At 42.5% G+C, this 288,358-nt stretch overlaps 1 protein-coding gene, 1 non-coding gene and 1 pseudogene across 9 annotated transcripts; 2 read left to right on the top strand and 1 right to left on the bottom strand.

Annotated features, from left to right (window-relative positions):
- The window catches only part of LOC101523388 (mortality factor 4-like protein 1), an 864-nt pseudogene extending 300 nt beyond the window's left edge, over positions 1-564 (top strand).
- Positions 565-65,031: 64,467 nt separating this feature from the next.
- VWA3B (von Willebrand factor A domain containing 3B) lies at positions 65,032-287,973 on the top strand. 8 transcript variants are annotated; one of them, XM_058667563.1, is made up of 28 exons: positions 65,032-65,209; positions 73,240-73,466; positions 85,282-85,376; positions 88,132-88,382; positions 89,846-90,005; positions 98,689-98,858; positions 102,627-102,742; positions 132,375-132,500; positions 159,855-160,051; positions 166,318-166,472; positions 170,937-171,075; positions 172,275-172,406; positions 185,622-185,720; positions 192,766-192,948; positions 204,770-204,897; positions 207,610-207,767; positions 211,976-212,107; positions 214,398-214,485; positions 214,574-214,730; positions 236,385-236,503; positions 241,425-241,475; positions 255,135-255,336; positions 266,184-266,295; positions 274,913-275,037; positions 276,902-277,039; positions 281,089-281,189; positions 286,862-287,041; positions 287,912-287,973. In XM_058667563.1, exons 2-28 carry the CDS (start codon positions 73,271-73,273, stop codon positions 287,919-287,921), a joined length of 3,720 nt encoding a protein of 1,239 aa, XP_058523546.1. In that variant the 5' UTR covers positions 65,032-65,209; positions 73,240-73,270; the 3' UTR covers positions 287,922-287,973. The 8 variants fall into 8 exon arrangements, with proteins under 8 accessions (XP_058523546.1, XP_058523545.1, XP_058523543.1 ...); XM_058667562.1 differs by having other exon boundaries at positions 287,902-287,973; XM_058667560.1 differs by having other exon boundaries at positions 266,190-266,295; positions 286,862-287,973.
- Positions 78,873-78,976, bottom strand: LOC118760723 (U6 spliceosomal RNA). The gene has a single exon (XR_004996951.2). It is a non-coding gene; the product is annotated as a U6 spliceosomal RNA (small nuclear RNA).
- Positions 287,974-288,358: the final 385 nt, after the last annotated feature.

Here is a 288,358-nt window from a genome sequence, read left to right as displayed (position 1 = left end):
ATGAAAACAAACAGAAAGCACCTGGGAATGGAGAGGGTGGCAGCACCAATGAGGCCCTCAGTCTCCTTGGAAGGAAAGGGGCCCACGTAGATCCTACCGATGAAAATGAAGAAACATTCATGAACAGAGTGGAAGGTAAAGTGAAGATTCCTGAAGAGCTAAAACCGTGACTTGTTGATGACTGGGACTTAATTACCAGACAAAAACAGCTCTTTTACCTTTCTGCCAAGAAAAATGTGGATTCCATTCTGGAGGATTATGCAAATTGCAAGAAATGCCCTGGAAACACAGATAATAACGAATATGCTGCCAATGAAGTTGTGGCAGGGTAAAGCAGTACTTCAATGTCATGCTCAAGCTTGAGAGGCCACAGTATGCTGGAATCACCCTGACGCGCCCATGTCCCAGGTGTAAAACTGGAGTGATGTTGACCTATACGCTTCTGGATGAGAAGAGCCTTGCTTTATTACTGAATTACCTTCATGATTTCCTGAAGTACCCAGCAAAGAATTCTGCAACTTTGTTCAAGTGGCTCCCCCCAAGTACCATCGGAAAGCCGCGTGAGGGGCTCGCTCAGTCACTCACTCATTCACTAACATTTACATCTCTGTAAACACGTTTTTGTTCTAATTCTTCTCTTTGAAGATGTTAGTGTATAACGTAATTGATGTTTGCTTTCTGTTTGATCTTAAACAGAAAAAATAAAAAAGTGTTGCAGCTCCCTCTTTTTCTTTTCTTACTTCACTCATTTAGAAGTTGCTACCAGTGACGGACAGCAGAGGGACGTGCTGTATTCTATTGCCTAGTTGACAAAGCTGCTTTGAATGCTGGTGGCTCTTGTTCTTTGACATTATGCACTTTTATAATATGTGTTAATGCTCTATAACAAGATGCTCTGACTCCTAGTGCCAAAGGTTCAATTCCGTGTATATAACTGAACACACACACATACATTTCTGCTTTTTTCTTTTTTTTTTTTTTATGGTGCATATAGTAAAAAGCCCACCATTGGCAAGTGGTTGTTCCTTAGGCATTTTATTTTTGCTCAGTTGTTGAAGAATAGTGGCTTGTTTCATGGCTTTGTATTTGTGTCTAGTTCACGTTTGAAAACAATAGATGCAATGCATTGTGTAGCTACAGTTTTCTGGCAAAGTTGATCTTTTAGGAATTGTTTTTCAGATCTTCAATCATTTTTTTCTTTAAATTTCCAGAAATAATTACCAAATTAGCCCATGTGGTATTCAAAATATTTATAAGAAATAGCAAAGTATTATATATTAAAGTAGATAGAAAGAAGGAAGTTTCTTTAGTTTATTTAAGTGGTAAAGCAACATTACAACAGATTATCACAAGCCAAATGTATGTAAATGAGGGTACTTCAAATGGTTCTTAGAAAAAAACTAGAACTAAAAGACAAGTCTATTTGGGTGCAATTGTTGAAAGCCATCCATTATTTTATCATAACATCATGTTTTCCATGAACTTCTTGAAAATCACTGTACTCATAGATTTAAAACAAAATGGAGCACAAATAAACATCTTCTAATATCATTTTCTACCAACTTGCACAAACATACTTGGGGAGGTCAACAACTCACTCTCAGCAATTGATAGAATTACTCAATAGAAAACCAGCAGTGATATAAACTGTCTGGACATTACAACCATCCAGCAAGGCCAGTTGACATTTAAACACTGAACCCAACAACACAAAGCACACATCCTTTATAACTGCCCGTAGCAGTTACCAAGACACATCATTCATACCGTGGATCATCAAATAAGCCCTCTAGGCGTGTAAGAGACTTGAAACCATCCAGAGTCAGTTCCTGGAAGATAATGGGATGAATACAGGAATCAATAACAGAAAGAACCCTAAGCACTTGGATATCCAACAACAAAATTCTAAATTGTCCCTAGGTTCAAGAGCAAGTCTCAAAGGAGAAAAATATGCATAACTGAGAGAAAATGAAATACTACTTATCAATATTTGTGGGATGCATTTAAAGCAGTGCTCAGCACAGAAATAATAATCAGAACAGAGATCAATGAAAAGTGAGTAAGGCTAGTGAAGATGGAAAAGTAAGGACCCACAAAACTCCTTTCCCCTGTATAAGCCACCAGCAGTAAGTGGGAAACTTTCAGACAACATTTTTCAGAACTCTGGAAATTACCCAAAGACTTTCAGAAATCCATGAATGTTTATTCAATAAAAAAGATGAATTCAAGTAAGAAAAGTGAGTTTTTTGGAATTTTAACCTATCTTGTCTTCATCTCTCCTTACCCTAGTTTGTGGTAGCTGTGCAAACCAACTGTCCACTTAAAGGTGACTGCCTAAAGCCTGGCAGCCCTAAAGGATTCAACACAGGATTAGCATTCTTTCTCAGTTTGATCCCCAGAGAACATTCACTATTTGACCTCTGTGGTGGCTCCCTCCAAGGCTTGCACAGGATGGAAAACCTTGTCTGTACGGGTATTTGTTGAAGTTATCTCATGATGATTGTTTAACTTCACAGCTGCCTGAAATGGTAGCTATAAGCAAGGGTAAACATTCGAATAAGCTCTTGCATTGCTGAGGATATGCTATAATGGGGGTTAAGAAATAATGTAGTGACTTTGGAAAACAACTTGGTGGTTCCTTTAATACCAAACATGTTATCATGTGACCCCGCCATCTCACTCTTAGGTGTATTCCCAAGAAAACCCAAAACAAACATCGTCCTAGTCCATCAACTACTGAATGAATAAGCAACCTGTAATAGACCCATATAATGGCGAATTATTGACCTAAAAAGAATGAAGCACTAAGTCATGTCATGCTATGATAATATGCTGCAGTGATGAACACATTACGCAAAATGAAACAGATCCAACACAATGATCACATACTGTATAATTCCACTGACATGTAACATCTAGAATGGGCAAGTCCACAGGAACAAAGTACACGAACAGTTGCCAAGGATCAAGGGAGGAATAAGCTGGGAAATGACTGCTAATGTGTAGGAGTTTCTTGTTGAGGTGATGAAAATTTTCTGGAAGTAGATGATGGTGATACATACCTGCTTTGTGAATATACTGAAAACTACTGAATTATAACACTTCATAAGGGTGAATTAAAAGCTTATGTAAATTATTTCAGCCAAAAAGGAAATCCATGAGACTGAAAACAGAAAAATCAGTTAAACAAAAAATTGATCAGAAAAAACATCAGAGCACAAAAAATGTAATCTATATGAGTAAAATTGGCATTTTTTTGAGATTTGATCATTGGTTATATTTGAGGAACAATGTATTTTTTTTCTACTTGAAAAAAAATCTTTTTTTTTTTTCTTTCTTTCTTTTTTTAAAATTATTTACCCAATGGAGGGTTAAGCCTGTGACTGGAAAGTGAACTGACAACACATCACTGTAAAAAATTAAAAAAAAAAAAAAGAAAGAAAAAAAAGGGAGAAGGGACGACAGAAGCTCAGGTAGGGTAGATGGTATGGTGGGAGGTATCAGTATGCTTCTAAATTCATATTGCAAAATGCATATGTTCACCTTAAAAAAACTCTGCTGCCTAAAACACTAGCCTTCAGAATAAAAATAAAGGTACTTTCAAAAAGTCAATAAAGTCAAAAGGTAAATAAAGTGTCAGTGTTGTGGCACAAGTTAAAGCAGCACCTATAGTGCCTACATCCCACATAGGCATCAGTTCCAGTACTACCTGCTCAGCTTCCAAAGCAGCCTTTTGCCAATGCACCTGGGAAAGCAATGGAAAATACCCCAAATTCCTGGGCTTCTACAACCCCGTGCGGGAGATCTGGTGAACCTCCTGGCTCCTGGCTTTGGCCTGTCTCAGCTGTGGCAGTTATGGCCATCTGGAGAGTGAACCAGCAGGTGGAAGATCTCTTTCCTTCCTTCTTCTCTCTCTCTTTCTCTCTCTTTCCCTCTCTCTTCTTCTCTTTCAAATAAATGAATATTCTAAAATATATATATCCAAATCACAATGGTTAGAAATTACATAAAGAACATCACTAAAAACATGGTAAGGGAATACTGTAAATAGCTTAGTTCTCACACATTCAACAATTTATTATAAATTTCCTTTAAAAGCATGAACTTTCAAACTCAATCTAGATTAATAAATTACCCACACGGTCCAATTGCTGTTACAGAAATTGGATTTATAATTTTAAAATACTTTCTAAACACATTCCAGATGAAGGTGGCTTCACTGGAGACTTCCACAAGGCATTTAAAGAATTAGCACCAATTGTATACAATGTCTTTCAGGAAACAGAAGGAAAGGGAACATTTCTAAGTTATTTTATAAAATCAGTTTTACTCTAATTTCATAACTAGACTTTTCTCTCTCCCCCTCTTCACCCCTACTTCTCTGCCTTAAACAAATGGATAATATTTAAGTTTAAAAACAGTAAGTAAAAATAACAAATTAACATGAGCAAGACTTGTACGCCAAGATGTACACATACAGACAATCCTATGACAACTACAACAGCTCAAATGCCCAAAGTTTAGTTTCATGAATACAGCTACTGAAATATTTACAAAATCATATTTAACCTCACTTATTCATACTACCTCCCCCCCACACACATAGAGTACACGAAAAACTGGTTAAATCTGAATAAGCTTTGTCACTTAAGCTATTGTCAACGGCCAGTTTTGATATGTACTGCAGCTTAGCAAGATGTTTCATTGGTGTAGACTGGTGGAGCTGCCACCACGACTCGCAGTTGTTCTCATTCTAAGGAGATTTCCCTCCGCAACTTTGTTTTCTAAGGGTCGGGAATTCCATCCAGGCCTCCTTTGTGGATGGTACGGAGCCAACCAAGCACTTGAACCATCAGCTGCTGCCTCCCAAGGTGAGCGTTAGAATGGAAGGGAGAGTGGAGCTGGGACTGGAATCCTTGCATTCTTATATGGGAAGCCTGTTCAGCACCACACCAACTACCTGCCTCTACACCACATTTCAGAGCTCTAACTAGCCAGCTTTACTATTTCCTCCATCCTTAAAAAAGTTTATTTATTTATTTATTTATGATTCTTTTATAGAGTTAATTTCAGTGGCGCTAATCACCAGAGGCACATCTAAACTCTGACAGGCACTGTGATTCTGCATATTATCTATTACTGACTATTTGTGTTTCAAAAGAAAGTTTTAAAAGTGTTGCAGATTTAGGTCAAAAAGTTAGCCAGGGACGTCAGCGCCAGTTTAGGAAGTGGAAGTCTTCCTGAGGTTGTGTGTGAAGTGAAATGAGTAATCTGCTCCCATTCCTCAGAGTGCAGTGCTGATTCAATCAACATTAAAGGAAGTTTCTAGAGTTAGAAACATGAGGGGGAATCTTCAAAAAGTTCATGGAAAATGCAAACTATGAAAAAGCTGTGTATGAATTTCACCTAGTTCTCCCCCCCCCCAATAAATATGTCTTTTAATTGTTTTCCCCTGAACTTTTTCAGAGCACCTATTAATCCTGTCTGCAAGGTCCTTGGCTTCTCCCCTAGAGGTGCACTCTCACACAGCTCTGGCCAACCTTACCCTGCCCTCCTGGGCTCAGCACCCAGGCCATTCTCAGACTGGTCCTCACTAGCCTGCCCTTGCTGCAGCAGGTTGTCAATGAGGCTGGGTGGCCCGGTGAAATAAAATCTGGCAGAGGCTGTTTGCTTGCCGTGGCTTCCATACTGGGACCAAGCCCATCTACAATTTAATGGCAGTAGTTGAGTTGGGTTCATTGCATGAGACTGTGTAGCCAATGAACCAGTTCAGCTGTAGCCAGTTCTTTCTATCCTTCAGTCACATTTTCTATAAATGCCTTCAGGTCGTGTTGGTGGGAATTGTCAAAACCTGCTGTGCTTCTGAGGGCTGTCTGGTTCTTCAGAGCCTTTTTGGGGGTGGGGGTGGGGGTTGTTTTGTTCTGTTTCTTTATTATTTTTTAAAGATTTATTTTATTTTTTTATTGGAAAGTCAGATATGTAGGGAGGAGAAGAGACAGAGAGGAAGATATTCCGTCCGATGATTCACTCCCCAAGCAGCCAACACAGCCAGAGTGAAATCAATCTGAAGTCAGGAGCTTGGAGCTTCCTCTGGGTCTCCCACATGGGTGCAGGGTCCCAAGGCTTTGGGCCTTCCTCCACTGCTTTCCCAGGCCACAAGCAGGTTGCTGGATGGGAAGCAGGGCTGCTAGGATCAAACTGACACCCTTATGGGATCTTGGCACGTTCAAGGTGAGGATTTTAGCTGCTAAGCTACTGTGCTGTGCCAGGCCTATTGTGTTTGTTTATAATGGCACTGCCACCACAAACAAAAAAAAACCTCTACTAAAATTAATTGGACTAAAGAGTGCTTCTTTGAACATAGGTCTCCCAGGGCTGCTGTAACAGAGTGCTCACATACTAGGTGACTTACAGTAAATGAAATTTGTTATCTCAGTTCATGAAGCTGAAAGTCACATGAAGATATAAGATATGTGCAAAGCTATGTTCCCTTTGGGTCTGTGGGAAGAATTCCTCCTTTTCCTTCTCCTGTTTTACAGTGTTTTTGTTATGATTTATTTTGGTTTGAAAGGCAGAGTTACAGGGAGAGAAAGCAGAGAGAGAAAGACTGAGAGACCTTCCATTCATTGGTTCACTCCCCAAATGGCCTCAATGGGCAGAGCTGGGCCAATCTAAAGCTATGTGAACTGAATTTAACCCTGGGCAATGAACAGAAAATATAAGCAGCAAATCCTTCTGTTCTTTATTTTTTAAGATTTTTAGAAATATTTGAAAAGTAGACTGACAGGAAGAAATAGCGACAGAGATTGAGATCTTCCATCCACTGATTTACTCCCCAGATGACCACAGTGAACAGAGCTGGACCAGGTTGAAGCCAGTAGCCTGTACTCCACCCAGGTCTCCCACGTGGGCAGCAGGAGCCCAGGTACTTGGGCCATCATCCACTGCTTTCCAAGGCACAACAGCAGAAGGGCTGGTGGGAAGCCAAGCAGGCATGACTCAGTACCCAAATCTGGGGTATTGGCATTGCAGGCAGCAGCTTAACTTGGCTGTATCACAATGCCAGGGCCAATTCTTCTGTTCTGATCGTAACTAAAGTCCGCTTCCTAGAGACAGGAAGGCTTTGGTGCGACATCCTTCTTCAGCAGTTGCTAAGCAGGTCCAGTCCTTTCTGCCCCTGTGCTTTCACACCTGCGTTTTCTTGCCTGGAATCTCCACACTAAGGGACAAAGCTGATGTCTTCCCCATGCTTCATGACTCAGAGCATGCCCATTGCACACCTACACTTGCTCCCTTGTCCTCCTCTCAGGTGCGTTCTGGGGAGGTGTAGAATCTGTCTTTTCCCACTATGACAGCCTGACTGGTTTTATGCACTGCCATGAAAACTGATGACAGATACTGTATTTTAATCGGCAAAGGAAGCAAAAATCAAGTAGAAGCAAAACTGCCCTAGAAAATTTCTTACATTTGCCATATACAGTTTTGCCATACTTGAATGTAATCATTGGAGGATCATGGTAGGAATAAGTGAACATGATTCTCTTTGAGAAACTGGAGAAGACTTTGGGCTGGCTGTCTGGTACTTTTTCCAGGTAACATTTCCATTGACCAATGTCATTCCCATTCTTTTGGACACTTGGTCTCATTTCAGAAGAAGGAGGTGCAGGGTGAGGTTTTATGGCCTCCACAGAACTGAAGTACATTAAAGGTGAGTCACACATTTTATATTCTCCAGGGGCTTTCTCACTTTCCTCACAAGAGAGGCTTTTGCATGAAGGTAGGTTCAGTCATGTCCTATTCTGTCAGCACTGATTATAGGGATTTTCTATGTGTCCAGGAAATCCTCACCACCAGCAACTGACCACTACATCACGTATTGTTACTGATTTAAGAATATTTCATAATTTCCATTGTGATTTCTACATTGGCCTCTGGGTTATCTAGTATCATCACCTATTTCTCAACATTAATTCTTCTGTTATTATGAAATGTTCTTTTTCTCAAATAATATTTCTTCTCTAAAAGCTTACTTTGATATTAGCATAGCTACTACAGTTTATTTTTCATTAATGTCTATATCATTTTTTTCTGCCCTTTTAACTTTCAACTTTTCAATGTTTCTATATTTTAAATATATCTTTAAAACAGCATTGGCTTAACAACCTGTTCCTCTCCCTGTGGTGCCAGCATGCCATATGAGCACCAGTCTGTGCTCTGGCTGCTCCACTTCCCTTCCAGACCCATACCACGGCCTGGGAAAGCAGTGGAGGATGACCCATGCCCTTGGAACCCTACACGTGGGAGCTCCTGGCTCCTAGCTTCAGATCAGCTCAGCTTCAGATGTTGCAGGTAGTGGAGAGTGAAGCAGGAGTTGGAAGATCTCTCTCTCCTTCTCTTTCTTCCTCTGCAGATCTGCCTCTCAAATAAAAAATTACTAAACTGGGCCTGGCGCAGTACCCTAGTGGTTAAAGTCCTCGCCTTGTACATGCCAGGATCCCATATGGGTGCCGGTTCTAATCCCAGTGGCCCCACTTCCCATCCAACCCCCTGTTTGTGGCCTGGGAAAGCAATCGAGGATGGCTCAAAGCTTTGAGACCCTTTACCTGCACGGGAGACCCAGAGGAAGCTCCTGGCTCCTAGCTTCAGATCAGCTCAGTTCCGGCTGTTGTGGCCACTGGGGAGTGAATCAGCAGACAGAAGATCTTCCTCTCTGTTTCTCCTCCTTTCTATATATCTGACTTTCCAATAAAAATAAATCTTTTTTAAAAAGAATAAATCTTAAAAATAAAGAAACAGGGCCTGCGCGATAGCGTAGCGATTGAAGTCCTCGGCTTGAGTGCGCTGGGATCCCAGCGGCTCTGTTTCCTATCCAGCTTCCTGCTTGTGGCCTGGGAAAGCAGTCAAAATGGCCCAAAACTTTGGGACCCTGCACCCATGTGGGAGACCCGGAAGAGGCTCCTAGCTCCTGGCTTCGGATTGGCTCAGCTCCAGCCGTTGTGGCCACTTGGGGAGTGAATCATCGGACGGAAGATCTTCCTCTCTGTCTCTCCTACTTTCTGTCATCCGCCTTTCCAATAAAAAATAAATAAATCTTTAAAAAAATTAAATAAAGAAACAAAGTTTGGCTTATTTTGATTAAGTTTGGCAGTGCTTTGTCTTTAAAGTATTTAGTTCTCTTACATTTGAATGAAATCATTGATATATTGATATATTTGGGTTAAATCAATCAACCAAGTTACTATTCATTTTTCTATCTGTCTCTGTTCCTTTCTATTTCTCCTTTCTTGGCTTCTTTTATACTGAAAAAAAGCTTAAATTTTGGGCATTATTTCATTCAATGCCTCTCCCTTTACTGTTTACTAAAAATTCTTATTGCTCATTTGCCTTTAGCATTGCAATATATATATTTTCACTTTTCAGAGTCTCAAATTAATACTTAAGTTGACAATAATCCTAACAATAGTTAATTAAGACAATAATTTTACAAGGCTAATTTTATTACCTCTATTTGCTTTTTGAACTACAGTTGTCACATATTTTATTTCAACATATATTTAAAATTCCTCAAGAAAAAAATACTATTTAAAGCATAATGTTGATTTTGATTTCTCCCTTTTTTGGTAAATATATATACTGAAATTTAAGTATTTAATTTTTTATTTGAAAGGCAGAGAGGAAAACAGAAAGACAGGCAAAAAGAGATTTTCTGGGTGTGAGCTGACTCTTCAAATGCTTGTAACACTCAGACCTGGGCCATGGAAAAAAAAACCCAGGAGCCAGGAACTTAGTCTAGGTCTCCCATATGTGTGTGTGGTAGGTACGCAATATGTGGACTCTCACCTGCTGCATTTCCAGGCGTACCCTGCGGGAAGCTGGAATCAGAAGCCGAGCAGGGATGTGAGCCCATTAGAACTGAGACACAGGTATCCCAGGTGACACAGTCACCGCTCCACCAATCGCCCAGTCTTCCCATTGGTGAATTCTATTTTCTCCTGGTAGAGAATTCCAGGTTGGCAGTTTGTGATACTGCGAGCACTGTTGTGAGAAGCCACATAAAAATAAAAGCATATTCAAAAAAAAAAAATAGATAATGTGGTTCTTGGGGCTTTCATATGTACTTTTGAATGTCAAGCAAGAAATTACATCTTTAGTATAATGTGCTTTTACCTTGTTTTTCCATTTTAAAATATTCTAAGATTTGTCTCCTATCATTCAGTGATATACACAGGCATGCTTTGTTCTTATTTATCCTGGTAGGGTTCTTGCCCCTGTATCTTCCATCATTTTGAGGAAACTATAGGTCAGCTTCTCGGCAGTCACATGGCTTGCCCTTTTCTCTTTCTGGGACCAAGAGATGGCAGTTCCCTAATCTCGGGCTTTTTCACCATCTCCCACACATCTTTTACACTCTCTGCACTTTAGCTTTTCCTTTGAGGGCTTCAATTTTCACATTTTCCATTTACCTATTTTCTCTTTCCTTAATTCCGTCTTCTGTGCCTAATCTGCTGTTCCCAAGGGGGGAAGATTGGTGTGATACCAACTACTCTGTAACAGTTGGAGCTAGCTCTAGTCTTATTACAGTCTTTGGTTATTTTAATTTCATTTTGCTCACTTCTCTCAGTTCTTTCTTCCTTTGATCTTACTGTGCTTTCAACTAAATCTCTTGTGTATTGCTGCTATTTTTGGCTTTGTTTCTGTAACTGCGTGTGTTTTTTTTCAAATTCTATTGCTTTCCTGTGTTCTGCTGACTAAAATTTCACCTATCTTTATACTTTGTGGTGTCTTTCCTTACTCTTTAATCTTGCATATAAGAAAATGTTTGATTCATCTGTTTTGAAAAATTTCCTGCCAGTTCCCCAGTGCAATTTTCATTTTTTCCCCTTACTCTTTGTTTAGATTTGGTGACTTAAAGAAAAAAAATCTTTTATGTAAAGGTAAATTCTTCCTAGAGGTTTAGATGAAGGGAAACCAGACTAGAGATGGTTGAGTGTGTGAGAGTTCCTCTCCTTTTTATTTCTCCCAGATTCAGGTGACAAGCCTGGCAGGACCACTGTCATCACCATGCCTCCCTCTCAGGATGCCAATGTGCCTGTGCCCTTTCTCATTCAGTCCCACATTTCTTCTTTGTTAAGAGTTTGGATTTAACCAGTCGAAGGAATCTCCATCCACCCGGGCAGCATTGTTCCTATTGTTCCAACGGGGACCAGTTGGCTTTGTCCCTTGGGATGTGTCCTTTGCTTTGAGGAACCAGGCTTTCCTGGCTTTGACGGCTGTTTCCCACTGTGGATATCCTCTTTCATTATCTCCCCACATGTCTACTTGACCTTCACTGTGTTTGGAAGCCCTTCCTCATCTATTTTGGTTCAGGGTTACAGATGTGTCTTAATTTCTTTCAAGATCGAGTTTTGTTCCTGTTTCTTATTCTCCTTCTTGCTTATGGTGATTTCTCAGACAGGAGGGAAAGTGCACTCCTTGTACCACATTTTAAAACCAGAAGGTTCATTTTTGAAGAGTCTTTTGCATACAGCATTATTTTTAACTTCCCTTCAGAGTCACATATAATCTTTTAAGAGTTGTTTTAAGTCACGTTTGGGGAACCAGGTTCAAGTTGAAATTCAATCTTGACTGATGTGAGCAATGCAAATAATTCAACTGAAGTGACAATCAGGCCATCAGATACTGCCACATGTGGCTGGACTTGCCTATGTGCAAATAATGACAACCCTATCACACACACTGTCACACAACCCCATTATAGAGGAGTACTCTGGCAGCTGGTCAGCATCATTGGACATAAATGTAAGATGCTTCCCCAAAGAGAAATATAAGAACAATAACAACCCCCCCCCCAAAACAGGAGGAAAACACTATCAAGCATTTCAGGTGAGCTCATAGGATGAAGAGTCCAACAGGTTGCTGAAGTTTTTTCATTCAAGAAACTTCTGCAAAGGCTGACATTTTAGAACAGATTTTGAAATTCTTAGCCCATTTTGTGTTGCTATCACCAGGAACCCTTTCTAAAGCGAAGTAGTTTATTTAGCTCATACTTTTGGAGGCTCAAAGTTCAAAATTGGACAGCTCCATGGATTCAGGATCCGATGAGGGCCTTCTGGTTACATCACAACATGGTGGACAGCATCCCAGAGCAGGGCTGTGTGCTGAATAGGAACATATGGGTGACAGAACTCACCAAGCCATAAGAGCAAGCTGAAAAAGTCAAACTCTATAACCACCTGCTCTCCTGGGAACGAAATCAGTCCCAAGAGAGCGAGAATGTGCTCTGAAGCCATAACACTCCCCTGAGAGATATGTTACTGCCTTGTAAAGTAACCACCTCTCAACACTGGGGACCAAGGCTCTATGTGAATTTTGGTAGGGACGAACAACATTCAAACCATAACAACAGTCAGAGAGCAAGAGCACATGGTACTCTTGTTTTCTGTCTGAATATCAATTTTTTACCTTAGAAATAAATTCTGCCTCCAACTTTCTAAGCAAGCCCCACTGTCTTGTTCATGTAACAATGTTTGAATATTATAAAATGGTTGGCAAAGCCCTCCACCTAAAAAGGAAAAAAACTAAACAGAAGGGCTTAGGTTAAAATGACCAGTCAAATCCCCTTCCTTCAATGATTTGGAGGCATCCCCTCATCTGCCTTGCTGTGACCCTTGTGAGCCAGTCACTAAGCACTTGCCTCAGACCTTCCTGGATCTGCACCATTGCTAACCCTCGTTGCCAGGAAATTCTCTTGCTGATGGCTAACTCTCCTGACTAAATTGCTTATCCTTCAAAGCCCCATAGATGCTACTTACTTCCCAAATGTATACAAACTGGCTTTTTCTCCCTTTGGGACTGAATTTTCCAGGTATCACTTTCTGGGGAAGCACTCTCAGCTTACTCCTATGCCTCCTGACATTTGTCTACTAAATGAACCTTCAAACTCCCGCTCTCCAACTTCTTTCTGCCCAATCTGAATCTCCATGTGGACTCTCAACTGCATTAAAATTTGTTTCTATAAATGTCTTGCTTTGATCTAGAACTTTCAGATCCTGGGACCATTATTATCCCTAACCATGTCTGGGTGGTCCTAGTTTGAAGCTGGAAGAGTGTGTGTGTGTGTGTGTGTGTGTGTGTGTATACATGCATATATTCCTTGGTACTATTGTATTGACAAAACCAACCAAAAAAGGTGCGAATATACAGAGATCTTCATTTCCGTCAGCATCATGACTGCCCTTCTCAGACCCACACTATATCTCCTGGTTGCCTAGTGAGCATTGCTGGCCAGGTTTTAGCCATTAGGCTATGTCCTCAACTTCGTGGACAATGGATATTTTTCTCTGATATGCATGGGTCACACTCTTGGATCTTTGAAAAGGGAGTTTGCAGTGCTCAGCACCCAAAAACTCGGAAGAAATTGACTCAGTGCTGTTTGAATATGAACACCTTAAGTTGACTTAGGCACTTTTCAGTGAGTTGCAACACTGATTACCCTTTAGGGTGTTACACACCTGTAGCTGGGCTCTCAAGTTCCAGCTGTCTCTTGAGGTCGGCGACTTGACACTTTCAGAATTAGAAGGACCAAAAGTCCCCCATCAGAACCACAAATGTACATTTCCTGAGTGTGTGTTCCCCACCGTACCTCTGGGACTCCCCAGTCTCCACCCCATCTCTCCCCAGATTGTCCTTGACCATCCAGAAAAAGGAGACTCTCCATGATTAGTCTGTATGATCCTTGAAATCAAGCACTGGGCCTCTGTGTAAAACCCGTATCTGGCCCTTACTTGGTTCAGATTTCCTAGTTACTAAATCGAATGGTGGAATGCGTTTCTGCCCTGGCTATGCCTTTTACTCCTGCAATGTGGACCTTCTGTGGGTGCCAGAATTGTTCTTCTCTCATTGAAACTTCTGCCTGAGAATGCAATAGCATTTACTTATTTTTTTTTTTACTGGAGAGGCAGAGAGAGAGAGAGAGAGAGAGAGAGAAAGGCTGGCTGGGTAAGAAGCACCCATGTGGACTGACATGGGTGCCGCCAACAGAGAATGAGCCGGTGGGTGCAGAAGTTAGACTGGGGGATCTGCGTGCCCCAAAGAGTGTAGGATATGATGGCCAGTCTGTGAGATGGCAAATGGTCCTGGATGGAAGCTGGGACCTGCAGGGCATGGAGAATATAAAGAAATGAGTGTGCTGAGATGCCTGGCCACTCTCCTAAGTGGAAATGTTAAAGTGCTTCAACAAAAGCACAGTTAGAGGGGCAGGCAGTGGGGAGCCTGAGCACGGGTCTTTTCCCCATGTGAGCCCTGGCAGCAACTTCAGGGAGCTGTGTTGGGAACTTCTGCAATTGCTCAGTGTTGTCGGGGGTGTGTCAGGGAAGGAGCTTTAAGTCCTGTGTTAGGTGAAGGTGGCCGTGACTAAACAGGCATGGGGCCCTGTGTTGTGGACCATCACCACCTCCTCTCTTCCCCCACAGGGGCTTCAGTCATGGTTCCCAGGCTTCATTCCCTTAGCAGTGTGCTCCTCACTCAGCCAGCCCCAGCTTTCCAGTATTTGAAACAAGTCACTCTGCGTTTTCAAAATGAATTGTTCTCTGGCCAACAAAACTCATGACTAAAGTTGAATTTCACACCAACTGCTTCTTGGAGTAATTTAAGCAAGTTTGGAGAGAGACTGTCTATTGTCTGTGAATTTTATTTTGCAAATTGGTTCAATATCACAACAATTAGCTGAGTATCAACAATGTGCCTTAAGTTGAATATTCTGCCTTTCCTAAGTAGCTGTCCACCTGATTAGAACAATTTAAGCAAGTGACATCTTTGGAGAGGTGTTTCAGCTGAAAATTGAAAGTTGGTTTTATTTTGCTTCTTTCAATCCAATCTAGGCCCTTTCTCTGCTTTCATTGTCTCATTTAAAACAGGAAATATTAGTTCATTCCAAAATAGAAGTGAAAGTGTTATTATTTTAAAAATATTGATTTATTTACTTGAAAGAGAGCTAGAGAGAGAGAAAGGTCTTCCATTCCATTTACTCACTTCCTAGATTGAACAATGGCCAGCTCTGGGCCAGGATGAACCCAGGCGCCAGGCACCAGGAGCCTTGCCCAGGTCTCAGACCCATGTGGGTGGCAGTGGTCCAAACACGTGGGCCATCCTTGCTGCTTTCCCAGGCCATTAGCATGGAGCTGGATTGAATTTGAGTGCTGGAACATGTGGCACTCATATGGAATGTTGGCATTGCAGGTAGCAGCTTTATTCATTATGTCACAACACCAGCCCTGAAGAGTGGAAGCATTTAATAATAACAACACTAAAATTAAAAGCAGCTCATTCTTTTTGAAATTACTGTAACTTATTCATTTATTTGAAAGTTACAGTGACAGAGAGAGAAAGGGAGAGACAGAAATTTTTCATCTGCTGGTGTACTCCCTAAATGCCTGCAATGGTCAGAACTAGGGCAGAATGAAAACATGGGCCAGACTTCAGCTGGGTCTCTTACACGGGCTGCAGGGGCCCAAGTACTGGACTCATCAGATGCTATTGTCCAGGATGGATTGGAAGCAGAGCAACCAGGATTTGAATAAGCACTCAGATGTGGGATGCAGGCATTGCAAGTGGTGACTTACTCTGTGCCACAATATGTGACCTGGAAGGCAGAGAGAGGGAGACAGAGGAACAGGGAACTCACATCTACCGGTTCACTCCCCAGATGCTCACAACGGCCAAGTCTGGGCTGGGCTGATGATAGGAGCTGGAACTTTAATCCAAGTCTCCTATGTGAGTAGCAGGAATACAACAGGCTGAGCTATCACCTGGTGTTTCTCAGGGTATGTGTTAGCAAAAAATTGGATGCTAAGGCATTCTGATATGAGAAGTGGTTATTGTAAGCAATATCTCAGCTGTTAGGCCAAACACCTGCCCAACGGAGTAACTCATTCTTAATCATGACTTTACATTCTCTTTCAGGCTTGTTAATAAGGAAAGTATTTTCAGCCAGGATCCTAGATTAATGAAGAAAAGCTTTCTCCACAGAAATGATTCCCTCACTTTAAAGAAGTGAGCAAGACGAGTTTGTTTTGTTTTTAATCCATTGAGTCCAAAGTTTGAATTCTATGAATATTTCAACAGCGTAATATTTATTTCAAAGCTAAATGGTGCATATGCTCCTCAATTTAAGTTTTTATAGATATTTTATCTAGAGAAGGATGGAACATAATGGGTTAAAGAGAAATTCTGAAGCATTGATACACAAAAGAAGCCAGGCACAAAAGAGTATATTTATCTGAAATCCTAGAAGAATCAAAACTAATTTATAATGAGAAAAAACAGATCAGCAGTGGCCTGCAGCCTGGGGGAGGCTAGAGAGAACGCTTTGAGGGAATGGAAGCGTTCTCTATGGTGATTATGGCAGTGGCTATGTGACACAGACATCTGCATTTGCCAGAGCTTGTCAAACTGCACATTGAACTATATGTGAATGATACTCCAGTAAAATTGATTTGAAGGTAAGTACACAAATACAACCTAAAGCTAGGATCTGAATGGCCAAGAATTCTCAAAGAATTGAAGGCATACATGGTTATTCGAAAAGTTTTGGAAACAAGTAAAGTTTCTTTTGATGCAAAAACTTTATATATATATATATATAAAATTTTATTGCAAAGTCAGATATACAGAGAGGAGGAGAGACAGAGAGGAAGATCTTGTCTGATGATTCATTCCCCAAGTGACTGCAATGGCTGGAGATGAGCTGAAACCAGGAGCCTGGAACCGCTTCCGGGTCTCCCACATGGGTGCAGGGTCCCAAGGCTTTGGGCTGTCCTTGATTGCTTTCCCAGGCCACAAGCAGGGAGCTGGATGGGAAGAGGGCCTCCAGGATTAGAATCAACGCCCATATGGGATCCCGGTGCATTCAAGGCAAGGACTTTAACCACTAGGCTACTGCGCTGGGCCCACTGATGCAAAAATTTAAAATCATGCATATGGAGGCTGGTATGGTGACAGATCAAGCTAAACTTCTGCTTGCAGTGCTGGCATCCTATATTGGCACTGGTTCATGTCCTGGCTGTCCCACCTCTGGTCTAGCTCCTTGCTAATGTGCCTGGAAAAGCAGAGGAGGATAGGTCAAGTCTTTGGGACCCTGTACCCACATGGGAGACCCTGAAGAAGCTCCTGGCTCCTGGCTTTGGATTGGCTCGGCTGCAGCCATTGCAGTCATTTGAGGAATAAACCAGCAAATGGAAGAGCTTTCTGTCTCTCTGTAAATCTGATCTGCCTTTCCAATAAAAATAAACAAAACTTCATTTAAAAAGAAAGAAGAAAAAAATCTGCATTTTTAAAAAGTGAGGTTTTGGGAGGGCAGGTTTTTGTTTTGTTTTGTTTTGTTTTGTTTTGTTTTGTTTTGTTTTGTTTTTGAGAGAGTGAGTTCCCACCCACTGGCTTACCCTCCAAATGCGTACAAAGGCCAGGTTGAGCAGGCCACGCTAAAGCCATGAGCCCAAAACTCAATCTAGATTTCCTGTGTGGGTGGCAGGGACCCAACAACTTGAGTCATCCTTGCTTCCCAGGGTGTGCACCAGCAAGAGGCTGGAATCAGGGGTGAAGCCAGGACCAAATGCAGCACTCCAATATGGGATTTGAATGTCCCAGTCTACATACTAACTTTCAGGCCAAAGGCCTGCCCCTAAACGTATCTTTTAATTCAAGTTTTACATGAATTTTTCAAAGTCTTTCTGGGTATCTCTGATTTTTTTTTCCTTCAGGGGCCACCACACCAAGTAGACTGTTCATCTATCTGTGCTTTAATTCTTTGTGTAAATGCAGTTATAAGTGTGTCTGTATGTGTCTTTATAGATGTGACATGGACAAGATGTAAGGAGGCCTGTGGTTATCACACCTGAAGCTTTCTGCCTGCAGCTTTTCCAATGGGAGGGCAGCAGAGTCGCTCACCCCAACTGCCCCTGCCCCAGTCCACCTGCTTCTGTCACATGCTTAGGTTGCTGCTGGACAAGGTTCTTGCTGTATGGCCTCTCTTCCTGCCAGCTATTTGGCAGCAAGTCCAGAAGGACACTGCCCTACCAGTCAGCTGTTGCTGGGAGCAATGACAAGAACAGAGTAGAATATCCCCAGAGGACCACAAGGAAGTAGAGAAAATACACAACCCATCATGGTAGACTTGGAGCAAAAATTAGCCCCATTTTGGGAGCAGTTATGTTTAAACTGAAAGGCTGACTCATATCCAAAAATAAGTGATCAAACCCTGACCCTAATCTCTGGAGATCAAGCAGAAAAGGCTGGCAGGGAGGTGAACAATTTGTTTCACTATGACAGAACCCTACATCAAGGCAAAATGAACATGACTTATTTTTCTATGAATTTTCCTGGAATTATGACATTTAAGGAATGAACATAGTAAGCATATGAATAAATACACAAAATAGGATAAGCTAAGAATAAGTATAAGAAGTGTGAGCCCCATGGCAGGTAAGGGTTAGTTCTTGCTCTTTTAAGGTAGTTGGTTTGCCTAGTTCTGAATTCTGGTTTGGCCTGTAGGATAGGAATGGGTTTGAGAGAGTGTGACAAGCTGGGAGTCCCTGGAGCATTACTTTTGGTGTTAAACATTTTTAAATGTTTACAATGTTAGGGTGGGTCTTCAAATGAGCAGTTGAGATGCCTGCAAGTCATATCAGAGTGTGTGGATTTGACACCTGCCCCTAGTTCCAGACTCCAGCGTTCTGCTAATGCAGTTCTTAGGGAGTGGGGACAATAGTGACGGCTCAAGTAATTGGATACCTGACACCACATGGAGGACAGGATTGAATTCCTGATTCCCAGCTGTGGCTCCCAGCTTTGTGCCCATTGTAGGCATTTGTAGGTATTTGAGAATTCTGTTTTCTGCCTCTAAACAAACAGGTATCTAATTACACAAATTCATACTAGTTCATGAAAAAGTGAAATTAACAGTTATTTTTTTTTTAAATCTACAATATCGGGTTGTGTTGTCAGTCAACCACTCACAGGTGTCTTGGCTCCTGTGCCCTGCTTTATACAAGTCATATATTGGGATCCATGAAAAGTGAAAATGTAGATTTATTTCTTCGTTGATAAAGGAGGAGAAAAGATCTTTTTCCCTTCTTTTTCTCTCTCGCCTCACCTTGCCTCTTTTTTTCCTCTGAAAAAAAAGACTTTGTGCCGCTTTTTTTCCCTCTGCCTGATAAGGTGTTCCCAAACTTTACTATTTTTTTTATTATTTATTATTTTTAATTCATTAATTACACTGTATTATGTGACACAGTTTCATAGGTACTTGGGTTCTCCCCACCCCTCCCCAAACCCTCCCACCATGGTGGAGTCCTCCACCTTGTTGCATAACCACAGCTCAAGTTCAGTTGAGATTCCCCCATTGCAAGCGTATACCAAACATAGAGTCCAGCATCTTATTGTCCAGTCAAGTTCAACGGCTTCTTAGGTATACCCTCTCTGGTCTAAAGACAGAGCCAGCAGAGTATCATCCCAGTCAATTGAAAGCTCCAACATACCATCAGCAAAAATTTACATCATTATGGAATTAATTGACATAGTAATGAGTAACCAATATGTTAAAAGTAAATGCGAGTTCCTAGCCACCTTCTGTGACCACCTCACTTACATTTCAATTTTAGTTTATACACAACATATAACATAATGTACTGCTCATTCTGCCATGGTGAGGAATGGCAAATGTGCGTAGGCCCAGAAGGGTGGAGGACAGCAGCAGGCCTGAGGTATGGATGACTAGATAACTGAGCCTGGCGGTACTGGGGAGACCCCAGGAAGTGGAACTGCACATGAGCTGAGTTTCTAAGTCTCTAGAGTATGGACCCAACTCTTTTAGAACAAGTGCAAATATCAATGTCTTTGGAACTTCAAGCTGGCAATCACAGGGCAATGAACCCAGTCCCTGGCCTCTGCTAAGCTTGGTGCTGTATGGGTGGCTGGTAGCAGGCTTAGGCAACTTGCCCTGGTTGTCATTCATTCACTCCTGTCCAATCTCCCACTGGTGAGGTTTGCACCCAAGTGTACCAGCAGTCCCTAGGTGAAAGCAAAGCACAAGATTCTAGAAAGAGGCTGGCTCGATGTCTGTTTTCCTACGTGTTCCTTGGAAAATGCACTTAATCTTTAGGCATCTAATTTCCTTTATGTACAAAGTGGATGTGTGGATATCTGCTTTTGAGAGAAGTTGTGGAGGTCAAGTGAAAGAAAACAGAGTCATCCCCATTACCTGTAAGGGATTGCGTCCAGGACTCGTCACAGATACCAGAATCCACAGATGATCAAGTATCTCATACTGTTTGCATATAACCTATATTCCTCCTTTGTGATCTTTAAAGCATCGCTAGATTACTTATAATTCCTAGGACAACGTAAATGTTAAGTAAGCAGTTTTTATGCTGTATCATTTAAGGATGAAAACAAATAAAACTTTATCTAGATCCAAGTTTTTAAAATGATATTTTTTAAATCTGAGGGTAAATCTTTGAGGACAAGGAAATACATATATATAAGAAGCCTGGAGCTTCTTCTGGGTATCCTACGTGGGTGCAGGGTCTCAAGACTTTGTGCCATCCTCTAATGCTTTCCTAGGCCACCAGCAGGGAGCTGGATGGGAGGTGGGGCAGCTAGGACATGAACCCACACCCATATGGGATCCTAGTGGATACAAAGTGAGGACTTTAGCCACTAGGCTACAGCTCCAGGCCCAGAATCTGTATTTTAATGTATGATTGTATGATTTTGGCATTCCTTGGCACTAAGCCAAGTGCATAAAATTGAGACAGAAACCCTTTACTCTGTTGCCCCCTAAGCCTTTCTGTGTGGCAGTGACAGCCCAGGCAATATTTTGACTTATTTTGATTGTTCATCTTCCAGCTCTCCTTTCTTTTCTATTTAACACTTCCTTCTCTTCATCACGCCTACTGCTTCACTGTTGTCTGGAGCCTTCTACAGTGCCATTGTCGTTGGACAGCAGACCCTAGGGTATGGCTTATGGCTTAGGCTCTCCTGATTCTCTTGTTGCAATCAAAACACACCTGTTCTGGGTCTCTTTGGCCCAAGACCGCATGGCTTTGAGAGGGGATGTGGTACCATAATTTGAGCTAATCCACTGCTTTAGTAGATTTGTAGTCCTTGATGGTATTTGCATTTGAAAAAAAAAAAACTTTAATGTCTTAATCCAACAAATAAGTCAATTGGAATTTCAGAACCCTCAGGGGTTAGTCAGGGAGATTTTTTATACATAGTTGACCAGGGAATGGGGTTGTGAGTAAAGTTAGCCTGCTTTTGTGGTAGAACAGTCGTCAGGTGAGTGTCAGCAGAGTCCCTAGAGAGTTGCTGGATCCTAAGCAGAATTTCCAGGCCCCGGAGCTGAATGTGGCCCTGACTGGTTTGTTCGGCAGAATTTTGGTTTAAAATTTGATTGTGAACTTGGATGCCTTGAAGTGGCTAACTCTCTGGTAGACTGGAGGCCCTACCTTCCCTACTGTCTGAATGGTTCCCTCATGGCTGGGTCACTATTCCACACCCTCCTTTTAGAGGGTAAGAAGCTAAGAAGCTAAGTTTGCTTTAAAAAAAAAAAAAAAAAAAAGGCCAAAGTTAGAGGACCTGGGCCAAGCAGGGCAGGGCAGGGCAGGGCAGGGCAGAGCTTTTGCCCCTTAAGTTCTTGGTCAATTTTTTTTTTTCTTAAGCCAACTCAGGTGGAGTCAGCTTCAACAACCAGCACCTGATGCTTACCTGACTTACTGTGTTAGTTTGTTGTCTTAACAAAGCTGCATAAACTGTGTTTCTAGAGGCAACAGAAATGTATTCTCTCATAGATAAGGAGGCTGGAAGTCAAAAATCAAGGTGTCAGCAGGGTTTGTTCCTTTCGGAGGCTATGCTCCTTGCTTGTTCATAGCTTCTGGTGTTCCCTATCTTACATATAATTTTTCTCTAGCATGCCTCTGTCTTCAAGTGGCAGTTTTGTGTGTGTGTGTGTTCTCTCTATAAGAATGGCAGTTATAGAAGTAGGACTGCTGTATTCCAGTATGACCTGATTTTAACTGGTTACTTCTGCAAAGACTCCATTTCCAAACAAGGCCCGCATTCTGAGGTTCTGGCAGACAAGGATTTGTGGAGCAAGAGGAGAGACCCTATTCTACCCAGCTCACATGAACCTGAGGAAAACCCAGAAGGCCTGGGGATTTACATCTTCCAACTCCAAATACCCACTGCCTTGCTCAGGACTGGCTAAATAATATACTAGGCCTAGTGCAAAATAAAATTATAGGGCCTCTTGACACATTATTAAGAATTCCAGGTTGAGGGCCCTCTGCGGTAGCCTAGTGACTAAAGTCCTCACTTTGTATCCACTAGGATCCCATATGGGCTTGGGTTCATGTTCCAGCTTCTCCACTTCCCATCCAGCTCCCTACTTGTAGCCTGGGAAAGCAGTCAACTCTTTGGAACCCTGCACCCACAAGGGAGACCAAGAAGCAGCTCCTGGCTTTGGATCAGCTTAGCTCTGGCCATTGGTTCAGTGGACAGAAAATTTTTCTCTCTGTATTTCCTTCTGTCTGTATATTTGTCTTTCCAAATTAAAAAAAAATACATCTTTTTAAAAAAAAGGAAAATCAGTAAACATAAACACCAAGAAGACAGAAATGTTAGGGTTGTCTGACAAAAATCTTTGGTTGCAACAAAATGACCACTTATCCATATACTTGAAATAAATGAAATAAATGAAAAACTTGAAATTGTCATAAAAGAATAACAGCTTTAAAAAATCAAATGAAAATTTGAAAGCTGAAAACTACAACAATTACAATTGAAGTCTACAAGAAATGCAGTAGATAGATCCACAGCGAAGACAGCAGAAAGAATGAATGAACTGGAAGTTAAAATACTAGAAACGATGGAAATTACTAAATCGGAAAAACAGCAAGAAAATGGACTAGAAAAATGTGGGACTCCTGGAACTCGTGGGCGTGAAACAAAACGTCTAATCTATTTCAGAATTTCAGAAGGAATTGAGAAAAAGGGCAGGGCAAAAAAAGAGTACTGGACACAATGACTGAAACATGCCCCAAACTGTGCAGAAAGGTAAATTTATAAATTAAATAACCAAGTTCAGCCAACTCCAAATAGAACTAACGTAAAGAAATCTGAGACACTTTAAATCCAAATGTCTGAAAACTAAAGAGAAAGAAAATAAACCTTAAAAGCAGCCTCCAAAGGGGGAACAATTAACACTATCTTAATTACAACAGATTTGTTAATAGAAATCATGACGGCCAGAAGGATGTCATAGGGTATTTTTAAGTCTGAAAGAAAAGAATTGTTATTCTATTTCCAAACATTTGGGCTTCAAAAATGAAGAAATGTAAGCATGCTTAGATGAAAGGAAATGAAGAAATATTTGTTATCAGCATATATATGCTAAAATAATAAAGGAAATTCTATAAACACAAAGGAAATTATGAGAGAAGGAATCTTGGAAAGCAAAAAGGAAAAAAGAATAAACAAGGATACAAGATGCTCTTTTCTTGATTTTCCTAAATTATATTTGATAATGGAAGCAATCATTTTAACATTATATGATCATTATTATTATTTAAAAAATTTATTTCTCAAGAGTTCCATCCAGCCCCCTGGTAATATATCTGGGAAAGCAGTAAAAGATTGCCAAGTGCATTGGTCCCTGTCACCTGTGAGAGATCTGAATGGAATTCCTGGCTCCTGGCCTATGATTGGCCCAGCTCTGACCAATTCCTCTGTCCCTATGTGTGTGTGTTTGTGTGTGTGTCTCCTCCTTGTAGCTCTGCCTTTCAGATAATAAAAATCTTTAAATGTATAGAGTAATATTTAAGGTATTATTAGTATTATGTTATTTACCATATTAACTATAAAGCTTCACAAATATGTGCAAAATAAATATATGGACAAATCAAAATAGAATATTTTTTTAAAATGCTCACGTAACACAGAGGAAGTCAGGAAAAAGAAATCAAATGAAAAACTAACAAAAAGAAAGCAAAGCATAAATTGCAGGGTTAATCCCTAAGATACACCATGTTAACATCAATCAAAAAAATCTTGGATGAATTAGTTTCCTAAGACTAATGTAAGAAAATTACTGTAAGCTATGTGGCTTAAACAGTTGAGACTTATTGTCTTATAGTTCTGAAGATCAGACATTTAATATTAAGGTGCTACTAGGTCCATGCTCATGCTGGTGCTGGGGAAGGGTCTGTTCCAGTACTTTCTAGTAGCTTCTGAAAGGTCCTTAACTTGATGGTATAACTCCAAACTTTGTGTATTGTTTTTCCTGGGTACATGTCTTTGTGTTTTCCCTTTAAATAAAAACATGGTGCCCTAGTGGTTTAGAATTCATATTTAGTATCTTCACTAATTACATCGATAACAAAATAAGGTTAAATTCTGAGATACTGAGGATTAGGACTTCAACATTATTTTGGGGGACACCATTCAAATTACAGTTACCTTAATTCTAAACATAGCAGACTTCAGAAGAAGGAAAATTACTAGAGATTAAAAAGGAGCATTAAATCACAATTTAGGAGTCAATTATCCAGGGAAACATACTACGTCTTAATATGTACGTGTCTAAAAACAAAACATTAATATATATGAGACAAAAACTGACACAACTGCCAGGAAAAACACGCAAACCCATGGCTGTTTTAATCAGTAATTTACACATCCATCAGACAGAAAATCAGTAAGGGTATGGTGCGACTGAATGGTACCATCAATCAACTGGATCATTTATACACATTTACAGAATATTTCATCCCACAGCTAGGGAATATATATTCTTCTCAAGCTCACTTGGCATGTTGACCAAGATAAACCACATTTTGGATCATACAGTATGCCTTGCTAGACATAAAAGAACAGATATTGTCCATTATGGTCTCAGGCCACATGAAATTAGCTTAGAAACCAATAAAAGAAAGATAACTGGAAAAAAATCATAAAACACTTGGAGCTTTAACAGCACATGTCTAAATAACACACAGGCTAAGTAAGAAATTTGAAGAGAACTTTCAAAATATCTAACTAAATGAAAACAAAAATATATTCCAACTGTAGGCAACTGCCTATGTTGCTGTGTACCTAGGTTGGCATTCCGGGTCTGGGTAATGCCAAATTTGTGTTGACTATTCCAATGTGCCAACATAACTGCTATCCCATTTTAAAAAGATACATGGGATATTCCACCCTGGCTCCTAGGAACAAGAGGGTGGAGAGGCACTGCATATTGCCAGGGGAAATGGGTCTGAGGATGTGTTGGAGTAGAAGCAGCTGAGAACATGTTTGGCAGGGGTGCAATGACTTCTGAGATCTTCCAAGGATCAGACCACTTCAATCACAGGTAGGTGAGGGAGCTGAGACAGGTGATTTAGAAGGGAGGAAACCAGAGGGTGTGTCTGGGTCAGGCCAGGGCACCTGCCCATGAGCTGAACTAAGTATCATCATCACCCACTGCCTGCTGGCACACACCAGGACAAGCCTGGTTGGGCTAGACCACAGTACCTGCTCACAAGTGTTAAGGAAGGGGTGGGCTACTTCAGGCTGGGTCACAACGCATCAGAATGTGAAAAAAACAGATCTGGGGCAGATTCTGTGGGAGCTTTGTGGGCTCCCTTCTGTGAGAGAACTGAGGATGGTGACAGGTTAAGCCAGGATGTACTCTGGAACTCACCTGACACTCGCAGGACCTGGAGCTGGAAGGCGGTGAGGCTGGGCCAGGCTAGGCCAGGCTGCAGTTTTTGTAACCATGTGCAAAGACCAGGACTGAGGGCAGACCATGTCAAGCAGGACCATGTCACCTGCAAGCATGTGTGACATCTAGGTCTGGGAGCTGGCCTGGTAGCAGAACTTGGAGAACTCCCCTGTTAGGCTGCAGCTGATGTTGCAGAGCATAATAGCCAGAGATAGAGGTGGACTGGACTTGGAAAGCTGCAACAACTATTGACATTCATGTTAGCTGGCTCTGGAGTGGGCTAGACTTGGGTAGGCTCCGGCACCTGCTGATGCTTCTGAGAGGCAAATTTGAAGTAGAACAGGACAGGTGAGGCTGTGGCACCCACCAGGTCACATGATAGCCAGATCTGGAGGCAGGCAAGCCTGGGCTAAGTTACCAGGTCCACTTGTGTAAGAAAAAGCCAGAATGGGTATGGGCCAGTTGGATTAGGTTGAAACACCCACTGGCAAAAGCTGGAAAGAGATGTGAGCCATGTTAGGCTGGATTGCAGTACCCTCTTGTAATGCAAGATTCAGGACTGAGAGCAGGTCTGGTAGGGAACTGTGGGTAACTCTCCTGCTGCAGTGCAGCTCCTTCTGGTGAACATGAGATACAGGGCTGGGGGAAGCCCAGACTGGCCAAGGTGGGAACAACCATTAGCATATATGTGGTCCAGGTCTGGGAGTGGGTCAGGCTGAACTAAGCTTCAGCACCCATGGGTATGCATGAAAGTCAGATGAGATACAAGATGGACTGGGTTAGGCCAAAGCACATGTTGGCACATGCAAAATCCAGAGCTGGTGGGTGAGCCTTGTGGGGGCTATTGTTCCAATTTGGCCACAGTACTTGCTGGTGTGCATGAAGACTGGGCCTGTGGTAGACTATGCTAGGCTGCAGTACTCATCAGTTTACCTGTGATATAGGGCTGGGGCAGAACTAACCAGGCAGTTGCATACACCAGTATGTGTGTTAGCTGGTACAGGTGACAGACTGAACTTGACCCCCTACTGGTTGTCACACACAAGAGTTAAGTCTGAGGTCACCCCATGCAAGATTTCTCAGGGGTCTCCCCAGCTAGATCACTGGATTTTCCACAGGCAAAATCACAGGACGTGTGATCTGACCTTAGAGTGCATGTGTTAGAACTGTGCCTCTTCAGTTGCTGATGCCTGTGCAGTAGACAGCATGTCCAGATGCACACCAGTGACTTGACATCCAACTCATCTAGGCCAGTAGAGGACATCAAGTGCCTTGTCAGAGGATGCAAAGCAGAACAAGTTGGACCAAACCTTGCAACAAGTGTCTAGGTCTGTGGATGCACTAACGTGGACTTAGATGGAATAAATCTCAAAAATAGAAGCAAAATCTACCAAAACCTCCTCAAGGAGACATAGATCACCTGTTTGCTCCCATATCTGTTAAGAAACTTAATTCATGATTAATAATTAATAGCTTTACAAAACAGGGAGCAATGGTCCAGAAGAGTTCACTAGTGAGTTCTACTTTAACACCAATGATCAATAATCTCTTCCTGAAAATAGAAGGAAGAAATATTTTCTAAGTTATTCCAAGAGGTTAGCACAATACGAAAAATAACCAACATATAAGATAAAAATCAGACAAAGGCATCATGAGGCCAAAAAACCACAGAGCAATATTTCAGGAATATAGACTCAAAATCTTGAGCACAACGTTACAACTCAAATGTAGCAATGTACTAAACAACTTAGATACCATGACCAAGTGGGACTTATTGGAAGCATACAAAATTATATCAAATGTTGAAAGCTAATCAATACAATGTCACATCCAGACTGAAGAAGAAAAATAAACATATCAGCAGATGCAGAAAAAGCATTTGACAAAATCTAATACTCATTCATCATAAAACATCAGCAAGGTAGGAACAGAAGGGAATTTCCAGAATGTAATAAAGAATATAAACAAAATATCTACAACTAACCTCAAGCCTAAGAGTAAGAAATTAGATGTTTTTCTCCTAAGATAAGGAACAAGAAAATAATTTTCCTTCTTACCCCTCCTGTTCAATATCACACTCTATGTCCTATCAAGAAAACAATGGAAGGAACTAAATAGTACACAGATTGAGAAGGAAAAACTAACACTGTCTTTGTTCACAGACTATATATTTGCATATAAAACTCCAAAGAATCAACAATAACAACAAAAACTGCTGGAATTAACAAGCAATAGCAGGAAAGTGTCAGAATAAATAATTAACACACAGAAGTCATTTGCATTCCCATGAACTAATGATGAACAATGGGCTATGAAATTAAAATCATCTCATTTTTTATATCAGCACTGAAGAAGGAAACAGAGAAGGAGAAAGAGGGGAAAAAGGAGAAGAAAGAGAAAAAAATTTAAATACTTTGGATCAGGGCAGCGTCTTAATTGGTGTGTGTTAGCATCATAAAGTTTTAATTTGTAATTTCTTCATGATGTATAATGTTGAGCATATTTCCCTGTGCTTCTTTTCCATGTGTATTTGCTACTTTTTGGGTGAGGTATCTATTCACATCTTTTGCCCTATGTAATAAATGCACCACACTAAAGCAAGATGTTAATAAGAAAACAGACTAATTGTGTGTGTTGGAGTGGGAGGGAGTTGGGGAGAAAACAGGAATTCTTTGTAATATTCGGCCTGATATTTCTGAAGACACAAAGTGTCCATAATAATAGGGTCTATAAATTAAAAAGACATGCTTAAACCTTCACATAGTAATGGTTGCATAAAATGTAAATGGTTTCAAGATACAAAAATAGGGGTTGTAAAAAAAATGACCTAATTAAGTGATGTCTATAATAACTAATTTCATATGTGGCAATATAGTACACTATGCAGGGCTAAAGCAATTGGATATAAGAACAGAAGAGTGTAAACATCAGTCAAGGGAAAAGGAGAGAGGCTATAATTGTATCAGATAAAGTTGACTAGAGTAATGAAAATTACCATGGAGCAGAGAATAATTTACGTGTATAATAATAAAAGGATCAATCCACCCTAGAAGACATAGTAATCCTGCTGTGTAAGAATTGCATATTTCATGAAGCAAACTACACAAAAATGAAATGTAGAGAAATCCATAACTATAGTTTAAAAACTTAGCATTTTCTGTGAATAAGTGATAGAATAATTAGGAAGATCAGTAAAACATTTGTAAGTATTCAACAGTAACACCAGTCAAAAGGATATTACCAACATTTGTTTAAAAAAAATCCACCGAACAACAGCAGAATACACATTTCTTTCAAGAGTTGACATATATATACAAGAATAGGCTATTGGGCCCAGCGGCGTGGCCTAGCAGCTAAAGTCCTTGCCTTGAACACCCCGGGATCCCATATGGGCGCCGGTTCTAATCCTGGCAGCTCCACTTCCCATCCAGCTCCCTGCTTATGGCCTGGGAAAGCAGTCGAGGACGACCCAATGCTTTGGGACCCTGCACCCATGTGGGAGACCTGGAAGAGGTTCCTGGTTCCCAGCTTTGGATCGGCATAGCACCGGCTGTTGCGGCTCACTTGGGGAGTGAATCATCGGATGGAAGATCTTCCTCTCTGTCTCTCCTCCTCTGCGTATATCCAGCTTTCCAATAATAATAATAATAATAATAATAAGAAGAAGAAGAAGAATAGGCTATTGAGGCCAGTGCTGTGACATAGCAGCTTAATCCTCTTTGGTGCTGGTCCCATATGAGCATGAGTTCCTATCCCAGCTGCTCCACTTCAGAGCCAGATCCCTGCCTACGATCTGGGAAGGCAGCAGAGGTTGGTTCGAGTCGATGGGCCCCTGCACCCAAATAGGCGACTCCAAAGAAGCCCCTGACAATTGACTCCATAAGTCTGGGGCAATGTAGTCATTTGTGAAGTGAATCAGCAGACTAATGATCTCTCTCTCTTTTTCTGCCTCTCATTCTTTCTGTAAATCTGCATTTCAAACAATAATTTCAAAAAGTAAAAAGATATGGCATATTCTTGGCTATTAAACAAAATCAGCAAAACAAAGAAAACTGAAATTATATGAAGTATGTTTCTAACCATAATGGAATCAAATCAGAAATCAATAACAATAATGCAATAGGACAGGGCGTCTCAAGCCTGGATCTCACATGCCAGCCACCATGTGCACGGGGCTTTGTTAGGCGGGTTGGAGCGCCCGCTGCTCACCTTGAGCTTGAGCGGTGGACGGGACTGAGAAGAGGCGGGACCTTGGGCCTGGGGATTTAAACTTCCAGCAGCCGCCTGGCTGCAGAGGGCCTCAGAACGGGGCGTCTCATGCCTGCATCTCACATGCCAGCCACCACATGCATGTGGTGAGCTGTCCCCGGACGGCCAGTGCGCCATTTGGTGCCAGGCTCCGCCTGTTGGCCGCTCGGCCGGGGAGCTCTGGGATTCTGGTTCTTTGATTCACTGCTTAGGTAGCTCCATGCTGAACCCACAGTGCTTTGGGGACGTGAATCAATAGCCATAGCTCCCACTGGTGAACAGGTGGTCCAGACCTGGGGGTCGGACAAGCTGGGCAACGTAGCTCCAACTGTTCATCAGTGTTTGGAAAGGTGATGGATTTGGCGCACCAGGCAATACTGAACAAACCTTAGCCCACAAGTTAAATTAGAAACCAAGATAGAACATAAGATATGCCCAACTAGGTTCTTGCACTAATTGGTCTGTGTGAGCCAAGGACGATGAGCCACAGCGTCTAAGGCAGGGGTTGCGACAGGCAACAGGCTGTGCTGAGCTGAGCCAGAGCAACCACTGGCACGCTTAACACTGGCTGGGTGGAGGTTCCCACTAAGGGGCGCACGGGCTGGAATGGGGCTGATCGGGATACAGTTGTAGTCTCCCTTGGCACAAGTGTGGACTGGGACTTGACGCACCGGGCTGGGTCAGACTGCAACACCTTCTGGTGTTCTGGAGGACCAGGGTAGATGTGGGACGGACTAGGCTGGATTTCAACCCCAACTGAGCCATGTATGAGCTATATATGGGTATGGACGAGCCGTGGCTGGGCTGAAACATCCAACAGCAAGAACCAGAATGGGTTGAAGGCCCGTTTAGAAAAGCCACTGTTCCTGCCAGGACAGAAAGTGAACCGAGTAGTGCTGGCCCATGGAACCCCTGGTATGCGAAACCTGGCACCAGGAGGGGTGCCTGATCAACTCCTCTGACAGGACACAGACCCTACAAATAAGCACAAGAAGCATGGAAGGAAACAGCCCAGAAGAGGTTATGGGAAAGTGTCCCACTGGCATGTATTTGGCGTGGGTTGGGGGCAGACCAGGCTGAATCAGTTCGCGTCATCCCACTGGCAAATCTGAACGCCAGAGCAGAGTGTGGGTCGAGCCAGGCTCGGTCATGACAAAAGCAGTACACAACACGGAATGCCAAGGTGAGGTTGCCTGTGCCAGATGTGACTGCAGCACCCAACCAGCACATGTGAGAACCAGCAAGGGAGGGGACAGAGCCGGCAGGGTAACGAGGGGTGGTTCCCTTGCTGAACAGCTATTCCCACTAGAGAGTGTGAGCTGAGATGGGGGCAGACCAGACTAAGCAGGGCTACAGCACCTGTGTGCCTCATATGGACCAGATCAGGGAAGAGCCAGGATGGGTGGACTATTCCTACTGTTGCAAACAAAATTAAAGTGGGTGAGAGTTGTTGGGGCATACCCGCAGTAGAAGCTGGCGCTGGGGGCTAATACTGTCAAGTCAAACCACAGAACCACCTGGAGAGTGAATAATCCGAGAGTGAGAGAGACCTGGGAGGGAAATATTGGGCTCCTCCCTGTTGGGTTAGGAGGGCACAAAATAACTAGGACAGGGGCTGGGGTGGCTAGACAGAGAAGCACTCAACAACATCCGTGAGGGCTGGATAGTTGAGCTGGTTAGATGGAACTAAGCTTCAATATCCTTCCATGTGTACAAGAGCCAAATGGGATATGGGGCAGACTGGACTAGTCTGCTACACATACTGGCAAACCAGGGTAGGGGCGGGCCTGGTGGTGGTTATTGTGGGCTGCAGCTCCCACTGGTTTATGTGAGGGACGAGTATGTGATGGGCAGAGCCAGGCTGGACTGCAACACCCTTGGGTTCCAGTGGAAGTAGGGACTGAAAACAGAACCAACCCAGCAACTGCAACCACCAGCTGATCGGGGTAATGGACTGTGCCTGGTTCTGTACTTACTAGTACATATAGGAATCTGGTCTGGGAACACCTCAAAGTTTCTTTGGGGATCCCCCTAATTGAAATGTTGGACTAAGAACCCTAACCAAGAAAAGACAGAAGATAGAACAGGTCAATCAACCACCTCAGCTATATGTTGGCAGCAAAATACTGGACAAATGGAGACTCTGTGATGGACTATGTCAATCAGTGTATTCTTCAACAGCCTCATCGTGCCTGGAGTGGCGAAACTGACAGCAATTCATAACTGGTGAACTATCAGGACCACTTGAGCAAGGATCTCAGAGCATGCCCCACATCTGGGACCTGGGATGGGTGGGAGACGGGGTGGGGCTTCTCCCTCCATATTCCCTTTACCTCTTTTCTATAGCCCTTGTACCATTTTCCCCCTAATTAACAATGTAAAGATTGCCAAAAATACAAAAAAAAAAAAATAATAATATATAGGGAAGCTCTCCAAATGCTTGGAAACTAAACAACATACTTCTAAATAACCCATAGGTAGAGGAGCAGTTCTCAAAGAGATATTGTTAAAAAACACATTGAGTGAAAATGAAAATGAGAATATACCTCCACATTCATGAACACCATTAAAGCAGTGCTGAGAGGGAAATTTATGGCACTGACAGCAAATCTTAGAAAAGAAAGACTTGGAATCAATGAACTGAGTTTCCATTTTAAGAACCTAGACAAAAAAAAGAGTCAAATAAAACTGGATTAAGTAGAAGGAAAGTAATAATGAAGATCAAGGCAGAAATCAATAGAATTAGAAATAAACCAAAAATGGAGACCAATGAAACACCTGGCTGTTTGAAAAGATCAATAAAATTCACAAACCTCTGGCATGACTGAGAAATAAGACATAAGACAGAAACTACCAATATCAAAAATGAAGTCCACCATTACAGACTGTGCACGTAGTAAGAGGAGAATAAGAGAATAAATGATACCAGTAACTCTATTTGCATAAATTTGGATCTTAGATGGAATGGCCCAATTCCTCAGAAAACACAAACTATTTCAATTTATTCATTAGAAAATAAGTAATCTGAATAGTCTTATAAATGTCATGATATTGACTTCATAGTTTTAAAATATATATTAAATATATATTCTATATAATATATAATTATTATATATTATATATAATTATAATAATATATTCTATATTATATATGCATAATTATTTGAAATGCCAAGTTGGAGAGAGAGAGAAAGAGAAATGGAGAGGTCCATTGGCTCACTTTCCCCAAAGGACTAAAGGAGAGAACGGGGCTGGACAAGGTGGAAGCCAGGAGCCAAAATCTTCTGCTGGATATCCCATGGGGTGCAGGGACCCAAGTACTTGGATCATCTGCTGTTTTCCTAGGCACGTTAACAGGGATCTAGATCAAAGTAGAGCAGCCAGGATTCTAACTGGGGACAATATAGGATGCCAACATCATAAGTGGCTTAACTTGCTATACCACAATGCTGGTTCCTAGATTTAAATTCCAGTTTTAAACCTCCTCCGGAGAAACCAAATGCTCAAAGATCCTGATAGCTTCATTCCTGACCCACTCTACCCTAGTGTATATCTGGAGTGAACCTGCTTTAGAGTGATTGGCAATTTTGATGCCAAGTTTACCTTCCTGGGCCTCATCATGAGCGTTCTACTTCACATTGTTCTGACCATGAAGTGTCAGGGTTTGGGTTACACAATGATAGGCTGCTATTTCATGTTTCTAGAGACAGTGGGAACTGAACTATTAGGAGGATTCTCCAATCTCCTTGGGAGTAGACACACTTTAGAATGCTGGCCGTGAGCTTGTATTTACACCTTTGATTTTCATGAGATTTTTCTGTGGCTACATTCTGCAAAAATTCCAGCAGACTGTACATCTGGAGGCCAGCACATATGTCTCTAATTCTGTTTCTCTCACCTTAGAAATTCATCTTTTGATACTTGGACCTTATCAAGCTGTTTCCTTAATTATATCTCTTCGAAAGTAGAGATGGGGAGTTGGGTTTCTGTGACAGCACAGGTCTTCTGGGCTAGTCACCTTGTGTTTGATGATCTTGGAGACATATTGAATCTCGTGTCTCATATTTTATTTTCTCAAAAACTTTAGAGAAGAATTGAGGGCTTTAAGTACATGTCATGTCTCTCATCTGGAGGTGGCACTTGGGCATCTGAAGAGGCCCCTGCAGTCATAAAAGAGCATTTCTTAAATTGAGAGCCAAACAAAACATTCCCAGGGCATTGAATTTATAAGAATTATATTTATTTAGGACAGCCACTGCCATTGTGCCCACCGTGGGTGCTGGCTGCAGACATTGTGCCCACTGTGTGTGCCAGCCTCTGATAGTATGCACACCGTGGATGCATGAGTTCGGGGGGATCTGGGAGTGTGGGTTTGCAGGGGGCTTGGGGATAGTACTGACAGGGGCGTATGGGGATCTCGGGGCTCACACCAATGCAGCTGGAGTGAGCCTGAGGATTTCTCTACATGCTAGGTCCCAGGAAGGGTGACAGGAGGGTAGGGGAGAGCCCCAGGTTAGCATGTTAGGACCTTTAAGGGTCAGCCCAAAGAACCAGCCCTTGTAGGAAATCTGAGCTGGGAGGAGCCCTGGCTGGGTTGTGATTCTTTCTGGTGAGCATGAGGGCTAGAATAGGGGTGGCGATCTGGTTTGGACATGAATGCAGTGTTCCTCAGCACAGGTATAACTGTGTCTGGGATGTGTCAGACTAGGCTAGCTTCCAGCAGCTTACTGATGCTCAAGAGAGCCAGGTGGATATAAAATGGGCTGGGATAGGTCTCTGCACTACTGAACCATGTGAGTGCTGTGTCTGAGCATAGACCAAGTGTGGAGGGCTGTAACACCCAACAGTAAGAATAGGAATGTGTGTGAGTCAGTCAGGAAAGGCCACTGTTCTGCCAGGTCATGAGGTGGACTAAGTCAGTATTGACCAAGGACCCACCAGTGTGCACGGGGTCTACCACTGGCGGGAGACCTGATAGAGGAGTTTGGGCAACTCCTCTGTCAGGCTGCAGTCCCTGCAGGTATGCGCAACAACCAAGGCTGGGAGTAGCCCAGACAAGGCCAGTTTTAGTAACTGCCAACATATGTGTGGCTCAGGTCTGGGGCAGGCCAGACTGGGCCAGTTCATAATACCCACTGGCAAATCTGAGAACCTGAATGGGGTACAGGTTAGGCTAATCAGGCCACAACATTAGCCAGCTCACAATAGAGCTGGGACTGGGGGCTGGGCTGGGCTGTGCTAGGCTGTAGCATCCACCAGTATGAGCTGGAACTGGGGACAGACCAGGCTGGACCGGGCTACAGCATCTACTAGAACACTTGGTGAGGTGAGGGAGGCCATTCCTGATTGGGACACAGCACCGGTCTCAGGGAGATGGTGCAAGCCTGGTAGGGGGGCTGTGGAGGGTCCCATGATGGGCTACTGCTCCCACTTGTGAGCGTGAGAACCAGAAAACTAGGAGCAGATCAAGCTGGGCAGGGCTATCACACCTGTTGGACTGCATGTGAACTGGGTTAGGGGCAGAGCCAGGCTGGGCTAACTGACCGTATCCACTGGTGCGTGCATGAGTCAGAGTAAGTGCAAGCTGGTTCAGCTTTGCCACAGCATAGGCGGGCAAGTTCTGGGACTGGAGGCAAATTCTGTCAAGGTAGACTGCAGAACCACCTGAAGAGTACAAGATCTGGGAGTGGGAGTGGGCCTGGTAGAGAAATTGTGGGCACTTCTCTGCTGGGCTGTAACTCCCACTGTTGAGCATTAGAACCATGTCTGGGGGCAGGCCTCGCTAGAGAGGTATTGACATCCACCAACATGCTTGTGGGCTGGATAGTGCGGCTGGTTGGCTTGAACTAGGCTTCAATGCTCATTGACATGTACAAGAGCTGAATGGGATGTGGGACAGACTGGAACATTCTGCTGTACATATTGGCAAGCATAGGAACCAAGGCTGGGGGAGCATCTGGTTGGGGGTATTGGGGTTGCTTCAAAAAGGCTGAAGTTCCTGCTGATATACATGAGGGCTGAGTGTGTGGTGGGCAGAATTGGTCTGGGCCACAGCATCCTTTGGTTTGCGAAAGAGATGGGGCTGGAGACAGAATTGAACAGCAATTGCAACCAGCAGAGTATGTTTAAGCTGATGTGGTGACGGACTGAGCTGGGCTCCATACTGACAAGCACACATAAAAGTCAGGTCTGGGATCACCTCAGATGAGGTTTCCTTGGGGATGACCCCAACTGAACTGGCAGACTCAGAACTCCAACCATGGGGAGAATCATAGGATCTGTAGCCTGACCATGGGGTGCATGTGTGAGAGCTGGGCCTCCTCAGTGGCTAAGATGGAGCAGTGGACAGCATGCCCAGATGCATATGGAGGATATGGCAGCCCACTGGGGCCTGCAGAGGACATCTGGTATCATAGCAGAGGAAGGAGGGCAGAGCAAATTGGACAACTACCCAGACAAGCATTCATTGCAATATTTGGGTGAATGGAGACTCTAAGATGTACTAGAGATTGACAGCATTTCAGAACTATCAAAACCCCTCAAAGCATGCTACCCACTGGAGACTCTGGGATGACACTGGGTGGCTGTCCCCTATCCTTGGGCACTGGGGCAGTTAGGAGGCTGGGTGCAGCTTCTCCCCCTATCTTTCCCCTTCCCTCAGAAACATGAGGAAGAAAAAGAGAATTTGGAAAGAATAGTCTCACCCACTTGTACCTAATCCTATCCTAAACAACTATGTAAACTTCATCAAATTTTAAATATCATGTGGCCTTATTTCAATGATAATTTAAAAACAGCATTAACATAAGGACTCTTGAGATCATCTGCATGACCCCTATGTGGATAAAATAGTGTTATTTGGTGCCATTTCGTTGTATTGTCTTACTTGGGCAGTCAATAGGTACAAGTTTGGCCTAAGTGGCTAAAACGCTACTTGGGATACATGCATCCCTTTATAAGACTGCCTGGTTATAGTCCCAGCTCCATTCTCAATTCCAGCTTTCTGTCTCTGTGTACCCAGATAGGCAGCTGATGATACCTCCTGTAGTTGCATCCCTACCATTTATGGGAGATCTTGCTTGATTTCCCAGCTCCTGGTTTTGGCTTGGTCATTTAGGGAATGAACCAGTGGACTGAAGGATTCTCTCTCTAAAAAAAACATATTTCAGGCTTAGGCAGAAAACACAAAAGAAGAAGTAAAATATAAACAGTACATTCTTCCAAGGAAAAGGCCAAGTGACGCCATGGTTTGAAGATAATTTCACAATAATTCAAACAGAAAATATGATGGGAGGACTGAGTCATCACATGGAACACAGTGGCAGAGACAGTTCTTTGGAAAATTATATTTCAGTGCATGTTATGAATTTGGGTCCAGCAAGCCAATATTATACATCCCCTTGAACTAGCAGTGTATATTATTAATGGGTAAAAGTTATTCAAATTTAACAGTATGAATTGATTTAAAAATTTTTGGTGTGGCATCTTTGTTACAAATCCTTAAAGTTATGTGCGTACAGAAATATTTTTTTCAAAAATCTTCAAAAACAATGCAGGTAGACCACCAAAATGCTTGAGCTGCCATAGACTAAGTTTTAAACTGGAATGTTCTTCAGAGGTTAAGTACAGAGGAAACTGAAACCCTAGGAGATTAAAAAGACTTATCCAAGGTCAGTCAACTGACCCACAGCAGGGCTGTGAGCAGAACACTTGATGTCTGGCCCAGGCCCCCTTCCAAGCTACGGCTGTTCAGAAGAGTGAGCTGAGAAGGTGTTTAATTCTGTTCTAGATGACTGAACAGTGATGTCTTCTCTCAAACAGGTTGGGAGCTTTGCTTTTCCTTTTGTAGGCGACTGACTCATGGAATACTATCACCCAGATGCAATTGAAAAACAAAAAGGGAAGCTAAGAGACAAAATTGAACATCATTCTCCACACCATCCCTAGTAACCTCAGCAAGGCCACCATTACCGTATGCATTTGAACAACAGCAAAGGATGACAGAGTGCTATTTTTTATTTTGACATTTCTAAATGGATGACACGGACTGAATGAGCTAGAGAATGGGCTACAGAAGGGTTCTCTGCTGTAAGTTTCAGTTTTGTTTTTTTGTTTTGTTTTGTTTAAAAAAAAATAGGTACATTTCTCTGAGGGCAGCCTCATGAATTTGAGTACATTTTGAAAAAACTTAAGTAGATGGTGATAAAGCAGCAATACCGTGATTGCTGCTTTTCAAGATTTGAACTTGCACTGTTTGTACATAAAACTCATCTGAATAATGCAGGAACATTCCAAGGTAATTCCTAGCAGTGTCTACAGTTATCTTCCAAACACTCCAGACACATCAGGTTGCTTATCAAATGAGGTTGGCTTATCAAATAGAGTTTGTTTTTGTCTGACTCTGTGTACAGGTCTGCACCATCATCTCCTTTTCTCTGATGTTTCTTAGGCCCACACCTGCCCTGCTGTTCTACTCTTCATGCTGTTTTGTTAAGATGCAACATGTCCCTACCACTTTGGTTAGACCTTTGCATGTGTAGCTTCCTTTTGGTTGCCTGCATGGCCTCAGACTTCCAGAATTCTCTTATGAGCAGAGAATGCCTTAAAGGATCTATTACCTCCATAAAGATGATGCAGTCTAGACAATATAATTTAATGATCTTTTTCCTTCTCCCAGTGCTCATAGCTCCCTAATTAGAAATATACTCTAGGCATCCACCAGCGGCTGACCTTCTTCGCCTGAGGCCTATTTACCTCCCAGGAGTCTCAGAATTCTGGAAACAGGGAAATTACCTCTTTGTTTTCACTAACATCACGCTGGATAACTGCATTTCCTTCCATTATGAAAGTAGGAAACAAGAAACAGTAGAGGGAGAGGACCGCCAGGTGTCAAAGCAGAGACCTCAGGCATTTTCATTGATGTTACACTTGCTGCAGCTCTTTCCCAATATGTTTACACTCATCATCACTTTCAAATGATCATAACTGCCACTTTCCAATGGATCTTGTTATTTAATTTGCTAATAAAGAAGCATGCCTATGTTATTATAGCACACAATAATTATTTAAAAATTCTTAGAACCATATTTCAATACAATTGGTTTCTTTTGTAATTCTATGTCTTTTTATTAATTTAAGAGGCATTCGTTTTGCATAGAGGTCCATAGCTTATCTAGACTTCCTAAGGGGTCCATGTCACAAAATTTTTAAGAAACCTAGCCTTTGGGATCTGCATTGTGACAGAGTGGGTTAAGCTGTGTCTTGCAATGCCTTCATTCCACCTAGAGTGTGTTGCCTGCTCTGCTTCTGACCAATTTCCTGCTAACGTGCCTGGGAAAGCAGCAGATGATAGCCCTAGTATGGCCATCCATTTGGGAGTCTCAGATGACAAGTTTCAGGATCTGGCTTCAGCCTGGTACAGCTCTGATCCTTGTATTCATTTGGGGAGTGAAGCAGAGGAGGGAAAATGCCTTTCTCTGTGTGTCTCTCCTTTTCTTTGTCAGTTTGACTTTCAAATAAATAAAACCAATAAAAAAAACTCCTGCCCTAGAGGGTCAATTATCACAAGGGATGCTTGAAATTGGTTTTCATTTATGCAATGGGAAGGTATTTACTATTAGCCTGGTTCTTGCATCATTGAGGTTCAAAAGTCAGAAGACTCAGTTGTATAATACAAAAGTTTCACTAAACTCCTGAACCTCTTTAGTTTTCTCTTTATAGAGGATATTGTCTTTTAACTTGTCCAGAAGTCTGGCACTTATGGCTGGGACATTGCTGCTTTCTAGCCTTTGAGCAAATTTTTCTGGTAAGGTGTCTGTTGTGGGTTAAATTGTGTTCTCCAAAAATATAAAGTCCTAACTCCTGGCACCTGTAGATGGGACATTTGGGGAATAGGTTCTTTGCAGATAAAACCAAGACAAAATGAGGGTAGGGCAGATCCTTAGTCCAATGTGACTAGTGTCTGTGTAAGAAGGGAAGAAACACACAGAGAAGACCCCAACAGCAACAGAGACAGAGATAGGAGTACTATCGCCCCATGCCAAAAGGCATTCAGGATTGATGGTAACAAGCCAGAAGCAAGGGACAAGAAAGTCTCCGAGGGAGCCTGGTCTCACTGACACTTGGATTTCTGACTTCTTTCTTCTGCAACAATGAGAAAACACATTCATATTGCCTTTAAACCACTGAAATTGCAGCATGTTGTCTCTGCAGCCTTGAGAAATGAAGGTAGTATATCAGCCTGCCAGGAAAAGGGAACCGGCTGGAACTTCACTGAGGTCAGAAAAACGGTTGCCTGATTTTCATTCTAGTTGCTAATTAGGCTTGTACATGTGGCAGAATCCAATGGAAAAGCAACACTGATGTTACATACCATCTGGCTGTGAGGTTGTGAGGGAAGGCAATATATAGCTCCCACCCACATCCAACTGGCAGAGCATAGATACCCGAAATAGAAGAATGATTGTTGGGCCTAGAGATTGGCTTAGCTTTGTGGAAAACAGAATACCTTGCTCCCTTTCCATGTCACCCTCCACTGAAGCTGCTGCATTTCACAAATGCTGCAAGTGAATTTGTTTTCTTGCATTTTTATTCATGGCCCTTACTTTCCCTGAGGCTCAAACATAATTTCAGGGAAGATTGGGTAGGGACCAAACTCATCAATAAATCTATGCTGATTTCATGTGTCTCTAACTCATCCTTAAGATGAGCTCCCTCCTCTCAATGCCCAGGGAAAATCCAATCCTTTAAACATGCAAATCTATCCCGTGGTGTTCACTAAATGTTCGCATTGTCTGCCAATGGGTAGGCAGGGTTTTGTGCAGATTGGGATTCTCTTCTCTATCAATACAGAAATAGTGTTTTGTTTGGTTCTTCTCTGAGAAGAAAAACCGTATCGTCTTATACTAGGGGTACAATTCAGACATGCATTTGAGATCATCTTATGGGGCTTGGCGTTGTGGTGCCGTGAACTAAACTGGAACCTGCGACACCAGTATTCCATTTCAAAGTGCTGGTTCAAGTCTTGGCTGCTGTGACTCTGATCCAGCTTCCTAAAAATAGTGTGGTAAAACAGAGGAAGTTGGCCCAAGTGTTGGGGCCCTTCCGACTCATGTGGGAGGCCTGGATGGAGTTTTGGGCTCCCTGACTTCAGCCCCGTTTCAGATCCAGCCATTGTAGCCAGAGTGAATCAGCGAATGAAAGATCTCTCTCCCTCTCATTGTGCCTTCCAAAATAAATGCATAAACTTTTTTTCAAAAATCCTTTGAGTTCACAGGCAAAAATATTTTTTGCTCCCCTGGTTGGGATATTGAAGAAGTGGAGGGCCAGGAATCAGTGTTAAAGGCTTGGGTTGCTCAGTTCACCTTTACTGCGAAATCCCCATTTCCTTCCCTCTGCCTTTCGCTCTTATCTAGAAATGTGCCCTGAAGTCTAATCTTCTGTCAATCACTTAATACATAACGTCCTGAAAATACACATGGAATTTGTTAAGAACCACTTGATCTTTTAATAGGTTTTCCTGAACTAAATGCAAAATCAAATATTGACCTCAATAAACTTACACTCCTCTAATCTCATCTCCAAACATCAGAAAAGAGCCACAAATACTCTCCTCCATCTAGAGAAACTCTTTAGCTCCTTTAATCACACATCAAACTTTCTTCAACATGTGTAGTCTTGTCCCCCAAGTCAAGTTTTCAGTGGAAGAAAAAGTGTTGCTCAAACAGTTTCTGCTGTGTTTGACCACTGAAAGAGCTTCCATTTATTGGCTGATTAATTTAAATATAATTCATATACCATAAAGCCTATCCATTTAAACCATGTTCTTGAATGTTTTAGTGTCACGACAGAATAGTGCAATCATCACTGCTGTCCAATTCCAGAACATATTCATCACCCTGGAAAGAAACCTGGGTCCACTTGGAGTCTCTGGCATCCCTCTTCCCCAACATTTCAGTCCCATCAACTTTCTCTCTGTGTGGATTTATCTGCTCCTTTAGTGTTTCAACTCTTTCCAATCCCAAGAAGCCAATCTTGTTCTGCTAAAAATAGAATTTCTTTAGTGAAGGCCTGCTGGAGGCTGCCTGCTTTGACTTGAAAGGCCAACCTTAGTAAATCCACTTTGCATGGAATATAAGGCAAGAGGAGCAAGCCGTCAAATGCTATCCTGACCGAATCCCCAAGGCCTGGTCCCCTGAAGGGGTGTGAGTCAGAGGTTGAAGGGATATGACCACAGCAGGTGTGTGATAACATGGGATACCGTGACTTTGTAAGCCTAAGCCATCATGCTTCATTAGCAGTGAGGTTTCTGCCAACCACGAGAGTGTTTGCTCAGCCCAGCAGCCTCTGTTTGGAATTCCTGGAGAGTTGCTGTAGGCAGTTGCTAGCTTCCAGTGCAAACAGAAACAAAGTCAAGTGTCCACTGAATGATTGGGAACTTGATGCTGAGGAGAGCAGTCCTCCTGGGCCCCATCTGTCCTCACAGCAACCCTCACTGGATCTGGTATTGCTCAGTTGACATCACCTATGCCTTCCTTCACGGCAGCGCTATTATTACACTGTGCGCTAACTAAAACACTACAAGATGAAAATAGATTTAAAGATACATTGGGAGAATACAACTTAGCTTTAAAATATGTAAAAATAGCCACATTCATTTTGCTAGGAATTTTTTTCTAAACCGATTGACTCTAAATATGAGGGTACTTCAGAAAGTTGATGGAAAGTAAACACTTTCTGTTTTCTCGTGAACACTTTGAAATGCCTTCCTACAGTTTTAATTGTTAAAGTATAACATCATATGTTTTCAAATAATGATAATATAAAAGAGCATTTACTTTTTTTATTAATTATTTTGCATTATGTGACAGTTTCATAGGCTCTGGGAATCCCCCCACCCCTCCCCACGCCCCTCCCCCCTGGTGGATTCCTCCACCTTGGTGCAGTATTACAGTTCAAATTCAATCAAGATTCTTTCCTTGCAAACGTATACCAACCATAGAGTCCAGCTACTTATTGTCCAGATGGGTTGAACAGTTTCTTGGGGAGACCATTTCTGGTCCGAAGTTAGAGCTGGTAGAATATCATCCCAGTCAATTAAGAGTCCCAATATAACATCAACAGCAATTTGTAACATTATGGAATTGACATGGTTTTGAGTAACCAGTATGTTAAAAAAAAAAAAAAAAGCAAGTTCTTAACCACAACCTATGATTAGCTCATTGACATTTCAATTTTAGTTTATTTACAGGACCGGCTGCTATATACCTTAAAATGGCTATAAAGTACCATTCAGCTGTCTCATGTCTATTTCATTTTAGTATTTAGCCATTTGTTGTGTCGAAGTATAATTTTACTGATCTTGGCAGATTTTAGGATAATCTAGACTGGCTTGTAACTCTAACAAGACATTTGTCTACAATTAAGGTGCAGAACATTTTTTTTTTGGGGGGGGGGGTGTGCAGGAAAATCCTCAACACCATGGTGAGGAGTGACTAATCTTTGTGTCCCACCCAGCGAGGCATGAACCAATCCACGCCAGCTCTTTCCTGTCAGATTCCAAAAGAGCATTTACTTTTTTATTTTTTGCTTTTAAATAAAATTCCAAACAAGTTTTAGCAATACTTTTTTTCTTATGACAAGACTAAAATCTAAATGCTTTCATCCTGATCTATACCTACCTACCTTTCTTTCTTTCTCTTCCTTTCTTTCTTTCTCTTTCTTTCTTTCTCTCTCTCTCTCTTTCTTTCTCTATTTCCTTCCTTTCTCTATTTCTTTCTTTTTTCCTTTCTTTCTCTTTCTCCTTTCTTTCTCTCTTCCTCCTTCCTCCCTCCTTCCTTCCTTTCTTTAAGATTTATTTGTTTGAAAGGCAGATTCACACAGAAGAGAGAATAGGTCTTCATCTGCTGATTCACTCTCAACATGGCCACAGTAGCTGGAACTGAGCTGATACAAACCCAGGAGCTTCTGCCAGGTCTCCTCAGTGAGTACAGAGGCCAAAAGACCTGATCCATCCTCTGCAGCTCTTTTAGGCCATCAGCAGCAAGCTGGGTAGAAAGTGGAGCAGCCAGGGCTAGACCTGGGACCCAGGCCGAGGCTGGACCTGCCAGTCCCCATATCTCCACTAATCATCATCATGAATATTGCTGCTATGAACATTCTTATGTAAGTTTTTCTGTGGACATATGCCTCCATTTCTCTTCATTATAGCTTGGAGTGAAACTGTTGGTTCATAATAGTAGGTCTAAACATTTGAAAAAGTTGCCAGATTATTTTCCACAGACCGTTTTATTCCTATGAGCAATGAAGGAGGATTTTAATTTCTCTACATCAATTCCTGCACTTGTTATTATCTGACTTTTTCAGTATGGTCATCCTAGTAAGTATGTAGGGGAATCCTCTGCTAGTTTTGCTTTGTATTTCCCTAGTAATTGACAATGTTGAACACCTATCCATGTGCTTGATTTCTGCATCTCTTCGAAAGAAAATGCCTAATCATGTCCTTTATTCATTTCTCAACTGGATTGTTTATCTTATTGTTAAATTGTAACCAGCTGTATACAAGTCCCTTTTCAAAGTTATGATGTGTCAATATGTTCTCCATTTTACTGGGTTTTCATTTCACTTCCTTTGAAGCATGTAAGCTTCAAATTTTGATGATGTCTAATATATGTATTTTTTTCTTTTATTGTTTGTGTATTTTGTGTCATCATCTAAGAAACCATTGCCTAATCCATGGTAATAAAATCTAAGATTATATTTTCTTCTGCATATTTTATACTTTTAGCATTTATATGTAGGATTTTGTGCATTTTGAGTCTATTTTTCTATAGGGTGTGTATTGGGAGCCCAATTTAATTTTTTGCCTGCTGATATCCAATTATCCCAATATCATTTATTGAAAATGTTTCCCACTGGGTGGCCTTGATACTTTTTATTTTTATTTTACTCAATTATTTTTAAAAAATATTTATCCTATTGTACTCAAAATCAGTTAGCTATCTCTGTATCAAGCTCTTCGATCCATCAGCCACTCTCCAAAAGGCTGCAAAGGCCAGAGCTGGGCTGGTCCAAAGCTGGGAGCCTAAAACCTCTTGCAGGCTTCCCACATGGACACAGGGGCCCAAGGCCCTGACCCATCTTCTACTTCTTTCCCAGGATGGCAGCAGGAAGCTGGATCAGAAGCATTGCAGCTGGGACCAAACCAGTTCCCACATGAGATCCCGGTATCACAGGCACATGACTAGCTTATTATACCACTGCATTAGGCCCTGAGCTTTTTAGAAATAGATTAAAAAATCAATTTAATTTCTGGATTCTCAATTCTACCCTATTGGTTTATATGCATAACATATGTTTTGTGTTGATTATTGTAGCTTTGTAGTAAGTTTTGAAATTGGAAAGTGTAAGCCCTCCACCTATGTTCTTCTGTTTCAAGATTATTTTTGCTATTATAGTCTCTTGCATTTCCACCTACTCTTTAGGACCAGCTTGCAAATTTCTGCATAAAAAATAAACTGGGATTCTGATAGAGATTACGTTAAGTATATAAATAAATCTGAGTAGTATAGCCATTTAAATAGTATTGTGTCTCCTGATTCTCAAATATGGCACATTCTGCTTCAATTTCTCTCACCCATGTTATGAGGTTTTCAGAGTATCAGTTTTGTATTTTATTTCTAAGTATCCTATTCTTTATGATAGCATTATAATTGGAAATATCAACATTTCATCTTTAGTGACCACTGATAGTCTATAGGAATGATTGATTTTTGCTTTGTTCATTTCCTGAAACTTTGCTCAACTTATTTGTTAGTTCCAATGAATTTTGGGTGAATTTCCTATGTACAAGATATCATCTGAAAACTAAGTTTTACTTCTATCTTTCCAATCTGGGTGATTTTAAGCTTATTATTATTATTAGTTTGTCTAATTGACTTGGCTAGAAATGATAGTACAATGTAAGTGACAAAGCAAATATACTTGTCTTGTTCCTGGTTTTAGAGGGAGAGCAGCCAGTGTTTCATCAGTAAAAATGGTGTTAACTGTGGGTTTTTTCATGGATTCCTTTTATCAGGCTTAGAAAATTCCCTTCTGCTTCTAGTGTGTGAGTGTTTTTATCATGAAAGTCTGTCAGATTTTATTCCCCAAGTTCTTTTTCTGTATCTGGTGAGATAATCATGTGATTTTTGGAATCAATCTTGTATTTCTCAGGAAATCCCATATGATTACAGTGTATAATCCTTTTCGTACATTACTGGATTCAGTTTACTAGTATTTTGGTAGATTTATGTCTATATTCCTAAAAAAATTGATCTGTAGTCTTACTTCTCTGGTGATACTTCTGGTTTAGGTATCACGGTCATTAATATTGGTCTCATGGAATGAGTTTCAAAGTGTTTCTTCCGTGTCAATTTTTGGGAAACATTTGTATGACCCTTTCTTTGTTAGAATTCACATGTGAAACAATCTGGGTCTCATGTAAGACATTCCTGGTAGTCCATTCCTGTGGTGGTGTGGAGGCGGCGCCAGCTCGTGGGGTTCTGCTTGTGGCAGGGCCAGGGGCGGGGGAGATGATTGGAGAGGGGGACCATAAGGACATAGCACCAGCAGTGCATGTGGGGACCTGGAAGCTCATGTCTAGGCAGGTGAAGTGAATCTGGGGGTTCTTCCATGTGCTTGGTCCTGGGTGAGGTGAGGAGAGGGGAGGGGAGAGTCCCAGGTCAGCTTGCTGGCCTACTGTACTGGTGGACCAGGCCTGGAGAAGCTCACACCTGGGGACATGGTTTGAACCCACATGAGAAACTTGAGCTGGACTAGTTAGCAAGGAAAACTGTTGACCACCGCACACCAGCCCATGCAAAAGTCAGGGTGGGGGGCCTGTCTTTTGTGATCTATCAGGGCTAGATAACAGTACCTGCAAGTGAATGTTGGAATAGGGAATGGGTAATGTTAACCTGGGCCATGGCACTAACCAGCACGTGAGAGAACCAGGTCTGGGAGTAGATTCTATGGGGGAATATGTGGGTCTAACCCTGTGGAACTGCAAGTCCTGCTAGTTAACTTAAGAGTTGAGGGTAGTGACAGGCCAAGATGGGCATGGCCTTGAAACCCTCTGACACTCACAGGAACTAGGGCTGAGAACAGGCTGGGCAGGTCCAGGCTGCAGCATCTGCACGTACATCCTGAAACACAGTGTGGGGCAGGCCAAGTTGCAACATCCACCAGCTAATACAAACCCTGGGAAGGAGAAAGTAGACTATGTTGGGTAAGGGCCTAACACCCGCTGGCATGCATGAGATCTGGGTCTTGGAGTGGGGGAACTTGGGAAACAAACCTGGTGGTTAGCAGCAATTTAGGCTTGGTGTTGCTCAGGCTGAGCAAAGTAGCTCTACCTGTCAGCAAGTGTGTGGGTTAGTTTTAAAAAGGGGCAAACCAGGCAGAGCTGAGCAAACCTTACCCCACTGGCAGGTGCAGGAGTCAGGCTGGAGCATGAGTCATGGGGGCTAGGCTATCACATCTACCAGTTTGCATGAGCCAGTAGTAGGAGCAGACTGAGCAGGGCCATGTTACAGCACCTACCAGCAAGAGTTGGGACCAAGGGCAAGCTGGGTCAGGCCAGGCTGAAGCATCTGATGGCAAAGACCAAGACAGGGATGGACTATGCCAAGCTGGATCAGAGCAACCCTTGGGACCTGCAAGATCTATGGCTGGGAACAGGCCTGGTAGGGAGCTAAGGGGATGCCCTGACTGGGATGTGATTCTTTCTGGTGAGCATGAGAGCTAGAATAGGGGTGGTGATCTGGTCTGGACATGACTGCAGTGTGCTTCAGTATAGGTATGGACTGTGTCTGGGGTGTGCCAGACTGGGCTAGCTTGCAGCAGCCACTGGTGCCCATGGGAGCCAGATGGGTATAGAAAGGGTTAGGATAGGTCTCTGCACCTTCTGAGCCATGGGTGTAAACTGTGTCTGGGTGTGGATTAAGTGTGGCTGGGCTGTAAGAACAGGAATGTGTGTGGACCAGTCAGGAAAGGCCACTGTTCCTGTTGGGACAGGAGGTGGACTAAGTCAGTCTTGGCCAAGGACCCACCAGAGACATGAGATCTGTCATTGGGAGAAGTTCAGATGGAGGAGCTTGGGGAACTCCTCTGTCAGGATGTAGTCCCTACAGGTGAGTGCAAGAATGAAGGCTGTGGGGTTCGGCAGCGTGGCCTAGTGGCTAGGGTCCTCGCCTTGATCCCATATGGCCGCTGGTTCTAATCCCGGCAGCTCCACTTCCTCTCTTCTCTCCTCCTCTCAGTACATCTGACTTTGTAATAAAAATAAAATAAATCTTTAAAAAAAAAAAAAAAGAATGAAGGCTGTGAGTAGCCTGGTCTTGAGCAGCTCAGACCAGGGCAGGTTATAGCACCCACTGGCATACATATGGTTCAGGTCTGGGGGTGAGCCAGGCTGGGACAGTTCATATCACCCACTGGCACATCTGAGAACTAGAATGGGGTTTGGGACAAGCTGGGTTGGGCCACAACATCAGCCAGTTCACATTAGAACTGGGTCTGGGAGTTTGGTGGGATGGCCTAGGTTGCAGCTCATACCAGTGTGAGCTGGAACTGGGGGGGTGGGGGGTAGACCAGGCTGTGCCAGACTATAGCACCCACTGGCAAATGCCAAGGTGAAGCAGGCCATGGTAGACTGGGCCCTCAGCACCCACCAGCACATGTGAGATGGGGTGTGGAGGGGATGAAAACCTGGTAGGGTGGTTGTGGAGACTCCTATGCTGGGCTACTACTCCCACTTGTGAGCGTGAGTTGGGATGAGAGCAGACCAGGCTGGGCAGGGCTACAACACCTGTTGGCCTGCATGTGAACCGGGTTAGGGGGAGAGCCAGGCTAGGCTGACTGTACCCACTGTTGCATACATAAGTCAGAATGGGTATGGGTTGGTTCAGCTTTGCCACAGCATAGGCTGGTAAGTGCTGGGATTAGTGGCAAATTCTGTCAAGGTAGACTACAGAACCACCTGAAGAATACAAGATCTGGGAGTGGGAATGGGCCCAGTAGGGAAATTGTGGGCACCTCTTTCTTGGGTTGCCACTCCCACTGGTCAGCATGATAACTAGGGCCGTGGGTGGCATGTCTAAACAGAGAGTGGCACCCACCAGCATGATTGTGGGCTGGATAGTGCGGCTGGTTGGCTTGAACTAGGTTTCGATGCCCATTGATGTGTATGAGAGCTGAATGGGGTGTGGGACAGACTGGAACACTCTGCTGTACATATTGGCAAGCATGGGAAACAAGGCAGGAGGAAGACGTAGTGAAAGTTATTGGGAGCCGCTCTGACTAGGCTGCAGCTCCTGTTGGTATACATAAAGCTGAGTGTGTGGTGGGCAGAATTGGGCTGGGCCACAGCATCCTTTGGTTTGCAAAAGAAATGGGACTGGAGAGAGAACTGACCCAGCAATTGCAACAGAATCAGCTCAGATGAACCACTTGACTCAGAACTCCAACCTTGCGGAGAATTGTAGGATCTGTAGTCTGACCATGAAGTGCATGTATCAGGGTACAGGGGTGGTTGGGAGGCTGTGTGTGACTTCTCCCCTTTTCCTCTGCCTTCCCCCAGATACAGGAAGACAAAAAAAGAATGTGGAAACAATGGTCTCATCCACTTTCTTATAATTCTTGCCCTTTCTCACCCTAATCAACTATGTAAACATCATTAAAAATAAAATAAAAAAGAAAAGAAAGAAAAAATTTATTGGTAACTTTAAATTACTACTGTAGTATCTTTAAATGATGTGTAGGATTATTCATTCAATTGCAGTACTTTATGAACATGTAGGAACTATTCCATTTCTTCTTTCTTTCTTTCTTTCTTTCTTTCTTTCTTTCTTTCTTTCTTTCCTCCTTTCTTTCTATAATTGTTCACAGTATTCTTCCATAACCATTTTATATACTTTAATTCTTTTGTTTTAAAGATTTATTCATTTTTATTACAGCCAGATATACACAGAGGAGGAGAGACAGAGAGGAAGATCTTCCGTCCGATGTTTCACTCCCCTAATTCTTATTCTTTAAAAAGTTTATTTAATTGAAAGGCAAAGTGAGAGAGAGGAAGAAAAGGGAAGGGAGGGGAAGATAAGATTATCTGGCTAGTTCATTCCCCAAATGTCTATAAGCTGCAGGGGCTGAAGCAGGATGACAGGAGCCAGAATTTCTTCCCAATCTCTCACATGAGTGCAGGGACCCAAACACTTGGGTCATCATCTCTCACTTTCCCAGGTGCTTTAGCAGGGACCTTGATCAGAAGTGGAGCAGCTGGGGTTGGGAGCGGGGATGGAAGAGGAGGCACCTATAGGATACAGGAATTGCAGGCGCAGGTGGTTTCTGCCTTTTTCTTTTTCTTTCTTTCTTTCTTTCTTTCTTTCTTTCTTTCTTTCTTTCTTTCTTTCTTTCTCTCTCTCTTTCTCTTTCTTTCTTTCTTTCTCTCTCTCTTTCTCTTTCTTTCTTTCTTTCTTTCTTTCCTTCCTTCCTCCCTTCATTCCTTCTTCCCTCCCTTCTCCCTCCCTCTCTCCCTCCTTCCTTCCTTCCTTCCTCTCCCTTCCTTCCTTTCTTCTTTCTTAAATAATTACTTTTTTATTTGAAAGGCAGATTTACAGAGAGAAGGAAATACAGAAAGATCTTCCATCTGCTGGTTCATTTCCTAAATGGCCTCAACAACTGGAGCTGAACTGATCCAAAGCCGGGAGCCAAGAGCTAGGAGCCTCCTCTGGGTCTCCCATGTGGGTGCAGAGTCTCAAGGCTCTGGGCCATTGTTGACTGCTCTCCCAGGCCGTAAGCAGGGATCTGGATGGGCAGTTGGGAGCCGGGATATAAGCCAGTGCCCCTGTGAGATCTCACTGCATGCAAGGCAAGGATTTAGCCACTGAGCCATTGTGCTGGTCCCTGCAGGTGGTTTCTTAATTCATTATGCCCCGACGCTGGTCCCCAGTTCTTATTTTAATTTCCCCTCTCTTGCTTTGGCCTGTTTAGCTAAAGGTTACCAAACTTCGCTGATATTTTGAGATAAGTTTTTATTTCACTGATATTCCCACTTTGGGCTATAAAGAACACTTGTTTTAATGCCCCATTTTTTTGAGGTTACCCTAAATTGTACTGTTTTAAGATTGAGGAAGTTTACACTGTAAATTCCTCTTGTCTTAAGAACAACTGGAGTTATGTCTTTCCTGTTCTGACTGGAGCTTAGAACATGTGAGTACATAATCCATATCCATGTAATGGTGATAATGATATTGCCAAGAATGATAATGACAAGATTCACAAGGAACTGAAAATTGCTAGGTGCAAAAGAATTCCATCTTGATAACATCTCTACTTGGAGCAGTTGCGTATCTAGGAAGACACTGACCAAGCTATCAAGTTATTATTTAAAACCAAGAACGACTTTTAGTTGCTATGGTGAGGAATTCAGTTAACACATAAAAATTGAAATAAGTAAATTTACATGTATGCTTTTGGAGTGTCTTATGTCATTCTTCTTCTTTCACTGAGCTACTATTTGATTATTCTTTGGCTTCTGCATTTTCTAGCCTTGGCAACACATATTGGCTGGTTGTAGGTGACAGATGCCATAAGGGGCACAGTAGTGTAATGCCTGTGCTGATAGCAAGGTTGTGTTATCATCTGCCTGATGCATACTGTTAGTGGGCCATGCACCATAAGTATGTCTCAGAGAGCACTGATTGACATGGTTACCATGAATGGTCAAGACACCAGGTAAGCTTTTCCCAATATACTGATAAATACAAAAGATAAAGAGGAGGCAGGGGCCTACAAATAAAGGTAGCTTCATCGTAAAACATGAAAACTTGGCATTGGGTCCAAGTTGCAGGAAAAGAGCTGTATTAATATAGTATTTGTGATCTTCCATGACACCTCTTATTAAAGACACTTGTTACACACTACAGTAGGTAGTGTAGGAAGTATGTAGAATTGATAAGAGTCACTGACTTTTGTGCCTTAGATCATACGGTGAGTAAATTCAAGGACAGACCTGTAAAAGTCATAAGTTATTAAATTTGAGGACTACACAGACTGTTAAAGATAATATTACTATTCTCTGAGATTATTTTTACAATAGTATTTCTTAAGTATGCACCAATATAAAGCTAGTAATAAACACTAACAGAAGTAAATATGTGTAAATAGTGTCACCCAAATCTTACTAACAGAATATCACTCAAATATTCATTAGTTAATTAAGAATACAATTAAGTATTTAAAGTATATCAATAAGGGAAATTTAAATACAAGATTAACACATTTTCACTGTGGAGTTACAAAATTAACTTCAAGAAACATGGGGTTATGAGTCCCTTTTTAGAGAAGGTGTTATTGGTTATTCTTCGATGCATTAAGGCTTTGGTCTCAGTTATGTTTGTTTGTTTGTTTGTTTTTTTAATTTTAGAGGTAGAGAGAGTGAGAGAGACAGAAACAGCGAGAGCAGCGTTCTTCCTTTAGGCATCTGAGGGTCTGCTCACAGAGACAGTCATAACTGACTACAAAGTGAATCCAGGCAAAGTGAGGCCAGAGTTTAGCGGAGTGGGGAGACAGCAGTTCACGGGAAGGGCAGATGAAGGATCCTTGTATGACAGAATAACCCCTATACTCATGCACTTCCCCAAGGCAGTCAGTGAAAGAGCAGGATTGACAGCCTCGTAAGACTGGCAGAGGTACCTCACACGTGGATAGAATAGGGATGCCATTACAGCAATGGTGCTCAGGCTCTGCTTAATTTTGATCATTGAGGTGAATATAGTTTACCCAGTCAATGATATTCATGACTTGCATTTACCCTTTCTCCTCCCCACTTTAGAGAAGTGGCAAGCAGAAAGCAAGCCTATTGATATAGTGAGCAGAACTGAGTAATGACAGGTAACCTTGTGACTAGGAAGCCACAGACCTAGTTTGATTTAGTGTTCATCCCATGGCAATGAGATTCCTGGACGCAATAGCCATTTTAGGAATGTGCTTTAGGAATGTGTAGTCTCTGTATGCATCTCTTGTAGTTGAACAAAACCCATACATGATGTGTTGGTTGAGGTTCCAGACATCAGTGGTTTGCCAACTATAGCAAGATTAAGACTGGTAAAGATAACTTTCAGTTAATATTGATTGTGTTATAATTTCCAAATTTCAGCTAAGTTTTAGTAGACCATATATTCAGAAGATATGAAACAACGTATAGTGGAAAGCATTATTTTCACCTGTGTTCTAAATACTTCTTTTCCTTCATTGGAGGCAACCACACCTGTAGTTTCTTAGTTCTTCTTCCAGAAATAGCTGAGGCACAGTCAAGCAGTCACATATATATTTTGAAAGGCAATAATTGATTACTGTCCTGTTTTCATATCACAAATAACAGTAGGAAGGAATTTTCTTTCATTTCAAGGGGAAACAGTTACTAGCTTTTCAAGTGACAAAATAATACATATTAATCATAGAAAATATATAAATGAGAAGAAAATGAAAACTGTCCTTTAGCTTACTATTTAAATATCATCTCTAGTGATACATGATTGTTTTTCTTCTAGTACTTTTATGCTACATATAGGATATATCTCATCAGTTTTTTTTTTAAAAGAGAAGTCTTTACATTTTATATTTACCATTTTCACCTTTAATTTGAGACAAAGATACAGATGGAGAGAAGCTCCCATCCTGCAATGCTGACAACAGCTAGAGTTGGGCAGGCTGAAGCCAGGAGTGGGTGGCAGGGACCTAAGTCTTTGAGTCATTATCTTCTGCTTCTCAGAGCACACATTAGCGGGAAGCTGGGAGAAGCAGGGGAACTGAGACTCAAATCAAGTGGTCTGAACTGGGGTGAAGGCTCCCCAAGTAGCAACCTAATCATTGTGACAATCATTTGGCTCCATTGGCATCTTTCCTTTTTTTTTCCTTTTGCTTAGTATTTAAACCTTTCCAAATGATCACATGTGTGTTCCACACATTGTTTTTAAATAGCTTGTTTATATATAACATAGTTTATTTAACAAAGGCCTCCTGTTTGAAATTCAGGTTGATTGCTATAATTTGTTTTGCCATTATAAAGTTTTGTTTGATATATATGTGTTTTAGCCTTTATTATCATTGACTTTGTAATTTAGGTAAAAATTTCCAAAGGAAGAAGACTATCTTTGGCTTTATTACATAAATGTCATCTAACTATTAGAAAACTATCTGTGAGATGCTTGTCCTGTATATTAAGAAGCATGCATTCTACATTGGATTTCATTTCTGTCTCCTGACTCCCATTCCTGCTAACGCAGACTTTGGGATAGCTCAAAGGGATAGACTGGGCAGTGGTGATAGCTCAAGTGATTGGGTTCCTGCCACTCACATGGGAGAAATGGATTGAGCTTCCGACTGCCTCAGCCTGGTCTGACCCAGTCCTGGCAACTGTGGTTATTTGAGGAGTGAAACTGGGGATAGAAACTCTTCCTATGTTTCAGTATTTTTAAAGAAAGAATACTGTCTAAATAATGCAAGTTTTAAGTGAAATTAACCCTAAAAAGGATTGGTTTTCTGGTACAAGTTGCCTTTTGGAACTTCAACCTACAGCTGAGGATATGTTGAGGATATGTCAGAAGTTCGCTCATTTTTTTCTAGGAAAGAATGATGATCCTTTATGTTTCCTTATGTGACACAGCAGAATATATTTTACATCATTGGAACTAGACTGATATTATGACATGAACGCTAGCTGACCCTCTACAAAAATAAGTAACAATAAGATATGGTCCTTTAACACATTTCTAAAATCTGCTTTCTCAAAACAATTCCATGTTCCTCAAGGAAGATCTATTTTAAAGGATGATGGTCACTAGATATTTGTGTCTTATTTATCATTATTCCAAATGAGGAAACAAAATCCTTGTAGCTTGTTCAGTTTGCAAAGAAATCTTTTCCCATTCCAAACTGTTGAGCCTGCATGGGAACAAAAAAAGGTGCTTCTAGGACAAAAAATGGACAAGGCACAAGGAGGGCATGGATGTTCTATTTGTGAGTCAGCAGGAGGTTGACATTTGAAGCCAAAAGGAATGTCTGGAGATCACTGATGTGCTGACAAAGCTCATGTCTGACTACTGAAAGGCCCTCAAAGGCAGTGGAACATTGAGTGCGCAGTTGTTAACAATAGCTTCAGGGAACAGTGAACACTTGTGTACCTGATGCCATTTTTCCTTTCAAGGGAAACCTGAACCGTCAGGCCAGGGGCTATGTTTAGACTTGTGCAGGTGTAAAGAAGTCTCCTGCAAATCTCTGACTTTGCATACTTGTACACAGACAGAAGAGAAACAATCACAAGGTTTATCTTTGCTGGAAAAGGACTTTTCTGACTATAGTCTGCTCTTTCTTAGATTTGTCCTTCCCAGACGATATAAAGAAAATCAGTTTAATTTGTTTATTCTTCCGTAAGTATGGTCACTCTTAAGAAGTTGGTGAAGGAAGTTCTAACAACGTCAAAATGATACTTGTATTTTTTAATGGGCCATATTGCTTCTGACCTCATAATGGATCCAGCATCTAAGACAAATGAACAGTTTTGCCTCTGTTGTAAATAAGACATAATTGTTTTAAGTTCTGAAGTCAACCATATACATTTTGAGGCATAGGTAATTTTTCTTTTTCTAAACTTTATTTTTTAAAAAGTAGGAGACTTAAAGGAATTTTCGTTTTGAATAACAGAGCTCTCTATACTCTTCCTTCAGCTCATAAAGGCAATATCTTGTAATTGTAGTATGATATCAAAACCAGGAAACTGGCCTTGACATTGATGCTGCTCTCTCTATTATTCATGACATCTGATGGCACAAAACCTGAAAGTTAAAATTCTAAACCTGAGAGGAAATGGTCATCTCCTGTTGAAGATACACTGCCAGGGTTCAAGTTCTTCACACTCCCCCCCCACCCTTTTCAGGTATTTTTTAACACCTTCTCTGGGAAGAAAAATGTTGTCTCCTGGGATAGCTGCTAATGCTAATTTTGAATACGAAGAGCAGCCAGCTTTGTTCCTTCTGATGGTCCACTGGGAAGGATAAGTGGAAACTTTGGGGGCTCTCCTGGTTCTGTACTTTAATATTCTTTTTATAAAAAGATTTTATTTTGAAAGACTTACACATTCACAGGAATTTGTAAAAACAGCTCAGGGAAGTCCTAGGTTCCTTTTACCCAGTTTCTCACAGTGCTTGTAACTTTAATGTTCATTTTTTGAGGTTACTACATTTGGAAGATAATCAGTTCCTGGTTTGTTTTAAGATAAGAAACACTGGTTTTTTTTCTTTAAAACAACAACAACTACTACTATTGCAACTATTTTTCTCAATGAAAGAAAATGTCAGAACCGAATTTCTCTTAATTGATTGATGAAGGCTAATTATTAACCAGTTAATTGGCAATGTAGGAAACATTAAAGAATGATACTGGTCTTACACATCTCATCCAACTTGGCTCATGTAAATATGTTCATTTTCCAATCTTTGATGTGAAGTTGCACAAAAAATTTCTGTGCTTCAGTGAAATACTATGCCTTGTCAATAGTGTATGTACCGTTTTATTTTACCAGGTTGATTCTTTTTTTTTTTTTTATTGTTTCCTTAATATATCTGACATAAAAGGGGATTTTAAGGAAGAAGCCCCACCCAGTCTCCCACCCACCCCAGGTCCCAGACGTGGGGCATGCTCTGAGGGTCTTGCTCAAGTGGTTTTGATAGTTCAACAGTTCTGAATTGCTGACCAGGCTGATTCTTTAGGAGCTCTTTCACAAATCTGTATCGGATAGGTGACTGATACACATCCCTCTCCCTGGGGAAAATTCAGTCTGTGCCATTTGTATATCCAATCCAATGTTACTATCTTTGTGACTTGTCCTTTGAAGGATTCGAATATCTGATTGCTTCTTTTATTTGAAAACAATTTAATAAACTCCTTAACATGAATTCACTTTTACATCTGAGTGACAGTCATGACACTGCCTTTTTATGAAATTTATCTTTTAACAGTCAGGATTTTTTTTTTTCTTTAACAATTTGCCCCACTTACCAGTTTCTTTTTCTTTCAAATTTATACTCGGACCACAATGACTGCCATGCAGTGAAGGTAGAACTTAAAATAATGGGTAAGATGGGCCCGGCACAGTAGCCTAGCGGCTAAAGTCCTCGCCTTGAACGCCCCGGGATCCCATATGGGCGCTTGTTCTAATCCCGGCAGCACCACTTCCCATCCAGCTCCCTGCTTGTGGCCTGGGAAAGTAGTCGAGGATGGTCCAAAGCCTTGGGACCCTGCACCCACATGGGAGACCCGGAAGAGGTTCCTGGTTTCTGGTTTTGGATCGGCGCAGCACCGGCCGTTGCGGTCACTTGGGGAGTGAATCATCGGACGGAAGATCTTCCTCTCTATCTCTCCTCCTCTCTGTATGTCTGACTGTAATAAAAATAAATAAATCTTTAAAAATATGTTCTTTGTCTTCTTGAAGGAATTAAGCCTCAGGGTTAGATTTCATGTAGAATTTGGGGCAACAGAAACATTCAGTCTCTAATGGTCTTCATACATGGGACATTTAATTTTATGCATCCAGATTCATTTCAGCGGATGCAGACACAGTTACTTTTTGCTTCTCTTATCTAAATGAATTTATTCTTCCACAGTATGGTTCTATGAAATTTGTTTTTCATATTCTTCATAATCCATTCTTTTTAAAATTTCATTCTAAAAAGGTATATTTATTTATTTATTTGACAGTCAGAAGGAAAGGAAAGGAAAGGCAGAAATCTAAGAAAGGAAAAAGGAGAGACAGAGAAAGCTTCCACCTGCTGGTTCACTCCCCAAATGGCTGCAATGGCCAGGGTTGGGTGGCTGAAGCAAAAAGTGAAGAGCTTACACCTGGATCTGCCATGTGGGTGCAGGGGCCCAGCATGTGGACATCTTCTGCTGCTTTCCCAGGCATATTAGCAGGTAGTTGGAATGGAAATGAAGTGACTGGGACTTGATGCTGGCATTTTGACAGAGACTTAATTGGCTATGCCAGAATGCTGTTCCCTAAATTTACTTTTTAAAAATTAAAATTTTCTTGATTTACAAGGATTCTGCATATTTATGGGGTGCAGCGCAGGCATTCCAATACATGTATAGAATGCATGCTGATCCAATCAAGGTAATTAACATATCACTTACTTCTTGTCCTGGTCTTGCAGGAAATACACTTGAGCTTTTCAAAGCTGAGCCCAAGTCTTTCGAGGCACTGGAGCTCAGCACTCATCAGGAAGCCAGCAAAGGTCTCCATGGAGGGAAGGAAGAAGCCGACTCCTTATGTAGACTTTGGGAACCATCATTTTCAGTTCAAGAAGCCTTTACAAGACAAAAAGTGACATTTGGACAATTAGACTTTAGTTTAAACTGTTATTGCAGTTCAAACAACCAATAACTGATTTGTTAATGATTCAAGAATTTGGCTCCAGCTCAGCAGTGGTGGCCTAGTGGCTAAAATCCTCACCTTGCACACACCAGCATCCTATGTAGATGCCAGTTCTAATCCCGACGGCCCTGCTTCTCATCCAGCTCCCCGCATGTGGCCTGGGAAAGCAGTTGAGGATGGCACAAACCCTCGGCAAGTGGTGGCCCAAAGCCACCCTGCAGTTACATGGGACAACCGGAAGAGACTCTGAGCTCCTGGTTTGGGATCGGCGCACCTACAACTATTGCGGCTATTTGTCGAGTGAATCAACACATGAAAGATTTTTGTCTCTCTCTCTCTTACTCTCTGTGTATCTTTCCAATAAAATAAATCTTAAAAAAAGAGAAAAACTCTCTTAAAAAATTTGGCTCACTCATGGACTTTGGAGCAAATTTCTACCAACTCAAGTGAGCAGAGGGGATAAGGGGCTCTCTCCTATGCAGAGCTCTGGGTATGTGAGGCCTCTGGGGGATCGGCCTGTCCCACAGGGATCCTAGCTACAATGACAGTCCCTGCCTACCTCATGGAGCCTCAAAACAAGAGGGCAGAGCCCTTTGTGCCTTGGACCACTGAATCCTGCACTGTGTGTGCCCACTTCTCACGCCCAGTGATGGTAGGCTCACTGTGCACCCCTCATCACATGGTTCTGCTCAGGCCCTCCAGCGCCAGTACAGGCTGTGGGTGACACTGTACAAAGATGTCTCTGTCATCCTATTGGATATTTTATGCCCTACTCATTTCTTTAAAGGCACAAAGCAACAATTAAAGGCCAGTCCTCTATGCACCCACAAGTATGCTGAGACTGGAACAGAATTAAAGGAGCTGAGAGCTGAAAGAGGGGAGGGAGCTAATGTTATCAGAATGGCATTGCAGGTGAGCTTAAAGCATTGGCCTGAGAGTCTTGGCTGTCACTGCAACAAGAGGAATTTTATTTGTCACTTAGTCTTCATTGTCTTGGAGAAAAAAAAAAAGAAATTACCCACTCAATAAAAGAAACATGCTTGCGTAGAAGTAAATGTTGAGAAGTTTGTAGAGTTTGAATCAGGACTTATGACATCATAATGGTGTCTTTCATAAATGCTTTTAGAATATGTATAGATAGTTTTCAGATGATCATTATCATATACATGTTTCACAAAAACCTTTGGCACAAAATATTATAAACTCTATCCCTATGCTAGCATATTTGAGCAAGAAACTCTGACTATGTAACTTTTGATGAAGCTATATGTGTGTGTGTGTGTGTGTGTGTGCTTTTGTGTGCACACGTATACATGTTCACCCTGTGGATATTTTAATACTCTCTTGCAGCTGTGTTCAGCCAGGAAGCCTATTCTCTCCTTCATTTCCTTGGAGGCACACACAGCACTTTGGAACACAGAGCTTCTGTGAGTCTTCCTGGATGTTGTTCTCCAAAGGCCTAAGCTTTGGTTTAATCCAACAGAAAGAAATATCCACTGCCAAGGGAGTATCCTTAGGTTCCCCATTTTTCTGTCCCCTAAAAGTGTGATCACATGACCTGCTCTGGCCAATGGGCTGAGAGTAGAATCATACATGTGAATATAAGCAGCAAGAGTTTTGTGTAGTGGTTAAGCTGCCATTTAGGATGTCTGGGTTCCTCACTAGGGTGCTTGAGTGGGATTCCTGGGTCTAGCTCCTGACTCCAGCTTTCTGTTAGTGCATTCCCTGGGAGCCAGTGATGATAGCTCAAGCAAGTGGGTTCCTGCCATCCATGTGGGATCCAGCTCAGGTTCCTCCTGCCTCCCAGCTTCTGACATTTGGAGAATAAACTGATAGATAGGAACTAGTACATTCCCTCTTGTAATTCTATTCTCAAGTAAGTGGAAATTAGTATATATATATATATATATGCCTATATATATATATATATATGCCTATATATGTACACTAATATACATATATGCTTATGTATATGCATTACATTTTTTTAAAAAATCAAGTCATGGAGCATATACTCAGTATTGTGCATTTTATATTAATATATATAATATATGCACATTGTGTGTGTTTTAGTATAAAATGCATGACACTGACAATAGGCTCTATAATTTAATGTTTTTTGAAAAATTTATCTTGGAGCTCTATCACAAATAAATTTACTTTATTTATTAAATTATTATCATATTACAATAAAAATGTACCATAATTTTAAGCACTCTGTTTATTGGTGGACATCAAGATGATGTCCATTATGTTGATATTCCAAAAAAAATTTTGTGTATTTTTTAAGAAAACCTAGAAGTGAAATTGCTTGTCAGAAAGACATGTAGTTTTGGAAATCTTAAAAACAATTATTGTAAAACTAGCTTATTCCTGTCATTTTATCTAGGTTTCTTACAATTAGATTGTTTCATGAGAATGCTTTAATTCCATCATTATCCTTTTCTTCTCTTTTGTTTCCCTTCTCCTCTTCTTAAGAAAGGAGAACACAGAAGTCACTGGCTCAGATTTCAGGAGGTTGATAGAGCCAAGTGTAGGTGTCAGGATCCCTTCTGTGGTTCTCCCTTGGTACTCTGCTGTTTCTCATGGTAGAGAAGAAAAAGACAAACCAGCCAGCCTCCTGCTAATATAGAACCTGGGCGGCAGTGGGGATGCCTCAAGTAGCTGTGTTCCTTCCACTCACACGCAAGACCTGTGTTCCCAGATTCCAACTATGGCCGTAGCCCAGCTCGGGCCATTATGAGCCTTTGGAGAGCAAACCAGTGGATAGAAGTGGGCTGTCTCTCCCTTTCAAATAAATAAACGTTGAAATAAAGTTTCATTCCAGGAGTATTTGCCAGGTTTTCTTACCAGTATCTATTCTGAAGGGTGATTTTGGCATGTTCAAATATTTGAGGCTTTTTGTTTGTATGTAAAATAATGTTCAGTCCTTCTTAACCTGCGATTGGGACATGATAATAGCCTTCCCTTCAGTTTATTTAAAAGCAATGTTGCATAGCACAGATGTTGGTTAACAAGTGTAGGAGGGAAGGGTAATAATTATAAAACACACTTGCTTTATGGCATTTGAATCCAAAATAATGTCCTTTGAAAAAAATCCATTCAAATTGGTAGGGTTTTCACTGTGGTATTAATATCAAGCTGTAAGTGGACACTGTAAACAGATGACAGAAAATTCCTTTTGGAGAAAACTAAGGACAACAATTAATAAATACAGCATATAATTAAGAGGGCAGGGTGTGGAGACAGACTGCAATGGGTTCAAATTCTGGAGCTACCAGCTGAGTGACTTTGAAGAAGTTGCTTAATCAGTTTACTTATCTATAAAGTGGGGATAATTAATGGTTGCTCCCCCATGGAGCTTTTCTAAGTACTATGGTCATGCATCACTTAACGGCAGGGTAAGTTCTGAGCAATGTACCATCAGGTGTCTCTGTCATTATGTGAACACCACAGCGTGGACTTACACAAACTAAGATAACTACAATGCCACTAAGTGCTATAATTTTATGGGTGCACCGTCATGGGAGTGGTCTGTCATTGACTGAACTGTTTTGTTGCAGGTGACTGTATTCAATAATATATTTAAAGCACTTAGGAAATTGTCTGCATTCAGTAAATTCTATTATTTTAAGTGTTAGTTCAGACTGATAAAAGTGAGCATAGCAATGATCAAGAGTAGATTTTTGCCCAGAAGGTCTGCTTCTCCTGAAAAACAAACAAACAAACAAACAAACAAATGCTACTTTGAAAGCCACCTGCTGGCATGTTCTCCCAGAACGGCAGGTACTGAGCACAGAACATTACAGTGTACAGCCATGCTTGTTTGGACTCTTCTTTCCCCATCCCTACCCATCTCTCCCATGGCTGTCCTTAAAGTCAATGCTCCCTCCACCAAAAGTGTCCACAAAGGGTCCCAGGGACTGCTGCCTCATTTACTTGCTCCACAGCCCTAACTGCTTCTTCTTCTATCAAGAGAACCTCTATTTTAATTCCATTTCAGGCCCTCACACGCACATAAAGAGATCTATAATTGTGAAAAAAAATATGTATTATGGAGAAAAATCCTCAAATTTCAAACAATTTTGCTCCATTTTCCCATAAACTTTTGACAATCCTTTTCCTTGAATGAACATGTTACTTTTCCTCTTGGTCCAGTGTTTGTGATGGGCTTAGGAAAACTACTTTTTCTTCCTTCATTTCAGGAGGCATTCTCCCTCCCTCACCAAGGATTCTAATCACAGTCAAAAGCTCAAGCAAGACAAGTAGATGTACTTAAATTAAGAAAAAGAAAAAACCATTCATCCTGAAAAGCAAATAGCATGAAGGTCAAACAACAATGAAAAGGGTTCTGACAAGGCAGTAAGTTTACAGCAGCCATGAGTGTGGTGCTGATGGATGCTCTGAGGCTGAGCAGACGGAGAGAAATTACTGGGGTTGGAGCACCAATGGGCAGGCTCTGGGAACAGAGCAGAACTTGAGCTGACTTTGAAGTGCCTTGAAGGGGCATGATTCCCAAAATGTGGCAACCCAAATAACCTGAATAAAGGCATCTGTGTTCAGCAGCTGGGACTACCTTATCTCTTTGTTGAGAATTTGTGTTGGGTGCAGAGGGTAAAGAGACTAAAAGTGTAATCTGAGCCATGAATGGTAAACTCAGTAGGTCACTCATAGAGGTTGAAGACTACCAACTATCTGCAAAAATGTGGATTAAAAAAAGTCATTGAAGTCAGCACTACAGTATAGCACAACAGAAAGACAGGACTTTATCGTAGCTCACCAACAAACCAGACAAGCCATCCTGTGGCCAGCCTAAGTTCCATATCAGCTGTGCAGTATGACCTTAAATCTGCTCACTTGTCTTTCTACAATCTAGGTAATGTTTAACATTTCCATAGGAATGTGTGCTTGCAGGCACGTAAACAGTGACAGAAACAGTCATCTGCAGTTGCTTACACATCCATGCCAGAGTTCCTGGGAAGGAACAGGCAGGAGTGGAAGCAGGGCAGGAGGGTCTGGCACCATGACATGAGGCAGTGCGCTGGGCTGTGTGACGACGCTCAGAGCTCTGTCTCACCCACATGATCCAAGGAATATTAGTATGGCAGGGTGTGGACAGCAGGGATTAAGGTGGCACCCGCAGATGTGGGCATACCTAGAATCCTACTATTCTTTGGAACAGAATCTTTAGTCCTGTCAGGTTTTTGTTGTTGGTATGAATGACAGGTGTCACTTCTAGATACATCGTGTAATAACTTCGAGGAATGATTTGTAATAGAGGAGCAAACATTTCAATGCTTTTTAAATTACAAGGGCTTTAAAAGAATAGAAGAAAAATAAGCCCACATGGATGAGCCAGACATTTATGTTGGGGACAGAATTACTCAGTTTCAGTATTAACTATGTTTTTATTATTAATCCCTCGACTCAAAAACACACAAGTGATCTTGTCACTTCTTCTGGTCTAAAATCAAAAACACAATATACTAAAAACAATACTTGTCTGTGAGATGTTCTAGTAAAAATTTAAAGAAGCCCTTTATAAGCACGACTTTATTTCATAGTGACTAAAAAAATCTGGAAAATATTTTGAGCCGTTTGATTACTAGGTAAGGTAAAACTAAAGTTAGGCTTAAAGTAAGCTGAATGCAGAAAATAATGCTTACAGCAACATTCTTTTCTAATAGATCAGGATTTTAGCTGCAACCTCTACTTCCAAAATTGCAACTTTGCAGAAATTACAGCTCCCAGTTCCTCCTGTGTCAGCTCCACCCATGTTCCACGGCTGAGCATTTGCAACCACCCGTGCCACCTCCTTTAAACTTTTTCCCCTCTATCCTAGGAGGGTCCATCAAAATGCTCATAGAAAATGGAATCAGAAAATGTTTATTTTGGTGAAACAATTTTTGAAATCTTGCACAGGGAGGATTTCAAAAAATTCACAGAAAATGGGTATTATTGCAAGGACTATGCATGGATAGTAAAAAAAAAAAAGCTTGCACCAGATTAATATTTACCTCTTTTCCATGACCTTTTGAAGTGCCCGTGTCGCACGTAAAGAGTATCTCCTCACAGTTCTGAGGTGAAATTTTAAAAGAGGACACAGGGCTGAAAAAAAGAGGACCCTGGGCAAAACGCTCAACGCTCCTCTGCACACCAAAAAGTGTCGACAGAAGTTCCAGAAATCCCTTTGAAACGCTCTCTCAAGTCTGTTAGCCTCTCCTCAGGTTTCGGGGCTTCGCGTCACCAGCTCTTCCTACCCTGGCTTCTCCTGGGGGCCTCACCAGGTACGTTTACTGATACAATACTCAGCACAGTGAGTGTTCCCCCTCACAGTAGGCACAGTGGCACCCGACAGCCGCTCCACACGAGTGGCACAGCCCCTCCCGCAGCGACTCCTGTCTCCAAGAAGAGCTGAGGAGCCGGCCTGGGAGGCCCGCCCCCTCGACCCTGGGCCTGACCTCACCGTCGTGGGCGGGGCCTAGTGGCCGCGCCGCATCGCGATTGGCTGTGTGCTAGCAACCGCGGCGACGTCGACGTCAACAGACCTCCGCGGGTCTGAACCCGACGACCGCGGTAACTGAGAAACCGTGCTTCTGGAATCCTTGGCTCCAAGCTATGGCCGGTCAGAAACCCGGTGGGATGCCCACTCGGCCGCCTCTCTCTAGGCAAACCGGCTCCGGAAGATGGGACGTTTGCTGAATGGGAGCCGCCTGGTCCCCCATCTGACAGGTTGCCTAGTAAGTGCGTGACACCACCCTTTCTACGTCAGAACCGCTGAGTCGCTGGCCTTCCAGCAAGCTGCCTTAGTGTCCGAGCTGGGCTGCATTACACCCATCTTGCAGATGCGGAAACAGTAGCGGGAAAGCGCACACGTTACTATTTGGTTACTCGGGTCTGGTCGAAGACAGGGGGTCCGACCCTTCTTGCTCTAGAGTGCTTTCCTGCCACTTCACATGCAGCAAGAGCTGAGGTGTCTAGGGGGACAACGGGCTCTGGCTCTGGAAGTTTCTGTCTGAGCCGTAGGCCAATAGTATTAAGACGGCAAAGTTTACGTGCACTCTGTAGAGTAGTAATTCGAGAACCAGGAAAAACTTTCTAATGAAGAGTGATAACTACAAACAGTCTAAAATTATAAGTGACCCTCCTGTCCCAAAGCTTTCCATACCTTTTTGCCTGGAAAAGCGTCTGGCTCCGTCTCACACCCACAGGGTTTACACAATCGTATGACCCTTCCACACTCATATCACTTTCTTTCATCCTTTTTAAATGGGCATAAAATTGCCTTTGTTCAGTTTTTTTTTTTTTTTAAATCTTTATTTCTCCTCAGGAATGAACTCCCCCTGGCACACTCCAGTTATTCTCAAATTTTCTCCTCAGAATAATCATAGTTCAAAAAGCAAGTGAATCCCAAGATATAGCCACCCAGCCAAGATTTCTTCTTCAGAAATCAGCAAAGATAAAAGGAAATTTGAGGTGTTGATAATTTGAGGTGTTGAGGTAGAAGCATTTCAAACTTTGCAGCTGAATGAATGGACTCCGAATCTTGGGCTGTCCCTCAACTCTGACCACACAGAATCTTCTTTCTTAGGGCATGAGAACTGCTTCAACACTGTCAGCCCCGAGTGGCCGTGGTGCATCTCCTGGTGGTCCAGCCTGGGCTGACTGTAGCAGTCCAGGGTGGGCTGCACACGAAGCCATTCCGTCCTTTGGCTAGAACCTTTGGACGTGTGTCACTTTAATTTTTCCATTCCCTCCCCCGAATACTTGACCTGCCCATACCTCAGCCCAGACTTTCATTTCCTTTTTTTTTCTCTTGTCTGTTTTACACTTCCTCCATCTATTTGAGAAATCCCTTCTTATTTCCCCAAACTCAGTGACTCTTGAAATAGCTCTTCACATGTAGGGCAATACTCTGCTGGGATATGTTGCCTGAGATTCCTGGTTTTTAACAGCCCCTTGAAAAGAAAACACTGAATAATACTAAATAACATAGTAATATCCAGAGAATAATAAGGTTCTGTTCAAAGAGGCACCTATTCTAAATCTATTCTAGTAGGTTCTGAGGGATCCATCATTGGGAGAGTCACACAAAGTGCCTGCTGTACATTAATACTGTGCTGAGACCTACATCTGGTTTGCCACTGAAGTTGTTGACCCCCTTCTTACAGTCCAAGGCCAGAGTTAGGAAACATCAAAGCAAAAGTTAGAGCTTTCCCAAGGAGAGACCTAATGGAGGAGGTAGCATTTGAAATTGACCTTGCAGGCTTAGAATCCATCTAGGATGTGGATAAGACCAGCTTGGAGGTGGGGAAAGCAGACCAGCTCTGTGTGGAGTGAGGTGTTTGGGGGAATAGAGGGCAGGTGTAACTTAGTCAGATGTTGGCTTTGTGCAGGCTTTCTTGACAGAGAAGTCTTTATCCTATTTGATAGAACTATCCCTTCAGTTGGGAGATGGCCTTTCTCTCTTTCCTCCCTTGTTTGTTCTGGCTGTGTTCCATGTTCCAGGTGCTTTCATTTCTGATAATACAGGTATTCTCAGACTATAAAACCTTAGAGTTAAGGTCTGAATCATGATGAGTCATCCAGGTTCTCAGATCCCATAGAACTACTCACATTGTTTAAAACAACTTTTTTTTTTTAAGTCAAATGGATGCACAAGGAAATGGAGCACGTACCTTTGTAAGGCTGGAGAATTAATTACTTTTGGTTTGAGATCAAGAATGTGTTCCCATGGGTGCTGGATGTGTGGCTCAATAGGCTAATTCTGCACCATCAAGTGTTGGCATCCCATATGGGTATTGGTTTGTGTCATGGTTGCTCTGTTTCTGATCAGGCTCTCTGTTTATACTCTGAAATTCAGTGGAGGATGGCCCAAGTACCTGAGACCCTGAACCCACATGGGAAACTTGGAGGAGGCTCCTGGGTCTTGGCTTCAGATTGGCTGCTGTTTGGGGAGTGAACCAGCAGATGGAAGATTTTCTTTCTCTGTCCTCTCTGTAAATCTCCCTTTCAAATGAAATAAATAAATCATAAATAAATCTGCTGTTTAAGAATGTGTCCCTTTGGCTTGAAAACAAGCTATGGCTCCTCTGAGTCTCAGATTTCAATTTTTAATCAGAAAACCTTTTTGGGGGGGAGTTTGCATAAAAGTGCTCCCTTTTTACCTAGAACATGTGACTCCCTCCAACAAGCAGAGTGAAGGAAGGGGTTGTGTTTTAGGGCAGAGAAAAAGATGAATTGCAAATGATGAAATAATTTTTTAAAAAAGTCTTCTGCGTTTCCCTTTCTGGCTTCTACAAGAATAATTAACCGAATTTATAAGAACTTCACATAGAGTCTTTGTGGACAGAGAGCCAAAAGAAAGTCAGATTTTTTAAAAGTGTTGTTTACCTTAAAAGCAGAGTTACAATGGGAGAGAGAGATCTTCTGTCTACTGGTTTACTCCCCAAATGATCACAGTGGTTGGAGCTGGGTTAGGCTGAGGCCAGAAGCCAAGGACTGCATTGGCTGTCTCATGTGGACGGCAGGGACCCAAGTGCTTGGGCCATTTCATTGCCTTCTCAGGGGCATTCTTCATAGGCAACAGCTTAACCCACTGTGCCACTATGCTTCTTGTGTCAAAGGATATTAATCTTACCCTGTTTCATATTCCATGATTCTGAATCTCATAATTCAGTTTGACTGGAGATTAGGGGATTAAAGCATGTTTAAGTAAAAGTGGGAATCATAAAGCAAAATATAATTACTAAAAAATAGTGACTTCGGGTAACTTATTTGTATTTAACTCTTTCTAATGTATCAAAGGCTTATCATGGATAACTCAGTGTTTTCATAGTTGTTCCTTGCAGTAGCTGAGAGTTAAGAATGTATGGGTATCGGAAAGAGGTGGAGTCTCTTGCCTGAAGTGGCAGAATAGGTTTACATTGAGCTTTTAAAAATATTAGAGAAAGAGAGAGAGATCCCTCTCAGATGATTGCTATGTCCAGGACTGGGCCTGTTCCAGTCCCCCATGTAGGTGTTAGGAACTCTATTTCTTGAGCCGTCACCACGTTTTTTCAGTCTGGATTCATGCAAAGCTGGAATCAGAAAACAAAACTGGGAATTAAACTCAGGTACGTTGAGTGGGGCGTGGCATCTTAACTGCTGAATGAAATGTCTGCCTCTGAGCTTTGATTCTAAACTTTTCCATTCCTGTGTGAAGCTCTACAAGTACTACTGTAATATTCTCATCAAACTGAGTTCTTTTTGTAAAAGTTTACTTTTTTAAATTGAAGGCAGATTTACAGAAAGAAAGAAAGATAAGGAGAGGGAAGGATCTTTCATCCACTGGTTCACTCCCCGAATGGCCTCAATGGCAAGAGCCAGGAGCCTCTCAGGGTCTCCCACATGGGTGCAGGGTCCCAAGGACTTGGGACATTCTCTACCACTTTCCCAGGCCATAATTAGGGAGCTGAATCGAATTTGCAGCAGCCAGGACGCAAACCAGTGCCCTTTTAGGATGCCACTGATGAAAAGTGGGAGATTAGCCTGTTAAGCCATGGCACCAACCCCCAAACTGAGTTCTTACAGAACGGAATTGAAATCTTCAATAATATGAATTTGCATGGCTTTGAATTCAACTTGAGGGGTCTTCAAAAATTTCATGGAAAATAGTTATGAAAAACCATCCATACATTAAAAGTTTTGTACCAAAATAAAGATATATGAGATGGGCATTTGGCAAAGCTGTTTAATTGCTGCTTGGAATGCCTTCATCCTCTGTTGGGGAGCCTGATTTAAGTCCCAGCTACTTAGCCTCTGACACAGCTTCCTTTTACTGTGCACTGTGGAAGGCAGCAGTGATGGCTCAAGTCCTGGTGTTCCTGTTGCCCCTGTGGGAGACTCAGACTGAGTCTCCTGTGGGAGACTCCTGACTTTGGCCTGGCCCAGATGGTTAGCTGTTACAGCCACTGGAGAGTGAACAATAGAAAGATCTCTGTCTGTCTCTTCTGCCTCTCTGCCTTTCAAAGTGAAAAGAAACACATTTTTAACAATTCCAAACCAAGTCGAAGTTATCTCTTCACTCTCTTTTCCACAAACTTTTTAAAGTGTTCTTTATGTGGGAAAATATAAATTCACACCCACCTTAAAAGGAATACACATAATCTTTCAAAGCTGGAATGTGATGAGCTAGGAAACTTGCTGAACCTGAGCCCTGAGAACCCCAGGGGTAGAGTTCTTTGTTTTCAGTGAGGACTCAGGAGGATTCCCAGGAAGTAGTCCCACTGGAACACAGCTGCCAGCTTGTCGCAAAGGGTGGAGTTGGAGGAGGTTAGTTGTAAACATAGTGGAGTAGTTAAGCAATGGTATTGATTCTTACTTCTGCTACTTCCTGGCTGTAGCAGAGCTGTTTTATGAGTCCTTTCAGTCCTCAAAGCTTCTGATTCCCTGAGTCATAAAGCTCCGGTTTAATCAGGGTGTTAACAGTGTGTCACTGATAGGATTGTGAAGAATCTGAGATAGTGCGCACACACACACACACTCATACAGACCTGCCCAATGACTGGCCAAGAAACGGAAGTTGCTGCAGTTCTTCCTACTGTAATAAAGGCCACTGACCATAGATTTGGGAGCAGGGTGGCCTGGTCTGAAATCATGCACAACCTGTGCTAGCTGTGAGGCCCTTACCACCTGTGATGCTGTAGCTAAGTCTCTTTCACTTGATTTCCTTATCTATAAAGTGGAAATAAAAATAGTGTCTACCTTATATGATTATTTGAGGGAATAAATATACACTACACATGACATAATGTTAAATAAAATGCTGGCTAGTAGTATTCTCTATTATTAAAAAAAAAGCATGTTGTGGCTGGAGTCAAGCTGATTTAAAAAGTATTACTTGTTTTTATGGGAGAAGCTGAGCCGGAGGAGCTCTTCCATCTGCTGGTTCATTCCCCAGTTGGATGTAACAGCTGTAACTGGGCCAGTCTGAAACCGAGAGCCTGGATCCTCTTCAAGTCTTCCACATGCGTGCAGCTGCCAAAGCACTTGGGTCATCTGTTGCTTTCCCAGGCACATTAAAGAGAGCTTGCCCCACTCTGAAGAACAATAAACGTCCTTCGGGACCAGGGAGGAGAGCTTTCTCTGGTCCGAGCCTGGCTCCACCTCTGGACCCCCACCCTCCCTTGCAATGACCATCAGGATCGCTCCGAAAACCCCTCATAGCAAACAAACAATCATACAAACTAAAAAAACCTAAAATAAATAGACAAACAACAAAAAGTAGAGCTTGGAATCTGACAGGAAAGAGCTGGCATGGATTTGCTCATGCCTCGCTGGGTGGGACACGAAGATTAGTCACTCTTCACCGTGGTGTTGGGCACTTTCCTGCACACCCCCCCCCCAAAATGTTCTGCACCTTAATTGTTGACAAATGTCTTGTTAGAGTTACAAGCCAGTCTAGATTATCCTAAAATCTGCCAAGATCAGTAAAATTATACTTCAACACAACAAATGGCTAAATACTAAAATGAAATAGACACGAGACAGCTGAATGGTACCTTATAGCCATTTTAAGGTATATAGCAGCCGGTCCTGTATACAAACTAAAATTGAAATGTCAATGAGCAAATCATAGGTTGTGGTTAAGAACTTGTTTTTTGTTTTTTTTTTTAACATACTGGTTACGCAAAACCATGTCAATTCCATAATGTTACAAATTGCTGTTGATGTTATATTGGGACTCTTAATTGACTGGGATGATATTCTACCAGCTCTAACTTCGGACCAGAAATGGTCTCCCCAAGAAACTGTTCAACCCATCTGGACAATAAGTAGCTGGACTCTATGGTTGGTATACGTTTGCAAGGAAAGAATCTTGATTGAATTTGAACTGTAATACTGCACCAAGGTGGAGGAATCCACCAGGAGGGAGGGGCGTGGGGAGGGGTGGGGGGATTCCCAGAGCCTATGAAACTGTCACATAATGCAAAATAATTAATTAAAAAAAAAAGTAAAAAAAAATAATCAACAACAACAAAAAAAAAGAGAGCTTGCTCAGAAGTGGAGCAGCCAGGATTTGGCTTGGTGATCATATGGGATACTGGTGCCATAGGCAGAAGCTTGGCTTGCTATGCCACTGTTTTGGCCTGCAGCTGATTTTTGTGTTGAGTAAATGCCCTTGTCATAACATTGAGGCTTTCAAGAAATACAATGAGAATTTGAGAAAAGGGGGAAAGAGAATATTTCAGTTGTTGTTTTACAATGTGGTGTGTCAGTTTCTATGCCCTGCATACACTGGAAGCAGAGGTGAACAGAGCTTCTGACACATCCTCCAAGTTATGTGGCCCTGCCCATTTGTGGTGAGTGGGTCAAGGTTGCACTGCAGTGGTGCTACTCCTTTCCTCATGCGTGGACTGGCAGGCCCGCCGAAGTTTACTGTGATGTCTGTTGCCTCGAGTTAACTCCATCCCAGAACATCTGACTCCCCAAGTCAGAGTGCTGAAGTCCAACTGCAGAGCCACGTCCCAGACAATAAAGCAGTCAGAGGGTAAGTGCACATATTCCAACAGGGCTGAACCATGGTCTGGCCCCACCTGCCACCATCTCCCAGCTAGCCCCTGCATGTGTACAACAGGTGTGTTTCCTCCCAGGGGTTTTGGGCTCTTTATTGCCGTTGATAACAAAATGTCAGATGTGATCAGAGTCATACAGAACCAGTGAAGGTTCTGAGTGTTACTTTTTCAAAGTTTTCAAGGCTTTGCATCCCCCCCCATTATAAATGTAAATGCTATTTTAGAAATGTTTGAATAATGCCGGTAGTAATACAGAATAGATAAGGCAGGCTTGCATGGTGGTACAGTGGGTTAAATTTTCTGCCTGTGATGCTGCTCCTAATGAATACCGGTTCAAGTCCCTCCACGCTCCAGTTCTGATCCAGCCCCCTACCAATGGCCTGGGAGAGCTTCGGAAAATGGTCAGCCCTTGGGCTCCTGCCCACCCATGTGGGTGACCCAAATGAAGTTTTATCTTCCTAGCCTCAGCTGGGTTTAGCCCCACCATTGCAGCCATTTGGGGAGTGAACTAGAGGATGGAAGAATTCTCTATGTCTTTAACTGTGCCTTTCAATTAAATAGTATATATAAAAAAAAGGCAAAACCACATACATTTCTATTTTTTTTAAAGATTTATTCATTTTATTACAGCCAGATATACACAAAGGAGGAGAGACAGAGAGGAAGATCTTCCGTTTGATGATTCACTCCCCAAGTGAGCCACAATGGGCCGATTCGCGCCGATCCGAAGCTGGGAACCTGGAACCTCTTCCGGGTCTCCCACGCAGGTGCAGGGTCCCAGTGCATTGGGCCGTCCTCGACTGCTTTCCCAGGCCACAGGCAGGGAGCTGGATGGGAAGTGGAGCTGCCGGGACTAGAACCGGCGCCCATATGGGATCCCGGGGCTTTTAAGGCGAGGACTTTAGCCGCTAGGCCACACCGCCGGGCCCACCACATACATTTCTAACAAATAGAAAAAAACTTCCTGGGGGATATCTTGGCGTATATTTTTCTAGATGTTTTTCTGTGTGTTTGTACATATGGATATTGAATTGTCTGATTATCTTTTAGCAATATATGTGGATGTCTTCTTTACCAACAAATATGCATCCATATTTTAATTTGAACCAAACAGAATGCCACTTCCTGGGTGTACTCTAATTCATATTGAACCACTCCTCTGTTGTTTGTTTCCAAGTTTTCAGGAAGTCTGAGTTTGACCATTGTCCTTGCAGGAAGCGCTGTAACTTAGATTCTGAAGCGGAGATGGAGAAATCAGGTTTGTCTTCTTCCATCTCTGAGTGGCAGTCACAGAAACAGGGAGGACTGAGCCACACCAAAACAGCCTTGGCTGAGCAAAGTCTTATTTCATCAGAGAAATGGCTTCAACTGCATGGCCTTAAAAGCAACAAATTGACTCTGAAGCAGATTTTGTCACAGATTGGATTTCCACACTGTGAAGGTAAAGTACAAACAACCAGCGTGCTGCTGTTTAGCGTCTGAGGAGCCTGCATTAGTTCTGAAGGCACTCTGGCCTTGCGTGGATCTCATGTCCCTGTCAGTTAAAAATGCTTATGCTTCCTGGATAGGCAGATGGGTGGATGATTGATGGATGGATGGATGGATAGAGGTAGAGGATAGATGTGCATTCATCAGTCCAGACTTTAAATATTCCAAATGACTTAATTACAAAAAGACAAAATAAAAAAAAGAAGTAGGAATCATTTGTGTTCATCTGAACCCTGGCAGATTTTGTTTGTTTCGTAGGATGTGCAAGCCCCTTTGGAGGCCAATGACTAAGACAATAGCTGTGTGCGATTTCAGGGAGGACGCACGGCTTTCCTGTTGTGACCTGTTATATTGTCATACCCCATTCATTATCCGGAATGTTGGAACTTAACTCATAGTAGCATTCGCCTTCATAGAAAGGCATGAACATGTGAGGGGTTGTTGGTTTGTTGTAATGAGGTGTTAACCTGTGCTACTAAAATTCACAACCCGGGAAACAGGGCTATTGGAGGATCTTTTTTTTTTTTTTTTAAAGATTTTATTGTTATTGGAAAGCCGGATATACAGAAAGGAGGAGAGACAGAGAGGAAGATCTTCCATCCGATAATTCACTCCCCAAGTGAGCCGCAACGGGCCGGTGCGCACCGATCCGATGCCGGGAACCAGGAACTTCTTCCGAGTCTCCCACGCGGGTGCAGGGTCCCAAAGCTTTGGGCCGTCCTCGACTGCTTTCCCAGGCCACAAGCAGGGAGCTGGATGGGAAGTGGAGCTGCCGGGATTAGAACCGGCGCCCATATGGGATCCCGGGGCTTTCAAGGCGAGGACTTTAGCCGCTAGGCCACGCCGCCGGGCCCCATATTGGAGAATCTTAACAGTGGGTGAGGTGGCCCATTCTGCAGGATCCATCCTGCCTATCCTATCTGTGGAGCATTCCTTTAACCAGGGCAATGCCCTTGGATTTTGTTCAATTACGAATGAGTCGATTAATTAATCAGTTAACAGATATTTATTGAACAGCCATTAATACAATTTTAAAAAATGTATTTATTTTTATTGGAAAGGTAGATCTACAGAGAGAGACAGAGAGAATGATCTTCCATGTGTTGAGCCTATCCTAAGCCAGGAGCTCCTTCTGGGTCTCCTACGTGGGTAACGGGTCCCAAGGCTTTGGGCCATCCTCTACTGCTTTCCTAGGCCACAAGTAGGAAGCTGGATGGGAAGTAGAACAGCTGCTGGGACATGAACTGGTACCCATATGGGATTCCAGTGCTTGAAGGGGGAAGATTAGCCAATAGAAACAGAACCATTGTACCAGGCCTAATACCATCAAACAAACAAACAACAACAGATTTCGCAGTTTTCTTGGCAGCTCTGTGCTGTACTGCAAGAAGTGACCTAGGGGATGTGGTTGTTACAGACAATCTAGAATTCCACATAAAATTCAAGACTTGGTTCTTAAGCATCTGGGTCATGTTCATGCTTTCTCCTGTTATCTTTCTCGTTAGTCTGTACAACCCTGTGCTGTCTACATAGCTTTGGAGGGGGCAGTCTGCCACAGTCAGAGTCTGCGGGATTCCCATATAAAGAACACACACACACAAAAAGCTCTCTTAAAGATTGTTATTGTTGTTGGATTTCTAGTTTAATTTCATTGAGGAATTAAATTTCAGATTTTTTGAAACTTTATTAGATTTGTTTTATGATCCGGCATCAGTCAGTCTTGGTGGATATTCTGTGTGTATTCCACTCTTGTTACGTATTACTGGTACATGTTAACTAGGTCAAGAGAGCTGATAGTGTTGCAGATGGTCCATGCACATAGTAATTTTCTTGTTCTTTGTCCATTGGTTTTGTTCATGTATTTCAAAACTCTGAATACACATAAATTTTAAATTGTTATATCTTTCTGATGGCTTGATAATTTTAATGTTTGAAGCGTCCATGTTTTGTACTAGGTAATAGTCCTAGTTTTAATTTGCTCTTTCTGATATTAATATACCCCTTTTAGCTTTCTTATGCTTCAATTTTACATACATATTTACATTATGTTACCCTCAAATATCTGTAGTCTGTATTTAAAGGATACTTCTCAGAGATAGAATATTAGTTGGATTTTGCATTTTACACCATCTTATAATCTCTGTCTTATAACTGTAGTGTTTGGTTGTCTACATTTAATATAAAAACTGATGTACTGCCATTTTAAAGTTTATTTGCCCCATCTTTTTCTTTCTCCTTTGTTTTTCCTATTGAATTCTTTGGAGCTAATTGAACGTTTTAGTGTTTTATTAAATATGATTTTTACTTCTCATTTAAATTTTAAGACATTTTGTATTTACCTTTTTGTATTATGTTTTCAGTGATTGCTCTAGTGACTATGTCTTTAACTTGTCCTTGTCTACTAAAAATTAATTCCCTACTACTTCATGTTAAATTTAAGAGTGTTGCAGCAATATAGCTTCATTTAACCTTCACTCCCGTCCCAAAATCTTAGTCTATTTTATTTCTGAATATATTATAAATCCGACATTTCAGTGTCTTATTTTTTCCTTCGAAAGTCACTTGATGTTTTTCTTTTTTTTTTTTTAAACAAACTTAGAGGGAAAAAGTTTATCCTTCTAAGATACACATATTTATCACTTATACTATTCTTCCTTCCTATGGAATTTGAGGTTCCATTTGGTGTTATTTCCTGAAGAATTTATTTTTATACATCTCTTGTGGTGCAAGTCTTTTGATGACAGATTTTCTCAATTTTGTGTATCTGTAAGTGTCTTTTTTTTAAACCTTAATTTCTGTGTATTTACTTATTCATCCATTCACTTGATACTTTTTTTTTTATAGAAAAGAAAGAGGCCACAGACCCATATGCTTTTGTTAGAAAATATTTTCTTTTTATTTGAGAGACAGGGTGACAGAGAGAGAAAGATTCTGATGGCTTGTGATGGGGGGTGTTTTGAAACTAGAAGCCAGGACCTGGGAGCTGGAGCATCATCCCATTCTTCCACTTGAGTGGCAGGAACCCAGTTGTTTGAGCCATCATTGCTGCCTTCTGGGGTCTGTTCTGACAGGTAACTGGAGTCAGGAACCCAGGTATTCCACTATGGGATGCAGGTGTCTTAATCCTAGGTTAAAGGTCTCTTTTCCACTCATACTTTTTATTCTAAAATAATACAAATCCTTATGAAATAGTAAAGATAGCACAGAGTGGTCCCATGCACTCATCACCCAGTTTCTTCAATGATCATGTCTTATAAAATTATAATGTAACATTATAAACAGTAATTTGACAAGGTGTAAGGCATGTCTGTACTCTACATATTTTCATCACCAGTATAGCTTTTTTCTAACAGTTTCTACAGTCAAGAATATAGAATGGTTAATCATCACAAAGGCATTGCTTATGCTAATTTCCAATTTTTTTTCTGAATGTTCTGAGTTAGTTTCTATAAAAGGTTTGTTTTTTGACTGTGGATATCCAGTTGCTTAGTACCTTTTATTTCTTCCTTTGAATTACCTTTGCATCTTTGTTGAAACCTAGATGGTTTTGCTTATATGGGGTGGTTTTTGGATTCTCTGTTTTGTTAACCTTTGTGTTTCTCCCGATCAATACTCCACAATATTGATTACTGTAACTCTGTGATGCCTTAAAATTGGTCAGATTGATTCCTCTTACTTTCTTTTCTTTTTTTAAACAAAGTATTTTATTTATTTAAAAAACAAAGTGACAGGAAGAATGCAGGAAAGATGGAGAGAGAAAAGTCTTCCTTTTTCTGGTTGACATCCTAAGTAGCCGTAATGGTTAAGCTTGAGTGCAGGCTGAAGTCAGGAGCCTAGAACTCCATCCTGGTATCCAGCCTGGGTGGCAGAGACTCCAGCACTTGGGCCATCTTGTGCTGCTTTCTCAGGCACATTAGTCAGAAACTGGTGGAAGTGGGACAGCAAGGCCTGGACCTGGTGCTCTGATTCGGAACGCTGGTGTCGCAGGCAGTAGCTGAACCTGTTGTGCCAGCATCACCAGCCCCATTTATTTTTTTAAATATATTTTAGTTACTCTAGTTCTTTTGCCTTTCAAAATCAATTTTAGAATAGCTATAGCCACATCTTCAAAAATCTTACTGGGATTTCAATATGAATCATTTAAAGCAATTGTTATTTCTGCCGTGGTGAGTGTTCCAGTGCACTGGATGTAGGATAGCTTTTCATTTATTTACATTTGTTTTGAGTTTCTTCATCGCTGATTATTTTCAGCATCCACATCCTGCACATGTTTTGTAGAATTTATATCTAAATGATTTTTTTGAGCAGTGCAAAATGATAGTGTTTTAAATTTTGTGTTTAAAATCTAAGTATGCTGATTACTAATATATGGAAATTTGATTAATTTTTAAATGTTGGTCATATTATGCTGAACTTTTAGTTTCAAAATTTTTTGTTTGCTTTCTTTTGTACATTTTCAGAAATTTCTAGATCTACAAAAGCATGGCAATTTCTTGCTTTTGTATCTATATGTCTGTACTTTTTTTTCTAGTCTTCCTGTGCTGGCTAGAACATCCAGTACTTTGGCTGAAAAGCAATCTAACAGTAGATATCTTTGCATTTAGGAAAAAGCTCTAGGTTTGATGAATAAATATGGTATTGGTGATATAATACTATAAGCATAGTATTCTTATGCTTTCTCTGTTTTTGCCAACATTGGGAAAACTTCAGCTCTAGTTTCTTCGATAGCATTTTAAGCCTTTTCTTCCGCTTCTGGCACTCCAGGGGCTTGAATATTAGGTGGTGTTGTTATACTCCCACATACCCTTGAAGCTATGTCCATATTTTTTAGTTTGTTTTTTTCTCTGTTGTTTAGATTGTATATTTTCTATTGTTCTGTCTTCTGATTTACTTCTTGCTTTGTCTTCCACATCTTGCTGTTGAGTCCACCCTCTGAGTCTTTAATTTTTTTAATTAAAAATTTTTTTGAATTTTTATTGGAAAGTTAGAGATACAGAGAGGAGAAGAGACAGAGGAAGATCTCCCATCTGATGATTCACTCCCCAAGTGGCTGTAATAGCTGGAGCTGAGCCAATCCGAAGCTAGCAGCCTGGAGCTCGGAGCCTCTTCCAGGTCTCCCACGAAGGTGTAGGGTCTCAAGGCTTTGGGCCATCCTGGACTGCTTTCCCAGGCCACAAGCAGGGAGCTGGATGGGAAGTGGTGCTACCGGGATTAGAACCAATGCCCATATGGGATCCCAGCACATGCAAGACAAGGACTTTAGCTGCTAGGCTACCATGCCAGGCCCTAATTTTTAAAAAAATTTTAACTGAGGCATAATAACTGTGCATATTGATAGTATGCAATGTGATTTTTTTCTGAAAATATGGAACACTTCACGAATTTGTGTGTCATCCTTGCACAGGGGCCTTGCTAATTTGCTTATATCGTTCCAATTTTAGTTTATGTGCTGCCGAAGCAGTCAAATCAGGGAAAACATATCTGTCACTGTAAATATTTAATTTCTTCTTGATGAAATTTCTTCCTGTTAAGGAGGGACAGCTGTGGGTAGTTCCTGCTTCCATCAACGTCTGCACTGATGCCACCCTGTTTCCATGTGGCTTCCATTGCACGGTAAATGGGTGATCTTGTTATCTTTGAGTGGTAATAAAAGTGGTAACAACAACAACAAAAAGTTCTTTATTAGGTGTGTTCATATAACACCCCAGTGAGGACAGGAAAGGATGCCTCACTCAAGCCAGGCAGGTTAGGTGGTCCAGGTCACCCGTGGTGTTCTCTTGACACTCTGGTATGGTCGTTGGTGACTGCCTGGCAGGAATGAATGTTCTGACTCTCCACTGTGTCTTCTTTAATAATTCCCCAACAGGAAATATGGGGCGCTTTACTATAGCCTGGCAAGGTTGGAAATCTAAATTCTCCATTCAGCTCTTGCTAGTGGAGATGGAAGTGGTATTTGGCTGGAGTAGAGTGCCTTTTGTTAGATTTTGATGTTCCTGGCCAATCTGCTTTTGAGTTTTATGTAATGCCGTGCTTTTGAGTTTTATGTAATGCCCATGGGTTTTAATTGTACTTAGTTAGGAGAACTAGGAAGGAGAATGCTCTCCTACTCTTTCCAACTGCAGCAATCCTTATCTTAATTCTTGAAGGATTTTTTTTCTTGCTATAGAATTATTGGTAGAAATTTGAATTTGTTTTCCTCCCAGTTTTTAGCCATGCAATCCATTGTTTCCTAATCTCCAGCTTTTCACCTGAGAAATCAGTCATAAACCATATCATTTTTTATATATGATATAAGGAAATGTGTTCTTTATTTCCTGTGGCTGTTTTGGGGATGTTTCTCTGTGTTGGTGGTTTTCACCTGTAGTTCTGTTCTGTGTCCTTTGGTTTGATTTTCTTGGTACAGATGATCCCCAGTTGAGGATTGTTCAGCTTAGGGTTGATCAATTTCTACAGAGTTTGAAAGCAATACAAAATCAATGGAATTTCTGCCTCAATTTATGAATTTTGTTCCCCACCCTCCCAAATAACAGTATGTGGTATAACACTCTTGTAATGCTGGACAACAGTTGTGGAGTGTAGCTTTCAGTAGGCCATACAATCATAAGGGTGAACAACCAATATTCTCACAGGACAAGTGAGGGGCTCTGCCTAGCTGAGTCAGAGCAACCACTGGCCTGCACGTGATCTAAGGCTGGGAATATGCCTGGTTGGGGAGCTAAGGGGACACCCTAGCTCGGTTGAGGTTCTCACCAAGGAGCACATGGGCTGGAATTGGGGCTGCATTCTGATCAGCATACGGTTGTAATCTCCCGTGGCACAAGTGTGGACTGGGACTGGAAGCACCAAGCTGGGCCAGACTCCAACACTATCTGGTGCTCTAGAGGACCAGGGTAGATGTGGGACAGACTAGGCTAGGTCTCAGCCCTTACGGAACCATGTGTGAGCTGTATCTGGGTATGGAAGAGCCGTGACTGGGTTGAAACATCCAACAGTAAGAACCAGCTTGGGTTGAAGGCCAGTTAAGAAAAGCCACTGTTCCTGCTAGGACAGGAGGTGAACTGAGTAGGGCTGGCTCATGGACCCCCTGGTATGCATGAAATCTGGCACTGGGAGAGTTTCTGATGGAGGAGCCTGGACAACTTCTCTGGCAGGACACAGTCCCTGCAGGTAAGCGCAAGAAGCACAATAGGAAACAGCCCAGAAGAGGCAATGGAAATTATCCCACTGGCATACACTTGGCATGGGTTAGGGGCAGACCAGGCTGAACCTGTTCATATCACCCACTGGTGAATCCGAGCACCAGAATAGAGTGTGGGTCGAGCCAGGTTTGGTTGCGACACATACCAGTGCACATTAAGGAATGCCAAGGCGAGATGAGCCGTACCAGATGTGGTTGCAGCGCCCAAACGGCACATGTGAAAATCGGGGGGAGGAGGCAAAGCCGACAGGGAAAGGTGGGCTCCCCTGCTGGACAACTACTTCCATTGGAAAGCGTGAGTCGGGATGGGGGCAGATTAGACTAGGCAGGGCTATAACATCTGTGGGCCTTATGTGAGCTAGATAAGGGAAGGGTCACAGTGGGCTGACTGTTCCGACAGGTGCAAGCAAAAATTATAGTGGGTGAGGGTTGGTTGGGCTTAGCCACAACATTAGGTGGCAGAGGCTGGCATTGGGAGCTAATTCTGTCAAGTCAAATGCCGTAACCACCTGGAGAGTGCATAATCTGGGAGTGGGAGTGGCCTAGTAGGGAGATAGCACCTCCCACGGGGTTACCACTCTCACTGGACAGCATGAAAACCAGGACAGGGGCAGGGGTGACTAGACAGGCACCTGCCAGTATGTGTGTGGACTGGATAGTAGGTTGGTTGGGTTGAACTAGGCTTCAATGCCCATTGACATGTATGAAAGCTAAACGGGATGTGGGACAGACTGGACAAGCCTGCAGTACATACTGGCAAGCATGGGAACCAGGGTAAGGGGCAGAACTGGTGGGGGTTGTGGGGAGTTGCCCCAATTAGGCTGCAGCTCCCACTGGTTTGCGTGAGGACCGAGCATGAAGTGGATGGGATCGAGCTGGACTACAACACCCTTTGGTTCACGAGCAAGACAGGGCTGGAAACAGAACTGACCCAGCAATTGCAACGACCAGCATGTGCATAAGCTGGTTGACGCGACGGACGGTGTTGGACCCTGTAATAGCAAACTCAAGCAAGAATCATGTCTGGGATCATCTCCGATGAAGTTTCTTTGGAGATCCCTCCAACTGAACTGCTGATCTTAGAACCCCAACCATGAAGAGACTGTCAGCCAGTGGACTCTGAATAGGTTTTATTGCGATTGGAACTGCGAGATTGGCGGCAATCCATAACTGTTGAACTATCCAAACTGTTTGAGCAGGACCCTCGGAGCATGCCTCCCGTTGGGGATCTGGGATGAGTGAGAGGCTGGGTGGGGCTTTTCCCTTTGTTTCTCCCCTGACCCCAGATGCAGGGAAAAAGGATAATATTAGTGTGGAAGCAATGGTATTACCCACTTTCACCCTGTAGCCCTTGACCCTTTGTACCCTAATCAACTAGGTAAGATTATTTAAAAAATAATTTAAAAAAGCAATCAATATTCTCTAGTATTGTGTGTTGAACCAGTAGCTTTGTGGGTATCCAATCCCCTGCAGCCCTATTCCTACCCCTGATTTATAAGCAGTATACTTTCTACCCTCTACAGATTTTCTTGTTCTGGATATTTCATGTAAATGGAAATCATAGCAAGTGGTCTTTGGTGATTGACTTTTTTAACTTAGCAAAAATTTAAAAGATTCATTAATGTTGTAGCATATACCAGTACCATATTCCTTATTATAGCCATATAATATATTCTTTTCTATGGATCTACCATAGGTTTCTTAAAGCATTTATCAGATGATGAACGAGGAACTAATGTGTATTCTAATAAACAGTTAATTTTGTTGGCCTCAGACTCCAAACTCTGTCTCTTGCTATATACATGCAAATTTCACTAGCTATTTTCTTCCCTTTGAGGATGATATGTTGCTTCCTTCCCATTTTTGATTGCTCCATATCTTTGAGTGGATGTATTTATATTTTGTCTAGAGCTTCGCATTTTCTAATAAAATTTACTTCACCAACATGATATGTAGAGCTCGCGATACCTTACAATTCAATTGGTGGTATAGCTTATCCAGTCTCTCATAGATTCAGCTCTTCTTCAAGTAGGGATTTGCACCATGCCTTTTTTATGCCATACCTCCATGACTCCAGTATTCCATACGGGTGCCAGCCCATGTCCCAGCTTTTCTACATCCAATAAGCTGTTTCCTGATTACAGCATGGGAAAGTGGCAGAGGATGGCTCAAGTCCCTGGACCTCTGACCCACACGGGAGTTGAGATGCAGAAAAGGTTCCTGGCTCCTGGTATCAAATCGGCTCAGTTCTGGTCATTGCAGCCATTTGGGGAGTGACCCAGCAGATGGAAAATCTTTCTTTCTCTGTAACTCTGCCTTTGAAATAAAAATATAAATAGTAAATCTTTTTAAAAGTCCCACTACTGCCTCCCGATAAACATCTTAGGTGAAAAAATAAAATACAGCTTTTTGGCTGCTATGACGGGTTGTCCAAGGCAACTAGCTCAGTAAAACATAAAGCTTTAGTTAGCTTCCAGTTTTGTTGACTAAATGACCCCATTGGTTGGGCAGTTGAAAATGGTGAAGGATTTGTGGAGGGAGAATCACAGGACGAGCAAGGAAGCAAAAAAGGAATTGGTTCTGAATTTAGGCTTTTCTGGCAACCTTCTGTAGAGACTTACCATCCAAATGCCAGATTCCAGTGATCTCAGGATTTCTCACCAGGCCCACCTCCCAAACACTGTAAATTTCTATCTCAGTACTATTACCTTCTGACTTTGGGATTTTAATGGCTGCATGATTCTGGAAATAAAATCATATTCAAACTAGCAGAAAGTGAAATCTTGGAAATAGAATTTTAGAGCTCCATTGGGTGGTTGGAATCCAGTATCTATTCTTTACTATTCTGTTACAAAAGTTGACCTTGTAGCATTCATCGGTCCATGTGACTTGGAACCACAACTGGCCAGGTGGCCGTAAAATTCAGCCTTGGAGCTGACATGATGGCATAGCTAGCTAAGCTTCCATCTATGGTGCCAGCATCTCACATGGGCACCAGCTTGAGTCCTGGCTGTTCCATTTCCAATCCAACTGACTGTGGCCTGCAAAAACAGTGGAGACTGGCCCAAGTCCTTGGACTCCTGCACTCACATGGGAGACCTGGAGCCTGGAGGAAGCTCTTGGTCTTCTGGCTTCAGATGGGCCCAGTTCTGGCCATTGTGGCCATCTGGGGCAGTGAACAGTGAACCAGTGACTGGAAGAGCTCTCTGTCTCCTTCTGTCTCTATAACTTTGCCTTTTTGATAAAAACAAGGAAATCTTTTTTTTTTTTTTTAAATTCTGGTTTGCTCTTTCTTTCCTAAGCAAGCTATTACTCTTTCTCCATAGAAAAGCAGAGGAAAAGGGGTCAGCATTGTGGCATAGAGGGTAAAACTCCACCAGAAATTTAAACATCCCTGATAGGCTCTAGTTCGTGTCCCGGCTGCTCCACTTCCGTCCAGTTTCCTGCTAACACACTTGGGGAAACAGTAGAATATGACCCAAGACCTTGGCCTCTGCCACACATGTGTGAGTCTCAGCGAAGCTCCTGGGCCTTGGCTTTGTCCTGGGCTGTCTCTAGCCTTTGGGGCCTTTTCGGGCATGAACAAGCAGAAGGAAGATCTCTCTCTCTCTCTCCCTCTCTCTCTCTTTCTGTAACTCTTTCAAATAACAAACAACAAAGCAGAGGAAAGTACTGAAATATGATCACCGCCATTTTCTCCCACTTTTAAGATTTAATAATAGCAAAAATAATGAAATAATCACATAATAAACCTTCTCTGCAAAGTCTTATCTCCTTTGTCCTACTTCTCTGGTTTGTTCCCGAAGCCAGTTTGTAAACTTCCAATAGTTGGTTAAGGAGTAGGAATATGCTTTAGGCCATGTTGTATTCCCATCCAGTAAGCAATATGCCTGGCACACAGTAGGTGCTCAATAAGCATTTGTGCAGATGTTTGAGCATCTGAACATGTGATCTGAGGAGCAGAAAATCTTGTGATCCTAGTATATTTGGTTATATTTTTTCCATATTGGTTACTTGCATATTTCATTCTACTCATTAATCATGAATCTCCACTTTAGAGAACATAAGATAGTACCAATGTTGGATATTTAAAACCTGAAAACTAAATCCAAGTTCTGAATAAAAGCTTTGGAAAAGTATATACAATGTACATACTGCCCTTTTTGACTTCTGCTATAATCATTCTGGATAAAAGAATCAGGAAACCAGGAAGCAAACATGTTCTTCCTCATGCTTCATGTATAACATTACACAAACCACAAATAGAGTTATCTCAGCATGTATAAATTAGAGGGTATTTCAGAAAGTTTAAGGGGAGGATGAAGTGAAAAACTACATTTATTTTGGTATAGTTTTTTAAAAAAATCTGCACTGAGTTTCATAACATTCATTTTTTCCATGAACTTCTGAAGATACTTTATACTTAATGATTTAGAACAGAATGCAATTTGTTGCCAATTATTGATGTCACTGAGAATATACTTTGGTGACAGAGAAAAACATTTTGAGATTAAAAATAAGATGCTTTAATATTGCACTGTTTTGATTGTCTTTCTTTATTAAAATGCAGAGTATGTGACTTCTCTGGGAAGACTTGTGGCTTCTCGATACGCTGATGGCCTGTTCCCGCAGTTCTACACAGCAGAAGATGGCAGAGTCTACAACGTAAGGCAGTGTTTCCTTGCTGAACAGGTCCTGTGATGGGATGCAAAGGTTGCACCAGGAACCTCAGGGTCATGTTGCTTGGCAGTGATGCAGCTGAGCTGAGAGATACTGCTCTGGCTGGAGGTTTTGTCTTGGCAATGAGGTGATGAAAGTCATGGCCACAGAGCTGGAGAAACAAACCTTTGACCTGTCAGAGATTAGTGCAGAAAGCTCTCAACCAGAGATGAAAACTTTGCAGATCAACACGTGGTTTTGCTTGGAAAGTGAGTTGGGGTAAGGGGGAGTGAAGAAAACACACACACACACACACACACACACACACACACACACACGGTGAGCAATGTTAGCTGAAAGCCAGAGGCAAGCTGCTGTGATCTTAACAGAAGCAGTAACAATGGGGGCAATCTTTGTAGGTGGCAGAGAAGAGAGAGAGAGAGAGAGAGCAGGCAGTTCCTCAATCTGCATTTCCAGCAATTCAGCACATGGTTCTTGTATCCATATATGCGTCAGGCCCAGTGCAGATCCAGGCCCACCATATGGAGATCATAATTTCTAGCAGACGCATGTCCTGTCATGTTTGTTTATAGATGCTTTTCCACATGCATCCATGTGCCACCTGGACTGTTGTTTTCTGAGACAGTCATCCCTTGGTGCATGCAGTAGATTCCTTCTAGTACCCCCTCAGAATTCAAAATCTGCAGATGCTCAAGTCCCTTTTATGAAATGGCATAGTATTTCCACACAGCCTCTGCATATTTTATGGTATGCTTAGATACACTGTATGACTTATACTGCGTAGCAATGTAAATAGTTGTTGCACTATATTGTTAAGGGAATAATGATAAGCTTAAAAAGCTTGTATATGCTCAGTGCAGATACATTTAAAATTTTTCACTTACTTGCTTTTATCTGAGAGCCCAAGAAATGGAGAGTGGCAGACAGAGAGCTTCCATTCTCTGGTTCACTCCTCAAACAATGACTGAGGCTGGACCAGTTAAAACTGGGAGCCAGAAATTCAATCCAGACCTCCCACATGGGGAGCAGGGACCCCATTACTTGAATCATCACCACTGCTTCCCAGGGTCTGCATTAGCAGAAAGCTAAAATTAGAAGGAGAGCTTGTTCTTGAACTCAGGCATTCCAGTATGGATGCAGGTGTTCAAGCAGCACCTTAACTGTTCAGCAAATGCCCACCTCACTGACAGACTCTAGAAATACGTATGTTGTTGATCTGTGGTTGATTGACTCCAGAAATACTGAGACCTTTTATGGACAGTTGACAGTCTTTAAAATTTTTAAATTACTTTTTAAACTAAGCCTGATCCTTAGCAATAATACCTGTGGAATCGAGTTTGATGTGCTTTTTTTAAAATATGAGCCACGTTAAAATCAATACAGAACTATTACAAACATCTGTCTCTCTACCATCTAAGTCTACCTCCATACTCACCATGATCTGGGCCTGCCTAGGGTGTCATAACTGGTGAGATAGTTAGGAATTCTACCATCCATTCCAGAGATGCTGGAGCTTGAGGCAGGTAGTTGACAGAGCCCTGGGGAGGAGAAAAGAGAGGGGCTAAGGGGCCAAAGTACAAAGATAAGGAGTTATATAGAAGATTGAGATGTGAGTTGTATATTTAAGAGTGTCCTAAAAGGCTTTTTTTGTTTTATCTTTAAGTACTACATCTTTTAAGATTGGATTTGTTCCAGCACCAGGCACCTTTTCTTCTTATTCTTTTTTCTCTGTCTTCTGCCTATACTCTTGAGTGGCCTTGTACAGTTGGGCCTGATCTGTGTGAACCTGATCTATGATTTATTTGAATACCATAGAAATTACCCACAAGTCTCTGTCATGTCTGTTCAGGGCAGTCCCTGGAGGTATCTTTGGCAATGAAGGGAGAACAAGTATTCCAGGTGTAGGCATGCTTGGTCCAAAAGACAGAGTGCAGAGGACAGAGATGATGAACTGGGAGATGAGTGAGAGGCTGCGATCCCCACGAGGAAGTCAGCCAGATGTGCTAAGCACCTGCTCAGAAGCTTTTGCAGGAACATTTTTTTATATGTTTTATGTATGAAAACATTTTCAGGAGGCTTATTTCTTTCCATCTGCCTTTGCTAGTCTGTCTTCTCTTCTACTTAATGACTTAAAAGTACCCCTGGGCATTTTTGGTAAAGATAATCTGTAATTACAAAGCTATGTAAGAGCACTTCAGAAATTTTATAGAGAAATGCAATTGAGATAAATTCATTTGGTACAAGCACTTCTGAAATCCATTCATACCTTTTTCTCTTTTGATTTTATCAATATGAGGAGAGCAGATTTTATGAGTTCCACGGGTATAGTTCCAAGAAGACAATCTCGTGCTCCTTTCTTAATTACTCTACCTCCCATTTCACTCTTCAGCTGTATTTTGCACAGGCTTTGATCCACACTGTATCATATAGCCTTTTCCTAACATACATTTCCCACTAACTTTTTTCAAGACTCTCCTCTTGCCCTGTAGAATACAATTAGGAAATGCTTTTTGTTTTCGTTTTTGTGTGCTCTTTTCTGAGCTTTTCTTCTTTGAGAGGGAACCACTCTGGGTTTTTAAATTGGAAGTCTGGAAGGCTTCTCCTTAGATGTTTCAGGATTCAGAGGCTCACATCCCTCCTTGTTGGGAATGCCGCTTCCTGGATGACAGTAATGTGATTCAGACCGATCTAGTACTTGTTTCATGTTTTTTTTTCTTTGTGGCTTTTTGTTTTCACAAAGCTGACTGCTAAATCAGACCTGATCTGTCAGTTGGTGGACTGTTTAACACAAGCTGTGGAGTGCTACAAGCAGCGGATGGAGTGGCTCACCAGTAGAAGCCGGCAGATTTTTGGTGTCATCTTAGAACAGTGCATCACCCTAGTGCTGGACTGTAGAGATCTTCTGGAGGGGGAGCTCAGTCTGTGTCAAGAAGCTCTAACAATGGTCCTGCAGGAGCAGGTGGCTTGCATAACCAAGTTCAATATCATAGGGTAAGTCCCCAAAGGAAGAGGGTATTTCAGTGAAACTACTTAATCGTTTGCAAATATTTGGAATTAAGCGGCACAGCTTAAGGTAGCTCTGTGGGGAGAGAAGTAGGAGTTCGCTTGTAATTTCCTGAAATATACAATTTCAGTGGAAAACCCACAATAAATAAATCTTGGAAAAATTTGTGCGTGTGTGTGTCTTGCATAGGGCATCTTAATTTTCACATTGAGAGAGCCTTGAAAATGTGTTTCTTAATTCCTGGGAAGACCATAATACAAGAATATGAATTATGAGAGATAAATATTGAAGGCCCTAAATCGCTCCACTCACTTTAAATTTAGACTTCGGTGATGAATTAAAGGTCACAAATTCTAGATTTCCTAGATTGAATTTGTAACTTCAGTTGATCTGCTTTGTAAGTTGACCGTTTTATCTGAACAACAGGTGGCTGACTTTACAGAAGTTCCTTCATTTCAGAATTTTCACCCTCAGTTATTTGTGCACGAAGATTTGGACCTCACTGTTCCACTGCCGTTTGTAATAGTGCTTGTACCTCCCTGACAAGAAACACCTGGATGGGGCAGGGAAAATCAATCTAATTGGATTTAAAAAAAAATAATAAAGTGCTTTCAGCTAAATAGAGAATATATTTGGGGATGATACCCAGTTGTATTCCATGCCAGATTCCTGTGTCTGTCACTTATATATCATAGAAGGAAAGAAGTAGTGGAGTCTTCAGGGCTTTTGCTTTCTTGGAGGTGTTGACTATCACATATCCGATGCTCAGTCTATTCTCTGCCCATAGAAGCCATACAGAAGGGACACAGCCAGGAGCAAGCTCTGCCTCTGGAGGTGGGCTATGAAGGGACTCCCTAGCCAATTGATTTGTAGTCATAAGCGCAGAAATAAATCTAGGGAGCTCCACTTTTTTATGTCATTGGGGATTTCCTTCAGTCATTTCTAAGCACAAATTAAATGGCTTAACCAAATTTTCTTAGGCCGTCAAAAATAATGTTTTGTTGAGTTCAAAAGAGTACGATTTTTGATTCTCCAGAAATCTCTTAGGAACTGAAAATAATGTCATGGAAGAGTCAGAAATAAAATTTGAGAGTAATGAAGTTGCTGCTAGTTTGCTAATCTTACTGCTGTGAATATCTGTCCATTTGTTATTAACAGAAGACAGTTACCAATAAACTTGCCTGGCATGAAAAAAACTCCTGTCAGTAATTTTAAAGCACTTGTCAAGGTTTGCATTTTTGAGACTTTCTTTCTAATGCAGGTGTTGTTCCTCCTAGTCTGTGGTGCTTACAAATCAAAGTGGTGCTTGGGAAAACTGTTTTAACAGCTTGCCTGTGTGGCCAGTCCCTTTTGAGGATTGGCAGCTGCGTCAAGGGTTGACATTCCCTCCCCGCACCCCCCCTTAACCTTGTTCAACTGCCCAGTGACTGCTCCATGGGATTCCTTTCAGGGTATCTCAAGAGCCTCTGAAATGGCAGGAAGCTGCTACTCCTGTGACGGAAGAATCCATAGCGGCTGCCATCAGCTGGGTTAAGAAACTGACTTTTGAGCAGACTGTGAGTGAAGTTAGCTGCCTGGAGGCTCTGCTGGAAGCTGGGAAAGACAAAACCGTAAGCATACATATGGCTCACTCCAGGGCCTTGGCTCCAAGCTTTACTTTTTGCATTCAGTATCTTTATCTGTCCTCTCAGATGATCATGGTCCACTTTCCAGCTAGCTGACTGTCACAGAGGCTTCACTATGAGTCATAATCCCACTCATCCCCAAATCTGGAACCATTTGAGAAATAGATTGGAGGCTCCAAGGTGACTCTGTAATGGCGGAATTTGGCTAACCCAAAGGAGACTGTGGAATACCTGTCCCCTGAGTCTGGCTAAATGCCCTCTGGACCCTCACTGTCAGATGCCACAAGAGTTAAGTGCTACTCATACCCACAGGGCACCATGAAAGCACCGGGAGTGAGGTCCTCACTGTGCATCTTGAGCTTGTCAGTTCCCCTCTTGCCTTCCTGCCAGTTAGATAGAGTTGTCCATCTGTTATGGAGTTAGAACAGAGTTTGGGAAGACTCCTCATAAAACCTCGAGGTTAAGGAAATAGGGTTTCCGCAACACCCACGTTCTGAATCTTTTCCAGCCCCTCTTGCTCTCAGAGCTTGATCGTCCGCTTTCTAAGGTGAGTGTGCTGATGTCGCCATCCACCTTCAGATGCTAGCACATTGGCTTCTTGTGAGGAACCTTTTGGAAAGAAACGCTTACCTGAAAGAAGCAAGTAAATGCTGCTGTCTTATATGTCCCTTTCAACCATGATGGGGTGTGTTTCCCTGAGTGACTCGAGTGATGGGACTTTTTAGCACAGTGGTGAGATGATGGGCAAGAGGAGAAGCAAGTCAGTGTTTTTTTCTTCTACTGCGGAGACCTGGGATTTCTGACTGTACTCAGCAGTCCTTTTGTGGGCAAAGAGGCCATGTACTGGCCTTTGAAAGACTAGCCCCGTGGTCATCAGCCTGTGTTTGTCATTACAGAGTGTGAGGGTTTGAAATTGGAAACACATTGTTCTCCTCTACTACCACCACCACCTCAGAAAACCAAAGGGACAAATGTTTTCTGTTACAAAAGAACCAAAGATAAACTGCTCTGTTCTTTGTCCCTTCAAATTTGTTTTAGCAACTGTAAAATTCCAAGTGTCAGGGCTCCTCATTAAGCACTCAAGAAATTAGACATTTTCCAGTCCCTTGAGTGTGTGTGTGTGTGTGTGCATGAATGCTCTCCTTTGTCTGTATACCTGGCTGCTGTGGTCACAGCTGACACTGGCCACCTGATGGGATTGCAAGATCTCAAGTGATCCTGCCTTTCTTTCTCATTTCCCTCTGGTTTGTGCCTCTGCTTTCCCTATGCCCCTGGCCTAGGAACCATTCAGTGAGTTCCCGGGTAGTGCTATGGAAGAGGGAAAACCCAGAAGGAAGCTCAAAGGCACTCATCATCACATGCAAACTGAAAGTGCTTGAGGGGATTGTGGCACACAGGAAGCACAAAGCCTTGTATGACCTCTGTGACCCTGCACCTCGAGTTTCTAACTGGGGGTGGTTTTGAGGAAAATTCTGGTAAATGCAGCTGCCTCTTATATTAAAATGTCATGTCCCATGTTTCACAAGGAGTTAAAAAAAAAGCCTGTGTGTGGGAGGAGGGGGTGGAAAGGGGAGTGAGTTCCCACAAAGGCCACTGCTCTGTGCTTTTCACATTTGTCTCAATTCATTTCAAATTCATCCATGTAACTATACATCATTAGGAATAGAAAAAATCTAAGGCTTAAGACACTTTTTGAAGAGTAAATATAAGCATCTAAATTTTTTGTATGGATGAGCATAAGGTCCTTCTCAATGAATGAACGCTTGAAGAACCAAGACAGTAGGTTTAATCTCATGTCTAATAATTAACACAAAAGTCTGGTTCCTGTATCAAATCTGCATGAGGAATAGGGCTAAGTGATGTCCTTGGGAGTGGGGAAGAAGAATACCAAACTGGGACTTGAACCTGTACACTTCTATATGTGATACAGATGTCCCAAGTAGTACTTTAACTGCTGTACCAAATGGCTGTGCAGGTCCCATGATCTTGCTTTCACAATTTTGAGCTCCATCTCTAGTAGGTGACCCTCCTTGTTGCAAGCCAGCACGGTGTAGTGATTGAGAACAAAGGGAGTTCATGATGTTGGGTGGTTAGGGTTTATTATCTCCAAAGCCAAACCAATCAATCTTTCTAAGCCTCAATTTCTTATTCTGCAAACTGGGTTTAATAACCATAATTCATATTTCATAAGACTATTATAACTATTGCAAAAATAGTTAATTATGGCTTATTATATCAAAAAGCAGATAACCCTAAAGCCACTTTTGCTTTCAGAAGCATTTTGTAGGGCTGGCATTGTGGTGTGGTGTCATACATAAAGCTGCTGCCTGCAACACTGGCTGCTCTACTTTCCATTTAGCTCCCTTCTAATGGCTTGGGGAAAGCAGTAGGGTATGACCCAAGTGTTTGAACCCCACCACCCATATGGGAGATAAAACTTTCATCCAGCCCTGGCCATTGTAGCCATTTGGAAAGTGAACCAGTGGATGGGCAATCTCTTTCTTTGTCTCTGTCTCTCTCACCTCTATTCCTCGCTCTGTACCTTTAACTTTCAAATAAATAAATCTTATTTTAAAAGAAATAATTTTTGTAATTTTAGGGTGATAAAGGGAGAGGTTACACATTTATCTTTCTGTTTTTCTAAATGTCATTATGTGAGCAGAAAGGAGAGGCAGAAAGCCTGTGTGCAGGAGAGTGGGGGTGCAGTTGATGGTCTCAAGGTAAAGTGTGTAGCTTAGATTAGTGAGAGTTGACTACAAGCGTATGCACTTGAGCAGCTGAGTCATGAACTTAATGAATAGTGAATAATGTCAGAGACTTAGGAAAGGCAAGGAAATCCTGACTCATGCTTGGCCGCAGCAGTTTTCAGTTTGATGTAATCTCCAGAGAACATAATTCCTGTGCAAGGAGTCAGGTTCCTGGGTCCCTGCCAGAGCTAAGAAGCATGAAGTACAGCAGAAAAGCAATGGTGTCAGGGGCGCCAAAAGCCCGCCTGCCAGTGTAGGCAAGGACTTCAGAAAGCTCATGAAAAAGAAGTTTATTTTTGCATAGACAGTTTTGAAATTCATGTGTAGTTTTTTTTCATAAGATGCATTTCCCATAAACTTTTTAGAGATCTCTTCTCTGTTCTTACTGCCTCAAGAAGGCACCCCATACCCATCCCTCTGCTTTAGCCTATGTGTCATTTTAGATTGTGATGATGGAATGAAGCTGTTCCCATGCTACAGTTGGGCACGACCACAGCTAGACAACTAATAAGAAATAGTATAGCTCAGTGAGAGCCTGTTTAGGTCTTAAGGCAATGTCCTCACACCTGGAAATACAGGTGCCAGGGCCATGGCATAGTGCATAAAGTCATTGGCTGCAGTGTTGGCATCCCATATGGAAACCAATTTGAATGCCAGCTGCTCTACTTTCAATCCAGGTCCCTATTAATGCACCTGATAAAGCAATGGAAGATTGCCCAAACACTTTGGCCCCCGCATCCATATGGGAGACCTGGAAGAAGCTCAGGGTTTCTGGCTTTGGATTTGCCCAGCTCTCGGTATTGCAGCCATTTGGCGGTGTGAATCAATGGAGATTTCTCTGTCACTCTGTGTCTGTCTCTGTAACTCCAACTTCCAATTAAGCAGATAAATGTTTTTTTAAAAAAGGAAGAAGAAGAAGAAGGAAATGCAATTCATATACTGGAGGAACGTTAGTAGTTGCCTAGAACGTGATCTTGAGGATGCAGCTTCTTCCCATTTTCTGTTTTCTTTTTTCTGCCTCCCAGTATCTGAAATAAGTGAAATGAATGTATATCATTTATTAGTCATCACCTCCTAATAGGTAGATTTTAAAACCAGGACGCTGAAGTTGAAGAAAAGAGACAAGATATTTGTGTATTGGGAATCAAGATGGCGGAATAGGGTAAGGACAGATTTAAATAGAGAAATATCAGCCAGTGTGAAGCAAAGATGGCACATTCCAATAAATAGGAAAGGATGGACGGATGGCAGAGGGGCACCTGGAGACTGACAGACACGGGAAGGCAGTGGAGACAACAGTGTAGTGTTGCAGTGATTGATACCCCAGCTGCATTCAGCAAGTGGCGATCTGAACTACAGGAACAACAACAGGAATCCAGCAGCAATAAGGTGGGAAGGGACATTCATTGGGAGCTCAGGAGGTGAACCCAGACAAAGAACTGCTCATCCTGCTGGTCTGTTTGATTTGACCAGGGGCAGAGACAGAGCAGCAGGTCGCAGATGGGTGGTATGGGAACAGGGTGCATTTCACAGCCCAGTCCACCCCTAGAGCCAAATCAGGTGCCATTTTATCTAGAGAGGCAGATTATGGGATAGGATAGTGCATGCACTGAGCTGGGAATGAGCTCATCTCTGGCTCAGTGACATGCAACAATGTGGCATCCTATACGTTCCACCCAAGATAGGTCCAGGTAGCCCTCAGACCTGACTGCCAGCAGATCAAGAAGTCTAGTAGTGGCATATCACGCAGCATTTTGTACAGTGTAGCAAAGGCTTAAAGACTGCAGGGACAACATTGAACTGCGCATGCGCTGAACTAGGAGCAGACTTACTGAGCTCAGTGCATTGCACTGGTCTCACATTGAAAAAAATACTGACTTTGGCATGGTACAGGTCAAGATAGATCCATGTAGCTCTCAGACCCAACAGCCAATAGGTTCTGGCAAGATTAATATCACCAACAACCTAGCACTATAGGACACCTGGTGTCTCCCTAATCCTGGGAATTGCTGGAAATGGAATGGGAGAAAGTTTGAACAAACAACGGTGCAGCCTCAGCATGGGATCACAGGGTGTGGAGACTGGGGAGCCAGGAGCTGGGGCTATGGAGACCATAGTGTAAGCCTAACTAAAGAACCGACACCTGGTCTCAGGCTAGCAGCTAAAGTCCTCACCTTGAACATACCAGGATCCCATATGGGTGCTGGTTCTAACCCCAGTGGCCCCACTTCCCATCCAGCTTCTTGCTTGTGGCCTGGGAAAGTAGTGAAGGACAGCCTAAAGCTATGGGACCCTGCACCAGCCTGGGAGACTCAGAAGAAGCTCTTGGCTCGTGACTTCGGATCGGCTCAGCTCCAACAGTTGCAGTCACTTGGGGGAGAGAATCATCAGATGGAGGATCTTCCTCTCTCTCTTCCTCTCTGTATATCTGGCTTTCCAATAAAAATAAACAAATCTTAAAAAAAGAGCCCAGACCTGGAACTCGCTGGAAGGAGTGGCACAAGTGACTGTAAACAAAGAGCTGTGTACCAACTGCAAGAAGTAAAATCGAACTGTAGACCTGTGGGTGACACAGCTTAGAAACCTGCCCCAAGGAGAAGAATCTGGTAACTAGGAGTACAATGACCAAGAGCAAAAGAAGAGACAAAGGCACAATGAATATTACTGAAGAGTCGCCTGCAAAGGAGCAAAAGTCTTTGCCAACCTCAGAGTTAACTGAGGAAGACATCGAGAAAATGGGGGATACAGAATTCAAAACACTTCTTATAAAACTTCACAACAAGAAGCACATAAAGCAGGCATTCAAGAAATTTAAGGAACATGTCACACAGGAAATGAATCAAATGAAAGCTGATATATCAGAAATGAAAAATACTATGGAGCAAAACAGTAAAAGTACAATGGAAAAAGTAAAAGTACAGTGGAATGTCTTCAAAATAGAATGAAGGAGGCAGAAGAAAGAATCTCACAATTAGAAGATATTTCCTGTCACCAGGGGAAAACAAACAAAAAGCTGGAAACAGAGCTGGATCAAGCTAAAAAATAGTATTCAAGAATTGAAAGACACTGTTAAAAGGCCAAATGTAAGAGTTATGGGAGTTCCAGAAGATGCAGAAAGAAACACTGGGTTCACAAATGTATTTAATGAAATAAGGGAAAATTTCCTTAATCTAGAGAAAGAATTGGGAAATAACATCCAGGAGGGGCACAGAACTCCCAACAGTCCTGACCAAAACTGATCTTCACCATGAGACATGATAATCAAGCTCTCTTCAATAAAACATAAGGAAAAGATCCTTAAATGTGCATATGAAAAAAGTCAACTGACATATAAAGGAATGCCAATTAAATTCACAGAAGACCTCTTACAGGAAACAAGGCAAGAAGAGAATGGAGCAACATGTTCCAGATTCTAAAAGCAAAAAATTGTCGGCCCAGGATAACGTACCCAGCAAAGCTTTCCTTTGTCTTTGAAAATGAGATAAAATTCTTACACAGTAAAGAAAAGTTAAAAGAATATGCCTCTTGAAACCTGCCGTACAAATGATACTTAAAGATGTTTTCTTGACAAAGAGGAATAGCACCCACCAAAACCAACGGCAAATGTGGAGAACACCCCAGAAAAATAACAACACAAGACTAAATCAATGAACAACCCATTGCTAAAATGACAGGACCAAATTACCACCCATTCATATAAACTCTGAATGTAAATAGCTCGAACTCATCAATCAAGCATTATAGATTAGTAGACTGGTATTAAAAAAACTAAACCCATGTATTTGTTGCCTACATGAGACATATCTTACCAACAAAGGTCAGCGGGAACTGTATCTCATGGATTTTTACTTTTTAAAATTAATTTCATCTCTTCAAAACACTTTCTTCCTCATTATTCTTCACTGAGTCATAGATCATACAGTAGCATCATTTTCTTCAAGAAGGTTCTTGAATTTATTCTTCATTTCTTCAGCGACACATTAGTCATTCAGTAGCATGTTATTTAACTTTATGGTGTTTTTAATTCCTGTTTTTCTTCCTGTTGCTGATTTTGTCTTGTGGCTTTTCGTTTAAGAGAATGTATAGTAACTATGTAATGGAGACTATCATATCCAAATGTGAGGATGCAATGCAGTATGCATCTCTACTTCCAGATCTGAGATAGACTCCCAATGAAGGTGTAAACTATATGCTGGAGACTCTGCCATTGTCCATGCCCGCAATGATGGACATATGAATGTTTATGACGAACTCTACTGCAGTAATAATCAGTGGGGGGAGGGGCTCATGGGAGAGGATAGGGAAATCCCAGGGCCTATGGAATTGTATCATAAAATTGTATCATAAATTATAATAATAAATAATAATAATAAAAAATAAGTAAAAATTTTAAGTAAAAAATTTGAGTGTGTGAGTGTGTTGGGGAAAGCCTTTGTGTGCCAAGACAGAGGAGGAATGCTGAAGTAGCCTGGGCTCAGCTCCCACTCTGGCTTTTTTCTTACTACCTAGTATGAGGCTGGTGAGGTCTTCGCTGTCTATTGCAGACAACCAAGTATAGTCCACCCATGTCTCTGCCAGGTGAATTGAAGTGGCAGGTTTGAAATGGAGGTGAAACCACTTAGGCCATTGGCTGACTCTACATCACTGGGGGTTTGGGATCAAAGGAGGGTAAAGCTCATCAGTCCTGCAGAGGTGGTGATGTCTACTTATCCGTCCAAATATAGTAGATTTACTGGGGTTTTCTTTTCAGTTATCTGTAGAAACAATCAATTATAGCATCTTTTTAGGGGCAGGTTGAGATGATTCACAGGAACTTCAAGAAATTAATAGAACCTGCAATTAAAAGTAAAATTTATTTTTGTGTGGCAATTTTTTGAAACCCATGCATATATTTTTCATAATGTGTTGCTCCATGAACTCTGTGGAGACTCTTCATATAGATTCCCAGTTCTCCTCTTTCGGAGACTATTTTTATAGATGAATCCGCATGTTAGCATCAGTCATCTTGTTAAAACTGCATTATCTCCTTTTTTTACAAGAAAGTGATGCTAGATCACAGGCCCCAGGTGATAGGAGAGAGTTCATTAATATCAGGTGAATTAAACACAGTGGAGGGAGATCCTTGGGGAGAGCAAAAGCATAGGGCAGAGGAGGGTGTTGTCAAAAGGACCCTTTGGATGGATTTTATATCCCTCTAAATACAGCAGGAAGCATTTCTTCAGACTGTCTCCTACCTGAGCGAGGTATGCATCTGCCCAAAATCATTGGTTTAAGGTTGGGAGGGGTTGTGGCTCCTGGCAAAAGGTTTAGGGGTTATTCATTCTCTCATTTATCTTTTGGCCTGGCATGCTGGTGAGAAGTAAGGCCTAGTGGGCATACCTGGTTTGTGACTGGTTGTCTAAAGTTAATTTCACCTCGCCAGACACGTGTTTCCCTGGTAAACTGAGACCAGACACCAAACCAACTGGGAATACACCTTCCTTTCCAAGATGAATGAGTTTGCATTGTAGAGTTCTGGCACTCCTGCAGGAAATGGCTCATCAGCTTCCTGCTTGCAGGAGCTGTGCCAGTGCTTGCTTTGTTTCTTGACTTGAAAATAACCATTCCTGACCCATGTAATGAATTTGTGGGCCCAGAGGAAGCTATTTTCCGAATTTCCTAACCATATCCTTCTCATGCAGTCCATAAGACTGGAGCCATTGCCAAGAGACCTTTTTTGCATGCTGCTTGCAGGCCTCACTTGCTGGCTTTGTCCTCCCCCTTGCCCAGAGTCTTCACTCAGCCTTGAGCCATGCTACCAATATTTCTACCTACCCTTGAAAAATCAAGAGATAGCTTTGGAGAAAATCTATTGTCAATGAGTCCAGGACAAAGCTAGGAATGTGTCAGGAAGGTAAACCATTAGTGCCACTGTTTTGCAGATTGAATCCATTTACTACTTCGTGGTGGGGGATGTTCCTGAGAAATCCAAGGAGCTTCTTCTGCAGAGAGCTTTGGAGATTTCGTATCCAGTCTACACAGTGTCCTTCAATGCCAGAGGAGAAAGCACTATGGCTTTCCTAAAGGATCTGAGTGCCAAGACACACAGCAGGTAGGCAGAAAATGCAGTCTTGAGTGACAGAAAGGGAGATGTATGCTTAGATAAGATTCACGGTGGGACTTGGATTCTTTGGGTTCTTCTCAGCCGACCTGCTGCTTTGTTCTCGCTCTCCTTTCCAGTACAGTTTTTCATCTCCAGGTGTTTCTCTGTCCTGTGTCAGTCATGCCTTTTTCTTTTTGATAATACTGATTCTTTACCATCTTGGGGTCTTGCTGACCCCAGAAGGAACTGCTCCTCCCAGAGCTAGCCAGGTTCTAGAGGTGGCAAATGTCCTGCTTCAGGGTATGGCTTCCAGCCAGTTCGAGTCCGAGTCTACTCCCTCTTTCCAGGCTGTCATAGTCTCGGCCATTATCCTTTGCTCTAATAGGAAAACTCTAGACAGCCCCCTGAGACTATTCAAATTACTCGATTGTATCTGTGTTTTCTGTCTCGCCTGTTGCTCCCATTGAAATCACAAGAAAAAGCTGTCTCACCTCTGCCTCCCAATTGTGGGGGCCACTGCCCTGGTGCCTGCCTATTTGTCCCCCTCTGGGTGCCCCTGCTTTCAGAACCAATTCATCTTCTTGGGCTGCTGTAACAAAATACCACAGGCTGGAAATAAGGCACAGAAATGGAAGTATATTTCTCACACTTGTGGAGACTGAGAAGTCCAAGGTTAAGGCCAGTTGGTGAAGGCTCTCTCTGTGACTTGCTGATAGCTGCCTTCTCACCATGTCCTCATACGTTGTCAAGAGAGAGATGGCGGAGAGAGAGCATGAGAATAAGCACCTAGGTGTATTGTCTTGTAAATTTACTAATTCTGTGGATCAGGCTCTCCTGTTACAGTCTCATTTAGCCCATACTGCTGTTTCCATTTAGGCCCTATCGCTATATATAGTCACACTGGGAATCAGGGCTCCCACATAGGAATTTTAGTAGGAGACATAATTCGGTACATGGCAGTGCTTAGTCATAAACTCTCTTTTCAATAGCAAGGTCCTCTGATCCTTTATTTTCCCCATACCTGAATCATGATGAGACCTGTACTTGAGAATGAACACTGCTCCCTTAGCTTGTGTTTGTGAACGCCTGGGTCCCAGCTAGGGGAAGGGAAGCCAGCTGCTTCTGTGGTTATCTGGAAAACTGCTGAGCCTCTTCCCAAGTTAGTCTGTTTGGGGACAGTGTTTCTGCTCAGGGCACTTGTTCTCCAATGTGGGGACTCACTCATTATAGTGGTCCCAAGCAGCTTGTTCAAGGGCAGCAGCCTGGTCTTCGTCTTGGCAGGGTGTTGATTACACATAATAAGGGGAGCCCTGGAATAAGCATTGTAGTTAGTTTGCATAACTGCCAAGGGAGCTTGGCTGAAAGGCAGATTCCATGGTCAAAGTGTGAGGAGGTCCAGGAATCTTCACTTTTAAGCTTTGGCAATTCTGAAGACCACTGCTCTGGCCACTCTGAGAGCTCTTTGAGATTTTCTTCCTATCAGGTAGTTGGCTTCAATTCTGGGTTCCTGACGCCTATAAAAAAAGGCACAAGGGGACTCCCTGTCCCACCTTTGCTAGTGCAGAGAGGAAAAGGTAACTGGAAGGACCACTTCTCTTGCCTTTTTTCTGCCCAGCTCTGGCTAGAAGAATAATGAGCTGCAAGCCAAGCTGGGGTTCAGCTGCGGACTGTTAGGCTGTTCACTGCCCGGAGGTGAGTTTTGCAGAAAGGGAGGAGGCATAGGCATGCTCCTCTTGTGTGTGCTGTGAGCCCTTCCAAGCAAGTTCAGGCCACACCCACAGGTGGTCCCACCTGCTGTCCTCACTGACCAGAAACCCCATGGCTTGTGGTTGATCTTCTGGCTTTGGGCCATAACTGGAGAGCAGTTACTGGCAGGTCCAGGAAGCTCCATCCTGTGGGAGGCTGCCTCAGCCTAATGGCCTTCTAGCTGGACTCTGGCTGCTTCTGTGCGTGAGGCTGTGTGTGATGAAACCACCCAACTAGGCACAGTGCTGCATTCCACAGACTCCAGAGAGCCAATCCCAAAGGCCATTTGCTGTGCATCCAGCAAAACTATATTAACCAGAGGAAACTTCTAGTCTGTTCTCCTTTCTAATCTGGCAAACAAGTCACAGACTGAAAAGCACCAAAAACCTTGGCACCTAAGATCTGAGGCCTGACAAGACAAATATCATGCATCTGCCTTCCTTACCTGGCAAGAAGATAACTGCTTTTGCCCTGGATGAGGCTCCTACAAGAGGCAGGCATGGCTTGACAGTCTGTTGGCCTCAGGTGGGGCCATTGTAACCAGGCTGACTTGTACATAGCCACCAAGGTCTTCTCCCAGTGCCACCTGAAATTCTTTAGAAGTAGGGCTGAGGCTTCCTATGGCCCAAGTGAGTTCCCTAAGCCATTTGTTCATCTTTCTGTTCACCATAAGCTGGGTTGCAGGATTCTCTCAGTCAGTAAGAGGCAATAGGCATAGGTGGAATTCCTCGGTTTTTCTCAAGGGAATCTGAAAGAAGTGCCACGTTACTGTTGTCTTTCTGGATTCTTCAAGGGTGCAGCTTCACGGCCCCCCACCCCACACCGTGCACTGTGCTGGCACTTGGCAGGCTTTTCTGGACACATCTCGTTGAAATGCATAGCCTGACTCTCCAGATTCATGTGGAGGGCTTCAAAATGTGCATTTGTAGCAGCTCCCACACCGTGTTGGGAGGAGGCAGGCCCCTAAAACTTGCCCACACAGGAGTTCTTTTCATTAGTGCTTAAGCTTGGATCCTCAGGAAGTTGTTTGCTCAGTTAAAGTTGACTGAAGCCCGTCAGCATGAGGCAAATTAGCCGATGCTGCTGGTCTCACCAGCTGTCAGCACTGAGCCCACAGAGCTGATGGGTGCTTTGGGGGAACTCTTATCATAACTCCTTGCTTGTCAACACTGTGTTGTATGATGGTATTGGGGAACAAAAGAAATCACAGAAGCATGGAAGCACAGGATTAAGAACTACCGTTTGGTCGAGTTAATTGCACTCTAATGAAAAGACACATCATCAGTTAAAATCCCAGACCACTTTGTATTATTTTGCCTCTCTTTTGCTTATGGGAATTTACGAGGCACAATTTACAAGGGAAAAGCAGTGAACACAACTAAGGTTAAAATGCATGTTCGCAACAGTCAAGATGGTAACCAACCAGGAAACCCATCGCTGGATGAATGGACAAAGAGAATGTGGTAAATGTGCACAATGGAATATTTACCAGCCATTAAAATGGGGTAACAAGTTCTGTCATTTTTGCAGAAGCATGAATGGAACTGGAGGACATTGTGTTATGTGAAATAAGTTAAGCACAGAAAGGCAAATATGATATAATGTTGATCTCACAGAAGCAAAATTGGAATAGTGGTCATCAGTGCCTAAGAAGTAGGGGTAGGGCAGCGCCTGGGTGTAGGGCAAGAAGATGGATTAGAGGAATAATGTTCAGTAGCATAGTAGGACAACTCTGGATGACAGCAATCAGTTGTACATTTCACATAGCAGAGAGGATTTTGAATGTTTCCAACACAATGAAATGATAAATGTTGAAGATGATGTATATGCCAGTAACTTTGATCTAGTTATTATATACCATATCCATGTATTAAAAGTCACACTGGACTCCATAAATAAATACAATAAATTGATTACTTTTTTTGAGTGCTTGGCCCCATGGAAGAACCAGTTCACCATCCTAGGAGAATTAACAGACATGTACAAATCCCTCTGTACCAGCCTAATGTTGAAACCCCTTTCACATTTTAGGTTCCATGCATTTGCCGAGCGTTCAGAGTGTACAGACTTCCCTACGCTTCCCCCACAGAATGGTGACAGTGAGGTCACTTGGAATTCGAGAAAACTGAAAGGAAAACTCCCTCCAGGTACCTGGAATTCAAGAGAAGCCATATATATATATATATATACACACACACACGCACACATATATATATTAGAAGATATATATTATAGAAGATATATATAATATAGACGATATATATGCATATATGTATAATACATATGTATAATCACTTAAATGATCATATAATTAGAGTTGGTCTGGGAATTAGGGGTGGGCATTTGGCTTGGCAGTTAAGATACCATTGGGGCACCCATATCCCATATTTGACTGCCTGGGCCAAGTTCTAATGCTGTTCCTGATTCCAGCTTCCTTTTCATACGTACCTTGGAAGGTAACCAGTGACAGGCCAGGTACTTGGATTCCCCATAATCCATGTGAGAGACCTGGATTGAGTCTGACTCATTCTAACTTCTGCTCAGCCTAATCCCAGTCAATGTAGGCAGTTGACTGGCAATTCCCTCTGCTCAGATCACTCCCCTACCCTGCTCTGATGCATCTCTAATAAATTTTTCTAAAATTGTTTTTAAAGAAATAAAGTGTTAAATAGGTGCCACCCAGGTCTTTGTTATTAGTGTAGTACAAGGGCAGAGTTGATGGATGTTAATGGTGAATTTGTCAGTTGAGCAGCAAAGCATAAGTTCTTCACTCAGGGAAATGCCTTATTAAGTTGGAATTCTCCTGGAGACATGGCCCCATCTGTGGCACTGTCTGAGTGAGTCCTTGGCATTGCAGAGCAGCTCTGTTGCCTGGGTTAGCTGGGAAGCTGCAGTGAGGGTGCCCATAATTCTTAGGACATAGGGTGGGGAGGTTCCTCTGCTATACTTCCTGTGATGAAAGCAGTACTTGTAGATTGACCTTCCCCCTTGTGAGGGCCAAGGCCAGAAAGCAACCTTTGTGGAGGCTGAATCAACTTTCCCTTTTATTCAGGGACTATGGTCAGAGAGCACTTGATAAAGCACAGAAAATGAGGTCACAAAGTGAGTGAGAGATAAGGCTATGAGTCAGGAAAATGGCCGAAGTTTACTCAGAAAGCCTGGAGATGTGAGTTTGCTTGGAGCTGATGAAATTGCCAAGTGCCAGAGACCCTGAATCAACACTACCACAAAAAGGAAGGAAGGAAGGTTGCTGCTGTCTGATGATGTGGCACAGTGGACAGGCAGAAAGAACCCTGAGAAAGGCCACCTTGTCCCCATCCACCTGATCATTTGTTGTGAGAGCTCTAGCGTCGCTGTCAGGCATGGGCTAGTCTTGGAGTGTAGGGAAGCTGCAGCATACAGACACTTGAAACATTCTTTTGCCAACACAGCATGGTTGCAGAGGTTCCCTGGAGAAGCTCACTGGAACTGAAAGCAGGAGGCAGTTGCTAGGCAGTTACTAGGCCAGGTTGTCAGTTGGAGAGAAAGACAAGGGTTCGGGTTATGAAGCCCATTGCTGATGTGCACTTTATGGATGTGAGATCAGTGATGCCCCAAAGCAGAGCATGGGAGAAGTTCCTGTACATGACTAGGATACAAGTTTAAGCAATTGGGAAAAAAATGCCAATTGATAAGCTTTCCATTAATCTAAGAAAACCGCACAATATAAGCCATGCTTATTGAAAGTAATTTGTAAGATTAAATTTAGTGGACAATGATTCAGTCAGGGTAAAGAGGGTAGGTGTCACCAGCACTCCCTCCCCCCACCCCGCCCCAGGCAGCCAGTCGCTGTAAATGAGGTTTAATTTTGATCTGTGTATTCTGTAGCACCTTAGTTTGCTTTCTGCTGCTATCATGGAATACCTGAGACTGAGTAATTCAGACAGAACAGAGAATCATTTGGCTCACAGCTCTGGAAGCTGACAAGTACAAGAACATGGCCCTGACATCTGGTGGGGACCTTCATGCCATATCATGCCATGGTAGAGAAGGGCAAGAGAGAGTAGAAGTGAGGGAGCAAGAAAGGACCAACCTCACTTTGGTAACAAATCAAACAAGTGCCCTTCTGTGCTAAGCAAGCCCCTCCTGTGATGCTGGCGTTAATACATTGGGGGCCTTGTGATCTGATCACTCCTTGCAGGCCTCACTTGGCAGCATCAATGCACTGATGCACTGGGGACTGACTTCCCACCATATGAACTTCGGGGGCATCCAGCAATTGAGTTCGTAAAGAAAAGCATACCTGGCTGCAGAAGTCATACTTCTTCCAACTACCACCTTTCCCATCCTGTGAAGCATACAGATTAAATTACAAAAAAAACATTTTTCTTAAAGTTGAAGTGCTCAGCAGGACTTGCGATTCTAACTCCATTACATGATCACATGATTTGAATATGAGGGGAGAGTCTCAAATGCTAACTATGCAATCATCTCTCCTCCATCCATCACAATGTCCCAGAAATGCCAGCGTATAAAGCCTACCCCTCTCACTGCAAAGCTGTCCTGATGTCTCTGGAGCAAATTCTTGTGGTTTGGAAAATATGTGGTTTTCAACCTTGTCTGGCCTCAGTTTTTTGGTTCCATTTTTCTGATCCATTCCTTTTCCTCATTATCTTATTAACTGTTTCAGGCTTTACTCTGGTTCGGTTCCTCCTTAGGAGATAATTTTGCCTCCTATTGTATATAAAATAAAAGCCATCAAGTGAGAGGCTGGAGAAGCATTTCTCAGAGGATTCACCTGGAAATTTGAAAGGAATTTCCTGTTGTTATTGACTTTTCTGGATTCAGAAGATGAGCTTACCATTGCCCCATGCTGTGTACCAGTACAAAAATTACTCTGTCATCATGATAAAGAATATTTATAAAAATTATAGCAAGATATACATAGCATAATATGTGTCATCTAGCCCGTTTAAAAAAATTATTTGAAAGGGAGTTTGCATCTGCTGACTTAATTCCCCAAAGCCTGCAATGGTCAAGGCTGGGCTAGGGAACCAACTTACTTGAGCCATCCCTTTTGCCTCCCTGGCACCCAGGGTCTGTGTTGATAGGAAGCTGGAGTCAGGGACCTGTACCAGGAATTGAAATTAGTCATTCCAACATGGGACGTGACATCTTAATGCTGCCTGAATTTCCTGCTCCCTCTTAAAACCACTTTTAAGTGTATATATCAGTAGTGCTATCTGGTTGTGCAGTTACCACTCCCATCTCCAGAAAACTTTTTATCTTCTCAAATTAAAATTCTATACCTATTAGGCGATAACTTTCCTGAGATCAGGTAATTTGTAAGGAATAGAAATGTGTTTCTCACAGTGTGGGAGGCAGGGAAGTCCTAGATTCTGGTGGGTAATACTATCTGCTTCCAAGTTGGGGTCTTGTTTGCTGCAGTCACTGGAGGGGATGGATGCTTGTGTCCTCTCGTGACACAGGAGATGAAAAGATGAAACTGGGTGTTCCCTCCCACCTCTTTTATAAGAATGTTAATCCATTCTCAAAGGTGGAACCTCTATGATTTAACCACTTTCCCAGCTAGCAGGGTTCATTTATTTTATTTTATTAAAATTTTTTAAAAGATTTATTCATTTTTATTTGAGAGAAAGAACAATAGCTCTTCCATCTGCTGGTTCACTGTCCAAAAAGTCGCGACAGCTAGAGCTGAACTGATCCAAAGCCAGGAGCTTTTTCTGGGTCCCCCACATGGGTGTAGGATCCCAAGGATTTCGCCACTTTCCCAGGCCATAAGCAGGGAACTGGATCAGAAGTGGAACAGCTGAGACATGAATTGGTACCCATATGGGATGCTGGCACTTGAGGTTAGAGGATTAGCTTGTTCAGCCACAGCACCAGCCCCAGGCCTCACCTGTTAATACTCTCACCTTTGTCATTACTTTCCAACATACATTCAAATCATACCACCTTGTTTTCCTTCCCCTGAACCCCAAGCAATCTTCATGCTGCTCTCTGTCTCTTGGAATTTGACTACTGTAGGCATGTCACAAATAAGAGGAATCATCCAGTATTTGATGAGCTTTAACTGGCTTATTTTGCTTAGAATAATGCTTATCAATGGTGTAGCATTTATGACTGAATAAAAACAGCCCTTTGTATGTATAAACCTCATTTTATAAATCTCATATCCATCAACTCATTCAACATTGGGCACCTGGATGCTTCTCCCTTTTTGTGAATGAGAATAATACTGCTGTGAACATGGGTGGCCAGGTATCTCTTTGAAACCCTGACTTCCATTCTTTTGAGTATATAATCAGAAGCAGAAATTTAAAATCATGTCTGGTGATTCTATTTTAGGTTTTTAGAGGAAACTCCATATGATTTCCCATAGCAACAGCACCATTTTATGCTCCTACCAACAGTGTGCAGTTATCTCACATCCTTACCCACTCCTGTTATTTTCTTTATTTTGGGTAATAATCACATCAGTACATATAAGGTGGTATGGTTTTGATTTAGCTTTTCCAATTTTTAGTGATGTTGAGCATCATTTCATATGTTGCTTGAGATAAACATTTCTGAAATTTTTATTTTTAAAAATTGAGATTAGTACAAAAACAATGAACAAAATACTGCAATTTTGAGTAAAGGCAGGCTTCCACCAGTGCTATTTGAGATCATATTAGACCTGATTCAAGGAGAAAAAAATCAGGCCCGGTGGCGTGGCCTAGTGGCTAAAGTCCTCGCCTTGAACAAACCGGGATCTGATATGGGCGCCGGTTCTAATCCCGGCAGCTCCACTTCCCATCCAGCTCCCTGCTTGTGGCCTGGGAGGGCAGTTGAGGACGGCCCAAACCTTTGGGACTCTGCACCCGTGTGGGAGACCCGGAAGAGGTTCCAGGTTCCCGGCATCGGATTGGCATAGCACCGGCTGTTGCAGCTCACTTGGGGAGTGAATCATTGGACGGAAGATCTTCCTCTCTGTCTCTCCTCCTCTCTGTATATCTGACTTTGTAATGAAAATAAATAAATCTAAAAAAAAAAAGAGAAAAAAATCGATAGCTCTCTATACAAAGGGACTTCAGAAAGTTCATGGAAAATGGAATTTAAAAATATGTCTTAGCGCTAAAAGTTTTTAAGTTCATGTGCATGCAAGACCTTCAAAAGTTTCCTATAAATGCATGATACAAAAGACAATGCAATATTTTTTCTAGGTTGTTAAAATTATTTTTAAAAGATTGAAACAGGCATATACATAACCCATAGTTGTCTATGGAGGACATTCTTATCACTGTGTTTTTTAATTTGTCAAATATAATTCAAAGCTGTAACTGACAACTCTATACTGAACATGAGACAAAAAAACTAGTAGATTTTTGAATATTTTTAACTTGGTGAATTTGATTTCATCAAAATCAGAAAAAAATAAAATTAGCATCAACTGATATGAACAAAATATCTAAATGTAAAATACTATACATTTTAATATTTCTGCTTGCAGTGTTTTAGTTTGCTTTTCAATTAGCTTAATATTCTAGAAAATGATTAACCGTTAAAAATATACTGGATCATCTCTATAGGGTTGTGTGTTGTCCTCCTGTGCTTTCATCTCCAGTGTGTCTCTGTATGGCTCTGCTCATCTGGGCCTTCCCAGGCTTTCAGCTTCTTCACTTTTCCACATGCACTGTGCTCTAGCCCTGTCTAAATGCCTGCTGTCTCATTAGGACATTTTATCCCATTTGGGCTGTCTTAAGATGCCTCTTCTCCTCTTCTGTATAAACCTTGCCTCCCTGAAAGCCTTCGCTGACCTGCCTCTCCTTTCTGCCTTTTAGGCTGCTTGCTGAGGCATGTGCTGTAGCGGATGAGGATGCAGGCAGGACAGTCTCTTTTAATGATAGTTTGGGAAGGGTCCTGAAACCAGAGCAGCCAAGAATCTTCTGTTCATAAACTCTGACATGCTAGACAGATCCATGAACTATTTCATAATTATATTTTATTGTTCTTCTTGGCTTTGCACTGGGGTGGTGAAGAGGGGGAGGATCAGAAGATTTAGCAGGCAGCACTGAATAATAACCAAGGAGAAGTGGGCCATGGGGGAGCATATCTCATATTTCATGACATGGTCTCAGTCATCCACATCTCCTGAAGAAAATCCCCATTTCTAGAAAGAAGTAACTTTTCATTTGCCAGAGCAGGTGGGACTAAGTCACAGGCCTGTTCTGGGCATACCTGGCTAAGTGGGTCGTCAGCCACAAGTAGGGTGCCTGGCACTGGCTGGTCTTCTCAGCTTTCACTTCCAAGGATAACTTCCCACTTCAAACATTCTGCTTCCTCCCAGCACAGATCCATCCCTTTCCAGGAATATTCCAACAGGCTTACCTGGGTACCCCTCATGGGGAGAACCAGATCTTCAGCTTAGATTTAGCAATCATGAGAGATTGAATATGGCGTATGTTGCTAGCCTGAAGCTACAGCTCTCTGTTCTTCCTCCTCACAGCCATCCTTACCTTTGACTTCTGACTGAGTTGGCTGAGTCCCTGTTCCTTTCTGGAGCAGAGAGCAGGGCAGGGACTGCGGTGTTGGGTAGCTGACACCCTCCATTCCCATGTATGTGTTTTTGCGTCTTTCTATAGGCTTAGCTGTCTGCTGGAGGGCCACCAGTAGCACCTAGATCTGTAGGGAACAGAGTGGGGCTGTTCTGAGCCATCCTTCACTTGGCTACCCTTTATAGCTGAAATACCAGGGATTATTCATTTTAGCCAAAAGCAAAGTAATGCATCCCAAGCTTTCCTGAGCTTCAGGAAATGTTCCTGGAAAAGATTCATCTCCAAGATGGAACAACACTTTCCCCACTCTTGCCCTGGGTAGCACATGGGTCCTGGGATGTCTCATGGATGGCAGGTGAAGGTGTGGATGTACAGAGATGCAGCCATCAGTGCCAGCCTTGGCACCTGGCTCTTTGGGACTCTGACCAATTCTCCTGTTTGGCTTCCTAAACCTTGGAAACATGGCAGTCCCACTTCAGCCACAGTGGTAGCTTTGGAGAAGCCTGAAAAATTACTTCCGTCCTTCCATCTTGGGCATTCATGGAAGTTAGGGAAACTTGTCTTTGAGCAAATAGCAAGAGGCCTTTCTACTACTCATTTTGTATTTGACCTGAAACTCAAAAGTATATGTAGGGCCCAGCGGCATGGCCTAGTGGCTAAAGTCCTCGCCTTGAACAAACCAGGATCCCATATGGGTGCTGGTTCTAATCCCAGCAGTTCCACTTCCCATCCAGCTCCCTGCTTGTGGCCTGGGAAAGCAGTTGAGGACGGCCCAAAGTTTTGGGACCCTGCACCGCGTGGGAGACCCAGAAGAGGTTCCTGGATCCCGGCTTGGGATTGGCACAGCACCAGCCGTTGCGCTCACTTGGGGAGTGAATCATCGGACGGAAGATCTTCCTCTCTGTCTCTCCTCTCTGTATATCTGACTTTGTAATGAAAATAAATAAATCTTTAAAAAAAAAGTATATGTGCTATTCTCTGAAATTCAGTCATTCCCCTACCATAGGACAGTAGTAACTTCCTGGGGATCCCAGCTCTTTATGCCCACCTGGTTCCTGTGGTTACTGCTGTTCTACTTTAGTATGTCTTGTAGGGGACTGCAAGGTTCCAGTGGACTCAAGTGAGATGCCACTACTCATCCCCTCCCCTGCCCCACAAGTGACAGATAGAAATAACGCATCACCATGGCAAGGGTTGTCGTTTCTTTGATTTCTAGGATTTGGTTTGATTTTTGATACTAGCCCTCTTCTGTCCAACTGGGTGGTGGGAAATTAACTTCAATCATTGTCAGGGTCTTCCTCCTGGGCATTAACTATTATCTGGAGATCCAAGGCAATGCTTACCCAGCATCAAGGTGACTCTAGGAACTTCAGTGAATCAATATCCATTGCAGTGATCACCCTGTAAATACCATTGTCTCTATCTTAGGGACACTTCAGGTCATATAGCTGCCTCTGCTCCCACTTTTGGGTGTTTGGTGTGAGAACCTTGTGCAGACTTTGCCCCATATCCCCGGATTCCTGTGCAAGCATCCCCACTCCAGATGCTGCAGAGACCTAGAGCCAGCTCCTGTCTTCTTTCAGGACCTCTTTCATGCTCTCCAAATCAAGTGCAATCTCCTTTGAATCTGGGATAAACTTCTCTCCCTCCTGCCTTGTAAACCCTAACACTTCTCTCAGGGATTTAGGTTTCAAAGAACCAGAATGTCTTGCTGCCTGCTTATCTTTTTATGCTGCCATCTATCTCCTTTGGGGCGCATTTGCTATAAGACTAATACCTGCTCCAATGTGGAGGAGGGAATGAGGAACAGAGAAGAGAGGGAAATCACAGATAATTGCTACAGACAGTGTTCAAACCAGGTGGATCTGGGTGACCTTCTCCAAGTGCCAGGGGTATCATGTTGAATCCTAACACAGATGGCTTTGCTGTGGAGGTTGGGATCACTGAAATAGTGCACTTTGTGTCTTGTTGTCCTAATAGAACACTTCTGGAGTAGATACTGGAGCACAGAAAATGAATAGTTGACATGTTATTAAGTTGGTCAACCATGTCACTCTGCAGTGCAATTCAGAAGCCACAGGCAAATAACAAGCCCAAATTGGGATGTGTGTGAGTGTAAAACATTCACTGGATTTCAAAGATTTAGTGTGAAAAAAATCAATTTCTTGAAATTTGTAATGTGGGGCCCGGCGGCGTGGCCTAGCGGCTAAAGTCCTCGCCTTGAACAAACCAGGATCCCATATGGGCGCCGGTTCTAATCCCGGCAGCTCCACTTCCCATCCAGCTCCCTGCTTGTGGCCTGGGAAAGCAGTCGAGGACGGCCCAGAGCTTTGGGACCCTGCACCCATGTGGGAGACCTGGAAGAGGTTCCTGGTTCCCGGCTTCGGATCAGCGTGCACCGGCCGTTGCGGCTCACTTGGAGAGTGAATCATTGGACGGAAGATCTTCCTCTCTGTCTCTCCTCCTCTCTGTATATCCGGCTTTCCAATAATAATAAATCTTTAAAAAAAAAAAAGAAATGGTAATGTGCATGTACTGAGTTATAGCAAGTGTATCAGTAAAATTCACCTGTATCCTTTGACTTTCTGAAGTGTGGTCACCTGGAAATTTAAAATTATGTATGCGGCTTGCTTCAAATGTCGATCAGAAAACACTGCTATAGAGGCTAGCTTACTGGACCCATTACTTAAATAGCTGTGTATCCTTGGGCACATTATTTAAGCTTTCTACCTCCTTTTCATAATCTGTGACGATGACACTAAAAGTCCATTGGGACTTGGAGTTGGGGAGTGGAGGAAAGATGTTTAACCTGGCAGTTAAGGTGCTAATTAGTATTCCTGCCTCCCGAATTGGAGTACCTTGATTCAGTGCCTGGCTCCAGACCTAACTCCACCACCTGGGAGGCAGTGGATATGCTCAGGCAGTTGAACTCCCGCTGATGACCTGATAGATCTGGATTGAGTTCCCCGTGCTGGCTCCTGGCTTTTACCCAGCTGTTGCAAACATTTAGGGAATGAACCAACAGATGGGAGCTCTGTCTCTTTCTGTATCTCAGGTAAATTCCACAGGAAAACTCATGGAAAATGAAATTAAAAGATCATGTGCATTTTCCCACAAAGGGCCCTAGTATGAGTTGGTAATGGGAGTTTGTTGCTATTGCATTAAGGCTGTTACATGGGAGGGAGACAGTCAAGCCTGAGTTTAGCTTAGTCGCTTGCATGATTTTCGTCAAGGCATTTAACTAATCTGAGCTTCTGTTCTCATAATTATGAAATGGATGTTTTACTCCTCCCCCAAGTAATTCATTTTTGTCTTTAAAGTCCATTAAGTTTTAGATTTGTCTCAATGTTGATTGCCATGGTAATTTTCCATGGTTTGCATTGTACCCTTTCCATATGTGGGATTTAGGATTTTGAGTTATAGGCAGGTTTCCGTGAACTATATTCTTCTATCTATGTCCTATTTTATTTATTTTGTTTTAAAGATTACTTTTGTTTGAAAGACAGATATAAAGAGAGAAGAAGATACAGAGAAAGATCTTCCGTTGTTGGTTCACTCCCCAGTTGGTCACAATGGCCACAGCTAAGTCAATCTGAAGCCAGGAGCCAGGAGCTTCTTCCCAGGTCTTCCGTGCGGGTGCATGGTCCTGAGGCTTTGGGCCGTCCTCTATTGCTTTCCCAGGCCACAAGCAAGGAGTTGGATGGGAAGTGGAGAAGCCTGGTCATGAACCAACACCCATATGGGATCCTGGTGCATGCAAGGTGAGGATTTAGCAACTGATTCATTGCTCTGGGCCCTTTATTTTTAAGTTTAACAAGCATGTGCATTACCTATGCTTGATACTTCCATTCTCTTCTGAGTTTTACTTGGGCCGGTACTGTGGCACAGTAGGATAAACTTCCGTCTGCAGCCTGCATCTAGTATCAATGCTGGTTTGTACCCTGGATACTCTGCTTCTGGAATGGAAGCAGTGAAACTGGATGGAAAGTGGAGTAGCCAGGACCCAAACCAGTGCCCATATGGGATCCCAGCACTTGCACGGTGAGCATTTAGCCACTAGGCCATCACTCTGGGCCCAATAAATAAATCTTTAAAACAACAACAATAAATATATGACTAAAACCAAAGTGACAGGTTTTAGGTACCATTCATCCCGTGGAGCAGATGAAGACATCAGACTCCACACAGATGCTGGAACTCACACGTTCTGAATATAGAAGACTTAGCCTTCCCTTCCAGGATTACACAGCTGTAAGGATGCCCACAGCTGTATAAGTCAGCATCTTTTCTTGGTCTCTAAGAATAATGGGAGGAAAAAGGGGAATGAGAAAAAAATGCAAATACCCTTTTCTGCTAAATTGGGAGCCTGAAATAGTATCCAGATAAGGGCTGTAAGGAGCAGTTGAGTTGGGACAGACACTGTAGGAGAAAAGCACAGACCACGTGCACCTGGAGTGGTCAGGGCTATGGCAGATGTAAGGAATGGAGGGAATCTTATTGGCAGTATGAAAGAATGGGTGGTCAGTGCCGAGTCTGCCTGTCTGGTTAAGAAGGTTGAAAGAGGTGGGGCTTCAGAAGGTCTCACACTTCCCACCCAAGCAAACGAAGTATATATGGGAAACAGTCAGTCCCTCTAGCTATAGAAAAGCAGTGAGCCAATCTTAGCATCTCCTACATGATAAACTTACAGATATCTTTCTCCATTCAAAGGGAAATAGTTTAAAAAAAAAAAAAAGCTGGTAGCAGGAGACATCAACTGCCCCATTAGAGGATGGGAAACAGAACAGATTGGACAATTCTCCTGGCCAAGCTTTGCAGCATATTCCTGCGTCTGTGGGTGCACTAAGGTGCATTTGATCAACCAATAGACCTGGGAAAAACTTTCTCAACCCTGGAGCACCTGGGGATAGGAGACAGTCATTTGATGAAGCCTTAGAGATCTTCATGTGGGGAAGAATGTTCTGATGATGTTACTTGAGTGGTTTCAATAGCCTTGAGAGGTTGACAGAGAAAGTCTTCCATCCAGTGGTTCACTCGCCAAATGGCCACATGGCCAGAGCTGAGCTGGTCTGAAGCCAGGAGCCTCTTCTGGGGCTCCCACATGGGTGTAGGATCCCAAGGATTTGGGTCATTCTCTGCTGCTTTCCCAGACAATAAGCAGGGAGCTGGATGGGAAGTGGAACAGTGGGGACATGAATCAGCACCCATATGGGATCCTGGCACATGCAGGGTGAAGGATTAGTAGAAAAGATTACCATGACACTGACTCCTTAATCATATGTTTCTGCGTCATGCTGTTTTGCCACCCATGGAAATTATATGAGTTTAATAAAGCATCATTTGGACATTTAGATCATCTATTGTCAAGTCGGTATGTGTGTGTACTATCTTCACATCATTCTTCTAACATATCTTACACTACTGACTTGTGGTATCTTTTGTAAAATTCTATATCATGGCCTTGTTTCTGGACCATCTATGCTAGCTACATGACACATTCCCTTTCTAGTATGAGGTTGATCTTGACTTTTTGATGCTTTTATTTTCCCAAATGACCAAATCTGTACTGTAGTTGTGAAAATTTGGTTTGATATAATCTGAATAAACTTACAATTCGTGCCTTGCTGGACTGAGTCTTTCAAGGCAAGAACACATAGCCACTTGGGTTTTCTGCTGTTTTAGTCAATGTACACTCTTTTCCTTATAGTATTGATTGGTGTTCTAAGTTTCCGTGGACTTTGCTTCTGATACATTTTCCTTCCTTCCGCCCATTCTTTTTCCCTGTGTCATTTTTCTTTCCTCAGAATGTTAATATGGATTTGGATATCTTGGGTACTGCCATTTGACAGGAAAACAGTTTTGAGCTGTATCAGCAGTTTTCTTAGTAAGGCTCTCCCTATGGGTGTATTGAAACTTAAAATTTGAAGCAATGGTAGTGTGTTTATATATTCTGTCAATGGATATTTAAAAAGCTATATTATTCTCAATCGCTGGAAAAGAACAACTGTAGTCTAAATTAGTAGAACCTGGTTAAATTAGATGCTTTGTAAAAAAAAATCTTATTTTCATTTAAATTTGATACTTAGTATTGGCCCATAAGTGTATATTTGTAAGAATATGCATTTCTTACAATCTGTTTGATGGTTAAATTGTAGTAACATATTCAAATAAATTAATTATGAGTGATTATTGCCGATGTTGGGGGCTGTGGTTTTGGAGTAATTCCTTTATGTCAGCCTTTCTCCTTGAGAAAAAAAAAGAAATATTTTTAGGTTGGGAACAATTTTGTTTTGTTTCTTGCTTTATTGCAAAGGCAAAAATAGATATGTAATATAAAATCATCTCTTCATGCTGTGATTGTTTTGGATCCTTATAAGTATGTTCATTCCTTAGGGAGGAATCTCATCTCAAATTTCTATTTTTCCTATTGTCTGTGTAGGACTTTGCTTTTCAGGTGGTGAGAAATTTTTATGGTATTGGACACAAACGATATGTGCTGCTATAGGCGCTACATTTTAAGTTTTTTAGCATGTTCTCTCATGAAAGTTCGTGATCAGTCTTCTTTGGCTATCCAGAGTATGAAGACCAAGGACAGGAACAGAGGACAAAGGTTCATGGTATCCCTGAGTCCGGCGTTTCTCTGAGCACTGGGACAGATGTGACGCATGTGATGGTAGGGCCTGCCTTCTTAGAGATCAAGAGAACTTGCCTCAAACCCTGGTTCTGTGCAGTCCAAAGACCCATTTTTCTGGGTTTCTGTGATCTTTTTTTTTTTTTTTCTGTGAATTCTCCCTCTGCTGTCTTCTCACACTTTGTTAGTGTGATTTTAATCACTGCCACTGACTCTCTAGAGGTTGAAGAAAATACAGACAGGCATCCTCCTTGACTCTTCCCTTCTATTTTTGTCTTTATTCTCTGAAACTCTCCACCATTTTTAAAAGCAAGCAATATCACTAAGTCTTCTACCCCTAAATATACATGTCTTGTACTTGAGATGTGTTGAGCTTCTTGGACTTGCTGGTTTATAGTTTTCATTAGCCATTCTTTTCGTAAGAAATTTGTTTATTTTAAAATACTCTTCTCTCTTGTTTGAAAGGTAGAAAGACAAAGAGACAGACGGCGTTCACTCCTCAAATGCCTTCCATGGCTGGAGTCAAGCCAAACAAAAGCCAGGAGGCAGGAGCAGGAGCCAGGAGCACAATTCAGGTCCTCCATGGGAGTAGCAGGAATCCAACTGCTTGAGCCATCAGCGTTACCTCCAGAGCGCATTAGCAAGAAGCTGGAATCAAGGGCAGAGCTGGGAGTCAAACTCAGGAATTCCAGTATGGGGCATAAGTATCCCAAGTGGAACCTTAACTGCCAGGCCGAAGGTCTGTGCCTCAGCCATTATTATTATTTTTTTAATCACAGTTCTACTTGTCAACTGCCATTTGGTTAATTTGGGGTAGATCTTTCCTCCTTTAACTTGTGCTGTCTGGCGTGTACTCTTATGGTGATAAATAGCCTGGCATTAAAGCCAAGGCCAACCAGGCAGCCACATTTAAGGCTCACGCCACATTCACCATCATTTTACTGGCAAAAGCAATTTTATGATCTAGTCTAGTGGTGGGTTTGGTCCACTGAGATCGCGGAGGGAAGTGAAAATTTGATGAACAGTAATGCACGCTAAAATAATATTTTCTTACGTGATTCTCCCTCTTTTTTTTTTTTTTCTTCATAGACAGTATTTGCTAGAAAGTAGATCAATTTTTAAATCAGATTTCAAATTCTGGTGTTGCCTCTAACTACTTGAATGACCTTAGGCAACTTACCTGACCTTTGTGAGTTATATTTTCTCCTTTATAAAAATGGGAATTAGTAACATTTACCTCATATGATTCTTTGGGAGAATTAAATGACACAAATTGAAATATTTTACTCAAAATTGTCATAGCCCTTTCTATGATTAGTTTTTCTTGTGGGTTTTATTGTAGATGTTGGTTCTGTAAAATAAAATAATCTCATAGGGTGTGGCTCTTTCACTAAAGAACACTTTTTAGATTAGTCATTAAGCAAAACACTTTTTTCATGCATAATTATGAATGAGAATTGGAATTTGGAACAAAGAAGTCAACATTATAATGTTGACCTCTTTCTTCCTGGAAAGCAGTGGGCCGCTGGGGCTTACATAAAGGACATTAAGAGCACCCGTCCTTCTTCAGCCAGAAATGGGATCCTGCTTAGTGGTAAGGAGAGTTATTCTGCAGAGTCTTTTCTGGGCATGACTTTTGTCCTTTTTTATTATTATTATATTGAGCCTGCAGAGAGGCTGAATGTTGTGAGAAATTTGTAAATCGGACGTGATAATTTTCATTCTCAGCAGCTTACATGCAGGGATAGATTATTCTGAATGCATGCTGGGCCTAATGCTGTTTTGGAAGAAACTTTAATTATTGGCAGTCCCCAGGAGCTGTAATCTCCAAGGGATACTTTGGTAATCTCTGGACAGCTGCTGCTTAGGTTATAAAAGTTGTGTGCTAGAGGATGGATTCTGTTTCTGTCTGTCGTGGTTTCAGAAAGTCTTCAGCAAGGAAAAATAAAGACTCCTGATCTTACAGGTTTGAGGAAGGTTTCATCTTTTGATTCACTCATGGTTTATCCCTGAAAATTTTAAGTAAACTGAAAAGTAAATATGGATTGGTAAGATTATAGTGAACATTTTTTTAAACTGAAATTCTGACATCAGGCTAAAGAAAAGTAAACACCTTAGGTACTGTGTTGTATGTGAGGAGTCCCTAAAGGTAGCCCTCGGAAATACAGTTAGCTAGCTCAGAGTCTGGACTAACCAGTGAAGCTGACAGTGGACTTCCTGTGACAGTTTCAGGCCCTTTGGCCTTGGAAATGCAAAGAGCTAAGTGATAGAATGAGTACCTAGGGGAAAAATCACAATCAGAGCTTTGGGATCCCACATCAAACCAGAACATCATGCTTACCTGTGGTGCAGGGAAACTGCCAATCATCAGGGCATAATTTTAACTTAACATGGCTTCATATGTGATAACTGAAGTAGCAACATCTCAGAACCCTCCCTCAAATGGACTCGGTTGAGCGACGCAACACACCTTTGACTTCTAGACCCATTGCCACCCAGGGCCGCCAGCACTAGTCAGTCCACCATCACTCCTCCCATGAAGCCTGTATTTGGCCTCTGACCCTCACAGCACAGCACTCTGGCCAGCCCAGCTCATTTTAATAAGAACAGATAACATTCACTGTGCTCACCACTATTATTTTGTTATGCAACGGAGGAAGACTTTGTAATAAATAAACTACAAGGAAAAAGTATTAGGCAATAGCAAAAGGCATTGCTTTTATGAGTCTGTTTTTGTTTGTGTTCGTACTGCTGTCAAAATGGTATTAGAGAATGGGCTCTGCTCCGCAGTATTATTTTTAAGTCCAAAAAAGTGTTGTGATTATAACAATTTCGCTGTTTCTACCTTTGGAAACAAACCATACTCTTTTGTGTTGGTGGAGAAAATTGTATGAATTAAGAGCTAAATATGATGAAACAAAACTGTGCTCACTTGAGGATATGTCAGGTTGCTATACTTAAAGAGGGGGAAAAAAACAAGCCCTGTTCTTGGCAGACACTTGTGATCTCAGATATTTAGAGTTTACTGGCCCGTGAGCCAGGCTTGGCATTGCTGCCTTGTTTCTTTTTGGTTTAATTTAGAAGCATGGGTTGGTGCCTGTTTATAGCTTATGTACTGACAGCAGGAGGCTCTCTCAGAAGTCTCCTTCCAGCTCTGTAGAATTCAGTTTAGTTCAATGGATTGAGTTAGAGCAGCTGCACACCCCAAGTTATTGGCACATTATAGTTTACTAGGTTGAGTGACTTTACCACAGAAGTGTTGCTCCTTCTAGCATTGAGATGTCGTGAACATCTAGTTGCTACTGGGATAGTCCTCTGACTAATCAAGAAGCATTTATGTAACACCTTCTTGGTTCTTCAGAGTCTCCCTAAAAGTGAGGAATGAAAGACAAGTTTCCAAGTCAGGGAACCCCAGGTTCTCACAATATCAATTTTGCAGGGTAGGTGTTGTGGTATGATGGGATGATACACTGGAGCATGACACTCCCTGCTCCTGTTTCTGACCCATGATCTTACTAATGTGCCTAGGAAAGCAGGAAGATGGTTTATGTCCTTGGGTAACTGACACCTTCATGGGAGATCTACATGGAGTTCCTTGCTGCCTGCTTCATCCTGCCCAGCCGCAGGTATTGTGGCCAACTTGGAGTGAACCACTAGATGGAAGATCTAGACTTTTGTCTCTTGTTTTCTCTGTGTCACTTTTCCTTTCAAATAAATAAATAAATAATTTAAAAATAACATCAATTTGTTTCAGTATTGTGATCTAAAAGTTGCTCCTTCCTGTGATAATTCCAGGATCCCAGTTAACATAGGAACTGTTTTGCTCTCTTCCTTTGTTTCACATCTTTGGTGTGTGTACAGGACTGGTTTTTCAATGTAGAGTTAAGCCTCAAGAGGCAGGTATCTTCTATATTCCAGTTTTCTCTCCTCAATCTTGGGTTTCTTATTTCATTCCTGCTCCTGGCTTCAGTGTAGCCTGCCCACTGTAGCCCTTTCTTGGCACTTTCCTGGGCAGTGGTGGGTTCAATCCAACGTCTTGGATCAGCCAGTGAGTTGAATTCCTTAGATTCAGGCTGAAATAATTGAGTAGACCCAGAAAGGCATCCTGCATCACCTGGCAATATATAAGACATAGAGAAGGTCTTTTAAAATTTAAATTGAATTGTCAGGAGAAAGAGTCAGTGTAGATGTCTATTTCATTTGAATAAACTTGCTCTGATTCCAGAATGAGCAATCCACTCAATGTCTGTCATTTAAAAGTTGTGTGCTGGGGGTCCAGCATGGTGGCTAAATGGCTAAATCCTCACCTTGTAAGGTTCAGGATCCCATATGGGCACCATTTCATGTCCTAGCTGCTCTACTTCCCATCCAGCTCCCTGCTTGTGGCTCGGGAATACAGTCGAGGATGGCCCAAATCCTTGGGACCCTGTACCCATGTGGGAGACCTGGAAGAGGTTCCTGGCTCCTGGCTCCAGATCGGCACAGCTCTGGCTGTTTGCAGCCACTTGGGGAGTGAATCATTGGATGGAAGGTCTTGCTCTCTGTCTCTCCTCCTCTCTATGTATCTGACTTTCCAATAAAACTAAAATAAATCTTTTTTTAAAAAACTGAGTGTTAGGCAGACATTTGGAACAGCCACTGAGATGCTGCTTGGGAACCCCATATTCCATATCAGAGTGCCTGAGCATGAGGTCCAGTTTATCCTGCTGAGGTGTACCCTGGGAGATGGTATGTGATAGCTCAAGTAATTTCATCCCTGCTGCCCACTTGAGTTACCTAGATGCAATTCCCAGCTTGTGGATTCAGCCAAGTCCAACCCTGTCTATTGTAGGCATTTGCGAAGTGAACTAGCAGGTGGACAGGCTCTCCTCTACCCTCCATATCTTTCTTTCTCTACCTTGCAAACGAATAAAAGTCAAGGGTTGTGTTAGGTTCTGGGGATTCATTATGTTAAAAATTGAGGTTTCTCAAGAAGCTGTTGTTCTAGAACAGCCTTTGGAAATATTGATCATACGTCAGGGATATACCAAGGAGAGTATTTATACCAATAGACAAGCATAGTTTTGTTCTCAAGGAAGTCATGTCTGATGAAAGACAGTTTTCCTCTGCTTTAATGAAATACCTGAGAATAAATATTTTGTTAGAAAAAGGGTTTTCTTTAGCTCGCAGTTTGGGAAGCTGGAAGTCCGAACAGCATGACACTGGCCCTGATAAGGGCCCATCTGACTGTAACACAGCATGCATGTTATATTTTTAATCCATGATGGATTAAAAAATAACATCAATTTGTTTCAGTGTTGTGATCTAGAAGGAGGCATCATGGCAGGGGTTAATGTGAGAGAGATCACTGGCAAGACAGAAAGGCTGAGAACCCAGGGAGGGGACAGCTTTGGTCTTGTAACAGCCCACCAGGGAGAACTAACTAGAGTCCCATGAGAGTTACTTGATCGCTTGTAAGAGTAAAGCTTCCCCACCCCCAATCCAAACCTGCCCAAGACCTAACGACTTCGCACTAGGCCTTTCCTCTTAAAGGTCCCACTACCTCTTAACGTCACACTGAGGAACAAGCTTCTAATACATGAACCCCAGAGGGACATATCACATTCACACTATAGCAAAAACAAACATGTAGTCTACGAAAGCCCAACCTTTGCAAGCTGTCAAAGTTAATAACTTCAGCAGGCCTGTCCTGTGGCTGACTGCCAACCCCAGGGCCAGCAGATTACAGCTGAGCCAGCAGACCGACACGTCGCCACTCATCAGAATGTCACCTTAGGCCTCACTTGGAGACGGCTCACCAACCCTCATTAACCACATTAGAATTATAGACTGAGTGGTTTCCATCCTAGGAAAGATGAGTCTGTAAGCTCCTGGTTGCTGGCAACTCTTGCGCTATGAACATTTACAAGGATATTCTGGGACTATGTTGCAGTGTAGAAGGAGTGTGGACCTGAGGGGGAGACCAGACTTCACCATTTGTTACTTGTGTGGCCTGGGACAAGTTCCTTAGCTTCTTTGAGCACAGTGGACTCCTCTGCAAAGGAGGCCATAGTCTCAAGTCATGTGATGATTGTGTGCCGGGTAAGTCTGGTGTACAAGGCCCTGTGCTTAGTAGACACATAGGAAAATCCTGTTCTTCATTCTTCATTTATCAGCAGAAAATAGCTGCTATAAAATGTATTTAAAGTAAGTAATCCAGAAATACTCGAATGTTATGAAGGGTGTCAGGGGGAGATAGGCTGGAATAGGTGTTGGGAAAATGGTATGTGAGGGAACTCTCCCACCCTTTGAAGGGATAGGAGCACAGACGTCTCTAGAGAGCATTCCCTTAGGACAGAAATAGGGACATCCTGGAAATCGCCCCCAATATTTTTCTTCTCCAAGAATGTAATAATGTGCTTACATGCATTTCTTTCCTATTGAACTAAAACTTTGTGACCTTTTGTTACAAATGGTCATTTTTTAAAGACCATGAGACCATTTTAAAGAATCCCATTTCCCATCGCTTCTTGGCCTTTTGGCTAAGATCAAGTGAAAAATCCCATTTCCCAGGCCCAGTGCAATGGCCTCGTGGATGAATCCTTGCCTTGTGTGTGTCAGTGGGGGCTGGTTCATGTCCCATCTGTTCCACTTCCGATCCAGCTTCCTGCTGGTAGCCTGGGAGAGCAGTGGAGGATGGCTAGAGGACTTGGGACTGTGCACCTGCATGGGAGACCTGGAAGAAGCTCCTGGATTCTAACTGCAAATCAGCTGAGCTCTGGCCATTGTGGCCACTTGGAGGAATTAAGCAGCGGACAGAGGATCTTTCTCTCTGTCTCTCCTTGTCTCTGTAAATCTGCCTTTCCAACAAAAATGAATCCCATTTCCAGAATCCCTACCCTTGCAAGGTATCTGGGTTGGACCTAGGAATCTGCATTGAGGAGCATTTCAGGGGTTGCTACACAGGTTGTGAGGACCACACTCCTAGAACACCACACTGGAGTGGGAATCGTGGAAGAGCTGGGACTGTTTCCTGTCCACCCCGCATTTTCAATGCCTGCTATGACAGGCATTGATCAAGGCTGGTTGAATAAACGAGTAAATGATGATTCTGCAAGCAAATTGTCCTCTTGAGAAGAGCATAGTTTTGTAAAGTAATTGGCTTCCTGATTTCTAAGCCCATCTTCTGTGAGACTGAAGAAAGTAATTAGCCTCCTAGAACCTGCTCATTCCTGAAGGATGTGACAGAGTAGGGGAGCAAACTCCTACTCTGTGGATGAGATCCAACAACCAGGGGACCATCCACACGACCCAGGCTGCCCAGGACGGAGGTTGAATATATGCCAGCAGGGTTTGCTCCCCAGCATCGGCAATCCTACCCTAACTCTGTCAGCTCTGAGTTGGTTGATAAGAACTTGCAGAGCAGCTGTCTGTCTTCTGGACAGTTACTGAGAGAAGTTCAGCCCTCTACTTGGTGAAAAAAATGGAAAAGCACCAAGCTTCATAAATTTGTTCTAAAGGAAACTCTACCAGAATTTACCACATCATAAAAACACTTACCTCTTGAGTTAGTATATAACACGCACATATATAACATATATATTTATAAATAACACATTTGTTTATACATAACACATGTATTTATATATAGCACACATATATTTATATACAACATATATAAGTATGTTTCATCTATTTTTTCTTATTATCATTTTATGATATAGTTCCATAGGCCCTGAGATTTCTCTCAGCCTCTTCCCAAATCCCCTCCCCACCCCACTGAGTTCCCCTCTATTGTTACAATAGTATAATTCTTCATGAACAGTCATAAGTCCATCAGTGTGGGCATGGATATTGGCAGAGAGTCCAGCATCCTATTGTCAAGATGTATTTAACAGTTTCATTGGGGGTTCATCTTGGATCTGGAAGTAGAGATGCATACTGCATTGTATCCTCACATTTAGATATGTTAGTCTCCATTACACAGTTACTATACCTTAAATGAAAAGTCACAAAGCAAAATGAACAACAGGGAGAAAAATAGAGATTTACAAGACCATGAAGTTAATTAAATAACATGCTACTGAATGACTGTTGTGTTGCTGAAGCAATGAAGAAGAGAAGCAAGGACCTTCTTGAAGAAAATAATGTTACTGTATGATCTATAAGTCAGTGAAGAATTTAATGAGAAAAAGTGTTTTGAAGAAACGAGACTAAAAACAAAAACATCAAAATCCATGAGATATAGTTTCCACTGATCTTTGTTGGTGAGATGTGTCTCCCTGTTCTGCCATCTTGATTTTCTTTATCTGTTCTTAATAGAATAGATTTTACCTACTAAAATGTATTGGCAGATATCTTCTTTTAGCTTTTCTTCTTTAGACTTTTGGACAACATGGCTACATTACATTTGTATTTTATAGGATTCCGCTTAGAAAGGAAGAGCCTTGGAGACGGTAGCACATTCACATGTTAGATTAGATTATATCTCAAGTTATTCATACCATAGTATTTGGAATTGTTTCTCAGATAACATAACAGCTTCTTTGAAACATATAATTTTATTGCCCCCCAGAAAACATTAAACACTTATCCAGATGGTTACATGACTCTATATTTGCCTTTAAGTAATGTTTAATTTCCTTAAGTCCATAGGGTGGGGATGAGTGTAGCTGCACACCATGGCTTAGCTGTTAGGGCCAGGAGACTGCGTAGAGCCACCAGGTGTTTAATTACCTCTCGACCACAAAGCATCTTAAAATATAATTGAACGTAAAGAGCTGGGAGTTTTTTAAATTACAACAAAAAGTACCAAGTTCACCACTGTTAGTTCCTTCAGGAACATGAACTATTCACCTGATCCACATCATAAATTGGGGTCTTGATTTTTGACATCTTGGAGTTAATTATGCTTTTAAAATATTAGCTTGCCTTCTCTTTTTTCCTAAAAAAAGAAAAAGAAATCATAGCCAGAGTTACATTTCCAGGTGGTTCCCAGGTGTTTTTTTTTTTTTTTTTTTCCAGCATTCACTCAGCATATTTATTCTAGACATTGCAAGGTAGGGTGAGCTTCTCCGAGCACAGGAGGGAAGGGGAGAGGCCAGCGTGTCTCAGCACCGACACAGCAGCCTGGCCCCTGACCATGCCGCGGGAGTCCTTGGAGACAGCCCCACACTCTGCAACGGGACACATGCTCTGGACATGCCTTTGAGCATGTGCTACATCAGCAAGGCCCCCAGGGGGACCACACCCTGGATCTGGCACTCCTCTCCTAGCCACGGCTCATGGATAATGGCCAGACGGGGGACTCTGGCCTGCACCTGTGACAGCATCACCTGAGACTCCTCACCATACACACCTTTGTCCAGCCTGAGCACCCGCAGCACACACGTGGGGTGGGCCAAGGCCGTACACTGCGCCCTCACTTCCTCACGTTGCAGCATGATCCAGTTGAGGTTCAAGCTACGGAGGGTCCTGCACGTTGCGAGTACCACGACCAGGTCTTCCACGCAGGCGCCGGTGAGCAGACACATCTCTAGGCCAAGGCGCTGCAAGCAGCAGTTGGGCTGTTTCAGGGCTTTGCACAAGACTTTGATGCTGCCATCTTGGATACTATTGTTGCCAAGTTTCAGGGTCTTGAGATTTTCACTGTACATGAGAACAGGAGCAAGGTACTGGCAGCAAAGAAAGAGCTTCAAAGAAAGAGAAAATTTTTCTAAATTATGTTTTGAATATTGTTTACAATAGTTGAGAGGGTTGCATGCCCATGTGGGCCTCTGATTAGGGTGCTGAGGGTCAGGTGTGGAGGAAAGTGGGTGACATATGTTTTAGTTTTTTCTTCTCCTGTGTCCACAGAAGAAGAGAGGACGATGGTTGATCCTTGCTGTCAAACCATATTAACCCCTGGGGATGGGGGCAGTCCTTTGGTGGTGATGACTTAGAGACCCTGCTGTGGAGGAGAATGTCCTGAGGGTGTTATTTAAGTGGTTTTGTTAGTTCTGAATTGTTGGTTTCATTGCTTCAGGGTTGAGAAAATGTTTCCAAGGTCTGCTGGTTGACAAAGTCCACCTTAGTGCATCCACAGATCCAGGAACATGCTGCAAAACTTGGCAAGGAGGATTGTCCATCTTGTTCTGTTTTCCATTCTCTGATGAGGCAGTTGACATCCCCTGCTGGCCTAAATGAGCTGGCCGTCATAGCCCCTGAGCGCATTTGGGCATACTGTCCATTGCACAGCCATTAGCAACTAAAGCGGCCTGTGTACTCCAAGGTCAGACCACACATCCTGTGATTTTTGCCTGTGGCCAGGGTCTGAGTCCAGTGGTCCAATCGGGGAGTCCCCCCAAGAAACCTCGTCTGGGCTGACCTCAGATTTGACTCCTATGTGCACCGGCCAGTGTGGGGTCAAGTTCAGTCTTCCATCTATGCAAATAGTGGTGAATGCAGCTTAGTCAGTTCTGCCTAAGCCCCATTTCTCACACAAACTGATGGGTGCTGCAGCCTATCCTAGCTCAGCAAACCACAGGCCCAGGTGCCACAGTCTAGTCAGGGCAATCCCCAATAATCCCCACCAGGCCAGCCCCAGCCCCAGTTTTTGCATGTTCTGGCATGTGCTGTAGCCCAGCCTAGTCTGTTCCGCATCCCATCTGGCTCTAGTGCACTCCCATGGATGCTGTGACTTAGCTTAGCCCGCCCCACCAGCAGGCCTGGCCCACACATATGCGGAAGGGTGCTGCTGCCTTGACCAGCCTGGGCCACCCCCAACCCTGGCTCTCCTGCCCACCAGTAGGAGTTACAGCCCAGCAGGGGAGTGCCCACAGTTGCCCTATCAAGTCTACTTCCAGTCCTGAATCTTGTGCCTGCCAGACAGCACATCCAGTCTGATGTGACTTGTACCCTCTCCTGGCACTTGCCAACTGGTGCTGCTTCCTAGCCCCACTGGCCCAAAAGCATTCTGGCTCTTGTGTGCAACAGCAAGCAGGCAGCCTAGCCCAGCTGGTCCCAGTTCTCGTGCTAACTAGTGGAAGCTGCTGCCCAGCAAGGGAGTCTCTGTAGTTGTCCCCAGACCCATTCCCAGCCCTAGGTGTTGCATGTGCCAGCGAGCATTATAGCCCAGTCTGAGATGGCTCGCCTACAGTCAGCATTTGCCAACAGCCTACCTGTCTTTTGAATCTCTCTTACCCTCCTGACTAGGTGTTGATAGTACTTCAGATAGTACCTGAGAAGAAGTCTTGCCTTCCTGCATGAGGACCAGGTCACTGAAGGTCGGGGATCTCTAGGGTGCAGCCGTAGGCTCAGTGTTTTGTGCCCTACCAGTGTTCCATACAAACACACATGCGTTTCTTGTAGTAATGGAGGCTGTAAATTTTGTGTCAGGGCATTTCTACCAGGAATGTATACATGAGCTACTTGATAACTGTTTCTTTGTCACAATGACAAGTAAAAACTGGGAAGCATCCTGAGAACCCTGGATCCTGTGCCTATGGCTGTGGAGGCTGCTCAGAAAAGAGATCGTCCCTGTACTGAAGACACTGCAGTGGGTGGAGTCTACCTATGAGAACACAACCGGAGGCCGCAGGCTCACTCCCAGAAAGAGGCACACATCCCAGCTGAGCGGTGGAATGCCCTGTGAGCAGCTGCCTTCCAAATCTAAGCCCAGTGTTTGTGAGCCATCAACTTAATTTAGACTGAGTCCAAGGCTGTGTGGATAATAATATCACCATCACGGGCCCTTTGGAGTTGGAGGCTGGAATGACAAACAGCCAGGAATTTCATATACTGACAGCCTAACCAATGGCGTGGCCAGAGAGTGAGCCCTGGCAGCAAGAGGGTAGAGAACAAGAGGTTGTAACAGGCTCACTCATTCTATGGAGTGGAGAAAAAGAGAGCAGTAGGCAGAATACTTTTACCTGGAAAGGCTGGAGGAAGCTTAATGGGGGGATAGGACTATGTCTTGAATGAAATGTAGGATGCAGTGAGGACAGGTGCCCTAGAGATGCCAGAGGACAGTCCTGCAGTCAGCCTGCTTCCCAGGGGGCAGTGTTGGGGGTGGGGAGTGGGATGTTATTAAAGAAGACCTTGAACCCTGCACTGGTTCCAGTTTAAGGAGCAGAGCTCTGTTCGCTGCCATGTTGCTAGTACCAACAGTGCCTGCCCTCTGGGAGGTAGTAAAGATATATTTGCTAAATGAATGTATTCATGTGCTATAAGGGTACAGCTGGACACTATCCTACAGATGAGACCCAGAAGAAGTATAAGGGAGAGAGGTGGTGTTTGGCAACAGGTTCTTCATGGACTTTTCCGAATCTTCTCTGTGCTGGGTCTCATTTTATTTGCCAAACCAGCCAGTGTGAGAAGTCAAGACCAGATGCTACTGAAAGACAGCAGCTTGGTGTGACAACACCTCCAGGTCCTGCCAGCATTTTAATATGAACCTTCAAGTGATTACCGTAAGGAATACAGGGGAGGATCAGTGCTGTAGACAGGTGGGGCTGATTGGGTACAAGACGCTTCAAAGTCTTCAGTTGCCTGTTTGTGGATCCACACCTGCTTCTGGGTAAGGCAGGCCCCCGCTGGCTTAAAATAACCCCAGGCAGTCAAGATCCATAGTGCGCCTGGACTTGCTTGGAGAATTCCCAACTCATAAAGCCCTGTGAACACTGGGCTTTGCTGTGCCTTGTCTTCCTTGCTCTCCCATTTCCAGCAGAGCTCCCTCTGCCTCAGCTGTCACTGTCACACATCCCAGCTAAATCCCTGCAGAAAAGTGACCCTGGTCAAAGTGGCACTGCCTGTGAAATAGCTGAAATCAAACCTATGCCTTCCAAGTTATGGTTGTTCTGCCACCTGCATTCTCCTTTTTCATACCTTTTCTTTTTCAGCAATGCTATGCTAACTGAATGGATAGTTTTGCATTGTTTTACTTTTTAGCCACCTTTGGCTGTCTGAATAGGATACCGCTCCATTGTAGTGATTTTCCCCAGTTACTGCCTATACAGGCCAGTGCTGCCACTAGAGACACATTTCCCTATCCTTAGATAAGCAAGAGCTAACTGCATTTCCTTGGAGACTTTTTCCTTTGCTACTAGTATGTGGTGTCTTAGCAAGTCTAGAGGAAAGCCTTGACTCATTTGAAACTTTTCAAGAGAGTATCCAGCTACTTAGCACCTTCACGCTGAAGGAAGCAGCTGGTTTTATAGTGGTCTTGACTTTATAGCGGTCACAAGTCCTGTGAGGATAAGGTTCGCGCTTGGCAGCAGCAGCAGCATGGGCTATTTGTGGAGTTCAGCACCATGGCACCTCTCCCCATGGACTGTAAAGCTGTACTGACCATCCGTCTGTGCCAGGGTTCCTGATTAGCAGAACTGTGAATACTCTCACTGACATAGATAGCCTCTAGTGACCACAGCCCTAACGCCCCTTTTGCTTCTGCCCTACTCCTCCTTAGCACCATTTACAAGTCAGAGGCCATTGGCTGCACTATCTTGTTGGCGTTCAGTCCTTTGGCCCAGGGTGGGTGAATCTCCTATACTGGATGGTCTGTATGGTGAGCTCTTCTTCTCTAGGGTCATGGGATCTTAGGAACCTGTGAACTGTTCAGATTTGGTAAGGATATTCTTATCTTAATAATAATAATAATATAGAAATAGCAAAAAAAAAAAAAAAAAAAAAAAAAGCAACCTCAGAGCAGACTGCTTGCCATCTCCACAACTCTCTCAGTAGTTGCAGGTGGGAGATTTGAGCTCAAAGATTCCATTGAAAATTCACGAGTGGCTTCTTACACTTGGGGCTTTTTCCTGAGGTCCCTGCTGGCCTTGTGGGTGCAGCAGACTCAGGGAGATGCAGGAGCTCGGTTGGGTAGGGGCAGAGACAGCAATGGTAGGCAGTTGGCATCCATGTTCATAGTCTCTTTGCCCGTTCCTTTCTCATCAGCAAATAGGATAATCTAAGATTACTTCGTGCCCTCTAGCAGGGCATTTGTGGAGAAGCCAGAAAATGAGCAGGGAGAGCGCTTTTTGAGTTAAAATTTGCAAGTTTGGCAAGTTGTCAGCAGCAGGGAAAAGGGCTGGGCAGGGTCCTTGAGGAGCTGCTGCTGAGCTGACTCTGCTGCAAACGTCTGGCATAAGAACAGGTCTCAGTGGATGTAGCCAGCACTGCTACCACACAGAGCCATTCCCTTCATCTATAGAATGTAGCTTAAAAGCTGCATTTCCCAGTTTCCCTTGCAGCTGGACAGGGTTACATGATGAGGTACTGGCTGTGGTTCAGTAGTGAAACAGGTGTGCAGGACTCCTGGGAAAGGTGCCTAAGAGGGACTGACTGACCAGGGCATGAGGTGAAACTTATCTACCTGTCCAACATCCTTTCTGCCTCTTGACCCTAACCTGGACATGCTATTTAGAAGCCTGCAAGCCATCATGAACTGTGAGTTGAGTGAGGATAGAAGAATGTGCTAGAATGTTGAAATTACAGGACAGAGCCTGGGTCTGAGTTTTTTTCCCTTGCTTTTTTTTTTTTTTTTTTTAAAGATTTATTCATTTTATTACAGCCAGATATACACAGAGGAGAGACAGAGAGGAAGATCTTCCGTCCGATGATTCACTCCCCAAGTGAGCCGCAACGGGCCGATGCGCGCCGATCCGAAGCCTGGAACCTGGAACCTCTTCCGGGTCTCCCACGAGGGTGCAGTGTCCCAATGCATTGGGCCGTCCTCGACTGCTTTCCCAGGCCACAAGCAGGGAGCTGGATGGGAAGTGGAGCAGCCGGGATTAGAACCGGCGCCCATATGGGATCCCGGGGCTTTCAAGGCGAGGACTCTAGCCGCTAGGCCACGCCGCCGGGCCTTTCCCTTGCTTTTAATTAAACCTTTAGTTTTGAGTTATTTATGTGGGGCCTGGCGGCATGGCCTAGTGGCTAAAGTCCTCGCCTTGAACGCCCCGGGTTCCCATATGGGCGCCGGTTCTAATCCCGGCTGCTCCACTTCCCATCCAGCTCCCTGCTTGTGGCCTGGGAAAGCAGTCGAGGACGGTCCAAAGCCTTGGGACCCTGCACCCGTGTGGGAGACCCGGAAGAGGTTCCAGGTTCCCGGCATCGGATTGGCACAGCACTGGCCGTTGCGCTCACTTGGGGAGTAAATCATCGGACGGAAGATCTTCCTCTCTGTCTCTCCTCCTCTCTGTATATCTGACTTTTTAATAAAAATAAATCTTAAAAAAAAGTTATTTATAGATTCACATATAGTTGTGAGAAACAATATGGAGGTGCCCCTGTACTGTTTGTCTGGTACGCCCCATGGTAGCAGCTTGCAAAGCTGAAATACAACATCATAATCTGGCTCTGGACTTTGATATTCTGAAGTTACTGCCACAGGACCCTTCATATTGTACCTTCATCGTCACAACCATTTCCCTCCTGCCTTTGTACCCTTCTTCACTTCTGGAAGCCACTGAACCACTGAGCTCTTTGAGCCTGGACCTGAATGCAGGCAAAGCGTCATCCCAACCCTGGACTATTTACCTGGGGAATGAAATTTCACATAATCCAGTTTTATTTGCTTTGAATGTATCTATTTGAGATAGAGCACTCATACTCCCATCTGCTGGCTCACTCTGCAAATGCCCACAGTGGCCCTCAGGACTAGAGGCCAAAGCTGGGATCCAAGAACTCAATCCACATCTCCTTGATGTGTGGTAGGAACCCAATTACCTGAGCCATCACTACTGTCTTCTGCAGTGAACATAAGGAGGAAGCTGGAGTCAGGAGCTAGGAGTCCATTCAAGACACTTCTGATGTAGGATGCAGGTGCCCCAATGGCTAATCATTCACCCTGAGTAAGCTTTGAATGAGAGACATAGCTATGTATATTTCCTAAGCAATATAATTTTCCAAGTATTGCACAGCTAAACCTAGTCCAGAAGTTGAGAAAAAAAAGTTGAGAAAAAAGCCAAAGAGCCATTGTTAGGTTGGGGAATAATAAAGACTTATGAAGGTGGCTTAAAAGGAGCTGGGGATCTCAACCTAATGAGGAAAGGACATGCAGGGGATGCCCTCCTGTGTCCTGGAGTTTCCACTCCTCACCGCAAGGGGCCTGGCTACGACGGGAGTGCTTCTGAGTATTCTTATTCTTTATCTTGCTAGAATGTTAGCTATAAGTTATCCTCAAATATTCTGGCTGCTACAAATGTTTACAAGAATACATTACATTCTTTAAAAATAATGATTTTTTTTTAAAGGCAGTGACAGATATCTTCTGTCTGTTGGTTTACTCCCCAAATGCCTGCAACGGTCAGGGTTGAGTAATGGCCAAACCAGGAACCAGGGGGAACTCCCATGTGGGTGGAAGAGACTCAAGTCCTGGGCCATTGTCTGCTGCCTTCTAAGGCTCATTAGCAGAAAGCTGGGATTACAAACAGAGGCACCAGGATTCAAGCTAAAACCCAGTATGGAATGTAGGCAACCCAATCAGTCTGTTGCACCTTTGGGGATTTCTCTTCTGACTCCCAGGAAGAGTTTACTGGGGAGAGTGGAATGTGATGTTCATAAATGTTCTGGATACCAGGGTGGAATGTGTGAGGACCAGTGAAGGGGTCCCGTGTGTATCTCAGGTAGCCACTCATGCTGTGTTTTGCTTCCCAGGAGCCGGAGTTAGAGAGGACGTGTTTCTCATCTGGAGGGAATTGGAAGAGGCCTGCAGCACATTGGCCCAGATCCAGAGGCTGGTGGCCGAGCCTCCTAAGTCCTGCATGACCACACCAGAGTGCGGTTGGTACCATTTATGACCACTGATGTAAAAGAGGCACGGATGCTAATCATTAGGAATGGAGAGGTGTTTCTGTGATCCTAGCCAAGGAGTGCTCCTTGGAACAGCTATACAGAGCTACTGAGTGCTTCCAGAGTTGTGCTGGGGTGTATGTGTGTGTGCATGTACACACATGGGCATCTACATGCACTTGTCAGTGTAGATTGTCAAAGAAGAATGAAAACCGGGCTGTCGAGAATGTGGTAGAAGACAAAATCTTGAGGAACTATTGTAGTAGATAGATCAGTCAATTCAGCTCAGTTCTGAGTGCAGCAGGGACAAGTGAGGATTTATAGCCAGGTAGCAGGGGTCAGGAGTAAAGGGAGATTTTTGCTAGGCAAAGGTGATAGGGCACCCCTGCAGGATGGCAGGGATGGGAAGCCTGATCAGAAGCTTCCAGCGGGTGACTCTGGCTGAAACTGACTCAGAAATTTTGCTAAACCTGGGCAATGCAAACATGCACACAAACAGTCCAAAGGTTGAGGCCTAGTGCAGAGGGAGCATGAATGAAGTTTAGTCAAGGAGAGACTTTGTCAGTACACCTCACCAGGACTCTGGCCTATAGACCTGACCCCATCCACACTGCCTGTGGCAGGCAGTCATCCTGCTCCTATGTAGCTGAAACAGGCTCTAGATTTGTTCTCCCTGATCCTTGTTTGAGGATTTCCTTGAGCAGGATCTGCAATCTCCCTGCAGAAGAGGGGAGGCTTGAGGGAAAGAAATGTGAAATGTCTGCCTGGAAGGGATGCGGTGATCGGGTAAGGTGTTTATGTTATTACTTTTAAATCTGGTGGCATTTCTCAGAGTTTAGTTGAGGGCTTTTTTTCCCCCCTTTTTTTTCTAGTGTCATTTAGAAAAGTCCTGTGAAATTTTGCAGGTCAAACGATCAGTTTGCTGTCCCTAAATGGTAATGGCAACAATGATGACAGCTGTTTACAGAACACTTGCCGTAGGTCAGGTGCCGCCAAGGGCTAAGCTTGTGTTGAGCCCATTCAATCCCCAAAGCTCTGTTATTATCCCTGTTTGATGGGTGAGGAGACTGAAGCAGAGAGCAATGAAGTAACTGGTACAGACAGCAAATGGGGAGGTTGGTTTTGAACTCAGGTGCTGAAAATGGGCTTTCCTGCCTATATTGTCAAAAGATATACATATCATTTTTCACAAGTTTACTTATTATTTTTATTTACTTGAAAAGTAGCCTGAGAGAGAGAGAAGTGAAAAAAGATTTTCTATCTGCTGGTTCCTTCCCCACATGTCTGCGATAGTCTAGGCCTGAGACAGGCTGAAACCTGGAACCAGGAAATCAAACCAGGTCTCCCTAGTGGATGACAGGGACTTAAGCACTTGGGTCATCATCTGCTGCTTCCTGCATGCATCAGCAGGAAACTTGACTCAAAATAGAGGCGGGACTCCATCCCGAGCACTGCAAAATGGGATCCCAAGTAGTGGCCTAACCCATGTACCACAACACCCTCTCCTACATTGTCTTAACTGTACTTTCTCAGTTACTAATTAGAACTAACGTTATCATAGGGAAATGAAAGCATTTCCCAGTGTTTGGTGTGCTCTGGCTCCCCAGTCACACTAACAAAAGCCAGCTTATTACAGTTTTTAGTGGATGGATCACATGGAGACGACAAGAAATCATTTTTTCTGTGTTTTTCTTGACAATCAAAATATTTTTCATAACAAAGGAATGAGATTTGGAGTGAGAAAGACCTAGTTATAAATCCCAGCTCCATCACCTACTTAATGTCTTTCAGCTTTTGTGATTCTTGTGAAAGTGACTTGTCGTCATCCCGAGATTATTGTAAAGATTAAACAGAATAACGCACGCTTCGCACCAAGCAGGTGCTTGAGCGGTGCCAGCTCCCTCTTTCGCTTTCACGATTAGGGGAGTTAGTGTGCTGATTCTCCCAGGTAAATTCTTGAGCTAACAGAGGATTTTCTTCTGGAAGGTACTTTCAAGTACACCTGAAATGACAACAGTTAACAACAAAAGCAAAAACCTCAAGTGTCAGGTTCTCTTTTAGGATCCTTGCAAGTATTAACATTGAATCATCACCACAATCTTACAACATAGGTGCCACTGCCCGTACTATCTTCATTTTGAATTAAGCAACTTACCCAAGGGCACAGAGCTAGTAAGTGATGGAACCTGGATTTGAAATCTATTTAATCTATAAAAATGCTGATGTCTATCTCCCGCTGACAGACAATCTGATTTAAATCACATGGGATGACACTGGCTGGGGGGAAATTTTTTTTTTCTTTTGAAAACTCTCCAGATGATCCTAATGTGCAGTGCAGTTTGCATCAGCACTGCCAGGCTGTGGCTCCTCTTGATAGTGTCCAAATTACAGAGGCAACTGTGGAGGCTAAGAGCAAGGAAGACAAAGGCAGTTAGAGATGTGGTTAAATGCAAAAATGGGCTGGGGACCTGTGTAGAGGAAGGGAAAGATTGAGGCATGAGTGACTTGACAGTAGCTTTGCCAAGAATAACTTGTGGAGGGTTCCTAAGGAGACGCCTACCCAGGCTGGACTAGAGAAGCCACTCTCTTGCAGGGACACAGAGACCCAAAAAGTCCCCTGTCATCCCATAAGAGTGAATTAAAGCAGGGGGCCCATGCTGGAGCAAACGTCTATTCCAGGTAGAGGATGGTGATTCTGGTGCCCCTGTGCTTGGGGAGTATGGTGGACTGAACGATGACTTCCTATCATATGGTGAAGCCCCCACCCCCATGTGACTGTATTCGGAGACAGGGCCTTTGGAGAAGTAATTAAGGTTGAATGAGATCATGAAGATAGGGCCCTACACAGATAGGACTGGCATCTAAGATACCAGAGAGTTAGCTGTCCACAGATGCATGAGCCAACACAGAAGGCCTCGTCAGAACCCACTGCTGCGAGCACCTTCAGCTTGGACTTCCAGCTTCTGACACTGTGAGAGAATACCTTTCTCTAAAGTTACCCAGCTTTTGGTGTTTTTTTTTTTTTTTAAGATTTATTCATTTTATTACAGCCAGATATACACAGAGGAGGAGAGACAGAGAGGAAGATCTTCCGTCTGATGATTTACTCCCCAAGTGAGCCGCAACGGGTCGATGCACGCCGATCCGATGCCTGGAACCTGGAACCTCTTCCGGGTCTCCCACGCGGGTGCAGGGTCCCAATGCATTGGGCCGTCCTCAACTGCTTTTCCAGGCCACAAGCAGGGAGCTGGATGGGAAGTGGAGCTGCCGGGATTAGAACCGGCGCCCATATGGGATCCCGGTGCTTTCAAGGCGAGGACTTTAGCTGCTAGGCCATGCCGCCGGGCCCTGGTGTTTTTTTTTTTTTTTAAAGATTTATTTTTATTGGAAAGGCGGTTATACAGAGATGAGGAGAGACAGAGAGGAAGATCTTCCATCTGATGGTTCACTACCCAAGTGAGCGCAATGGCTGGAGCTGAGCCAATCTGAAGCCTGGAGCCTGGAGCTCTTCCGGGTCTCCCACGCGGATGCAGGGTCCCAAGACTTTGGGCCGTCCTTGACTGCTTTCCCAGGGCACAAGCAGGGATCTGGATGGGGGAAGCAGGGCCGCCGGGATTAGAACTGGTGCCTATATGGGATACTGGTGCGTGCAAGGCGAGGACTTTAACCACTACACTATTGCGCTGGGACCATAGCTTTTGGTATTTTGTTATGGCATCCAGGGAGTATTATTAGGAGGTTTTAGAAGTTACTCCTAAAGGACACAAAAGAGCTATAGACCCCTAAAATTAGACAATGACTATAATTGCCCCTTTGCTCCAATATAAAACACATACGCACACCAAAAACTAAACAGCAAATTAACTTTAAGTAGAAAATTTTTGTTGTTATTGTTTACAGGATTTATTTATTTGAAAATCAGAGTTACAGAGAGAGGAAGAGATAGCTGTAACGGTCAGGGATGGGCAAGATTGAAGCCAGGAGCTTCTTCCAGGACTCTTTGCACAGCAGGGGCCCAGACACTTTGTCTTTTGCTGCTTTTCCCAGGCCATTAGAAGGGAGTTGGCTTGCAAGTGGAACAGCCAGGACATGAACTGGCACACACATGGGATGCGGCCCTTGCATGTAGTGGCTTTACCCACCATGCCACAGTACCAGTGCCCAAGCAAAATTAAAAAAAAAGTTTTATACTATGTTTTATTTAAAAATTAAAAAATTGATTTAGTGCATCCGGTGTGGTAGCCTAGTGACTAAAGTCTTTACCTTGTGTGCCCTGGAAGTCCATATGGTTACTGGCTTATATCCTGGTTATTCCACTTTCCATCCAGCTCCCTGCTTGTGGCCTGGGAAAGCAGTCGAGGATGGCCCAGAGCCTTGGGATCCTGAACCTGCATGGGAGACCTGGAAGAAGTTCTTGCCTCTTGGCTTTGGATTGACTCAGCTCCATCCGTTGTGGACACCTGGGGAATGAACCAATGGACAGAAGATCTTTCTCTCTGTCACTCCTCCTCTCGATATAGCTGACTTTCCAAAAAAAAAAATCTTTCTAAAAATTGGCATTAAAAGTTGATTTGGCTACAGTGGCTTTATGCAGAATGTCTGGCCCACTTGGCTTGCTACCCACAGCTCAGTGTTTCTGAAGCAAAGTCTGATTTAGTCCAAGACTGTGTGTCTACTCCCCAGGAAGGCAGGTGCTGTACTCTGAGGTTGATTTCTCAAAAAGGCCCATGGGCCAGGGGCACATTATGGGAGATGGCTGTTGGGGGCTAAGGGAAAGACAAGCAGGTAGCTGCTTGGCCACTGACAGCCTGCAGGTGAATTAGATAAATGCTGAACTTCTGGGAATATTTACCTCCATGTGGGCTGGGCAGAGTAGTTCAGAGATCAACAGGTGCATATAACCCTAGAGCCAGGAGGGAGGTCTCTGGCAGAGGTGACTCATCAGCTGGTGCCTGAGATGAAAAGACCCAGCCTTCTGGTCACTGGTAGTTTTGGCATTTTATAATTATTGAGACAAAGATACAGGTATTCCCTGGGTGAGGAAACAAACGGTGGAACTGACCAAATATGTGAAACAATTTTTTTTAGATTTATTTTGATTATACAGGCAGATTTACAGGGAGAAGGAAAGACAGAGAGAGAACAATATTCCACCCACTAGTTCATTCCCCAGATGGCCACAGTGGCCAGAGCTGAGGCGATCTGAAGCCAGGATCCAGGAGCCAGGAACGTCTTCTGGGTCTCCCATATAGGTGCAGGGTCCCCAAGCTTTGGGTCATCCTTCACTGCTTCCCAGACCACAAGCAGGGAGCTGGATGGGAAGCTGGGTACTAGGACACAATCTGGTGACCATATGGGATCCCAGCACTTGGAGGTGGAGGATTTGTTTCTTGAGCCACCATGCTAGCCCTGAAACAATGCTGTTGGTTTTCTTTTTTCTTTCTCCTTCCCCAATTTTTTTAAAAAAATATTTTATTTTATTTATTTGAAAGCAGAGTGACATAAAAGTAGAAACACAGAGAAAGATATTTTCCAACTGGTTCACTGTGGCTTCAATGGCCAGGGCTAGACCAGGCCAAAGCCAGAAGCCCAGAACGCCACCCAGGTCTCCCATGTGGTTGACAGGGGTCCAGGTACTTTACTATCTCCTCTTGCTTTCCCAGATGTATTAACAGGGAGCTGGAGTGCAAGGGGGGCAGCTGGAACTCACACCAACATTCCAGTATGGGGCACTGCCATCACAATTTGTAGCTTCACCTACCGTGTCATTATGCCAATTCCAAAACAGTGGTTTTATTTTTTTCTTTCTTTTTAATATTGATTGGAAAGTCAGATATGCAAGAAAGGAAGAGAGAGAGGAAGACACCATCCATTGATTCACTTCCCAAGCGGCTGCAACAGCTGGAGCTGAGCCAATCTGAAGCCAGGAGCCTGGAGCTCTTCCGGGTCTCCCACATAGGTGCAGGGTCTCAAGGCTTTGGGCTGTGCTCTACTGCTTTCCAGGTCACAAGCAGGGATCTGGATAGGAAGCGGGGCCACTGGGATTAAAACTGGTGCCCATATGGGATCCTGGTATGTGCAAGGCAAGGATTTTAGCCATTAGGCTACCGCACCAGGCCTTTTTTTCCTTTTTTAAGATTTATTCATTTTTATTGGAAAGCAGATCTATAGAGAGAAAGAGATACAAGAGAGAAAGAGCTGCCATGTGCTAGTTTACTCCCAAATGACCACAGTGGCTGGAGCTGAGCTGATTCAAAGCAAGACGCTTTGTTCAGATCTCTCACACGGGTGCAGGGTCCGAAGGCTGTCCTCCACTGCTTTCCCAGGCCACAAGCAGGGAGCTAGATGGGAAATGGAGCATCTGGGACACAAACTGGTGCCTAACGTAATCCTAATGCTTGAAGGATCAGGATAAGCCAGTTAAGCCTTTGCGCTGGGCCCCAAAACAGTAAAGAGACTACACACCAATCGATAAAAGCCACTGATCCCTGAGAACCAAGGAAAAACAAGGCAAGCTAGATTTTCTCATCCTATTGCCTTAAGTAGTTCTTAGGCTCTGGTGGACAAAACAGAAGCCCAGATGGAGTCCAGAAGCCTTGGTAAGCTTGAGAGACAAAGTTGAGACTCTAGAGATATGCAGGCAGCTAGGATTCATAGGACAGAGAACAGGGGGATTGTACAGAGAGAGAAAGCCAGTGATCTGGAGAAGGTCCCACCTTGAATCACTTGACTATGGATCAGCACCTGAGAAAATGACCTGATGCTGATGAGTGAGCCTTAAGAAACAGAAGAAAGGAAGTTGGAATTCACACTGGCCCAGGAAAAGCACCTGTACTGATCATCGTGGAGATTTTGTAACTTATGCGGCCCTGGGTAAATTACTTGCAAAGTTCTTGTTTCAATAACGGAGAATTATTCGTCTTAATCTAAGCACTGGACACTCCTAGGAAATAGTGAAAGCAAGCCCTGAAAAGAATAATCCATTCCTAGGTCACATAACTGCATTTCAGAACAAAGCTTGAGAAAATTAGTAAGCATGCAGAAACATCCAGTTCTCGGTGATGTGCACTTCACAATGATTGGCACCTGATCAAAGGTTACCTGGCATGAAAAAGAAACAGAATGTGACGCTTAATGAGGAAAAAAAATCAAAAGTCACTGTGAATGTAGACTGACACTAGAATTGTCAGCAAGACATCTGAAGTTATAACTAGATCCTCTGCATTCAGAAAGTTATGACAGGGCAGAGATTTGTTCCAGATACAGTTTGGATTTCTTTCAGAGAAGAAATTACGTTATAGGTGAAAAGCAATTTGAACAAGATTCGTGGAACATTTTACAATGCAAGGGAAAAGATCAGTAGACTGGGAGACAGTGATAGAAAAGATCCAGCAGGAGACACATGTTTGAAAAAGAATAAACCATAAAAGCAAAGAAAAACAGGTGTGTCATTGAACTGTGGCACTTTAAGGGCCCACACATGCATATAGACAGAATTCCTGAGGACAGGGGAGGAAAGAGGGAACAGAATAATGTTTGAAGAAATCAGTATTGGGTCTGGCCTTGTGGCACGATGGGGTGTGACACTGACACCCCCATGGTTAGTTTGAGTCCTGTCTGCTCCACTTGTGATTCGGCTCCTTGCTAATGCATCTGAGAAAGCACTTGGAAAGCAGCTGAAGATGTCTCAAGTGCTGGGGCCACTGCCCCTGGGGAGGCACAGGTGCAGTTCTAGGCTCCTGGTCCTACCTGGCCCACCCCCCGAGTTGTTGTGACCACTTGGAGAGTGGTCACTTGGAGAGTGAACCATTAGATGGAAGATCTCTGCTTCTCTCTCTCTCTCTTTCTCTATCTTTCTCTCTCTCTGCCTCTTAAACAAATAAGTATATCGTAGAAATAAGAGAAAGCAATGTTAAAAAAAGTTTCCGACTTTGATGATCCAAGAAGTTTAGTGAACGCTGAGCACAAGACAATAAGGAAACTGCAACAGGAAACATCTTAATTAATTTGCTAAAAACCAGTAAGACAGGAAATCTTAAAAGTAACAGAGAAAACTTTCGATGTACAAAAGAACGAGGATAAGGATGACAGCAATTTCTCATTCAAATAAAAAAACAGTAGATCAACATTTTTGCTTATCTTTCCATAATTAATTAAGCATAAAACCTAGAATTTTATCTTCAGGGAAAAAATGTAAAGCAGAATAAAGATGTGCAAAAGCTGAAATAATTTTATCACTAGCATATATGAAAATACTTCACAAGATTGTGGAGGAAATGGGATTAAAATAATTTATTTTGGTGCAAAATGTTTGTAAGTTCCTGCATTTCCATGAAATTTTTGAAGACCCCTTGGATTATATAGGAGGTGATAGAATACTGCTTAAAGTCAGACCATAAGTTAAGACTGTAAACTATAAATCTAAAAACTGGTAGGACAAGGCAACCAAATTGATAAGATGGAATTTAAATACTCCAAAAGCTGTCAGAAAAAGAAGAGAAAGAACAAAGAATAATAGGGCTAATAGAAAGCAAAAAGCAAGAAGATAAATATAAACCCAATTGCCTGTATGTCAAAACTCACGAGTTTGGGGGTTGGAGTTTGGTGCAGCAGTTTGGGGGTTGGAGTTTGGGGTGCAGCAGTTTAGAGGCAGCTTGGGATGGCCACATGCCCTGTCAGAGTGCCTGGGTCTTTAGGGTTGCTGCTCACACACCCTGAGAAGCAGCAGGTAATAAATGCTTAGCTCCCCGCTACACAAACACAAGAGACCCAGATTGTAGTTCTGAGCTCCTGGTCTCAGCCTGGTCTAATCCTGTCTGTTGCAGGCAGTTGAGCAATGAATCAGTGGATACAAGATCAGTTTGCCTCCCTATCTCTGTCTGTCTCTTTGCTTCTTCAACACAATGAAAATAGACTTTAAAAAATTAACAAAATATTTAGTTTAAAAATAATGCCAGTTTTTTACATTTTAAGAGTATAATTGTCTCATTTATACCTTAAGATAGTTGTTGATGAAAGAGAAGGGTCTGGGTGTCTCCTGGCACTGCTATACTCCGTGTGTGACAGAGGCGTGACTGTCCAACAGCGAGAGGAACAAATGCTGCAGGATATGTTGAAAGTTAAGAAAAATTGGTCTCTCTTTCTCTCTCGATGCTGCTGATGATGCTTCAGCTTAAAATATTTCAGCAACTTCTCATGGAATAACCTTCACAGTCATTCTGTGACTCACTGGACATAATTAATCTAATCGTGTGGAGAGTCATGCTTTAATCACAAACAGATATGGACCCAAAGATTGCCATCTGAGCTTGGCTGTTTCAAAATATCAAGAACAATGTCAAATGATGAGGCTCATTCACACTCTGCAGGCACTTCCAGCTGGTGGCTCTGCAGGAGTTTGGGGTACATGTTCATTTATCTTCTCTCTCACTTTTTTTTTCAAATGGAGAGGTGAATGGTGTTCATTTTACTTTCTTGTCATCATATTAAATAACCAGCAAGATTTCCCCATAGCCCCAAGTGGCAGTGAAGTATGCAGACATGGTGTTAGAAAGATATTAAACCTGGCTGTGCCCACTTCTGCTGTATGACCCTAAATAAGATTATTATTCTCTCTGCCTTAGGTTTCTTTTTTTTGCAAAATGTGGATGATGATAATAGTATCTACCACACAGAGCTGTTACAAAAATGAAATAAGGAAAATGTCGGTATAATATCTAGAGCAATATTACCACTTGGTTAGAATGTAATAATATCTTTTTAAAAGATGTATTTATTTTTATTGGCTAGGCAGATTTACAGAAAACAGGAGAGACACAAAGAGAAATTTTCCATCGTTGGTTCACTCCCCAAGTAACCACAATGGCCAGAGCTAAGCTGATTCAAAGCCTGCCAGGAGCATCTTCTGGGTCTCCCACATGGGTGCAGGGTCTCAAGGCTTTGAACCGTCCTTCAATGCTTTCCCAGGCCACAGGCAGGGAGCTGGATGGGAAATGGAGCAGCCGGAGCACAAACTGGTGCCTGTATGAGATCCTGACGCTTGTAAGAGGAGGATTAGCCAATTGAGCAATTGTGCTGGGCCAAAAATCGAATAATACCTTATGAAAAAGGTTAATCCATTTATTCTTTCACTTGCTAAGAGCTTAGCCTATGTAGTGCTGTACTAGATGGTACACATAATGGTGAATAAAACACATAGAGTGAACTCATGTAAAGCAAGATCCCCAAGGGCCATTTCTTCCTCAGTGAAGGTGGGAAGTCGGATGAACATGAAAGGATAATTACAACTGGAGTACCATGATAAAGTAAGAGACCCTGAGCTATTCCCTAAGGTGAAGAGAGCTTCCTTGAGGACATGATTTTGGAGCTGGTACCTAACGGGGAATGAAGTAAGTTGATGATGTGAAAGGATGTGCCTCAGGGAGGAGTGTGTACAAGAGGATAGATAGTAAATGCAAAGGCCCCGGGGCAGGAAGGCCCATGCCACCTTAGAAGAACTGAAAGCTCAGAGTTCAGTGATGAGTCTGGGAGGGTAGGCAGAGACTGCATCATGCTGGCTCTAAAAAGCAATGGTATAGATATTGACCTTAAATTTCATACCAGTGGTCACCATTTAGAGGAATTTATGCAGGGGAATGATTTGCATTTATGAAAAAACCAATCGTTTCGACTGTTAGGTAGAAAACCATTTGGAGATGAAGAAGCAAACGTGGCTGAGGGAAAACAGGATGTATTTATAGATGACTGATGATGACCCCTTGGGTTAGGGAGTTGGTATGTTAAGAAGGGACAATGGAGAGAGATGGGAGGAAGAGTCCAGCTGTTAAATTTGCAAGGTTTAAGGTTGAGGGAGACAATTAAGATTCTAGGAGTCAGGTGCCAGCCACTAAGCTGAGAGGATGCTTGGGGAGAACTAAATGTTTCAGGGGAAAATGATAAATTTTGTTGAACCTATTTATCCTGGCATGTCCTTGAGAGGCCCACTGGAAAAGTATGGGGGACAATTGATGACACAGGTCTGGGAAGCAGATAGCTATGAGTAAAACCCTGTTGGAGTGAAGTGCACGTCTTTTGGAATAAAGATAAATGTGAACACATCAAGTAGGGAAGCTAAGCCTCTGAATCTTTGATCACAATTCTCTGGATTCTGATATTTGGAGACGAATGTATCATCAGAATTTTCTGTTCCACACCAGAAATAACTGACTAGACGAAGATTACATAACCAACATGATGACTTATGGACAAGTAATTTACAGAGAGTTTGAACTTGTTTACAGACCATTTGAATTTGTTTACCTTCTTGCCTTCCATTTAACTCAAATAGGCCCATAGAATAAGATCTGGCCACAGCACAACTGTTGGTTACTCAGCTAGAAACAAATGGAATACTAAAGTGGTCACACATCAGGCAAGGCAAAAAAAAAAAAAAAAAAGAATACATTATTTCTTCCCACATCCTTCTACTTTCTCCAACATTCCTCAATATCTTTAAAGCTCTCTTTAAGTCAAGTGTTACTGATTTAATAAGGAGTAAGTGAGAATGCTAGAAAAGACCAAGACTATATTTACTCAAACATGTATTTTTTCATGGATAGTGAGCTCTGTATTTTCTAAAGAGAAATCACACACAGAAGAACATCTGTATTGGAAAAGCAATTAACAACAAATTAAGGCTCAAAAGCTTCTCTGAAAGTGTTGGAGAAAAGTTGATCAGAATTTTCTAGATAGAATGCATTTAATTTAGAATAGATCTTGGAAAGCAATATAACATGAAAGTCGAAGTTGAAATCACATTGCTAGAAGTGATTGTATGTTTTCAGTTGGCATAGCAGTTAAATTTCTACTTGAGATCCATGCAACCCTTCTCAGACGTGCCTGGGTTGGAGCCCTACACTCTCCTCTTTTATTTTTTTTCCAGCTTCATGCTGATGCACACTCTGGGAGGTAGGAGGTGAGAGCTCAAGTTGTTCAGACCCCACAGATTGAATTCTCAGCTTCTAGCTTTGGCTTGGCTTAACTTTGCTTGTAGCAGGTATTTGGTTAGTGAACTGTGAATTGAAGATCTTTGTATGTGTGTGTGTGCTTTTCAAATAAATAATGCTTTTCTTTTATTAAAAAATGTGGAAAAGCATAACAGATTCATTAATTATATGCAGTAGGTTTGATTCCTTTAATTATGAAAAGACCTAAAGAACATAGGCCATAATGACCAAGTTAAGGCCTTCCAAGAATTCTCTACTCCGAAAAAGCAATGAGGATATTTGAATCAACTTTTGTAGAAATCCATAAATTAACCCAAGATGTTTATGGGCAATGTTTGTTTAAAAAAATGACTGGTCACACAGTAGCATCATTTTACTCGAGAGCTTTTCTGTTTTCTTTTCATCTCCCATGTGTTGGTTATTCAGTGGAGCGATTTTTCGACTCCATGGTGCTATAATTTTATTGTTGTTCTAATTCATGCCGGTTGTTGACCTTATTTCGTGGTTTCTCATTTAAGGGAATGTATAGTGATAGAGTAATAGAGACCACCATATCCAGATGTGGGGATACAATGCAATATTTACCCCTGCTTCCAAATCAAAGATGGACTCCCAGTGAAATTGTTGCACATGAGTAGACAATGGGATGCTGGACTGTCGGACATTGTACCAGCAATGTCAGAACACACTTAAATAACAGACTGATGGAATTATCACTCCTTATGAAGGATTATACTATTGTAGCAACATGGGGAAAACCAGTCGGGAGGTGGGAATTTGTGGAGAAGGGAATCCCAGACTCTATGGATTTATAACATAAAATTTTAAAAATTCAAAATAAAAATTCAAAAAAAAAGAAAAAGAAAAGTGAAGGACTGTGGGTAAGTAGAAGAACTGTGGCTGGATAGCATTAACTTGTCCTACTCACATTTCACCTTTCCAGCTCCTCAGTAGTTTTGAAAAGCATTACCTGTAGTCACAGTGGAAATCAGCAGCCTAGCATTCACTGAGGGGTTGAAGTTCCCTCCAAGTCCCGTTTCCAGAGGATTCTGTTGATTCAGTTCCTCTGATGGTTCTCAAGAAGAACCCCCTTGCAAGGCCATCTTTCTTGGACCTGACTTTGAGCTTGCCCAGTAAGAAAAGACTTCCCCGAGGATAATGAGAGGTAATTGACTAACCTTGTGGCTGCCTGAGGTTGTGGGTAACAGCCAGCACCCCACAGGGTTCCTTGAAAACTTTAGAGAAAAAGCTGGAGAAGATGCCTACTGGCATTTGACAGTCTGACATATTCCTGTGACCGTGTGCATGCACAGGGCTGTTGTGCACTCGAGGACTGTGTGGGTGCCCAGAAGAAGCCCCGACAACCGCTCTCTTTTGGGATGACCCCAAGGCTGTGCACAAGCAGGAAGTGAAGAATGACAGACTTGTAAACTCATACAGCCCCCACATTTGGGTTCAGTACATGCTCAGAGTCCCTCAACAAAGAGTAGTCCAAAGCATTTAAGGACATTTCTGTTTAATTTTTAGCCAACTATTAAACTAAGTAAGCAGAACTTTTAGTGACTACAATGACAAAAAGTGCTGACTTTTAAGGAACAAAAAATCATCAAACTAACACTAATAAAGAGAAAGCACAAGAAATGCTGGAGAGGTGGGAGAATCTGATTTTTTTAAAGATTTATTTTTATGTATTTATTTATTGGAAAATCGGACTTACAGAGTGAAGGAGAGACAGAAAGATCTTCTATCCACTAATTTACTCTCCAAGTGGCTGCAACAGCAGGAGCTGAGCCGATCCAAAGTCAGGAGCCAGGAGCTTCTTCTGGGTCTCCCACATGGATGCAGGGTCCCAAGGCTTTGGACCATTCATGACTGTTTTTCCAGGCTAAAAGCAGGGATTGGAAGTGGAGCAGCCAGGATAGGAAGTGGAGCAGCCGGGACACTTACTAGTGCCCATATACGATTCCGGCATGTGCAAGGCAAGAACTTTAGCCACTAGGCTACCGCACTAGGCCCAAGAATCTGATTTTCACAGTTGCCATATTTATTCCTTAAAAAGACCATATGCCAATTAAAAAAAAAAAAAAAACCTTGAGACCTGCAAGGAAATAATAAAGTATGGCTCATTCAGAGCAAAAAGGCAATCAGTACAAAAAATTTCTGAGGAATCCCAGACATTGACCCTACTAGAGAAATATAGTAGATAACTCATTAATTTTTAAAAGAGATTTATTTATTTTTATTGGAAAGACAGATTTAAAGAGAGAAGAGGAGACAGGAAGGTTTTCTGTCTGCCTGTTCACTCCCCAAGTGGCTACAATGACCAGAGCTGACCTGACCCAAAGCCAGGAACCTGGAGCTTCTTCTGGATCTCCCACATGGCTATAGGGTCCCAAAACCTTGGGGCTATTCTTGACTGCTTTCCCAGGATACAAGCAGGGAGTTGGAAGGGAAGTGCAGCAGCAGGGACATGAACCAGTGCCCATATGGGATTCCGGTGCTCGTGAGGTGAAGAGTTTAGCCACTAGGCTACTACGCCAGGTCTGATAACTCATTCATTTAAAAAGTAAACAAAAAAATGATTTAAGAGGGTCAAAAAGAGGGAGAGAGAAGGCAAGCACTGATTCACCCCCAAAAGCTCACAATTACTTTCTAGCCTGCGCTCCCACATGAATGTCAGCAGCCCAATCATCTCACTGCTGCCTCGTAAAACCTACACTAAGGGAAACCTGGTCAGCAACCAGCGCTGGGAATTAAACTGAGGTTCTCTGTTGTGAAATGGGAAAATCTCAAATAGCATTGGCTGGGTCAAATGCTTATGCCCAGATAAACCGTTTTAAATATGTCAAATACCTAAAGGAAGCTATGTCTAGAGAATTAAGAAACTTTAAGAACAGTGTCTTACCAAATAGAGAATAAAGTCAGGAAAGAGTTTTAATAACTGAATATAAACTCTGGAGTTGAAAAGTGCACATAAAAACTCACTAGATGAGTTCACACCAGATCAGAGCAAGCAGAAGACTGAACCAAAGAGTTTGTAGATAGATCGGTAGAGATCATCCTACTGGTGTATAAAGACAAATGAATAAAGTATCCGAGCTCTAGAGACCTTTACAACGTCAGCAGCAGCCAGCAGCATACGAACCGTGGGAATCCCAGAAGGCTAAGAGGAAGGAATGGAGGGAAAATAGAGGGAGAAATTAGAAGCAGAAAAAATATTTGAAGAAATTTTATAATGGCAGGGAACTTCCTACGTTTGATGAAAACATTAATCATCCAAAAAGCTCACTCGACTCCCAAGTAGGATAAACTTAGAGATCCACATGAAATCGTAATCATAATTAAGCTGTTGAAAAAAAGCAGAGATGTGACTAGAATCCAAGAATATCCACCAAAACTATTCTTCTTCAAGCAGGAAGGAAGAATTAATATAAGCAAAAATGGAAATCATTTCTAGCAAAAATGTCCCACAAAAAATATTAAAGGAAATCCTTCAGGATGAAGAGAAAGGATGTTAGAGAATAATTTCAATCCATGTGAAGAAATAAAGTGTACCCAGAAAGAAAACTAGATAGATAAGTACAGAATACAGTATAATTGATTTTTTTGTTTATAACTGTGTCTCCCATAGTGTTTAAAAGTCAGCTTCATGAGGCAATAACTTAAATCTGTGCTGGTAGACATACATGTGTAAAAGTGAAACTAACAGCACAGTGGAGGGAGCTGGGAATAGAGCTGTGGTATGCATTCAGTGTTGTTGTGTGCTATGAAAATAGGCTGACATGCATCTGAATTGGATTGTGGCGGTGAACATGTTAATTATGCTCTGTAAGGCATCCACAAAGAAAACAATGCGAGAAAATAGTGAACGAAACGACAAGTGAATTCAAGTGATCAACTAGAAAATATCTACTTAACACAAAAGATGGTAATAGTGGAGCCATGGAACATAAGATAGAAAACATTAGAAAACACGTAGCGGAGCCCAGTGCGGTAGCCTAGTGGCTAAAGTCCTTGCCTTGCATGCACAGGGATCCCACATGGGTCCTATTTCCTGTCCCTACTGCTGCATTTCCTATCCACCTCCCTGCTTGTGGCCTGGGCAAGCAGTAGAGGATGGCCCCAAGCCTTGGGACCCTGTACCCACATAGGAGATCTGGAAGAAGCTCCTGATCCATGGCTTTGGATCAGGTCAGCTCTGGCTGTTGTGGCCACTTGAGGAGTGAACCAGCGGATGGAAGATCTTTCTCTTTGTCTCTCCTCCTCTCTGTGAATCTGACTTTCCAATAAACCTAAATAAATCATTAAAGAAAAAAAAAAACAGGTAACCAAAAGTCAGACAAAATCTACCATGTTATTTATCATATTATGTATATATAGACTTTTTAAAATGTGCTCTAACTTTATTTTGGTTACAAGAAAAAAAGCTGTGATAGGAAGGTTTAAATAGAATGAAAGTAAAGGATGGAAAATTATACTATAAAACAGTAACAAAAAGTTGAAATGGTTATGGTAATTTTAGACAAAATCATCTTTTTATTGTTTATTTTTATTGGAAAGGCATATTTACAGAGAGAGAAAGATTTTCTGTCCATTGGTTCACTCCCCAAATAACTACAATAGCTGGAGCTAAACCAGTCTGAAGCCAGGAGCTAGGAACTTCTTCTGGGTCTCCCATGCTGGTGCAGGGTCCCAAGGCTTTGGGCTGTCCTCAACTGCTTTCCTAGGCCACAAGCAGGGAGCTGGTTGGGATGTGGGGCTACCAGGACACGAACTGGTACCCATATGGGATCCCAGTGCATGCAATGTGAGGACTTCAGCCACTAGGCTACCATGTTGGCCCAATGCTAATAATTTCTTTTCTTTTCTTTTTTTAATTGTAAGGACAGATATACAGAGAGGAGGAGAGACAGAGAGGAAGATCTTCAATCCGATGGTTCACTTCCCAAACGGCTACAACAGCTGAAGCTGAACTGATCCAAAGCCAGGAGCCAGGAGCCTCTTTTGGGTCTCCCATGAGGGTGCAGGGTCCCAAGGCCTTGGGCTGTCCTCGACTGCTTTCCCAGGCCACAAGCAGAGCTAGATGGGAAATGGGGCGGCTGGGATTAGAACTGGCGCCCGTATAAGATCATGGCACATTCAAGGCGAGGACTTCAGCCATTACACTATCACGCCAGGCTCAATAAATAAAATATTGAGAAAAAATAATAAAGTATTCATATTGGAAAGTAAAAAGAAACAATTTACACATAATAAAACCGTGCTTATAGAAATTATAAAGAAACCACACACACACAAAAAAACTACTGCAGTTAATTATGAGTTCAATATTGTTGCAAGCTGAATGAGCGCACAGAAATCAGTTATATTTTGGCATAGTAGCAATGAACAACCTGAAAACAAAATTAAGGAAATAATTTAATCTGTGCTATCACAAAAACAATTAAAATATTAGAAATAAATATCAAAATAAATGCCAGACTTTAATTGACCAAAACTTACAGAGCATCATTGAAATAAATTAATCAGATCTAAATAAATGCAAAGATATTCATGTTTGTGAATACTCAATATTGTTAATGCAAGGCATATCTCCCAAATTGATGTACAGATGCAATACTATTGCTATACAGTTGCAGCAGACTTTTTGTCAGAAAACTGGCAAGCTGATTCTAAACTTATGTGGAAGTATAAGAAATAGAATAGACAAAAACAGACTTGAGAAAAAAACCCACCAAAATTGGAGGACATACATCATATCTATTCCACGCAAGGCTATGCTAGTGAAGAGTGAAGTACTGGCATATGAGAGAAGTGTGAGTCAGTGGAACACAACTGAAAGCTTAGGAGGTAGGCTTTATATTTCAGTGGTCACTGTCATGTGGTATTCCTGCATCCTGTATCCAAGTGTTGGTTCGAGTCCTAAGCAGCTATCCTGATCCTGCTTCCTGCTACAGCAACCTTGCAAAGAGCAGAAGATGGCTCAGGGGTTGGGGTTCTTGTCCCCCTGTAGGAGACCTCCATAGAGCGCCTGACTCCTGGCCTTGGCTCAGCCTGGCTGTTGCATTTGTCACCCTGTAGGAGACCTCCATAGAGTGCCTGACTCCTGGCCTTGGCCCAGCATGGCTGTTGCAGGCATTTGGAAAGTTAATCAGCAGATAGAAAATTCTTTCTCTTTTTCAAGTAGATAAAAATAGTTGATTGTTTTGTAATGAGGAATTGAGGATCCAGAAGTAAACCTGCAGCTGTTGTCAACTGATTTCCAACAAGAAGCCAAGACATTCAATGGGAGAAAGAATAAACTTTCAGTAAATCATCCTGGAACAACTGGACATCTATATGCAAAAAAACAAAACAAAACAAAACAATGTTGCTGAAACTGAAGTCCTATCTCATATCATAAACAAAAGTTTAACTCAAAATGTATCAAAGGCCTTAATCTAACAGCTAAAACTACAGAATTTTTAGGAGGAAACGTGGGTACAAATATACATGACTTTGGTCAGAGGTTTCTTAACTATCACAGCTGGAAAACAGAAAACAAATGAAAAACAAAGTAGATAAATTAGGGTTCGCTGGTTCTAATCCCTGCTGCTCCACTTCCCATCCAGCTCCCTGCTTGTGGCCTGGGAAAGCAGTGGAGGACGGCCCAAAGCCTTGGGATCCTGAACCCCCGTGGGAGACCTAGAAGAAGCTCCTGGCTCCTGGCTTCAGATCAGCTCAGCTCTGGCCATTGCAGCCACTTGGGGAGTGAATCAGCAGATGAAAGATCTTTGTTCTGTCTCTCCTTTTATCTGTAAATCTGCCTTTCCAATAAAAACAAATAAATCTTTAAAAGATTCTGCTAAGGCTGAAGATGCAAGAAATATGGAGAACTCTTACAACTGAACATTTGAAAGACCAATAACCTAAACTTCACTGCTTTACAATGTGTATTTCAGGTTTCTCAGCCTGAGTCTGAAAACTCTATTCATCGTTTTCCCAGTTCTTAATTTTGACTGCTCCACTTTGTAGCAAACATCTCGAGCTGGTTCCCTATGTATCTTGCCATGTCATACCTATTTTTAAAGAAATATTTAGCTGAGATACAATTTGTTGCTAACATGACAGATCCTCCATGATTTTCAGTGTATTTTAAATGTCCATTTAGACGTAGACACTTTAAAATATGGCTTTTGAAATTCTTGTAGTAGAGTCTATACACCTCTCAGTTCTCATGAGGTTTGTTACTGCCTTGACTATAATTCCTTAGTCCTACTTTCCTGCCGTAGGTATTGGAGTTTAAGAATCCTTCGTGCAGCTGCCTCACTCAAAGCCGACATGGAAAATGACATTTTTTAAAAATTTATTTATTTTTATTGGAAAGGTGGATATACAGAAAGGAGGAGAGACAGAGAGGAAGATCTTCCATCCCATAATTTACTACCCAAGAGACCGAAATGGCTGGAGCTGAGCTGATCTGAAGCCAGGAGCCAGGAACCTCCTCCAGGTCTCCCACGCGGGTGCATGGGTGCATGGGTGCAGGGTCCCAAAGCGGGCCGTCCTCGACTGTCTTCCCAGGCCACAAGCAGGGAGCTGAATGGGAAGCAGGGTCGCCGGGATTAGAACCTGCGACCATATAGGTTCCCGGCGTGTGCAAGGCGAGGACTTTAACCACTAGGCTATCACGCCAGGCTTGGAAAGTCACATTTTTAAGCTCCTTTCATGTAAAATTAGGAGGAAGAAGAAAAGTGAGAGAGATTTGGAACCATGCCCTCAGTATGGCACCAGCTAGCTCATCCTTTCTTTATTGGTGCCTGATGTTCTTTGTTTCTATGATTTTTTTTTTTTTTTGCTTCTTTTTTTTGTATTTTCCTCCCACCTGCACCCTGAAGGAATTGCAAAAATTAGGGACACTCAGAGTCAGGATAATTTTCACGGATTTACGGATAAATCAGGTAAGTAAGCTTTAAAAAAAACTTTCATGACAACGGAGATTTTGTATTACAAGAAGGAAGTAAAAATCATTTAAAAACATTCCACAGAGAAAGAGCTTAGAATTCATGAGAACCGTCTCTCATTCTCTTTGAACTTAGTGGTCACTCACCCTAATGGGCTTCCCCCAAGGCTGTGTAATAGTCCTCTCAGAGCAAATTCTGAAACTGTCCGTTTAGACTCAGTCACAGATTTGGGACTTCAGGGTCATCCCTGCATCTCTTGAGGCTTCAGCCCTCATGAGGGTGGACCCTGTGGTGCTCTCTCTCTACCATGAACTGATTTTATAGAATATTGGTGAGCTCCCCTGTAGTGCCCAGCCAGCCCTGCTTTAGCAAGTGTGCGCTCACAGGTCAGCAAGGACAACAAGGTGTCTTAGGGCGCTTCAAAAAGTTTGCAGAAAATGAGTGAAAAGATAGACTCTCGTGCAGAGAATTTTGAAATACAAATCGATTCAAAGCTTTTTTTTTAAGTTTTGCAACTCAATTTGTATGTTCTTTTTGAAAACCCCTCCTTTGTATGATCTCAAAAGTTTTCGTTTTGCCCAGAACTAAATCTTTGAGTTGCATTTTCCATTGACTCTGGAAGTACCCTCATCCAAGAGCCTAGAGGCAGGCTGTTGTCTCACACTACACTGTCACCACCTGTCCTTTGGGTCTCAGATCAGATGGACTTATCACCTTCAGGGAGCTCTGCAGCTGCCATCTAATGGGCTCAGGTGGCTGAAACCTCACCCTTCCCACTAGCAAGGAAGGGCCTGGGCTGCTTTTGCTGGCAGTTGCTTCCTGCCTACCTCTCTTGCCAGCTGTCCTCAATTCTGTTCCCCTCCCTCCTGCTAGTCTTCCTCTACCTTCTTTTTCAACTAATTTATGCAAATTAGCTTAATACCCAGTTTCCTACTGGAGGAAAAAGAGTTTGTTCAGTGTCTTTATGGTGCTTTGTGATAACAGGGGTTTTAGACAATGTTAGGCGAAGCTCTTCTCTGTTAAGTACAAGCCCTTGGAAATGTTCTGTTTGTTCTGAAGCAAACCAACTTTAAGTTATTTGGGAATCCTGCTTGGGGTGAACCCGCCTGCCCATTCCCATGGAATGGAATAGTCATAGAGGACCCTTGGAGGCTATTTTTGCCTCTCTGAAGCTATTTGCCTAAGCAACCCTGTAAGTAGTGGTAGCGGAAGCAATGTGGTGGAACCTCCTGTGACAAATAGACTTGACATTTTTTTTTACCTTTCAGGGAGTGTGGGGAAGTCATGGGTGGAGCAGTTGTAGAACTTAAGCCTGGGGCTGCCTGCCCAATACCCAACAAAACCATCACTCATCCCAAGGTAGTGAAAGAAAGTAGTTATTCACTGCAAAGCACAGGGCATGGAACTGAGCCAGGCTGCTATCATTGAGTTCCCAGGCTCTGCATGGAATTAAGCAGGGGTGGGAAACCTTTTTTTTTTTCCCTACCAAGGGCCATTTGGAGATTTATAACATCATCCATGGGCCATACAGAATTATCAACTTAAAAATAGCTTATTGTTGATTTATTGAATTTCGAGTCCCATCTGTGGTTGCTTTGGCAGGACCAGCAGGTGTTTTCACAGTTTGGACATTCCCCACCCTGGAATGAAGGGTAAAGGTTCTTACACATTGAAGCTGGGGTTGAGAGGCGCATGCTCAGCCTGCATGCGGGTCCCTGTTTGATTGTAGAGCACATTATCCTCCTCAGGAAACCACATATTCCTTAGGGAATTTTGTTGACAGGGAAGTGAGCTTTCAGGCAGGTGGGTATGTGTCTAGAGTTCCTGGAAAAGCCCTCAAGACAAGATTGAACATCAGGATGCTATCCATAGGGGGAGATGAAATCTCCTCAATCTTGTGAGCAAGACTCTGGGATCTGGCTGTGTGCGTTAATTTCAGTAAAGAGGTTGGTCTGTGGGCCAGCATGATAGCCTAGTGGCTAAAGTCCTCGCCTTGAAGGTGTCAGGATCCCAGTTGGGTGCTGGTTGTAATCCTGGCGGCCCTGCTTCCCATCTGGCTCCCTGCTTGTGGCCTAGGAAAGCAGTTGAGGATGGTCCAAAGTCTTGGGACCCTACACCCGCATGGGAGACCTGGAGGAGGTTCCTGGCTCCTGGCTTCGGATCGGCGTAGCCCCGGCCATTGTGGTCACTTGGGGAGTGAGTCATCGGGTAGAAGATGTTCCTTTCTGTCTCTCCTCCTCTGTGTATATCTGACTTTCCAATAAAAATAAATAAATCTTGAGAGAGAGAAAGAGAGAGGTTGGTTTGTATTCATGAAAGGACAAGGAAACTTGAAGCAAACTGAGAAGGACAGCTAGCCTGAGAGTATCTCAGGCATTCAGAGTATTGTAAAGAGGCAGCGTTTCAGAGCTCCTGGGGAGTTGAACCTTAGGGCCTTGTGGATGAGAGGCACGTGCACTGTGCTGAACTACTCCAGCACTGACATTTGACTTATGGCCCTGGCTAGGGTGGTGGTTTAAAAGAGTTGGCCATTAGGTTTTATTCTTTGGGTGTGGGGAGGGAAAAAAGAAGAAGAAGAAGAAAAAAAAAACATGGTGAGATTGATTAGCAGGCCAGAGTTAATGAATAGCAAGTTAATTCTGTAGCACGGCTCTGCTCTGCTGTTTTTCTCCATCACTGATAGAAAATCTTTAGCAATCTGTCAAGTGAAGTAAAAAAGCCGCCTAATCAGCACTAGCTGTGAGCTCACACCTCTACAATAACTGAAGGCTCTATAGGTGAGAATTCAAGTAACACTTTTAATTAAGATAACTGTAGGGGAATGGCAAGGACCCCTGAGTGAGTGATGCTAATGAATGGATGTAGCTCTTCCTGGCCCCTCCTGGGGAAAATGTGGCTCAGCCACTAATTGGTGTAATTAGCACAGACAGTGAAAAGCTTTCTCTCCTTTCTTCAGCTCCAGAGCACCTGGGCTTTTTGTTGTTTGATTGCTTGGCTGCCCTTCCAGCCTTCCATGAAGTTCAAGTTGCTTTGGAGGTTTCACTTGATACCCCCTTTTCAGATGCTAATTAGAAGCTTGAATCCTGCCCTCTGGAACTGCACTGCCTGGTCCAGGGGGAAGGTGCTGGGAGTCCAGTGTTAGCCCCTGGCTCTTTAAAACCCTTGCTAAGATAGGCTTAAATGTGTTTCTAGACAATTGTTACTTCATAAGGGGCTTTCTGGAAGTAGGCAACTGGAAAAAAAGAGTAGGGGGAAGTGATTGTGTATTGCTATGGAAATAACTAAGTGAAAAATTTTATTCCTTTTATATCTGTTCTTCAGTAAAAAGAAAAGAAATTGCCTTAAAGAGAGGACAAAGACTCCTAATGCAATTAACAATAACTTAAGAAAAAACGGTTACACGAAAGGGGTGATCTCCCTGCCAAAAGTGGCCTTGTCATCTTTCTGATGCTTCAGGTGATGCGGGAGAGCCTGGGGGAACTTAAGGGAAGCCTCTGATTGGAGTCCCCCCTCCAATCCCCAGTCAGTTGCATCCCTTGTCAATTCCAGCACCACTTCTGTTCCTGTACACCCTGGGAAGCAGCAGGTGATGGCTCAAGCACTTAGGTCCCTGTCACGTACACGGGAGAACTAGTTCCAGGCTTCCAGCTTCAGCTTGGACGGGACTTGACTATTGAGGGCATTTGGGGAGTGAAGTAGCCAATTAAAGAACTCTCGTACATTCTCTCTTTCTCTCTCTCTCTCTCTTACACACACACACACACACACACACACACACGATTGGACATTTGGCACAGCGTTTGAAAGACTTTGTGGTTCATGTGAAAACCAACTGTTGGGAATCAGAATGGGGTTTTTGAGGTGTAGTTGTTTTAACATTCCAAAGAGGTTTCAGAGTACCAGTCCTTTGAAGTGTCCTATTAAAATTCTAGGATATGTTACACACGAAGCATTAATGGATATATCCTTTGCATGCTATCAAGAAACATGTTTTTATTTAATTAAATGCTATTCTAATTATGTATCTGTTTAAGTGTAGTGATGGGCAAATCTGGATAATATATGTTTTCTGATAGTGTTACTTTCTAATTAATGTTGCAGGGTATAGGAGAGATCATGCCAGTCTGGAATGTATTAAGGAGTCTGTTAACCAAGCTTGACGATAACAGGGCCCACTAGAAGTTAGCAAGTAAAAAGTCACTGTGGCAATCCAGTCTGAATGGAAACCCTGAGAGGAACGAATGCTCATTACCGTGAAACCCGTCCATTAAACTGGAGACACTTTTCCAGCTTCCCCAGTTATACACGTTATGATAAGAAACATGCAGCAAACAACCTGGACAAACTTACAAAACTGCAGACATTCACCTTTTCCTGGCTTTTCTCCCCACATTGCATTACTGCTAGGCCTCACCTCTCCTGGAATTCTTGAGAGCAAACAAACTAGAAATACAAAGCATCTTAGCATTTGCATCTTTACTGTCCCACCCAAGCAGTGAAAAGAAGAGTGAGGAACACAGACATACAGGGGCCATGCTCAGGGGCTACCTGTCCTCAGAGTCTGCTAGTGGGAAGCCAAAGAGCAAGCAGGTACTGGGGAGGCCAAGAGTTGGAGTGCCAGAACAATGAAAGCGTAAGACCAAAAGTGAGCCCCTACCTATCATGAGCCTTTATGGGGACTTGCAAGGGGAGTGGTTCACAACAATGCAATACTGCCACCGCCTCTCAGGCTCCAGGTGATGATAGGTGAGAGTCACAGGTGGGCAGAAAGGATTATGTGGGTGGGCAAGTTGTGGCTTCCAAGGTTACGACCCTGGACTAGCTGCCTACCCCACAACATTAACAATGTGATTTCACCTGGACTGGATCCGGTAGCAGCATCACTTATGGGGTAACCTAGTGATAACTGTAGAAGCTTGCTGTACCTCATGCCAGGTATAGTAATGCTTGGTTCACCTGGGGAGCTTTGACAAATCATTGAACCACATTCGTAAACCATTTAAAACAAAATGTAATGGATCGAGTCAGACATCAGGTTTTGTTTGTTTTTCAAGTTGCTTGAGTAAGAGAATGAAAGAAAAACCACTGACAGCTCCCACCTGCTGGTTCATGCTTCAAATGTCTGCAGTGGCTTGGGCTTGGCCAAGTCTAAACTAGGAGCCACGAACTCAATCCAGATCTCCCTTGCATTGAGTTCCCAGCTCCACCTTTGGCCTGGTTCAGCCCTAACTGTTGCAGGCAATTGGTGAAAGAACCAGTGGATGGAAGATCTCGGTTTTTGTCTCTGCCTTTCAAATTGATGATGATAATAATAATAATAAAAAACATCAAAACAATGTACCTAAAGCTGAAAATATTTGAGTAATCAGTATTCTGAGTTATATTTTCCCCGTGAACCTCAGGTAAGTTATTACAGCTGTAGCTTTGGACACAGGGGCTGTTGTGAGGTTTCTGAGACAGCACAGCTGAGAGCCAGGCTCACAGTGAGAGGAGTCAGATGGGATAGTAGGGTTCTGGTCGCTGGTTCAGTTACTGTTACGGTGTGCGAGCGAGATCATGCCAGACATGTCTAAGGTTTATTAAGGAGTCTTTATTAACCAAGCTTGGTGATAACAGGGCCCACTAGAAATAGCAAATCACAAGTCCATATGGCAGTCCAATCAACTGAAACCCCAAGAGGAACAAATGGTCTTAACCCTGAAGTCCATACATTAAGCTAAAGACATATGTCCCAGTTTCCCCAACAATATAAGTTATCTAAGAAACATGCAATGAATAACCTGGACACACTTACAAAGCTGCAGACATTCACCCCTCCTCAGCCCCCCTGCCCACACTCCACCACTGCTAGGCCACACCTCTTTTGGAACTCCCAACAACACACAAACCAAAAGTACGAAGCATTGTAATATTGCTATCTTCATTGTCCCACCCAAGCAGTAAGCATAGGGGCTAAGCTCAGGGGCTCTCTGTCCTCAGAAGTACTGGGGAAGCCAAGAGTGCCAAAGCAATGGGAGCACACAACCAAAAAAGCAAGCCCTTCCTTGTGATGAGCCTTTATAGGGGCCTGTGAGGGGAGTGGTTACACAACAGTGCATTACCGCCCCCTCTCAGATGATAGATGAGAGTCACAGTGGGCAAGAGGAAACACCTAGGTGGTGGTGCGGAGTGGCTTCCAAGCTTGTGACCCTGAACTAGCTGACTACCTCACCTTTTAAAATAAAATCATTATTCTCCCCATTTCTTACCCCTTCCAAGAGCATATTCTCCCCTTGAGGGAGGACCAAAGGACAAAATCAGTGCATTAGTTCCCATCTCTTAGAGTGGTTATAACAAAAGCAAAGAGACATAACCCATACTAATCCTCCCATCTCTGGGTTACTGTCAAATGGATGGTGCCTGAGTTTTTAGCTTATCATTGGGATGAGAGGAAGAAGCCACTAGTCCCTCCCTTCTGATGTTCTTTGGTTCTATACAAGGTGTAACATCGCTGCCCATTGTGAAAGGCATCATTCCATCATTTTCTGAGAAGCCAAAGGCTGGATCTTGGTTGAGGGGCATCAGGTAGGCATTTCCTGGGTTCTTTCCTTCCTTGGAGTAGTCTCTTTCCCCCCTCGTTGGCAGGAGCACTCTCTCTCTCTCTCTCTCTCTCTCTGATTTCCTCAAGTCTTTTCCTCCTTTGGAATCCCGTCCTATCACTATGGCAGGAGCCCTCTTCCTTTCGTAAATAAATCTTGCCTTGCACACTAGAGTTGTCCACATGAAGATTCTTCTTTTGTGTAAGAAGTGAGGTTGCTGTCATGCTTTGTGTCAAATTTCCCTTAACAACAGGTCTCCCTCACCAGAGTGATAAGGGAGATTCCTGGGAGGCAGCCTGCCAGGCTTGGGGGTTGGCTGAACTTCTGCACAGTCTCCATGCCCCTACTTCTCTTTCACCCTCACTCTAGGGCCCTGTCAGCCTACTTTTCTCACTGTTATGCTGTACTAAGCCCCAGGAAGGCCAAGCAGATTCTACCTTCTACCTGTAGGTGAAGTATTCTTCCTAAACTCAGCCAAGTCAAATGAAATGATTGACCAAGGTCTCAGCAATTTGCCCTAACATGTTGGAGCCAAAACTTGAACCCAAAACCTCTGGTCCCAAGTGGAATGCTGTCTACCACACGAAATTGGTTGTTAGCACCCACTCAGTCATGAGGCCAGTCACTTTAAGTACAGGAAGGAGCAGGATGAAAAGAAACAGATTCCTGTTCTCTAGTGTTTTGAACTAGTTTGTTGTTGATCCTGTTTTGGAAAATGTTTCCTGAAATAAAACATGGTTCATGTGGCCTGACAAACAGTATGTTCCAGTCTGTAAATAAGAAGTGGGAGGTGGAATTAACATGGCTCATGCAATGGAAATGACTGATGACCTGTGCTTCCAGAGTCGCGAGCAGCATCTGTTGGGAATGAATCAAATCCAGAGGACAACTGGGACTCCAAGAAGTGGCTGCAGAAATACGGCCTGAAATCCCAGAAGTTATCACTTTATGACGTACTTGCCGACTGCTCCTTTCGTCATGCAGATGGAGTTGTTGACATAAAAGCCAAACCGGAAAATGAATCCGTGCAGACCAGTGCGGTATGTGGGACTGTGGCCCTTTCTTGATGCCCTGGGTGGGTGAGAAGCCAAAGGCTGGACCTTGGTTGAAGGGCAACAGAGAGGCAAACTAGCCTGGGTTTACATGAGGAAAGGTGGAAGGTATTTCCCACCTTACTCTTCTCTAAAAGGAAACCTGTGGGAGTGCAGGACAAATCTGGAAATGCTTTCTACAGGTATGGGAATTATGCATAAGTTGGGAGATGAGCTTGTAGAAATTCAGTTAAAAGTTGAAAGTTCACAATTGGGGCCTGGCATGATAACCTAGTGGCTAAATCCTTGCCTTGAATCTGCCGGGATCCCATGTGGACACCAGTTCATGTCCCAGCTGCTCCACTTCCCATGCCTGGGAAAGCAATGGAGGATGGCCCAAGACCTTGGGATCCTGGACCCATGTGGGAGACCAGAAGAAGCTCCTGGCTCCTGGCCCCTGGATTTCGATCGGCTCAGCTCTGGCCATTGTGGCCACTTAGGGAGTGAACCAGCAGATGGAAGATCTTTCTCTCTGTCTCTCCTTCTCCTAAATATCTGCCTCTCCAATAAAAAAAAAAAAGCCCACAGTTACTATTATATCAGAAGAGAAGCTTTTTATCTCCTTGTGTTGAGTGGAAAAGAAAAACTGCTAGTTAGTATGCTCAAAGCAGGCATTTTCTATGCTCCCCTTGTATTTTCATTATCTTTTTTTGTTAAGATTTATTACATATATAATATAATATAATATAATATAATATAATATAATATAATATAATATATATATATTTAATTGAAAAGACAGACATATACAGAGAGAAGGAGATGCAAAGAGAACGATCTTCCTTCTGTTGTTCACTCGTCAAGTGGCCACAACAGCTGGAGCTGAGCTGATCAAAGCCAGGAGCTTCCTCTGTGTCTTAGGCCTCAAGCCAGGAGCTGGATGGGAAGTGAGGCAGCTGGGATACGAACTAGTACCCTTTTGGGTTCCTAGGTTATCGTAACGTGTCCTGTATACCAAATCAGATTTTCCAATAGCACTAGATAGGTGTATATTGGAAACTTGGCAATTGTAGTTCCACTGTGCCAAATGGGTCTTAAGGATCTCAAAGCGCCAGGCTTTGCCTCCCAGTGGGAGAACAAAGCACTTTAGCGATAAGTCCTGAAAGTTATCGTGGCCCGAGACTTTGCATCCATAATCTCTTAGTCTATTTTGGGTTACTATAAAAACACTTGAGGCTGAGCAATTTACAGAGATCATTAATTTACAGTTCTGAATGTCCAAAATCATGGTAGTATCATCTTCACTTCTGGTGCAGGCCTGGTGCTGTGGTAGGAAGTGGAAAAGCAAGAGGGGTGTTTGGGAGCTTGTGTGACGGGGGAGCAGATAGGAAGGGTATCCATTTTATAACCACTCACTCTTAGCAGTAACTAATTTTGTCCTGAGAGAAAAGCAGTGATTTCCCCCTCTGAACAACTTAATCACTTTCTAAGATGCCACTTCCCAGCACCACCACATTGGGGATCCAGCCTCAATATGAGATTTAGTGAGGACAAATCCTGTCCAAACCATAACCAGTAAGAGTCCCCAGGTAGTGAAGCAGCTGTTGGTTCAGGCACCCTGTAAGAGACACTCATGTCCAGGAAGCAGCAATCTAGAAGCCAGAATAAATGCGTAGTACAGGAAGACCAAGAAGCATCACAATATGAAACATAAAGTTAGGATGAAAGGAATATTCCAGGTTTGTAAAACAAAGGGAGATTAATCTTAGGGGTGAAAGCTAAAATGCGAGCCTCAAAGTAGACATGCAGCTTACTGCAACTCAGTGGAGACACCTGGGAAAGGATACGAAGGCTTTCCTCCAATACAGGGTTATTTTATTTCTTTTCAAAGGCTGCAATTCAATGTCAAGATCATTACCGAGTTGTTTGAAACTCCAGTCTCTTCAGCATGTTCTGAGGCTGCCTGACCAGGCAGGGTTTTTTCCTTCAAGGGGATGAGTTCTTGCTTCCTTACCACCGAATACTTATGACAAAATGCAAGGAAGAAGCTATAAAAAATTGAATTAGAAAAATGTAGAATTGACGCAAGACTTGTTTCCTGATTCACGCTTGGATATGAAATAATTGCTGCAAGGCAGGGAAAATCTCATTTGTGAGTTTCCTCCCTACCTCCCTCCCCCAACATGGTTTTCTAGTTTTGTAGGCATTATTCAGTAATGTACAGGATATCACACATAACTGAATTTTCCTTCTAAAAATACATTAGACCTTGGATGTTTAAAAAATATTAATCCTTGTTGATATAGACATAACTTACCATGGGCTTATAACAATGGGGGGTAATACTGAGCTGGCTTAAATACTGATTGCCTCCTGACTCTTTCTTGACAGTTTTAAATGAAAATTTGCAAGGCAGGTTTGAAGAATTTGGCTTATAAAAGGGATTTTTTTACCTGCAATCTCGTGTGCTAAAGAATAATATTATACACACCGAGAATTACATAGTACCTCTATCTTCTTTCACAAATAATTGGTGAAAAAGAGACACATGTTTACTATGTACCTGAAACTGAATTTATACCTAAAATGGTGATGTGTGTCAAGGAAGGGGAAAATGAGGCTTTGAAATTGGAATGTTATTTAGGGTTCCTCCGGACTCCAACTGGGTTGGGCCCCCTACATGTTACAGCGAAAAGAACTGGTTTACACCACATCCAGGAAACCCTTTTACAATGAGAAATAAATAATTAATTAGATCCTGCTATACGGAGTCTCAGATGGATGAGCTGGTGGAAGCAGAAGACAAATACTCATTTCCAATGAGCAGATTTCAGGCAGAATCTATTACCTTGGTATTTTGGGCACTCCTAAAGTCACATTGTATGTATAGAGGTTTACTGCTATGATGCAAAACCAGCCTTGTCTCAAGGTTTATTCTTCTGACAGATAATTCCTGAAACTCCAGTAGCTACCAGGCACTTTTGATAGGGTAGGGTGACCAGAAATGAGTGTGTTGCTTCCACTAATTAGTAATTATAAAATAATAATTTCACTTCTTTGAGCCCTACTCTCCTAATTTGTAGACTGGATGGTGTCAAGTGTCCAGTACTTAGATAAGTCACTTGTGGTGCATCTTGTGACAGGTTGGAGGCAGGGTTTGCAAGTGCTTACACAGTACTTTCACACTCTAACCTGCTGCCACCCAGTTAAAAACTTACCTTCGTGTAGCTTGGGATCTGGTGCTTTTCCAGTTAGGTGTGTTTAAGACACATGCAAGAAACGCCACGTGAGCAGTTGAAAACAGAGAGAACCCTTTGGGATGATGCTCCTGAGAATGTCTTCATCTTTGCAGTAAGGTGGGGCCATGGTTCTCCTTTGTGCCTACCTTGGTAGCACAGGACTGGTTTTATCATGCCTCCCTGTTCCCATCAGTCAGCACCAGGTTCCTGAACTCTCACCTTGCTGGGGTTGTAGAAGTTTCATCACTCTAGAGTGGGGACTGGTTTCTCTCCTCTTCCCCTTGGTCCTACGGGTCTGGAGGTGGAGAGCAGCCTCTTTCTTCCTCTTTGCTGTTTCTTAACTGTTTTCCCTCCCTCTTGCTGCATCAGCAGACTGTATCATTCTTTCCACAACCCTGTGATTTCAGTCCTTTGTGAATGACCCTGCTAGTGCTCTGACTTATCTTAAACCTCCCTCAGTGGGTCTCTTGTGCTGTCCAGCAGTCCACCCAGCCTCTCAGTTCTAAGATATCTGCCTTCTCCTTGCTCATCAAATGACCAGCACCTTTTCCTCCCCTCTAGCTCTCAGCAAGTGAGTTTGCTTCCCATGTCATGGAACATCTTCACCACACACCTACACCCTCCAGTGTGCTCTGCTTCAATCCTCTCATTCCTAAATCATCATGGCCCCTGTTAAAGGCCATCCCCTCCACACATAACACTCATATCTCCCTTTCATGTCTTCTTTCTACCTTCCCAACTTCTTATCAGTCTTGTAATTGCTTTTAGAAATTCTCTATCAGCACACAAACTTGCTGTTACTTCTCTCATCTTAAAATGTGGTTCCCATAGCTGCCTCTGGTGCTGCCTCATTTGCCCCATCCCTCTGCTCCTCTTTAGAATTCAGCTCCTCAAGACAGTTTTAGATGTACCCTTTCCCCAGTTCTTCAGTTCTCTTCCTAAGCTCGCTTGAACCCACTGCCACAGGCCACAGTCACCATCTCTGCACTAAAACTGCCTCTTCAGGAACACCTGCAGTGCTGAATCCGAGAGTCACTTCTTGGTCTACTTGTTCTGACTTGACGTAGTCTGTCAACATTTGATTCAGTTGATCACTTTCTCAGAATTCTTTTGTTTGTGGAATAGGTGTGGTCCTGATTTTCCTCCTACTTTGCTGGCTGTTCCTTCTCATTCTTCCTTATTGCTTCTTTGCTGTGGCCCCAACCTGTAAATGCTTGGGTGGAGTGTACAATGCTGAGACCTCTCCTCTATCTGTACACCTTCCCTGAATGACCTTGTCCCATCCTGTGTGTGTGTATTTAATGTCCTGTGTGTTTAAGTTGTTTCCAAGTGCATATCCCACCACTGAATCCTGAATCTTTTCCTGATCTCCACCTCGTGACCTGACATGGCTAGTAGGCATCTCAAATCCAACAGTTCAGACATTAGCCTTCCCTACTCAAAACTTCTCTCTCATTGTCTTCTTCCTCCTATCCCCCCCCTCCGCCTTTTTTTGTGGTAACTCCGTTCTTTGACTTCCTGGGCTAAAGAAACACCCAAGTCATTCCCAACTCCTTTCTTTTCTCTCACATCCATATATTTTCTTATTAAACCCTGTGAGTTCTTTCTCCATAATAGAGCTGCCTGTCATGCATACGCTGGCTACTTCTCGCCATTCTTACCCCTTGTCCATGCCCCAGATGACTTCGTGATACCTTGATGTGCCCTTCACCTTTGGCAGCCTGTTTTCAACAGTGTAATCAGAGTCATCTTGTAAAGCCGTGGATTAGAGGTGCCATTTCTCATTAAAGTTTGTGGATGGTTCTTTTTTTGCTTAGGGTAAAGGCCAAGTCATTTCCATCAGTCATCCTCATTTTACATGATCTGCATACTGGCCTTCCTCCTCCTGTTTTTCTTTTCCAGCTTCCTCTGGTTCTTTCTTCCCTTGATCACAATATGTCAGCTTTACTGAATATCTGAACAGTCCACAAACAACAAACTCTTAGCTCAGGCTTTTGTACTTGCTGTATTGTCAGACTTCCTCCAGATCTTCACATTCTTCATTCTTTCAAATCTCTGCTATACTTTAACTCCTTGTAAGGTGTTCCCATCTAGCTTTTAACTTGTCCCTCCTTATCCCATACCTCTTTTATGTCTCACATTTTCTAGTTCTATAATCTCCTTCTTTCCTTATTTTTCTTCAGAACATTTGTCATCATATGATCACCTGTGCCATGGTTTGCTTATTAATTAACTCTTCCCCATAATGAGAGCTCCATGAAACAGGTATTTGGGTACTTATTTTTGGATTGTGTTCTAGTACCAGGAAGAAGAGTTCGTGGCCTGGAGCTGTGCTTGAGGAATATTGGTTGGATTGAGTGATGGTGACAGAGCTGGTGAGAGCTTGCCTTGTGGGGAGATTTGGTCCTGGGACCCATGCTGTATGTCCCAGTAGAGAGTGCTACTTTGTGAGACAGTTCTCTTGGCTACTTGGCTGCATCTGCAGTGGAGAGTAGCAATGGCAAGAGGGTTCATGTGAAGCTCAAATCTCACTTCCTCCAGAGTAGTCTCTGTGCCCTTCCAGTTTGCTGTGAACCTTGTCTTGTTTTCCAGAACTGCCTGTTTCAACTAATGACTAAGTGGTTTATTGCTTGGGGAATCAGCTTTGTGACAGAGTGGGTAAAGCCATTGCCTAAGACCCCAGCATTGCATATGGGCACTGATTCTGTGCCCTGTTCATTGAGCTGTGTCCTGGTTGCTTCACTTCAGATTCAGCTCTCTGCTAGTGATCTGAGGAAGCAAAAAAAAAATGGGCCCCTGCCACCCATGTGGGAGACCGGGGTTAAGCTCCTGGCTGTGGCTTAGCCTGACCATCTTGGGAGTGGGCTAACAGATGGGAGATATTTTCCCTCTCTCTCTCTGCCTTTCTCATAAATACATAAATCTTACAAAAAATAGTCACTGCATGAGTGAGTGCCAATAGCTGGATAAATAAGGCATAGATGATGCTGTCTGGAAACTTATATAAGTGGTTTCTGTTTTTTGTCCTTTCCTTAGGAAACTAAGAAGAAGACAGTTCATGCAAAATATTGCAATAGGTTTGTTCATGCTCCTTGGAAGGATGGAAGCTTGGTCCATGTCAACATTACGAAGGAGAAGTTCAAGTGGTACAGTGAGAGGATTCACACAGTTCTGGCTAACATCCAGAGGAGGTTGGTCTATTTACAGGGCAGTACAAGCATCCAGTCTTGCTTGAAGTGTAAATCTACCGGATCGCTTAGTAAAAGCTCAATCCAGAGAAACAGCAGATAATCATTGTTAACTCAAGGTTAGCGTCTGATGATTAGCTGATGGCCTAATTAGCAGCAAAGGAGATGTTTGGATTCAGATTCAGGGCTGCCCTGAAAACAGTGAGGATTCTTAAAAAAAAAAAAAAGCAAAGTTAGGTTTTTGTTGTTAGTAACACTTCCGTGTAGGAGGCCAGGAAATACTTCTGCGTGTTTTGTGGGTCAGAAGTGTAGTGTAGACCGCATTACATCTGTCCTCATTATCCTTGAATATTACATTTCCAGGCAACTGTTACAAAGCTGTGAAATATTCAAATACAACTAATTAATATGTGTGGCTTGAAAGTCAGCTAATAATTTTGTGTGACCTCTCAGTCCTCCTGGCTCCCCAATTTTTTACGTGATAATGTCCATGATTCCAGCAAATGTTTGCTGTAACCTCAAGGGCAGCCTCATGTGGATGACCTGCCTTTACCTCTTAGAGGCCAGAGGAGAGTTTTAGGTAATGAAAATCAAGCCTATGATCAAGCATGGCTGTGAGATCACATAGCACTAGATTCTGATCCCAGCTCTGCCACTTGCTGTGCGGCCTTTGACAAGTGAGTTAATGTCATTGAACATCTACTCATTATAAAGTGGGAATAGTAATACCATTCATGAATTTGTCCTATGCATTAGATCAGTTACTAAATTTAATGGGCTTAAATCAGTACCAGACTACAACAGCCATTAGAAAATGAGAGATGTCTGCCCTCCTTCTGTTGTGTTATAAACCACAAGCTACACACAGATCCCACCTCTCAAAACCCAAGCAGTGATGAGTTAACTCAAAACAAGTCATCTTGATCTGGAATCTTCCTGCTGTCGCAGGGAGGGCAGTTTGGATCTGGGAGAGAGGCTGCTGCATGCGAAGTGTCCCACCTGGCAGCTATTGAGGCCTTTTGCCCCTCACTTCCCACATCCTCTTTTTTTTTTTTAAACAACAGAATTATTCTTTTTTTTTAAAAATATTTATTTTTATTACAAAGTCAGATATACAGAGAGGAGGAGAGACAGAGAGGAAGATCTTCCGTCCGATGATTCACTCCCCAAGTGAGCCGCAACGGGCCGGTGCGCGCCGATCCGATGCCGGGAACCTGGAACCTCTTCCAGGTCTCCCACACAGGTGCAGGGTCCCAATGCATTGGGCCGTCCTCGACTGCTTTCCCAGGCCACAAGCAGGGAGCTGGATGGGAAGTGGAGCTGCCGGGATTAGAACCGGCGCCCATATCTGATCCCGGGGCGTTCAAGGCGAGGACTTTAGCCGCTAGGCCACGCCGCCTGGCCCCCCCACAGGCTCTTAAGGATCATAAGGAAGTTTTCTCTCCTCTGGTGTATTCTGGAAGTCACTGTGGAGAATTGGCAGCTCTCTGCTTAGATGTTTGTTAGAATTCACTACTCAGGTTATCTTTGTCTAGACTTACTATTTTGGTAGGAAGGTTTTTAGCTATGCATTTAGTTTCTTTACATGCACATAGAACTGATACTGGTAACTAATGTCCTTTTATTGTTCTTGTCTGACTAGAGGTCATCCATTTTATTGATCTTGGCAAACAAGGAACTTCTGGTTTCACCAATTAATTTTTTAAAAGAGCTTTATATAGCATTGTTTAGCATTATTATGTGCATTGTTATTATCTTCTCTCTGCTTACTTTGGTTTAAATTTTTAATCTTTTTTTTTATCGAAAAGCAGATATACAGAGAAGAAGAGACAGAGAGATCTTCCATACTGGTTGGGAGGACTAGTCAACTGAATGATTACCCTGGGTCCTGGGTTTAACTTCCTTAAGAAAAATGCTTTTTGGGCCCAACACAATGGCCTAATTTTCAAATTCACCTCTTAATAAGTGCTAGGATGCCATATGGGTGCCACTTCATGTCCCAGCTGCTCCACTTTCCATCCACCTACCTGCTTGTGGCCTGGGAAAGCAGAGGCTGACCCAATGCCTTGGAACCCTGAACTCATATGGGAGACTGAGAGGATACTCCTGGCTTTGGATTGGCTCAGCTTTGGCCATTGTGGCCATTTGGAGGGGTGAACCAGCAGATGGAAGATCTTTCTCTCTGTCTCTCCCTCTCTCTGAAAACCTGCCCTTCTAATAAATATAAATAAATCTTAAAGAAAAAAAAAGACAAATGCTTATTCTAGTTTGGGAACTTTTCTACAGCTAATATGATTATTGCTTAAGTTGGGTACACATTTATAAATTTGTGTGAAAATTTATTCATTTATTTGAAAGGCAGAATTAAAAAGAGAGAATGAGAGCAAAACAGATTATCTATCTGCTGGTTCACTCCTCAGATGGCTGTAACAGTTAGGACTGGGCTTAGTCCAGGTCAACCTCAGAGCCTGGAACTCCATCTGGGTCTCCGCAGGAAGCCAAGTACTTGGGCCATTTTTTGCTGCTTCCCCAGGTACGTTAGCAGGGAGCTGGATCAGAAGTAGAACGGCTGGAACTTGAATTGGTGTCACCCTTGTGTGTTGCTGGCATCACAGGCAGCAGCTTAACTGATTGCATCACAGCACTAGCTCCATGATTCAGTTACACATATATATATATATTTAGGATTTATTTTTATTGGAAGGGCAGATCAGATTTATGGAGAGAAGGAGAAACAGAGAGAAAAATCTTTCATCCCCTGGATCACTCCCCAAATGGCACCACAGCCAGAGCTGAGCCAATCTGAAGCAAGGAGCTTTTGTTTTTGGTGATGTTTACCTAGTTGATTGGGGTGGGAGGGCCAAGGATTAGTGGAAAGTGAGTGAGACCATTATTTCCAGATTTTTCTTTTTCTTCTTCCTGTATCTGCAGTAAAGGGAGAAATAATGGGAGAAGCCACACCCAGACTACCAGCTGCCTCAGTACCTGCGGATGGGGAATAGCCACCCAAGGTCATCCTAGGGTCCCGGATGTAGAACATGCACCAAGGGTTCCACTCAGGTGGTTTTGATAGTTCTGAAATGCTGTTGATCTTGTCAATCCAAAGATGAGGAAATTCTTCCACTGTTGATCGATTTGCTGACACAGTCTATTCCAGAGCCTCCATTTGCCCAAATATTTGCTGTCAACACTGGGCTGGGGTAGTTGACCAATTTAATCTGTCCTCTTTCCTCTGCTATGGTACCAGATGTCCTCTGCTATGGTACCAGATGTCCTCTGCAGGCCCCAAATGGACTGCCATATCCTCCGTGTGCATCTGAGTATGCCGTCTACTGCCCCATCTTAGCCACTGAGGAGGCCCAGTTCTGATACATGCACTTCATGGTCAGACCAGAGTGGATGCCAGATATTTTAAATTTTATATTATTGAGTAGTGAATTTTATTCAGTTTAAAATATATATATATATATATTCTGTGGTACAATTGGAGACAATTTGAACTCTCTAGGATGAGTCCAAAGTAGCCTTTAGTTCAAGGTTAGTTTGATTCTATTACTAAGGCCATGACCTCTTGAGAACTCTCCTTGATGCCCTATAAGTTAACGAGGTGTTCCCCCACTGGCTGATTGGGTGATGAACTTTGTGTAAACTCGGAGGCATTTGATCCATCTTCCTCCTTTTGGTGGATTGGTGTTTGGCTTCAGTATCTTCTTCACATGCATGCCTTGGTCAACACTCAGACTCTATAGGGCACGCTTCTGTAGTCTCTGGAGCATGTTGTTTCTCCATCTCTTATTTTCTATCCCTTCCCGCTCCTTCTATGCTGTAACCTCTTCTTCAGTATTTTCTCCCAGTAAAGTCTAATTTCCTTAGCCTTGCTAAACTCTGAACTCAAATTTAAATAGATTATTTTTGGTCCTCTTTTCCCCACCTCTGTCTCCCAGGCTTCTGCTGTAACCAGATGTTTCATTGACATCCTGTGACGGGCACCTGAGATGGATGGGGGAAGCAGTCCCAACTGTCGCTAGGTTATCATAAGGTTCAGGGATTATGTGTTGCCATCCCCAAGCTTACTTGAGGCTTTAGGAATATGCTGGGTCTACCAGACTGACTGTACACAGAGCAAATAGTCTGAAGTCATATCTGAAGTCATATCTGAAGGCTTCAAGATACCAGTTATTTATTTCGCTGTTGAGTTTGGCCATCACATTGGATTTATTTTTATGACATACTCGTTTTCTGACTTCTGGATTGAAGTTAAATCATGGAATGAGGGGGTGATAAGAGTATAAACTTAAACGTAGGATTTGCTACAGAAGCACTTCAATGTGAAAAAATCCCACACAGAAAATTGGACAGTAAACCCTACCCCACAGCCATGTACTCTGTAGATGTGTCTGTAAGTTCTCAGCAAGTGGCTCTTGTTGCCCATGACCTCTGTTCACTTTCAGTCTATTTCCTGCTTAGGATTACATGGCTGCAGAACGGAAGTCAACGCCTCTTTGGAAAAGCACATCATGAGTGCGTCTATGTCCTCATTGACACATCACACTCAATGAAGAGCAAATTGGACTTGGTGAAGGACAAGATCATTCAGTTCATACGGGTTAGATGAAAACTGTCTGGTTCATGCGTTTGGGGGCCTGTGCATTTTCATTGGTCATTGTTTGTGGTGGTTATAAACACTGGAAAGAGAAGTTTTGCACTAGATCTGCATTTCTTCTTTGCAAGCAGATCTTCCTTTCTTTACAGACCCTTTCTGTGACATCCAGGCTGCCTCAGGGAGTTCCACCATCCATTGCTTCAGGTTTTCTCCATCCGAAAGTCTGGTTTACAGAGACCTCCCTCTATGGTTTCCAGATGCTCTTCATCTTGAAATTTCATCCCCAGGGGAGGATGCGTATGCACAGAGTAGATGGCATGGAAGTAACGAAGGCTGTCTGGGAGCTCCAAATTCTTCTCCCTGAATGACTTAGAGCAGGTTGCTCTGGTGTGGTGGGCATCATAGTACCATCACTAGCCTATCATAGTACTATCACTATCACCAAATATTGGTGTAAACATGAATTAAAAATAATAGTAACAATGTTTGATAAATACAAAGTACAAATTTTTAATTAGACCAGTCTCTACCAGAGATACATGGATTGCTGGAAGGCAAATGAATCAGTCTGTAACCAGCTAAAAGTTTTATCCAAAAGAGGATAAATGAAATGATAGCATTCTGAATTTTTGTTCTTAAAAATATTGTTTTCAGACCCCTCTCCACAGATGTACCTCCCCTCAAGGGGTGCTTGGGGCGATACCATGAAACTGCTCTACTTCCCTAAACCGTATGAACACAGGTAGTGCGGAGGGGCAGTCTCTCCCCGCAGACACAAAATGGAAGGCAGAAACATTCCCCATTCTCCTACCTTTCCCAGTAGTAGTAGTTCATTGGAATTGAAAGCTAAATTTATTTTCTGCAAGATTTCGAAATCCATCATACTCTTTTTTTTCTATGAAAGTATTTTCCACAAACTGGTTGAAGATTCTTCATATGTAAATTTAAACATACATGTGATATGTAAAATATATCCATGGATACATACGTACATTTGTAAAGGGTTTAACATCCGAACTATGCCCAAGTTTTACCTAAATGCCTTTTGTTTTAGAAAAGATTTTTCTCTTCTGAATATAACTTATAGCTTTTAGGACTGAAATTGATATCCTAGTGATTAGAATTCATCAAGCTGTTAGCTTTTCTAGACCCTTTCTCACATTTGAGTGGTTTTATGATTAAATATTAATTGTCTTTCACAGGAACAACTGAAACACAAAAATAAATTCAATTTTGTGAAGTTTGATGGTCAAGCAGTTGCTTGGCAGAAAAAGCTTGCTGAAATCAATGAAGAAAATTTGGAGGAGGCTCAGTCCTGGATTAGAAATATTAAGGTAAAATGGAGACTCAACCTGGGAGAGTAAGTGGGAGTTTCTCATCTGCGCACCAAATTGACTCTGGGATAGAAAATCTTCAGAAATATTTTGAGCTCTAAAGAAGGCAGTGGCTTCACAAAGGTAGTCATTTTGTTTACAAAAGTCATCATTAAAGCAGTCTCATTCATTAATATCTTAAAGTTTAGATAAAACCTCTATTCATAGTACTGTATTTTCAGATCTGCCCTTGGTTCAAATCAGCCGCTTTATGAGAACACATTTCAAAATACTATATAATTTTCTTTTTACTAAAGCATGCAGATTTATTCCAAAATTCTATTATTGTTATATAGAAGATATTCTTTTAAAATATATTTATATATAAAAGATTTATTTGTTTTTATTGGATAGTCAGACATACAGAGAGGAGGAGAGACAAAGAGGAAGATCTTCCATCTGCAGATTCACTCCCCAAGCGGCTGCAAAGGCTGGAGCCTCTTCCAGGTTTCCCACGCAGGTGCAGAGTCCCAAGGCTTTGGGCCATCCTCAACTGCTGTCCCAGGCCACAAACAGGGAGCTGGATAGGAAGCAGGGCCACCGGGATTAGAACCAGTGCCCATATGGGATCCTGGCGTGTGCAAAGCAAGGACTCTATCCACTAGGCTAGGGCACCGGGCCCTGTAGAAGATACTCGTAACAGATGGCCTCATTCAAAAGTGATGAACTTGTTGGAAACATACAGTGTAATCTCACAGGTATAATCAATCCTAAGACTGGGACAGTGCCTGCCAAGTAGTTTCCAGGGATGGGGTTGGGGACCTCCTGGGAAACGGTTGCTAGGAGAGCAGGTATCAGACCATCATCCCTGGGGTTCTCTCCCTGATTCTTCCCCTACTCCCCTGCCTCACCGTCTTTTCAATACAGCTCTATCAGTTGACTCATCCAACGATGACTGTTGTGTATCCAAATCCTGCAGAAGGGTTTTGTTTTGCTTTTACATTTTAAATTTGAGATAAAGTTAGATTGCAGGAAAGAGTTGTGAAAATAATACATGGACCTTCCATATCGATTTCACCTAACTTCCTCTAATGTGAACATCTGACAAAGCTGTACTATAATAGTCAAAGCTAAGAAATTTATGTTGATGGTGCCAACTAAATCACAGACTTTTTCAGATTCCATTCCTTTTCCAATAATGTTCTTCTTATGTTTCAAGAACTAATGTCACAGTACATTTATATATTTAAAGAATGTGTTATTTATTTGATGGGAACACACACACACACACACACACACACACACACAGCTCTCATTAGCTTTCTACTTTGCTCTATGTCTGGAAAGAACAGGACTGGACCAAGTCAAATATGGGATCTGGGAACTCAATCTAGGACTCCCGTGTGTGTGAAAAAGAGATCCAGCTACTTTAGCCTTCACCCACTGCCTCCCAGGGCTGCACCAGCAGGTAGCTGTATTAAAAGTAATGCTGAGAATCGAAGTCAAGCCCTCCTATATGGGACAAAGTAGAAGTAGGAGCCTTAGCCAGTGTCTTGCCTTTTAGGCCAATTGCCTGTTACATCTAGTTGCATCTAGTCTCATTCAGTCTCTGGCAATTCCTTAGCCTATGTGACCTTGATATTGCTGAAGACGACTGCTTAAGTATTTTATATTGTTTACTTCAATTTTCTATAATATTTTCTTATGATTGAATTTGCATTACAAATCTGGGAAAAGAATATCATAAAGGTGATGTGCCCTGCTCATGTGATGTAAATAAGCCTTATTATCAGTGATATTATTTTGATTAGTTAGTTCAGATAGCATCTGCCAGAATTTGTCCATGTTACATTACATTACATTTTGCTTTGCAAACAATAAATGTTTTAGAGAAAAATACTTTGAGAACACAAATATCTTTTGTCGCCGCCGCCCAGCAGCGGCAACACTAAAAACACCGAGTCATACTCTCGAGGGTCTGGGAAAAGCCGACAACCAGACCTCTCACTGCCAAAAGCGGCTGCGTTTAAAACCTTCTTTCCGCTGCTCCTGTACGCATTGGGCTCAGCGTTCCTAATCTGCTTCTTCCATCACCCTTCTTCTTACATTTCTTCCCATACTCTCTGCTTCATTCCCCACAGTCTTTCTCCTCGTCACCCCCCAGTCTTTGTCATCGTCTGTTGTCTGTCATCTGTTGTCTGTCCTTGCGTCCTCTGTCCGTCTTCGTCCGTCTGTCCTCCCACTAGCTTTTACCCGTTACTTTTATATAGTTCTCCACCAATCACTTCTCTGCGTGGGTCCACTTAGCGCTACATGATAGGCCAGTAATCACCGCGGGGGAACTAGCCTTTCCTGTTTACCTGCTGGTGAGACCAGCTCCGCATCCTGGCCCTGGGCCAGCCGCCATCTTGCAATGGCCCAACCAGTCCCATGAGTGGCTTTAACATCCCGCTCCCCACAATCTTTCATCTCTTAAACTTTGCATGCAGAGGTGAGTTGTCTCGGTAGCAATTATTAGTGGACTGATGTGAATTTTCTGGTTTTTTTTTTTTATTCCTTTACCATTTGTTTATTGAAATTCTATTATAATTATAGAAGTTTTCCTCTTTTTTAAAACTTAATGTAATTTTTAAGCCACCACTTATGCCATCTAATTTTTTAAAAAGATTTATTTTATTCTTTATTGGAAAGGCAGATTTACAGAGAGAAGGAGAGACAGAGAGAAAGATCTTCCATCTACTGGTTCACTCCCCAAGTGGCCACAACAGCCAGATCTGCAGCCAGGAGCCCTTTCTGGGTATTGCATGTGTGTGCAGAGTCCTAAGGCTTTGGCCATCCTTGATTACTTTCTCAGGCCACAAGCAGGGAGCAAGATGGAAAGTGGAGCTGCTGGGATTAGAACTGGCGCCCATATGAGATCCTGGTGTGTTCAAGATGAGGACTTTAGTCGCTAGGCCACCACAACGGACCCTATTATTATTTTTTTAATAATAGGTAATGTTACATTAGGAAACTTAGAAACCAAGTTTGCGTACCTAGATGTGTTCTTGGTTTGATACCTGTATGAATTAATCATGAGCCACAACTTTATAACCCATCCGTTAACCCAGTTGTAACTTCTTTGACTGTGATGATTATGTCATCAGTGCTGTATTCATGCATACAGAGTGATTTCAGAATCACTAGCTCACACCCCATGGAGAAACAGAAGGATTAGAATGTAATGTTCTTCCTCTCTTCAGCTTTACTGTATCCTAATTACAGAAAACTGTTTTTTCAAAGTTTTGAGTTCAGAAACTTTCTTACCGATCCCGTTAGTGTAGTTACACCATTTATTAGTGATACAGTTAGAACCATTGGTTACAGGCTGCGTCCCATTTTGGGTTCCCCTCCCAGATTATTTGAATCTTACTCCAATTTGTATGCAGTGGTGACCACTTTTTTGATGTATAATTCTATGGATTTTGACAATGTACACAGTTACGTATCTATCATGGGGCCAAAAAGAACAGTCCTATGATCTGCAAGATTTCCTCTGGTGTCACTTTGCAGTCATTTCTCTCCTCTTCTGGTACCCATTGGGTTATTTCTCTATACTTACACTTTTGCTTTTCCAGAATATCAGAAAAATGGAACCATGCAATGTAATAGCATTGATTTGGAATTGCATTAAGCTTATAGATCTAATTAAGAAGCATTGATATCTTTGCCGTGTTGATTCTTTCAATTACTAAAGAAATTAGTACTTTAATAATGAAGTCCTAAGCATTAAATTTCCTTTGGAGCAATTGTAAATAATGCTGCATTTTGAAATACTTAATTACTGCCATCTGTTTAAAAGGCAGAGTAACAGAGAGAGAGGAGGGAGAGATCTTCTATCTAGTCATTTGCTCTCTAAAAGTCCACAACAACGGGGCTGGGCCAGGCCAAAGCCAGGGACCTAAAGTTCCATCCAGGTCTCCCATGTGGTTACCAGGGGCCCAAGGTCCTGGAGCATCGTGCTGCCTCCCAGGACATGTTAGCAGGAAGCTGGATTGGAAGCAGAGTAGCCAGGACTCTGTTTTAGTGATGCAGGTGTCTCAAGTAAAGGCTTAACCCACTGTACCACAATGCTTGCCTCGATATTACATTTTAATCTTGATTTCCACTTGTTCAATGTTAGTATATAGAAATGCAAGTGATTTTTGCTTGTTGATCTTGTATCTTTCAACCTTACTGGGCTTATTTAATCTAGGAGGGTTACGAGTGTGTATATGTGTGTGTGTGTGTATCTTGGGATTTTCTGTATGGACAACTGGAAAGTCTGCAGAGAGGATTCTGTTTTTTTTTTTTTTTTTCCTTCTGATCTGTAGGACTTTTATTACTCTGCTTTATTGCAGTGGCTAGAACTTCCAGTACAATGTTGGATAAGCTGATAAGAACAGACCTTTGGGGAGAAAATTGTGTTTCACCATTGAGTATGATGTTAGTCAGATCTTGTGTATATTTTCTAATGAGAATGTGAAAATTCCTTTCCATTTCAGTTACTCTGTGTGTGTGTGTTTGAGAGAGAGAGAGAGAGAGAGCACACATATTATTTTAGTCTGGTTTGAGTATCAGTGTAACAGAGGCCTCATAAAATTAGTTAGAAAGTATTCCCTCTTCTTTTCTTTTAAGATTCATTTATTTTTATTGAAAGACAGATATACAGAGGGGAAGATCTTCCATCTACTGGTTCACTCCCCAAGTGGCCACAGTTGTTAGAGCTGAGCTGATCAGAGCCAACAGCCAGGAGCTTCCTATTGGCCTCCCATGCGGGTGCAGAGTCCCAAGGCTTTGGTCCATATTCCAATGCTTTCCCAGGAGCTGGATGGGAAGTGGGGCTGCTGGGATATGAACCAGTGCCTATACGGGATCCTGGGCATGCAAGGCAGGACTTTAGCCACTAGGCTATCACACTAGGCCTTCTTATTTTCTTGATTAAACCATGTAAAACTTGTGTTAATTCTGTTTTGAATGTTTGATAAAATTCTTCAACCTGATCATATGAAGCTTAAGCTTTTTAAAAGAGACTTTTTTTTTAAAGATTTTATTATTATTGGAGGAGAGACAGAGGGGAAGATCTTCCGTCCGATGATTCACTCCCCAAGTGAGCTGCAACGGCTGGTGCGCGTCGATCCGATGCCGGGAACCTGGAACCTCTTCCAGGTCTCCCACACAGGTGCAGTGTCCCAAAGCTTTGGGCCGTCCTTCTACTGCTTTCCCAGGCCACAAGCAGGGAGCTGGATGGGAAGTGGAGCTGCCGGGATTAGAACCGGCGCCCATATGGGATCCTGGCGCGTTCAAGGCCAGCACTTTAGCCGCTAGGCCATGCCACCGGGTCCAAAAAGAGACTTTTAAATAATAAATTCAATTTAAAACTAGGTATAGTAATATTCAGGTTATTCTTTTATCTTGAAGTTGTAGTAGTTTGTGATTTTAGAGAAATTGTTTCAACTTCTAAGCTGTCACATTTATATGTATGACCTTTTTTTAAAAAAAATTATTTTTATTGCAAAGTTAGATATACAGAGAGGAGGAGAGACAGAGAGGAAAATCTTCCGTCCGATGATTCACTCCCCAAGTGAGCCGCAACGGGCCAGTGCTCTGCCGATCCAAAGCCAGTACCCAGGAATTTCCTCCTGCTCTCCCATGCTGGTGCAGGGTCCCAAAGCTTTGGGCCGTCCTCAGCTGCTTTCCCAGGCCACAGGCAGGGAGCTGCATGGGAAGTGGAGCTGCCGGGATTAGAACCAGTGCCCATATGGGATCCCAGTGCTTTCAAGGTGAGGACTTTAGCTCCTAAGCCACCACGCCGGGCCCCGCATAACCTTGCGAAAAAGATTTTTTTTGGTTACTTATTTGAAAGTCAGAATTGGCAAAAACTTTGAGGAAGAGACAGGCGGAGTGATCTTCCATTCTCTGGTTTACTCTCCAAAAGGCCACAGTGGCCAGGGCTAGGCCAGGAGCCAGGAGCTTCTTCCAGGTCTCCCCTGAAAGTGAGGGACCCAAGTTTGTGGGCCATCATCCTCTGTTGTCTCAGCACATTACCAGGGAACTTGAAAATGGGGCAGGCAGGACCTGAACCAGTGGCATATGGGATGCAGTGCTACAGGCAGCAGCTTTACCTATTAGACCCTAATGCCAGGCTGGAGCATAAAGTTTTTAATAATCTCTTAATGATTGTAAGAGCTGTGAAGGTATACCCTGCTTTATACTTAATATTGATTTGTATCTTTTTTCTTTATCTTACGGATATTACTAGAGATTTTTCAGTTTTATTGATTTTTTAACAGCAAATCCTTTGTTTCAATAATTTTATCCATTATTTTGTCATTTGAATTTCATTTACTTCTACCTTTTGTTTACTTTGAAGTTTATTTTGTTCTTCTTGTTATAGGTTCTTGAGGCAGGAACATAGGTTATTGTCCTGAGATTTTATTCTTTCCTAAGGTAAAATTGCAGTAAAATAAATTTCCCTGTTAGCACTGTGTAGTTTGCATCCCACAAATTTAAATGCTTTTGTTTAATTTTGATTCAATTCTTTATAATTTTAATTTTGTTTCTAATTTATTTTACAAACCATGAATTAAAACATTTCTTTTCGTGTGTCCCAGTTTTTGGCATAATCTTTCTGTTACTGATTTCTGTTGCAGCTCTGCTGTGGTCAAAGGCATACTTTGACCTTAGTTTGTTAGGATGGATCAAGTATGGTTTGTGACTCCAGATGCAGTCTAATGACGTGACAGTTCCATGTCTGTTTGAAAAGAATATGTTCTCCATTAATTAGATCTGATTAGTTTATGGTATGATATAACCTATAGTTTTATTATTTGTTTTGTGCGCCATTTAGAATAAACTATTGAGAACCCTAACTCTGCGTCGTTACAGTTTTAGTACATGTGCTGCCAAAGGGAGCACTGAAAACCCCAACTCTAAGTTTTGATGTACCTGTTTTCATTCTTAGCTCCCTCGGCTTTTGTGTTACAAGTTTTGAAGTTCAGTTGTTTTTTTGCATGCACACTTAGGACTGCTTTCTTCTTTGTTGGTTGAACCTTTTATCACCATGTAGTATCTCATTTGTCTCTAGTAATTTTCTTTGCTTTTAAACTCTATGTGGTGTTAACAGAGTTACTTGTGCATTTGAAAATTTTTTTTTTTGCATCTCAGCAAAAAAAAAAGTTTCCTTATACCATAGAGTAAAATATGTGGCAAAAATGGATTTTTGAAAAATTTAGTTTTATTTTTAATATTGTTTACATAGTTGAGGAGGAAGCATGCCCATGTGGGCCTCTGATTAGGGTGGAGGGGGTCAGGTACAAAGGAAGGTAGGTGGGACACGTTTCAGTCTTCTTTTTCCTCCTGTGTCCATAGGGGAGAAAAGGGTGGAGCCCACTCCCCACTGTCAAATCATGTCAGCACCTGGGTACTGGGGACAAGGAATGGTTCTTTAGTGACGCTTAGAGACTCTGATGTGGGGAAGAGTATTCCAATGGTGTTACTTAGGTGGTTTTGATAGTTCTATGACATTGTTGGTTTTATTGCCAGGGTTGAGATCTTTCCATGGTCTATTGGTTGACAAAGTCTACCTTATCCACCTTAGTGCGTCCACAGACCCTGGAGCATGTTGCAAAGCTTGGCAAAGAGAGTCATCCAACCTAACCTGCTTTCTGTCCTCTGATGAGGCAGTTGATGTTCTCTGCTGGCCTAGATGAGCTGGCTGTCATGCTACCTGTGTGTATCTGGACATGCTGTTTGCTGCACAGGTACCAGCAATTTAGGAGGCCTAATCCCAACACATGCACTCCAAGGCCAACCACACATCTTGTGATTTTCCCTGTGGCTGGGATTTGAATCCAGTGATCTAGCTGAGGAGTCCCATAAGAAATCTCACCTGGGGTAACCTCAGACTTGACTATTGTGTGTGACAACCAGTGCAGGATCAAGTTCAGTCTGTCACCTACATCTTCTAACCAGTGAATGCAACTGCCTGGTCAGTTCCACCCCAGGCCCATCTCTTATGCAAAGTGACAGGTGCTGCAGCGCAGTCCAGCCAGCCTGCCACAGACCCAGTCCTCATGCATACCAGTAGGTGCTGCAGCCTACTTGGGGTGAGCTCCCTAAACCCCATCAGGCCTGCCCTTGTCCCAGTTTTGTGTATACCAACCTCTGCTGTATCCTAGTCCAGCCCAGCCTTCATCCCATCCAGTTTTCATGTACAACCATAGGTGCTGTGGCTTAGCTAGGCCTGACTAGCCTCCTGTCCTGCCCCTCATGTGTGCTGTGAGGTGCTGCCACTTTGTCCTGACTGGGTCACCCTCAGATCTTGTTCTTGTGCTCACCAGCAGTAGGTATAGCCCAGCAGGAGAATGCCCACAGTTCCCCTGCCAGGCATGCTCCCAACCCTAGACTTTGCGTTTGCCAGGGAGTATTGTGATCCAGCTTGACATGCCTCACATCTAGATCCAGCTTGACTTTCCAGTGGATATCGTGGCCTAGCTTGGCTGCCCTGTACCCATTCTGGCTTTCCTGGACACCAGTTGGTGTGACAGCCTAGCCCAGCCTGGCCCACCTCCAGTCCTAACTCTCCCCGGGGGTACAGCAGCCTCACCCAGCCTAGCCCATGCCCAGACCTCTCAAACTGGCAGATGTTGTGGTTCAACCCAGCCTGACCTGTGCCCTTTCCTGACTCACTCCTGTCAGTGTGTATTGTGGTTTGACCCTGCCCAGCCTGCTCCCATACCTGGCTTATATGTATGCCTACTAGTGTTGTAGGCAAACCCAGTCTGGCAGTTGCTGCTACCCATACTGGCATCATTGATAGGTACTACAGCCTAGCCCAACTGTCCCACACTGATTCTGGGTACTACAGCCTATCCTGACCCATTCCATCCACATTCTGGCTCTTGCAAGCACCAGCAGGTGCTGGTATATTGCCCAGTCTGGTTTGCCCCCAGACCAAGCTCTCACACTTAACAGCAGGAGCTGCATCCTAGCAGGGGAGTCCTGAGAGTTAGTTCCTCTATCCAGTTGATTCCCAGACCCAGATCTTGTGTGCTGGTGAATGCTTCAATCAGCCTGGCATGGCCCACCCACGGTGTAAGTATTGCAGCCTGGCCCGGTTGGGCACAGCCCACACCCTGACTTGGTTCTCATGTGTGCCAGCAAGTGCTGTGTACTGGCCCATCCTAGCCTGGCCATAGACCTGGCCCACACGAATGCTGAGAGGTGCAGCAACCCTACCTGACCTGGCACATACCCAACTTTGGCTCTGTGCGTCTCAGTAGGAGCTGTAGCTGAGCATGGGAGTTCCCCAAGTTCTGCTACCAGGCCTGTTCCCAGCAATGCAACCTCCTTCCAGCCCCAGCTCCCTCAAGTGTCATGGAGTTCCTGTCAGGTGAGTTCTGTGATCCAGCCTGGCTCAGCCCATCACCATCCCAAGATGTCTACACAAACCAGTGGATGCTATAGTCCCACAGGAAGTGAATCCACAATTCCCATATAAAACCTGCCCCCACATGGGGTTCTCTTATGTTTTGGTGTGTGCTGTGGTCCAGGCTGTCATAGCTTACTCTCTGCTCCAACACTCATGGGCAGATTTTGCAGCTTAACCCAGCCAGCCATGCCTACCAGCCACAGCATTTGTGAGCACCAGCAGGTGGTGAGCAATACTATTTAGCTCAGCCCATGTGTTCTATGTGGGCAGATGCTTTGGCCTGACCCAGAGATGCCCACTAGTTCCCCTCCCCCGCCACCAAAACACTCTATCTAAGCTCCCCCAACTACCTTCAAGTGTAGGGGCCCAGGATTCACTCCTCCCCAGTTAACATGCCTTCAACTGCTCCCACTCCAATGCATCTCCTGACCCCCTTCCCTGGGCATTCTGCAGCCTCCCCACATAGGGGCCAGAGAAGCATGTCCTGACCCAGCATTCACTTATATCCAAAAACAAAAATAACAATTAGAAAGAGAGAGAGAGAGAGAGAGAGAGAGAGAGAGAGAGAGAGAGAGAGAGAGACAGAAGAAAAGAACAAGCAACTACAGTGGTATACTCCTATTGTTAATGCAAATTTGGCATTAACCAGCCCTAGAATGCCCACCAGCTACTGGCAGTGTTTTGCCCAGCAGTGTAACACTTGTGTAGGCACAAGGTAATCTAGGCTTTGCCTTCAGCTGAGAGATAGATATTGGTTCATGATGGTTGTCACCACTATCACTTTTCTGTGCTTTCTTATTGCAAGAACTTTGGCAGTGTGGAATGATGTGGTGAATCCTGAACAAGATAGTCCCCTGGGGCGCCTATTGTCGTTTCTGTGTCTACCCACCCAAAAATACTCATGTTTTAATAATCTACTCCACCTTCTTCACCATGAGATGTCTTTAGCTTCCCACTCAGAGCAAGATACATCCTACACCGGGCATGATCTGTTACAGCTTTTCGTTTAGAATTGGATGGCGATTTCCTTGACCTGCAGCACCACTCTGTGAAGCCCCACTCAAGATAAAGAGTTTGATCTGGTTTTGTAAGTTATGTCCCAGAGCTTTCAAAATGCTGGGCATTTGGTATTTAAGTGCTACTAAATATCTGCTGGAATGGAAGGGAGGCCCATGTGAAAACAACTAGATGAGTCAGAGCTTAGAATTTCCCATGTGTGTCTGGGGTAAGGAATTCAATGTGGGGAGCATCTAAGGCATTTTGTGAGGATCTGGAGATGTGTTGGGCGGAGTGGTTGGATATTTTTCATTCCTCTGGCTGTCAGTCGGCCGCCTTGCTCTGAGAACAAGCCTGTTCACTCTACAGATGTTGGAACTTCTAATGGCCTTTTCATAAAAGTGTGAGAAATGTGACCCACGTACCATCAATCAAAATAACATTTAGACTTTTTAAAAAGTCTTATTTATTTAGTTGAAAGGCGGAGTGATGGGTGTGATAGATGGACAGGGACACAGAGAAAGAAATCTTCCATCTACTGGTTCCCTTTCCAATGCCTTTAACAACTAGGGCTGGGCCAACCAGAAGCCAGGAGCTGGGAATTCCATCCAGTCTCCACATGGGTGACAGGAACTCAAGTACTTGGGCCGTGAGCCTTTGTCTCCTTGGTACATTAGCACAAAACTGAATTCTCTGATCTAGTGAAGACGGGGCTAGAACCCAAGCACTCTGATGTGGGGCGCTGGTGTCTGGAGCCGCAGCTAACCCACTTCTCCACAGCACTTGTGCCAACGTCTGCATTTGGATTTGAGAGAAAATGACCCTAAGTGGTGGGCCTAACAAGTAGAAGTGTGGCAGTGGTGATGGATACAGGTGGATGTAGCTCTTGGAGGGGGAGGGCCAGTAAGCTGCCCCTGATTCATGGCCGATGCTCCCCGTGTCAACAGTGGGCAAGTCTAGCTCCAGTGCTTAGTATTGGGGCTGCTGAGGCCCCGCCAGGCAGCTCTGCAGTAGGATTTGGAGTCTTGCTTCAGGTAGGCGGTCCCAAGTGAGGTTCTCCTGCCTTCTTGGTGAGCCTGTGATCCAGACTCACCTTTACATAAATTTCTTTCTGCCTGAGCTGATCACAGTGGGTTTTCTTGCTTACTGAGACACTAGAACTGAGATGAAGAAGAAGTCCAAGCACCTCTGGACAGTTCAGAGTCCTGTGTATCTTATTCCTGACATTCTGGTGCGAGTCATTTTGTGTGTTACAGAGAGTACATTCCAGTGAATTTGTATTTACCCAAACACTAATTCCTTTCTATGTTGATGAAGTATTCAGGAGATTTTCTAATTTGTATTGTTTCATATGGCCACAAATCTATCATTAGGTTCTCTTGGTATGCAATGTGTATATTCTGTGAATTTTGTTTTTATATGAAGATGGTTTTTGGATTTGTTATATGACTGTGGATTTTTTGAGATTTATTTATTTTTATTGGAAAGTCAGATATACAGAGAAAAGGAGAGACAAATAGGAAGATCTTCTTTCTGCTGAGTCACTCCCCAAGTGGCCACACCGGCCACAGCTAAGCTGATCTGAGGCCGGGAGCCCGAAGCCTCTTCCAGGTCTCCCATGCAGGTATAAGGTCCCAAGGCTAGGTCACAAGCTGGATGGGAAGCAGGGCTGCTGGGATTAGAACTGGTGTGCATATGGGAATCCGGGCATGCAAGGTGAGGACATTAGCCACTAGGCTATCATGCCGGGTCCATGGAGAGTATTTTTATTGAAATTATGTGTAAGAGAGACATTGAGCCATAACTTGCTCCTTTTGATTGATTTTAGTTTGACTTCAACAATTTCTTGTTTATTTATTCCTGTCATAACTAAAGCAAAACATTTGGAGTCTTCTATTCAACATCATGTGTTCATATGAGGATTATAAACCTGCATTTGAAGATATATTCCACTAGGCCTGTGTGAAGTCAGGTCATATTACATATGTCCATGTGTCTGTTAGGTTGCTAAAAATGCTGCACTCATATTTGGTAAATATTGGTGTCATGAATAAATCCTGGTTTGAAACAAATATAATCCCTACTAGAATATATGCAGGCTATGTGTTTAAGTTCTGTTGGCAGCTGAGTGAACAATAAATGAGTTCGCATTGCATAAAAATACACAGAGACAAAATTGCATTGAGATCTCTCTTAAGACAGAATATTTTCAGTTCTAACTTCTCAAAGTTCTTGGACTGCCAGGGGTAGAGACTTTAAAGATGTATTTATTTTTAAAATATGTATTTTTAAATTTTTTCTTAGAAGGTAGATTTATAGAGAGAAGGAGAGAGGCAGAGAGGAAGATCTTCTCTCTACTGGTTCACTCCCCAAGTGGCCACAACAGCCAGAGCTGAGCCAATCCAAAGCCAGGAGCCTGGAGCCTCCTCCAGGTCTCCAACATGGGTACAGGATCCTAAGGCCTTGGGCCATCCTTTACTGCTTTCCCAGGCCACAAGCAGGGAGCTGGATGGGAAGTGGAGCAGCTGGGACACGAACCAGCACCCATGTGGTATCCCAGCATGTTCAAGGCAAAGATTTAGCCTCTGAGCCATCATGCTGGGCTCCAGGGTAGACTTTTATAGCATACCTAGAGATGTTGTTTCTTAGATTCCTTGGGCTGCAGTTATTATCTCAGCATAGTCCTAATTTGTCTTTGATTTATCAACGTCCTGTCTTTTCTTCCTGGAAGCAGAAATTTAGTTCCGCTTCTTGATGAGATTCAAATATGTCCTTTCTCTTTTCTGCAGGTTGGAAGTACCACAAACACCCTGAATGCCCTACAGATTGCTTTTGCTGATAAAGAAACACAGGCCATCTACCTTCTAACAGATGGGAGGCCTGATCAGGTACTGAGCAAAATAAGGAACAAAAATGAATGCCCAGAGTGGGCTTGGACGGGGAGGGGGCTTTTCCGATGGCCGTTGAGAAGCTGTCGAGGCTTCCTTGACCTAGAGGCTCAGAACAGGATGAGAAAACACACGAAGGATCCCCTTTGTCTAAGGTCAGCCTGCAGAGGATTTATGTGGTAGTGGAGTTGTCTGGTTAATATGACGCACACAGGCCTGGAGACCAACGCCAAGACAGAGGTCTGCTTTCCATTGAACACTGGCTTCTATTTTATTACAGACTGAGAGCAGGGGAAGGGATGCTTTCATTTTTTTCCCCTCTGAGAACTCTGAATCTAAACATGTCAGTGCACAATGTCACAGGTTTTACCTCTAATTTTAGCTTCTTCCTCATTTAAAACAAAAGCATGTCTTTCTATTGAGTGAAATGTTCTTTGTTTTGTTTAACCTGACTGGGAAGAAAAATCACTGAAAAGTTTTAGAAGCATCTGTTTGGGCTTTGAGCTTTGTGAATGAAAGATGAATGCTCCAGACTTTAAATAAATACAAGAATTTTCAAGCCAGCAAAATGTAAATTAAGCACCGGAGTGATTTAGTATCAACTTGTGCCCTTCCTCATAAGATGTTTGCATATGCAGACTGCTACGCAAATATCTTAAAATATCCTACATCAAATGGTTCAGGGATTAAAGAATAAAACAACAGGATTTTATTTTTATTTATTCATTTTTTACTATAGTTTCACATTCATGACAAAGAGGTAACGTTTAAAGTTTATTTTGCTTTGGGGTGATTTTCCTACCATCCTCATTGTATTTGCCCTTCAGAAGCAGTTGATTGTGTCTCTCATGCTGCATGTGTGGTGCCAAGGTTTGACACGACCAGGACGAGTATCTTGATCCTATCTTAAGGAAAGCTTATGTTCCAGGAGAATGTATAGATGTACAGAGTTAACTGTGATAAAATACAGTGAACAAATTGCCTGGGCTGTGTCTAGGAGCACAAAGTCAAGATGGAGAGAAGATAGAAGATGCTTCCGCTGAGGAAGGTAGACCACTAGTGTCCTGGGCAGAAAGGGCAGATGTGGCAGCGCAAGGGGATGCTAAGAAGAACAAGCTGAGGGCAGGGCAGTGGTGGAAGAACATCATGGTAAGGTAGTAAAGTTCTTTTTTTTTTTTTTTAAAGATTTATTTATTTTATTACAAAGTCAGATATACAGAGAGGAGAGACAGAAAGGAAGATCTTCCATCCAATGATTCACTCCCCAAGTGAGCCGCAGCGGGCCGATGCGCGCCGATCCGATGCCGGGAACCAGGAACCTCTTCCAGGTCTCCCATGCAGGTGCAGGGTCCCAAAGCTTTGGGCTGTCCTCGACTGCTTTCCCAGGCCACAAGCGGGGAGCTGGATGGGAAGTGGAGCAGCCGGGATTAGAGCGCCCATATGGGATCCCGGTGTGTTCAAGGCGAGGACTTTAGCCGCTAGGCCACGCCGCCGGGCCCAAGTAGTAAAGTTCTTGATGGGAAGGTGCTTGAATGCCTTGTTGAAAGGGAAGGCCCCGGGGCTGGCATTGAGGTACCATCTGTGATGCCAGCACCCCTTATAAGTGCTGTTTCCCATCCCAGCTGTTTCACTTCTGATTCAGCTCCCTACTAATGGCATGGGAAAGCAGCTGAAGATGGTCCAAGTCCTTGAGCCCATTCCACCCATGTGTGAGACTCAGGTGGACCGCAAGGATCCTGGCTTTGATCTGGCCCAGGTCTGGCTGTTACAGACGTTAAGGGAGTGGACCAGTGAATGGAACATCACTCTCAGGAGACTGCCACTGCGAGAGCTGGTGTGGGCCTGGGCTTGGGCAGCAGCAGCGCAACAGACAGGAGGTGACTGTCTTCAGAGATGGGACAGGATGTGGTGACCAGCAGGGGAGCAGGGAGTGGCAGGTCCGAGGAGAAGGCAAGAACAGGGCAGAAACAAGTCCAGATGACCAAGTTCTGGTTTATGATGCATGTACTATTTCACTGATAGGATTTGAAGTTAAGAAGGAGCAAGCTTAGGGGTCGCTGGTGGAGGAAGCTGAATTTATTCAACTGTAGTCACGTGGCTATCCTTGGAAATTCAAAGGGAACTTCAGAAAGCTTATGGATAGGTGCAATTAAAAGAAGTTTATTACATTGCAAGAAATTTTGAAATATATATATTTAATAATACACATGTTCTATAAATATATATGTATTTAATAATGTACATTTTCTATGAATGTCTTCAAGACCATCTCAGCCACCCAGGTGAGGCTGGAGTTTAGGAAAGATGTGTGCTGGAGATTCTAGTTTAAGAGTCATCTAGTGCCCAGGCAGTCTTGTTCTTTTCAATGAACTCTTGCTGGTTTCTAAAAATTGCTTATACTGCAAGCAGTTTAGAAAAAGCATAAAAAGAAAAATTTATACAATTCAATTTTGCTTTCCTTTTTTTCATCTAATGTGTTACATGCATTTTTCCAAGTCATGAGAAATGAGAAGCATCATTCTCAATGACTGCATCATATTCCACTAAACAGAGTCAATAAGACTTTGATAAGCATTGATAAGCATTGACTTTGGATAGCAAGACATTTATAGTGTGAACTGTAAAGGTACAAAAGGCCATTTAAAGGAAATTCTTCCTTAGCTCTGTTACCAGCTGAGAGGCGACTTACGCCTCCAGTTTGTTTCATCTCCTTCCAAATACTTTATATTATACAAGTAGAAATGAACCTGTACATATTTAAAAACACTAATGTTAGCATAATATATATTATATATATAATCATAAAACAATATAGATTGCATCCTATCACTTCGCAGAGGGCTTCTTTTTTTTTTTTTTTTTTTTTTTTGGTTCTATTATATGGCTAATCCATCATTTACTTAACCAGCCTCCTGGAGATGGGCATTTAGACTGCTTTCAATCTTGCTTCCATTATAGTGAATATTGCAAAAGGAACTATATAATACATCAATTTAAACATGTGTGGTATAAATTTTGAGAAGTGAATTAAATCAAAAGATACATATGTAAACATTTTTATTTCTTCATTGGACTGACAAAATGACAGAGGAGGGCAGAGAGAAAGAGAGCGAGAGAGAGCGAGTGCACTGTCATCCCTGGTTTACTCCCCAGATGCCCACAAAGGTTGGCGATTAGCTGGACCACATCCAGGAGCGAGAATTCACTCCACATTTCCCACAGGAGTGGCAGCAACCTAAGCATTTGAGCCATCAGTGCCAACCCCCAGGACTGGAGTTAACAGGAAGCTGGAGTTAGGAGCAAGGGCTGCCTGTTAAACCCAGGTACTCCCGTGCAGGATGTGTGTGTCTTGACTGCTAGGCTAAATGCCTGCCTCCATATTGGTATACATTCTATTGGATACCTCCCAATAGTCCCACAAAGAATACCCCTGCCAGCAGTGTGTTGAGAAGGACTCTTGATTTACAGTATGTCAGGGACTTGCAAAAGTCTGGAATCTCCCAATAGTGTGTACAAAATACATTCACATTTTCCTGGAAAGAAAAATCAGAAAATTTCTCCAGATTCTTACAGGTCTATGATCACTTCACTTACATTGTACAAATCAGAATATGATAATGTTGGTGTCTAAATAGGCAAAGCACGCTAAACATAAGTGATTAGATATTAAAATTTTTTGCATTCATATTTGCTTTTTTTACATGTGCAGTCTATTTTGTATTATCTCTTGGAGTTCTTCAAAAGAGCAATAGGACTCAGGCATTTGATAGTTCTGTTTTATGGGGAAGATATTAAGGTGTGCCTACACTCTGGTAGTTTTTCTTTATTATTATTCTCACTGACTTTGTAGGTACTGAATATGTAAGACCAATGTTATTGTTTCAAGTATTTGACAGGATTTCTACTGGAAGAACACAGAAAGATGTAGATGCCAACTTGTTGCTGTATTATTAAGTGTATAAAGTAGCATCATAAATTGAGATAAATCCTTGATATTAATCAAGTCAAAGGAATTATAGAAGTGAATTTTAGTGGAAAGAGAATCAGATAGAGAGTAGACATCAGTGGGAGTGTGTTGTAAACTGCTACAGAGGCCTTGTGCTGGAAGAAACCAGCCCAACTCTGGCTGTGGTCATTTGGGGACTTCTTCAAAGTTAGGGGCTTGCCCTGACAGAAATTAAGAAAATGGATGTGGTAAGACATCTGCACCTTCTGTACAAAGCCAGGTGGAGAAAGCTGAATAGGCTGAGTAGGAGTGCTGGGAGACAGCAAAGCACTGGGTGATCAACTTGCACCCACAGTGCTCTTTCAGGCAGCAAGGAGAACCAGTTCTTACCTTGCTGCTCCAAGATGATGTTAGTGGTGGAAGGTCCACTGCTGGTACATCTGATCGGACTCAGAGGAGGGACCCAGGGAAAATCATGGAGCTGTGCTACCGGACCTCCTCTTAGGGCCAGAGGGAGTTGGCAGCCTCCCAAGGTGTGTCCTAAGGGCTGCCAGAGCTGAGAAAGCTTTCTTTGCTGTTGCACAGGAGCTGGACAGGGAGTGGCTTTCCCCCTCCACAGCCTGCAGGAGCTTCTGGAGGAGGGTAGAGGGAAGTGTCAGGATCAGTCAGGCTGAGGGATGGGATGTTTACTTCAACTTAACACTACTGCTGCTTTTCAAACTTCCTGGGGACGTGGGAGCACTGCAATGGCTATTTCCCCTTGCTGAAATGGAGCCTCCTCTGCAGTTAAGTGCAGCCCACCCTCTGTCCAGCAGCTCTCCCAAGCTACATGGGGGCACTGGAACATCATGCAGGTGTAGCACAGAGGGGCCACCTGGGGCTAGGTATGAGTAGGGGCTTGCAACAAGGCATGTGATAGTCACTTTTCTCTTTTGCTGTGTGGACTGATGGAAATAATTCTAAGAGCAGATGCTCATCCCCAGCTGTGTGGTACCCACACAGTACTAAATCAGCGTTTCTTTCCTTTCCCAAACAACTCACCTGTAAGTCAATGTAGGAGTAGTTTATGGCTGGCACTATATTAAACCAACAGAATGTAGGTCTAGACTGTGGGGATGGTGGGCATTAGCCAGCAGTCTCTAGTAAAAAAAAAAAAAAGGAGGGGGGATTCGTGATAGTATGAATCATGCCAAATCATTGTAGAAAGGATGCAAGCAAAGACACAGCAGAACTCTTAGTGTCTACGAGTATCAGGTGCCCAACAATGGAAGCTGAGATAAAGAGAGGGAGGCAGCAGTGAAAGGCTTTGCTCTCTCCCGGCAGTTGATGAGATAAATGGTGTCAGCTCTTTAGCTAACCATCTAAGTTGGATTGGTGTTTAGTAGGGAACTGGATGATGGTGAAAAGAGAGAGGAGAGTGATGGTAATGATGAACTTACAGGCAGGAATGTGCTTGAGACTGCAGCCACAGAGAATATGGCTGGGTGTAAACGATGGCTGGGTTAAAAACAGACCCTTGAAGACCATCTAACTGTTGTCTTCTCTAGGCTCTGTGTGTGTGTGTGTGTAGTGTGCACGCGTGCTCACTAGCACAAGGCCAGCATGTGATGAGCCTAGAGTTCTCTTTTTCTTTCATCACCTTACGTTCCCAGGACTCCAGGGGGAAATGTATGAGGAAAGGTTAAAAGTCAAAGGGCAGGAAATGGCTAAAAGAGCAAGCAAGTAGGGTCAGTGAAGAGGGTCTCATAGTCCTGAAACCCACAATGGAAGGTGGGGCAGAACAATCAGAAATGCTTTCTCCTCAGCTCGGCTGCGGTGGGGCATAGCAGGGGAATTCATCTTTCCTGAGTATCAAATAATGTTTCCTGAAAGTTGATACAAAGCACATGGGAGAACAGATAATCTGGCATTGATTCTAGTGCCAGAAAGTGGGGTTGTATTCCAATTTTCCAGTGACCCCAGGATTACATGGTCTCTCTGAGCTTCTGTCTCTTGTGCATACTGTGTTGATAACAGTTGCATATTCCAAGAAAAAAGCAAGCATAGGATAGCTAAAACAGTGCATGGGGTTCTGTTTATGCGGATAAGAGGCACAGTGGTGATTAGGCTCAGTTATACATCTATTTAAGGATGTCTCCAAGAAATAGGTTTCCTTTTTAACTTCATGCTTCACCATCTTTATGTAGAATTTGCACAGCATAGCTGCCTCTCAACCTCCAGTTAGGGTGTCTGTTTCCAAGGAGGGAGAGGGAGCAGGGAGAGGGACTTGTACATCTAGTCTGGTGAAAACAAACCCCTCTCCCGAGTCTTCTCTCTCTGCCTTACCTTGCCAAGACTAGTTCACAAGGCTACCTCCAGCTGCCCAAATGTCTCAGAGAGTAGATCTTGCATGTGTGTCTCTGTGTTGTTATTGTTGTTGTTGCATTTTTTTTTAACTGGAACATTGCTTCTGTGAAAATGAAACCAGGGTTCTGAGAATGAAAAGGAGAGCAATCTTTCCATGACTACCTCACAAGGTGCTTGTCAGTGTTAAGCAGATCAGCATCCTCAAAGGATACTAGAAGGATGCTCAGTAAAAGTCTCCTCCCTTGTCCTCTGTGGGAAACAAGCTGCCCATAGCAATGTTAGGACGTGGGAATTCCTGTTTCTTTGGAGATGCTTTGGAAGCCGTATTGAGAATTCAGAGACCTTACTTTCTGGAATCCCAGTGGTCAGGCTGTTCTGCCCATGGCTTCTGACCCCAGTACTTCAGGTGGTGTAAAACACAGCCCAACACTTTGCAAGTACAAACTCTACGCTTATGTGCACCTACAGGTGAGTGATTTGGTTAGTCAGATCTTTCTCCTAGCTTTCTTTTCCCACCAAAGCCTGAACTCCCAGAGTGGAAGGGCTGTGTCTTTGTATGCTCCCTGCCTGCGAACATTTGCTTTGTTTATCGAATTGAATTGACACACTTGCAAGAGCTATTTGCCACTGTATAATGAACTAGTATGTGAAAATTTCATGACCTATACCAAATACTAAGGATTTTCATGTCTTTTTTTCCCCCTTTCTTTCTCTTTCCATCTCCCCTTTTCTCTCTAAAACTTGTCACTTCAGCCACCTGAAATGGTTCTGGATCAAGTCAGAATTTTTCAGAAAATCCCCATTTATGCCATCTCTTTCAACTACAATGATGAGATAGCAAACATGTTTTTGAAAGAACTTGCTGCTTTGACTGGAGGAGAATTCCGTTCTTATAATTTTGGTGCCAAGGACCCGCTTCCTGCTGAATCTATTCAGGTAAAAGCTTGATGGGCTGAGAAGGGTGTTCTCACTGTAAGATAGATGCCCCAGACATCACATTAGTTGGGAAAATCAGGAGTACAAAGGGAGAAGATTAACCACTCAGCAGTGAGTGTACCAGTACTTCTTAAGATGTGATCCAAGGGTGACCTGAGCTAGAGTAATAGTGGCAATGCAGATACTTCTTAGCTGCTGAATCAGCATGTGAGCATAGAGGCCCGGGAATCCTAATTAATATGTCTTAGTTGCTTCCCTAAAATTTTGCTTGTAGGATCCTCAAACATATACAAAAGTTCAAATGTATGAGCCCTCATATACCATCACTCAAATTCAATGATTATCAACTTTTTGCCAAATCTGTGTGTTTGACAAAGACCCTAAGAGATGCAAAAAATGAAGATGATTAACTATGTTGGGTACAGATATTTGTGGGAAGCTCAGAAATGTCCTCTGACTTTTAGGTAATTGTCTCCAGACTTCTTATAGTATATAGCCATGAGAGCATTTTTGATAAAGTAGTTCTTTCTAATAGGTGAATGAGATAATGTAAATAAAAAAAATCTCTTCTCCAATCCTCTGATCTTGGCCTGCCATTGTGTGTTTTACAAATACCCTTATATCTTTCTTGAGAGAGTGGGTTTTTCTTTTTTTATTTTATGTCCTGAGAAGTCACTTTAAATATGTGTGAAGTGGGTGCCAGGACAAGACAAAGTACCAGTCAGCGCTACAACAACTTTCCTGAGGAAGCTACCTGCTTCTGGGAAATGAACCATCCAAAAGGTTTGGAGGGAACAGTGCTCTGAGTTCCCACAGGAGTGGGAGTAGCGGTTCTCCCATCAGCCAGACTGCAGAACTTCACAATCCTTTTGGAATTGAGTCTTTCCTCAGCAGTAGAAAAAATGAAGCATTGGGCCCGGCGGCATGGCCTAGCGGCTAAAGTCCTCGCCTTGAAAGCCCCGGAATCTCATATGGGCGCCGGTTCTAATCCCGGCAGCTCCACTTCCCATCCAGCTCCCTGCTTGTGGCCTGGGAAGGCAGTTGAGGACGGCCCAAACCTTTGAGACCCTGCACCTGTGTGGGAGACCCGGAAGAGGTTCCTGGTTCCCAGCATCGGATCGGCGCGCACCGGCCCGTTGCGGCTCACTTGGGGAGTGAATTATTGGATGGAAGATCTTCCTCTCTGTCTCTCCTCCTCTCTGTTTATCCGGCTTTCCAATAATAATAATAAAAATCTTTAAAAAAACAAAGAAAAAAATGAAGCATTGCTCTAATTCAGCCTGCAAAATCCTGACCACACAGTTCAAAGGATCTAACTGTTTGCAAATAACTTAACTGCACCTCAGAACAAATTCCGAGTATAATTATTGGAAAACAAAATCAGTCACTACTACAAAGTAAGGCTGGCGATGTGTAGAATCAGCCAAATATTACCAAGCATTCAAAAAGTGGGAAAACATGGTCCCGTAATGGGAAGAAAAAAGAAAACTGAAATACTAAAGATTTACTTACTTATTTACTTTATTTGAAAGGCAGATTAAGATAGATAGAGAGAGGGAGAGACCTTCCTTCTGCTGATTCACTCCCCAAATGGCTGCAATGTTATTAGGGAGAGACATGGGAAGGGAGAAGTGACTTACTCACAAAATAAACTTACAGAAGTGAAAAATACAAGTGTGAGATAAAAAATACAAGTGATGAACAGTGCATCCAAAATTACACAACTGAAGATGAATGAACTGGAAAGCAGCAATAGAAATTATACAAAATATAACACAGCAATGAAAGATAATTCATTCCAATTTTAGTATATGTGCTGCCAAAGCGAGCACAGAAAGAGAAGTCAAACAAAAAATAATTTAAGAAAACAATATTTGCAAACTGTGATAAGATTTAAGCAAGCTACAAAAGATGTGATTGAAGCAATAGCAGCCAGAATTTTTCCAAATTGGATTAGAACTATAAATTCATTGACTCAAGACACTTATGAATCCCAGACTGACTCATTATTCCTCACCAGGCAAAAGCAGATATTGCTGCTATTCCTGCGTCAGGGTAGTCTCAGAGAGACTGGTTGAGAAGATGATCTTACTTCCTCTCTTAGGTGGAAGTAGGCAGTATGCCAATTTGCCCACCAGGGGGTGTCCACGGATGCTCTCACCTGCCAACCTTGAGCCTTCACAAGGCAAGGCAAGGCAAGGCCAGTCTAATTACTACTATGATTTACCAGAGTCCTCATGTTGGCAGAACTCGGCAAGGAGCTAAGTTTACACAAACATCCAGACATCAATGGAAATGAAAAAGGAAGCGTGAGTTGAGGGTAGACAGCACCCAACCTTCCTCCTTTCCCTGGTGTGAATGAGACTTGACGAGAAGCTGAAATTCCACACCCATTCAGTAGCGTGAGAGTAAATGACTAAACATGAACCTGCACTAACATCTGCTGTGGTCCTCCTCATAGGGGCAGCGGGGCCCGGGGAAGAGCTGAGCTTCCACCCTCATCCGGCACAATGAGAGAAAGGAGGTAGTACTAAGTGTGGTTTCTCAGTAGTCTGTTAAATCCCTACCCACAGGAGCTCCACCTATGAGCAAACTGGAAATAACTCTCCCTAAAAAGAGAGCTAAACTCTCCTGACCCTGGCTACACTGCTAACAACCTTGATGAAAAAAGCTGTAAAAACTTACCAGATACATAGGTGTGTCAGAGTGAAAGAGAAGATTAGCTATGATGTTTAGCTGTGAAAGTTTAGCTATCAGACTTACAAAATGTACTTGAAAATCTGTCTACCTTTGGTGATGTGTAGGTAGGCAGAGGGACACAGCCGCAGGTGATTCAGGCCTCAGACTTTCCTCCCTTCAGAGATACACCAGGGTGAGTGGGAAGAACAGGCAGGAGGGACTCAGCTAGAGCACATGGCCCATTCCAGGGAACCCTGTTTCTGTGTGCCACTCACTTGGGGACACCTGAGAGATAGCAATGGAGTCCCCATAGACTCCTGCTAGCCTTACTGGAGGAAACCCTCTCTGCTCCTTCAGTCACCAAGCACCAGCAAGAACCTGGCTGGAGTCAAGTGGACAATCCCAAAAAGGCTCTGAAAATTAAACTCTCATTGACGCAACCCCCTGCAAAAATAGGACAAGTCTCACATACTAAATTTAAACAGGACAACTGCCAACTAAAATAAGAGATTTTAAATAGGATCAAGAGTCTTCTAAACTAATAGACAAAATGCCCAGGATAGTTTCTTAAAACATTACCCATCATACTAAGAAACAAGAAAATCACAACTTGAATAATAAAAGCCTAATGATGCCAACATTGAGATGAATTAGATATTGGAATTACCTGACAAGGACTTTATAGAAGCTGTCATATAAATACTTCAACAGCCAATTATAGATTTTCTTGAAACGAGTGGGCAAAGAGAGAAATCTTAGCAAATAAGTACGAATTGCAAAAAGTTTCCAAGTGGAAATCTTAGAGCTGACAAATACAGTAACAGAAAAAATAAAAAGCCTCATTAAACAAGCTTAGTGGTTGAATGAAAACTATTCAATGAGCAAGAAATTAGAGCAGAAGAATTAAACAAATGTAAACAGTAGGAAGAATAGAATGAAATAAAATTAACAGAGCCATAAGGACATGTGGAGTAATAAGAAAAGATTAAACATTAGTATTAGGAGAGCCTCCTAAGGACAGGAGAAAACAACAACTGAACAGGACTAAAAATGTATCTGGAGCTATGATTGCTGAAAAATTCTCCAAGTTGTTGAGATACACAATCATACACATTTATAAAGCTCATAAATTCCAAGCAGGATAAATCCAAAGACATCCCTGGTAAGATAGTTAAACACTTGAAAATTAGAGATAAATAAAACACATCTTGGAAGCATCCAGAAAGAAATGGCAGCACTTCAACAGCAAATTACAGTAGGTCTCTTACCCAAAACCCAGATGGCAAGTAGAGGGGGCGGAAAGCACAACATTTTTCCAAGTTGGAAAGAAAATAACTATCAACTATGAATTTTATATCTCATAAAACTATCCTTCTTGAATGAAGAGGAAATAAAAATATCCACAGATAAATTAAAAATAAATCATTATTGGAAGATTTGCTCTGATAGCTTGGCTGCAGGAAATTTTTCAAACAAAAGGAATAATAAAAGATGGAATAATCTGGGTGTGTCAGAAGGAGGAAAAGAGCAAAATATGGGTAGATGTAACAGACCTATTGCCTCATGAAATGTATATGTAATATTTGATGTTTGAAACATTTTTTAACACCATCTGACATTCAAGACAATGATATTTAATACTGAGAAGTTAAAGGGGTCTGAATTGAAGTAAGGTTTTCACATTTCCCTCAGGGTCGTAAAATGTTGAACTAGTAGACAGTTATAAATCACATATATGTGCTGTCATGCACAGAAAAACTATTACGAAAACTCTACAAAGGGCTAAACACAAAAACACTATAAATAACTCAAGATAGAAATTTTTTTAAAGTTCAACTAACCTGAAAAGAAGAGAAAAAAAACAAGAAAAGAAAAACAGAGGAATGAACCAGAGAAAAAACAATTCATAACAGAAGTGTGTACTAACATATTGACAATTTCTTTAAGTGATCTAATTATATTAGCCAAGACATTTGCAGAGTAGATAAAAGAATATCACTATACCATATGCTGCTTATAAGAAACTCACTTCAACCATGACATATATAGATGCAATTAAAATGATCTGTGAATATATATTATGCAAATGTAAGTGAAATGCTGGAATGACAAATATAATATTTAATAAAACAGACTTTGGGACAAAGAAAATTACCTAATAATGAAATTAGTACATCAGTGCTCTAAATGTGTGTACAGGTATGAATCCAAAACTGATAGACTGAAAACAGAAGTTGACAAAAACAAAATTATGGTTGGAAACCTCAACATCTACCTCTTGACAAGTGAAAGAACCTCCAGACGCAAAATAACCAAGGATGAACAGCACAGTCAGTAAGTTGGATTTAATTGACAAAAATTTAACCACTCTGTCACAAAAGTGCTAACTAAATACTTATCAAGTTTGGCCATAAACTGCAACATCATATAAACTTCAGCTAATGTGACGTAATTGAAATCATAAAGAATTCATTTTCTGACCATAGTGGAATCAAACTAAAAATTAGTAATAGAAGCACAGCAGCAACATATTGAAACAGATAGTATTTAAGCAGCACAGTCCTGAATAACCTATGGTGTCAAAGAGGAAGTCTGAAAGGAAATTTTAAAAGGAAGTCTGAGAGAAAATTTTAAAAAATGCTTAAAAGCAAAAAGACAACAATCAAGCCATATATAATGCAACAAAAATGGTACTTTGAGTAAAATTGATAGTACTACATGTTCATGTGGGAAATGAAGGAACATTTTGAATGAAAAATCAAAGTTCCTACCATTACATCAAGAATAGCAAATTAAACCCAAAGAGTATAGAAGGAAAAAAAGAAAAAAACCAATAAATATACAAGCAGAAATATTGAAATTGACAATAGGAATACAATAAATATGAGAGAAAAATCTTTGGGAGAAAAAAAAGCTTTAAGAATGAATAAAACCTCTTTGAAGATTGAGTCCCCAAAAAAGCAGACAGAATCACTCAAAGCAGGACTTCAATAGGAGACTGGCCTCACCACAGATCTTGTAGCCATTAAAATAATAAAATACAACAACTTTGCCTTCATACATTTATTTAACCACGTAGAGAAAAGTAGCACCACTTACTCAGAAACTGTAATTGAAAAAATATGTCAAGAAAAAACAGACATTGTAAAAGCACTAACATCAAGAAAAAAATTGAAATCATGATCATAAAACTTCTAAGAAGGAAGTAGCAGCATGGTTTGTGATCTAGCATGTACGATGCTTGTAAATAACCACTCTGTCCTAACAACAGGTGCAAAGCAGAACTTACACTGAAAAAAAAAATCGACAGTTTTTCGTACAGTCACAAGAGAACTAAGGTTAACAGGGCAAACCACTTCCCCCACCCCCGCCCCCAACTGGAAAGGCCTATAGGTGACTACAGAGAAGAAACCAACGTGCAAACCCACCAACTGAACCATGCTGTCCGGGGGGATGTCCATATAAAGCCCCATAATCATTTGGTAGGGTCCTACCAAAGCAACTGCAGGAACTCAAAATTCAATAAATCTATAGTGGGCTCATTTTGTTTTATTATTTTTTAGAAGATTTATTTATTTTTATTGGAAAGTCAGATATACAGAGAGGAGGAGAGACAGAGAGGAAGATCTGCCGTCTGCTGATTCACTTCCCAAGCAGCCACAATGGCTGGAGCTGAGCCAGTCTGAAGCCACGTGATGTGCAGGGTCTCCCACGCAGGTTCAGGGTCCCAAAGCCTTGGGCTGTCCTCAACTGCTTTCCAAGGCCACAAGCAGGGAGCTGGATGGGAAACAGGGCTGCCAGGTTATGAACTGGCACCCAAATGGGATCCCAGGCATGCAAGGTGAGGACCTTAACCACTACACTATTGTGCTGGGCCCTTGTTTTATTATTTTTTAAAATTTATTTTTATTGGAAAGTCAGATATACAAGAGAGGAGGAGTGACAGAGAGGAAGATTGTCTGACCATTGATTCACTCCCCAAGAGGTTGCAACAGCCGGAGCTGAGTTGATCCAAAGTCAGGAACCTGGAATCTCCTCTAGGTCTCCCATGCGGGTGCAGGGTCCCAAAGCTTTGACCGCTTTCCCAGGCCACATCAGGAAGGTGAATGGGAAGTGGAGCTGCCGGGATTAGAACCGGCGCCCATATGGGATCCTGGTGTGTTCAAGGCCCCTAATTTTATTTTTAGTTAATAATTTTGTATGGCGTGCAAATAACATAATAAATATCTACATGGCCCTTGGCAGACAAAAAGTTCCCCACAAGAACAGCCGTCACAAGGTGATGAAATCAGAACTACACTTGATAAATTGCTTGGAGGTTCACTATGAATGAATCTGAGAGAGAAAAATTATAGGCGGGCCCTGAGAGCTACAGGGTAGAGGGGAGGGAACCGCCTTGAAACACAGCACAGCCTTCTGTTCTTAACAAGTCCTACCCTCGGGAGGAACTATTTGAGTAGAATTGACCTGATTTAGGAGGAGGGAGATACTTAATTATAAGCACCTTCACCCTTTCATGTGGTAGAAAGAAATATACAGCCCAGGCTTAATATAGTCACCAGTTTCACCTTCTGCACGTTAGAGGAAATAGAGTTCAGAGAACCCCTACAGAATGGGAGAAAATGTTTTAAACTATTAATCTGATAAGACAGTAATATTCATAGTTTATAAGGAATACACAGTAAAAGAATAGGTAATATTATTTATAAAAGAGGAAATGGACCTGGTATAGTAGCCTAGAGGCTGAAGTCCTCAAATTGCATGGACCATGATCTTAGATGGCACCGGTTCATATCCCAGCTGCTCCACTTCCCTTCCAGTTCCCTGCCTGTGGCCTGGGAAAGCAGTCGAGGACCACCCAAAGCCTTGGGACCCTGCACTCACGTGGGAGATCCAGAAGAAGCTCCTTGCTTTGGATTGGCTCAGCTCTGATCGTTGTGGCCACTTGGGGAGTGAAGCAACTGATGGAAGACCTTTCTCTGTCTCTTCTCTCTGTAAACCTGACTTTCTAATAAAAAATAAATCTTTAAAAATTTTTTTCAAAAAGAGAGGAATTGATCTGAATACACATTTCTAGAAAGGAAGGAAAAAGGACCTACAGCTATATGAAAAAAATGTTCAGCAGCAGTAATCACTGCGGAAACGTCTACTAAAACCATGAAGTATTATCATCTCACTTCAAATAGATAGCTAATATGAAGAAAAATAACATATTGAGAAGAATGTAGAAAAAGGCAACTCATATACTGTTTGGTGGGAGTATAAATTAATACAGTCATTACAGAAAGCAGTATGAAGATTCCTCAAAAAACTGGAAATAGAAATACCAGTTGATGTAACAATCCTGTTGCTGGTTATGTATGCTTTAGACAAAGAAAATCAGTATATCAGAGAGATAACTACGCTCCCAGTTGCCAAGATTTGTCAAAATTTGAATTAAGTGTCCATCCATAGATGGCGCACACAATAAAATGTTACTCAGCCGTACAAAAAGATGAGATTCTGTCATTTGTGGCATCATAGGTGAACCTGTGAAATAAGCCCGACCCCGAAAGACAGAAAACTAAACATTCTCATTTGTATGTTCAAGTTCTGGTCTAGCCGTTGTAGAGAGTAGAATTGTGCTTATCAAAGACTGGGAAGGGTAAGGGAGAGGGGAAATTCATGAGAGATTTGTTCTTGGGTTAAAAAAAAAAAATTAGTTAGGAGAAATAAGTTCTACAGTTCTGCCATAGTAGGGCAAGCTAATTGCCATCAACAGTAAATTACTGTGCATTTCAGAATGTTCATAATACAAAGAAATGACATGGTTTGAATGCTGCTAATGCTTACCTCCCTCATCTGATCATCACATTATAAATAAGTATCCTGGACATGAACTTCAGAGAAAAAAAGTCTATGTTCATATAAAACCTGAATACCCTGCATCTATTGAAAAAAATAAATTTTTAGGTTAAATTCTTTCCGCAAAGGAGACTGCAGTCCAATTTAACTTCATTGTTGTTGATTTGTACCAAGCGTTTAAGGTGAAACAATTTCAACAATCTTCCAGAAATTTGAAAGAAGGAATCTCTTCTCATCTCCTACGTGGCTAATATTAAATTTACCTATTATAAGAAAACAAATTTGTGAGCTAATAGTCCACCTTCATATAGATTCAAACATTCTCAACAAAATTTTGCAAATCAAAGCTTGATAAAAAAAAAGTGTGATATGTCATGACTAGATCAGGTTTCTCAAAGAACTCTGTTTCCAATTAACATTTGAAAAGCAACATGTAATTCACTTTTATTACATGTTTTATTAATGCACTTTAAAAAGACTTGAGATCAAATAAACTTACACACAAAATGCTTTAGATTAAATTTAACACACTTTTTTTAAAAAAATTTTTTTATTGGAAAGTCAGATATACATAGAGGAGGAGAGACAAAGAGGAAGATCTTTTGTCCGCTGATTCACTCCCCAAGTGGCCACAATAGCTGGAGCTGTGCCGATCTGAAGCCAGGAGCCAGGAGCCAGGTCTCCCATGTGGGTCAGGGTCCCAAGGCTCTGGACCATCCTCATCTGCTTTCCCAGGCCACAGGCAGGGAGCTGGATGGGAAGTGGGGCTGCTGGGATTAGAACCAGCGTCCATGTGGGATCCTGATGCATGCAAGGCAAGGACTTTAGCCGCTAGGCTACCACCCTGGACCCAACACACATTTTAAAAAATATAATAAAGCTCCCAGCCAAGTATGAATAGGATGCTTCCTCTGACAGATAATATTTCTGAAAAAGACATCTATAGCTAGCATATATCAACATATACTCAAGTAGTCTTAATTAATTCAATAATTTTTATTCTGCTAATACAATTGTTTAGTTTAACCACAAATTGTCCCTGATTTCTTCACTGAGTTCACATCAAGCTCACTGCTAGGTCCTTTTGAGACAATTTCATCAGGTTTGCAATAATTCCTTAATTTCTAAAACAGAATTTCCCAGTCTTATCTGAGACCTTGCTGGAAACAGTGCTGCAGTCAGCTTCTTTTATATTAAACCCTAGTGTGTTTTAGTGAATGGCAGTTCACATTTAGAAGCCCGGTACGATCTTGTGTGCTTCCCCACAGTATCAGGAGATTTCTAGTTGGCGCAACAAAGCAGGTGTGTGTTGGGGAGAGAGAACATCCTCTATGGAAAGAATAGAGTACAGCTTACTCCACGCTGCCACCCATTAGACAGCCTAATATGAAAAGACGCTACTGAAACTAATCAAGGAATTCAGCAATGAATTTTGCTTCTATATATTAACAAAGAACAAAGGAAAGAAGAAAAAATGACTTACCGTAACCTCAAAAATCTGAGCTGTGTAGAGATGCATCTGTCAAAACCGGAAGGCCTTCACCCTCAGGACTACAAAGCATTGCTGAGTCTTTTTTATGAGTCGGAAGACATGATAATATAAAGATATCTACTGTCTCCCAACAGATCTTTTCACTCAATGGAGTCCTAGTCAAAATTCAAATAAGTGGCTGGCACTGTGGTTTAACTGGTAAAGCCCCCCTCCTGTGATGTCGGTGTCCTGTATAGGTGTCAGTTCATGGTCCATCTCAAAACCAGCTCCCTGGTAATGTGCTGGGGAAAGCAATGGAAGATGGTCCAAGGGTTTAGGCTCCTGCACCCACATGGGAGACCTGGATGATGGTCTCTTCACCTTTAAAATAAAATAAATCATTAAAATAAGCCAGTCTTTGAAAGAAAAATTCAGGTAGGTTTTTGAAAGATCTAACTCTAAACCCAGATATCATCAAAGTGTTAGAAGGAAAAATAGGAAGCACTTTACATGATACAGGCATAGGCAAAGACTTTCTAGAAAAGTCGCCAAAAACATAGGCAGTCAAGGCCAAAATAAGCAAATGGAACTACATCAAACCAAGAAGCTTCTGCGTAGCAAAAGAACAGCCAACAAAGTGAAGAAGCAGCCAACAGAGGGGGAAATTTTTTTTTTGCACAGTACACAACAGATAGAGGGCTAATATCTAAGATATACAAAGAACTCTGGAAACAACAACAGCAAACAGTTAAGAAACAGGTGAAGGAAATGAGACATTTTTCAAAGGAACTAATTCATATGACTAATAGACATGAAAAAATCCTCAATCTCACTAACAATAAGGGAAATACAAATAAAAACCATGCTGAGATTCCACTTAACCCCAGTGAGAATGGCATACATACAGAAAATTATTAACGCTTCCTGTTGAGAATGTGGGGGAAAAGGTAACTTAATCCACTGCTGGTGGTACTGTAGACTGGTGTAGCCACTGTGGAAGTCAGTATGGAGAATACTCAGGCAACTGAAAATTCACCTACCATATAACCCAGCAATCCCACTCATGGGAATATATCCAAAAGAACTGATACATACATATGAAAAAAGCAACCTGCATCCCTGTATTCATTGTAGCACAATGAACCATTGCCAAATCATGAACAACCAAAATACCCATTGAAGGAGGACTGGATAAAGAAACTGTGGTGCATCTACCTGATGGAATACTACTCAGCTATGAAAAAGAACAAAATTCCACAGTTTGCAGCCAAGTGATCCCAACAGGCTGCAAACAGTGGAATTTCGTTCTTTTTAATAGCAGAGTATTATGCTCAATGAACAGGAGACCATTGTGCTCAATGAAATGAGCCAACCCCAAAAGGACAAATTCATGTTTGCTCTGACATGACAACCTCCATCCAAAATACAAAACACAAAGAGATAAAGGTAAATAAGTACATGATTGTAATCTCACAAAGGGTGTAATGGAGACCAAAGTACCAGGAATCAAAGAAGATTGACAGGAACTTTATGGGGAAATAGATACTTATGTAAATGAGGTACAAGGGAAATATGCTCATTATCTTGACTGTAATGATTCCATTGCATGAATGTCAGAACTTTACAGTGATGTACTTTACGCACTTTACGCACCTGCTCGGTTTCTTGTATGTGAATTCTATGTCAATGAAGCTGGCCAAAATGAGGTAACGTAAGAGTTACATGAACCTGTTTAGATTGTTTTGTTGAGACAGTTGACTTTCTCAATATTTTAAACTTTGAACTGTCACACAATCTCATAAAATATTCACTTCTCATTTTGGGCAGAATGAAGATGTGACTCTTTTAGTTCAGGAAATGGATCAGGGATACAGCGACCTGGAGAAAGTGCAAACCCTTTATTCTGAGTCTCTGATCTTGGACTGGTGGTACAACGGGGAAAAGGAAGGAAAAAAGTGAGTTTGCCAGACCACGCATAACGCCGCCCCACCCCCTTGCTGGGAGCCCTCTCTGACACCCGCCCCTGGAGCCAGTTCCTTTCTGAAGCAGTGAAAAGAATCACAGAATATACTTAAATATAAATATCTAACTTATTTTTACATATTAACTTTTATGAATTAATTTATTATAATATAAATTCAAATAACTTAATTTATAAATAAATCAAGTGATAAATAGTAGTGTTTAAATTAATTGATTTCTAAACAATTGACTTATTTTATAAATTAATGTTAATTTATGTAAGTATATAATTATTTTTAAACAAAAGAAATTTGTAATTTAGGAACAGTGGGCTTCAGTCCAGGGAGGTAGCCCAGCAGCTAAGGTCTTTGCCTTGCACATGCCGGGACTCACATGGGCACCGGTTCATATCCTGGCGGCCCAACTTCCCATTTAGTTCTCTGCTTTTGGCCTGGGAAAGCAGTTGAGGACAGCCTAAGGCCTTGGGTCTCTACACCTGTGTGGGAGACCCGGAAGAGGCTCCTGGTTCCTAGCTTTGGATTCGCTCAGCTCTGGCTGTTATGGTCGCTTGGGGAGTGAATCAGCAGACAGAAGATCTTCCTCTCTGTCTCTCCTCCTCTCTTGTATATCTGACTTTCCAATAATAAAATAAAATAAATCTTTAAAAAAAGCAGTGGCCTTTAAGGGGTAACATAGTACCTTTCTCTTCTCCATTTGGTGTGGACTGGTCCCCCAAACCTAGCAGTAACTGGCCCTGGAATGAGTGAAGGAAATCCCACCATGTTATGACTTCACTTTTTGTGGCCGTGGCCAGTGCCTAAACTTCTCTGCATACTTCTTCATTACTGTAGGTCTCAGTGACCTCATCTTTAAAATGGTGACTGTGATAGGAGAGTTTGGGCTAAATGATTTCTCAAGTCTTTCGCCACTCCATACTTGTGTTCAAATGTAATACGTTTCTCATCGATAGATTTTAAAGTCAAAATGAAAACATCTCCAATCATACCAGAAACGTATCAGATTTTATTGAAATGATTGAATGTTGTCCAGATATTCAGGTGTCATAACCTGATCAGGCAGAAAAGATTTTTCTAGAGAGTGGCAGCAAAATAGAAACTGAAAATACATGTATTAATCAGAATTTCTGTTCATCAAAACTCACTGTCTTGCTATGCATTTATTGAGAACTAATTGGTGCTGGGGACAAGGCATGACTGCAGAATTAGTAAGAAGAAATCAGTGTTAAATGGGCTCGCTTGTGATGAGATTGAAGAAAGTCCTCCATGCAGGTATTGGACTTACTTATCATGTCATTTAAGTGTATTATATTTTAAGTGTTTGGGAAAGCACAGACACAAAGCACTTTGGAAAGTTGGTGGGGAAAAGAAACGATAGGGATAGTTCGGTTCAAAAATCTTGAAACCTTCACATGTATTTTTCGTAATACATATTTTCTGTAAACTTTTTGAAGACGCCTCTTGCATCTTCTAAACTCAGAAAATGTGACCAAAAAAAGGCTAATGAAAATTAGTGTCACTTAAGTGTAAATTAGTCTCATATCTAGCAGCCAAAACATTATCTTTTTACCTTTATTTAGTCAATCTTTAAAAAAAAAAAAATCTCAGGACAAAAAGACCTGTTATTTGAAAGCTAGATTTGTAGGTTGGCTGTGTGCTACTTTAAGGAGAGGATGTGAACTTTGTTTTTCTGTGTGTTTGCTTGTTTGGTCAGGGGTGATTTGTAAGGAAGCTGATTCTGGATTCAGAGAAGCATATTAATATGCCAGCCATTGCATACGCCAGATGACTTGGGGCAGATGGGCTCAACCTCAGGTTGCTGATCTTTAACACCAGAAGGGAGATATCCACAGGGTACCTAGGTGGATAAAGTGAGGGCAGGTCTTGCATGGAATGAATAAAGACACAGTTCTTCCTTCTACAGATATTATGCTTCTGTATACTTCTGACAAGCAGTTACAGTCAACAGCTAACTGCTCTTTTTCAAGTTTTCTACTGCTGACAGAAATCTTACAGCCCCCAGATCTTTTTTTTTTTCCTCAAAGAGCTAGTGAATAAAAATCACATACCGAAACAGGGGTGCACAAATGAACGTGAGCCTTGTCCTTCTGCCTTGCATGCAGCATGGACACAGTCACACGAAAGTTTGTTTACAGAAGAGGGATCACAGAGTTATTCATTGTGGGGGATCAGGAGGACGACGGGTGAGGAGTGGGGTGGGAGGACACTGCAGAAAGAGATTGTCCTGGAAACTGTGTGGCTGCCATCGGCAGAGAAGCTCAGAGAGAAAAATGCCTGGGAAAATACTCAAGCATTTCTGGATCCCTCGTGGCCCCAGATCTTCTCCAGAATAAAAAGCTTCCATCATCCTCACGCTGGCCGTTGTAAGATGCACAGGTGAAATGAACTGCAGTTTATAGATGGGGGTCGTAAGGGAGTTGAAAGGGCTCAGTGACTTTGAGAGAAGGAACGGATGGATCAGTGATATGAACCGAATCTTCTGACTCGGACTGAGCCGCTGTCGACTCCACTGCAGGGGGCAGGCATTAACCCAAAATGAGGGAAGGAAATCTTGAAATGTGTAGTGTGTAACATGAATGTATTGATTTTACTCTTGTCTCCATATTAGAATTTTTCTCTCCCCCCCTCTTCTTTTTGTTCTTTCTTATTTGAATTTTTATTGAACAGGCACCAAAAGGAAATTTCGTCCATAATTTCAACCCAAGAAAAATGTGCAAAACCTCAATCTGATGTCAGAACAACACAAACCACTTCCTTAAATACGTTGAAAGTACCATGGGACCTCTCAAATCAGAAGATTCAGAAAAAGAAAGTTCTCCATGCAGGTATTGGTGAACAAAGTACTTGGATTCTTCAGTGGCCTTTCCTTTCATGTATGAAGATCAAAGAAAACTAAATTTTCATAGGGCATTTTTTTTCCAGAGCCCTACATCTGTGGGATTTTTAAATTGAAATTTCTATTAAGATAATTATATGTTATCATAATCATTATTTATATCTACCCTTTATACCACTTCCCCCACTGATAACATCTAATATAACAGCGCAATATAGGGGGCCAGTAAATGATGGTTGATGCAACCCACAGGCCTCATTTAGATTGTTCCAGTTGTGTGTTTAGGTCTGTAAACCTGTGGCAGTCCCTGTTTCCACCACCCTCGTCGAGGTGCAGGGAATTGTATAACCAAAGGCATCCTTCATGTCCTTGTGTAGCATACTCATCCACCTTGCATATTCTTTCCTAATTCTTGACAACTACTAAGTTCTATATTTCTAAAATATTGCCATTTATGGAGTTGGAATTAAATGTCCTATATTCTTTTGGAATAGGCTATTACTGACTGCAGCATAATTTACTGGAGATTCATCTAAAATTTTGCATATCTGAACATTCCTTCTACTGCTTAAGTAGCAACCCAAGATATGGATTGCCACAGTTGGTTTAAACGCTTATCTGTTGAAAGATTACTAAATCATTTCTAATTGTTGGCTATTGCAAATAAAGCAGCTATACACATTTATGCACAAGTATTATATAAGCATGCATTCTCAATTATTTAAGATAAGTGTTCAAAAGTACAATTGCTGAATCATGTGATAAGTGGTAGAGGTCCTCTGTCCGCTGGTTCACTCCCCAAATGACCACAATGGCCAGAGCTGAGCTGATCCAAAGCCAGGAGCCAGGAGTTTCTTTCCAGATCTCCCACATGGGTGTAGGGGTCCAAGACCTTGGACTACTGTCTGCTGCTTGCACAGGTCATACGTAGGGATCTGCATCAGAGCTGGAGCAGCTGGGACTCAAACTGGTACCCGTATGAGATGCCAGTGCCACAGGCAGAGGATTAGCCTATTCTGCCACCATGCTGGCTCCAATTTTTAGAATGCTTTTAAGGCTATTCGTAACACCCATTTTATTTTTATTGAATTTTGGAAGCTTGTGGTTTTTGAGGAGTCAGTCCGTTATTTTCTAATTTGTCAAATGTATGAGGGTAAATTTGTTCATTGTATTCTTTCATTATCCTTTCAGTGGCTGCAAGATCTGTAGCGATGTCCCTGTTTATTGTCAGGATTAGGGCTTTGTATCTGCCATTTTTTGTGTGTTTCTGTTTTGCCTGAGGGTTCTTTATCAGTTTTTCTGTTTATTCATTTGTTTCAAGAAATTTAATAAAGTGCTTAAAAATGTAATCCTTGGAGCATTTTTTATGGACACGGCTCCTTTAAAGTCGTTGTCAGTCCCACTTCTGACCCATCTTGATTGAATCACAGGATTCTGGGTTGTTTGATTTTCTCATTTAAGTGGTGATTTTCTGGTGGTTGTTCTTGCAATGATGGTGATTTTTTTAAGGTATCCTGGACATTTTGTTTATTATGATAAGGACTCGGAATTCTAGTTAGATCTTTTATTTTGGGAAGTGGATATCTGGTTTAAATTTAGCTTGTAGGCCCTGGCCTTCTCTTGCGGTCTGTGGTTCCAAATGTAGTGTAATCTCACACGCTTTGCGCTGTTATTCTGGTGCATGTCATTTGATGGCTCTGGGGCTCCTACTGGTCGCTGCTGGTACTGCAGGCATCTCCCAGGGCTAGGAAGGGAGACGTGTTTCATGCAGGAAGGAGGGATAGGTTGTCTTTTGGGTGCTCACATGTTTTCGGGCAGGGGAGGGCGTCCTGAAATGGCTACTGGTGTGGCTCAGATCCTCTTGCCTGTCTGCTTCCTGCTGGTGTGTCTGTACATGGCAGCAATGGCTTAAGCCCACAGGGACCAAGTGCTTTTCCATACCAGGTCACTAGTGTGGCTGCATCCTTTTTGTCAATCCTGTCTGCCCTCCCTAATAAACCTGGCTTTGTCTAGAGTCGCTACAGTCATGTGCCATGTAGCAACATTTTAATGGTCCTTTTAAGATGATGTCTAGTGACATTGTATCCAGTCTGTTTTAATCCATTCCATAATATTCACACATTGAAGAAAACACCTAACAATCCATTTCTTAGGCTATATTCCCATTGATAAGTAGTATACAGAGGCAGACACTGAAACATATGGATGAAGCTGCCACATGCGAAGGTAGGATCCCATATGGGGGCTGGTTTGTTTCCTAGCCGTTTCATTTGAAACTTAGTTCCCTGCTAATGGCCTGGAAAAAGCAGTGGAAGATGGCCCCAGTGTCTGTACCCTGACGTCATGTGAGAAATCTGGAAGAAGCTCCTGGTTCCTGGCTTTGGCCTCGCCCAGCCCTAGCTATTGTGGCCACTCAGAGATCTCTCTGTCTCTCCCCCTCTATAACTCTGACTTTCAGACAAACAACACATAACTACTTGCTGCTTGTCCTGAACATCTTAATGGCTTTTTGTCACTTCTGCCATGTTCGTGTAGATTTGGGATCTTCGGCGTTACCAGGCAATCATGCATTACGGTTTTGTTTCCACTTTTGGTGTGGAAGAAATGTAGTGTGAGTCAGTATAGACAGTTTGGGAAGTAGTTAAACGCTTGAATTCATTGCCAGATAAACATGTTTTATTCAGCATTTGCAGGTTTGGAGAATAGTGCCATTTTTATGCTTTGGAAGATAAATTTCATTTTCATTTTGGCACGTTTATGTATCTGGTTATTTTTGCCCTGTGACGCGAGGGCAGGTGGCCTGGCAATGTAGTCGGCACACACACACACACACACACACACACACACACACACACACACACCTCCTGTGTGGACCATTTAGTTCTTTTACTCACAAACATAGTGCTCTCCTAAGAGCTTAACTTTTGTTTTCAGAAATGACCAAGACAGAGCTCACTCTGTCTTGCTGCCCAGAAAAGCAACGAATACCACATAGCACACTGCCAACTCCATGCCCAAAGACACTTCTGGTGCTGCTTTTCTGCGCAAAAAAAAAGGGGGGGGAGGTTATTTGCAGATATGAATTACTGTTTACTCTGACTTTCCTGTTTCTTATAGGTAAGGGAGATGCAGTTCAATCACGAAAGCTTTCCTAAGGCCTCTGATTTGTTTACTACAATCAGTTAGTGCATGTTACAAACAAGAAAGGAATCAAAGTGTTTTAGCACAGGTTCATGATCTCCTAAAACACACAGATTAAACATCAGTCTTTGATAAGTGCCCATTTACGAGTTGAAGGTACCCAATAACAGTAAAAAAAAAATCATCTCTACGAAGGGTCTGGATAGCAACTGTGGTGGACAGAATTTCTATAATAGTTCACCACAGACACAGACATCCTTGCCCCAAACTCTCCAACCTTTTAATCTGATCAGATGTGACTTCCTCCACTGTGTTGTGTTGCCCTGAAGACAGGCTGATCTAGGTGGGTCCAGCATAATCATTTGGTCTGATAAAATCACGAGCTTTCTCCAGGTAATAGAAAAAGAGAGTCAAAAAAGTTTGAGTCATTAGGGCCTGGCACCGTAGCCTAGAGGTTAGTCTTTGTCTTGCACTCACCCGGATCTTATATATGTGCTAGTTCATGTCCCAGCAGCCCTGCTTCCCATCCAGCTCCCTGCATGTGGCCTGGGAAAGCAGTCAAAAACAACCCAAAACTTTGGGACCTTGTACCCACATGGGAGACCTGAAAGAAGCTCCTGGCTCCTGGCTCCTGGCTTCAGATCGGCTCAGCTCTGGCTGTTTCGGCAGCGTGGGGAGTGAATCAGAGGACAGAAGATCTTCCCTTCTGTCTCTTGTCCTCTCTGTATATCTGACTTTCCAATAAAAACAAATAAATATTTTAAAATGTTTTGAGTCATTAGAGGAGTTCAACACTTACTTGCAGATAATAGTGCCATGTGATAAAAAATATGGGTGGCTTAAGGAACTGCAAGGAACTGAGTTCTTCCAACAACCTGAATAAGCTCAGAAGTGGATCTCAATCCTAGAGGGACGTAGAGTTTAGACAGAGGGCTCAAGGCATTGTCGTGGTAATCAATTTGTGGCAGAACTATTCTCTGAGAATTGGACAACAGTTGTATCTGATGAAGTATCTCTGTCCAATTTTTTTACCCTCTATCCTTGTGACACCTGCAGAATCAACCAAAACCAGCCTGCTCAGAAGCCAGATGTCCACCCTCAGGAGCTCAACTGGCAGCAAAAGGAAGGACAACCCCTCTCTCTCCAGCAGGTGCAACCCTGCTGCAAGTGACAAAGACAAGCCAGAGGGTTGTTTTTTTGTTTATTTGTTTGTTTGTTTGTTTTGTCCTAGAAGGCCAGACCAGCCTCCCTTTGCCCAGTGTATTTGTTGCTGAAAGATAGAAGTATAGACGTGTTTTGGGGGAAATAAATCCTAATTTGAATAGACCCAGATTGCTTCCCTTTCCATGTAAGTTATGTCTACATGCTTTAGTGGACTGCGCTTTTTTAGGGCTATGCTTGCACTTATTGCATGTGTAGAGCTCACCTAACTGCTGGTGTGAGGCTGGCATTGTGGCACAGTAGGTTAAGTTGCCATTTACAAGGGTGACATCCTATAGCAGAGAATCCATTTAAGTCCCAGGTGCTCTACTTGTGATCCAGCTCCACACAAATGTGCCTGGGAAGGCAGCAGAAGATGACCCAAGTGCTCTGGCTACTGTCACTTATGTGATAGAGCTGGATGGAATTTCTGGCTTCTGGTTTTGGCCTGGCCCAGGCCTGGTTCTTGTGGCTACTTGGGGAATCACTTTCCATCTCTTCCTCTCTCTCTCTCTCTTGCTCTCTCTCACTCTGCCTTTCAAATATATATATTTGAAATATATATATATTGTGCAATATATATATTTGAAATATATATATATATTGTGCAATATATATATATATATATGTACACACATTCATACATACAATACTGGCAGTCATGCTCCCCACCTCTGTGATTTGCACTTAAAATTTAATGCATCGTGGTTGATTTATTTTTTTTATTCACAAGTAATGTCATCTGTTGAGCCCTTCTTGGTCTGAATTGTCAGGCTTTAGGGACTAAATGAGAGGAAAATATATTTCCACTCTATTTATTCCTATTGATAAAACTATTCTTAATAGATTTTTAAGGTTTAATTTCTATAGTGTTTTTCCTTATATTTTAAATAGAAAGGTATTTCAAAACTTTGGGCAAAAATTGAATCAAAAGATGTTTATTTTGGTGCAGAATTTTTTTTTAGTCACATGCAATTTTTTTCATGATCCATATTTTCCATTAACTTCTTGACGCTCCTTTATGGTCAATAAATGATTGCAAATGTCCACACACTCAGTCCCCTGGGTAACAGGACACACCTGAGTGACAGATGTGCACCTGATGTGTGTTCTTCGATGTTGATCTGTGTGATTTGCTGTTTCAGCGTGTCTATCATGTACCTTCAGTACTGCCACTCTCCTTCAAGGGGTTGTCCTGTGATAATTAGGATGTGATTTCTTAGATGTTTAATTAACTCATACCCACATATGCCCCCGATCCAAGTTTGTATAAGGATATTCATCTAAAACCCCAAATATTTCAGTTTGGAGATTTTAAATTCACAACCCAACAGGATTTTGGTTCTTTGTGTAGAGCTGAGGAACCACAAAACAAACGTTGACCAACTCCCTGAGGAACCACAAAGCAAGTGAAATGTTGACCAAGTGTCTCCTGTGTCATTTGAAGGAAGTCTACGGAGGCCAACACTAGACAGTCATTAGTTGATGGTAGTTTAGTGTATATATTTTAGATGTGTCTTCTGGACAATGAACATGGCTCATCCTTCCATGGAGATAGAGCTGAGGGAGACATGCAAAACCATGGCAGTGCCGTTTTTATCTATACAAATTGGTCTTTACTGTAATTGCAAACTAATCTTGCCAGACAACACGTCTTGACAGAAATAAGAGAAGATTTAAAAATTCATGAGAAATGGAAGGGAAGTTTCTTTTGATGCCAGAATTTTTTGGAACCCATGTAAGTTGTTCCAAATAAACATTTTCCATGACTTTTTAAACAAAAATAAACTCATCTTTTGGTTCCATTTTTCCATGATTTTTTGAAGGACTCTTTATTTTTATTTGAAAGGCAGAACTACAGAGAGAAGAGACGGAGAAAGAAATCTTCTGTCCACTGATTCTCCCCTTCAGGTGGCTTCAGTGGTTGGAGATGAGCCAGACTTAATCCAGAAACATGAAGCTTTCTCAAGTCTCCCATGTGGGTGCAAGGCCCCAAGGGCTTTCCTCTGCTGCTTTCCCAGGTCATAAGCAGGGAGTTGGATGAGAAATGGAGCATCTGGAACATGAACTGACGCCCATGTGGGATCCTGATGCTACAGGTGGAGGATTAATGATGCTGTGCCACAGTGCTCACCCCTTCCATGAACTTTGAAGTCCCCTCATATGAACCATTGATTAGTTCCCAATCACTACTGAAGGGAGACAAGCGTGACCGTTTTGCATTTCATTGCAGACGCTAGATTTGAGAACAGTATATGTTTTTTCCCTGCTTTCACAGAAACAAGTACCCTGCAGACAAATAAGTGTCCGAATGACAAATCATCAGGAAGATTGATTCAAGAAGGAAGCCGAGTCTGTGATGACGAGTGAGTGCATTAATTTTATACACATGGTCTTGCTGTGGTTGGTTTGTTACCCAGCAATAGGTTTTAAGACACCCTGGTCTCCTGTTAGCTCTGTAGATATGTCTTCAGAAGACTGGCTCCAGGTCCACGGCCTGGTCGCCAAGAAGCTCACAATCATGGATGCCCTGTCTCCGACCACAGTTCCACACAGCCCCACCTATGTCCCCGTTCTGGACAAGCATGTTGTTTCCAAGGTCTTTGATGAGGTAAGCAAATTATCTAGATGTCCCAGCTTTTGAGGTATTTTGTTGTTGTTTAATTTTCTGCTGAAATAAGAACTCATCAGTTTCTACAAATCAGTTGCCACAAATCTACCTCAGTCTGTGGGGGGAAAATGATCTATAAAGGCTAGCAAACTAGAGAGAATGAGATGCTTTTGAATTCTTGATCTGCAAGGGCACTGGCCTTTATTGTGCCTGCTGGCGGTTGCTGGCTTACTGCTGATGGGCAGTAGGATGGAGCTGAAGAAAAGCTTGAGAACTGCAGGGCAGAGCCGTGAATGGACATCATCCAGTGTCAAGGACAGGAAGAACTTGAGGGAGTTTACTCTTACTTCAGTTATCTTCTCTCCCTAAACTGAAAAGCTTCCAGAGGAAAAAATGTAATGAGAAGAGGTGGCAAATAGGGGTGGGGAGACGGGGGGCAGGGTGGCGGCGACAGTTGTATTCTGAGAGAAGAACTTCTGTTGGAAAGAATTGGCAGAGTTAAACCTGCAGGAAGTCCAGCTAAGCAACGTCGGGCCTTTGTATCTGCAAGTTCAATCAACGGCAAAGCAAAAATAGTCTAAAAATAGTGTTACATAACTGCCAATAGCTGCTGCATGATTAGGCCTGCAGGTTGCATCTGTACTGAACAGGTACAGGCCTTTCCCCTTGTCATTATGCCCCAAATAATGCAAGCAGCTATTTACATTGTGTGTACATTGTGTTAGGTGATATGGGTAATCCAGAAACAATTTTAAATTATACAGAAGGAAAGCCTAAGTTATATGTAAATGCTACTTCATTCTGTATAAGAGACTTGAGCAACTGTGCATTTTGGTATCCTCAGGGGTATTCTTGGAACCCAGACATGACTGCTCTGAGATGTTGGCATTGAATCAGGCAAACTAAAAGGTCTTTATCTTCAGCAAGGAGAATTCCAGTGGAGCAGTCAAATAGATGGCTACAGGATGAGGGACTCAGGAAAATGAGAACATAAAGACAACCTCTAGGGGCCCGGCATGGTAGCCTAGTGGCTAAAGTCCTCAACTTGCAAACGCCAGGATCCCATATGGATGCTGGTTCTAATACCAGCGGCCTGGCTTCCCATCCAGCTCCCAAGCAGCTGAGGATGGCCCAAAGCCTTGGGACCCTGCACCCGTGTGGGAGACCCGGAAGAAGCTCCGGGATCCTAGTTTTGGATTGGCTCAGCTCCGGCCATTGTGGCTGCTTAGGGAGTGAATCAGTGGACAGAAGAACCTCCTCTCTGTCTCTCCTCCTTTCTGTATATCTGACTTTCCAATAAAAAAAAAAAACCTGAACCCCCTGCTTTCCAGCAAATGTATAGCAACTTAAGAATAACAACAGCTGGTTTCAAGGTCACTAAAATGGAAACAGTGGCTTCAAAAGACCTTTTTGATACAAGCATTTATAGAAGAATCGGGGGAGTGCTTAGAATTTGTGTCAGTGTGTTATGGATGGTGGGGATAGGGGAGGATGGTAGGAGTAAACCAAACAGATGGACCATGAGTGGATAACTTTTAAATTTGATTAATAAAAATATTGGTGGTAAGGTAAGAGAGGCTCATCCTATTACTGTCTTTCATTTTAAAAAATGTAGCCATGACATTTTCCATAGTAGAAAGTGCCTTAAAAACTAAAGATAGGAAAACTTTCTATAAAAGTAAAGATCTTTTACAGCAGGTTTTCAAGTAGTTGAACATTGTTGTTTTTAGGAAACATAGCTTTTTTCTGTTAATCGTGGTTTTTAGATCATGACCGTGGAACTCCACATGCGTCCTGGGCTCTCCTGCTCTGGAGGGTGTTGCGTCATAATGTAGCTGGTGTCTGGATACCTGTCCCTGGGTGGGATCCCTCTAACAGGCAGATTCAGTTTATATTGCCAGTGAATTCTTAACTGGGTTATCTAGGCACCAACTTATCACTTGAAGTGCAGTTCTTCCAGAAGCAGTAGAGAAAGCCAGAACATAGATTTATTTCTTCTTGGAAACTTGGCGATGTAAATCTATTGTGTTAACATTCTTGAGCTTTGCTTGGGGAAAAATACGTAAACTCTCTGGCGTTGGAATTTCATGGACTCATCATATTCTGTAAATGTCTCAACAGTGTGAGCTACATTTAAAAGTAAATTTCTCCAAAAACAAACATGCCTAGGCTAGAGAAACAATGTAAATCAAAGGAAAAAACCATAGGGGAGGATTCAATTACTGAATACAGGAAAAATGTAGTTTTGTACACAACCACATGAATAAATAACATAGAGACAAATGTCAGAAAAGTGTTACATGTGATGGACATATGTCAAGGCTCAAGGGAATGACTTAAAATATGTGTGTATCAGAGTTAATATATTCACACACATCCACACCATAAAGGAATAAAAACAATGATAGATAAGTCAGCAGGAAACCTAAGGACTAAAAAACATGTTAAGCATATACAAAATTGACTCTATTGACAGCCGAATATATATACTAGAAGAGAGAATGTTAATTGTTGCATCACAAAGAAATGATTGGTATTTGAGGTGTTGGATTTTCATGTTTTGATAATTATACAAGCTATATATGTATCAGGATATCACATCGCACCCTGTAAAGTTTGTGTAATTATTATGTTAGTGTTTAAAAAAGACTAAAAGGAATTGCACAATTTAAGAAAAAAAAAGTAGTAAGAAGGAGGTACCAAATGTGCACTGAAAATTACAAAAATTATTGAGATAAATCAGGAAGAGCTAAAGAAATGCAGACATGGCTCATATTCCCAGATCGAAGGACTCAATATTGTTTAGAAGGAAATTCTCCTCAAGTTTTTTTTTGGGGGGGGCAAAAAAGGGTGGGTACAGAGTGAGGCTTATCAAACGTCTGGCAGACTGCATGTTTTGTTTTTTATAGAAAATAACAAACAGATCTTAAAATTCATTTGGAAATGCAGGGGAATAAAAAAAGTCAAAGTATTTGTAAAGTGAAAAAAAGAAGTCAATTAGTCAGCCTTTGCTCCATCAAAATGGTAGAGCCAAATAGTGCTGATAAACGGGAATGAAAAGCATAGAATGAAGTGAGAACTTTTAGATCCTGCTAGCAGGGGTATAAATTGGCACAGTGTATTCAGAGGCCATAGGAACTTATAACATACACCCTCAGCAAATCTGTATACCCCTAGTAATCTGTGTAAGGAAATAATCTGATACGACAAATATATAGATAGAAAAAAATATTATTGCGTTATACCTAACAGTGAAAAACTGAAAACAAATATCTAGTATACATTCATGTCACAGAATGTTTTGCACTTGTTAATGATCACGTTTCTGAAGAATTAATTGTTTTATGGGAAAAAGCCCTCAGTATTAAGCTAAAGGAAAAGAGAGCTTAAGACTGCATTGATAGGATGTTAACGATTTGGCTACACAAATGTCTGGCATGGGCATAGCCCTCTGCCCTCTCTCCCTTTTTCTTTCACTAAAATGCTAACGGTTTAGCTGAACAATGAGACTCTTGGAGATGATTTTTTTTTATTTGTAGACTTATTTTTTTATTATGGTCATTTAAACTCTGAACATACATCAGAACTATACTGTGGGGGAAAATTAAGAGAAACCGACCAAAAAGCAAATAATAACATGGCATACATATAAACAGAACTTAATTCATTGTTTTATTTTTGTGTGATAAGTAATATACAGATGCATTCTCAGTATGCACGCCCATCCATTGATTCATCTCCCAGTGCCAGCAGCTGCCAGCGCTGGGTCAGGCCACAGTCAGAAGGCAGGAGCTCAGCTCCATGTGGGTGGCAGGATTTTGAATTTTGAGAGACACATTCAAATCATCTCATGAATACACTTTTATATTTCTACTAGTTTGTTCTCATAGACAATGTACAAGAAAACCATTTTCCTAAGATGTACTCTAGATGACACTTGTTGATAATCGTTTGTTCTGAGTATAAATATGTTTTGAAAACCATAAAAGTAGAATGTGCTAAAGTGGTCAGCTTAGTGACTTGGTCCAGCATTGGGACATCATCTCTGAGATATAATCAAGACACCTGCGCTCTAATCATAGTAATGTAACTACTCTGAGCTTGTTAGGAGTGAGAAAGTCACACACATGTTAGACACTACTTAGCAGGCACTCAGTAGTCATTGCCTCTCATTGTATTCAGCAGATACCACATGACTACCAAGAATCTGTCCTGGGGTCCAGACACAGTGCCAAACAGTACAGCCAACCTCCCTGCCCAAGCACAACTTAGTCTCCTGAAGGAAACAGCAATAGAAACAAGAAATTTGAATTAAACTTGCCAGGTGGATGGCATCAGTAGTTGTGGTATAGTGGATTACTGCAGTGTCGGCATCCCAACGGTTGCTGGTTTGACTCCCAGCTGTGCCTCTTCCAATCCAGAACCCTCCTAATGTGCTTGGGAAAGCACTGGAGGCTGGCCCAAGTCAAGAACTGCACCCCCGTGGGAATGCTGAAGGAAGCTCCTGACTTTGTGGCCCCTTGGGGAGTAAAGCAGTGGATGGAAGATCTCTTGTTCCCCTGTCCTTTCCGCCCTCACCGCCCCTCAATCTCCTGTTCTCTAGATCTCTCCCTCTGTAACTCTGCCTTTCAAATAAACAAATCTTTAAAAGTGCCAAGTGGTAAGTACCAGGAGAAGGCAAGGAAGGAGAAGCCCCTATCCCCGTTTCAGTTGTCGGAGAAAGAAAGCGTACCTTCACAAGTAATGGTGAAGGTTTGACCTAGGGCCAGAGGAGGCGCTTAGAGGGTGAAGAGGTGGGAAGAGGGCCCAGGCAGTGGGGGAGTTGTGAGGAGGCCTGAGGGTTGTGCAAAGTTTTTTGGGGAAGGGAAGTACAGTATGACCAGAGGAAGGTGTTAAAGTTGGAACGGCTTTTTTTGAGTTAAGGAGTTTTGAACTTTGGCTGCCATATGGAGATTAGCTGGCAAGGCATAAGCTGGGTGGACTGTCAGCAGGCAAGGTCTCAGCGGCAATATCTCAGGTCATCCATATACCTTCGTCTGCAGGACTAAAGGACGTGGTGTTAGCTGTTCTCTGGAATTCAGTTTAGATCCTACTAAAAAAGAGAAAGGAGGAATAGCAAAGATCCTGTTCTTCAGAACAGTCTGGTCTCTGCTCTTAGAAAGCAAAGCGAAGGGACAGGGAGGAACATTTCTCAGTTGCTCTCCATGGGCACTTGTGCTTTGGTGCCTTTGTGGTGTTGTAAATGCTCATCACGAACGGCCAGCTGAGCAGTGCTCTGCCCAGCCTACTCGCCCTCCTTTAGTAACAGTAAGAGCAAGAATCATGGTGACAAAAGAAATACACCGCAACAAATTCCAAGTGCACTTTCAGTTCACATTGCATCTTTTAAAACGTTTTATTTTTTTAAAAGGTTTGTTTTAAAGGTAGAGTTGGAGAGAGACAGAAATGCAGGATCTTCAATCTGTTGGTTTACTCTCCAAATAACCTCAATGGATAGGTCTGGATTGTGCAGAGACCAGGACCCAGGAGCCAGGAGCTTATTCCAGTGGCCCAAGCACTTAGCCCACAGTGAGCCATCCACTGCTTTTCCCAGGCACGCTAACAGGGAGCTGGATTGGAAATGGAGCAGCTGGGACGTGAACCTGTGCCCATATGGGATGCTGACTTCATGGCTGGCAGCTTAATGTGCTAAACCACAACGCCAACCCTCATTATTTTATCTTTGATAGGCAAATCATAATTATACCAATTTATGAGGTATGATGCTATTTATACATTCCTGAGGGCACTTGAAAAGCTTCCTAGTAAATGTGTATTACCAAAAAGAAAAAAAAAGATACATGGATTTCAAAGCTTTCTGGCACTAAAATTATCTTTTCATTATACTTCTGTGAACTTTTAGAAGTGTCCTGATCTGCATACAACTAAACTAAACTAAACTAACTAACAGAACCCTCATCTGGCTTACCTATTTTTTTTTTAACGGTGAGATCACATGGCATCACTCTGTGTGAAGTCTTAAAAGTTGAATTCATCAAAGTAGAGAGTAGAATAATGGCTACAGAGGCTGAGGCAAGGGGGAGGAAAAGAAACAGAAAGGGGAGACGTTCATCAAGCAGTGTGAGGTTTTGGACAGGAGGAATAGGCATGGAGATGTATTGCACAGCAGGGCAACTATAGTCATAAATAATGTATTGTATATTTCAAAATAACTAAGGGAATCAATTTCAAGTGTCTCACATTTGTATATTTTATTCCCCAACATTTTTGCCGACTGGAAGAGAGTCTCAGCTATAAATGTAAAGAATAGCCAAGCAGTAACCTGAAATATTTCACACTTCATGAGATGGATAGCTTTTTCTTTTTTAGATCTGGACCTGACATCTTAGGAAAAAGTAAACAAAAAGTAGAATGGAGCTGGAAACCTGCTGGCCCCTAACCCACTTGGCCGAGAATTCTAATGGATTCTTGATCTTGTGTTGTGTGCCACATCTGCCTGGGAGGAATTGTAAAGCAGTGTTGGCTTTTATCCCCATCTTTTGTTTCATTCATGACTTATGTATGGGGTTCTTTCTTCTTCTGGACCAAAGTGCTGTTTTGGTTTCCAGTGTCCCCTGTGCCAGCATCAGATCCTTCACCTTGGAAATGAAGCACTGAGCAAGAGAGGTTGCCCTAGCAACTCTTCATTACAAGATGAGAAATGGGCCAGATAATTTTATCTGAGCTCGTTCAAAAAGACGAATTCATCACCATGTCCTATGCAGAATGAAGCTGCTTTTAGCTATTTGATGAACCTAGACTTCACAGCTCTTTGTTGACCATTGCTTTGGGGAAAAAAAAGGAAACAATTTGGGAACATTAGTCTTCATCATTGGAGAGTCTATATCATCATCCATCTCCCCCTCATTATCATAATGTCTTCATAGGTCCCATCAAGACCTCCAGCTTTGTCCTATTCTGAGTTCTGCAGTTATCTGTGTGGATTTGCACTCCATCTCTGTCATTTTCTCCTGAAGGGCCTAAAGAACCCCCTAATCTAGGACGTAATAACACTTCCTGACATAGCAGGTTCTGAGCAAAGCACTTGAGAGCATCAGTGTGTCTCATCTGCAATTTATAGCAGCCTGTGAGGTTCCCTGCATCACCTAGCCGGCAAGGGATGTTAGGTATGCTGAGTTAGGGCTGCTGCTAAAGTCATGACATGCTGCTGAACAAACTACAACTTGAGAGGAAAAAAACCTTTCTAATTAAAATATTTTAATGTCAGTTATTACAACAACTATGTATTGAATGCATAGAGTGATTAGAACGCATAGAGAGAGGGAATGCATACAAAGGCATAAGTAATAGAGTTATAATTGCACTGCACGTGAATTACCTGGTGGTTGACTGGCGAGACCCTATCCACTGCATATGCAGGTGTATCATTTGTTCTTTGTTTTTATTTTTACTAAAATGAAGCCAGACTTAAACATAATATTTTGTTACTACATTTTTACTGAACTACCTGTCATAGCATGAACATCATTGCTATCCCAATTAAAATGTTCACTAGCAGAATAGGGTAAGGACACGTTTAAACAGGCAGGAAAACATTAGCCAGTATGAAGCAGAGAGAGCACATTCCAGGAAATAGGAGAGGACAGAATGACAGCAGAGGGGGCACCTGGAGAATGACAGACACAGGAAAGCAGGGAAGACAATGGTGTGGTTTTGCAATGACCTATATTTCAGCAGCATTCAGCAAGTGACAATTTGAATTACACCAGCAGCCGGAACTCAAAGAACAACAAGGTGGGAAGGGGTGTTCACTGAGATCTCAGGTGAACCCAAAGAACTGCCCGTCAAATGCAAGATTTATGGGAGTCCCAGAAGGTCCATGCCTGCAGAAAGAGAAGCTGGGTTTACAAATGTATTTAATGAAATAATAAGGGAGAATTTTCCTAATCACAGAACTCCCAACAGGGTTGACCCAAAATGATCTTCACCACGACACATGATAATCAAGCTCTCTTCAGTCAAACATAAGGAAAAACTCCTTCAATGTACATGTGAAAAAAATCAATTGACATACAAAGGAAAGCCAATTAAACTCACAGGAGACCTGTCACAGGAAACTCCACAGACCAGAAGAGAATGGAGCAACATATTCCAGATTGGCCCAAGATAACGTCCCCAGCAAAGCTTTCTTTTGTCTTTGAAAATGAAATAAAATCCTTCCACAATAAAGAAAAGTTGAAAAAAATGTGCCTCTTCCAAACCTGCCCTGCAAATAATACTTTAAGATGTTTTCTTGACAGAGAAAAGGAATAGCGCCCACCAAAATCAAAGGCAAATGCGAAGAACAACCCAGTAAACCAACCAATGAGCAACCCATGGCTAAAATGACAGAACCAAATTAGCACCCATTCATATTAACCCTGAATGTAAATGGCTTAGATTCATCAATCAAATGTCATAATTAGCAGACTGGATTTAAAAAACAAAACCCATCTATTTGTTGCCTACAGGAGACACATCTCACCAACAAAGATCAGCAGAAGCTGTATCTCATGGATTTTGGTTTTCCTTTTTTTTTTTTTTTTTTTAGTTTCATCTCTTCAAAACACTTCCTCATTAAATTCTTCAATGACTTATAGATCATACAGTAGCATCATTTTCTTCAAGAAGGTTGTTGATTTTCTTTTCATTTCTGCAATTACACGTTAGTCACTCAGTAGCATGTTATTTAACTTCATGGCATTTTAAATTTCTTCTTCTTGTTGTTGATTCTGTTTAGTGGCTTTTCATGTTGTGAAATTCCAGACAGTAACTGTGTAGTGGAGACTATCATATCCAGTAGCATGTTATTTAACTTCATGATGTTGTAAATTTCTATTTTTCTTCCTGTTATTGATTTTGTATTGTGGCTTTTCATTTAAGGGGAGTATAGTAACTGTGTAATGGAGACTATCATATCCAGATGTGAGGATACAATGCAATATGCATCTCTACTTCCAAGTTAAGGATGGACTCCCAATCAAACTGTTACAATAGGATAAAACTGTGACAATAGGATGCTGGACTCTTCACCATTGTCCATGCCTGCAATGATTTATATGACAGTTTATGAAGAACTATAGTAATAATTTAGGGGAAGTCAGTGGGCAGGGGGAGGGAAGTTGGGAAGGTGATAAGGGAAATTCCAGGGCAAGGGTGGGCATTTTGTACAGTGGTTAAGACATTGCTTGAGACCCCTGCATCCCATACAGAGTGCCTGGATTTGAGTCCTGACTTTACTCTTAATCTGGCTTCTTGCTAATACAGCACCCTGGGAAGGAGCAGGTGACGGTTCCGATATTTGGGTCACGGCCACCATCCAGGTGGGATGACCTGGACTGAATTCCCAGCTCCTGGGCATTTGGGAAGTGAACCTCCACATGGGAGCATTCTCTCTTCTCTGTCTCCCTTCCCGACTCTGAAATAAAATAAAATACTGAATATCATCAAAAATTATCTTCTCTGTTTTCTACAGACTTAGATGTAAAAATGTGAGACACCGTCTATACTGTGGTAACACATTTTTATGGGTTGACAGCACACTGCTTTACCAATTGATTTTGCAGCCTTGCCTTTATTCTGTGTCTCCTGCTGATCTTTCTATTGAAAAGCAGTTATTGAGCTTCAGCACTCAGCAGCCTGTACACCTGCAGTATCTATCTATAAAGCCACTGCATCTGTACTCCAAGATTCCTCCATGTAGAGTTGGCACAGCTTTTGTGTTCTAGCCACACAATCCACTCAGAACCTTGCCTTAGACTGGTGGTAAGCCCTGGGATATTTATAGGAAGAACTTATTTAATTGAACAGCAGAAAAGCTGATCAAATTCACTCGGTAATTTTGAACAATAAACATGTAATCACCTGTTTCATGATATTTTCTCAATTTCAAATGTTTTGGGCTTACTTTTAAACACAGCTGGAATGTTGTCAGGTAGAATTCTCCCTGTTCTCCTTGAACAATTAAGGCTGTGTAAACAATTTGTATGTTCTACTTCCTTCATTTAATGCATTTTTTTGGCAGTGACCATTTTTCTTATAATGATCATTTTGTGGTGAATTTTAATGTTTGCCCTGTTACAACTTATTTCACTATTCTTCCTGATATTGAGCAGCTTAGTTGAAATTTTAAGAGTGTTCATTTTCCTAAATCATTTTGCTATCAGTTAGAACAAGAAGAGCAAAAAGCAAGATAACTACAAAAAAAAAAGACCCTTTGTCTTTACGTTTTTATTTTGAGCCTTTATTGCTCATAATAGTTTTATTTGAAAAATCATTGCTAATATTCTTAGCAAGCACCTCTGTAAAATAGCAAAATTACACTTCATTTCATGCTGTGGTTAGCAGAATTCAAATTTTGTACAATCCAGACTTAATTATATAAGATAACTTTAAAATAATTTTGCAGCCTCAGCCATTATGTTAATATACGCAGTTAATCTCTCATGTATTCAAAAAATGGTCATTTTGTTATGTATTGTACTGGAAGCTAGTATTTTAAAGAAGGAATACATACATATTTTGGTGGAGAGGAATGCAGTGTAATAAACCACAATGAAATATGTTTGTTGTATATCAAGATATATGAGAATGAGAAAACAAGTGAAGTGCCTACTGCATGGCAGAGAGTAAGAACAAACATTGTTATCATTATTGACAAACCTATTATTTTCCTGCTTTCAAATTGTTTTCTGAAAAGCTTCATTTAAGAAAGAGACATCTGATATGTTGTGTATAAATTAAATTGAAGTATAGGTGAGGTGGTCACAGAAGGTGGCTGGGAACTCGCATTCACTTTCAACATGTTGGTTACTCATTACTATGTCATTTAATTCCACAATGATGTAAATTTTTGCTGATGGTATGATGGAGCTTTCAATTGACTGGGATAATACTCTGCTAGCTCTGTCATCAGACCAGAGAGGGTATACCTAAGAAGACGTTGAACTTGACTGGACAATAAGATGCTGGACTCTATGTTTGGTATATGCTTGCAATGGGGGAATCTCAACTGAACTTGAGCTGTGGTTATGCAACAAGGTGGAGGAATCCACCATGGTGGGAGGGTTTGGGGAGGGGTGGGAGAACCCAAGTATCTATGTAACTGTGTCACATAATACAATGTAATTACTGAAAAAAAAAAAAAGTCGCTTCATACAACGAAAAACAAAAAAAAAAAAAAAAAAAAGAAAGAGACATCTGGCCTGGGATTGTGGCACAGCAAGTTAACTGCTGCCTGTAACAGCTGTCATGCCATGTAAGTGCTGGTTCAAGTACCCACTCTTCCACTTCTGATTCAGCTCCCTGCTAATACACCTTAGAAAAGCAGAAGAAGATGGCCCAATTACTTGAGCCTCTGCTACCTCTGTGGGAGACCCAGATGGAATTCCAGGTCCGATCTGGCTCTGCCCTAGTCATTGCTTGCATTTGGGTAGTGAACCAGTGGATAGAAGGTCTTTCTCTATGTCTCTCCTTCTCTATATATATCTGCCTTTCTAATAAAACATTTTTTAACATCTTTAAAAAAAAAATGAAGGTCTTCCATCTGTTAATTCACTCCCCAAGTGTTGGCAAGAGTTGGAATGCATCCGTCTGAAGCCAAGCGTTTAGAGCTTAGTCCAGCTCTCCTGCATGGGTGGCAGAGGCACAAGTAGTTGCGCTATCCCTTGTGGGCTCCTAGAGCATGCATTAACGGATAGCTGGCATCAAAAGTGGAGCCTGAAGTCAAACCCAGGCACTTCCATACAGGATGCAGGTGTCCCAAGTGACATCTTAGCTGTTGGGCCTTTACCCCATGATTCTTATCTTTTTTATTATTATTATTAGTTTATGAGAGAAAGTAAGAGTTCCTACATCTGCTGATTTCATTCCCCAAATGCCTGTGACAGCCTAGGCTGGTGCAGGCTAAAGCTGGAAACTGGAAACTCATTCCAAGTCTCCTTCATGTATGGCAGGTATCCAATTGTTTGAGCCATCACCACTGCCCCCTTTAGGCTATATGAGTAAGAAGATGTGATCAGGGGACAGAGCCAGGACTCAGACACTGTGATATGGGATGAAAGTATCCCAGGGGGTAACTTAACTATGGGCCAGTGCCCACCCCTGATAAACCTGTCCTTAAATGTCTATGGAGTATTTCATCTAATAGTAGATACAAATTCTTATGGAATTCATCCAGAAAGACATATCCATTAATTTTAGGAATTTATTCTGCCTTTATTGTCAGAGACTGTCCCCCCGCCTTTTTTTATCTCTGCCTCCTTCCTTCCCTTCCTCCTTCCCTCTCTCTTACCCTCACTATCTTTCCCTCACGCATAGTAAAAATCTCCTCACAAAGCTTTATTATTAATACCAATTTTGTCAAGGCTTCTAGGTTGACCTCAACAGAATTGCAGTAGGCAATGCCTTGAGCCTACTGTCTGTTATCCAATATGATCCAAAAATGTCCCTCACTAGCCAGTTCTGCTTCATGTACGTTATGAAAATGATAACCAAGCCATTTTTAAAGCTGTGGCGATTGGATGATTTTATTCCCCCAAGAAACAGAATGCTCCTCCTCTGGCTTTCTTACAGAAGCTAAGCAAGCATGATTTTTGAGAATGTGCCTACTGGCCTCATCGTCACAATGAGGTGGACATCACAAAGATGGTTTCCAGGTGACAGCCATGTGACCACCATGTTATAAAACTAAGACCACAAGCTCAGGGTGTGGAGTATGACTTTGTCTTTTCCTAAACTTGTATGCAGAAAGGAATGAGAGTGGGTGCCCACAATCCAGATTTGAACTACTGCCACACTGAAGGACACGATGGCCTCCCCAAGCATGAGATCTAAATCCACAAAAGAGGGAAGTAGAACATCCAACGATGGATTTTCTTTGAGGACATTAAGTCAAGTTAAGCTGACCCATGGGGGAAACGCTATAATGTTAAGTATCTTATGGTATTGATTTGCAGTTGACGTATGAGTTGATAAAATCGGAGAGCTTTCTACAGACTTCTGCAGGGGTACCTTGGGTGAGAGAAAACTTTAAGGATTTTTTTTAATTTGTTGAGACTGATTTATTTTGTCTCTGAATGTTTATATGACATGCTTTTGTGTTTTGAGAGTTAAGTAAGTCCTCCCCCTTCCCAACCTCCAAGTCTTCATTTAGTTTTCAAAATCTGCATCCCACACTTTAACATACAGTTTTGGTTCCTTGCCTTTGAGAAGGATTTTTTTTAAGATTTATTTATTTTTATTGGAAAAGTTATACACAGAGAAGGGGATGCAGGGAAAGATATTTCTTCCTTTGGTTCACTCCCCAAGTAGCCGCAATGGCCAGAGTTGAGCTGATCCGAAGCCAGGAGCCAGGAGCTTCTTCCGGGTCTCCCAAGTGGGTACAGAGTCCCAAGACTTTGGGCCTTCCTCCACTGCTTTCGTAGGCCACAAGCAGGGAGCTGGATGGGAAGCGGGGCAGCCAGGATTAAAACCAGCAGCCATATGAGATCCTGGAAGTTGCAAAGCAAAGATTTAGCTACTAGGCTATTGTGCTGGGCCCAACAAGGATTTTTAGAGGGCATATATTCGGGCTTTTAATCTTATTTCAGTTTTTACCTCCTGCTTTGATGATCTGATCATGAAATGAATTCAAAATTAATTAATGTAATTTTTTTTAAACAACAACAAAATGAAATTGAATCTGTGGGGGAATCTCAGGGTTGGTGCTATAGTACACTGACGTAAGCTGGCACCTGTGGCATCCCAGTTCAATTCCTGGCTGTTCCATGTCTGATCCAGCTCTCTGGTTCTGTGCCTTAGAAGGCAGCGGAAAATGGCCCCAGTGCCTGGGCCCCTGCACCTTTGTGAGACTTGGATGAAGCTCCTGGCTCCTGGCTTTGGCCAGGCCCAGCCTTGGCTGTTGTGGCCATTTGGTGTGTGAACCATCAGATGGAAGATATTCTCTCTCTCTCTCTTTCTCTCTCTCTCTTTCTATCTCTCCTTCTGTCTCTGTAACTGCCTTTGAAATGAATAAATAAATCTTTTTTTAAAGTCCCTCCTGTTCACTTCACTCATCCTGAAATCCTAGTATTTATAGGTAACCACTGTCGAAAATTTTAAATCTATTATTCTTATGTGTCTGGTATTTTAGAATTCTTGAGAGAGAGAGAGAGAGAGAGAGAGAGAGAGAGAGAGAGAGCAGGCTTGCTTTACTCCCCAGGTGCCCACAGCAATAGGACTAGGTCAGACAAAGGCTGAAAATCCTAACTACTTGAACCATCACCTGCTGCCTCCCAGGGTGCCAATCAGCAGAAGCTGGAGTCAGGAGTAGAGGGCAGGGACTCAAACCCAGGCAAACCAGTATGGGATAAGTTTGTCTTACCTGGCTGGCACCTTAACTGCTAAGTTTAACGCCTGCCCACAATACTTTAGAAATGAAGAAAACCTCACTGATAAAGCTGAGGTCCCGTGAGCTGCGCCTTTTGTTTCCTTTCATCTCTGTTCTTCCCAGAGGCGAACACTAGTCTGAATTTCCATGTGTGTGCTAATTAAAAAGTACCAAAACATTGGTCTACAGGTTTAAAACTTTTATTTTTTTATTTTTTTATTTTCTTTTTTTGAAAATAGCAAACTGCTTTATTATATACCATTGCAAAGGTGATAACTAATGTCCCATGCAAACGATTCTACTGTTTTATTACATTATTTACAAAATTTAAATAAAGTGTACACAGCTGAGGGTCCATTACAAAGAAATACAATTTTTTTCATCAATTACGTTGCATTATGTGACACTGTTTCATAGGCTCTGGGATTCCCCCAACCCCTCCCCCTACCTTCCCCCCATTTATTTTCTTTTTAACATTGTTTACGTTAGTTGAAAAGGATGCATGTCCACTTGGGCCTCTAATTAGGACGGAGAGGTTCAGGTACAGAGGAAGGAGGATGGCACAAATGTTTCAGTTTTTTTTCTCCTGTGTCTGCAGGGGAGAAATGGATGAGGGGGTGCTCCTTGGTGTTAAACTACATCAGTCACTGAGAATGGGGGACAGTTCTTTGATGACTGCTTAGAGACCCTGATATGGGGAAGATTATTCCGAAGGTGTCACTTGAGTGGTTTCCATAGTTCTGAGATGTTGTCTGCTTCATTGCATCATGGTTGAGAAAATCCAAGGTCTGCTGGCTGGCAAAGTCCACCTTAGTACATCTACAGACCCAGGAACATGCTGCAAAGCTTGGCCAGGAGAATTGCCCATCCTGTTCTGCTTTCCATCCTCTGGTGAGGCAGTTGATATCCTCTGCTGTCAGAAGAGCTGGCTGTTTCCTATGTGCACCTGGACATGCTGTCCACCACACAGGCATCAGCAATTAAAGGAGGCCCAGTCCCAACACAAGTACTCCAAGGTCAAACCACATGCTGTGATTTTCCCTGTGGCCAGGGTCTATGTCCAGAAAACTAATTGGGGAGTCCCCCAAGAAACCTCACCCAGAGTGGTCTCAGACTTGATTCTTATGTCTGGTCTCTCACCTGTACCAACCAGTGCACATATCAGTGGATACAGCTGCCTGGTCAGTTCCACCCCAGCCCTATATTTCACATGAACTGAAGGATGCTGCTGCCCAGCCCAGCCAGCCCTCCACAAGTTGATCCTCACACATACCAGTAGATCCTGTGGCTTAGCCAGAGCAATACACAGTAACCCCTGCCAGGCCCACACCAGGCCCTGGGTTTGTGCATACCAGCCTCTGCTGCAGTCTAACCCAGCCCATTCATATTCCATCTAACTCTCATGCACGCCCATGGGTGTTATAGCTTAGCTTAGCCTGGCCAGCCCCCAGACCAGGCCTTCACATATGCCAACAGGTGCCACTGCCTTGTCCAGCCTGGCCCTGCTCAACTCTGGTTCTTGTGCTCACCAGTGATAGCTATAGCCTACAGAGGAGTGCCACAGTTTCCCTACCAGGCATATTCCCAGCCCCAGATCTTGCACCTGCCAGGGGCTTCTTTGGTCCAGTCTGACATGACTCGTACCCAGTCCTGACACTTGCCAGCTGATGCTGAGGCCTAGCCTGAAGTTCACTTATCAGTCCTACTCCTAGCCATGGGTCTTATATGTGTGCCAGCAAGTGATGCAGTCCAGTCTGAGATGGCCTGCTCATAGTTTCGGCATTCACCAGCAGGTGCTACAACCTGGCTCAGCCCACTCTGCCCCCGCCAGTCCCAGCTCTCACTAGCAAGAGCAGCAGCCCAGCCTAATCTGGCCCATCACCAGCCCTCATGTGAACTGGTGGGTGTTGTGGTCATTTCTGGCCTGGCCTGCAACCTGTCCTGGCCCTCACTCATGCCAGTGTGTGCTGTCGACTGACCCTGCCTGGCTCTCCCCTAGTCCCAGCACACAGGTATGCCAACAGATGCTGCTGCCCAATAATAATCTAGCCTTTTCCCAGCCCAAGCTGTCATGGTCATCTGCAGGAGCTGTGCTTACCAGGGGAGTTCCCCAAGTTCCCCTCTCAGGCCTGATCCCAGCAAGGGATCTCATGTGTGTCAACAAGTACTGCTGCCCAAGCTAATGTGGCCAGCCCTCAGTCCTGGCACTCACCAGCAGGTACTGTGGCCTAATTTAGCCTGTCCCATACCCATTCTGTCTCTAAACCTTCAGTGAGTGCTGGAGCCTAGCCCAGTCTGGCCCTTCTCCAGACCCGGCTCACATGCATGCTGAGGGTTGCTGCAGCCTTACCCACCCTGGTCCGCCCACAGTGCCAGCTCTTGCTTCACCAGTGAGAGCTGCAGCCCAGCAAATGAGTTTCCAGATTTCCTCCACCAGACTTGTTCCTAGTCCTGGTTCTTGCATGTGCTGGTAGGTGTTTCAACCCAGTCTAGCATGGCCCACCACAGTCTCAGTTCTTGCTGGCAGGTGTTATAGCTTAGTCCAGCTGGGCACAGCCTACATGCTGTTCTGGCTCTTGTGTGTGTCAGCATGTGATGAGGCCTGGCGGTACCTGGCTTAGCCTGCCCCCAACTTCAGCTCTTGTACTTCCCAGAAGAACCTGGCCTAGCACGGAGTTCCCCAAATTCTCCTACCATGCCTGTTTCCAGTGCCAGATCTCATGCATGCCAGCAGGGGCAGTGGCCCTGCTCAGCATAATTTGATCTTAGCCACAGCCCTTGCCTATGCCTCTAGGTGCTGCAACCTGGCCCCAACTGGCCTCCTGACACTCTCTCAAGTGTCAGTTGGGTTCCTGTCAGGTGAGTTCTGTGGCCCAACCTGGCTCAGCCTGTCACTGCACTCAGCTCTCTGCTTAAATCAGTAGGTGCTGCAGTTCCACGGAGGTGAGCCCGCAATCTCCCTGCAGAATCAGCATCCAAATCTGGTAATCTCACATTCTGCTGTGTGCTTTGTCCCAGCCTAATGTAGTCCACCCCGTGCTCCGACACTCACGGGCAGGTACTGCAGCCTAGCCCAGCCAGCTGTGCCGTGTATGTGCCAGGGGGTGGCAGGCAATGCTATTGAGCCTAGCCTGTGTCTCCCTCATGGGCAGGTGCCTTGGCCTGATCCAGACATTTGCTCCGGTTTGCCCCCTCTAAACCCACTCTGTCTCAGCTCCCTCACCTACCTGCAAGTGCAGTGATCTGGTCTGTGTGGGAGATCCCAGAAGTCATTCCTTCCTTGTCAAACATGCTGTCAGCTGCTCCCACTCCAATACATCCTCATAGCCTCGTTCCCAGTCACTTGGCCTGCAGTTGTCTGCCTTCCCCACCTATCTTTTAAAAAGTAGAGAGAAGGAGAGAGAGGGAGAAAAAGAGAGAGAGAGAGAGAGAGAGAGAGAGAGAAAGAAAGAAAGAAAGAAAGAAAAGAAAAGAAAAGAAAAGAAAAGAAAAGAAAAGAAAAGAAAGAAAGAAAAAGCAAGCAAGCGAGCAAAGAGCAAGAAAAGAGCAACTGTGTTGGCATACTGGAATATTTAACACAAACTTGGCATTAACCAGGCCCAGAATGTTCACCAGTTACTGGCTGCTTTTCTCTCTCATTGTAACACTTACCTAGGTACAGGACAATCTATCCAGTTGCCCTCAGCTGGGGCAGGTATGCAACTTTATACAAATTGTATTGCATAAGCTTCATTCTGAAATTTGGTATTTGGCTAATACTATCTTTTCGAGACTTAACCATATTGATTCTTTTTTTCTTGCTGTATTTTTCCATTATCTTAAGTTCACTACCTTTTTTTGTAAATGCTAATATATTTAAACTTACTTCTAAACTGTAATTTTTTTCTGCTTAATATCATTTTCCTTTGTTTATTTCTTATTTCCTGACATTTATTGGTGAAACTGTTGCTGTGTCCTCCACCTCCCACCTCTAACTTTCAGAAGTAGTAGATTATATTTTTATCCTTTAGTGAGTATTTTAAAAGTTTTAACCTACGGAGATTCAGAGTGACTTATTTTGGTTTTTGGTTTTGAAGCTATGTGTCTTCCCTGACTAATCAAGGTCTTCTTTTTGGGGTGAGAGACCTCCTATCACTGCTGACTGCAAGCACTGATCCTAGCTGGTGCCCGAGTTTCCCAGAGCACTCAGTCCCACTTGTTTCCCAGAGTTGGGCTCCTCCTGCCCTGCCATATTTGAGCGCAGAGCTGACAGGCTTCAGCCCTGCTCATTTGTCCATGGTTCTGCCCAGGCTTTTGTGTCTAGAAGTCTACTCGCCAAGCATAGCCTTTTCGTTTTTGTTTTGTTTTGTTGTTTGTTTGTTTCTCTGATTTTTTTTTTCTTAAATTTTAATGACACTGGAGCCAGTGCAAATGGCTCCACTGGCTAATCCTCCACCTGCAAGTACCAGCATTCCATATGGGGAATGATGGCTTATGCGCCAGCTGCTCCACTTTCCATCCAGCTCCCTGCTGATGGCCTGGAAAAGCAGTGGAGTACAGCCTAGGGCCTTAGGACACTATACCCACATGGGAGAGCTGGAAGAAGCTCCTGGCTTCTGCTTCAGATCAGCTCAGACCCGGCTGTTTGGGGAGTAAACCAGAGGATGGATGATTTTTCTCTGTCTCTCCTTCTTTCTGTAAATCTGTCTTTCCAATAAAAATAAATAAATCTTTAAAACACTTTAGTAACACAATACAGATTACATAATTTTACAGGCAAAAGTGAATATAAAAACATAAACCATATCATCTTTTGAAATTGATTTCTCAAGAGTATTTTGGGAAACAGTCGTTGTCCATATTTCCAAAATGCCTACGTGTGCCTTATCGTCAGAATCATACAGTTTTGGAATAATGATGGCATAGTTTACTATTTTCCTGTTAACTTGTTCTTTTTTGTTTAAATGTTAAGATCTGGGACATATCTCTTCATAAACATAAATACATTCATTGATGAACAAATATTTGTTGAGGGCATACTCTGTCCCATGTTGTATTGTAGATGATAGAAATAAGACAATTTTCCCTCTCTGATAAAACTTAAAATCTGCTTGGAAAAGAGGTAATATGCAAGTGGGTAAACAGTAAAAAACTGCAGGTACTGTTAATGAGAAAGTATAATTGGGAAGAAAAGAATGATGGGAGGCTCTGACTCGGGAAGATGGAGTAAATACATTTCACCCAAGATCCCTATTAAATATTGGACAGATGCATGGAGCAACTATCATTGAACTTTGAAATTGAAATGGTCCCCCCCCCCCAAAGCAAGAAATGACACCAGAATTTGAAATTCTACCAAACTAATCCTATGTGTATTGTTTCCCTCAATCTCTGGAATGGCGTGGGAGATGATCAGAAGTATCCCCCAAGCCACAGAATAAGCAGCAGGTATAGAAAGAAGCTTTTCTGGTACTCTGCTATTTCTGTAGATTGTGGCATCCTTGACCACTAAAGCCTTCTTTGACTTGTGTAAAACTTCTTTGACTTGATAAGGAAAGCAATCGGAGAGATATTAACTATAATCAAATATTCTCAAAACAAAATACAATGTAAAGTGAGTATATGAAAAAGATATTTCAAAAAGTTCTTGGAAAATGAAATTAAAAGATAAATTCAGGGCCCTGCATGATAGTCTAGTGGCTAAATCCTCACCTTGCATGTGCCAGGATCCCATAGGAGTACCAGTTTGATTCCCAGCTGCTCCATTTCCCATCCAGCTCTCTGCTTGTGGCCTGGGAGAGTAGTAGAGGGTGGACCCTTAACTCACGTGGGAGACCCAGAAGAATCTCCTGGCTCCTGGCTTTGGATCAACTCAGCTACAGCCACTGGAGCCACGTGCAGCTGAGCTAACGGAAGATCTTTGTCTCTCCTTTTCTGTGTAAATCTGCCTTTCCAATAAAAATAAATGTATTTTTAAAAAATGATAAGGGCCCGGCGGCATGGCCTAGCGGCTAAAGTCCTCGCCTTGAAAGCCCCAGGATCCCATATGGGCGCCGGTTCTAATCCCGGCAGCTCTACTTCCCATCCAGCTCCCTGCTTGTGGCCTGGGAAAGCAGTTGAGGACGGCACAATGCATTGGGACCCTGCACCCGCGTGGGAGACCCGGAAGAGGTTCCAGGTTCCCGGCTTCGGATCGGCGCGCATCGGCCCGTTGCGGCTCACTTGGAGAGTGAAACATCGGACGGAAGATCTTCCTCTCTGTCTCTCCTCCTCTGTGTATATCTGGCTGTAATAAAAATGAATAAAAAATCTTTAAAAAATGATAAGTTGGGCCCGGCGTGGTGGCCTAGCAGCTGAAGTCCTTGCCTTGAACTTGCTGGGGTCCCATATGGGCACTGGTTCTAATCCCAGCAGCTCCACTTCCCAACCAGCTCCCTGCTTGTGGCCTGGGAAAGCAGTCAAGGATGGCTTAAAGCCTTCGGACCCTGCACCCACGTGCAAGACCTGGAAGAAGTTCCTGGCTCCTGGCTTCGGATCAGCGCAGCACCGACTGTTGGCAGTCACTTGGGGAGTGAATCATTAGACAGATGATCTTCCTCTCTGTCTATCCTCCTCTCTGTATATCTGACTTTGCAATTTACAATAATAATAATAATGATGAAGATAAGTTTACTTTGGTACAGGCAATTTTGAAACTCATTCATGCTCATCATTAGAAGAAGTGACAGATCCTATTTCTTACTGTCCACTCTTATCAATTTGGCATCAGTTTTTTTTTATCTTTCTGACTTTTAATCGTACAGAAACTATTTTTTTATTAATTATTTTGCATTATGTGACAGTTTCATAGGCTCTGGGAATCCCCCCACCCCTCCCCACGCCCCTCCCCCCTGGTGGATTCCTCCACCTTGATGGCATCAGTTTTTTAAGAGAATGCTGCATTTGAACTGGGTTTGTTTTTTTTTTTATAGCATGTTAGTGTTTGTTTTGTTGGTGGTATTGTCATTGTGAGTTAGGGTGTGTGTGTGTGGGAGTGGTGGTGGTGATGGCAATTTTATCAAAATATATTGTTTTCAAAGTTAGAAAGAGTTAACAATGACATAATGATTCTTATCTTTTGTCTGGGATTTCCTGTATTGTCTAACTTTTCTACATTTATGGTGTATGTACTTTTCAAGCAGAACAGTTGTACCGCCATGTAGCTACATTTTGAAGCATGTGTTAACCCAGTAAGTGATACTTTCCTTGCCTTTGATGTTGATGTGCAGGTGTTCCCTCTGGCACACGTGTGCAATGACACAAATAAGATGACATTCATTAACCCCCAAGGAGTCAAGTTCAATCTCTACAAGCAAAAAGTGGAACGGGCAATTAAGTCCTACGAAAAGTAAGTATCACTCCTGGCTACTCAAATTTATTGAGTTTGGCTTATTTTTTTTTATTGAAGCTTCAGTTTTTCCTCTGAAGCAGTTATTTAAAAATTGCTTCAATGCCATCATGAGCCCCAGCAGCTAATACAGGGGCATCCTGTGTGCCAGGCACTGTGTTCATGTACCCAGATATTTTCAACAGTTTTAAAAAAAAAAATCTTCATTTTTCAAACTCTATTAGAGACACCTCATGTTTCAATGAGATCCTTAGAATGTTCCATTGAGCAGACAGGATTTGATCTCTTTGTCACCTATCATTCTATAAAGTGATAACCAAAACCCTGCAGTGAGAAGATCATTTACATCACACAGTTGACTTTAATATCTGAAGATTTTTCATCCCAGGATTTGAACAATTTCAGACTGAAAAAAATTTTAGGTCCATGCTGTACATACACAGATTTTTATTGTTGCCATTATTCCCTGAACAATGAAGTACAGCCACTACCTACTCAGCATTTAACTTGTATTAGGTATTATAAATAATCTCTGCAGATTCAAAGAGTACCAAGGAATATACTATTGTAATAATATAAGGGAACTCAGTAGGGGAGGGGAATTGAGATGGGAAGAGGGAAAATCCCTAAGCCTATGGAACTGTCTATCATAAATAAATTTTTTAGAAAGCAGTATATAGCAGGATAAGCTTAGGTTCTATGCAAATAATACACCTCTTTATAGAAGGGACTTGGGATATTCTAGAACCAATCCCTCACAAATACTTTTTGACTACATAATTGAAGCATTTTTTTTTTTTTGGTATCAAGTTCAAAGTAATGATCAGGTTGGCAACAATGCAAGTGATACTCTTTAACAGTCCCGTGTCCGTGCTGACACAGGAACCTCTCCCCACAGAGGCAGATGGCCCAATCACTACCCTTCCCCACCTCTGCCCTCTCACACTTAATTAAACCTTGCTACACAGCACTTAATTAAACTTCCTGCATGCCCACCTGCTTTAGGCCAGGCCATTCTTTGTTCTGGAAGCTGTGCAGTTGGCATTTACATTTCCCACCCTGTGGGTGGAAAAAAATTAAGATTAAAGTATATAAAAATGAACGCTGTGGCCCAGGTCAGGATTTGTTGGTCTGTTGTCATTTGGCAGTGTGTCTAGTATCACATTCGAAACAAAGCACAAAGCCTTTCTCCTAGCCACGGAGAGCACACCATACAGTTCAATGACAGGCCTTGCGCCCAGCTCCTCCTCAGCCCCACCTCCTCTGGAGCCCCCTGTGCAGAACTGAAACTAGCTTGGCTTCTTGGTGCCTCTCTTTGTCTCCATGCATCCTTTGTCTTTGTCTGCCAGGCAGGTGAGCCATCCCAAGCCGCACTCTCTCCATGGGCCTGTAACTTCCAGCCAGGCCTTTCTTTTCTCCCAGCCTTGATTTTCTTCCAGTTACACTGCTGTTGCTCCTCCGTCCTTGCCTCAGCACCAAGGGCCCCCTACTAAAGGCCTTCCCTTGCAGCTGACTCTTGGAGCACTTGGGTTTCCGCACCTGGGCTATGGCTTGTGGACTATCTCTGCTCCGTGAGGTGTCAACTCCCAAGGTCAGTAGCTTGGCCTGCCGTGTTGCTTCTTCAGCTGTTCCTAGAAGATGTCATAATACAGAAATAAATATATATGTACACACACGCATGTATGTGTGTATGTGTGTATCTGACTGTTGTGCTAACCATTTAGGGATTGAATCAATAGATGGAAGATTCTGTTGGGTTAGAAATACACATTTGTAGATTCGGCTTTCTGAATTCAATTCATATTTTATATGATTCCAGTTTAATCATTGAAACATTTCAAATTCAGTTATTCCAAATGCAAATATAATGCCATTCTAATGTAATCTGCTTCAGTAACTGAAGTGTTCGAGTCCTATAATTATCTGGTTTGAGGAAGCCTGGTACAGGGCACAAGCTACAGTTTTGGGGTCAGGCAATGCCTGTGGGCTTCATTCTCAGCCCTGATGCTCACTGTTGGCTAGTATGTGATGACCATAAGCCTCAGGTTCCTTAGTTGTAGGTCCTATGCCACAAGACTGCTGTGAGGAGTATGTAAATTATATATAAAGAGCAATGAATGTGAATTACTTTCCGGTTTCATTGCCTGATCCTAAAATAAATATCAGGAGTTTAATGGGCACTCTCCTCTTGTACCACCACATTGACTTTTTCCCAGGGATTTTAAGAACAAGAATCCCATTCTTCCTCAAAAGCAATGTCAAGAACACGGGCATGGTGACATGTCCCATTTCTCAATATGAGTGAGTGAATCCAGAATGGTCTTTTACACTCCCTTTAGAGAAATATTGTCCTCTGGCTTGGGAACCATGCTCAGAAACCTCATTTTAGGTTGCCACTGCCTCTGAATGCAATTAGTTTACAGGTGACTCTGAAAATGAGTCATTTCTTGGTGCAAGTAGAACTGAAAACTACAGCTACAGAAAGTTGGTAAATGCAAGCTCTTAACCAAATGTCGCTCTTCTGCAACAAAGAGGTGACTGTTGCCAAAGCTCCAAATCAAAGGGTTGAAGCAGTCTTCTAGAGGCCCTATGTCCACGTCCTGGGATTCCTGCATTCCAAAGGGATTCTCCTCTTCCACATAATTGCTTTTCTGTGATCGCCTCCTTGCTCAGTAGAGCACTTTGAAGTACTTCAACGGAGATGGATAGTAGGGGAATAGCAGAGACTGTAAGAATGGACTCTTAGAAATGTATCATTTAAATAACTAAATTAAAATTGGAGACGCAGCGGCCAATGTTGTGCCACCACCTGCAACATTGGCATCTCATATGGGCACCAGTTTAAGTGTTGGGTGCTTCATTTCTTATTCAGCTCCCAGTTAATCCCAAGTATTTGGGCCCCTGTCACCCATGTGGGAGACCTGGAAGAATCTCCTTGCTTATCTTGACACAGCCTTGACCGTTGTAGTAACCATTTAGGGGTTGAATCAATAGATGGATGATTCTCTTTCAAATAAATCTTTTTTTTAATAATTAGAGACATTTTTTAACTAATTATATCTGCAGTCACCCAGAATTTGTCAAGTTTCTAGGTCTTACCCTTCTTCAGAACCTGGAGGGAACAAACATTGAGGTATTCCTGATGATTTTATATCTCACTTCATCCTCTCAATGCCAAGAGTAATGATGCTATCCTTGACTCACCAATGAGAAAACAGTGTCATTGAGATGTATAACATAGGATCACAGAGCGACAAAGCAGGACCCTGAGATTTGAACCCACACCCATGTCATTCCCAAGTCCTTACCCAAGCTCCAGCCTTCCCGCTATACTACATCCACTTTCCAGTTTAGCTAGAGGGGAATTTTTAGTAACTTTTTTTTTAATTGGAAAGTCAGATACACAGAGAGGATGAGAAAGATATACAGAGAGGACAGAAAGATCTTTCATCTGCTGATTCACTCCCCACTTGGCCACAATGGCCCGAGCTGAGTCAATCTGAAGCCAGGAGCCAGGGGCTTCTTCTGGGTCTCCCATGTGTGTGCAAGGTTCCAAGGCTTTGAGCCGTCCTCAACTGCCTTCCCAGCCCACAAGCAGGGAGCTGGATGGGACATGGGGCTGCTGGGACACGAACTAGTGCCCATATGGGATCCTGGCACATGCAATGTAAGGACTGTAGGCACTAGGCTATTGCACCAGGCCCTTGATTAACTTTTTGAAAGAAGAGTACACACTCCCGCACTCACACTGAAGTCCCACAAAAATGGATACTGCAGATCCTTTCAACCAGTCTCAAAGTCCTGGCTGATTTGCTTTTTCCTGTCTCTTTCCCATCTCCCATAGAAGAGTTAGCTGTGTGGGGCACAACTGTGCACACACCAGCTCAGTGAATCCTCATGGCCACATGAACAGTGGGGGCTACTGTTGCTCTAGTTGGGTACTGGTCCAAGTCTCACAAGTAGGAAGAGAAAGAGCTGAGCTTGGGCCAAGCATTGTGACTGAGTCTGTGCTCTACCTCCATGTGGGACCCCTTTTCCTTGTTCTCCCCAGAACAGGCAGCAGCAGGACAGGATAGTACCTCCCTGCAAAGTGTGCTCTCAGGACCCTGGCCCACTGATGCTGGCTTCAGTGGCTGGAAGAAGGCCTCCTGGAGAATGTGGTGTTCTCTCACTCAGTTTTATTAAAGCAAGTTTATTTTCCATGGACTGTTAGCTCAGACCCTCCCCAAGAGCTGGCGTTCTGTTTCCTGAACTCAAGGAAATCTGCTTTCAGTGGGAAATGATGTAGAACTGAGCTGTGCTGGAGTCCTGAAAGAGACATCGCTGATTAGTGTAGCAAGAGGAGCTGCACCTGCCTATAGGAGCCTCCAGCCGCAACATCCTGGGTTGGCAGCACCAGGGCGGTGCCGGTGGCTCAGCTAGCTGGGGGCGGCAAGGGGAGGGAGGAACAAGACACATCTCCTGTCTGCCTCTCTCAGCTCATCTGGAAAACAGGGCTGTCAGGGTACCTGGCCTCTCAGGTGTGTCTCAGCCTCTTTCACTCTAGCAATCCGGCTGAAGGATGTCTGCAGAAGGAGAGCACAGGTGTGTTTTCCTGAGGAAGAAAACCGGTGGGTGTCTAGAGGCTCCTTCACACACATGCAGTGAGGACCAGTTTGTTGCCTGGGCTTTATCTGGTGTGCTGAGAGCTGAGCTCCCCATATAACATTGGACAGAGCTGCCACAGATCCTTGTGGCTCCTGCAGTGATGCTGAGGGAATGAGCCGTGCTGGTCCAGTCTCTCCCAGTAGGTGACAGAGACAGGGCTCAGCTGTGATGGTGCTGGGTTTGAGCTCCCCCTGCAGCACCCCTCAGAGCCCTGGGGATTGACCTCTGGCCTTGACATGAAGTACTGTTACTAAATCGTTGCTGTTCTAAACAGGCGCTTGAATAAAATTGTATGGAGAGCGTTATCTGAAGAGGAAAAAGAGAGGTAAGCCATTCTCTTCCCTCTCTCTGTACTACTGCATTTCAATTTTGGGGAATCCCTTGTAACCTAAAACCAATCATTTGAAAGTGTATAATTCAGTTGCAATTAGAATATTCACAATGCTATGCCAACCGCTGTCTATCTCTAGTTTCAAAACTTTTTCATCACCCTGGAAAAACACCTTGAATCTAGAAAGCAATCGCCTCCCATTTCCCCTCCTCGAGCCCCTGGTAACCACTAGTCTGTCGTTGTTCTTTTTCGCAATTTATTATGTGAGACGCAGAGTGGTAGGGAGAGAAATCCATGATCCATTGCTGGACCACTCCCCAACTGGCTGCAACAGCCAGACCGGGCCATGCAGAAGAAGCCAGGAATTCCATGTGGGTCTCTGGGTGAGTGGCAGAGACTCCAATATTTGAGCCTAGTAGGGACCTGGATCCGAAGTGGATTCACTGAGATTCTAACTGGCACTCTGATATGGGCGGCAAGGTGTCACAGATGGCAGCTTCACATGTTGCACCACAATGCCTGCCCTCACTAGTCTGTTTGATGTCTATAAATTTGTGTCTTCTGAATGTATTATTTGAAAAGAATCATTTAATGTATGACCTCTTGTGTCTGGCTTTTACTTAGTACAAAAGCCTGATGTTTCTAAGATTCATCCAAGTTGTATCATGTATATGTGTGTGTATTATTTATATATTATATATATAATCATTTGTTTACCAGTTCTCCACTGATGGGACATTTGGACTGTTTCCCTTTTTTGCTGATTATAAACTCCATTGGTCTGCATGTTAGTGTAAAAGTATCTGAGGAAACATGTGTTTTCTTTTGAAAGATTAATTTATTTGAAAGTCAGAGAGAGGGAGAGACAGAAAACAAAACAATTTTCCATCTGCTGGCTCACTCCTGAATGACACAACAGCCAGTGCTGGATCAGGCCAAGAGCCTGGGACCCTGTCTGGGTCTCCCATGTGAATGGCAGGGGCCCAAGTACTTGGCCATCTTCCGCTGCTCTCCCAGACACATTAGCAGAGAGTTGAATGGCAAGTGGAGCAGCTGGGACTCGAAACAGATACTGTGTTGTAGATACCAGCTTGACTCTCTCTGCATCACAAAATCGTCCCTAGGCCACGTGTTTTCATTTCTGTTGAGTGTACACCTAGGAGTAGATTTGCTAGTCACACTTTAATTTTGCGCTTAACTTTTTGAAAAACTTTCAAACTGTTTTGCACAGCAGCTGCGCATTTTACATTCTTACCAGCAACTTGTGAGGTTTCTTGTTTCCCTGTATCTTCATCAACACTTGTTCTTTTTTTAACCCATTGAGTCCTAAGTTTTCAATTCCGTAAATATCACAACAAAATTAACACCGGTGTATTAAAATACATTGGAAACCGTAATCTAGAGGTTATGGATCTTTTGTTCTCATTAAGGAAATCCAGATTGTTCTATAAACAGGATCCTATGAATATTATCTTTCACATGTATATATAAGCTGTCCTATAAATGGGACATCAGGCAAATAAAATATCATTCCATACATTGCATGGTGTGTAAAGACGCAACTTTTATGACTTAATCCATTTCTTATGCATTAAGTAGTTATCAGTAGATATCAGTTATGTATGTTATCTTTTATTCAATTGGATATTTATTTAAAATGATTTTGCAATAAAGTTCAGGCAATTTTTTAAAGATTGATTTTTATTGGAAAATCACATATACTGAGAGGAAGAGAGACAGAGAGGAAAATCTTCCATCCACTGATTCACTCCCCAAGCGGCTGCATCGGCTAGAGCTGAGCCAATCTGAATCCAGGAGCCAGGAGCTTCTTCCACGTCTCCCATGCGGGTGCAGGGTCACAAGGCTTCGGGCCGTCCTTGACTGCTTTCCCAGGCCACAAGCAAGGAGTTGGATGGGAAGTGAGACTGCCGGGACTAGAATGAGGGCTCATATGGGATCCTGGCACATGCAAGGCAAAGACTTCAGCCATTAGGCTACCATCCCGGGCCCGAGTTCAGGTAATTTTCAGAGAACTTAGAAACATTTTTTAAAAATATTTATTTCTGGGCCCGGCAGCATGGCCTAGTGGCTAAAGTCCTCGCCTTGAACGTGCCGGGATCCCATATGGGCGCCGGTTCTAATCCCGGCAGCTCCACTTCCCATCCAGCTCCCTGCTTGTGGCCTGGGAAAGCAGTCGAGGACAGCCCAAAGCCTTGGGACCCTGCACCTGCATGGGAGACCCAGAAGAGGCTCCAGATTCCTGGCTTCGGATCGGCGCAGCACCGGCCGTTGTGGTCACTTGGGGAGTGAATCATCGGATGGAAGATCTTCCTCTCTGTCTCTCCTCTCTGTATATCTGACTTTGTAATAAAAATAAATAAATCTTTAAAAAAATATATTTATTTCTATTGGAGAGTAAGATTTACAGAAAGAAGGAGAGAAAAAGAGGAAAATCTTCCATAAACTGATTTACTCCCCAAGTGGCTGCAATGGCAGAAGCTGAGCCAATCCAAAGCCAGGATCCCAGAGCCTCATCTGGGTCTCCCACATGGGTGCAGGTTGCCAAAGCTCTGGGCCATAATCCTCTGCTTTCCCAAGTCACAAGAAAGGAAGTGGGAGGGCAGTGGAGCAGCCAGGACATGAACTGGTGCCCGTATGGGATACTGGTGCATGCAAGGTAAGGATCTTAGCCACTAAGCTACTGCACTGGACCCAGAAACATTTATTTCCCCTTCCCTGTCCCAAAATCCCCTCCCGCCCACTTAATTCCCCTATATCATTACTATATCATAGCTCTTTATAAACAGTCACATGTTCATCATTGCAGACACGGACAATGGCAGAGTCCAGCCTCCCATTGTCCAGGTACAGCTAATAGTTTCGTTAGCAGTCCATCTTTGATCTGGAAGTAGAGATGCACACTGCACTGCATCCTCACCTCTGGACATGACAATCTCCATTACAGTCACCTCACATCCCTCTTAAATGGAAAGCCACAACAAAAAATCAACAACAGCAAGAAAAATAGAAATGTACAACACCATGAATTTTTCAAGAGGTTTTGAAAGTTCAACAGTCCTGAACTGCTGGCGAACCCATCACTCCAATCACGATGAAATCTCTCCTGAATCCACTGGCCTCTATAATCCACCTTAGTGTCTGCCCAGATCTTCAGCACCAATGATTGGCTGAGGTAGTTGATCAATTTGTTCTGTCCTCCATTCTCTGCCATGGTACCAGGTGTCCTCTGGAGGCTCTGATGTACTGCCATATCCTCCATGTACATTTGGATATGCTGTTCTGCTCTGTCTGAGCCAGTGAGGAGGCCCAGCTCTGACACATCCACTCCCAGAGTCAGCCCATGGAACCTGCAATTCTCTCCATGGTGAGGGTTCTGAGTCCAGTAGTTCAGTTGTTAGGGAATCACCCAATAAACCTCATCTGGGGCCATCCCAGACCTGATTCTTGTGTGTGTGTACCAATACAGGGTCTGGCACAGTCTGTCACCCAAATCAGCCTACGCACACACTGGTAGTTGCAATTGCTGGGTCAGTTCTGTCTCCAACCCCATGCAGAAACATTTTTAATACTCTAATCATTCATCTATTATTTTTCTCAAAGGAATAGAACTCTAAAAGTATCATCTATTTCAAGATTACCACCAATGTTGTGTTTACTACACAGTATTTAATAGGTGCCATATAAATATCACTATGGGACGTACTGAAATAAGCCAGAATCATCCTAATGAGTGTGAAATGCTGTCTCATTGTGGTTCTGGTGTCTGTTTTCTTAACAACTAGTGATGTTGAGCATCTTTTCATTTTCTCATTATCTATTTGTATATCATTAGAGAAATGTCTATTCAAGTGATCTTTTTATCATTTTAGATTGTATTTTTGTTGAGTTGTAAGCCTTCTAGATAATGAACTCTTCTCAGATACGTAACTTTCTAGTATTTTCTTCCATTTTCTGGTTGTTGTTCCATAATCTTGATTATGTCCTTCAGTGTCCAAAAGCTTATACTTTTCATTAAGTCAATTTTTGTATATTGGTTTCTTTTGTTGTTTGTGCTTTTGATTTTAGCCTAACCCATTGCATTGCAATGCCCTCCCCTGTTTTCCGTTGATGGTCTTAGCACCCTTCTCAAATCAATTAGTGATGAATAGTTAGACAACATTTTATTTTTATTTTTTTTATTTTATTTTTCTTGGAAAGGCAGATTTAAAGAGAGAAGGAGAGACAGAGAGGAAGATCTTCCATCCACTGATTCACTCCCCAAGTGATTGCAATGGCCAGAGCTGAGCCAATCCAAAGCCAGGAGCCAGGAACTTCTTCCAGGTCTCGTACCTGGGTGCAGGGTCCGAAGGCTTTAAGCCATCCTCGACTGCCTTCCTAGGCTACAGGCAGGGAGCTGGATGGGAAGTGGAGCAGCCAGGACATAAACTGGCACCCATATGGGATCTTGATACAAGCAAGGCGATGATTTAGCCACTAAGCCATTGCATCGGGCCCAAATATTTAGATTTCTTTATGGACTTTCAATTATATCCTATTGCCCTGTTTATCCTTGTTACCAGTATGATACTATTTTGGTTACTATAGCTTTGAAACTGCTAAGTTTGAGTCTTTTAATTTTTTTCTTTTTCAAATTTGTTTTGGCTATTTAGAGCTCCAAAAGATGCATGTGAATTTGAGAATTGTATTTTCTATTTCTACAATAAGAAAAACCAGTGAGCTTTTGCTACAGATTGCATTAAATCTATAGATTGCTTTGGAAAGTTTTACCATCTTAACAGTGTTAAGTCTTCTGACCCATGAACACAGACTGTCTATTTTTTTTTTTTTTTAGGTCTTTAGTTTCCTTTAGCAATGTTTTGTAGCTTTTAGTGTACACATAAGTCATTTCCTCAGTTATTTTGTTTTTCTGGATGCTATTGCAAATGAAAATTATTTTAATCTGGTCTCTGGCTTGTTTATTGCTGTTTGAGAAAACATGGCCATTTTTGTGCTTTGATGTTGTACTTCACAACTGTGGCGAATTTGTCAGTTGTAAGAATGAGGGGATCTATGGAATTTTCCTCTATTAAAAACATGTCATCTACAGACACAGTCTTACTTTTTCCAATCAGGATACTTTTCATTTCTTCATCTTGCCTAGTTGGTGTGGCTTGTACTTGAAATGCAACATTGAACAGCAGTGACCAGTGACGACAATGTTGTCTTGAGCCTGATTATAGGCGGAAAGCTCTCAGTCTCTTACTGTTGAGTTCAATGTCAGCTGCACGTTTCCATTAATGCCTTGATTTTCATATTCAGGAAGATTCCGCCCATTCCTTGTTTACCAGTGGATTTATCAAAGAATATGTTTCAAATTCTTTTTATTTAATTATTGAGATGGTATAGTTTTTTTCCCTTTGCTTTATTGGGGGTGATTTATTTAATTACTCTTCGAAGGTTGAACGACCCTTGAGTTCCTAGAATAAATACAATTAATACCCTATTGGTTTTTATTCTTTAGTATTTTGTTAAGGATACTCATACTAATATTAATAAAAATGACCTTTGGTTTTCTTTTCTCTGATTTTTCTTCTTGCTGTGGTAGAAGGGTAATTCTGCTGCTGTGTTAAAAACTGTTTCCTTGCTTCTATTTCTTAGAGGAGTCTGAGTGGTACTGATGTGGATTCTTTAGATGTTTGGTAGAATTTATCATTGAAGCTGTCTGAGCGGGACTTCTCTTTGTCAGAAGGTTTTTTTATTCCTTATTTAGGGTCTATTTGCTGTTAACTGTCAATATTATCATTATTTATTAGAGATTTATTTATTGTATTGGAAAATCAGATCTACAGAGAGGAAGAGAGACAGAGATGAACAGCTTCCATCCACTGATTCACTCCCCAAGTGACCACAATGGCTGAAATTGAGCCAATCTGAAGCCAGGAGCAAGGAGCTTCTTTCAGGTCTCCCACGTGGGTACAGGATCCCAAGGCTTTGGGCTGTCCTCGACTGCTTTCCCAGGCAACAAGCAGGGAGCTGGATGGGAAGCTGGGCCACTGGGATTAGAACAGGTGCCCATAGGCTACTGCGCCAGGCCCCCCTTTTTTTTTCCTAATTCAGTTTTAGTAATCTGTGTATGTAGGAACTATTTAATCTTGATTATCTGGTGTTTTTTGGGCGTACAACTGATCCTAATATTTCTCTTTAAACTTCTAATCCTTTTAATTTTTGTAAAGTGAGCAATTTATGCTTTTATTTCTGTGGTTTAGTCATTATGTCTCCTCTTAGCTGTCTAGGTAAAAGTTATCAATTTTGTTGATACTTTCAAAGAACCAACTTTCATTTTGTTGATTCTATTTTTTCTATTCCCTAGTTTATTTATATTTCTTTACTCTTTATTATTTCTTTCCTCTGCTGGCTTTGGGTTTACTTTTTACCTCTCTCCCAGCTCCTTAAGTATAAAATTATGTTGTTGCTATGGTATCTTTCTATCTTTTCAATTACAGCATTTACAGCCATAAATTTTTCCAGAACACTTGCATTGCAGCATTTTGTAAGTTCTGATGTATTGTGTTACATCTCCAAGAATTTTCTAATTTCTCTGTTTTGTTCTTTGTCTCATTGGTTGGTTGTGATATTTAATTTCTATATACTTGTCATTGTTTTACTTTTCCCATGATTACCATTTTTGGATTCATTCTGTTGTAGGTTGATAAGCTATTTTGGTTAGGCTTGATATTTTAGAATACTTAGGAGAACATATGGGGTATTCTTGAAAATATTAAGTGTTTACTTAAGTACTGTGTTTTGTTGTTGGGTGAGGTGTTCTGTATATGTCTCCTTAGGATCATTTTACATAGGCTTTTGTAGTACTCTATTAAATTTTTGATTTTCTCTAGATGTTTTAGCCATTGTAGAGAATGCAGTGTTGAAGTCTCCATTACTTCATGTAGTTTAGGCCGTGACGATAGGTGTATGTACATTTACAATTTCTATATCCTCTTGATAATTTTACATTTTTATCACTATGAGGTGTTATCCTTTGTCTCATAAAAATGTGTGACTGGGTCTTGTGCAGTAGTCCAGCAGCTAAAATCCTAACCTTGCATGTGCTGAGATCCAATATGGGTGCCTGTTCTAATCCCAGTGGCCCCGCTTCCCATCCAGCTCCCTGCTTGTTGCCTGGGAAGGCAGTAGAGGATGGCCCAAAGCCTTGGGACTCTGCACCCATGTGAGAGACCTGGAAGAGGCTCCTTGCTCCTGGCGTTAGATTGGCTCAGCTCTGGCCAGTGCTGCCACTTGGGGAGTGAATCAGTGGATGGAAGATCTTCATCTCTGTCTCTCTTCCTCTCTGTATATTTGACTTTCCAATAAATAAATAAATCTTTTTTTTAAGTATGACTTAAATCTGGCAACAGTTAAGTATTCTAGTTAACCAGCAGATGAGAGTCTGCTCTCCTCTCTCTGTATTACCTTTCACATAGACAGTTTAATTAAAAACATTTTAAAAGAATAACTAAACTTTAAGAGAATACATTTAGTAAAGGGACTGTGAAATTTACATGCAGACTCACAAATCAGGGTATAGCTTTGTAGATGTCTGTTGGCACTAATCCCACAGTTATTTCAACTTATGAAAAAGTTGAACACACATGACTGAAGCTTTCTCCTTTCACTTGACTCTCTGGAAACTTCCTATGTTTCCATTAAAAAAAAAATTACTCCAAATAGGCAGCCATTCATTTAGCAGCAGAACCATTTTCTACCAAGAGTAGGTTAAGAACATAGCCCAGGCTTAGCAGAGGAAATGCACTGCCCTGCAACCTCACGCCCTGGTAGCATGAGAGCCAGGGCTGGGAGCAAGCCAGGCTGGTCAAGTGGACAGCAGCTGTCAGTATATGTGTACACCTGATCTGGGGGAGGTAAGGCTAAACTAAACTTCAGCACACTTGGGTGTGCATAAGAGCCAGACAGGATGCGGGATGGACTGGACTAGGCCACAGCACATACTAACACATGCAAAAACCAGGGCTGGGGGCAGACTTGGTGGGCATTATTGGGGATCAGCATGATTAGGACATGGTACCCACTGGTATACACGAAGAGCAGGCATGAAGACATGGACTGGGCTGGGTTAGGTCACAGCACCTATCAGTTTTTGTGAAAGATGGGGTAGGGCTGACAAGGCAGCTGCATGCACTGGTATGTGCACTGACTGGTACAGGTGACCAACCAAACTTGACCCTGCACATTTGTGTGCGACCTTCCTCACCTCAATTGGAGACCCACGTGCTTGTGCGTCCCTCTCAACAATAAAAATAATATCCAAAGTAAAATTTAAAAATTTATAAAAGAACATAGCCCAAGAGTCTTAATTTAGAGTTTGCAAGGTTTTCCTTTTTAACTGTAGTTAAAAAATTATGATGTAACACAAAATTTGCCATCTAAACCATTCTTAACCGTACAGCTCACTGGCTTTGACTGACTGCACATTCCAACAGATGTCTAGAATCTTGCAAAACTGTAACTATACTCTATAGTAGCAAATGTCCATTTCCCTGATAACTGTCATTCTATTTCCTGTTTCTATGAATTTGGCTGTTTTAGATTCTTCATGTAAGTGGTATCACATAGTATTTGTCTTTTTGTGACTGGCTTATTTAACTTAGCATAATGTCCTTAAGATTCATTCATGCTGCATCTTGTTGTAACAGTTTGTCCTTTTTTAAAAAAAAAAAGTAGAATAATATTCTATTGTGTATCATGTCCTTGACAAGCAGATAATTTTACTTTTTCCTTTCTAATTTGCATTTTTCTTGTCCAATTTCTCTGAAGATGTCAGTGCCTTATTAATAAAAGGGGGCAAGAGTGAGTATTTTTTGCCATGTTCCTAATCTTACTGGAAATGCTGTCAGTCTTCCATCATTGAGTTCATTGATCATTTTGGACTTCATTATGCTGACACCATTTCTGTTCCTAGTTTGCTGAGTGGTTTTTTATTTATGTATCAGCCGTAAAAGGTATTGTATTTTGCTAGGTGTCTTTTTTGTATAAACTGAGATAATTTTATGACTTTTCTTTTATGTCAATGTGATGTATTCCTCTGATAGATATTCATATGTTGAATAATCCTTGGATTTCAGGATTAAATCTTATGTATAACCATGGATGTTCCTGTCAGTATACTGTTCAGTTCAGTTTGTGAGGATTTTTCACCACAATCCACCAGGGATATTGGTCTGTAGTTTTTTTGTTTTTGTTTTTTTTTGTTTGTTTCTTTTCTTTTGTTTGGCTTGCCATCTCTTGGTTTGATGTTTGTACCAAGGTCAAACTGTGCTGAACTGACATGTGAGTTTCAAAACAATCCTCCTTCAATTTTTTGGAAGTGGTGTGAGGTTTAGTTTTAACAGTATTTGACAGTGAAGCCTTGTGGTGTTGGAATTTTCTCGGCTGGGACTTTTTTGATGGATTTAATATCCTTATTAGTTGTTAGGATCTGAAACAGTGATCTGTTCTCCAAACAGATGCTTAAATATCAAAGTCTTCTCATAGGCAAATGGTTAACAGATACGTGAAAATGGATTAATGGCAGGCTTGATCTAATTATGGTGTCCAGGGAGGTAGGTAGTTTCAGTGGAAGAGGTATAGGTCTTTGGGGATTAGCAATTGGAAGCTAAAACTTGTGAGATGATTTGATTGCAGTATTGGGTGTTTTCACCACAAACCCAAGACGCTAGAGACAAGGATTCATAGGCAAGGCCTTAACTCCAGTGGGATGATCAGCCACGGAGAGAAAGCAGGAGCAGAGACAGACAGACAGGGGCTCTGGCATGGAGGGTGGAAGAGGGAGAGAAAGCAGAAGAAACGGGAGGCAGCTTTATAGCACAGGGTGGGTATTGGGAGTGGAGTGCAGGACACAGCAGTGGCTGCAGCGGCTAAAGAGGACACCAGGGGTAAGTCCTGCAGGGGTGAGTAGGGCCCCAGGGTACAGTGTCATGAAGTACAGCAGATTGGGGAAGAACACAGTTTAAACCTGAAAGGCAGTAAGCTTTCTTAGGCAAGTGGACCTTAAGAGGAACCAAGACCTAGGGGATTTAAGGTGGCACCAGGTAAGCAAGTGTTTAAGGTGGTGCTAGGTCTAAGATGGCGGGAGCTCATCAGTCCACTGTTCCAGTCACTCCTTACAAAACAGAACATGAATCCTGTGTGTTTCACTTTTGTTGTTGACCTTGTGTCCTCCTCCTGTTCATATTCTGCCGGTGCCAGCTTCCATCAGACACCAGACTTACAGGGTCACCTTATGTTGGACTGTGAACCTCCAAATTCTAACCCCAAATAAATGTTTCTCCTTCCTAAATCTAATCAGATTTTTTTTTAAATTTCTTCTTGGTTTAGTCTTGGTAGACAATGTGTTTCTAATAATTTATGTACTTTTTCTAATGTATCGCATCTCTTTGTGTAAAATTATTTGTAGTAGCCTCTTATATCTTATTTTTCAGGCATCAGTTCTAAAATCCCCCACTTCAGTTTCTGGTTTTAGTTCAATCTTTTTTTCTCAGCTTTGCTAAGCATTTGGTCAATTTTGCTGACCTTAAGAAAACACCTGTCTTATTGTTCTTTCTATTGTTTCTCTGTACTCTATTTCATTTTCCTACTCCTTGTTGTTTCCTTCTCACTGTTATTTTTAAATGTCAAGTTCAGTTATTGATTCCTAGAGCTTACTTTTTTTAAAAAAAAGTGTCCATCACCATAGACTTCCCTCTTATTACTGTTTGAGTCTCCTATGTTTTGATATATTGTATTATTTTAATTTACCTCAAGCTATTTTCTAATTTCCCTTAGTACTTCTTCTTTGACCCATTCATTGTTAAAATACAATGTAATTAATGAATTAAAAATAATAAATAATTTTAAAAAAAGCAAGTATTGGTGAGGACACAAAGAAAGGGGGACTTTCATATATTCCGGGTGGCATTATAAATAACCGCAATTCTTTTTTGGAAGCTAGCATGGTTTCCCTACAAGCTAAAAATGAAAGTGAGGCAGGAGGCAGCTAAGGGTTAACTGTGAAAGCTAAGAAAAGCAAATTCCAAACCCTCCTTTAGTTTCAGTATTGTTTTTCTCTGTCTCTGCCTCCTCTATCCTCAGCCTTGAGGCAGTAGGCAGAGAAGAACTACTTGAAGCTGAAAAAAAAATTGCAAGTTTAGGAAAGTGCAATCTTGAATATTTTTCACTTACAAGTTGTATATAGATATGATGCTGGAAGATGCCTACACAGGAGGTGAGTTCAAAGCCAGACACAGGGCCCTCACTCAAGGCTAACTCCTATAAAATCACAGCCCCAATTATTGAGGCCCCGGTACTCATCCTGTAGGCCCTCTCCTACGGTCAAGAAATGGATTTTTTTTTCTCATAATAAACTCCCTGTGATGTTAAAAAAAAAAAAGAACAATAATAATACATGCCCATGAGCAGAAGACAGAGCTCCAAATTATATGAAATAAACTTTCAGAGAGTTAAAGAGAAAACTAGGCAGCAAACCACAAATACTGGAGACTATAAAATTCCATTTCTAATCATGAAAAGAGCCTTCACCCAATGCGATCAGTAAGGAACCAAAGGGCTTGAATAACAGATCAATTTGGCTTAATAGACAGACAGTGTGTATATTCTGCTGGTGTTGGGTGGATTGTTTTGTGCTTTTATGTGCCTGTATATTTAAAGCCATTGTATCTACTTAGTGGATCAACCTTTTTGCCATTGTGTAATGGTCTTCTTTGTCTCTTTTAATAATATAGACTTAAAGTCTATTCTTTGTGCTTACTGATTCTCTGTATTTGATCAAGCTTGCTGTTGAATCCCTTTAGTGAATTTTGCAGTTATGTTAATGCTTTCATTGGTGTCAGAATATGTATGATTGCTTTGAATAGATTCTGTCTCTCTGCTATAATTCTCCTTTTGTTCCTACATGACTTCTCTGACATCTTCTGTTTGTCTAAATCCTTTTTGAGCTCATTTAGCATCATTAAGATGATTGTTTTTGAGTTCTTTGTCAGATAATTCAGATATCTTTGTTCTTTAGTGTCAATTTCCATAGATATTTTTCTTGTTCCTTTGATGGGGCCATGTTTCCCCTTATCTTTGGGTACCTTGTCATCTTGAGTTGAGGTTAGGGCATTTGAAACAACAACCATCTCTCCAAGACTTTGCAGATCACCTTTCAAAGGAAAATCCTTATCAGAACACCTGGAGGAGGCTCTCTCAAAACAAGGGATATGTGTTCTCCAGGTTCCTGTGTATGATTTCATGGTTAATGAGGTTGCCTGTTTCTTCCCAAGAATTTGAAAGCTCTTGTTCCACTTGGTGGTTCTCTGAATTATTATTACAGTAACTCTGGCGCCTCATTTTGGTTCTCAGCGACCGCCCACCTGGCATCTGAAGGATTACCATTGTTTCTGTCAACGCTTTGAGTCAAGCAACACAGAAACCAGTCCCTTGGACTGCCTTGCAAAACACAAGATTTTGGATGCACTTTCTATGCTTTTTCTCTTACAAGAAAGAAGTAGGATTTGAAAATTCTCTCATAATGACCCTATAGTGTTCCAGGGAAGAGTAAGAGATAGTGAAGAAAAGGTGCAAGAAAAACTACCCTTTGGTGTGACTCTTCTTGGCACTGACTTGTTTGAGATGCTACAATCTGTTTGATGGTTTCAAGAATTCTCATAAAGGCAGTCTGATTTGTGTATTGCTCTTGAGTCAAAATATCTATCTGGGGACACAGGCCTAGGGCCTCTTGTCTATTATTTTTCTGATATCCTTCCAACTTAGATTTTTCATTTTATTGTTGTTGATTTTAGCTCCCACATTTAATGGGAAACATGCAACATTTGTCTTTGTGTCTCTGAGTTAGATTTTTAATACATTTCTTTCTGTTTTCTGGAGACAGCATTTTGTTTCTGGATTGACTTGTGTGTGTGCTGCATAGACTATATTCTAGATTATATTCTTTCATCATTGTCATCTAAGGAATAAGTGTTGCTTTCAACAGTTAAATAATGGTAATTGTGAGCTATTTTTCTTCTCCATACCCTTCTCCTTGTAGTAATGTCTGCTTTAGAGGAGCTGGGACCGGAAATAGAGTCTAGGCCATGGACCAGCATGTTCCACTAGCTTCTTTGAGAGTCCTGCCACCTGTCCATGAGCCCACAGAAACTTTGGCTTGTATACCAAAGCAACAAAGCCGGAAGTTTAGACTTCAATAGTTAAAACAAGCCGTAGAAGAATCCCTGCTCTGAGGCAAACATCTGGGTTTGGTTTGGTTTTGCTTTGACTTTTTGAGCAGTTGTATGAAATCTCTTTGAAGCTCAGCATTTTGTTCTTCCAGAAGTTAGGCCTAAGAATAAAGGAATGGATTTCAAATATTCTGATAGGATTACTGGGAAAAAATTGATGTATATAAAATATCTTTAAACTCAAATAATCAAATGAGGTAATAGGGAAATGTTCCCACTATAATTCACAGAGAAGGTTATTTTTAGCCTCTGTAAGCCAACCAAGTGCTAATGGGCCAGAGGGCATGAGTGCGACTTAGTCATTTGACATCAGACCCCTGCTTTAATAGATATTATTTCTTGTTTCTTCATTCCTTTGTTTTAGGTTAGATGCAGACAGACCAATACGGTACTTGGAAAACAAGGCAGCTTTAAACCAAGCGCTGGAACGGCTGAATTGGCCCCTTTCATTGAAAGAGCTATCGATGCTAGAAAATGAAATCCTCGCTGGGAAAATGTACATCCAGCAGGCCATGGAATTCCAGGAGGCCGCCAAGAAGAATTATGTGAACAAGACACTGATAGAGGTGGGTGTCTTGGAGTTCTGTTTCCTCCCTCAGTGCCTGCTGTCCATGTGCCAGCCTGCCTTCTCCCCCTCCACCCTCACCATACTGACTTAGAGCCAATTCAGTTAATGCCTCAGTGTCTTTCTCATCAGAAAAGAAAAAGGTTGGTTTTATGACAGTTTTTTAAAAAATCTCTTTTATTTGAAAAAATAATGCTCAGCATGAGTATTAATGCTGTGGTTACAAGTCTGGACTTTGGTAGGAACCTGACCAAATCCTAGCCTTAGATGGACCGCCTAATCTCTGTGCAATCCTGACTAGTTACCCAGCTTTGGATCTGTAAAATAGGGAGATTCGTAGTATCTGCCACATAGGCTATAATATGGTAACATTAACCCTGAACACTTCAATAGTAAGTACTTAATGTGTAGTATTGAAGGCCCATGATAAGTATTAGTAAGGAATGATGATGAAGATGGTGGTGATGATAGAGCAAACTATTAAAATGGAAAAAAAAATCATACACTGCCTGCCTTAACGCCACCACTTTGGAAAAATATCTTGCAGTTTCGTTACCCCCAAATAAATGACATTTTACTGAGATAGTGTTAGGGTATCTGTAATTGTTTTATATACTGCTTTTTACTTAATGTTACTTTATAAATACTATGTTTTTACTGCATCTTTAGATCAGTGTGGTTGCCTGATATTCCATGGTATGTGTGTACGTTGGTTTACTGGACTCTTTATTGGATGCTAGATATTTGAGTTAATTTCCAGTTTCTTACTCTTTCATGTAGTGTCTTCCTGACTGCTAAGGTACATTTGGTTAAAGTATTTTGCTAAGACACCATCTCAGTGGCACAATCCTGCATCCAAGGGTATAAATGTTTGCAAGTTCTAAATAGAAGTCTCTCCCCTTTCTGGCTGCCTATGGGTGTGTGTAAACAAGGAAGAATTCACCAAAAACCTTCCTGAATCCTAAATGGTTTCTGGATATTCATTGTATAAGACTCTAAAAAGCATTCCTAAAGAACTATCAATGTTCATGCTTTTCATTTTAGTCTTTGCTCAAAGATACTGATTTTGCATGGGGTTACATTCTATACTTTACTGCTACAGATTCTTGTGTGTTGTTTTCTTTACCTTTGTTTTTTCCTCTGCAGATCTCATGTTTGTTTTTTATGTAAAAGCCATGCTTTGTGCACATAATGAAAACATTTTATTACAAGCAGTGGTGTGTGTACTAATGTTGCTGAAGCAAAGCAACTTCCTCCAAAAATTGTTCAGGGTTTCCTTGGGAGGGCTCCAAACCTTCTGCTGTCCTCCCATCACCATTCTCACCCGGCTACACTTAGCACTCACAAGAAGCAAAAGTGAGCTGCCCTTCTCTCCCTGAAAATATGCTCTTCCTCGCATTATTCATCTTCCTATTCTCTTGTCCCTTCAGATATTCATTGAATCATTTATGAGTGCCTATAGGACACAAAGAACCATTCTAGGTTCCAGGACAGCTAGAACACAACAAAGTCCAATGAGAGAGATGGAGACCATCCATTATCAGTCCCAGTAACAAATGTTTATGTGTTGAACTTTGAAGACAGCACTGTCTAAGAGCAGAATTTCCTAGAACTGTCTTCTCTACTTGTCATGCTAACTTTGGGAATAGGACATGTTGCTAATAGAAGGAAAGCAAGCCACTCGTTCTACTGAATTTTCCTGGAATATCAGCAATCAAAAGCTCCTTGTTCAGAGGACATAGATTCATTGCTTGCTTGCTTCTCTTTCCACAAAGTAGAAATCAAACTGATTTTCATAATTTATTCATCCAATAATACCACGGATTAAACCCTGTGCTTGGCAAAGGTGATCCCAGAAAGACTAGTGTGTCTCATTTCTTTCCTTGAATTCTCCCTAGGAGATACTATAAATTGGATACAAAACTGGTTCTGTTACCTGCACTGAGGATGTGTCCCCAGGATTGTGGATGAGACATAGTGGAATAGAACACAATTCCTACAAGAGCTGACCTTACTGGTAGCTGTGCCCAAAGCACTAGTAGAACTTGGCTACCAGAAGGCATTCAAGCAGTGTACGTTGAGTGAATAAAACCCCAGTCTTTATAAAACAGTATTATAAATGTGACAAGGCAGCACACTCAGAGAGCAACTGAAAGAAAAAGGTATATAACTCTGCCTAGAGATTTCTGGATGGCTTCACAGAGAGGTGACAATCCAATTTGCTCTGAAAAGATGTACAGAAAATGGGAATTGGGATGTGAAAGAAGTATCTTGTGCAAAGGCAGGCATGTAGGGAAGAAACTGGATGTTAAAAAACAAAAGAAAACAAAAAAATGAGGTGAGAGATATATGGGTACGGGAAGGTGGTTCCAGAATAGAATGGACTCAGAATTCTCTGCTGGAATCAGGGACTTGTGCTGGTGAGAAATATACAGGAATGGATGTCAGCAAATGGAAGACATTAACATACTTGTGTTTTGGAAAGATCATGTTAGCAGCATGTTGAGTCTCAATGTAAAATCAAAAGCAATGTTTCTGTGCAGAGGTATGGAGTCCTTGAGTCAACAGGAACAGTGAGCTGGGTATGAACAGGTGAGACCTGGGTTGTTGAAAAATTGAGTTGTAGTGAGCCTAGGACAAAGTTGAAGATGCCCAAAGAATCACTATCTTGAGCGATTTAGGAACAAAAATATGGTTAACTTCCCCCTCCTACCCCTTTGCTCCCACATATGTTTGTGGGCTGTTCCCTCTAATCTCCTGTTATTATCCTTTCCCTTGCCACACTGGTATTCACGTTACAGCATCTTTTACTAACTGATATAATGGTATTCATTCCCTGCAAGGATAAAGGCACAACTTGGACTCTTGTGTTCTAGGTACCCCTAGGGCCTAAAAGAGTGCTTGGTGCCTTTTGGACCTCATAAGTATTTTAATGACTAAGTGAGAAAGAACAAGCAGAGAGAAAAGAAGCATGATATGAAGAGCAGATTTTCAGGTAGATGTAGAGATGTCACCCTTTGATTCTCCGGTGTCCACAAGACATTCTGGTGGGAAAGGCCCACAGACAACCCTATATTCAGGGCTTAGGAGATAAGATTGAGTTAAGGTGAGAGATTTGGAGTCATTTGCAGTGCCAAGAGGAAGATGAGACAATGGAATGGAGAGACCTAGAAGTGAGGGAAGCAGGAAGTTTGGAGTCAATGGCTTACAGTATGAAAGTCAAGGCGAAGATGTGGTTCAGAGTGGTGGCTCCCAATTCCAGACCAGCCTGGATGCAAGTCTCAGCACTGCCACTTGGAGCCATGTAAGCCTCCATGGGTCCTCAGAACCAGATTTCCTCATCTTTGGAATAGAACTATCAGAGCATCAACCTGCAAAACGGTTAAAGGACAGTGCCCATCATGTGCTCAGGATGGTGTGCAGTGCTGAATGTTCAAGCAGTAAATGCATATCATTCATTCTTGCAATTTTGTTCCTAAAGTTATGACCAACGAGTCTGAAAAGCTATACAGAGTCGTATCTGAAAGCCTTTTGATTTGGCTAAGAGAGCTCATTAGTAAAGGGAGCCAGAAGATTGGCAGTAGAACTGTAACTGCAGAGGCCAGCTTGTCTTGAATGGAGGATTTCCTTCTAGGTCATTCATGTGGGTGCAGGGACCCAAGAATTTGAGCCATCTTCTGCTAGATTGAGAGTGGAGCCACTGAGGCTTAAACCAGCACCCACATGAGATGTCAGCATCACAGGAGGTGGCTTTGCCTGCTATGTCACAGCACTGTGCCCATTTACTTGTATTTTGAGTGCATGAATAGGTGAGGTGTGTCGGGAGAGAAATGAGTCTTGACAATGTTCTTTCTGGCATGGGCCCTTCAGGATTCTGACAAGACTCAAAACAAGCAAAATATCATCTTTCTGAAACAAAGTTATCAATACATTCTGGCAGAAAGGATGACTCATCTAGCTACCCTTGTAAGACATCCCTCCATCCTTGGAAGCCATGCTCTGTTTCTGTAAAATGAACCATGTTCCACTACTTGGCTTTCTCAGTTGGTGAATCCCAATTTGTCATGCCAAGGTCAAACTGCCTTTTCAAGTAGATCATGACAATTGGTTCCTTCTACACCCAGTTCCGTACTGTGGCATCAAATTGAAATGAATTCTTGCCTATAGTATTAACAACTGGAAACAAAGTAAACTTGAGTTACAGAGCCCTTTAGAATCTGCCCAGGTTCTTTCCAGTGAACTCACAGGTGTATGAGTGATTGGACACCTGTTCGCTGTCCTGCAGCGATGGACTTGGTGCACAGAGCTGATAATCATACACGTGGACTACTGACTGATGGTCAATAGCCATAAGTTTATTAACACTATCAGACTAAAGGCTGAGAGTCACATAGGCATAAGGGAAGAGGGTTTGAGGAATTTATCAGGAGCAAGAGGGAGCTGACAGCAAGAGACTTTGGGAGTCCCCACACCCCTGCCTGCAAGGGGAAAGCGCCTCTCTTTGATCTGTTATTTAAACCTGAGGATTAGGGAGTTTCCATATCAACAGGATTGCAGTTAGCCACAGCTCCACACTAACAAGGCTTCCCAAAGTTCTCAGTCAGTGATCTTCCTACATTCTTTTTTTTAAAGATTTATTTTATTTTTATTGGACAGAGAGGAAGATCTTCCACCTGTTGATTCATTCCCCAAGCAGCCACAATGGCTGGAGCTGCACCAACCTGAAGCCAGGAGCCAGTAGTTTCCCACATGGGTGCAGGGACCTAGCTTTGGGCCATCTTCAACTGCTTTCCCAGGCCACAAGCAGGGAGCTGGATGGGAAGTGGAGCTGCCGGGATTAGAACCGGCGCCCATATGGGATCCCATCATGTTCAAGGCAAGGATTTTAGCAGCTAGGCCACCATGCCTGGCCTAGGAAAGAGAATCTTGTAGAGTGGACAGTTGCTCGATTCCAGATAAATTGGCACATGAAAGTTCCCTGATTATTTTAAGTCATCTGACGTCATGGATCTGCATATCCAGACCTGTTGTGGATATGCAGTCTGGAAAGGCAGTCTCCTTAGCTAGCATCTTGCTAGGACCTGGAATAATCAGTGTTTGAAATCTAAAGATGAAAAGGAGTTATTTAAATAAATTATGTGCATAGCCTCATTGAGAATTGTTAAAGGAGATTTTAAATATGCCTGGACATGGATTTTTGTGAATGATGTGTCATACTGCTAAAATCTATTAAGGAAAAAAAAAATGCTTTTTTGGAATAATAAGCTGTTGTTTGGTGGTCTCCCAGACCAGTTGGTCTTTAGTGAGAGCAAGGAATTTTCTAAGTCAAAATTTATGCACAGGTGAAGATTTTAGACAAAAGCTAACTTTTTAATTAATTAATTAATTTGAGATTTAGGGAGAGAGAGAGATTAGACAGTGTGAACTCCCATCTTGTGGGTCACTCCTCACATGCCCTGTGTTATCAGGAAGCTACAATCTGGAGCCCGGACCAGGAGTCTAAGCTGGTTAGATTCTGATGTGGGACATGGGCATCTTAACCAGTGTCTTCATTGCTAGATTCAAACTCTGCCCTGGAAATTGTTGTTTTACCTTGACTTACTTTACCTTGACTTACCTTATATTCCTCAAGAATATAAATTCTGGTGTCCAGTGTGGTAGCCTAGTGGCTAAAATCCTTACGATATACACACTGCGATCCCATATGGGTGCCGGTTCATGTCCCAGCAGCCCTGCTTCCCATCCAGCTCCCTGCTTGTGGCCTGGGGAAGCAGTGGAGGATGGCTGGAGGAATTGGGACCCTGCACCCGCGTAGGAGACCCGAAAGAAGCTCCTGGCTTCAGATCAAGCTCAATTCTGGCCATTTCGACCCCCTGGGGAGTGAATCTTCAGCAGACAGAAGATCTTCCTCTCTGTCTCTGTATATCTGACTTTCCAATAAAAATAAATCTTAAAAAAAGAATATAAATTCTGCTAATTTCTAGACTATTTTACATGAGTATGCCATTGAGGAGTTGGCTGTAGGAGACTGTGGTGTGGCATCTCTTCACAGTATGATTATGGGAAATGAAAGCTACTCATTCCTGTCATCCCTTCTCTCTGTGTACCTGATTTGCCTTTCCAATAAAAATTTAAAAACAAATGTTAAATGCCCGCAATGAAGGAATCAGGACTGGATATGAAATGTACTACTGCAACAATGTGGAGGAATCCAACATGGGGGGGTGGGCATAGGGAGAGGTTGGGGAAATCCCAGAGCCTATGAAACCATGTCATAAAAAGAAAAAGAAATGTTAAAAAAAAAAAAAGAAAGCTACTCATGTTTGCAGTTCCATCTGGTGTATTTCCCTCTTATTGTGGAAATTTAAATCAAGGCAGCATACATGTGTATCCCTTTCCTTGTGTACACATAGAACGATAGTGCTCCAAGAGTGCAGACTCAGACACACTTGAACAGAACTGGCAAACTAGATAATACTGGAGATCATTTAGTGTGTCCTCTCATTTTGCATGTGTAGATATCAAGGCCTTTCAAAGATTAAAAGACAACTCCAAGACCCATAGCGTGTGGTCAACACTCAGCTATTTCTGCTGTGTCCTGGTCCAGGGTCCTCCCTTTGGGATGAGGTGTTCCCATTGCAGAGGGTCATGTGAAGCCCCACAGGGAGGGGGAGTGTTGAGCTTCTCTGGGTGAAAGCCCAGGAATATGTAGGTAACATATTCACCATCTCCCAGTGCTGATGGGTCTTTCTTCTTGAACTACGCATTGTCTCGGTGAAAGCACAAATTCCATGAGAAAGGAAGAACCCACCAAAAACATCTGACCCAATGGAAACATCATAAACAAAATAACAGAGTCATTCATTGAACATTTTTGTCTCTGGCCATAGTGGGTTGCAAACCATGCAGATATGAAGACTTGAAACTATCCCACAATTCATTTTAGGGACTTTAACCCTTTTGCTCATTAGTTTTCCGTTTCTGATGTCCTGGCTCTTAAGTTTTCATCTTGGAGAAGATAAACCAGAATTTCAAGGAACCTGAAGAATGTCTCCAAACAGATCCAAAGGATATATAACTACAACAGAACCCAGTCACGTCAGGGCACCATGGAAATGAGCCCACTTATTTCCAGAAGCCATTCTGAATTGAATATGAATAATGACCCAAGAGCAAATGGTGTTCAGGCTACTTGAAGTTATTTAAATTTTTATAGTCAATTGCCTCATAAATTAGAGACTTCCTTAAGTGAGAGGCCTGAAGATGAACTCATAAAGTATGCATTAAATACTTTATTTATGACATAACTATGGCCTGGTAAATATATGGCTGTAGTTGTATAGATAGAGGATTGCAAAAATATGGCACCAAAATGCCTGTGAAAACACCTTGTACTATTTATTATTTGTGTCATGGAGAAAGAGGGTCATTGAATTCTGAGAAAAGAAAAATTGGAAAATTATTTCACTGGGCACTAATTAGGAGGAGGACTAATTACTTTCGGAAACCAATGAAAAAGTTAATGATCAAAAAAGGAAGAAAAATCTAAGATGAAAAAAATCCATCGTTTCGGCCAAGTAGCAATTTGGAGGAAAGGGCCTATTTGATTCATCTTTTGAATTCAACGTAGATACAGAAGTGCCTGGGCTGCTTCTCTCATTCTACCCGCACTAGGCAAAATACCATGACTGGCTGTGCAGTGCAGAACAAACCAGAAACAAACGGCAGCTTATTAAAAACACATACAAACACATAAGTCTATAATTTATAAACCACAAAATCTTTCTATTTCAGTTCAATGGTTTTAATAAAAACGATAGAGTTATTTATCACAGCCGTAAGCCAGAGCATTATCATCATCCCCAGGGATCCCCAGGCCTCCCACATGTGGTTGATGTCAGCTCTGAGTGGCCAGTCATCATTCTCTGTCCTCTCTCTACATTTATCTTTTCTGTATCAGTCATAACTGGTTAAATAATATTTCCACTGAATACCAGATTTTGTTTGATTACTCCCTAATGGACATCCGAATTAACTCCACCCTTTTAGTATTCTGATCATGCTGATGGGAACACCTACTCTTTAATCTTGGTATAAATCTTTGTGTGGTTGTAAGTTTTCATTTCCCTTGGCTAGATACCAGAAAGTGACATTTGTAATTATGTGGCAAGTTTAATTTTTTTAGGAAGCCACCATTTTCTAATCTGTCAAAAATTAATCCACCGTAAATGTAAGAATCTTTTTCTTGACTCTCCATACTTTTTGAATGCTGTAGCTTAACGGTAAGCTTGAGATGAGTATAAGTTCTCCAAGTTTGTTCTTTTTACAATTTGTTCTGAGCCCTCTGGGTTCTCTGTGTTTATGTGTCAATTTTAGGGCCATTTTCTCAATTTCTGAAAATACATAAAAAGAAAAGTTTCTGGTCTTTTATGTGAATTCTATTCAATCTATGGATCTGTTTGGGGAAAATGACTATTTTTTTTAAAGATTTATTTATTTTTTATTGGAAAGTCAGATATACATAGAGGAGGAGAGGCCAAGAGGAAGATCTTCTGTCTGATGGTTCACTCCCCAAGTGGCTGCAATGGCTGGAGCTGATCCAATTCGAAGCCAGGAGCCAGGAGCTTCTTCCAGGTTTCCCATGAGGGTCCCAAGACTTTGGGCTGTCCTCCACTGCTTTCCCAGGGCACAGGCAGGGAGCTGCATGGGAAGCGGGACTGCCGGGATTAGAACTGGTGCTGATATAGGATCCCAGCACGTTCACGGCGAGGACTTTAGCTGCTACGCTATCGCACTGGCCCGAAAATGACTATTTTAATTAAAGCAAATCTAATCCATGTTCTTTCATTCCTATTTGTTAAATCTTTGATTTTTCTTAATGATGCTTTGTATTCTTTCAGTGTATATATCTTTTTGTACTTTGATAAAATGTTTTCCTAAATGTTATTTTTTTTTAGTTATTACAAAGGATATTTTTTCTTAATTTCATTTTCAGGCTATTCCTGTCTAGTATGTGAGAAAATTTGACTTTTTCTATGTTCATCTTGTGACAGGACACCTGGCTGTATCTGTTAATTCCACAAACTTTCAGATGGATTCTCTACAGTTTTGCACATGTAGGATCATATAATTTATGAATGATAACAGTTTTACCTGTTTCTTTCCAGTCTTAGTGGCTTTATATATATATATACATTTATTTTTTTTTCTTATCTGATTTTCCTGACTAGAATCTCAAATGTAGTGAAACAATTTTATTAAAGGGTGGTGTTGTAATCTTAAGAGACAGTTATCCATTCTTTCACCGTTATATTTGATTTTCCACCTGGACTCAAAGCATACTTTGGGATCTAGTTGGAGCCCACCATGCTCCTAACAGCTCTGTTGCTCACTATCCATTTTGGCTGCTCTCTGAAGCTGCGTATTGATGTCGGTGGCTTTCTCAGGCACGTGTTAAACCTTCCTGCTTGCCTTATCTTTCTGGGATCCCCTCTTCAGCTCCGCTGCTATTGCCCAACTGGGGTGGCTTGCAAGGGCCCCACCTCAATAAATAAACTTTTGCCTGGCTTCCTAGAGTTTAAAATGTTGATGTAAGCCAACAAGATCCCTCGAATCTTTTCATTCTGGGCACCTGTAAAGCCGACATCGTCTGGACAGTGCCAAGATCTGGCCCCTGCATGAGCTGCACCTGGGCCCACTTGAATCTTTGCTGTGGCTGTGGTGTGCTTTGTCAGCTGACTGTGGGGAATGCCCAGAGGGGCAGGCTCACTGAGAATGCCCTAGCTTTTGTGAAACAACTCTGCCTCTCCAGTCTTCAGGATAATAGGGGTGAAGAGGCGAGTCTGAAGTCTCTGGGATCTTTCCATTGTCTTGCCTGTTAGTATATGGTCTCCTTTTATCTGCACTAATATCTTTAGCAAGTGATTCCTGTCCTAGACACATGTTGTAACTAGGTGGTGAAGTTTCCAAATCTTTTGTGCTCCTGTCATTTTGCTTGTGAGCCTCACTCTATAACAGACAAAAATGATTAATAATATCCATGCTTGCTGCAGCCTGAATGCTTCGCTACTTTGAAGTCTCCTTCATCAATTAAACTAATGCATCATCTTTAAGTTCAGCTTTCCACAAGTCTCAGGACAAGGATACAGCGCAGCCAAGTCGTTTTGTTGCCACAGTATGACAAGGATGACCTTTAGCCCACTTCCCAATAGAATTCTCATTTCCATCAGAAATCTCATCAACATGGCTTTTATCATCCACATTTCTATCTGTGCTCTGATGCCTTGATGCTCTGCTTATAGCATCTTAGTCTTTAGCCTCCTCCTCCAAACTCTTCGATAAACCCCACAATCTCCTCCACATCTTCATATCTGAAGATGTTACAGTCATGACCCCACTCCTCAGTACCAGATTTTTCTGTTTTGGCTTCTTTTGTCATCATAACCACGTGCCTAGGACAAGTTCCTTATGAAGGAAGCTCACAGTTTGAGCCCAAGCTCAGGCGGCCACCATTGGTCTGCTATCTGATGAAGGTGGTTGATGCGGGAGCTTGTGTAGAAGGGTCATGTGATAAGCCTACTTAGCTGTCATGACCAATCTTTTCACCAGAATGACCTTCTGAGGACACATCCCCAATGCCCATGTACTTTCCATGAGGCCTACCTCTTCAGCCACGAATTTGATTTACTTTCTACACACTTAGTAGCTTTATCTTGAGGTTTAAATAGCTGCATAATTCAGGGAGCTATGGCCTAGTCACACCACAGCACTAGGCTACCAGTACGTAAGAGTTTTCACTGCCTTACAACAACTATTTCTCATCAGTTACTACTGTTTTGTCTGTTTCAGCAACAGAAATCACAAGGAAATTCAACAAAGAAAGTCAAGTCAAAAAAAGTGGATCCTCTCAAAGGGCAGAAGGTTATTGCAAGATGTGATGAAAACGGCTTTTATTTTCCAGGTAGATTGATTTTGTAATATATGAGACCCCTTTGTTAAATAATTTGATATTAGAGACCACCAGAACACTGGCATCTGATGAGCTGGATTAAGGCATCCACTTCTCAAAGAGATGATTTTGGGGGACAAAAAATTATAGCTAGAAAAAATTCTTTTAATCTCTCATCTATTTTATAAATCATCTTTTCTTGCATACCTACTATGAGTTTTGCCTGTAATATTGTGAAGTACCAACCTAATTCAGTAAGGAAACAGATGAAAATTTCTATCTTCATAGAAGGTGTCACTTTAGAGAGGGAGACACAGAAGCAAGAAAATAAACGAATGGGATATGGAGTATGACACATGTAGTGTTACAGAGGAAATTCAAGCCACAAGGAAAGTTGAGAGTGTCAGGGCCCGAGTTACAATCTGAGACAGGATGATTAACGAAAAGCTCCTGGGGAGGGCGACTGTTAATGAGGATGTAAATGAGGAGGGGCATGACATGAGATTGCCTGAGAAAAGAGAGTGCTAAGCAAAGGAGCTGCAGGCATGAGGCTGGCATGCGGATGAAAAAGAGCAAGGAAAACATTTTAGTCAGACCTGAGAGTTAGCCCAAGACTGGAGGGATTAACCAGGTGCAGGTAGACAGGAGAAGGGTTACAAAGAACTTCAGAGTGAAAATAAGACGAATGAAGGGCTAAGGCCCAGTGCGATGGCTTGATTAGCTAATCCTCTGCCTTCAAGTACGGGATCCCGTATGGGTACAGGTTTGTGCCCCAGCTGCTCCAGTTCCCATCCACCTCCCTGCTTGTGGTCTGGAAAAGCAACAGAGGATGGCCCAAAGCCTTGCGATTCTGCACCCACATGGGAGACAAGAAAGAGGCTCCTGGCTCCCAATTTCAGATTCAATCAGTTCTGACCATTGCAGTCACTTGGGGAGTGTACCAGCAGATTTCTATATTTCTCCTTATCTTTGTAAATCTGCCTTTCTAATAAAAATAAATAAATATTTAAAGAAAATATATGTATGAAGGACTAGAGGTAAAGAAAAATGTTTTTTGTTGAAAGAAATAAAATAAACTAGGTATAGAACCCAGCATGCAAAGAAGTGAAAAACAATAAACTTTAAAAAGATTAGGATGGAACTGCTCACAAAGGGTCCTGTTAAACAGTTTGAACTTTGCTCTGGGCATTGGGAGCCACATTTAAAGCAGGGAGAAACACAGTCATACTCAAAGTTCCTAAAAGATCCCCTCCCATTGTAATGTGATGAATTAGAATGTTACTCGATCACTGGCTTGAGCCATGGATAAGTAGGTAGACAGTGATGCCAACAGGAGATGGTGGTGTGGATGGGAAACCACAGAAATGTGTCCAGGTTGCAAAAGCTATAGATGCCTGTGAGATGCCCAAGTAAAGGTGTCAGAAAGGCTATTGGAGGGGGAAGGGGCCTGAAAACACTGGCTTCCCCTTTGGGCGCCTGTTCAAGTCCTGGCTGCTCCACTTTCAATCCTGCTAATGTGCCTGGGAAAGCAGCAGAGAATGGTCCAAGTACTTGGGTGCCTGCGCATAGTTGGAAGCCCCAGAAGAAGCTCCTGACTTCGGCCTGGCCCCGCCTTGGTTGTTGTAGTCATTTGGGGAATGAAACAGTAAATGGAAGAACTCTCTCTCTCCCCGACTTCTATACCTCTACCTCTCAAAAATCAATAAATCTTTTGAAAAAGTAATAATATGCTCATCTCACTTATATGTTAGCATACTGAGAATTAACTGCTGTATACAGTATGCATCCATACTCCTGAGTGTTAGTAGATTTCTAGCTTATTTTTATTTTATACTAATTTTTCCTTAATCCTCTACTTGCTATGTCATAATATCTTTATTTATATATATATATGTATATATATATATATATCAGAAATTTAAGCTTGTTACTATGAAACAAATGAGTATGGCACTGTAATAGTTTGGAAAAAAATAAGGAGAGAGTAGATAGAGAGGGCAAAGGGGAGGGAGGTGCCTTATGCTTCCAAATTCACATCATGAAAAATGTGAAACATACTCATTTTATATAAATTTTAAAAATAAGAAAATTTTTTTAGAATGAAATAATAATAAAATAAAAGCTACTGAAGAAATCTAGAGAAGAAATGTGTCAGGAGATAAAGATTTTGGAGACATTAATGTGTGAATCTTTGTTAAAATCAGGAGAAGGATGTGTGGAAAAAGGAACCTGGGAGAAGAACTTCAGGAAGCTTTATCCAAAAAACAAGCTCATGCTATAGAAACAAAGTTAGTTTTAACATAGGTATTCTCTAGAAAAATGTTCAGTAAATTTAAATAGTAATTTGGGGTGGAAAAAATACTTAAGCAAGAGTTTCATATGTACAGAACCAATTACTAGGACATCTTTGAAATGTGCTCACTGAGCTTTGGACTTGCCTGGATGACAGATTTACCTGTGGGATCCCCATTTCGTGGATCCCAGCCCTAAAACAGGCACACAGCCCAAGATCGGCGTCTTCCCTCCAGGAATAGGGAGTGGAGCCTTTGGTTTCTCCCTGTGAGCCACCCCCATTTGAGACTCCTCTGACTTTGAGCCTTTGAGGGGGGAGGATCTATAGCCCGCTTGACAGGTGAATGGAGATCCTGAAAGGGACTGTGTTTCCAAGGCCTGGCTTAGGCTCAGGATATTTGCTGCTGGAGCCCCACAAGAGAAAGTAGAATGCAGTGAGCGTTCCCCAGTACCCCAGTCCATGGGGAGTGAGAGAAAACGGCAGAACCCCTGGGTGAGTGGGGGAGTCAGGACTAGCACCACGATCACATTCAACACCAGAGACCACATCAGCAATTTTTCTAAACCTTTGCAGTGAGAGGCACATGGCTATGTGGGATCTAATTGGGAATTTTTAATTTGCAGCTGTGATTAAACTCAAAGTCAGTTTAGAGGAAACAAACAATTTGAATGTAGTCATATAATCAGTAGTTTCGATTAGTAGCTGCTTAACAAACACTGACTCAGCCAAATGAATCACAGTGCATGGATTAACCGAATTGACCTGACTTTGGTGTCCTCTCTGTCTGCCCAAAAAAATCAGCTAATCTTTTCTCTAACCAGGAGTGTCAGCTTAATCTGTGTGGAGTTACATTTTTATAAAACTAATGTTACACTTAAGAAAACTTCTAAGACTAGTAGAGAATTCCTTGTTTTTTTTATCCACTTTTACCAATTTTTGACATTTTGTAACATTTTATCATGTATATTATTTTATTCTCTTACTCTCCCCCGACACACATGTGTATGTTCACATTGTTTTTTCCTGAGCAATTTCAGATGACATAATGTTTAGTTTGCCCTTTTAGCCCTTAATACATCAATGTGCATTTCTCAGAAACAATGACAGTCTTTTAATATAATCACAGTAAAGTTAACAGCCTTCAGGAAATTCAACATTATTTTAGTACTTTTGTCTGATCTCATCCATTTCAGTTTTGTTAATTGTCTCAAAGCTATTAGCCTAAATTATGTTTTTACTCTAATACAAATTCTAATTTAGAACCACATATTGTATTACTTAACATGTCTCTTTAGCCTTCTTAATCTAGAATAATTTTCTATCTTTTCTATCTTTCATGATTTTTGACATGAAATTTGAGGGTAAAGATTGTAGTTTTTATGGAATGTCCCTGACTTTGGGGTAGACAATTCAAGGAACGCACTCATTTTTCAGAATGCTGCCTAAAGAATGCCATGTCCCTTGCAGGGCCCTCCATCCAGAAGCACATGGTGTCCATCTGTCCCAGCCAGGGATGCTAACTCAGATCACCTAGCCACTGAGCTCTGGCTTTTTCCTTCTTACAAACACAGCAAAACGAACAAACAAAAAGGCAAACGGAGTTTGGCAAAACACAAACCCGTCACTCAGTCAGTGGTGACTTCTATTCTGGTAACTTGTTCAGTGTCTCGCAGCATTGAGGCACCTGGATGTGAGTCACCACTGCTTGGAGGCAAGTCTGCACTGTGCCGCCTCACTGGAGATCGTCACAGGGATGCCAGCTCCCTAGGGACCAGCGCTGTTCCAGGGATTGGCTTAGCTCATCTAGTTGAGGGAACAACTACGTGGTACAGGATGAAGGGATACGCTGATAGTGTAGATTCTAAAAGGGAAGGGGGAAGATGCATTTCAAAACCATCTGTGCCCAAGGAGCCAGTCATGATGGGCTCACACAGGAACTGAACTTGCTGCTCAGGTGAAAGGATTTCAGGTCGGAAGAACCCAGGTCTGCCTTCCCTTGAATTCTGCTCTTTCCTGTACCAGTCATGTGACTGCCATCACTTCATCTCTATGTGCCTAGGTTTCCCTGGCTTTCCAAATGGGATTTAAAATCATTAACCCCCTCTAACATGTCATGTAGCACTTCCTCGGGAAGGAGCTGTCCAAATGGGATTTAAAATCATTAACCCCCTCTAACATGTCATGTAGCACTTCCTCGGGAAGGAGCTGTTTCAATTTCATAACAGTTTTTAAAGCTTGAACTGCCAAGTCAAAGAAGCAGAAGTTAGCCCAGAGGACTAGAAAGAAACTATTGAGATCAAAGGAAGAAGTGAAGATAATGATGAGAGTGTAGATGACATTGTTGGGCAGGCGAAGAGGAAGCTGAGGCAAGAGCAAAGAGAAAGGCATCTTGGGGAAGTGGAATGTAAGCCAGACTTTGAATTAACAAAAGATTCATAAAACCAGGAGTACAAAAAAGAAAAAATTCAGTTACCAACTGGAGAAAATTTGTTTGGAGCAAGCACTTAAACATATTCATATATCTTTTTAAAAATAATAATAATAAACTTTATTTTCATTTTATTTGAGAGGAGAGACAGAGATCTCCCTGGCTTATGCCCCACAACATGCTCCCACAACAGCTGTACTACATCAAGCCAGAACCTGGAGCCTAGAACTCTGTCCAGGTCTCTGCATAGGAGCCAGGGAACCAAGCGCCTGTGTCCCGTGGTGTGCATCAGCAAGCAGCTGGAATAAGAAGCAGCATCACTGGGGCTCAAACCAGGCAATGTGATATGGCACAGGAGTGTTCCCAAGCAGAAACTTAACCACTGCACTATTCCCCACCCCGTACATCTCCTACCACATGAACTAACTGTTGCTGTCTACTAGATCAGTCCACCAACCACCTGAGCATGAGCGTGGGCAGTGGTTTTGCTGAGTACAGGCTTGCTCTCTAAGCAAGCAGGGAGTTGGCTCATAACCAGGAAGAAGCCTGGGGTGACCAGCCTCCCATAGCTCCTTACCACCGGAAGACAGAAAAAAGGCAGTTAACTCATGCCTGTTTATTTGCCTGAGCCCAAGCCCTAAAACAGTCCCAGGGAAGATTCCAGATCCAACTTCACAAGCCTCACCACAGGCACTGAGGAAGGAGGGAAACTGCAGTATGAGGGAAGCCTAAATCCCCAGCTGAGCTTGACTTGGGCCACAGGAAATGGCAGCAGTGCCTTCCTTAGAAGGAGCAAGGGTGCATCCAGAGCTTAGCAGCACCTCAGCAGGCCAGCACTGCACCCTGCAACTCCCCAAGGCACAACCAGCAGGGAGCCGGCACACAAGGACAGCCTGCTAGTGAAAAGCCGTGCTCATTTCTAGAAGAGAAAAAGGATCCCAAAATATTCCCAAGGGAATTTAGAATTGTTTTTAATGGCAAGATGAATTTCAACTTGGATTAAGGGTGAAACTGTGAATCTCTTTTTCTCATAGATTTATTTTTATTTGAAAGGCAGAGTAACAGAGAGGAGAGACAGAGGTTTATCTTCCATCTGCTGAAATGGCTGTGAGAGTCGAACTGGGCCTGTCTAACCCCGGGACTCAAACCAGCACCCATATGGGATGTTGATGTGCCATAGGTGGAGGCTTAGCTTAATATTCCATGGTGCAAAATGACTTTTTTTTTAAGATTTGCTTTACTTGAAAGAATTGTGGAGAGCGTTGGTTCAATCCCTAAATAGCTGCCATGGCCGGAACTGGGATGATTTGGAGCTAAGAGCCAGGAGCTTCTTCTGGGTCTCCCACGTGGGTACTGGGACCGAAGAACTTGAGCCATCCTCCACTGCCTTCCCAGGCTGTAAGCACAGAGTTGGATCAGAAGTGGAGCAGACAGGAAACAAGCCAGCACCCCTATGAAATACCAGTACCACAGGTGGAGGATTAGCCTACTGTGTCACCATGCCAGTCCCAAAACTATGAATCTTAACAAAAGTGTAACTTAATGACAAAGTTGTTACTTTTTCCCCCAGTTTCCTTCTTCTTGAGTGTACATTTAGGGAAGGTCTATGTTAGACCTAGTCACCTTTTTTATCTCTCCAGTAGAAAATGGAAAGTGGGTTTGGACGACATTCCTATTTCCTTTTTCACAGTCGTCAGAGAGAGTACAAAGAAGAAAACAGAATTGAAGGACTAAGATGTCCTCATCACAACCCTCAGGTCCAGTCCCAAAGATGTAGGCTCAGGAATTTGTACTCCTCTGGTAAAACAAAGTGGTTTAGAGGGTTTTTTTGTGGGCCGTACAATCTCTTGTGATAACTTCTCAACTTGGGGTGAGATGTTACAGAAAGTGATCAAGCCAGGCCAGTGTCACAGGCAGTGAGAAGTAGTCACCGGAGCAATAGAACATGGAGAGAAATGAGCAGAGTTAGATTTTATAAACTATGCTGTGGAGCCAGCACTGTGGTGTAGTAAGACAGCTGCCTGCATCACTAGCATCCCCTTCTGGGCACCAGTTCAAATCCTAGCTGCTCCACTTCCAATCCAGCTCCCTGCAGTTGTGCATGGGAAATCAGCAGAAGATGGCCAAAGTGCTTGGGCCCCTTCACCCCTATGGGAGACCTGGATGAAGATTCTGGCTTCAGCCTCACGCAGCCCCAGTCTGTTGCTGCTATTTGGGTAGTAAACCAATGAGTGGAGAATCTTTCTGTCTCTCCCACCCCCCTCCCTGTCCCCTCCCCCCAAGTCTGCCTTTCAAATTAAGAAAATCAGTCTTTAAAAATACGCTGCAAGGGAGTAATAGGGAAGTGGGTCTGCCATTAGCTGACAACAGCTACAATTCCGATTGTGATCTGGGAGCTAATGCTGAGGCCGACTGCCACTGGTTCGCCCTCATTGGTGCTTTCCTCATCGCTGCGGGTGCTTGCTTGATCAGGGGACCTCCACACAAACAACTGCCAAACTGCACAGGAGACTCAATAGTGGACACTTTCAAGTCCCAGAGGTCAAGAACGGAGGTCAAAGAGGAGGGTCACACCTGCTAGCGTGTGGGCAGCCCAGGCCCTCCCCTGTGAACTCTGGCAAGGCCTAGGACATGAGGATTCCATTCATCCACAACTAGGAGCATTCTTTTTCATTGTTTTCATAATACTAATTCTATCTGAAGAGTAGTGTTGTTTTTCTCTGATTAAGGATTATTTATAAAGAAAGTTTGCTGTAGATATGTACATAAAGTTAATGATTTCAAAAGCCAAGTTAAATGTTTTCATTCAGTAAGAAAACACATTGAAAAGCTATCTTCTTCGTGTGTGTATGTGTGTGTTTTGAAAAGAGGATTTTTACTTCTTTGGCTTCTTCCAGCCACATGAGTCAGCGTGAGCGTCAACAACTACTACTATGCCACCTAAAGGCTGTGGGAGTGCACCAAGGCGGGGACATGAGCTGGAGTGGGTGGGGAGACTGCGTACAGGGAAGCAGGTCTGTGTCTTCGTGGGAATCAGTGAGCAGCTTGACTGCCAATGGGAAATATCCAGGGTCAACTTTTTCCACTCAACTAGAATTAGAATTTAGGAATGTATCAAATGAGAAAATGATTTTCAATGCAGATAAATGACGAAAAAGGTAATCTTAGCACAAGTATTCTCTTTTCCTATTATAATACTTACATAAGGGATCTTTAAAAAAAGGTGTAGAATGTCAGAAATCCATGCATAGGATTTTTTTTTTTGGTGGCACTTATGTTCCTGAATGTTTTGAAGGCCTCCTGAATGCATGGGTTTTAATTTTTTTATTCAAACTGAGCTTATCTTCTCATTCATTTTCTAAAAGCTTTTTATATAATTATGGTGTATAATCAAAGGGCCTATATGTACATGTGCACATATACACGTATACACACATACATGTATTTTCTGAGTAAAAGACAAACTTCTCATTTCTGTTTTCCTTTTTCCTGTTGGTAGTACATCTAGGGAAGCCATAGATGTGCAGCCTTTCCTGTATCTACTGCTAAATGAAAAGCTGACTTGGAGGGAGATGATATTTTCTTTTTATTTTCATGGTCTAACAACACCTATTGTCTATCCGTTTAGGGGAAAGTGAGGCTAAGATAAGTGACCAGGAGATCAGGGGACAGGAGGGAACAGTGTTCCCACTCTATGAGTAAGCTCCCTTAGATTCTCTTGGTTTCCCACCTCAGACCAGAGCCTCACACATCCCCATTTTGTGCTATTCAACCCAGTAGCAAAGAGACACATGGATTTAAACAGGCAAAGGGTTGTAACTAGCGCAGCCCAAAGATGAGGCAAGCCTGGCTGGGAGGAGGTGGAAGCATTCTTTTCTTTACAGTTTGTTTTCTTTGATTCCTTCTAGGGGTTGTGAAGAAGTGTTTGAACTCGACCCATGCACTGGTGGGCTTCAGGTATGGAGACACCAAGGTTGTGCCCACCTCATTCATCACACCTGTCGGGGGAGCCATGCCTTGCCCTCTGCTCCAGGTACCTGATCCACCATCTTTTCTAGGGTGCCTTCCCACCATCCTCAGAACTCTGGGTAACAGAAGAAGGTGAGGCCACGGTTTGGGCCTTTGCCAAACCCCGAGTGGGTTCCTGCAGGGAGCTTGTATGAGGGACCCCTTCACTTGGCAATTTCTTTGCTCATGACCCACAGCTCTGACCTGCATTTCCCATGAGTGTGAGTACCTTACACCATATGGCACTTGTCACCGAAAAAAAGACAGTAGATGGTTAGGGGAAGACAGCCGCTGTGACTGCTAGTGCTTTTGACATTTTTAAGTGCAGGAGTGTAGTAAATACTGTGTAATAACAGGAGCAGAAGTAGCACTTGCTTTGGCATCATAAACACTGGCTGCCAGCCTGTGATGCTGTGTTGCTCAGTTATCCCTGCTTGATCATGTGTTCTGCAGATGTGTTGCAGTAAAGTGTTTTCATCCACTCATAAATCCATTGAAAAACTATACCATAACCTGATCTAATACCCACTCCTACTACTATTGCAGTCCCAGCATTAAGAGCAGGGAAGTGAAAGGAGAGTCCTACAAATTATCACCGATGCTGTTTCTTGCACAGTGTGAGGCAAGAGGAAGACAAGCTGTGAGGACTCAGGGGAGTTAGCCTTGGCCAGTTCTTTCTGCTTCCCCAACCAGAGCCCTGCCTCCTCCCCTGACAACTGACAAGTTCCCAGCTGCCTTTGTCTGCCCTTTCACAAGAGTCTTCTTCTTCGTCACTTCCACTCATGGATTCCATGGAGCAAACCCTCTCCTGTCCTTTGCCTGGTGGACAACCTTTCTGATATTTGCGAGCAAGGTTCTTATTGCTTTCTTTCTCTCTTTTTTTTTTTTTATTAATTTCTTATTGCTTTATTTCAAACACCCTGGCTTCCTTCAACTAATCTCTGCAGGACCAGGTTTCCAGAACTCTTAATACCTTATCAGCCATCCCCTGGGCCCCGACAATAGTCAAAATCTTTCCTCAAACCGATCGCAGAATTCCAGGTGAGACTAGTGAATACTATGGAATGCCTATTTTAAGAATATTTATTTATTTGTTGTTTATTTGAAAAGCAAAGTGACCAAGAATAGGGGAGATAGAGACTCTTCCATGTGTTGGTTCAGTCCCCAAACCTTCACAACAGCAAGGGCTGGGTCAGACCATAGCCAGTAGCCCAGGACTCCGTTCAGGCCCCCCATGTGGGTGGCAGGGACCTACCCAAGCACAGCAGCAGGAAGCTGGATCAGAAGCAGAGTAGCCAGGACTTAAACCAGCACTCTGATATGGGATGCCATTGTCACAATCAGCAGCTTAATTCACTGCCCCACAATGCTGGCCCCTACACTCTTTATTAAGATTATTTTATGTATTTTAATATAATTGTAACTTTATTTGAAAGGCAGGACAATATAGAAAGTGGGAGACACGGAGATCATCTACTAGTTCCCTTCCCAAATGGCCACAATAAGTTTGGAGGCCAGGACTCAATACAGGTCTCCCATGTGGGTGGCAGCACCCAAGTACGTGGCCCATGATCTGCTGCTTTTCCAAGCACATCAGCAGGGAGCTGGAGTAGAAGTGGAGCAGACAGCTCTTGAATCAGCACTACAACATGGGAGTTGGCACTCCACGTGACTGCTTCACCCACTACAGCACCACACTGGCTCCACCCTGGAATTCTGTTAACTGAGAAAAATGTGTGTGTGTGTGTGTGTCTGTGTGTGTATGCACACACACGTATGAAGTTTAACATGAATACTCGCTAATCATCTTTGGGTGTTTTGAAACAAGTTGAGATCAATATTGTCTATAAAATTTATAAGAAAAATATGAAACATGTTCTTTTCTACAGGTTGGAGATTATGTGTTTGCCAAGATAGTAATACCTAAAGGATTTGACTTCTACGTCCCTGCCATCGTCATAGCGCTTCCGAATCCAGATGTGACCTCAGAAAAGTTCTACACAGTCTTAAAGTGTAACAACCGGAGAGTAAGTAGGCTTCCTCTTGGAAAAGGACCTTCGCACCAGAGAACGGCTTTGTCCTGGGCAGTGCCACGCCCTTAGCTGGCACTGCCAGATGTCCTGAAGGATGATTTTCCTGGCTGTATATGTGACCCCCAGCAGGTTTTCCAACTGATGCCTGCCTAGGAAACACTTCCAATGTCTGGCTGGGCGTTGGGAGAACTGGAAGAGATGTGAGCATGAAGTGGAGCACAGTGATAAGAATGGGGGGCCCCACACTGGAAGAGATCTGTGTTTGGATTCATTGTTTACTCTGCCCGTTACTGGTTATTTGACCTGAGTAGGTTTCTTCACTTCTCTGAGCCTCACTTTATCTCATATGAATTGGGTATTTTCTTATATCTCAGTCTCAATCTATCTTGCAAGGTACCTGTGAGGATTAAAGAAAATATGAGGGTGCTTCACAAAGTGTGTGGGAAAAGAGAAATCAAAAATCATCTTGCTATAATTTTTTTTTGAAGTTCAGGTGTAGTTTTTTCATAAAAAAAGAAATTTGAAACCCATGGACAGCATTTTCTAGGAACTTTTGAAAGACTGCACATACAGGAAAGCTCCATATACCTGATAAACAGGGATTGGATAACCATAGTGATTATGTAGCTGCAGGAGTTAGTTATTCTTGACTCTTACTCTTACCAGTGGTATACTCTGACACCTCTAAATCGATTTGTTCATTGGATAGATGTTTGTCAAAATCCAGTGTTTTCCTTTGGACCACTTTTTATTCACTGGGATGGCCCTATATGCCTTTGGGAAGGTAATTTTTGATTTTTAAAAATGTATATGTATATATATATATATATATATATATATATATATATATATATAGTATTATTTTCTAAAAGGTTTATTTATTTGAAAGAATTAGAGAAAGAGAGAGAGATCTTCTATCCTCTGGTTCACTCCCCAAATGGCCGTAACAGACAGAAGTAAGCCAGGCCAAAGCCAGGGGACTACAACCCCATAGGAGTCTCCCGTGTGAATGGCAGGAGTCCAAGAAGTTGGGCCATATCCCAGGCACACTAGTAGGAAGCTGGATTGGAAGCTGACAGCCAAGACTCAAACTGGTGTTCATATGAGATGCTGGCATCACAAGCAGTGGCTTAATCACTTGTACCACAATGCAGGCCATGCCAGTATTCTTGCCTTGGTCTTCTGATTCTTTTAATTTGGAGACTTTATTAGAACAGAGGTTTTGAATTTCAACATAGCCAAAATTATGCATCTTCTCCCTTATGAATTGCCTTCTCTGTGTTTCGCTTAAGAAATCAATCCTTGGGGGCCCGACATGAAAGCCTAGTGGCTAAATCCTTACCCTGCAACTACCAAGATTCCATATGGGGCCGGTTTGTGTCCTTCACTTCCCATGCAGCTCCCTGCTTGTGGCCTGGGAAGGCAGTCGAGGACGGCCCAAAGCTTTGGGACCCGGAACCTATGTGGGAGACCCGGAAGAAGAGCCTTGGATCAGCTCAGCTCCAGCCATTACAGCCACGTGGGGGTGAATCAGCAGATAGAAAATCTTTCTATCTTGTCTTTCTCTCTCTAAATCTGCCTTTCAAATAAAAATAAATAAATCTTTTTTTAAGAGTAACCAATCCTTTATTACATATTTCTCTAGGTATTTTTCCTAAAAGCTTTAGAAAAGCTCACCATCAGTTACAGCTCTCATGACATCACTTGTCTGCTTGATGCTCTCCCCACTACCAACACGCATGCACTAGCACACGCACACCCACCCACGTGCTTCTTCAGGAAGAATCACAGCATCACCCCATTGCCCCAACCTGCTCAATGAACTTGACTCTCATCTAAGTGAAAACCCCATCACTTCCCAAGCACAGTGGACTTTCCTAGTCCCCCCCCCCCCCCGCCCCAGGGATTTCTCTCTTCCTCTCCTTTCTATAGAAAACTCCTGCCACCCAACAGACTTCACCTGGGTGGGCTTCCTGCCAGAGTTGTGGGTTCTCCTACACACTATACTGACTGCTCTCTTCCTACACAATCTCAGCTCTTCTTCCTCACCAATCTCAACCTTTAAGGGCAGGGAGCCCATTTTATTAATCTCTGCATCTCTCCCTGTCCCATCTCCACCTCCAGCCCAGCATGCCCACTGGTGAAAACAGAGTTCTCATAATTTTTAAAATTATTGAATGAATGCTATTTCTAATGTTAACTGACTCAGAATGAACCACTTAATGTGCCTGGAAAATATCCTGGTAAATGAAATAGACTGGTCAGCAGAAAGCAAAATAATAGTGGTTTAAAAACCCTTACCACGTACAACAGGTGCAAATCCAAGCACTTTGCAGGTGGTGAGGAACTGAAACTGCTGAACGCTTGAGGAAGGGGTTATTATCCCCATTTTCAGATAAGGAAATTGAGGCAGATAGGTTATGTCATACAACCTGTGAGTAATGAGCAAGAACTTGAATTCAGGCAACCTAGTTCCCTGATCTGCATTCTGTACCACTGTGCCCAACCGCTAGCCTGAAGAATTAAACTTTCTAGTACATTCTTTTTATTATTTGAAAGGCAGAGAGAGAGAAGGAGGCAGACAGCGCTTTTGTCCTGTAATTTCCAGGGCTGGACCAGGCTTAATCCAAGAACCAGGAACTCAATTCAGGTCTCCCATGTGGATAGCAGAAACTTAACTCCTGAGCCGTCACCTTCTACAGCCCTGGAAGCTGGAATCAGGAGTGGGCCAGAACTAAAAACCCAGGCACTCTGATGGAATGAGGACATCCCAAATAACATCCTAACTGCTACATCAAATGCCCAGCCCCAAATATGCAAGTATGTAACTTGACTGTAGCATGAGGTGTTTCCATCAGAAAGAGGGCCATGAGAAATTTCAGGGTTAAGGAAAAGGATGAAGATCATCAGTCAGGGGCTATTGGAACACCATGTCCAATCTGACAGAATAAGAGGTGAAGGCAGTGAAGGGCCATCAAGCCAGGAAGAACCTGCTAATGAACTGGAAGCTTCCTGGAGCTGGCTGGTTATGTGTAAAGAAGCATTGTAGAAGGAAAGAATATGGGGAGCATTGTTGGCAGGTGGCACTATCAGCTGGGCAAGGGGGAAGCAAACCAAGGGATATTTGAAGAGGTATCTTTACACATGCAATTGGACAATGGTACAGATGAGGAAGTTGACCCAGGATCCCTGAGAGAAATCCCCAAAGTCAGAGAAGGACCTTGGAATTGACCTACAGGGCAGAGGATGGAGGGCTGGAAGGCTGGAGGCAGAGTGGCCTGACCACGGGAGTAGACACTGGAGTCAGTGCTTGGAAATCACATGAGACTACGGGTAGAATATTTGGCAAAAGGGTGACAGTCACACTATCAAGGCAAAAGATAGTGAAAGCTGAGGCCTGCTCTGCAGCATAGCAGATTGAGCCCCAACCTGAAACACCAACATCCCCATGTGGGTACCAGTTTAAGTCCTGTCTGCTCCACTTCCAGTCTGGCCCCCTGCTAAATGGCCTGGGAAAGCAAAGGAAGGTGGCCCAAGTCTTAAGCTCCTGAACCAACGTAGGGAACCAGGAGGAGGATCCTGGCTGTTACAGTCATCCTAGGAGTGAACCAATGGATAGAAAATTCTCTCTCTCTTTTCTATATCTCTCTCTCCTCTCCCTCTCTCTAACTTTCTCTCTTGCTCTCTTGTTCTCTGTGACTCTGCCTTTTAGATAAGTAAAGCTTTTTAAAAAAGATGGTGAAAGCTGAAATAAAGATAATGAAGGTGCTCCAAAAAGGGGTGTGTGTGTCTGTACTCTCCCTGATGTGGGCAAGCTTGGCATTTGACTCAGAATATGGAAAAATGACAGGGGACTCAGTAATGACTTTCATTCATCAAGTAATTATCAAGTGAGGCTCTGAATTGAAACTGTTCGCTCAAGTGTCATCCTAAATAGGATAATGACTAGGAGCTATTGTTATGAATTGAGGTAGGATAACATTGTATTTGAACGGTGGACATTTCAGATTTAAACTGAAAGAACTCTCTTGGTATTATTACAGGAATTTTGCCCTCGGAGTGCACTTATTAAGATCAGCCAAAACAAGTATGCTCTCTCTTGCTCTAATATAAAGTCGCCCCCAATTCAGGAGGATCCGAATGTGTAAGTGTACCCAACTGTATCCTCGAGTACTCATTTATGTCTTTGAACCTCTCATCTCTCTCTGGGTTGAAATTTAAGAGCTCTAAATACTGGGGGAAAAAAGCAGAAGTGGATAACTTCCTACTTAAAATGTTCCTGCAATCATTATCCCTCCATGGTCGTACATTTACTTGCTGTTTGTTTCTTCATCTGGTTCTAACCTCAGGTCCATCACTACTTTTTTTTTTTTTTAATCTATTTTATTGTGTTGTTGTTGACAATCTTTACATAGTTAATTACAGTTAAAGAAAGAAAAAGAAAAAAAAGGTTCAGGAGGATAGGGAAGTGGGTAATAGTATTATGTCCATATTGTTTCCATCATGTATCTGAGGTAAAGGGGGATATTGAGGGAGAAGCCCCACCCGGTTTCCCACCCACCCCAAGTCCCGGATGTGGGGCATGCTCTGAGATATGTGCTCAAGTGGTGTTAATAGTTCTCCAGTTATGAATCGCTGCCAGTTTCGCTCGATGAGGTAGCAATCATTCCTGACATGAATGTGTAGGAATTAGCCTTCTAATAGGGATTCAGGAGTAGGTGTCTGTCCTTTCTCAAGGAAATAAGGTATTTTTGAAAGAAACAAAACAAAATGAAAAGGGAAGAAATATGTTTCTATATTTTTGAGTAATTTCACCAAGGACCAGAAATCCTAACTGCCTACTATCCCGTCTGACTCCTTACACACTCCTTCCTCTGCTATCGTACCAGATGTCCTCCGCAGGCCCCAGTGGGCTGCCATATCCTCTGTGTGCATCTAGGCCTGCCATCCACTGCTCTGTCTTTTCCACTGAGGAGACCCAGTTCTGACACATGCATTCCACGGTCAGCCCACCAGTCCTGGATGTGAGCCTGTACCTCCCTGCATGCCCCCACCTGTGCCATCCCCCAGGCCCCCTGGAATCCCACACACCAAGCCCCCACCATCTTGGCATCCCTGCATTTGCAGTGTAACATGAATCAAACTGGTGCAGCTTTCTTCTTTGCTTGGCAGTGTGATCACCGCATTCTTTAATACCACTTCTGGGAGGTGGGTCTTCTAAGTGTGAGTCTCTGGTGGCAGGAAATGATGATTCTTCCTTTTCCCTTCCCCGTCCCTTCAGTAAACCCTGAGCTTTCCTCTACACATGGCATCACAGACATCTTTTCCAAGCAGAAATACTCCCTTACCTGTCTATAACTTTCTCCATGTACTTTTCCCTTGTGGCCTCAATAACTGAGAAACAAGTGGAACAGGAGAACTTTTCCTCAATTTTGGTATCCTCTCTTTTGTGGGGAAGTAAACTCACTCTCCGGGCTTGTTCCTAGCTGTCTTTCCTGGGATCCTGTCCACAGACACTTAGACCAGGCTTGTCCCTGGCTGCCTCTCCTGAGGTCCTGTCCACCCTGGAGACCTGTGGTCCCTTGTCTGCAGCAAGGAAAAGCAACTAGTGGGTTTCATGCTCTGAATTTATCCAATAAAAAGAAGTGATTCCAATAGATGTCCCTCAACTACCCACAGGCTGGGGCTCTGGCAGACAAGCACTGAATGAATGCACCCACCCCCTGGTGCTGTGTAGTTGGTTGGAAATCCCTCCCAACAAAGTAGGAATGCTTTGTCTTAGTAGAGGCAGGCTTGGGCAGCTGACCTTCAAGACTTCTTAAGACGATGTTCTTTAGAAGTGAATATGATTGATTCCTTTTAAAAAGGGATCACATTTCAAAGATGCTCTCAGGAAAGACATTTTCTCTGTGCTTCAGAAAATTCACTGGGTATCTGAAAGAAGCTACTGGGTAACAAGATCTTGAAGGCTTGCCATGTGATTGTCTGTATGTGGTCTTGGAAATACAGCATGTTTGTGTCTGCCGTGGGGAGACTATCCTAGCGCTCGGCTCTGGCTTTTGTGCATCCATGGTCAGTTCCCCAGTTCCTATTCCACAAAATGTTCTTTATTTTTAAACAGTTTTGTAACATTCCATGAAGCCACTGGATTCAGGAGTAGGTCTAAATAGAAATTTCCTTATTATTTAACTTCCTCCCTAACTCCAACATATTGTGCCTCATTCTGTCTTTCAAAAGCATTGGGGTCATTAAAAGTTCAAGATTCAATACTGCCTGTGACATGAAGTCAGATGAATCATTTCCCTGAATCTTACCTGGTCATTCCTGATGATATTTCACTAACAGCGAGATGTGCATTTGAAATCATTATGCCTTTGCATGTCATTCACATCCTTTGCTCTTTCTGGGCAGCTTAGGTGTCTCATTTCCTGTGCTGGAGCAAAGTCCTGAAAATGAGCATCCCAGCACCAAACTCCATCTGCAAGTGTCCTGTGCTACCCAGGACAAATGTCCCTGGCTACTCTCAGAAGCACGCTAAGCTGACACAGGGTTTGAGACAAAGAAGCATTTGGGGTCAGAGTGATTCAGAAACCTCAGGGCCATGGGCAGCAATTTGCATGAAAGAGGCCTTTTCTTGTTCGTCTCTGAAGCCTTCTGGTTCTCAGGAGCATCCTTTCAGTGCCTACTCCATAAGTACTTTAGTTCTTTATGTGCTAAGGTAGCTGGACTGACAGACATATACTTAGGACAGAACAGAACTGAGGCCCCAGGCAACCAGCAAGAACCTGGACAAGCTAGTGATGCTTGAGGAATGAAATGTATTCAGGCACCAGCAGAACTTGGAGGAAGTGCCCAGCGCTTTTCTTGCCGAAAGTGGGACCAGCTTCTCAAGAAAATCAGTGAAGGCATAGGACCGTGCTCCATGCTCTTATCTCCCCACCTACTCTCTCTCTCTCTCTCTCTCTCTCTCTCTCTCTCTCTCTCTCTCTCTCTCTGGCCTGCTTATCCTATGATTCAACCAGATCTGTATCCTAAAGTGATTAGTAGTGGAGCACCTGATTACACATTGTTTCGTGTGAAGTTGAAGACAAAAAAGCCACATAGTGGATCCTTTCTTAGACTGATGGAGTGTGTCTGATGGATGTCAAGGAAATTGACCACTGGAGACCTGATAGCCTCTCGTAGAAAGAAAGAACCTGTATCTTAATCTAGAGGGCACCAGTCTGAATTAATCTATAATGACTGGGCCATATTCATCCCCCAATTCCATCTTTTATAGAGTATCATAGCATGAGTTACCGTTAGCATTGGCAGGGGCAAGGGATACAAAAGCAAGTACATAGTGCTTAGCTTTTGGGCTATTACAGTCCTGAGAACTGAGTTGGCACAGCCAGCATTTCCTCATCTCCTTTCTTATCCTCAACATTCTCTTTACCCTATTTTGCTATTCCAGTGATACCTGGTTTCTTGCTTATGTGATCACCGTGTCCTGTACGTGAATTTGGTTTTTACCCACATACAAGCCAGTTTTCATTTCACAGGATGAAAGTCAAAATCATGACAGCCTTTCCCCTTCCCACAGACTGGGTTTGGGTCAATCAGCAAAGTGAGGTAGGTACATGGAGAAAAGAGTGGACAAGAATCGCCACGTCATTCTTACACTTACCTATCCCTTGACAACACTCCCATCCCAGAAGAAGACATCCCTTGTGAAATGTCTTGAACTTGGTCTTCAGCAGCCATTCTGGTGAAATGGTGACCAAGCATGATCTGCCCCACTGATAGAAAGGCACTTTGATGATCAAAACCCCTGCCTGCTCTTTCTTCAGATCAGGACAAATCAGGCTAACTTCTTATCCCCAAAGTAAGGAATAATTAATATAATTTATAAATTTAAAGCCATTGGAAAAACTACATAGACCATCCAGAGTCTCCCATTTCAAAAGCACTTACCATTTATTTTTGGATACTTAGCCGTCTATAGTGCTTTCTCTGTTGTATTGATTCTCTCTCTTTTTCCCAAGATTTATTTGTTTGGAAGAGTCACCGACATACAAAATTTCTATCCACTAGTTCACTCCCCAAATGGCTGCAATGGCTGGGGCTGGCCCAGGCTGAAGCCAAGGGCCAGGAACCCTATCCAGGACTTCCACTGTAGGTGGCAGAGGCCCAGGTACTTGGTCCATCACCTGCTGCTTCCCATACTGCACAACAGCAGGAAGCTGGATTAGAAACAGAGGAGCCGGGCCCAACACAATAGCATAGTGGTTGAAATCCTCGCCTTGCATGCACCAGGATCCCATATGGTGGCTGGTTCTAATCCCGGCGGCCCTGCTTCTCATCCAGCTCCCTGCCTGTGACATGGGAAAGCAGTTGAGGACAGCCCAAAGCCTTGGGACCCTGCACCTGTGTAGGAGACCCCGAAGAGTTCCTGGCTCCTGACTTCAGATTGGCTTAGCTCCAGCCATTGTAGTCACTTGGGGAGTGAATCATTGGATGGAAAATCTTCTCTATCTCTCCTGCTCTCTGTATATCCACCTTTCCAATATATATTTAAAAAAAGAAAGAAAGAAAAAGAAAAAGAAGAGCCAGGACTACTATTTAGGTACTTGGATCTGGAATGCTCAAGCAGTAGCTTGACCCATTAAACTGCTGTGTGAACTTTTATTTTCCCTCACGATAAAAGGCTTTACTGCTTCTCCATATTGTGTATCACAGTAGCAAAAAATTTGGAGGGAATGTGGAAAAAGGGACAACTCTAGTCTTGGAATGTATTTCCCAGAGGTAACCATCACCCATTTGATGCCAAGGTGTCCAATCATCCTTATGGTTGGTTCCATCTTATAACTTCACTCCTACTTATATGTTACATGGATTTTCCATGACAGTGACACCTCTTGTTTCAGTATTGCCTACCTAGAATTCCATTATTCTCATGATCTGAAACTTATGTGACCAATCCTCTGCTAGACAGGTCTCTCTTATTATTCCTTTGGGTTCTTTCAAGATCTTTGTAGTGTCAGACAGGTACAGAAATAGGCCCCTCCTCTCCTCTGTGGATACCTGAAAAATTCCCCACTTCCTCATCTCCCTTCCTTTTTACTCTTTCTTCTGAAAATTTATAGTTTGTAGACAGAACTATAATCAGCCAATACATGGGATACAGAGGAAAAAACATGTAAAAAGTAACTAAGAATGCAGTGGATCAAGCTGAGATATCACAGAGCACGGGTACCAAATACAACCTTGAAATGTGAATTTCTGATGTTCTGAAGGTACTTCAGAACATTTGTGGAAAATGCAATTAAAAGGTAAGGTTGGGATGAATGCTCAGCCTGTGGTTAAGGTGCCAGGTAGGATGCTAGCGTCCCATATCTTAGCATTGGAGTGTGAATCCAGGCTCTGGCTCCTCACTCAACTTCCTGTCAGACCCCAGGAAGCAGTGATGATGCTCAAGTAGTTCAGTGCCTGCCACCCATATGGAGACTTGGATTTAGTTTCCAGCTCTTAACTTCAACCTGGTCCAGTCCTGGGCACTGCAGGAGTAAGCCAGTGGGTGAGAGTGTTTCTCCTCCCTCTCTCTCTCTCCCTCCTCTTTCTCTCTCCTTCCCTCCCTCCCTCCACCTCTTCTCCCTCTCAAGTTAAATCAAATTATTTTGGTACCCCCCAAAAAATGTCCTAGCCTAGAATATGGGACCCCCAGAGAAGGGCAGTGTACCAGGAGCTGAGAAAATGTCCATGGGTCTGGCTGAACACTGCAATAGACACAGCAGCTGTCAACACTAAGGTAATCCCCCTCTTTCTGTCCCTCTCCAGGGAGGATTTGGAGGCCAGCAACTCTACTTTCCCAATCTGGCCACTGACAGAAGTGGACACTGGGTCTTTCAAAGAACCAAAACAGGAGAACCCTAAAAAGAAGAAGAAGAAACCTGCTAAGAGGCCGCCTCTCCAGGAGATGGTATCCTCAGACTCGGACGACTGTTCCCATGGCACCAGGTCCCAAGAATCCCCCCTGCAAAATGTGGCCCAGGCCCAGGGTAGGGGGAGGGATGGTACTCTGTAATCTCTAGAATCCCCTGAGATCTCTTTCAAGAATGATAAGTGTAAGATCACTCCCCAGTCTCCAGGCCAGGGTAGGGTCCAGCACTGAAAGAATACCAATCCCCCTTGAATGACACTGCAACCCACCTCCCCAGAGAAAGCCCTGGGCCAGAGGTGTAGGGGTCAGCCGGCAGGGCCATCGCTGCCTCACCACCACCTCCACTGCCTCAAGCAGCCCCACCCCTTCCTCCTCAAGCCATCCACAACAACAAAAGGCTAAGGGCCATCGCTGGGAAACCAGAAAGCAGACCAAAGGCAACTTTGTTTAAGAGAGCCACAGTCCCTGCAGGGCTGCCCAGACCTCACCAGGTGACACTAGGCCCTCAGCTGAGGTAAGGCCGCCCTTTCCCTAACCTGTGTCCACCTGCTCTCAGGCTCCCCACTCATCCATGTTCGAGCCCTCCCACCTGTTTGAGTATATTGCTTTTAGCTTTTCCCAAGCTTTCTATCCTCTTTTGGACCCTGTCCTCACAGAACTGTACTCAGACTTCTGGTAAACTCCCCACATCCAGAAGTTTTCACCCAGCCGGTTACCGGCATAGGAATTTAAATTGTTCTTGGAAGTCAGCAAGCCCACAGTCTTGTTTCACATTGGTTAGCACATGTGAAGTTGGTATATAGTCACCCGTTTCGAGGACCAGAATTCAGACCCAGTAACTTACCTGAGAGCTGCAAGATTGAACAGTCCCCTGTTTGCTTTTTTCTGGCTTTTTTTTTTTTAATTACGCCCTCTCTAATTATCTTGTCTTCTGTAGTCTGTTGTAGGTATCTCTAATTGAGCGTGGACCCAGAATAAAAACTCTTAAGTTGGAAACCTTTCAAAACTTCATGAATTGTTTGCTTGCCACTGTTCTTTTTTTTTTTTTAGATTTATTTGTTTTTATTATGAAGTCGGATATACAGAGAGGAGGAGAGCCAGAGAGGAAGATCTTGCATCCAATGATTCACTCCCCAAGTGACCACAATGGCTGGTGCTGTGCCAATCCGAAGCCAGGAGCCAGGAACTTCCTCCAGGTCTCCCACGCAGGTACAGGGTCCCAAGGCTTTGGGCCATCCTCGACTGCTTTCCCAGGCCACAAGCAGGGAGCTGGATGGGAAGTGGAGCTGCCGGGATTAGAACCGGCATCCATATGGGATCCCAGCACATTCAAGGCGAGGACTTTAGCCACTAGGCCACCGTGCCGGGCCTTTGATACTGTTCTTTTTGAACTA

Source organism: Ochotona princeps, chromosome 8, assembly GCF_030435755.1.
Source record: "Ochotona princeps isolate mOchPri1 chromosome 8, mOchPri1.hap1, whole genome shotgun sequence".
NCBI classification, from domain to species: Eukaryota; Metazoa; Chordata; class Mammalia; order Lagomorpha; family Ochotonidae; genus Ochotona; species Ochotona princeps.
This window is presented reverse-complemented; position numbering and strand designations above follow the sequence as displayed.

Bases quoted from the DNA above. Each gene is read 5' to 3' on its own strand.
- VWA3B (XM_058667558.1), top strand. From the start codon at position 73,271: ATGGAGAAATCAGGTTTGTCTTCTTCCATCTCTGAGTGGCAGTCACAG. The intron at 98,859-102,626 runs GTAGGCAGAAAA...TTCACATTTTAG, and splicing joins AGTGCCAAGACACACAGCAG to GTTCCATGCATTTGCCGAGC. The intron at 214,486-214,573 runs GTGAGTGCATTA...GTCTCCTGTTAG, and splicing joins AGCCGAGTCTGTGATGACGA to CTCTGTAGATATGTCTTCAG.